At 42.0% G+C, this 211,784-nt stretch overlaps 1 protein-coding gene and 1 pseudogene across 9 annotated transcripts; both read right to left on the bottom strand.

The window, feature by feature from the left end:
* Window positions 1-6,589: 6,589 nt before the first annotated feature.
* Window positions 6,590-171,757, bottom strand: FNIP2 (folliculin interacting protein 2). 9 transcript variants are annotated; one of them, XM_023558481.2, is made up of 19 exons: window positions 125,871-126,186; window positions 106,581-106,707; window positions 102,634-102,789; window positions 95,821-95,921; window positions 95,659-95,730; window positions 89,225-89,325; window positions 88,982-89,071; window positions 87,143-87,214; window positions 68,538-68,667; window positions 61,988-62,189; window positions 61,564-61,652; window positions 58,499-58,645; window positions 58,055-58,224; window positions 48,299-49,652; window positions 47,029-47,185; window positions 23,900-24,100; window positions 12,378-12,508; window positions 11,641-11,756; window positions 6,590-9,038 (listed from the first exon to the last, which is right to left on the bottom strand). In XM_023558481.2, exons 1-18 carry the CDS (start codon window positions 125,969-125,971, stop codon window positions 11,663-11,665), a joined length of 3,495 nt encoding a protein of 1,164 aa, XP_023414249.2. In that variant the 5' UTR covers window positions 125,972-126,186; the 3' UTR covers window positions 6,590-9,038; window positions 11,641-11,662. The 9 variants fall into 9 exon arrangements, with proteins under 9 accessions (XP_023414249.2, XP_023414246.2, XP_023414253.2 ...); XM_023558478.2 differs by having other exon boundaries at window positions 125,755-126,055; XM_023558485.2 differs by lacking the exon at window positions 58,499-58,645 and having other exon boundaries at window positions 125,755-126,066.
* On the bottom strand, window positions 128,100-148,229 carry LOC135227289 (glyceraldehyde-3-phosphate dehydrogenase-like; annotated as a pseudogene).
* Window positions 171,758-211,784: the final 40,027 nt, after the last annotated feature.

The raw sequence follows: 211,784 nt of genomic DNA, 5'->3' as shown, positions 1-211,784 counted from the left end.
GTGGTACTTCTCAGCTGGGAAAGTCCCAGAGGGGGAAGTGGTTATTTTGACCCTGCGTGGTAGTTAGACACTTGCACTTAGGTTTCTCAGGTCCACTGCTGCTTCCCCCAGCTCCAGAAGCTTGTGCAGACTCTCCACCACCTTGTCTCTCCTGGTGTGGTGAAATGAGTCCCAAGTGCTACCGACTGCATCAGCCCAAGTATGCCCGCTGACCCAGCCTGCAGGGTGCTAGCTACCTCACAGTTGGCACTTATTTGCTGCTTCTGAACTCTCCTGCTGCTGCTCAGTTCAACTCAACTTTGTCTTTGATGATCAGGGCTCCTAGATTGTCATATATAATTGATTCACTTGTTTTTTCAGGTCTTTAAGAGGTACCACAGGAAGCGTCTGTTCTGCCATCTTGGCCCCACCTCTGTGTTCCTTTACTTCTAAATATTTCAGGGTATATTTCCAAAGAACAAGGATGTGCTCTGTCTTAGACATCTAGTGCTGTTATAATAGAAATGCCACAAGTGAATGGCTTTAACAAAGAGCAATTTATTTTCTCACAGTTTAGTAGGTTACAAGTCCAAATTTGGGGCGTTGGCTCCAGGGGAAGGCTTTCTCTCTCTGTTGGCCTTCTCATCAATCTTCCCCCAGACTAGGACCTTCTTTGCATGGGGATCCCAGGTCCAAAGGATGCACTCTGCTCCTGGCACCGCTTTCTTGGTGGTATGAGGTCTGTCTCTCTGCTTGCTTCTTTTATTTCTCAAGAGATTGCCTCAAGACACAATCCAATCTTGTAGACTGAGTCCTGCCTCACTAACACAACTGCTGCCCATCTTTCCTCATTAACATCTTACAGGCAGGATTTACAACATATCGGAAAATCACACAATACCGGGAATCATGGCCCAGCTAAATTGATACATACATTTTTGGGGGGAAACTCATGATACCCTCTCATAGCCGCAGAACAAAATTATAAGATTCAGAAAACTTAATCTAATATACAGTTCATATTGAAATCTTGTTAACTGCTTCAATAATGTCCTTTGTTTTTTTCCCTGGCCTAGGATCTAATCTAGGATCATTTAGTACATTTAGTTATCTCCTTTCACTTGGAACAGTTACTCAGTCATGACACTAACATTTTTGAAGTGTACGTGTCAGTTCTGTAGAATATCTCTCAATTTTGGTTTGTGCAATGTTTCCTCATGATTAGGTTCAGATTATGTGTTTTTGGCGGGAATCCCAGATAAACGATGTCTCATTCTCAGTATATCACACCAAGATGCACCGCTGATGCTGGTTTAATTGGTGATGTAGTACCTCTTCAGTTCCGGAGATAAAATATTCTATTATTCAAAATAACCTCTATTAACCAGGTTGTCTTTTAAATTTAAATTTTTGGATTGTGCTGCAGTTTTAATTATCTTAAATATGTAAGTAACAAAACATTTGCCATTTCAACAATCTTTACATGTACAGTTTAGTACGTACCATTATGTTCATCACGTTGTTTAACCATCACTGTTGTTCCCAAATTTCTCCATCGCCCTTAAAAGAATCTCAGTGTCCCCTAAGCTTTGTGTCTCCTCTCCCCACAGAATTTTTGAGGGCATTTCAATAATTTCTATTCTTTGGATAGGGCCAAGATGGACTTACTTTATATAAATTCTCTTCTAGGAAAATAATTTGAAGTATTCTTATAAATTCAAGTCAGTGATGGATACAACGTTATGTAAAGTCTCCAAACCCAATGCCTCACGCACAGTCATCACCATCTTACCTGAGATGCCATCTTACCTGAGACACCAGTGCACTCTTCACTCTTATGCTTCAAGAATCAGAAGCATTAGAAAGTATACTGAGAGCAGCCTCTAAAAAGTAAACATTTGCCAATCGTATTGGGTATGCGAAAGCTGGACAATGAATAAGACCAAAGAAGAACTGATGCCTTTGAGTTACAGTGTTGGTGAAGAATGCTGAATATACCACGGACTGCCAGAAGAATGAACAAATCTGTCTTGGAAGAAGTACAGCCAGAATGCTCCTTAGAAGTGAAGACGGCGAGACTTTATCTCATGTACTTTGAACATGTTATCAGGAGGGATCAGTCCTTGGAGAAGGACATCATGCTTGGTAAAGAAAAGGGTCATCAAAAAACAGGAAGACTCTCAATGAGATGAATTGACACAGAGGCTGAAACAATGGGCTCAAACATAGCAAGGATGGTGCAAGATTGGGCACGTTTCGTTCTGTTTTACATAGGGTAGCTATGAGTCAGAATCAGCTCAATGGCACCTAACAACACTGGGGAGCTTGCGGGTTGTGGGGAGTATTTTAAAAGCATAAACCTTTATAAAATATTACATGCTTTCTCATCAAGATTGGCAGCTGAAAATAGGGATATTTTATTTATATTCAGGTTCTTGAATTAGGATTTTCATTTATAAATTTCAGTTTAGAATTTAACCACAATTTTTCTAAAAGTGCAATTTATAATATTTAACAGTATGTACTGTTCTCGCATACATTTACCCAAAATGCTCTTACAAATATTTTTGGTAATCAACTGGGCAAACTTCCAAACTGTTTCTTCTATTATATTTCCCAAAATTTCTACAATTTTTTAAATAACAAAGTATCTTTCAAACTTTGCCTTCTTTCCACTTATTTTCCCTTCATTTTTGTTAATGGCTCTTCCCACACAAAATCTACCTTAATGTAAAATTTATGCATATGGAACAGACACTTCGAGACATCATCCATTTCTACTTCATTTCTTTGTTTGCAAATAATCTCACTGACCTTCATTCCAATACATGGCGATCATTCTCAGTGACTGGTACATTCCCTCACTCATCTACTCACATTGAGTGATAAGAGCAGAAACTCTCAAATGTAATGTGCATACCTTAATGTGATCAACTGGGGATGGCATTTAAGTAGGTGTAGGAATGGGGCGGGCTTGAGATTCTGGATTTTCATCAAGCTCTCAGGCAATACAGCAACGATGCAGTTGTTATTGGTTGGGGACCCACAGTAGTTAACAAAGTGCTAGAGGATTTCTCACTGAGTTGAATTTTGAGCTACAAAGGGACTTGATGGGAGGGCGGGGGAGAACAGATTTGCAGGGGAAAGGCAATGATACCCTAGCACATTTGAGAAAGTGCATGTAAGGGCAGAGTGTCTGGAGAACAGAGTACAAAGGGGAGTGTCTGTTGACGAGGCTGGAGAAGAGGGATCAGCTGGGTCACTGGAGTTCACTGTGCTAGGGAACTTGGATGTTACTGGAAGGGCTTTTAAACAGAGGAGTGACAGGACTGAATTTGCCTTTTTGAAAGACATCAGCCTGGGAAAGGGTGGATCAGAACTGTTTGATATGAAAAGGAGTTAAGGCATTAAGCCATCATGGGGGTCATTTCAGTAACTCAGTGGAGAAATCAGGAGGGCTTGAAACAAGGCAGAGAGAAAGGAAAAAAGATGATGCATTTGAGGCATTATGAAAGTAGTTCAACAGCTCTCAGTGCTGCGTGGATGTGGGAAAGACTTCAATTACAATGGCAAGGGAGGAATGGAGAAAGCCTGCAGGTCTTGGTGAGAGCAGTAGGGGTAGAAGCCAGGTAACAGTCAGTAGAGAACAAACAGGAAGCAAGAAAGTAAAAGCCAAGGCATCTCTCTAGAAAATGCCTAGTTGTTGAGGGAAGGAGAGAGAAACTTCAGATAAAGAGAGGGAGGCAATTGTTTAATACGGGTCAACTTTTTTGACATTCTGACTACAAAAAGATGAAAGAGATGACAGACAGCTTAAGATCCCCAGAAAGCAAAGGGAAATGTACAACTACAGGAATTAACACGAACTGTATGGATTTTTTTTTTTTTTTTTTTGTGGATTCAACAATATGAGAAGGAGGGGGTTTCTTCCACTGAGAACCATCTCAAAGACTCATTTCTAACATTTATGATCTTCTTGTTCTCCAACTCTTGTTTGCAGCACATTTTCAGAAATGATGTGACTTGTATTTGATACTTAGGACACAACTCTGAAGTCTGTACTGTTTATTACGTTAAAAACCTTGGCTTCCAAGTCTCCTTTCTAGAACTTGGTAGGAGGATATTCTGACCCTACCCAGCTCTGCTTTTCAGACATCCTATACCATTGGACTTCCTTGGTTTTTCCTTATGGTGCTCACCAGAACCATACACAGTATGTTTTAAGTGAGGGCCTCTGGCTTCTAGAGTCATAGAGCTGAAATGCATGTACTACTCTCCCTCTCTCCCCCACTTCCCATCCATGTTCTGAAGGCCAGCTTAAAAGAATGCAAGTTGAAGGACCAGTGTGTTGCTTCCTGCTCCAAATCTACCAGTTAAACAGTTGCTGATGAGTCAATTCTGACACGTGGCAACCCCATGTGTGTCAGAGTAAAACTGACACAGTGGCTGCAACAATGGGCTCAAACATAACAATTGTGAAGATGGTGCAGGACTGGGCAGTGTTTTGTTCTGTTGTATACAGGGTCGCTATGAGTTGGAACCAACTTGATGGCACCTAACAACAGCCTGTAAGATAACATAATTCCGTATGGCATTGTGTTGCTGCAAAAGTTATACGTAACAGCATTTCTTCCTGAAATCGTATATATCAAGAAATCTCATCCCTTTTCATAGCAAATACTTTGTAATGCCCTCTTTAAAATCCTAAAATAAAATTCATAGATAATATACTTGCATATATAATTTATAACAAACCAATATAATGCCTTAGACGTACTATAGAAAAGTAATTTATAAGAATATATTTCAATATGTAAATGCCAGGGCACAAGCAGATTAGAAAATGTAATGAAGTAGGCAGATGCTTGTATTTACATGTAGAATCTCCACGAATGGGACACGTACTATACTGGTCCCTCAAATACCATGAGTACTGTAGCTGTTGGTAATGTAATTTCTCAAAATTAATTCTTGGTAAGACCAAGTGGCCAATTCTTGCTAAAATTTTGAACTTTGTAAAGTAAAATCTTTCCTCAATTTAAAGGAATTTCAGCATACATGAAAACCACACAATGTTTTTATGTAAAGCATAATTAAGTTCTCAGCTAATTATTTTCACCACATGAGTGTCCAGCAGGATATTTAAAGGTCACGCAGCACGTAGGACAACTCTGCTGTAGGGCTGACTCACACACTGTGGGACACCTCATGCCCAGCCCCCCAAGTTCCAGTAGCCCTCACTTGCCATCATGCTAACCGACAATGTGCCCACTTTCCGAAACACCTCTGCTGAAAACCAGACATGTATAATCAACTTGTTTCACATTAATTTTTGGAAATGTGACCTCTAAGTTTGATTAAACGTAACCAACAAATCATATGCAGTACAAGGAAAATGTTCAAGATAAATTCAAAAGGTTTATTGCACCAAATGCCAGAGAGAAATGGATCAAAATAACACATGAACAAGTTTTAAGAAAAATTTTCCACACATTGACATTGGTGTCTATCGACTGATCTAAAATATAAAGTCCTATCAATTTGTCTTAGTGGAGCTTCAATAAGAACAAACCCCAGAATTTTCTTGTTTTTAAGTGCAACTTAAATTTAAGCATATTGCAACTCGCTTCCAAGATACATGGTTCACCAAATTCTGACATTTTAAAACTAACATTTGGGGGGGCTACTTGATTTAGGCAAAAATTATATTAAAATACCTCCTCCCCGAAAGCACAACAACGAAAAAAATGGTTCACATTTACCAAGAAGAGCTAAACTTTTTCAATTTAATGGTGAAATTATGCATGAAAAAATACTCTCAAAAGTACGTATTAGTGAAGAACTCCAGACATTTAAGGAATTTTGGGGTCGCTTTAGTCTTTATTTTTATGTACAATCAACTCGAACTGAATCAACCTAAAAAGCTACAGACTAAATTTTATAAAATCTCAGGACCTAATTAGAAGAGCCCAAATAACAATTTAGTATTATTTAGCAAGTGGGGATTTCCCTCCAAAAAGTTACTTTTGAAAAATACGGTCAGTTTAAAAAGTTGTGATGTGTAAACGGCAGTTCCATGGGATGTGAAAGATTATAGTTACTTACATTAAAAAACAGCACACTTCAGAAAAATGGATTGAAGCCTATACAAACAGCTATTTAACACTGATAAAAATAAAATACTTTGGAATTATGCACAAGTATGGAAGCTACATTTTAAATTTTCATTGTCATGTTTAAACATACACAATTACCTTTACATTCATATCACTCATCAATTTATTAAAAATAAAACTGCAACATGCTAGAAAGAGGTCCATCACAGAACACTGACACACTTCTGCTGTCATGCCTCACTAGCTTGCTTTAAAAAGCAAGACGCTACAAAAGTTACACTCAACAGGTAAGACTCAAAGGTTGAAGAAACCCTAAAGGTGGAATCCTGTCAACTGAGGTAGTTTTCTTATTTTTTTTTTTTAATTTTTATTTTTTTCTTGTGGTGGGCATGGGAGAGGGTGGGGCCCTTTCTTGCCTCTTCAGCTAAGACAGCATGAAGCTACCGGGTGGTATGTGGTGTGCGAGTGGGTGTATCTCAACACAGTTCCATGAGTTTTTCTTTTTTTTTTTCACTTTTGGAAAGAAGCTGATTTAAGACAAAATCTGAATGTTATTTAAAGAGGATTATAAAAGAGCAGCAACATTCTCGGTCTGTTTTTGCAGGCAACAGATTCAAGGATTAAGCACTGACCCACATATGACCCACCTGTAGTTTTCCAGCAGACGTTTCTCCAAGAGAGAGTTGTGGAACATGAAATTAAGAAGCAAATTAATATTGCTCAGGCTTCGGGGGGACTGGGCTAAATCTTTCATGTGTAGAGTTTAGAATCAGTCACTTAAAGCTCAACTTCCCCCTATATGGGGTAAACTTCAACACGCCACTAGGTTCACATTATAACTGAACTGACTTTACATTGAGTTATTGTCTATGAAACCCTGAAAGGTGGTGAATGAGGAAAAGTGCCCAAAATGTGTAAACAAGCAAAGGGAACCCGAAACGAGGGAATGCTTTAAACTGGTACAGGTGCGAAAGGTGTACCATCAGCAGTTCCAAGGTATTCACACACACTGACAGATCAACAAGGAGTGGGCCGAGCCACAGGTGAGGTTCATTCTCTTTCTGCAAACAATGGTGACATGGAATTAGAGAATTTAAAACACCAAACTCAAATGTTAGGCTAATGGAAATACAAAAATATTAAAAGAACGGAAAACTTCAATTTTACGAAAGACAGACACAAACATGAAAATTAAAGATCCTAAGAGCCTCAGTGCACCCATTTACACTTTACATCAGAGAGACAGAGGGGAAGGCAGCAGTCCTGACCCATCTTTCCTAGAATTCCTCCAGTTTCCCCTCTGGTACTGCTGATACACGCTTTCAAACAAGTATCTACCATGTATATGTCAAAGAACAAAACAAACGGACATAACTTGTGTTTAGGGTCAGGGTTTTACCACAGAGAAATTCCGCAGTCACTCTGCCTCCTGAGAGGGAACTTACTTCATGTTCTTAGGTACGAAGGAGAGATGGAAAGGTCTGGAATTAATTCAGCAAGAAACAGTGAAAGCAAACCAGAGCCTGATTATAGTTAAATGCACTCAGTGTTAACAGTGTTTTCCCCTGACTAGATTAACGCCTCTCTTTTAATGCTTAATTTTTTTTAATGTCTTTTATTATACTCTGCATGTCAGCACATAGTCTGTTTCACAGGCAGTAAACTAAGTAAAATTTGTTTTATATTAACGGAAAATTATTTTGTTTTTAAAGTGAACTATACTAATGAATAAATTTTCATTTTGGCAGGTTTTATACAACGGGTAAGTTAACTTCTAGAAAGGTTTTTGTTTTTTTTAATGTAGGAATTACAAGGCACAAAGATAATGTAAAAAGTGAGATCATAAGTGGATCATTTCTAAATGTTCAAACTTAATTACTTTCATTAGTCATCCTGAACCCTTGTAGTTTCATTTCTCACTAGGACAGCTGTGCCTTTTAAAGTATAAATAGTCATTTGCATTAACTATCATAGGAAGAAAGTGGCTTCGGCTGGGAGAATTTACCAACAGAAACACTCTTACAGAAATAACTTTGGTAAATGGCCTCTCTTAAAAAGGCTGCTGAAAGCTCTGAAGTACAAGGATAAAACACCTGCTGTCAGACTGCACCATCTGCTGCTACAGACTCCATCATGGTGGGATTAAGATGCTATGTAGCTTGGGTTTATGGTAAAGACCCTGCCCCACCAATCCATCCCTACCCTACCTGTGGCTGCATCTGCAACAACGTAAACTCCAAGAAGAAATGAAAACAGTGGGTCCTTAAAGCACTCTCTTTCCAGCAGGCAAACCTCTTTCAAGTTTTGTATCACACAGCACCTACAGCCACCAGAGCAAGAGATGGCACACTGTGGATTTCTCAAGTTACCGTTCCGGTGGTCTTCTTGAGATAGCAAAATATGCTTTCTCCAGCTTGAAGAGCTCATGCCTCAACTCTGAAACATTTTCATACTGGAATGATGTGTACATAGTTTATCTTGCTGCTCCAAAGTTACCGAAAATGTGAACAAGCCATTATCACTTGTCCTTATTCTGTCCCAACAGCACAAGGCAGCAGGACCAACAGCTTTCATGTTCACTGTAGTGCTTATTTTTCCTCCTACCAGAAAAGGTCACTCTCTCCGTTGACTCATGGGTAACAAGAGGCCTAAGGTGTTCATAAAAAACACAAATGCCATTAAGTCAAGTAAACCTAAAGTCTTCCAACAAAGCATCACTGAAAAGCAAAAAAACAAAAAACAAACGGTGGAATGACGGTTCTTGCTTGCTCTTCTTACGCTACTAACGTCACAAAGAGCTTCTTTCTTTCTCCTTCAGTTGAGAACTTGATTTTTTTTCTTCCAAGGAAGAATGGTCCTGAGCTTTATAAGAGTATTTGAGCCACATAAGGAGAATGAGTACTGGCAATAGCAGTCAACAGGGGCAAGTCATTAGATTCAATCCTGAATATTAAAAAAAGAAAAAAATATTTTAAAATAGCATGACCTTATGAAAAATAGGGAAGCATTATTTCTAGGTAACAAGGTTGCTAGATAATTGCTTCAAACCAGTGAAAAAGTATAATAGCTGTAAAAGTGATAAACTTATTTCTTAAATAAAATCTCTTAGTTGATGCTAGGCAAACAGGCAAAAGGAAATGGAGGCAGGTGTGTTGTGCATACAAGTAGACATGTGCATACATGTGGACGTGAGCATACGTATGGATGTGAGCATACACATGGACAAGTGCATACATGTGGACGTGAGCATACGTATGGACGTGAGCATACACGTGGACAAGTGCATACATGTGGATGTGAGCATACGTATGGATGTGAGCATACATGAAGACAGGTGCATACATGTGGACATGAGCATACGTATGGACGTAAGTGTACATGTGGACACGAGCATACCTATGGACAGGTGCATACATATGGATGTGAGCATACATGTGGACAGGTGCATACATATGGACACACACGTGGAAAAGCACATTCATGTGGACATGTGCATACATGCAGACCGCACACACACAGGCATGTGCACACATGCCGGCATGTGCATACATGTGAACTTGTACATGCACATGGACGTCTGCATGGTCTTCCCATAGTCCGGGTCACCCGCTTTAAGTCTGTAACTTCTGTATCCCCTGTATACCCTCCTTAGGTCATACTTCAATGTTTTCTCCACTACTCATCATTCCTCCAGTCAACACTCCTGAACGCATGCTGATTTTGTACTTAGGCTCAAATTAGTCCTCGAAAAATGATGATGGAAGTGATTTCTTCAAAAACCCTGGGGATCTGCTCAACATGGTACACAACTGGGATCCTCCCCAGGCCCCTGAGCCACAGCGTTCTGGCCCAGGAGACACTGAATGAAGAGACATCGTGCTGCAAACAGGCATGGTTCTGGCAGCCTTTCTTCATGCAGAGGCTGATCCAGTGCAGTCACTGGCCAAACACTGACAAATGTCAGAAAAGGTTAGGACAGCCTCAGTCTGTGGAAGAGGTCCTAATTCATTCCCTTGAATTCCAAATCTTAAAAGTAAAAACTAAAAAAAAAAAAAGTAGCTGGCATTACTTGCTGCGTTTTCTTTTTTCAGTAATGCTACTTCCAGTTTTAATTTCAGAGCAGATGAGCAGACCTCCAGCACCTGACTGTGGGGGAGGGACTGAAGACAAAGTGGGTGGGGGGGGGGTTTCTACTCATAATGGACTAAGAGGATTTAGGGATGGTTGCAAGGATGATCCCTCTAATTGTGTGGATGATGGACACTTGTCAGGGGCAGAGACTGGGTAGATGCCATATAAACATATGATACACACATCGGGACACCTTGTTAGGCAGGACTAGGTAAAGTATGAGACTGGTAAAGAGATATAAACAAAGCTAACCAAAAACATGGCAAAAAGATATGTTACAAGTTAACTGCAGAGGCAAATACCTCAGAAGGGGAAAATATTTTTAAACTGAAATATATAAAAAAATGTAAGACAGGAAGTACGAGGAGTCAAACAATACAGCAAGCCATATCTTCGGTATAAAAACATACGAGGAGACTGGAGGCCTGGGCTCTTGTTTGATCAACAGTCTAATACAGAACTTCAAGGAAGACATTACATATATAATACTTTCTTGCCCCAAATTAGGGGGATCGTCATCACAGATAAGAGGACAACTCCCCATACGCGAGGTCTTTTTCTTCTCTGTTGAAAAATTAAGCAGAGGGTAAAACAGAAGTCAGAATTTCTCCTAAGAAGTTACGGCCAGCAGCCTCTGGAAGGCGATATGCGTTCTCAGTAACTGAGAGCAAGCTTCCCCCTCAGGTAGGCTCATGCTGGAAAGGAGGAAAGCACAGCCATCCCACGGAGACGTGGGTCCTGACCGTGCAGGAGGGGGCAGCCCTCACGGTCTGGATAGAGGACTGACAACACCGCGCTGCTCAGGCCTAACAGCCCGTGACCGTGGCAGCTCACAAAATTGCTGAAAATGGGAGTCTCTAAGTGGTGCAAACAGTTAAGTGCCTGGCTACTGATCAAAAGTTTGGAGGTCTAAGTCTACCCAGCGGTGCCTTGTAAGAAAGGCCTGGCAATCTACTTCTGGAAAATCAGTCCTTGCAAACCCTACAGAGCACAGTTCTGCTCTGATACACATGAGGCTGCCGTGAGTTGGAGTCAACTTCACGGCAACTGGTTTTTAGCATGAAAATAAACTGGGGAGAAGTTGAACATGCAGTCTACCGTGTGTGCAGTTCTGTGACACAGCAGTAACAGGAACAAGGGAACCACAGGCACAAATGGATCAGACATCCAAACTCTTCAACGGGCTGTTAAGCCTTGTAGGCTAAGGGTGGCAGCAGCTCCCCAGGTCAGAGGGACAGTGCCCGGAGACAGCCCCACTCACAGGAGGATGGCAGCACAATGCCTGGAGACAGCCCCACTCACAGGAGGATGGCAGCACAGTGCCCGGAGACAGCCCCACTCACAGGAGGATGGCAGCACAGTGCCCGGAGACAGCCCCACTCACAGGAGGATGGCAGCACTTCTCAGAACTCACCCCAGTACAACACCCAATTCTTTCACATGGACTCGTGTATGTCCCCGAAGATATTCAGACAGCATTTTACTTTTAAAGTACATCTCCTGCAGTCTGTCTTCAAGATGCATGACACACTGTGAAGCCAAGAACATTGACAATGAGGGCTAGAAGTCACATCTCTGACCATACTTTAAGAGCTACAATTCTCTTAATTCACTTCTAAGTAACAGCTGTAATCTCATCCCTTTCAAACACACTTAAAAAATTAGAAGTCATCTCAAACAAGTATAAAAATAAGTTTTTGTAAAATGGTAAAGTTCATGTTTTCTACTTACTATGAAAATATTCACCTTTCCATTACTCTGTAACAACAACTATTTCCTGCTTTTTAAAAAACTTTATAACAATTTTTATTAAAAATTCTTTACTGGTATCATTTTTACGGCTAAATAATGTTTGAGAATGTGAAATATCATTATCCACTCAACCACAGCACAATCTGCATTTTGTTGCGAGAAACAATTGTGTAGAGAACATCCCTGTATTGCATTTTTCCTATCTCTCAGATGCTTTTGTTGCCAGGCACTCCCAAAGGTGGAATGCCTGGAACAAGGTTATTTGAACTTTTTTTTTTTTTTTTTGCTTTCAAGGGTGCATTTTAACTAGGTCTTCAAGAACAATAAAGACGATTATTTTTAGGACATCTCTACCCTTGGCATTATGTCCAATTTCCTTTTCCAGAGAACAGCAGTCACCTGTGTCTTTCACCAGAGGCAAACGCTTTTGGGTTTGGCAGGCAGAGATGCCAGAGCAGCTTCATAACACACTTGATGGCTTTTGGCAAGGATAATTCCATCATACACAGTTTTCTTCTAGACCATTGCGCCTGTTATTTTCAAGGTAAAGAGATTAACAGATGCATTTGAAAATGTTGATTTTGACCATCTGGGCTGATCAGTGACAGAGAAAAAGTATCCACTAGAGATGAGATCTCTTCAGTTTCTCAACGGCTTAAAATCTTAAACCACCATGTCGGCTGGATGGAACACAACTGGTAAATGACGAAGAGTGGTAATCAAGCAAGGAAGATTTCATCAATTTTCATGAAAATATTCCCCCAAGTAAACAAAGTGGTGAAAGGCTCTCATGTGAAGTCGCAGCTCTTTATGCCATGAAATAAAGTTTTTAATAAGAGTGTCACACAACATTAAAAACCCACTCACCTTGCATTGAATCCTTTGTGTTTTAAAATAGTTCATTTCCACAGTCCCCAAGAAAACTCTGTGTTGCAGTGTGGCAATACAGAGAACATTGGTCTAGATAAATGTATACTAAACTTGAAATCAAAGAATTTGGACAATTTTTTAAAAAGCCTTCTTTGATTACCGAATAAACCCAAGTTTGCCCCTCCCCATCCCGATGCACACTTTCTGGCATTTTATTCCCAAGATGGATTTCTTCAGTTTTTAACTTCTGAAATTTTAAAGTGGTTTTTACAGTTTGATTTTCTCATCAAAATTAGCTACTTTCCAGCATCTGGGGTCTCAAATGCTAGCAAGCGGCCATTTAAGATACATCGAATGCTTCCAACCTACCTGGAGCAAAGGAGAATGACGACCACCAAAGACACAAGGAAAATATTAGCCCAAAAGGCAGAAAGGGCCACAAAAACCAGAGGCTACATCAGCCTGAGATCAGAAGAACTAGATGGTGCCCACCTACAACTAATGATCACCCTGACAGGGAACACAACATAGAGTCCCTGACAGAGCAGGAGAAAGTGAGCTGCAGAACTCAAATTCTGGTAAAAAGACCATGCTAAGACTGGAGAAACTCCGGAAGACATGGCCCCCAGACTCTCCGTTAACCCAGAACTAAAACCATTCCTGAAGCCAACTCTTCAGACAAAGATTAGACTGGACTATAAGACATAAAATGATACTCATGAAGAGTGTGCTTATATGAGACATAAAATGATACTCATTAAGAGTGTGCTTCTTAGTTCAAGTCAATACATAAGACTAAATGGGCAGCTCCTGTCCAGAGGTGAGATGAGAAGGCAGAAAGGACAAGAGCTGGTTGAACAGACATGGGAAATCCGGGGTGGAAAGGAGGAGTGTGCTGTCACGTTATAGAGAGAGCAACTAGAGTCACATAACAATGCATGTGTCAATTTTTGTATAAGAAACTAACTTGAGCTGTAAACTTTCACTTAAAGCACAATTAAAAAAAAAATTAGCTTTCTCCTTTTGTACTGAAGGCCCTAGAAGCCATTAAATCTTACGTGTTTCATTCATGTATGTGATTTTTAAGAATTTTAAACTGCAGATAAAATTTTCTTTGCTCTTGGTTTTGTCTGGGTAAATAAGTCATTCATACTATTAAATGGCTGAACATACTTCTGTCCAAATGAAGTAAAAAGAATTAGGTATTATAATTGACTGCTTGGACAACTGAAATGTCAAATGTAATACCAGCTGTGTATTTATAGAATAAAATAAAAAGTTTGGTATATATGTAACAGTAAAATACTATGAAGCTTAATACACTCTCCTTACTTTACAGAAAAGGAGCCTTCAGCCTGTAAAAAAGGATAATTCAACCTGCTTCTAGAAGAGAAACTGCCTACATATGTAGAACAAAAACAAGGTGGGAATAACCCGTCAACGCCTCTCGAGTTACCATGATAGCCATCCTACAGAAGTGTGCTTCAGTGTAAAGCACAAACAAAGACTTCAGTGAAAAGGTGTTGTCAGTCTTTGCATACCATTAGGACTGTTTCATGAAACTATTATGAAGTCATACTAATACCAGCTGTTTCCTGAGTGCTTAAAATGTCTAACACAAATCCAAGTGCTTTATGTGGATCATCTAATTTTCATAGTCCTATGAAATACGTTCTATTATTTCAACACCTTTACAAACAGGATTTTAGGCTTTGAAAAACTGAGCGGTCACACAGTGAGGATCAGAGCTCGGATTTGACTCCAGGCTATCCCACCCTAAAGCCCAGGCACTGGCCACATCTTAAGATACACTGGCTTTTAAAGTACCTTATATAGGAATAAGGAGCCCTAGGGGCGCAGTTGTTAAAGTGCTTGGCTGCTAACCAAAAGGTCAGCAGTTCAAACCGACCAGTGGCTCCGTGGAAGAGAGATGTGGCAATCTGCTTCAGTAAAGATTTATAGCCTTGGAAACCTTAGGGGGTCGCTATGAGTCAGAACTGACAGTGGGGTTTGGTTTTCTTGGTTCTTTACACGGGAATAGTGTTTTGACAATTTAAAAAGCAGCATCTTGTTCCTCATATTCAGAAATACTCACAACGTGCTTGTTTAGTAGGCACTACCTTCCTTTCACAAGTAAGAACCCTGAGGTTCCGAGACACTCAGGCTTGTCACCATCACAAGGCTGAGGAGTGGCAAAGTGTAGACTTCAACCTAGTTATGCTCAGGTCCTTCCTTTACGCCACACCACCACTAATGAGCCACAGAGTATTCCAAAGCTCCTCCCTTGAGTTCAGACAAGTTCTGGGTATTTCTGAGGAATGTGCTGTGACTGCAGATTTGGGTATAAGTACCCTGGAAAATTACCACTATATCAGCAAGCAGTGTAGGTGATTAATACGCAGCGTCCTACTCTGTTGTTAAATAGCTCTGGATCATTTGTGGAAGCCAGAAGGGAGATACCAGGTGCTTTGGTCTGCAGTTGTACGGCAGAGAGAGCAACACTGCAGGAGGAAGGAAAAAGGAGAGAAAGTAGTTTCCTTCATCTAAGCATTCATCCCTGAGGTCAGCTCATCTAAAGCTTTTCCAAGCTACACCCACTCAAGCTTGTCTTCTACTTTTTTTTTCTTTTTAAATTTTTATTAAGGTTCAAGTGAACATTTACCATTCCAATCAGTCTGTCACATGTAGGTTTACATACATCTTACTCCCTTCTCCCACTTGCTCTCCCCCTATTGAGTCAGCCCTTACAGTCTCTCGTTTCGTGCCAATTTTGCCATCTTCCCTCTCTCTCTATCTTCCCATCCCCCCTCCAGTCAAGAGTTGCCAACACACTCTCCAGTGTCCACCTGATTTAATTAGCTCACTCTTCATCAGCATCTCTCTCCCCCCCACTAACCAGTCCTTTTCATGCCTGATGATTTGTCTTCGGGGATGGTTCCTGTCCTGTGCCATCAGAAGTTCTGGGGAGCACTGTCTCTGGGATTCCTCTAGTCGCAATCATACCATTAGGTATGGTCTTTTCATGAGAATTTGGGGTCTGTATCCCATTGGTCTCCTGTTCCCTCAGGAATTGTCTGTTGTGCTCCCTGACAGGGCAGACATCGATTGTGGCCGGGCACCAACTAGTTCTTCTGGTCTCAGGATAATGTAGGTCTCTGGTTCATGTGGCCCTTTCTGTCTCTTGGGTTCTTAGTTGTCGTGTGACCTTGGTGTTCTTCCTTTGCCTTTGCTCCAGGTGGGTTGAGACCAATTGATGTATCTTAGATGGCCGCTTGTTGGCATTTAGGACCCCAGGCGCCACAATTCAAAGTGGGATGCAGAGTGTTTTCATAATAGAATTATTTTGCCCATTGACTTAGAAGTCCCCTCAAACCAAGTTCCCCAGACCCCAGCCCCTGCTCCGCTAACCTTTGAAGCTTTCATTTTATCCCGGAAACCTCTTTGCTTTTAATCCAGTCCAACTGGGCTGACCTTCCTTGTATTGAGTGTTGTCTTTCCCTTCACCCAAAGCAGTTCTTATCTACAGATTGATCAATAAAAAGCCCTCTCCCTCCCTCCCTCCCTCCTTCCCCCCTTGGTAACCACATAAGTAAGTGTTCTTCTCCGTTTTTTCTATTTCTCAAGATCTTATAATAGAGGTCTTATACAATATTTGTCCTTTTGCAACTGACTCATTTCGCTCAGCATAATGCCTTCCAGATTCCTCCATGTTATGAAATGTTTCAGAGATTTGTCACTGTTCTTTATCGATGCGTAGTATTCCATTGTGTGAATATACCACAATTTATTTACCCATTCATCCGTTGACGGACATCTTGGTTGCTTCCAGCTTTTTGCTATTGTAAACAGAGCTGCAATAAACATGGGTGTGCATATATCTGTTTGTGTGAAGGCTCTTGTATCTTTAGGGTATATTCCGAGGAGTGGGATTTCTGGGTTGTATGGTAGTTCTATTTCTAACTGTTTAAGATAACGCCAGATGGATTTCCAAAGTGGTTGTACCATTTTACAATCCAACCAGCAGTGTATGAGAGTTCCAATCTCTCCGCAGCCTCTCCAACATTTATTATTTTGTGTTTTTTGGATTAATGCCAGTCTAGTTGGTGTGAGATGGAATCTCATCGTAGTTTTAATTTGCATTTGTCTACTGGCTAATGATCGAGAGCATTTTCTCATGTATCTGTTGGCTGCCTGAATATCTTCTTTAGTGAAATGTGTGTTCATATCCTTTGCCCACTTCTTGATTGGGTTGTTTGTCTTTTTGTGGTTGAGTTTTGACAGAATCATGTAGATTTTAGAGATCAGGCGCTGGTCTGAGATGTCATAGCTGAAAATTCTTTCCCAGTCTGTAGGTGGTCTTTTTACTCTTTTGGTGAAGTCTTTAGATGAGCATAAGTGTTTGATTTTTAGGAGCTCCCAGTTATCTGGTTTCTCTTCATCATTTTTGGTAATGTTTTGTATTCTGTTTATGCCCTGTATTAGGGCTCCTAGGGTTGATCCTATTTTTTCTTCCATGATCTTTATCGTTTTAGTCTTTATGTTTAGGTCTTTGATCCACTTGGAGTTAGTTTTTGTGCATGGTGTGAGGTATGGGTCCTGTTTCATTCTTTTGCAAATGGATATCCAGGTATGCCAGCACCATTTGTTAAAAAGACTATTATTTCCCCAATTGACTGACACTGGTCCTTTGTCAAATATCAGCTGCTCATACGTGGATGGATTTATATCTGGGTTCTCAATTCTGTTCCATTGGTCTATGTGCCTGTTGTTGTACCAGTACCAGGCTGTTTTGACTACTGTAGCTAAATAATAGGTTCTGAAATCAGGTAGGGTGAGGACTCCCACTTTCTTCTTCTTTTTCAGTAATGTTTTGCTTATCCGGGGGTTCTTTCCCTTCCATATGAAATTAGTGATTTGTTTCTCTATCCCCTTAAAGTATGACATTGGTATTCGATTGGAAGCGCGTTATATGTATAAATGGCTTTTGGTAGAATAGACATTTTTACTATGTTAAGTCTTCCTATCCATGAGCAGGGTATGTTTTTCCACTTAAGTATGTCCTTTTGAATTTCTTGTAGCAGAGTTTTATAGTTTTCTTTGTATAGGTCTTTTACATCCTTGGTAAGATTTATTCCTAAGTATTTTATCTTCTTGGGGGCTACTGTGAATGGTGTTGATTTAGTTATTTCCTCTTCGGTGTTCTTTTTGTTGATGTAGAGGAATCCAAGTGATTTTTGTATGTTTATTTTATAACCTGAGACTCTTCCAAACTCTTCTCTTAGCTTCAGTAGTTTTCTGGAGGATTCCTTAGGGTTTTCCATGTATACGATCATGTCATCTGCAAATAGTGATAGCTTTACTTCCTCCTTACCAATCTGGATACCCTTTATTTCTTTGTCTAGCCTAATTGCCCTGGCTAGGACTTCAAGCACGATGTTGAATAAGAGCGGTGATAAAGGGCATCCTTGTCTGGTTCCCGTTCTCAAGGGAAATGCTTTCAGGTTCTCTCCATTTAGAGTGATATTGGCTGTTGGCTTTGCATAGATGCCCTTTATTATGTTGAGGAATTTTCCTTCAATTCCTATTTTGGTAAGAGTTTTTATCATAAATGGGTGTTGAACTTTGTCAAATGCCTTTTCTGCATCTATTGATAAGATCATGTGGTTTTTATCTTTTGTTTTATTTATGTGATGGATTACATTAATGGTTTTTCTGATATTAAACCAGCCTTGCATACCTGGTATAAATCCCACTTGATCAGGGTGAATTATTTTTTTGATGTGTTGTTGGATTCTATGGGCTAGAATTTTGTTGAGGATTTTTGCATCTATGTTCATGAGGGATATAGGTCTATAATTTTCTTTTTTTGTAACGTCTTTACCTGGTTTCAGTATCAGGGAGATGGTAGCTTCATAGAATGAGTTAGGTAGTATTCCGTCCTTTTCTATACTTTGAAATACCTTCAGTAGTAATGGTGTTAAGTCTTCTCTGAAGGTTTGGTAGAACTCTGCAGTGAAGCCGTCTGGGCCAGGACTTTTTTTTGTTGGAAGTTTTTTGATTACCGTTTCAATCTCTTTTTTTGTTATGGGTCTATTTAGTTGTTCTACTTCTGAATGTGTTAGTTTAGGTAGGTAGTGTTTTTCCAGGAATTCATCCATTTCTTCTAGGTTTTCAAATTTGTTAGAGTACAATTTTTCATAATAATCTGAAATGATTCTTTTAATTTCATTTGGTTCTCTTGTGCTGTGGTCCTTCTCGTTTCTTATTCGGGTTGTTTCCTTTCCTGTATTTCTTTAGTCAGTCTAGCCAATGGTTTATCAATTTTGTTAATTTTTTCAAAGAACCAGCTTTTGGCTTTGTTAATTCTTTCAATTGTTTTTCTGTTCTCTAATTCATTTAGTTCAGCTCTAATTTTTATTATTTGTTTTCTTCTGGTGCCTGATGGGTTCTTTTGTTGCTCACTTTCTATTTGTTCAAGTTGTCGGGACAGTTCTGTGATTTTGGCTCTTTCTTCTTTTTTTATGTGTGCATTTATCGGTATAAATTGGCCTCTGAGCACTGCTTTTGCTGTGTCCCAGAGGTTTTGATAGGAAGTATTTTCATTCTCGTTGCTTTCTAAGAATTTCCTTATTCCCTCCTTGATGTCTTCTATAACCCAGTCTTTTTTCAGGAGGGTATTGTTCATTTTCCAAGTATTTGATTTCTTTTCCCTAGTTTTTCTGTTATTGATTTCTAGCTTCATTGCCTTGTGGTCTGAGAAGATGCTTTGTACTATTTCGATGTTTTGGATTCTGCGAAGATTTGTTTTATGACCTAATATGCGGTCTATTCTAGAGAATGTTCCATGTGAGCTAGAAAAAAAAGTATATTTTGCAGCAGTTGGGTGGAGAGTTCTGTATAAGTCAATGAGGTCAAGTTGGTTGATTGTTGTAAGTAGGTCTTCTGTGTCTCTATTGAGCTTCTTACTGGATGTCCTGTCCTTCTCCGAAAGTGGTGTGTTGAAGTCTCCTACTATAAATGTGGAGGTGTCTATCTGACTTTTCAATTCTGTTAAAATTTATGTATCTTGCAGCCCTGTCATTAGGTGCGTAAATATTTAATATGGTTATGTCTTCCTGATCAATTGTCCCTTTTATCATTATATAGTGTCCTTCTCTATCCTTTGTGGCGGATTTAAGTCTGAAGTCTATTTTGTCAGAAATTAATATTGCTACTCCTCTTCTTTTTTGCTTATTGTTTGCTTGATATATTTTTTTCCATCCTTTGAGTTTTAGTTTGTTTGTGTCTCTAAGTCTAAGGTGTGTCTCTTGTAGGCAGCATATAGATGGATCGTGTTTCTTTATCCAGTCCGTGACTCTCTGTCTCTTTATTGGTGCATTTAGTCCATTTACATTCAGCGTAATTATAGATAAATAAGTGTTTAGTACTGTCATTTTGATGCCTTTTCATGTGTGTTGTTGGCCATTTCATTTTTCCACATGCTTTTTTTTGCTGAGATGTTTTTCCTAGTAGCTTGTGAGATCCTCATTTTCATAATGTTTAACTTTGTGTTTGTTGAGTCGTTATGTTTTTCTTGGCTTTTTTCTTGAGTTATGGAATTGATATTCCTTTTTGTGGTTACCTTATTATTTACCCCTATTTTTCTAAGTAAAAACCTAACTTGTATCGTTCTATATCGCCTTGTATCACTCTCCATCTGGCAGTTCAATGCCTCCTATATTTAGTCCCTCTTTTTGATTATTGTGATCGTTTATCTATTGATTTCCATGATTTCCTGTTATGTGTATTATTTTGTTTATTTATTTATTTTTTTAGAATTAGTCTTAATTTGTTTGTTTTTGTGCTTTCCCTATTTGAGTTGCGTTGATATCAGGACGTTCTGTTTTGTGACCTTGTATTGTGCTGGTACCTGATATTATTGGTCATCCGGCCAAACAATCTCCTTTAGCATTTCTTGCAGTCTTGGTTTAGTTTTTGCCAATTCTCTAAACTTGTGTTTATCTGTAAATTTCTTAATTTCGCCTTCATATTTCAGAGAGAGTTTTGCTGGATATATGATCCTTGGTTGGCAGTTTTTCTCGTTTAGTGCTCTGTATACGTCGTCCCATTCCCTTCTTCCCAGCATGGTTTCTGCTGAGTAGTCTGAACTTATTCTTATTGATTCTCCCTTGAAGGAAACCTTTCTTTTCTCCCTGGCTGCTTTTAAAATTTTATGTTTATCTTTGGTTTTGGCAAGTTTGATGATAATATGTCTTGGTGTTTTTCTTTTTGGATCAATCTTAAATGGGGTTCGATGAGCATCTTGGATAGATATCCTTTTGTCTTTCACGATGTCAGGGAAGTTTTGTGTCAGGAGTTCTTCAACTATTTTCTCTGTGTTTTCTGTCCCCCCTCCCTGTTCTGGGACTCCAATCACTCGCAAGTTATCCTTCTTGATAGAGTCCCACATGATTCTTAGGGTTTCTTCATTTTTTTTAATTCTTTTATCTGATTTTTTTTTCAGCTATGTTGGTGTTGTTTCTCTGGTCCTCCAGATGTCCCAGTCTACATTCTAATTGCTCGAGTCTGCTCCTCTGACTTTCTCTTGCGTTGTCAAATTCTGTAATTTTATTGTTAATCTTTTGGATTTCTACATGCTGTCTCTCTGTGGATTCTTGCAACTTATTAATTTTTCTACTATGTTCTTGAATAATCTTTTTGAGTTCTTCAACAGTTTTATCAGTGTGTTCCTTGGGTTTTTCTGCAGTTATCCTAATTTCATTTGTGATATCTTTAAGCATTCTATAAATTAGTTTTTTATATTCTGTATCTGATAATTCCAGGATTGTATCTTCATTTGGGAAAGATTTTGATTCTTTTGTTTGGGGGGTTGGAGAAGCTGTCATGGTCTGTTTCTTTATGTGGTTTGATATGGACTGCTGTCTCCGAGCCATCACTGGGAAACTAGATTTTCCAGGTAATCAGCTAAAAAAAAATGCAGTCAGATCCCTATCTGAATTCTCCCTCTGGCTCCGGGTATTCGGATGTTAATGGAGCTGCCTGGGGAGGGTGGGGGAGGGATCAGAGAGCTAGGAGTGTAGCACCACAGAATATAGAGCTGAACACCGCGTTCACACTCCGCCCCCGTCCGCCAAAATCCGGGCGGGACGGGTCCCCGGCTGGGACGCTGCTTTCCCCGCTCCGAGACCAGTCACTTCCTCCCGGGGACTTCTCCCTCCGGTGTGCGGCACTGCTCACGCTAACTGGGTGGGCGTTTCCCGCACAAACAGGTGGGCCCGCCCCCAGGGTCTATTCAGGCGAATATAATTGGACCCCGCGGTCACGCCCCGCCCGCGCACATGCCCAAATCCCAGCGGGACGACTTCCCGGCTGGGACGCTGCTTTCCCCGCTCCAGGACCAGTCACTTCCTCCCGGGGACTTCCCCTTCCAGAGCACCGCACCGCACGCGCGAATTGGGTGGGCGTCACCCGCACGACCAGGTGGGCCCGCCCCCTGGGTCAATTCAGGGGAATATAATTGGACCCCGCGCTCACGCCCCGCCCACGCGCACGCCCAAATCCCAGCAGGACGGCTCCCTGTTTGGGGTGCTGATTTCCGCGTTCCAGGACCAGTCACTTCCTCCCGGGGACTTCTCCTTCTGGTGCGCCACACCTCTCGGGCGAACTGGGTGGGCGTCACCCACACGACCAGGTGGGCCCGCCCCCGGGTCAATTCAGGGTAATAAAATTGGACCCCGCGCTCACGCCCCGCCCCCGCGCGCGCCCAAATCCCAGCGGGACGGCACTCCGGCTGGGACGCTGCTTTCCCCGCTCCGAGACCAGTCACTTCCTCCCGGGGACTTCTCCCTCTGGTGTGCCGCGCCACACGCGCGGACTGGGTGTGCGTCCCCCCGCACGAACGTGTGGGCCCCGCCCCGGGGTCGCTTTAGGGAAATATAGCTGACCCCCCCCGCTTGCGCCCCGCTCGCTTCCCGCCGAACTCCCGGCGGGACGGCTCCCCAGCTAGGACGCTGTTCTCCCCACTCCCAGATCAGTCACTGCCTCCCGGGTGCTTCTCCCTCCGGCTGCGCCGCTACACCGCCCACACCAACCAGCTAGACTTCCTCCCGGGATGGGTTCGGGGGGAAGGGCTGGGCCCCCCTTCTGTGGCGTCTGCCCCCCTGGGCTCTGCCCCAGATCGGGCTCCAAAGGTCACCTGCCTGGTACGCTGGCTCCTAGTTCTGAAAACGGTCGCTGTCTGCCCGTATTTGTTCGTTTTCCGTCTCTAAGTCTGTGCTTGTTGTTCAGAGTTCATAGATTGTTATGTATGTGATCGATTCCCTTGTTTTTCCGAGTCTTTGTTGCAAGAGGGTTCTGCAGTAGCGTCCACCTAGTCCGCCATCTTGGCCCTGCCCTGTCTTATACTTTTGAAACCTTTCTCTGTCCCTCTCTAACTACAGAGCATTTTCTCTTTCAATCTCTTTGTACACATGCACACATACTGAGAAGGCCTTAGTTTGTACATTAATTCCAGTAACTGGGGGACGGCTGCTGCTAATTTTCCAGTTTATAGGCTTGGTTTGCTGCCTGTATTTAATATAACATTATGAAAGTGATTTAAAAATGCCATTTGAAAAGGAACAAATGATACCACCTTACAAGGATATGGTCCTCCAAAAGTTCAGAAGTGTTTATACAAACTTTCCGTTTCATCCTCAACAACTCTATGAGGAAGGCCCTGGGGCAAAAGGAACTGGAGTCCCCTCAGAAACTGGCCTTCTCGAACGTGAGATTTTTCACTTCCTCTTAGGCCTGGTCTCTCCCCCCACACCTTACTGACAGCTGGACACCTAGTTCAAAAAGATTTCAGTGTTGCTGTATGTCATTTATTTCACAGAAGGGCGAGTGTTACTGAAATTGATCCTGTCTGCTGGTTTTATATTTTCTATTTTTACTTAGATTAACCTCCAATTATGCTAAAAACATTTGGATTTGTGATTTTTTAATCAAAATACTGTCAGAAGCGTTTTTTTAAACTACACCTCTTTGGTGATATGAGAACAAATACTTACAAAATCAGCAGGGAAGTGAAGCTTGTAAAGCTGCAACACTGCCTGAAGCAAACTGGACACCTGACTTGACACCAAGACATCCTGTCCCAGCTTCACACCATCCGCCACCTTCCTCTGACTGGTGGCTACCTGCACACTCCACTTATCTGTGTCTGCGACGATGCACACAGCTTCAGCTATCGGCTCATCAAGCACTGGGTGCTGAAAGAGACATAACACCGTAAGCCAACTTCACAGCACCTCCAAGCAACGCTCAAGATGTCTGCTGGTTTGTTTAGGACTAGACTAACGGTTCAGAAATTGATGGCGGGAGCTCCAGGAATTTAACACTGTACAGGGGCTCAAACAGGAGTGTCACCAAAGCATCACTTAATCATTATTTTGTCATATGCCCAGGAGGTGCTCCATAAATGGGGTAAAATGTTCATATAAGTGAAAAGGCTTGTCCCTTCCCTACTTCCCAGGACATTAACATTCGTTTTCTTTTGAAAGATGGTACAGTCCTTTTAAAATGCAGAAAACTACAATAAGGTGTAGAGTTGTATTTCCATTTCTCAAATAGCAAGGTAGGCAGGGCAACTTAATCGCTCTTAAAGCTATAGCTTTAATCACTGAACAGTATTTATTGAGTAAGCATGTGCTACATACTATACATCGACTCTAACAACCAACTAAAATCAGACTTGAGGTTATCTTATCTAGAGGAGTCCTAAAGGTCAAAGGATGGTTATTGGTGAATATACTTAAAATACAAAATTCTCGATGATTAGGCTGTCATGGTTAACAACAGTAAAAGTGCCCTTGGGTAAACACCAAAGCAGTCAAGGAAAAAGGGCTTTAAAAAAAATTGAGCAGAGACCTGTAAAACAGACATGAACATCAATCCTGGAACCCTAAGCATCAAATGAAGGAATAAAGAACTAGATCAAGCACTGAATGGAAGGAGAAACTGACAGAACACACTATGAGGGGAGGTACAGAGTGGAGGTCCCCTGCCAGTCCACTGCCACCATCTTGGAGCACAGCCAGCAATGGCCTCGGATGGGGAGACGGGAAGATAACTTCACCCACCACCTCCTGCCACGCCACCATTTTTTTCCCTTTTCTTTCTCCCTCTCACCTGCCTGGTATAGCCTCCCCTCCCTTACTACTGGCCCCCAGGTCCACCCTGCCCCCATTCATCGGCCCCCACTGTGCTGTCATTTTTTTCATCTTTCTTCCTTTTCTTTCTCCCTCCCAGCTACCCCTGTATGCCACCTACTTCCCCTTCCTGCTAGCCACCACTGCACTGTTGCGGATAGTGTCACTGACTCACTGGCCCAATACTCTCCCAGGTCCTCCCCGCCCCCAATTTGTTGGCCCCCAATGTACTGCCATTTACTTTTTTTCTTTTTCTTTCCTTTCTCCCTCCCACCTAGCCCTGTACACCACCTCCCACCCTTCCCACTGGTCTCCAGGTCTGCTCCGCCCTCATATGCTGGGCCCTGCCATGTCACCACAGCTAGAGTGTCCTTGGCATTGCACCAGGCCTGAATAGCCCCTGCCCTCCTGCCATTTGACCAGATGCTGAATGGCAGGAATTAAGCCCATGCCTCTCCCCATCTAACACCTCTGCCTACCTGGCATGGGGCTGTGAACATTCCTACACCACTGGACCAACCGTGGGAGCCAGACAGCACCACCCAGTCCACCCTCAGCCACCTTGCCAAAACAGTATACAGTGAAGTGGGCTCGCCCTGCTGCTGGCAGTGGTGAGAGCTATCATGCCCACAGGTGAGCAAGCAGCAAAGCACACCTGGCCTGCCCACATGAGACTTATCAAAACAAAACAAAAAAAAAAGCAGGACAAAACAAAGGAACAATCAATAAATGACGAAAATAATGCCTTAATACGTCTTGGACAGCAGACAATTTCAAAACATAAAAAAGGCTGAACAATATGGCTCCAACAAGTGAACAAAATAAAGAATCGAATAATCTTCTGGTAGAAAAAAAGGCTGTAGAACTATCTGATATGGAATTCAAAAGACTAATTTTTAGGGCTATCCAAGAGATTAGAATTGAGATCAAGAATAACAGACAAAACCAAGGGGGAAAAAAAGGCAAAATCATAGAAAACAGAAAAAAATGAATGAAAACACAGCCCAAAATCAAGTAAAATATAGACAAAACAATAGGAGAGTTCAGGAAAATAATATAAGAACAAAACATCAATATAAATAAAAAGTTAGAAATCACACCAAAAAGGCAACTAGAAATCCAAAAAAAAAAAAAAAAGATAACAAAATTTCAGAAACGGACAAATCAACAAAAGGCTTTAGGAGCGCATTTGAAACAATGGAAGACAGAATCAGTGAGACTATGGACAAAACATGGACACAACTTTGAAGAAAAATCAGAGACAAAAATGAAGAAAACTTAAGGATTATGCAGAACACAATCAGCAACAAAAATGTGCACATGACTGGAGTTCAAGAACAGAGGAAGAAAATAGGAAACACAGAGAAGACTGTTGAAGATTTGCTGGCAGAAAACTTCCCAAATGTCAAGAAAGACAAAAAGTGGACAATCCACGAAGCTCAATGAACTCCACATATAATACACCCAAAAGAAAGTCACCAAGACATATCATAATCACACTTGCCAAAAGGAAAGACAAAGACAGTCCAGAGAGCAGCTTGAAAAAAATGAAAAGTCACATACAGAGGGGAAACAATAAGACTAAGCTCTGATTACTTGGCAAAAACTATGCAGGCAAGAAGGCAATGGGATGACATACATAAAACCTTGAAAGAAAAAAACTGCTGACCAAGAATAATACATCCTGCAAAACTCTTTCTCAAATACGATAGTGAAATTAGGACATTTCCAGATAAAGAGAAATTAAAGAATTCATAAAAACTAAACCAAAGTTACAAGAACTATTAAAGGGAGTCCTTTTTTCAGTTAGAGAACCAACAAAATCAGACAACAACCTGAACCTAGGACACAGGACAGCATCAGCCAGGTATCAACCTAGGTAAAGAGCTCTCAATAATAAAACAAAGCTAAAAGACTTAAAACAGGGAAGCAGAGACACCAATCCGTAAATGATGGCAATGTCAAAACAATAAAAAATGAAATCAACAGAGTAGGTATAGAACTTTCAAATGGGAAGAAGTCAAGGTGATATCAAGTAATAAAAGACTGGTTCTAAACTTAGGAAGATAAGGGTAAATTTCAAGGTAACCACAAAGTTAACAAATCTACTCATCAAAATAAAAAAGGAGAAAAACATGGAGACTCAATAAACACAAAATCTATAAAAATCAAAAGAAAAAATTCACAAACAAAAGGAACTCAGCAATGGAAAGTAAGAGAAACAAAGAAAACATCAGCATGACAAAAATAAAGCACAACAATATGACAGCAATGAACTCATACTATCGATAATCACACTGAATGTATTGTAAAAGGCTTAAATGAACCCATAAAGAGACAGAGGCAGGATGAATTAAATAAAAAAAAAAAAGACCCATCAATATGCTGTCTAAAACAGTCACATCTCACAATCACATAAATATATTAAAAATCAAAGCACGGAAAAAATATAACAAGCAAATAGTAACCAAAGAAGAGCAATACTCCTTAGTGGCAATACTAATCTCAGACAAAAAGACTTTAAGGCAAAATTGGCCATAAATCACAAGGAAAGACATTATATAATGATTAAAGGGACAATCTGCCAAGAAGACATTACCTTAGTAAATATCTATGCACCAAAAAATAGGGCTCCAAAATAAATAAAGCAAACTCTAACAGCACTGAAAAGAGAAATTGTTGAATAATAGTAACAGACTTCAACACATCATTCTCAGTAATGGAGAAAACATCTAGAAAGAAAAAGATACAGGAGATCTAAAGGCCACAACCAATGAATTTCATATATAGAACACTTCACCCAACAGCAGCAAAGTATACATTCTTTTCCAATGCACATGGAACATGCTCCAGGATAGGCCACATTTTAGACCACAAAGCAACCCTCAATAAAACCCAAAACACTGAGATAATACAAAGCATTCTCTCTGATCACAACGCCACAAAAGTAGAAATCAAGAATAGGAAGAAGAAAAAAAAATTGAATACATGGAAACTGAAAAACACCTTGCTTAAAAACAACTGGGTAACAGAAGAAATAAAAAAATTCTTGGAATCAAATGAGAATAAAAACACTTCATACCAAAACCTTTGGGACACAGCAAAGGCAGTGCTCAGAGGTTAATTTATAGCAATAAACACATGCATCAAAAAAAGAACAGGCCAAAATCAAAATGTTAGCCCTACAAATTGAACAAATAGAAAGGGAACATCAAAAGAAGCTAACAGGCACCAGAAGAAAGGAAGTAATAAGTATTAGAGCATTAGAACAGAAATAATTCAAAGAGAGAACAGAAAAACAATAGAAAGAATCAACAAAATGAAATGTTGGTTCTTTGAAAAGATCAATAAAATCGACAAACACTGGACAAACTAACAAAAGAAAAAAAGGAGAAGAAGCAAATAACCCACATAAGAAATGAGATGGGAGACATTACAAAAGAACAAACTGAAATAAAAAGGATCATAACAGAATACTATGAAAAACTGTACTCCAACAAATTTTGGAACCTAATGGAAACGGACAAATTTCTAGAAACATGCTACCTATCGAAATTAACACAACCTGAGATAGAAAATCTGAACAGACCCATAACAAGAGAAGAGATTGAAGAGATAATAAAAAAAAAAAACTCCCAACAAAAAAAGCCCTGGGCTGGACGGCTTCACTGAAGAATGAGTACTACTAAAACTATTTCAGAGCATAGAAAAGGAAGGAATACTCCCAAATTCATTCTATGAAGCCACCAAAACCCTGATACCAAAGCCAGGCAGAGACAGTATAAAAAAAGAAAACTACAGACCAATATCTTTTATGAACACAGATGTGAAAATTCTCAACAAAATTTTAGCCAACAGAATTCAGCATCATATCAAAAAAATAATACACTGTGACCAAGTGGGATTCATACCAGGTATGCAATGATGGTTCAACAGCAGAAAATCAATCAACATAATCTACCACATAAACAGGAAAAAGAAAAGAATCACATGATCTTCTCAACTGATGCTGAAAAGGCATTTGATAAAGTCCAACACTCGATCCTAATAAAAACTCTCAATAATATAGGAATAGAAGGGGAATTGGCACCTACACAAAACCAAGAGCCAACATCATTCTTAAAGAAGAGAGGCTGAAATCATTCCCCTGAGAACAGGAATAAGACAAGGATGCCCTTTACCACCACTCCTATTTAACATTGTGCTGGAAGTCCTAGCTAGAGCAATAAGGCAAGAAGAAGAAATAAAGGGCATCCAAATTGGAAAAGAAGAAGTAAAACTATCCCTATTCACAGATGATATGATCCTGTACATGGAGAACAACAAAAATTCCACAAGAAAGCTACTGGAACTGATAAGAGGATTCAGCAGGGTAACAGGATACAAGATCAACATACAAAAATCCATTAGATTCCTATACACCAAAAACAAGAACTTTGAAAAGGAAATCAGGAAAATAATATCATTTATTACAAAAACCAAAGAAAACAAACCAGTTGCTGTTGAGTTGATTCTGACTCACAGTGACCCTACAGGACAGAGTAGAACTGCCCCATAGGATTTTCAAGGAGTGCCTGGTGGATTCAAACTGCCGACCTTCTGGTTAGCAGTTGTAGCTCTTAACCACTATGCCACTAAGAAGATAAGATAAAATACTTAGGAATAAATCTAACCAGGTACGTAAAAGACCTATAAAAAGAAAACTACAAAACATTATGGCAAGAAATCAAAAGACATACATAAATGGAAAAACATACCATGCTCATGGATAGGAAGACTCAATGTTGTGAAAATATCAATCCTACCCAATCCAATCTACAGGTATGATGCAATCCTAATCCAAACACCAATAGCACTCTTTAATGAGATGGAAAAATTAATCAACAACTTTATAAGGAAAGGAAAGAGGTCCTGGATAAAACAAGCAATACTGAAGAAAAAGAACAAAGTGGGGTCCCCCACACTACCTATCTCAGAACCTACTATACAACTACGGTAGTCATAACAGCCTGGTACTGGTACAATGACAGACACATAGACCAACGAAACAGAATCAAGAACCCAGATGTAAATCCATCCACCTACGGTCAGCTGACCTTTGATAAAGGACCAAAGTCCATTAAACGGGGAAAAGACAGTTGTTTTAACAAATGGTGCTGGTGAAACTGGATGTCCATCTGTAAAAAAATGAAACGGGACCCACACCTCACACCACACACAAAACTAACGCGGAATGGATCAAAGACCTAAACATAACATGATAAAGATCTCAGAAGAAAAAATGGTGACAACACCAGGGCCCTAATACATGGCATAAGGAGAATACAAACCATAACTAACAATGCACAAACACCAGAAGAGAAACTAGATAACTGGGAGTTCCTAAAAACTAAACCGTTATGCTCATCAAAAGACTTCACCAAAAGAGTAAAAAGAGAAACTACAGGTTAGGAAAAAAAATTTGGCTATGACATACCTCACAAGGGTCTAATCTCCAAAATCTATAGAATACTTTAACATCTCAACAAGAGGACAAATAATTCAATTAAAAGATGGGCAAAGGGTATGAACAGACACTTCACCAAAGACGACATTCAGGCAGCTAAAAGACACATGAGGAAATGCTTGAGATCACTAACCATTAGAAAAAAGCAAATCAAAACTACAATGAGATACCTTCTTACCCTGATATTAGTGACACTAATCAAAATGACAGAAAATAACAAAAGTTGGAGAGGTTGTGGGAAGCTTTGAACTCTTATGCACTGCTGGTGGGAATGTAAAATGGTGTAACCACTACGGAAGATGATATGGCACTTCCTTAAAAAGCTAAACACAGAAATACCATAAGATGCAGCAATCCCACTCCTAGGAACATATCCTAGAGAAATAAGAGCCATCACACGAAGAGACATATATACACCTTGCGGCATTATTCCCAATAGCAAAAATTGGAAACAACTTAAGTGCCCATCAATAGATGAATGGATAAACAAATTATGCTACATACACCCAATGAAATACTACGCAATGATAAAGAACAACGGTGAACCTGTGACACATCTCACAACATGGCTGAATCTGGAAGGCATTTAGCTGAGTGAAATAAGTCAATCACAAAAGGGCAAATAATTGCATGAGACCACTTTTATAACAACCAAACAAAAGTTTTACACACAGAAAGAAACGAAAAAATCTTTGATGCTTACGAGAGAGGGGAAGGAAGGGGAGGAAAAATCACTAACTAGATAGTAAACAAATAACTTTGGTGAACAGAAAGACAACACACAAAATAGGGGACGCCAGTACAACTTGACCAAGGCAAAGTCATAGAAGCTTCCTAAAAAACCAAAAACCCATTGTTGTTGAGTTGATTCCAACTCCTAAACACATCCAAACACCCTGAGGGACAGAGTTAGTTAACTAGGACTAAGGGCTGGATATCATGGTTCTGGGGGACATCTAGGTCAACTGGCATAACATAGTTCATCCTACTTTGGTGAGTAGCACCTGGAGTCTTAAAAGCTTGCAAGCGGCCATCTAAAATACATCTATTGGTCCCATCCCATGCAAAGCAAAGAAGAAAGCAGAAAACCAAAGACACAAGGAAAATATTAGTCCAAAGGACTAACAGACCACATGAAGCACAGCTTCAGCTAGCTTGAGCCCAGAAAAATTGGATGGTGCCCAGCTACTACCAAGGACCACTCTGACAGGGATCACAATAGAGGGTCCCAGGCAGAGTGGGAGGAAAATGTAGAATATTCAAATTCACGAAGAAAGACCAAACTTCTTGGTTAGACAGAGACTGATGTAACCCTGGAGACTACGACTTCTGGACACCCTGCTAACTGAGAACTGAAACCACTCCCATAGTCCCCCTTTCAGACAAAGGTTAGACAGGCTTATAAAATAAACAATAACACATGTGAGGAACATGTGTCTTAGTTCGATCAAGTATACGAGACCAAATGGGCAACACCTGCCCAAAAGCAAAGATAAGAAAGTTGGAAGGGACAATCAACCTGGACGGATGGACACAGGGATCCTGGGTTGGAAAGGGAAAGGCGGAGAGTGCTGACATATTGCGGGCATTGCAACCAATGTCACGGAACTATTTATATATACATTTTTGAATGAGAAACTAATGCGTATGTTAAACTTTCACCTAAAGCACAATAAAATAAGAAAAATTAAATTTCTTGAAACTACTGAACAAAGCGTAACTGCTTCACACCAGTACCTTCTGACATATAGTTAGTATCCCATGAGTGCACAAAGCAGCAGGATAGCAGCACTGCCCTTCTAAGCCCCAAACTAAAAGCGGGGGGGTGGGGGCAGGGATGGAGAGGGACAGGGAGTGGGAGTGGAAGAGGGAGACTTCGTAGTCAAGGTATATGCACAAATGCTTCCAGCCCTAATCTACCAAAGAAGAATTAGTACTGGCCTTCTGTCGTAAACCCCGTTCACCATCCTATGGGGACATTTGTTGGTTTTGGCTGCTTAGTGTAACTTCCCACCAATAACTTTGCCCTAATTTCCCTTTGGAGGATGACCTTTCCACAGCTGGATAAAGCCTGATGAGAGTGTAATCAGGGTCCCACTTCCCTCTAACAGGTGTGGTCACGTGACCCAGCTAGGTCAATTAGCCGCTCCTCCCCTAGGACTTCCCTGTGAGCAGAAGGCCAGGGGGCTGAAGATGGCAGGTTTCACCATATTCCTGACTGAACAGCAACTATTACAAATGCCTTCAGATAGTTGATTTCTGGACCTCCAGAGTTTCCTTGGTATCTGTCTACTTCTAAGCCTAGCTCTCTGGTCTTCTTATCAATTCTATGAACTCCTAATATCCTTCTAATAAAGTTCCTTCTGCTTAAGTTAACAAAAGTTGGTTTCTGCTGCTTGCAACAAAGAACCCAAATACACAACCTTGCCATAAGGACAATGATTACCTGTGATTTCCAAAGCTTAACACAAGTAGAGGGAAAGTTGCAAAGAGAAACCCAAAATATACACCACTGTAGTGTCATCTCAATAGGTGATTTGGCCCCCTAGTCGTGCAACAGTTTCCAGACTTTGTTAGTAAAAGAGGAGCCTGTGTGGCTTTGTCTTCCTTCTTAGAGAGGGAAGAGCTGACTGATGATGGGCTAGAATGAAAACTCTGTTGCCGCAAACCTTTTTTCCTATAGGGGGGAAGCTTTCAGGGTTTATAATAATTTTCCTGTTGAAGGGAAATGCAATCAGGCAAAGTCTAACGGTCCCAGATTTATTTAAGCATATGTTCAAATAACCTTAAACATGAAAAATAAAGAATTTAATAAAGCAGACTCTTGAGTTAATGAAGCCAAGATTCCTAAGGATGGTTCTCATTTTCTAGACCTGTTAGCCAAACAGAACAATGATTCCTCACTCCCACCCTCACCCAAAGGTTTATGCCCCCTTACCCATACCCTTCTACTCACGTAGATAAACACACAATCCAAAACAGACAGCTAAAGACACAGGGCCTTAGTAACTTCCCTTTACAAGTTCCTGGAAGTTCTTGCTCAATCAGTGTGTCATAAATTCATAGCAAGATGTTGAGGCCTTGCCATCCACATCGCTTGGTTCTTAAGAATAAGGGAGTGAAATTTTAGAGATTTAAAAGATTTAAAATTTTAAGAGATTTGAGCTGAAGCCCCTCACTACGCTGTATTTGTCAGAAATTTACAATGTGCTGGGTATATCACAGAATAGGTCTATACTATGGACCTTTCGTTCAAGGGACTTACACTTGGAAAGCACATATCATTACTGACTATATGCCAACATATACGCAAGGAGTTGAATGTCTGCCACTCACCTTTCATAGTAAAATATATCTTAACCCTCCAAACGATTTGGAGTAGATAACTTGGGCCCTAGGTTCCAACTGAACTGGATTTCCTAAATGATCTTCCCGTCAACAGTAGTAGGGAAGGCATGAGTATGTCAATCCAAAGAAAGCACATAAAGTATATGGTACCACCACCACAGACACAAACAGCTTTGCTTTAAGCAATGAATTGCTGGAAAAGGGGCAGTGGGCTTACTGGGTAGGTAACGGATGGCAGATTCTCCAAGCGTAAGTTACCTCAGAAGGTTCTGGACCCTAACACTATAGCAAAAAGGTACAAAGAAATTGGTTCACTTATTTTAAAGGGGGGAACTAAATGGCTAAGAGACATGTTAAAAAAAAAAATCTAACAAGAAAAATGAGCGTGAGTGATTTTTAAATCACTGGAGAAACTGGCAGAACCTGAGGTACAGTCCTGAGGACACCAAAACCAAACCCAACCCAGTGCCGTCGAGTCGATTCCGGCTCATAGCGACCCTACAGGACAGAGCAGAACTGCCCCACAGAGTTTCCAAGGAGCGGTCCTGAGGACACAGTAAAGGGTAAAAGGGCTGCGATGAACTGACTGGAGTTTGCGGGTCGATTTCTCCAAGGTAGGGGCTGAATCTCTTCTCCCTATATCCTTAGCCACTAGCACAGGGCCTGGTGCTGGAAAAATGCTGCTTACTGAACTAAAATGAACAGACGAGCACAAGCCAGTGACAGAGCTGGTAAGTGGGGTGCATTCCCTGACACTTCTGTGACTTTTATGAACACAGGCTCCAAGAACAGGAAAGAACCAGCTGGATGTTTCCAGAAGAGGGTCTTAAAAAAATACTCAAAACATTACACATTCTCAAGTCACTAAATATCTAACACATGATTGATTCCCTGACTTTATCCAAGGAGCAACTCAACTGGCTCCATCTAACATGATTATGTAAATTATAGACAGAAATAGAGAGAAATGTAAATAGTTATGAAAAAGACACGAATTCTGGAGAGAGATAAAACATCATCAACAATGACTTCGGTTACAACTTAATGGCCCTGAGGGCCACTGGTTGCTCGTCTCTCAGCTGGCCTAAAGCCCACAGCGTCAGAGACTTGAAGCTTAAGTTCCAAGGAATCTGGAGATTTCTGATATTTATCTTTCCAAAGGAAACAAAACTTTGTTACAGAGAGAGTATCTGGCTTATCAGTCAATCTCTAAGCTTTAAGAATTTAAAGAGCTCTAAGGTCCAGAAGAACCACCGTTAGGATTTGTCAGAGAAAAACAGACCCACACATACCCTATAACCTGGTACTCTATTTAAACTTCCTCTTAGGGAAGGTTTTTCTTTTAGGGCATATATACCCAAACCAAAAAAAACAAAAAACCTGTTGCCATCTAGTTGATTTCAACTCACAGCGACCCTATAGGACAGAGCAGAGCTGCCCTATAGAGTTTCCAAGGAGAGGCTGGTGGATTTGAACTACCAACTTCCTGGTTAGCAGATGTAGCTCTCAACCACTATGACACCAGGGTTTCCAAGGCATATATAGATATAAGGCATACACAGAGCCACAGTAAACAAAGAAAACACTGAATTATGTGCATGGCTCCTTTGTAAGACTCATTTTTTCTTATTAGCATACTTTAATGGTAAAAAAAGAAAACCAATTGCCATTGAGCTGACTCCTACTCCTGGTGGCCCCATATGTGTCAGAGTAGAACTGTGCTCCACAGGGTTTTCAATGGCTGAGTTTTCAGAAATAGATCACCACGTCTGTCCTCCGAGGTGCCCATGGGTGATCTTGAACCTCCAACCTTTTTTGATCAGCAGTCAAGTGTGTTAATCATTTGCATCTCTCATGGACTCCACTTGAATGGTGTAAGTAATTAAATAGTGAAACCTGTCAAGGAGATTTATGAAGTTCACAACTGAGTTCACGTGTACATCAGGGTACACAAACACACACACTTATCATTAGCAATAATATATAGACAGCAGTACTTCTGGGAAATTAAAAATGCTATCAAACATAAGGCTGAATGACTCAAACATCCAAGTCAGGCTAGCAATTGCCTACCAAAGGCTGACACATTCATCAGCTTTGCTTAGGGCTTGGAGTTTGTGACACCAGGACTGGAGAAGAGAATTGGGACGGTGAGGCTTGGCTCACCCTGATGCTGACTATGAACCACACATAAGTCTCATTTTGGCCTCCTAGAGGCCTCGGGAAAAAGGGAGAGTGATATGGATAACCACCCCTTTTGCTAAGACTCCTCTTCCTAATGTTTAAAGCCTTTTTTTTTTTTTTTTAAAGGACTTTCTTACTGGAAAAACAGACAAAAAACCATTTATCTTTTTAAAAGCTCTCCAAATTTAGTCTCAGATTAAACAGATCACCCCATGTTGGAGTTCTGAATGAAAATCTGAGGGAAATACTAAATATTAAAAACAGCCATTTCCATTTAAAATGCATGGTTGGTTGAAAAACTTTACAAACATGGACACTGGTATACATCAATTTTCCTTTTCTCTCTCAATTTTTTTTCTCTCAAACTGAAGAGAATTAATTTCAAAATAAATTTCTTGCCCTCGGAGTCTGTCAGACTTCCATATGAGGACAAGCCTGCAACATGTTTCTACCTTCTCCACATTTCGAGACCTCCAAAGGTGCTGCCCCATCACCACTCTCCTGAGTCCTCACACCCACTGAGCGTCTATCCGAAACCCAGTCGGCACTGCAGAGCTACCAGCCCGTGTCAACGGTCCCTAATGCCTCCGCACCACCGTCTCCAGACCACTGCCATCAGTTTGCACGCCTCCCACAGAGACACACTCGGGGAACTCAGAAACTTCTGACAAGGCCTGGAGGATAAACGGCACACTGAAGGTCCCTGGGTGGTACAAGCAATGTGGGCTTGGCTGCTACCTGAAAGGACCCACCCAGCAGGACCACGGAAGAAAGACCTGCTGACATGCTTCTATAAAGATTACAGCCAAGAAAAACCCCACGAAGCTCAGTTCTATGGAATCACCATGAGTCGGAATCGACTCGATAGCAACAGCTTTGGTTTCGGTTTGGTTTGGAGATCAGCAAAGAGCTGTGGATGACTGTTACCGTGGATGGTCAATCTCCATCAGAGGAAGGAGGCAATGGTAATACACCTTGCTCTGCTCGTAGAAGTTAGAAACATTTATCAGCTCTACCTTGTCAACATCTCATTTATCTGAACTACTTTCCTGTGCAGATTTCTCAAGGCAAATTAACAAATGAAATGCTTTGTTTTAAGGATCTTTAGAGGTTTCTACAATTTTGGGGGGATATTGTATCTTTTCAATCAACAGAATAAGCCTGGTTAATTCACAGTCACTAAGGATTGTGCGTCTGTTTCCCTGGTCTGCTAGATGCCTAAGACATTACAATTTCAAGACCCTTGGTGAGATCTCTGAGTATACCAAATGCACTGCCTTGACTCACACACGTGACTTCTGCTTGACTTAAACTTCGGGGGACAAGAAACGTCTACGAGGTTTGGGTAGATACAGGAGATATGGATCTGAGAATTCAACCAGAGGCAATGATAAAATACACCTCTGTCATTTACTAGCTGTGGGGCCTCAGAAGCTCACTAATTTGGGTCTCAGTTTCTGCATCTATGATATGTGACAGTACTTAAGTCCCAAAGTTGTTGTGAGGTTCAAATGACAAAATGAGTATACAGAGTGTACCACAGTGCCTGACACTTACTAGGCACTAAAACATGAGTTCTGCTTTCCTACATCATCCTCTCTGCACCAGTCATGTCCTCTAAACCCTCAAACTTAGAGCTCCTAACAACCGGACTGGGGATGGTAGTCCACTGCTCTGACTGATGCATTCCACCCAAGCCCCCAAACTTCCTAAAACATCCAAATTTTCACTTCTCTCACCAACTCAGATCTACTCTAGCACACATGGCCTATACAGTTCAGCTCCAACTTTTCTGATATTTAAAGCTCTTGACGGTCTGACTGAGCTCACCTACGTGTACTCAATACCCAGTGTCCTCCAAGAGCTCCCATATCCAAGCAGGACGGTGCTTACCTCAAGCTGCAGCCAGAAGGTACTCCCTGCGGTCTTCTAGATTTTCTGACCCTGCAAGGATGCAGCCGGGGTCCCACCTTCCCTGTGAAGCCTTCCCCCATTCACCACTCTTCTCTGATCTGAGAGTACTTACTGTCTGCATCACTCATTTTGGCACTTAATCACACACTGTCTAAACTCGTTCTTAATTTCACAACTGTTTTTCTGGTCAATGATTTGATAAGTAACTCAAGGGGAGAAGCCACATTTTATTTTTCTTCAGCTGCCTCCAAAATGAGCCTAACAAAGTGGCAAGCATGCGCTACATATCTAGGACATGTGAGCTGCATACAACAATTCTCTGTTCAGATGTCTTTATTTCCGGATTCATCCCGTTCCTGTTAAGTCATCTGCAAAGTATTAATACATTTATTTTCCATGTACTGCATTGAAACAGCTGACATTTCACATAATTATCTATTTTCAACTTGATTAAGAATAGGAAAATACCACTATCAGACAGGAACACTGGTGACAAAAAAATATATAAAAGCTTATTAAGGAATTTGGCATGTCAGAAGTAGAATCAAGGAACTCACTCAAGCATTTCTAACTTTGAGCTCAATGAGTAAGCCGAGTATGAAATCCTTGGACCTTGTCAAGGGTGAAATCCTTTAGAAAACAAGACTGTGGCGTGTGAATGAGGACTGCAACTTATTGCCACCATGGCAAAACGCAGCTGCCTCTATTACACACCTCGTTATGAAACTCCTCCATCTCCGTTTTGCTGGCCTTGCCCAACACGTACTCCGAACTGACCCTCCTACCATCCTCAAAGACGCCCCAGCAGGGAGGGAGAGAGTACAGGAACACACTCATAACCTGCTCCCAAACCTGCACAACAGTGATAATGGAGCAGACTGACCTGCCAGGGACCAGCCGCTGGACAGCCTCTTTCACACACAAAAGGAACAGGGGATTTACGATGCAGGTCATTGGAGGCACCTCCCTATATCTTTGCTTTTTCTCTGAAATATTCTGGACAATAAAACATAAGATTTTTTGGTTTCATTTGATTCTTAATTCGTTAATCATTCTGTATAAGGTAACTCAGTAAATCCTGTAATTTGAACTGGAATAAGGGAATGCTATATAACAAAACACCTTTTCACAAAGATTCTCACACTAGGTTACAAATCATGACTTAGTATCAGCCTTTACACAGCTTCAAGAAAGATCCACTCAAGCGAAACAGGATGATTAAGGCAGTGATGTTCACCTACTCAGTAAACCAAAAAAAAAAAAAAAAAAACACCAAACCCGTTGCCGTTGAGTTGATTCCGACTCATAGTGATCCTACAGGACAGAGAACTGCCCAACAGGGTTTCCAGGAGCGCCTGGTGGATTCAAACTGCCAACCTTTTGGTCAGCAGCCAAACTCTTAACTACTACACCACCTACTCAGTACTTGCTCTTAATTTTGTCCTTAAAACCCTTTTTAAAAAATTTTTCTGATCCGTAGGGGAAAAGACCCACCTACATAACCACATCCTCCACTGCTTGGGCCATGTGAAGGCTGAGACAAAGAGTAGAATGACAAGAATGCCAAGGATTGCCAGCCATCACCAGAAGCTAGGAGAGGCACGGGAAACAGATTCTCCCTCAGAGCCCTCAGGAGTCAACGTGACTGACTCTGATTCTGGGCTCTCAGCCTCCAGGACTGTGAGACCATACGTCTCTGTTCTTATCAGCCACCCGGTTTGTGGTACCTTGTTACGGCAGCCCTGGGAAGCTAATACAGTGCTTACTAACTTAGCGGTATTTTTCAGAAGAAAAATAAATCTCCAAGGCATGTCTCTCCTCCCCCTCCACAAAACCCATCCCTAACCTCCCTACCCCATGTTGCACAAACAACTCTGCCAGACCACCTGAAGTGCCATCACCAGAGATTTCTAGTGTAGCAAAGACTTTTATATATGAAAATACCAGAAGGGGTAGCAATTACCTATGCCCTTATAACTCTGTAACATTTGTGTACCAGAATTTTTTCCTCTTGGAAACAGGTTCAATGTCAGTATAATAAAGTGGAGAAGAGGAAGATAAAAGCAATCACTTTGGACTAGGGGACACTGCTGAGGGACCCTGGTAGGTATGCCAAGGGCAGGTGAGAGGGTAGGGGAGGGGGCGGGGGAAATTCTGGGAAGCCCAAAGACATCATGCCTTCATGAGGGCATTAAGCACACAGGGATAGAGGGGAAGAGGGAAGGGTCCAGGGACACAGGGGGTGCAGTGAGGGGCATGCAGAAGAACATCTGACCTTCTCCATGTTTGTGCCTGTGAAGGCCTGGCTCACCAAACGACGTCCAAGTTCAGCCTATAGCCTTGAAGACAGTGTGTAACCTATGAAATGCTTAACTATCAGGCTGGTCACTTGCTGAGGAAAAACAGTCTAAAGTCGCGAAAGGGTGCTCAAGGTCATAAAGGTCATCAGAATAGAGTTATTTAAATGTCTGCATCTCCAAAATAAAATGAGATGGCGCTGGTAGCTTTTTGCAGAGAATGGCATAGGTGTCTAATATTTCATAGGTAGTGAAAAACTGGGGAAAACATCAAAATTCAGCGTGTATCTAATTTTTACATGATGCAAAAGAAATTAAGCCTGAGAGACTTACAATAAGCTTCTATTCTCCTCGTTGTTGTTAGGTGCCGCCGAGTCAGTTCCAACTCATACTGACCCTATGCATAACAGAATGAAACACTGCCAGGTCCTTATTCTCCTTAGGTAAACAAAATGAACACAAAGAACCACGGCATGACATTTAAATGCACTACACCTCCCCTTTCTATTTTAAAGAAAGACAGCCTACCATTTCTCTTTACTTCAGAAGTAACAGATACACCAATCATCACAGTTTTACCCACAGTGATAAACACACCCTCCCCAAACCCAGTTTTATGGAGGAATAGCCAACTAACATTAACAACCACTTTCTATACACGAGGCACCGGGCAAGGTGCTGGGGATATAATGGAAAATAAATCCCTTTTCTCTGCCTCAAGGTCCCTGCCACCCCAGAGGCAGAAACAGACAGGTGAAACACAACAGAGGTAGGGTAGGAAATGCTAAGGGAGCCTGGGGGAGAAACAACCCAGTTCTATCTGCCGGTGCCTGGGATGGTTTCAGAAAAGAGGCAACATTTCAGTTGGGTCTTCCAGAATGAGTAGACGTTTGCTCAACAGTACCCTCAGCGATGTACACCGGTGAAAAGGTGTAAAAAAATTTGGGCCATTTAAAGAATGGCGAACAGTGTGACTACAACATAAATGATGAAGGAACGTGTATGGGTGTGTGTATTTGAGGGACATGAGAGAGACAATTCCAGTCAAAGGGTTTATATTTTACTCTCTAAAAAAAAGAGAAACTATAAAAGTATATGAGTTAATGATAACACTCGTTGTGCAAGGTAATCAGAAGGGGGGAAACTAGAGACAGGGGCAAACTCTTAACCACTGGCTCAGCTGGGAAGGTTAAAGAACCTTAACTGAGACCGCGGTCCTGTGAGGAGGGGAGAGATAAAAATCAGCAGGAGATGGGGAATGACGAGTGGTGGTATCAGACATCAGTATTTTCTCGTATACTTTTACCACACCCCACAGTAAGAAAGGTATTTTAACATCCTAACCCAGTGTAAGTACTTCTGCATGTGTGAACATGTAATGTGCACATGTATGTAACAGGTGTGAATATACTTACATAAATATAGACACAAAATACAACAGTTTCACTAAACCATCGTAGCCCTAATTATGTATGATGACTTCCAGTTCTATATCATTCAGAAGAAATTGGTGATCAAAACTGAGTCATGGGACACGCCATGTAGTTTACAAGCCCTCCGCAGCGCTCCCCAGGGCTGGCAGGGCTGGTAGTGCTGTATTCAGGGCGTGGTGGAAGAAGGCTGTGTTACTGGGCCCCAGGCATTGTTGTGCTCATGATCCAACACGGGGAAACAAAAGCCGTCATGTTGATTCCGACTCCTAGCGACCCAATAGGACAGAATAGAACTGCCCCATAGAGTTTACAAGGAGCGCCTGGTGGATTCGAACTACTTATCTTGTGGTTAGCAGGCATAGCACTTAACCACTATACCACCAGGGTTTCCTAAAGCAACTAAAGGTGTTCTAAAATAGCAGTTTTGTCCGACACAGAGGTTTCCCTTGCAACTCTACTGATTTTAAGGCTGTTGACCTGAGGGCTTAATGCCGTGTGTTACTTAAGTAATGATCTATCCTTCGATGTCACTTGCCGTTCTTTTGTAGTTTCATGATTGGTTGATTATACTGCATGGTTTAATTCGGTATTAATGAGCACATATCACAGCCAGGCTTTTAACAAAGCTCCTTATCTGTATACTGATTCCCAAACGGTATTTCAGGAGTCATTCTGCTGCTACTCTTAAAATTAAATGGAAGAGGCTGCTATACCCAACTGTTACTCAGCTTTAGAGATTACTCTGTAAAAGGCCGGAAGCCCTGGAGTACAGGTTTGAAGAGAAACATTAAAATGTGATGGTAATTTTGGCCTTGATGACTCTACCCTGTGGAGTTAAGCTCCTGGCCTGCTCCTGTGCCACCCCAAGGCAAAGGGCCAGTGGATGCTTTCAGCACTGAGTGAAGACGGGCACCGGTCTCTTCAGTCATCTCCGCTCGGAGCCCCCTGGGAGTGACAAGGACATGAGCTAGTTAGGTGAACTTTCAGAATATTTGCACACTACTTTCTAAACTCTCATAGTAATTTTCATTTTTGCTAAATTAATGGTTGTCATTCTGCTCTTCATATTAAAAGCACGTTTTTATTGCTTTATAGTTTACAAAACACTTTCACATATATTATCTTAATAGCTAACATTTATTAGACATTTAGTATGTGCCAGGTACTGTGCTAAACACTTGATATGCATTATCTCACAGAATCATTAAACCAAGGCCATGCTACAAGTGCTACTATTACCTTCTATAGAAGATGAAACAGACGCTTAGAAAACTACAGAAACTTGCCCACGGCCACATGGCCGCACAGCCCCTAATGAGTGAGCCTGACTGAAACCCAGGCTGTCCGCCTTCCTCAGTCAGACTCTAACTACTGGATGACACTTTGTCTCTTCCTCTAAGTGGCCTCTGCTGAGCCCCAGTGATGCCAACTGACTAAGACTATCAGCCAATGCTTTGTAACACCAGGACTTGAGCCCAAGCCATCAATGCTAAGTCGGTGCTCTTCCACCACTCCCCCCGTCCCCAAATTTAATACCCCTACATTGCCCTGTGAGCAGTCCTGATAGCAGACAATGGCACAGGAGGGGAAAGGTACAGAGTGCTGTTGGTTCTCTCTCTTTCCAGCTGAAGTCAAATGCGAAACAGAGGAAAGAACACATACTGAGATGTGGCAGGAAAAAAAGTGAAGCTAGATATTACTTTGGCTACATTAATCCAAGGCAGCTGTATCATCTATATGTTAGGAGGCAGAGAAACAGTTCAAAGTATGAGTGACAGGAAGTAGTAATACAGGATTAAACAGGAACATGTGTTCAAATATTTAAAGAACATCGGAATCCTAACATATGAAAGCCAATAATAAAATGAAAATAAATAAAGCTAACATCTTTCTTTCATAAGAGACTAGAATATGGAAGAGTACAAATAGAAATTCGTAGTACCAAAAGCTCTAGAACACAACCCCACAGTAAAAGCAGCAGCTCCACAAACTAGTCCACTGTGGTTGTAAAAGTCCCTGTTTATATAAGCCAGATTTTAAAATCAAATCCTGCATACTTTACCACCTACCCGGCATAGCAGCCCGATAGGGCAGAGCAGAACCCCCCACAGGGTTTCCAAGGCTGTAACCTTTATAGGAACAGACTGTCAGATCTTTCTCCCAAGAGCAGCTGGTGGGTTTGTACCTCTGAGTGCTTAACCACTGCACCACCAGGGCTCCTTAAATCCTGCATAGGTGTAGGAAATAGATTAATAACCTAAGTCAGCTGCTTTTAAAGTTATAAAAAGTCTTTCTCCAAAAAATTATGAGTATCAAAGTCTAATACAATCCTGCATGAGCACTGAAAATAATGTTTGAAAACTAGGCTTTGAAAGAAAGTTATGTTAAAGAGATTTATCCCAACCTTCTCTTCCTCAACAACCTATTATTCCAGCTCTAATTCTAGTCACGTACTAGTTCTTGGATCTTTACCTCATTCTCTGGCAACATTCTCAAGAATCTGAATAAACATTAGGCTTTATGAGGCAGTAAATTCAATATGAAGTCTTTTAAAAATTCCTCATTTATTTCTCAACCAATATTTGTAAATGGAAGTCTACAGTAAGGCTTTTTTTTTTTTTTAAAGAAACACTGCCACATACTAGAGTCCCAGTGGAGGCAGTCTGAATGGGAACACTACTTCAAAAGCAAAATTCATTAGGATGAATGTGTCAAGTGAAATCAGAAATCTTCTAACGCTAACTGGATACATTCCGAATGTATTAAACTTCTGAAGACATCTTTATGGACCCTCTGCAGCTTCCTGTAAACACCCAGGCACGGCTGCACTTTGGATGCACCCACGGCTTGACACAGTATAGTTTATTAGGCTTAATAACGTTTGTTTTCTCAGGGAGATTGCAGAGTCAAAAGAAAGGAGAAAGCTAGAGTGTGAAAACACTATTTCTGAAAGGAAGGGAAAATGAAATATGAAAAATCTTTAAAAGTACAGAGAAAGTAAACATGGTTTTGTCTTTTTAAGTATAAGAACAATAGATTGAGAGTCCCGGATAGAATGAGAGAAAAAGGTAGAACAAAATTCAAATTCACAAAAAAAGACCAGACTTACTGGTCTGACAGAGACTGGAGGAACCCCTGTGACTATGGCCCCCAGGCACCCGCTAACTCAGAACGGAAACCACTCCCAAAGCCCAATTTTCAGACAAAGATTCGATAGGCCTGTAAAACAAACAGTGACACATGTGAGGAACATGCTTCTTAGTTCAATCAAATACACAAGAGCAAACGGGCAACTCCTGCCCAAAAGCAAGACCAGCAGGCAGGAAGGGGCAGGTTAACTGGATGAATGGACACAGAGGCCCTGGGGTGAAAGGGGGAGAGTGGTGTTCCATTGAGGGGATCGCAGCCGATGTCACAAAACGATGTGCGTACAAATGTTTGAATGGGAAGCTAACTTGAGTTGTCAACTTTCACCTAAAGCACAATAAAATAGAATAGAAGAATTATAGAGCCACGTGGTCACCGTAAAACCCTAATATACAAAAACTGATATTTGTCAGCCTATGGAAAAGAAAAAATTCACAGTCAGGTGACCTCCCAAGTCTGTAAGACCAGTGTCACTGGGACAATGCTGTTAGTTCACATAGTCTCCTGGTGCCTCCGTCCAGGGCAGACCACTAGGCTTCATGGAAGAGGGTCTGGTGAGCAACACCACTGTTGTCAGGAATCACACTGACAGCAAAGCAGAAAGAGCTCCACAGGTTCTGCAGGCCTGGACGTCAACACACGGTGCTGACAGAGAAAGAAACGAGTCCTCTAACTTCTTGGCATAACACTACAGGCGGCTATTAAACATACACACAGGTACACTCTGTAAAATTACCATAGCATCATATATTTGTTAAGACAATGCAGAAAAATAATATCACACCGTAGGGCACTGTCCTTATTCCAGGGTCACCGATGCACGGACTTCTGCAATGATAAACAAGTACAGTGTTCACTACAACTATGAAAAGAAAATACCGAAACATCCGTTACAGAGACAGAAACAACTTCGTAGCTTCATTTCAGGAACATCCTGGTGAGGGGTGGTGTCTCACAAAGCAGGGTGGGGTTAGGAACGTTCCTATACAAATGTGGACACTGGGCTGGTCCTCCTCAGCTTCCGACCACCTTCTCTTCATCTCTCTTCTCCCTCTCCACCGGGGTGGGGTGGGAGCGAAGAAGGGAGGGTTACGAGGCTATCTGCCTCACCACCGACCTTTGCTCCCTATTTCACGCACCCTTAGCCTGTTTATCTGGGTCTGATGGATGCTTAGTCTTCGTGGCAGAGACGTGCAAAGCCAAAGACAACATGGAAAGCCTCTGTTCCACCCCTCAAAGACAGAGGTGGAAACACAACACCCACTGGGTGAGGAGGCAGATAAAAAGCCGATGTCAATTTTCTTAAATGTAACGAGGACTCTCCCTGTTGCACAAGATCCGATATCTTTCCAAAGCAAAAACATAGATTTTCCACATCTAACCCAATAGCAGCTCAATTAAAAGCAGGTCCATCAGATTTGCACAAGTTCCTGTCATGCTGCAGAAAAGCACTTAACTACAGGTACAAAGGCCATTTTCCAGTAAGACTTGTTAATCTTTACAGTCATCCTCATGTGGCCATCAAAGTGAGCTTAATGAGAAATCAGTTAAAATAGTTATAGGAGCTTGTGAGGATCAGATAAAAAGCAAACCGTATGTGACATCTCTTCTGTTCTCTCTGTGATTGCATATAATTGTCCCCATCTGTGCTGTTGATCCTGTTTGCCCTGACTCCCCACCCCCGACCCCCACAGATCCACTCTGCCCTTCTCTGTCCCTTCTGGGACCAAGGAGGCTGACCTCGATGGACCACAGAACTCTATTTGAATCAGCTGTGGTCTTATTCTTGGGCTTCCAGCTGGCTCAGTCAATCGAAGGCACCAGAAGAGATCAGAGAATAGGAGGAGAGAGATGTCCCCCTACCCTCACTGCTCTTGCAGCCAGGCGGCCCTTCTTCCTGGGCTCCAGCTCGCAGCAGCTCAGGTGTCGCTGACCCCTCCCTATCCCTCAGGCCCACGTGTGGTCATGGCTTCCTGATGCTGCTAGTCCCTGGGTGCTTCACCAGCCCTTGTTGGTTCCCTGGACCCACCCACACTTCTGTAAGCGATCCCTTAATTCCACTCTCTTCAGCCTAAGCCCTTGTGAGGGGCCACCTGTTGCTGGCTGGGACCCTGGCTTGACACAGTTGGTGGCCAAAGGCTCCAAGCTGGGGTCACTTACATGCACCGTGTGGACCAGGTCAGCCATCAGGCACTGCTTCAGCTTCTCATCGTTGCTGGTTCCATGAAGCACCAGATCAGGCGTGTACGTGGGGCAGTAGCCCGCCAAAAGCGACCGGCCGAAGTTTCTGACACTCTGGTTGCTGATGCTCTGAGACCTAAAACAATATGCGTAAGTGACCACGACTCCCTTCTGGTAGACCCTGACAACACAGGTAAATAAAGGAGACTGGGGTGGCCCATCGCACCAAGCCTCCAGTAAACAGATCACTGGTGCTGGCGTGGGGAAAGGAAGGAGGTTCAGAAAGGAAAGGGAGGGTTTTTTTTTTTTCCAAATGGAAGGGCAAAAAAAAAGCATTTCCAAGGCTGGTTAGAGAGTTGGTCCTCGTACCCCGTCCTGAACATCCCCCATGCAGTCTGTGTCCAAAGAGTGATGAAGGTGTACTGAGCGAGCTGTAGCCCAAGCCTGGCTAAGGAACCTGCCCCATCGGCACAGGTGGGGCCCAGGACAGTGCAGATGAGCAGGAGTTACCGCTCATTACTGCTTTCAGTCATCACGGACCAAATAATCAACCTGACGGGGTGTTCAGAAAGAGGTGTTGTTTCCCAAGCACTTCTGCTGCTCAGACCAGCAGGAGAGAAGCCTCCCAGCCAGAGTGATCCACCACCTCCGAGGCAAAGCATCTGCTACCGGCCACGTCACTTCCACACAGATGACAGAGAACTAAGGTCCCCGTTCCCCACCACCACCTCCACCACATCCTGCAAGCTCCCCCCAAATGTCACACAGCTGCAGACAACGGCTCCGTGCTCAAAAAGCTCAGGTGCGCTAAGCCAGTGACCGTCCTTAGAAAAAGGGCAGGCTGCAAACCAGTTTGTATTGATCTGTAACACATGATGCTGTTGCTGCTGCCAGCGGCCTTCAAGTCAGTGCCGACTCGTGGCAAACCCATGTGTGCAGAGGAAAACTGCTCCAGAGTTTTCCAGGCCGTGACCTTTAGGAAGCAGGTTGCCAGGCCTTTCTTCCAAGGCACCTTTGGTGGGTTCCAACCACCAACCTTTTGGAGAGTAGTTGAGTGTTTAATCACTTGTGCCACCCAGGGGACTCCTACACTTCTAACACTTTAATTGGAGGAAAAAAAAAAAAACAAAAAAACACCTTGTGTGTAAAATGGCTAATGGCAGTGTTGGGCTGTGACCACGGGTGTTAGGCCAGAAGGAAAGCAGTATTTGGACCCAGTTCCCTCTACCTCCCAGCCTGCCCATGTTACCTTGGCAGAGGCAGTTCCACCTCCAAGGACGCTTCAGTCCAGTCACCACAGTGACCTAGACTCTGTGTGGCCGAAGCAAACGTGTCATCATCACTGTCTCCGAGAGCGCTATCTGAGCTTTCGTTTCTGGGAATGTCTGCTTCAGTTCTGAAGTCTGCCCTCCTGTTGGCATCCCCACAGGGGATATCTGCAGCAACGGAGAAGCCCGAGTCCTGCTGTACACGCCTGTTTGGGACAGGCTCCAACAAAGGCGCCTCTGCATCCTTCAGACACAGACCGCCCGTCTTCCCCAGCACGCTCTCTGCAGTGCCGGCAGCAAGGTCGGGGGGCGCCAGTGGGTCAGCGGGCTGGCTCGGCTGACCCGCCACACCTGCCGCCACATTAGTTCTGATGTTTCGGTCCTCAGCAAAGCACCTGTCAAATTCGCCTTCATCCTCCTCAGAAGACTGATTCTGAGGACAGCAGACGCTCTTCCGAAAGCCAGGCTTAAAGGAGCACCTGGAAACCTGCTGATCCTGAGCCACAGCAGCGGCCACCCTGGACTGAGCCCAGGGACTGCCAGCCGACTCTGGACACTGTCTACAGGCCTTTAGCTGCTCCTCCATTTTCTTTGTGCGACTTTCAAGGTCAGACTCTGGAGACACAGAGCTTCCAATTTGGAAAGTGACCTTTTCTAAGGCGGCCTTCTCCCGTGCATGTCTGTCAGGGCAAGGCCGGGCCACTGAACGGTCTGACAGCTTCGCAGGCATCTCCCCTTTCGACTCCTCATGGGCAGTCTGTTGGCTGACTTTCGGTCCTGCCTCCAGAACCTCAGAATTGGACAGTCTCAAAGACCCATCTTGTGGTACCTCCTTCTCACATCCTTCATCCCCACAAAATGTGCCTTGATGTTGCCAAGAGCTGCCCAGAGCTGGCTCCTGGAATCCCACACTACAGGCCTTAGAACTCTTCTCTGGCCTTTTGCTTTCTTCTTTGTCCAAGTTGGGACACAGGTCTGTAATGGCAGTGCCCTCTGGGGTCCCAGCCAACCCTGTGGGTCCGAGGTTCCTTCTCTGAGCTGTCGTTAGGGGCAGGACAGGGGGTATGAGAGCAGGCTCACTTCTCACCGTCACTACCACGTACTCTGACTCCTCTACTTCGCCCTTCTCCAGGGCTGTTGTGATCTTGCTCCCATTTAACACCTGGTCGCCTTCACCATGATGACCACTCCAGGTTAGCTGGTTCTCTTGTAGCTCAGAGCAACGAAGAAAGTACGTCAGGACATAAAGTATGCGCTGGACCAAATCCTTCTGCTTTCCCACCACCACGGTGCGAGTCAGCCGCACTGGAGATCCTATGGCTCCATACAGATCACCTAGAGAGAAGGGGGGACATGAAGACAAAGGCCTCTGGGTTAGCATGGCACGGACATGTCAGCCTACAAGAGAAAATCAGGTGACTTATGTTCCCAAACTAGAATCGCTTCTTCAGACACCTGACTGAAGCAAAGAGATAATAATGTCTAGTAATGATTCTGCTTCAGTTTTGCTTCTACACGGGGAAGTCCGTCTGGAAAGGGCTGGCACAGGCAATAGCCTGCCGTCCGTGATGGATGAGGCCAGCACTCTCATCCACACAGCACTGCTCAGTGTTCTTGTTTTTCAACCCACCAATATGAAAGTGAAAGCCAGAGCCTTGGATATGTGACTAAATCAAATACGGTATCTTGGAAATTGGAATGATAAGAATGTTAGAAGAATCCCGGGACAATGGGGCTTGGGGTAAATCCAAATTGGGTAGTCTCTGAAAGGAAGTTTAGCAAGTGCATTCAAAATATTCGACGAGGGCCTGCCTAGAATTCTGTCCGTACACATACCAAGTATGATCAATTTCATTAACAAGAAAATCACTTAATCATGAGTAATAAATCTGAATGTTTTCTTTATGTTCAAATTCTCCTGGAAAAAAAACATGTCCCATTAGTCATATTCTGACAAACTGATTAAAAACTGGCTAATGAAACATCGGCAATACATTTAGGTTAAGGGTAGAAGAAGGGCCAAGGTGTAATTGAACCCAGCAGTACAAACTTTTCATCAGAAGTATTTGTTAAGTGCCAAATGACTAAACTTATTACTTTAGATAATTTGATTATTAAATTGATAATAAGTTACACATTTAAAACTTTGATAATATTGACATTACAACAACAAACCAACATTCACTGAGTACAACACCGTGCTAAGTGTTTTACATGCATATATCTCATTTACATCTCTGTATAACCAACTCTATGAGTCAGAAATTGTTAAAGAAATAACTAGAATGTTAGAATAAATCAAAGCCTGAAAGACACTAAATAAAGGGGGGGGGGTCACATGGCAATAGTTATAAATAAGAACTAAAAAAGCTGAACATATCAGAGAATGCATCTAGAGAAAGGAGAGAAGGCATTTATGAGGGCATATACTAAATAAAACTAATTAAAATTAATAGCGTAAGGTTAGAAAAAAGTTCTGAGGGCCATCAGGAAGTATTTCTCTCTGGGGAACCATTAGAAAGTACTCCCTTTGGAGAGTATTCCTCCTATACAGCTGCTGTTCCTTAGAACAAGTAAAGGGTGCTGTTGCTGGGTGCGGTCGAGTTGGTTCTGACTCATAGTGACCCTATGTACAACAGAACAAAACACTGCCTGATCTGGCGCCTTCCTCAAATCCTTGCTATACTTGAACCCTTTGTTGCAGCCACTGTGTCAACCCATCTCACTGGGCATCTTCCTCTTTTTCACTGACCCTCTACTTTACCAAGCAAGATATCCTTCTCCAGAGACTGGTTTCTCCTGATAATATATCCAAAGTACACAAGATGAAGCATTGCCATCCTCACTTCTAAGGAGCATTTTGGCAGTACCTCTTCCAAGACAGATGTCTTCATTCTTCTAGCAGTCCATGGTATTCTTCACCAACAACATAATTCACAGGTTGTCAATTCTTTGGTCTTCCTTATTCATTGTCTAGCTTTCCATGCGTATGAGGTGACTGAAAATACCATGGCATGGGTCAGGCACAACTTAGTCCTCAAAGTAACATCTTTGCTTTTTTAATACCTTAAAGAGGTCTTTTGCAGCAGATTTGCCCAGTGCAATGCATCGTTTGATTTCTTGACTGCTGCTTCCATTAGGCTTTGATTGTGGATCCATGTAAAATGAAATCCTTGACAACTTCAATTTTTTTTCCATTTATCATGAATGTTGCTTTTTGATCCAGTAAATGAGGATTTTGGTTTTCTTTACGTTGAGGTGTAATCCATACTGAAGGCGGTGGTGTTTGATCTTCATCAGTAAGTGCTTCAAGTTCTCTTTACTTTCAGCAAGCAAGGTTGTGTCATCTGCATATCACAGGTTATTAATTAGTCTTCCTCCAATCCTGATGCCATGTTCTTCTTAATACAGTCCAGCCTCTTGGATTATTTGCTCGGCATACACATTGAATAAGGATGTTGAAAGGATGCAACCCTGATGCACACCTTTCCTGATTTTAAATCACACAGTATCCCCTTGTTCTGTTCAAACCACTGCCTGTTTGTCTGTGTATAGGCTCCTCATAAGCATGATTAAGTGTTCTGGAATTCCCACTCTTCTCCATGTTATCTGTGATTTGTTAGATCCACAGTGAACAATAAAACACAGGTAAACATCTTTCTGGTATTCTCTGCATCTTATCTGCCAAGATCCATCTGACATCAGCAATAATACTCCTCGTTCCACACCCCCTTCTGAATCCGGCTTGAATTTCTGGCAGTTCCCTGACAGTGTACTGTTGTTTTTGAGTATCTTTAGCAAAACTTTACTTGCGTGTGATAGTAATGATTTTGTTCAATAATTTCCGTATTCTGTTGGATCACCTTTCTTTGGAATGGGCATAAATATAGATCTCTTCCAGTCAGTTGGTCAGGTAGCTGTCTTCTAAACTTCCCGGCACAGATGAGTGAGCACTTCCAGAGTTGCATCCATTTGCTGAAACATCTCAACTGATATTCCATCAATCCCCAGAGCCTTGTTTTTCATCAATGCTTTCAGTGAAGACAGGAATTCTTCCTTCAATATCTCCAGTTCTTGATCATATGCTACCTCCTGAAATGGCTGGACGTCAACCAATTCTTTTGGGTAGAATAACTTTGTGTATTCCTTCCATCTTTTTTTGATGCTTCTTGTATTGTTCAATATTTTCCCATAGAATCCTTCAAGATTGCAACTCGAAGCTTGAATTTTTTTTTTTCCCAGTTCTTTCAACTTGAGAAATGCCGAGTGTGTTTTTCCCTTTTGGTTTTCTATCTCCAGCTCTTTGCACATTTTATTATAATACTTTGTCTTCTTGAGCTGCCTTTTGAAATTTTCTGTTCGCCTCTTTTACTTCATCATTTCTTCTGTTCACTTTAGCCACTTGATATTCAAGAGCAAGTTTCAGAGTCCATCCAACCATTTTGTTCTTTCTTTCCTATCTTTTTGATGACCTTTTGCTTTTTTCATGTATGATGTCCTTGATGTCATTCCATAACTCGTCTGGTCTTCAGTCATTAGTGTTACAACACGTCCAGTCTATTCTTGAGTTGTCTAAATTCGGGTAGGATGTACTCAAGGTCGCACTTTGGCTCTCATGAACTTGTTTTTATTTTCTTCAGCTTCAACTTGAAATTGTGTATGAGCAATTGATGTTCCGTTCCGCAGTCGGCCCCTGGCCTTGTTTTGACTGATGATATTGAGTTTCTCTATTGTTTTTTTCCAAGATGCAGTTGATTTGATTTCTGTGTATTCCATCCAGCAAGGTCCACATGTACAGTCGCCATTTATGTTGGTGAAAAACGTATTTGTAATTCTATCATGTGATCTCTGGAGTTGTTTCTATCACTAAGGTCATATTTTCCAACTTCTTTGTTTCCAACTTCTGCATTCCAAACACCAGTAATTATCAACATATCTTGACTGCGTATGTGATCAATTTCAGACTGCAGAAGTTGGTAAAAATCTTCAATTTCCTCATCTTTGGCATTAGGGGTTGGTGCGTAAATTTGAATAATAATTGTATTGACTAGTCTTCCTTGTAGGCATATGGATATTATGCTATCACTGACAGCGCTGTACTTCAGGATAGATCTTGAAATGTCCTTTTTGACAATGAATGCAACACCATTTGTCTTCAATTTGTCATTCCTGGCATAGTAGATCATATGACTAACTGATTCAAAATGGCCAATATCAGTTCATTTCAGCTCATTAATGCCTAGGATATCGATCTTTATGAATTCCATTTCATTTTTGATGACTTCCAATTTTCATACTTAGTACATTCCACATTCCGATTGCTAATGGATGTTTGCAGCTGTTTCTTCTCATTTTGAGTTGTGCTATAGCAGCAAATGAAGGTCTTGAAAGCTTTACTCCACCCACGTCATTAAGGTTGACTCTACTTTGAGGAGGCAGCTCTTCCCTAGTCATATTTTGAGTGCCTTCCAATCTGAGCAGCTCATCTTCCAGCACTATATTAGTAAATGTCTTGCTGCTATCCATTATGTTTTCACTGGCCCATTTTGTCCACAGTAGACCACTAGGTCCTTCTTCCTAGTCTGTCTTAGTCTGGAAGCTCTGCTGAAACCTGTCCACCATGTGTGACCCTTCTGGTGGCATAGCTTCTAACATCATAGCAACACACAAGCCACCACAGTATGACAAACTGACAGACTCGTGGTGGTGGTAAAGGGCAGGGCAGAAATATTAAACAATTCGACGAACAGATTAGACTATAGGCTTATAGATCTTTATCTTTGAGGCTTTTGCAATTGACTGAAAAATCATCCAAGAATTCAAAGGGATAACTCACAATTGCAGTCTAATGCTAGGACAAGTACTTTCTTGACTAAGAGTTTATTACTGTCACTTTCCTTTTAATACTCTGTCCACCGTTACAACATATCATGGTCATTTCACGAATTCGTGAGGCATTTTTGTTAAGTCAGTCTCAGTGTTAAAGAAGATAAACGTTACAGATCCAAAATCTAGTATAATAAACCACAAGAGAAAGGCCACTCAGAATGCATTTAACTTTACGTTTCTAGGCATAAATGGAAAAAAGTAAAATAAGGAAGGCTATTAAAAATAAAATTTATAATAGTTTAAACTGTATAAAATAATGAGAGCAAAGTGTGTGTAATGAGTGCCGTTACTTTAGAACCAAACTCCATAAAATAATGCATCGTAAAAATAGTAGACCCTTAATATTAAAGATTTACTGGGATCTTTAACTTGAAGACAATTTTTTGAGTCCTTGATTGATGAAGCTACTAATTTTAGACTAGATTCCTTTGTTTTCATTAGTATTATTTTTAAAAATGAAGAGGAAATTTTAGACTTTTACTTATATTAATGTAAACCAGTGATCCCAAACATTTTTCAAGGAGAAAAGGTGCTTTTTATTTCCACAAATCATTGAAATCATTAGGGTCAAAAAGACGCTGATCTGGAATCATTAGGGGCATAACTCAGTGGTGTTAAAACTTTGTTCAAACTATCCACCTCAAGGAAGAAATATACTTTAATTGCAACCTCATAAGCCCTCCGAAATGAACATTTCACAAAACATCTCTGTGAGTCACTCTGACATTTTCTATTCCATCACACCTTTTAAATACTTTTTTGGCTCACTACGTTACTTCCAGAACCCACTAAAAGAGGCTGTAATTCACATTTTGAGAAATCCTTGCATAGAGTACGCGTGTCACGCAGCAGCAAGGGTTGCTAAGCTCTGGAACAAGTCCTTGAGAGCCTGAAACGTGTTGCTGCTTCCAGCTTCTTGCCTCCCTTCCCAGGGAATGCTGAGAAGCCACGCAGAAGTGGGCACACCAGTGAGGCCTGTCCTGGCAAGCTCTCAGGTAAGTCTCTGAGGTAATTCAAGATAGAATATTTAGGAACCCTGATTAAAACTACACATGCATCACTGTATATTCTGAGCAATTTATATTTTCCCATTTACCGTGACTTGCTAAATAATTAAAAAAAAAAAATAATTGGAAGCAAGTGTCTCCCCTGTCAAATTATCGAAGCTACTCGATTTTTTGTAATAATGGAAATTTACCCATCATTTACACTTGGCTTTACACAGCTATCACAGGCCTTCTCTCTGCCAGGGCCTCGCCTTCTCCTCAGCGCTACTCTTGTCAACAGCCAGAGCCCTGCTGCATTGTTTAGGGGATGGGAGGATTGGAAACTTTCAATAATGCATGGCTGCCTCTGGAAAATGACAGCTGTGAACCACAGAAAGGGACTTCCCCTTGTTATGCTGAACATAGGGAATTAATGGCTCTCAATTAGTTAAATTTCAAGTGAGAAGCATGTCTAGTTATAAATACATTTATCTAATTAAATGTGCACTACTTAATTAGTACTGTTTTTAAATGGGTGACCCAGTAGCATGAAATACCACGTTTCCGTACTATCCAGGCCCCTTCCTTTCTCCACTAACGATATCCCTTTCTTTTAAGATTATCGTTCCATAGAAACAACAACGACGTTCTGTCCCCCTCGAGAAGAACCGCATGACCCAGAGTGAGTTACACACGTTCTGAGTTCTCTTCTGAACTCAGTACCAATGGCTGCATTCAGTCCATTTTTAATATCCATAAACTATTGAATTAATTTATTTAACACACACCTGTTACCCCTCTAACCTTGAGACCAAGGGCACAAGGGCTGTCCAACATCTTTATTCACTATAAAATGAGGACAATAATAATAAGGATTCAATGAGGATCTAATTAATTAATTTATTAATAATTACTGTGAAAAGCACTTAAAACAGTATTTTACTCATGGTGTCAACTTTTCAGTGTTATTATAACATGCTTTTGTCTAAGACTGTAGTGTGTTCCCCAGTCCCTACTTCTTTTTCTGGGAAATGCCACCTTAGGCTTTCCTTCACTCAGCCTTCCTTGGGCACTGCCACCATCCCCTCACCCTATCTCTCTGGGTGCCCTTCCAATATTAGTGTCAGCATCAGCGCATCAAAAACAAAGATGCTCTGTATGTATATAACCAATTTTTTTTATTGTGGTCTGTACAGCAAATTAGTTTCTCAAACAATTAAAACACAAACTGTTTTACGACACTGGTTGCCAACCCCACAATGTGTCAACACCCTCCCCTTCTCCACCCCGGTTCCCTGTTTCCATTCGTCCAGTTTTTTCTGTCCCTTCCTGCTCCTTGTCTCTGCTTTTGGGCTGGTGTGCCCATTTCGTCTCGTACACGTGACTGAACTACGGAGCATGTTCTTCATGTGTGTTATTTGCCCTATAGACCTGTCCAAACTTTGGCTGAAGCATGAACCTCAGGAGTGACTCCAGTACTGAGTTAAAAGGGTATCCTGGGGGCCATACTCTTGGGGTTTCTCCAGTCTCTGTCAGAGCAGCAAGTCCGGTCATTTCTGTGTATATCTGTGTAAATTTGAATTTTGTTCCACATTTTTCTCACTCTGTCTGGGACCCTTTATTGTGATCTCTGTCAGAGCAGTTGGTGGTGGTAGTCGGGCACCATCTAGTTGTTCTGGGCTCAATCTGGCAGAGGTTGTAGTAGGCGTGGTCCATGAGTGTATATAACTAATTTGACACCCACAGCAACCATTTTACAGATGAAGAAACTGAGGCAAAGAGAAGTTAAGTAACATGCTCGTGGTCATTCTGTTGGTAAGTGATGGAGATTAAGAGTCAATCTAGGCACTTCAGCTCTGGTAACCACGCTCTCAACCACGATGCTATATTGTCTCTCTTGCACACTCCTGTCAACGGGATGTTGAAATTGTCTGAAGACAAATCTGCCTCCTCTATTAGGCCAGCATCTAGCTTCCTGAGGCGAGGCAGGATGTGTTACTCGGGCCATGTCTTTGGCATCTAGCACAGAGTGTAGAACTGAGTGTGTGTGTTTTGTTTTTCATTCTAAATGTACTGGATTGAGAGGTCTAGAGTACACCTCTCCTCCACATGAACCTAAACATGCAGCTCTGGCCCCATAAGTCCCAAACTCTGTAACCAACTATGCCAACGCGTTAGATTCCAATGCTACGCCTGAGTCTAAAACTTTGAGAAAATAAATGCTACCAAGTAGCTGCAAGTGAGCAGTATAGAGAAAGACAAGATTTCTGACTTAAGGAAAGTTAAAAAGATGCTGGCATTATGTCGTGTTATAGATTTTTTTCTCTCCTGTCTTTCTTCCACCCAGTCTATTCTCTAGGGAAGCGGTTCTCAGCTAGGGGGCAATGTTGCCCTCCAGGGGACATATAGCAATGTCTGGAGACATTTTTGATTGTCATAAGGGGCGAGGGCGGGGCATGTTTCTACTGGCATCTAGTGAATAAAGGCCGGGGATACTGCTAAACATCCTGCAGTACACAAGATGGCTACCCACCCCAACCCACTTCCAGCAAAAAACTACCTGGTCCAAACTGTCAGTGGTGTTGAGTCTGAGAAAGCCGGCTCTAGGGTTTACAGCCACCATGGTATGGGAGAACACAATTTACTTATACTGCTTTAAAAGCATAGGACAAAGCTGCTAGTAGGGGGAAAAAAGAGGGAGGTGGTCACCTTACAACTGGAATCCATGGGCCAGCCTCCTGCTCCCTGCCTGCCCGATGACAAGCCCTGGATTACTGGTGGATAGCCAGTGTAAACTACAAAGTCTAACATTTCTCCTGTCCGACCCCATACACCCTCTGAAGACTCATATCAGGTACTAACCCAGCTGCGCCCAGAGAGGGTTATACGGGTGTGTTTTGGCCAGCATGTTCACGGACTGGGAGGTGCGTTTCTCCGAGAAGGCTTTAATGGGAGGGTGGTCAACAGGCATGACAGTCGGTACCCAGGCCAGGTGGTAGGTTAGCACTGCAGTCAGTAAGGCAGCAAAAAACCTTGGAGAAATGAAAGAAAACACAAGCGGATGAGTCAGTGAAGGGTGAGGCACATCATATACGGCACGTACACTGCCCGTGGAACTTGCACACGCGCAAACCCAAGTCTCCAGAGAGCTGAAGCTTACTGGTTTTTGTACGTACACTGCCCGTGGAACTTGCACACGCGCAAATCCAAGTCTCCAGAGAGCTGAAGCTTACTGGTTTTTGTACGTACACTGCCCATGGAACTTGCACACGTGCAAACCCAAGTCTCCAGAGAGCTGAAGCTTACTGGTTTTTGTTGATCTGTTCTATCAGAAGGGTAAACTCCTTGAGAAAGCGCTGGCAGAGCTGGGTTTTTTCCAAAGTGCTGGACATCATGGTAAGCCATATGGGTTCTGCTATCCTTGGAACAGAATACAAGTTCCAGATAGTCCCTCTATGAGAAGAAGGGGTACACAAAATTGCCACAAATATTATTTTGGGTAACTTGTATGAAAGAATAAAGAAGAAAACAAAAATTTAGGTCTGTGGGGTTCCTAATTCAAGCAGTATATAAAATGGGTCTATAAACCATGGCCCACAGGACAAATCTGACTGCTATTGATTTTGTAAATAAAGTTTTATTGGAACACGGCCATTCACTTACATATTATCTGTGGCTGCTTTCTCAGCACAGTGGCAAAGGTGAGTAGTTGCAACAGAGGCCCTACAGCCTGCAAAGCCTAAAATGTTTATTATCTGTCCCTTCACAGAAGAAGTATGCTAACCCCTAACATAAAATGCTCGTTTTAAAAACAATTTATTTTCCAGTCCCTTGTGTATTAGATTCTATGCCAAGGAAGTAAAGGGTGAAGTATAAGCTATACTGAAAATGTAACCAGAGACAACCCAGCTCTCCTAACTTCTGGTTAATGCTTCAGTTCTCTGAGCTAAAGCACCCTATTCATTTCAGACGAAAAACTACACAAACAGCTCTTCTTTACTATACCATATACTTAGGCTTATATGGACTAACAGAACCCAATTCTTGCAGCTGTAAGCAATCGGAGAAACTGGTCCAGTTCTCTCACCTTGCAGATTAAGAAACTGAGGCCTAGGGAGATAAAGTTACTTGAGCAAGGAACAAATATTTAATGACAACGTCAGGATAAGAATGCAGGTCACCCAATGCCTGCTACAGAAGGCTCTACTCTAAGCTATGTAACTCATGAGCGTTTTTGCAAAGAGCATACTGACTTAGCTCAGGACCTCCACTGGGTAAGAGGCCACTCTATCTCAGAACATAAAACATCTCTTCCCAAATCAAGTCATATGAGACATTCTCTGAGCTGATGTTCTAAACATGTGTGTGAAAGAACTGAGGCACAAGAGAACTCCACCTCACCAAAACTGAGCATTTGCTGAGCTAAATAGCAACACCAAGTTATGGTTACATGGAACTGGGACTCATTTACTAAAACCTAAGGTCTCTCTGTTTTGTTGCCATTTCTAACTTGATTGTTGAAGTAAGAACAAGGCCTGTCTGTATAAACAGTGAGGCTTTCTGGTTCTCTACTTTCAGGTTCTTGACCCCTAAAAATTGATATTCAGTTAAACTGTTACCCAGACTCTCAAGCACAAGTCAGCTTCTAGCCAGACTAGAGCAGAGCAACAGGTAGAACTCAGTGCTGTCCACACAAACTGCGCTATGGTTTACTAATAATCAGACAGCCATCAAAAAGCACAGCTTCACATTATTTCTAAAATATGCCTCTTCAGACTTAAAAAAAACAACCACCCACTTAATGGTCACTAAAACCGAAAAAACCCAAGCCCACTGCTATCGATTCCTCTCATAGCGGCCCTACAGGACAGAGTAGAACTGCCCCATAGGGTTTCCAAGGAGCAGCTGGTGGGTTCAAATCGCCGACCTTTTGGTTAGCAGCCAACTGCTTAACCACTACCCCACCAGGGCTCACTAGATAACTAATGTATTATCTGAGTGCCTGGGTACTTTATACATAAACCGGAGTCCAAAAAAGGCTGGTGATTTTGCTCAAAGTAGCATTACAGAGTTCACCACCATATGTACCTTAAGCACACAAAAATGTTCTAACATTCTAAGAATTGCAAAATTATTTATCTCTTGGCTAAGCAGTAGCAGTTTGACTCATTAGCTCTTGACCACTGAGAAAGTGGCTTTAGGACATGGCGCAACAATCTCAGCTCAGCGTGGTGGTAGAGAAGCCCACCTGCTACCCAGAGCAGATTACCTGTCTACCCGCATACTAGGAGCGAGGACTTTAGAAAGCCAGTCTCCAGAGTACAAATCAAATAAAAATTATGAAGACATAGTAGGGTGACCACATAATTTAACGTCCAAACCAGGACACACACGAGAGTGAAAAAAAATAAATAAATAACAAGCCCACTGCCATCGAGCCGATTCCAACCCATAGCGACCCTGTAGACAGAGTATAACTGCCCTATAGGATTTCTAAGGAGTGGGTGGTGGATTTGAACTGCCGACCTTTTGGTTAGCAGCCTAAGCTTTTAACCAGTGCGCCACCAGGGCTCCATGTGAGTGAAAGGGGGTGCTATTCATGTTATCCCAGGACAATGGGCATAAACTAGGATTGTCCTGGCAAAGTGGAATGTTTATCTCTCTGACACACATACTCTCTCCATTTATGCTTTGGACAAGCGCCTCTGAATTCAAGTTTCTACATTTTTAAAATGAAGTTAATAGTGCTTACCCTTAGGGGTTCTGTAAGGATGACACAGGATAATAAACAGGCTCATAAGAGACAGCTAATGTTATTTTTCCACGTTCATCCCATATCAAGGGCTATCAGGGATTACCCACCCCAAAACCCATTGCCGTGGAGTTGATTCCAACTCAGAGTGACTCTAAAGGGCAGAGCAGAACTGCCCCATAGTTTCCAAAGCTGTAAATCGTTACGGAAGCAGACTGCCACATCCTTCTCCCGAGGAGTGGCTGGTGGATTCGAACTGCTTACCTTTTGGTTAGCAACCGAGTGCTTAACCACTGCACCACCAGGGCTCCTTTCAATAAAGATAACAGCTGCGGAAACTCTACGGGGCAGTTCTACCTTGTCCTGTAAGGTCGCTATGAGTCAGATTCAACTTGAGGGCAAGGGGTTCAGTGAGGGTTACTTAGCATTAATTACTTACATTTTTTGCTTAATTTGGTCTCAGTTTTCATCTTGAAGGAAGGAGCTGTTAGTTAAAGTGACTAGTTATCCCACCCAATTCTTCCAAGTCACAGTCTCTCTGTAGCCCTACATCCATGGCTGCTGCTGCTATTTGCTTATGTATTTCCCCTCTTGGATTTGCCAAACTTTACCTACTTACCTGAATTCTCCCAGGGCTTCCATCAGGCGGCTAATGTAAAACTGGACTCGGTGACTGGATTCTGCTATCTTCCTACAGGAGATCATGGCCTTCATTGACGAGAAAACAAACCAAATTACTGAGAATAAATTCCTTTATAACTTATCTATGGGGCTTCATTAATAAAAGACAGTGATCAATTATGGTCAATTACAAGCACTCAAGGTAATAATGACTTAAGCCCTCAGAAAGTGGCAATTTCCTTTCCAAAAGCACTCCAGTATCTGATATCTAACACCAAGTGCATGAGCATCTACCCCTGCTGCGGCGATGCATCTTCTCGAGGCAAGTTATCTGATACGTAAACAAACAGCCTGCACCGTCTTTACAGGCCCCATAATTGCACACTGCTGCTCCATTTGACACTGGATTACACTCCTATTACCTTTTCAATTGCACTCTTCAGTCTGTTCATGTGAGATTCAAACAGCGGGAAATGAGAAAAAAAGAAGTCCTGGAAATTTCTTTGTGCTTCTTCTTTCTCACACAGGGAAAAGATGATACTTATGGCAATTTTCTTCCTCCGAACTATGGCTGGGTTAGAACTGCAGGTTTCTTCAGCCAAGCTGAACGTCTCGTCAGTTGACCTGGAAGAACAATAGTTTTGAAAAGGTGCCACGCTCCAGTGAATCATACTGCAGGTAGTGGTAATGCCAAGGGTCAACACTCAAAAAGCCAATTCAGAAAACCCGGGGTCTTAACCAAGAGTTCATCTACCTCTGCTTCATTCTTGTGTGTAATTCTCTGTCACGGTTTTATCCTAACAGGAGAAGAAACATACGACAACTAAAAGTAATTTTAAATGTCCCATTGTCAGACTCCTACTCCTCTTCCCTTGGGTTATCTGACTGTCAGACTGGTAGTATTTAGAAAGGGTATAAAACATCTGTTTGCTCAAACATAGGCCCTTTGTTTTGGCTGAGGGACACCAAAAAGTGAAAACATTGGAAGAGAAACGATCCTACATGGTATTCTGTTCAACAAAAGGTCATGTTTGGATATTTACTGGTAAGTCTAAACTCTAAATGCCAAGGCTCACTTTGCCAAGGTTATTAAAACTACTGGATAAAGTTAGAAGTTGCCCTTCTAAACGCTCAGAGTCAGCCCTGTGATTTGGCTCTACAGGAAGTTCTCCAAACGGAAAGACCCACCTCTCTTGTTACAAGTCAAATTCTCAAAAACACTTAAGATTCTTCCGTGAAACTCTGGTTCTACAATAACAGAGCCATGAAGCCAATCATTTCTGAATACACACTCAATTGGTCTTACCAGGTAAGCATCACAAACACGCCTAACCACATGGGTATTCTCACTCTCTCAACTACTCTGAAAAGCCAGCATAGCTACTGAATACTTGCTAACAGCAGGAGTGAAAATCAAAGAATTGGATTTTCTGCAAAAACACCAAAGCAAGGGACACACCAGGTGCTGCTGCTGTTTTCTCTGAGAAATCTCCACATTCTAACCATCTGCTTGACAAAAAACCAAAAACCCTCTTGAGACTCTCTCACTGGTTTCACATAGTTTCATACAGTGCTCCCTTCTTTCTTCCAAATACCTAGACTATAACCTTGTTTTCCTGCACCAGTTTCCGTACAGGAAATTCTTCTGAGTTTAGAATACACCAATACCTTCTTGTAATCCTTTCCTTCCTGTCTGACATCTCCTATCTCCCTTCTTTTTCAAAAGTAAAACGACTATATCAGCTTATTCCTCTTCAGGCCAATCTGGTCTTCAGTAATCAAGTTGTAAGAAACACTGAACCCTGTATACTTTACACATCCCCTTCATCTCGCCTCTATAAACAATAACCAGCTCTCTCATTAGCTGTAACACAGGAGAGAGCGCCACCTACTGTTTTCCTGAAAACCTTCCACAGCTGTAATAGGGTGGACAGCTCTACTGAACTCTAAGGCAACTGGGCCTTCTTCTGTAGTCTTGGATCAACCATGCAAATCGGAATAAATCAAGTTATGTGGTATATTTTTAAATTATACAATAAAAGAATGTTTAGAAAATTTCAGTATTCTTCTGAATACTTCACCACCCAAGTCACTACGTAAAGTACACGACCATGTGCAAATGTGGAACCGAGGCAGAGTGATTGTCAACTTGCCTTGGGAACAGAAAACTTCCAAGTGACAGTGCTGGAGTTAGAACTCAGGATTCCTGTCTTCCAGTCTGGGACTCAGACTTCCTTGGGTATTGGAAATGACCAGTCTGCCGTGCTTATGCCACGGGAAGGACTGTGCCAGCTGCAGCACTGAGCGGAAATAGCTGGAGCTGTTATCTCAGCTGACAGGCAACCACGGGGCATTAAGTCGAGTGTGGGAAGATCACAACTGTGCATTTAAATCGTTTCCATATAAAGCAATCGAAGAGAATTTTATTGGCACCTACAGGAAACCCTGGTGGTGTAGTGGTTAAGTGCTACGGCTGCTAATCAAGAGGTCTGCAGTTCAAATCTGCCAGGCACTCCTGGGAAACTCTATGGGGCAGTTCTACTCTGTCCTATAGGGTCACTATGAGTGGAAATCGACTCGACGGCAGTGGGTTTTGTTTCGCTGGTTTGATGAATACGCATGTACGTGCATTATAAACATTTGAGATCATAAACAAAGCAAAAACTGATTATGTAGTCATATCTCAATAATCTATCATTGGTATCAAGACTGCTCAGTCCAACAGTCGTTTATGTCAGCTTTGGGCCGTATGAAACTGCCATTTTTATAGGCCAAAAAACATCCCATGTGCAACTTTTTATGGTTGGCTCAATTTCATACTTCAAATCAAAAGCCTTTCTGGGTCATTATGTATCACTCCTTTAGGGTTTCAATAGCTCTACTAGGTCATGAAATCTCTGCAGCTTCTCTCCCACCAAAATTCTTGGCTGGCACAAGTGGTTTGTGATCAGCTGCTAACCTAAAGGGTGGTGGTGTGAACCCGTTCAACGGCTCTGCAGAAGAAAGCCCCAGCAAACTGTTTCCTTAAAGATCACAATCAACAAAACCCTATGGGGCTCAGTTCTACTCTGTAACACACAGGGTCACATGAGTTGGAATCAACTCAATGGCAATGGGTTTGGATTTTTGTTTTTCTCTTCCACCACAGGCAATACTTGTGCACCAGGTAGTCAATGACGGAGCCCCGCTCCCCATCCTGTAACCAAGCTTAACGCCGACATAGCAGGGGGTGCAGGCATGGGTGTTAGCATGGAACCAGCTGTTCAGGATTTTTAATATCATCCCTGACTATAGGCTTTAACTTTCTTAGGAAGGAAGTGTTTTGACGGCTGTGAATTTTCTCTCAAAGCCAGAGGCAATCATAATTTTTGGTGCCCACTGTTCCCATGTTTCTAGAATAAGAAACTAATTTTCCCATCCACACACCTGCCAAAGGGAGTGTTCAAATGAAATATCCTTTAAATGAAGGATGAAGGGTCTGTGAAAGAACAGGTCAACTCGAAGTACCTGCTGTACCTGCATTCTCAAACAGTGCCGCACTGGCTGGTCTGTGGGCAGATGACCCGCGTGCATGCACGCACAGGGCCCACCCTCGGAAGGTACCAACGTTCTGCTGCTGCCATCTTGAAGTTCTCAGTGACTTCATCTTCGAACCTGTGTTCTCTAAGAGATGTCTCATGGAGTAGGCACGTGAGCAGTGGAGACTCTGGGCGGCAGAGCAGCACGGGTGGGCTCAGCCCGTGGGCATGGCATGTAGCCTGGCACTGAACAATTGGCATGGTGTTCAGGCAGGATGCCCCGGGACCCCAGGTCGGCCAGGCTGGGACCTGGGCCCAGATTGGTGCCTGTGACAGCAGCAGCAGCAGCAGCCACGACAGCCAGGAGAGGGAGGAGGGGCTCAGGTAGCCCTGGGACCTGAGGGGGTAGGCTGCCTCAAAGCCAATCCCTATGGAGTCTGCACAAATATGAACTCTCCAGCCTGCACGCCAGGACGGTAATTATGATGACATAAAAGCCTACACACAGACACTGCAGTAAAGCATACATCAGGGGTTACTAGAATTCTTCAGAGAGTTTATAATCTCTGGGTATGAAAACTGCTACAACATTACAAAGGAAATATCCATAGAATAGAAATGAAATGCATTGGACAGAAAAGAACATTGCTTTCATATGAGTCTTCAGATGAACAAATTATTAGTGAGGAAGACCATTTTAAAAATTAATCCTCAAAGTTGAAGACACAGTGATAGAATGCATAAAAAAAATGTTTTTGAATTATATATAACTCGTAAAGATAGTTTTGGTTTCTTGTAAGACCTCCACAGGAAATGTCAGAGGACACACTAAAACAACATTCATAAGTTTACACTTAAAATTAAGACTTACATGCAATGCATGTGTGTGAAGAATTAAATTCTTTCAGAGAAACAGATCCACAGAAATCATCTGATTTAGATGTACTAAAATTTCTATTTTGAAAGTTACCAGAAATGTGTTCCAATGCTGTCACAACCTATAAAATACTCTCAAAAGCCCCAGCAATAGTTGCATTAGCAGAAAGATCCTTTTCAAAATGAAAAAATTATCAAAAATTATCTGTCACCTTGCATTTGCCAGGATCGACTGGTTATAGTGACTGAAAATGAAGCTGTTAAAAGTATAAATTTTGATGATCTAACAAATGAATTTGCAGAAAAGCGACCCACAAAAATCTTATGATGAATCAAGATATCACATTAATAAAGTAGTATTATTTATCATGTTATATAAAATTATGGCACCAAAAATACTGTATTTTGCAATTGATAGTTTATGTTATTCACATATCACTACTGGTAGAATGATCAAGAGCTACGGCTGCTAACCAAAAGGTCAGCAGTGTGAATCCACCAGCCGCTCCCTGGAAACCCTATGGGGCAGTTCTGCTCTGTTCTATAGGGTCACTGTGAGTCGTAATTGACTAGATGGCAAACGGTTTGGTTTTTATTTTTGGTTTTATTATATTTTATGGGAACCCTGGTGGCATAGCGGTTAAGAGCTACAGCTGCTAACCAAAAGGTCAGTAGTTAGAATCCACCAGGAGATCCTTGGAAACTCTATGGGGCAGTTCTACTCTGTCCTATAGGGTTGCTATGAGTTGGAATTGACTCGACGGCAGTGGGTCTGGTTTGGTTTGGATTATGTTTTATAAGTAAAGTATTTTTAAAGAAAAAGCTTTATATTTTAGCACCTTTAACAGCACTTTTTCCCTGTCATTTAACCAAAGGGGCCAGATTTTTATTTGCACTGGCCCCACAAATTATGAAGTCAGTTCTAACTATATACGCAGGCTTTCTGAATTCGAGATACTTACTTTAGGTGTAAGTTCACTAGAGATTCATTTGGTTTCCAATGCCACATCTCCACTCAAATTAGGGTGCTCAAGGATTTTGGAGAAGTGGGTTGAGGAACGCTATTCAACTTTAGATCTAACCTGGAAAGGTCTGGAAAAGCATTTTTAGCAAAGACAAGCTATCTAAAGGGGAAGGACTCCAAGGGCATGTCTTCTAGTCACAGAAGTCGCCAGAACGACAGTGATAACGGTGGAGGTGTCTTCTCCATCAGCTCAGCACTGGTAATGATAATGATGAAAATAATGACAGGAAGTCGTGCTGACCAATATTTATTTATCATAGCCAATCCCATGGGCTAACACTTGACTTGCTTTATCTAATTTAACCCTCCAACAATGCTCTGACCAATATTTATTTATCATGGCCCATGTCGTGGGCTAACACTTGACCTGCTTTACCTAATTCAACCCTCCAGCAGTGCTCTGAGGCAGGCAAGAGTACCATTTATCACACAGCAGGTGAGGAAAGGATGCTCAGAATCCAGGTGTCTCCTCCGACCATACATCTAGTGAGCGGCAGAGCTAGAACTAGACCCCACGCCAAGTTCTAAGCTCTTAACCATTCCACACAAAGCCACCAACCAAAACACAGCTCCTCAGTGAGTGACGCAGCTACATTATTTTCCTCCTGTCGAGCTACCTAGGAGAAGGGAGGCCAGCGGCTGATGTGTGCTGACCACGCACCCTGACCCCTTGTTTCACAGCCTGTGCTTTTAGTACCATCTCCTCCAGGAGGATTCACCAATTCCTCCCCCGGCCACCACTGCAAGCATTCTCTCCCTCCTCTGACTACTCCCAAGCCCTTTCCTATGCTTCCATACGGCATTTCTCACTTTCTATCTCAGGCCATTATTTATGTGCACGTCATGTTCCCTTCTAGTCCATAAACCACGCAGGTGCAGGCGCACAGCGGAGCCATCTTTACATCTTCACAGCTCCTTGCTCATGGGGGCTCCTAGCCGATCAATGTACGTGTGAATTTCCACACACAAAACCTATCTATACTGTTAAGTTTTGAGGCTGTAGGTAAAAAACGGTTGGAAGCTACTAATCTAATAGTATAATAAGCCAAAAGTGTATACTTTCCACACAACTAAGCTTTAGATCCAAAATAAAACCACTGAGAGGATGGGAGAAAATGCCTTGATGCTCTCTCTGTTAACACACCCACGTCTGGTTAGTTTAAGAATTTAAGGTTTACAAAGACAGTAACTATATCACGAACTCTTGAGTTTATATATTTTCAAATATTGCACAGCTATCATTGTAAGAGAAGGAAGGGGTTTATTTCACCCTTCTTGTTTGTAAGAACTGTTCTGAAACAGAGCCAGTTTACAGAGTAAGTGCACTCATTTTAAACTAGTACCAAATCTAGTGCATACGCGGTTCAACCACCCAGATGTTTTCCAGTGTTTCCCAAACTAGGATATATTCTCTAGCTTTTATTTATTCTTTCCATAGAACTTGCAAGCTTTCAGGCTAAGCTGCAGCCAGAACGTTTTAGTCCTCCTTTTTGTCAACAACAGACAAGTGCAGGGCGGGGTCTGGTGCCCCGATGGTTTCCAGTTGCTACTCACCTCCTTGGGACGATGCCATTTTCCAAACTCGTTGTCTGACTTCGAAGCCAGCGGCGCTGGTAACTACTGGAAGAGGATGTGGAGGGGCTTGGAGATGGGAAAGGTGTGATCAACAGGCTGCTGAGCGAGGCTGTGGGATAGACAATTTGAAAGTTGAAATACGTGAGTATTACGTAGCTACTTAAACACATGCTAATTAAGCTAAAATTTCAGGTTCCAGCAGTCACATCCAGCAGGGGGAGACTATAGTTTCTCTCTTACGAAGATTTCAGTAGAGCAAACAGGAAAGTGTCCTTTAAAAAGGAAAACAAATTAAAGAGAACAAGGATCACAGACAGCAAGTGCATGAACTCTAGGCCCCGTCTGTGATTATTCACAGTGCAGATGGCAGATTTCTGACAGAACAGTCCCTGTAACTCTTACTTAAATTGCCACCCGGTAACTCCTGCCATATACTGTGCTTAGACCTACTGCTGTCGAGTCAATTCTGACTCACGGCAACCTCGTATGTGTTAGAATAGAACTGTGCTCCATAGGGTTTTCAATGGTTGTAATCTTTTGAAAGTAGATCACCTGGCCTTTCTTCCAAGGTGCCTGTGAATGTATTCGAACCAGGCCAACCTTCTGGTTAGTAGCCAAGCAACTTAGCCATTTGCATCACAGAAGGCTCCTCATACTGTACTTACTTATATATATTTCCTCTCCTTGACTACTTGTTCACTCTATATTTTGAGTCCCTTTCAACCTGAGGGGCTCATCTTCTGGCACTATATCATACAATGTTCTGCTGATATTCATAAGGTTTTCACTGGCTAAAATTTTTTCAGAAGTAGATCTTCAGGTCCTTCTTCCCAGTCTGTCTTAGTCTGGAAGCTCCACTGCAACCTGTCCACCATGGATGACCTTGCTGGTATTTGAAATACTGGTAGCATAGCTTCCAGCATCACAGCGACAGGCAAGCCACCACATTACGACAGACACCAGGGAGAACAGCATCGCATTCATTGTCAAAATGAACACTTCAAGATCTACCCTGAAGTATAACACTGTCAATTAACAGGATAATATCCATAGGACTACAAGAAAGACCAGTTAAATCAACTGTTATTCAAATTTACACACCAACCACTAAGGCCAAAGGTGAAGAAATTGAAGATTTTTTACCAACTTCTGCAGTCTGAAATTCATTAAAAATTCAATCAAGATGCACTGATAATTACTGGTGATTGGAATGCAAAAGCTGGAAATGAAGAAGTATCAGTACTTGGGAAATATCACCTTGGTGATAGAAATGATGAAGGAGATCGCATGATAAAATTTTGCAAAACAAACAACTTATTCACTGGAAATACCTTTCTTCAACAACATAAATGATGACTGTACATGAGGACCTTGCTGATGGAACACACAGGAATCAAATCAACTACAGAACAAGGCCAGGGGCCAACTGCAGAGCAGACCACCAACTGCTCCTACCCAAGTTCACACTGAAGCTGAAGAAAATAAAAACAGGTCCACAAGAGTCAAAGTATGACCTTCAGTATATCCCACCTGTATTTAGTGACCATCTAAAAAATAGATTTGATGCACTGAACAATAACGACTGAAGAAGAGATGAGCTGTAGGAACACATCAAGGACATCATACATGAAGAAAGCAAAAGGTCATTGAAAAGACAGGAGAGAAAGAGAAGACCAAAATGGGTGTTAGAAGAGAGTCTGAAACTTGCTCTTGAATGTAGAGAAGCTAAAGTGAACAGAAGAGATGATGAAGTAAAAGAGCTGAACAAAAAGTTTCAAAGAGCAGCTCAGTAACACAAAGTTAAGTTTTATAACGAAATGTGCAAGCACCTGGAGATAGAAAACCACAAAGGAAGACCACTCTTGGCATTTCCCAAGCTGAAAGAACTGAAGAAAAAATTCAAACTCTGAGTTGCAATACTGATCTATAAGCAAAAAACTGAACGGCGCAGGAAGCATCAAGAGAAGATGGAAGGAATACACAAAATCACTGTACCAAAAACAATTGGTCAACATTCAACCATTTCGGGAGGTAGCGTATGATCAAGAACCGATGGTACTGAAGGAAGAAGTCCAAACTATACTGAAGGCACTGGTGAAAAACACAGCTCCAGGAACTGATGGGATACCAATTGAGATGTTTCAACAAATGGATGCAATGCTGGAAGTGCTCATCACTCGTCCATGCCAAGGAATTTGGAAGACAGCGACTTGGAAGAGGTCCAGTACGTACCCATTCCAAAGAGAGCTGATCCAATGGAATGTGGAAATTATCGAACAATATCATTAATATCACACACAAGTAAAATTTTGCTGAAGATAATTCAAAAATAGTTGCAGGAGTACATTTACAGGGAACTGCCAGAAATTCAAGCCGTATTCAGAAGAGGACATGAAATGAGGGATATCACAATGATGTTAGATGGATCTTGGCTGAAAGCAGAGAATACCAGAAAGATGTTTACCTGTGTTCTATTGACTACACAAAGGCATTTGACTGTGTGGATCATAACAAACTACAGACAACACTGCGAAGAATGAGAATTCCAGAACACTTAACTGTGCTCACAAGGAGCCTGTACATAGATCAAGAGGCAGGTGTTCGAACAGAAGAAAGGGATACTGCATGGTTCACAGTCAGAAAAGGTATGCATCAGGGTTGTATCCTTTCACCAATAATTTATTCAATCTGTATGTTGAGCAAATCATCTGAGAAGCTGGACTATATGAAGGACCAGGCATCAGGATTGGAGAAAGGCTCATTAACGACCTGCGTTACGCAAACGACACAACCTTGCTTCCTGAAAGTGAAGAGGCCTTGAAGCACTTACTGATAAAAATCAAGGACCACAGCCTTTAGTATGGATTATGCCTCAACATAAAGAAAACAAAAATACTCACGACTAGGCCACTAAGCAACATAGTGGTAAACAGAGGAAAGACTGAAGCTGTTGAGGATTTCGTTTTACTTGGATCCACAATCAACACCCATGGAAGCAGCAGTCAAGAAATCAGACGATGCACTGCATTGGGCAAATCTGCTGCAAAAAACCTCTTTAAAGTATTAAAAACCAAAGATGTCACTTGAGGACTAAGGTACACCTAACTCAAACCATGGCATTTTCAATCACCTCATAATCATGTGAAAGCTGGACAATGAATAAAGAAGACTGAAGAAGAATTGATGCCTTTATGCTGTTGGCGAAGGATACTGAATATACCATGGACTGCCAGAAGAACGAACAAGTCTGTCTTCGAAGAAGTACAGCCAGAATGCTCCTTAGAAGTGAGGATGGTGAGACTTTGTCTCACGTACTTTGGGCATGTTATCAGGAGGGATATCAGTCCCTAGAGAAGGACATCATGCTTGGTAAACAGGAAGGTCAGCGAAAAAGAGGAAGACATTCAATGACATGGACTGACACAGTCAGTGGTTACAACAATGGGTTCAAATACAGCAACGACTGTGAGGATGGTCGCTCAACCCAGTGGGAAAGGAAAAGGAATACTACAAATGACTGGTCATTTTTCTATTTGGGCAATAATTTCGGAAGCAAATCACAGGGCAACAGAAAATGATTTCAGTAAACAGTGTAATATGCTCATGAATATCACTTGGTAAGTCAATTTCTCCAGATGAACTATAACTTTTTATTCACCACTCTTATAAAAACTTTTTATTCACCACTCTTATAAGCAGATGTAAATAACCGGACACTGGCCTGGGCTCTAAATACTACAGGAATTATAAATCAACAATCAATAAACAACTACTAGAGTATCTACAGCGTGCCAGGCAACCAGGATATAGTGGTAGACAAGATGGACATGGTATCTAACCTCACAGAGCTACTTGTTGGTAAGAGTGTCAGTGAACTTTCTAGACTACAAGATTGAGATACGTAATGACTCAAGGTTCCTTCCATAGTTGAGGCCTATGAGGTGCTTCTCTTCTTATCTAGTAAATATTCACAGAAAATTTAGTTTGGTAGGTCTTAGTCATCTATATCACTTGTACCCAGAACAGTTCCCCAAACACAGCAGGCAATAAATGTTTATTGAATATGTGACACTTTCCCACTAAAGTTTACCCAGATACGGCTGGCACCAGCAGGCTGTCTCTGTTCTGACCTATTTCCAGCTTTGGGGCTGCACAAAAACCAAATCCACATTTCAAGTATCAGTGAGCAGGTTGTATTTTACTGAGAGTTTTATAGGGAGGTGGAAAAAAGCTTTTCCTCAAAGTTGCAGAAAATTCCTTAATAACAACAACAACAAAAAACCCAAACAAACAATTCTGCCCCCCTCTCTGCCTTGTCCAAATTCTCAAAGTTCCCTGTAGGATCCAAAAGACTCTCAACCCCTACTCTCAGGTCTTCAGGGTCCCTTCTCACTGTCTTATGCTCAGCAAATCAACTTCTTCCTGGCAGGTGGAGGCCAGAGCTGGGGGTAGAAGAAACATTTTTTTTTTTCCTATCACAGAAACAAGACAGATATTACTCTGATTTCCAATTTGTTCTGGAAATCGTCTGCACTGCTGTATAATTCAATTTAATCTACTAAGTAAGAGTCCAGGGTCCCAGTTCAAATCCTACCACTTACTAGCTGTGACACTTGGGCAGTTCACTTAGCCTGTCAGTTTCCTCATCTATAAAATGGGGATAATACCACCTCAGTATTTTTCATGAGACCTGCAATTCAATAAACCAAAAAACCACACCTACTGCCATCAAGTCGATGTGGGTCAAAACCAGTATTTAAAAAAATTAGAAGAGAAAATTGATTGCAGTGTTAACATTAATTCATGAAACTTTGATTTTTCTTATATATAAAGATGTTCAGTACTGGGATGATGATCCAAATTCATTAGCATGGGTTGCAGACAATAAAGATTTGAAAAATGCTGACCTATTTCATACAGTTCCTGTGAAGACTAAACAAATCAATACAAGTAAAACACTTAACCCACTGCCCACACAATAAATGTTGGCAATTCACTTCCTCTGATAATTTTTGGACAAAGTAGGCCAAGTAAGACATTTTGGAGTACTAAAAGGTTATTAATTCTGACTGGTTAATTATGAAAAGCACCTAGGGTTTGCAATAGATACGAAAAAACGGCAACAAAAAATTAGAGAACATTCCTTTTCTCCACAGTGTATAACTGCCGAGTAACAAATTTTACAGCATACGAATTAAATATTTTTAAACTAAAATGTTGGCTTAGTGCTATCCAGCACTTTCTCAGCAAAAATATTACTGTATTACTTAATAAGACTCTCATGTACAAGCACTGTGGTATTAATCACTGTCAGCTATATACTCCAGGAGTCAACAGGGTAAGTCTCAAATGTAACAGCAGGGCTAACTCTGGCCTGCAAACCACGCCATTCCATGTGCGGTTTTTAACTAAATTATTCATAGGCTCGGTTTCATCTTTAAAAGTGTTGTATCTAATGCTCCTTAATATTTTTAGCATTGTTTTCTTTTTTTAAATATTTTTATAATTAGAAAAAAATCTTGGTAATATAGATTGCAAAGACCAGTTTCATGCATCAATAAGAAAATAAAAGTCACCCATAATCCCAGTGCCAGGAGATGACTGAATGTTTTGTAGCTGGCCAGTATCTGTTTCCTCCTCCAGAGACTACCAATGACAAAAAAGAGCTTAAAATGCTGGCTCTTCTTGGTCAAACCTAAAACCACACCCACTGCTGCTGAGTCGATTTCAACTCATAGCGACCCTATAGGACAGAGCAGAACTGCCCTATATGGTTTCCAGGGAGTGCCTGGTAGATTCTAACTGCTGACGTTTGGTTAGCAGCCATAGCACTTAACCACTACACCACCGGGGTTTCCTCTTCTTGGCCAGCGCCATTCAAATTCATGGTAAATTTTGATTCAACCTAGTCTGAAAATATTTTTTGTTACTTTGAGTTTACCAGAAACACTACATTTGATGTGATTAGAGGCTTTAGATTTGACTAAAGAATGCCCTAAAACTCTTTAAGTCAAATCCACTCACTCAACAAATATTTACTAAGTACCTCCTCAGCGCCAGGCACCATGCAGGCACCCGGGATGGAAACTTGAAGGATATAGACAGTCTCTGCCCTGAAGAAGCTTTCACTCAGGGACTAAATAAACAAGATGATTTCAGACTGTGATAAGTAGTATAAAAATAAGTCACTATGCTTTTCTTTAAGTAACCGGGGGAAGGGTTGGAAGGAGTGGTAGAGGTAAATTCTTTAACCAGTGATCAGAGAAGAACTTTATGAATACAGGACATCTTAAATGAGACTTAAATGTCAGCAAGAGCCAGCCATGTAAAGAGCTAAAAAGGGAAGGCATCCAGATATTATGTGTGAAAAGAACTGGATAATTTCAATAATTAAGACAAACATTTATGGGCATTTCTACTTGTATAAGTGGACAGACACACACCCCCCATTCAAATTTTCATTGAGCATCTACTCTATGCCAGGATGGGATACAGCAGTCAATATGGCAGAGTGGGTAGGTCTCTGCCCTTATGGAGCTCACATTCTAGGGGAGAAGAAGAAACAAATAAAAACCCCCAGAGAATTACTAAGATAACTGCAGAATGTGGTAAATCATAAGGAACAATCCAGGCTCTGGGAAAAGGAAGGTTCAAAGTCAAGAGCTCAGAAGCAGCTACGATTTCTTCAACAAAGGAAGAATTTTGAGGTTGGCTTACTTATGCTGCTGACAATGTCATCAGAATATCAACCAAGCAGCACCCTCAAGACTGTGTGGAAAGATGGCTATAGCAAATCTCAGGGCCCAGGACAGCAGGTTTAGCCCTGGCCAAACAGATTTCACTTGCAAGCAGACACTGAGGGAAAGGACACAGCAGGTCATCCCTGTCCTCTCTTTGCTGCCTGGGATAGCCACTCATCTATATGTATTGGAAACACTCCCATCAACATAAACACTACATTACTGTGATCAGGAACTGCATTTCCTCTCCAGGCTCCTCTTGCACCACTCTCTCCTCCACTCACTGCCTTCCAGCCGCCTGTCTATTCCTTACGCCTAACTCTACAAAGCCTGTTCCACACTAGGTCTCTGCACCTGCTGTTCCCATGCATTGAAGCCTCCTTCCACTCATCTTCAGAGGCCAGTTTCTACTGGCATTCAAGTCTCAGAGAGGCCTTCTATGAACCTCCCATGTTTTCCTCAGTGACATGTGCTAGCCTACATTTTATTATTATCTGCCTCTCCTTATTGAAACAAACACTATGAGATCAGGCATCATGTCTGTTTTGATAACTGATCTATCCTCATATCCTCGAAAAATGTCTGGCACATAAAATGCTCAAGAAATGTTGCTGAATGAAGAATGAGCAAATGAGCAGGTGAAGGATAATGACGTCTGCCTCAACCAATAAATATGACAGCATTGAAGAAACAAATTTCTAGAGAAAATTCAAAGACTGAATTTGTTAAAAGCTTCCTGAGGCCAAAGCTATGTACATAGCACTTGGATTTCTTCTTTTTTCCCACCTTCACTTAAAAAAATGTTGTTTTTTGATGGTGGTACCGGTTGACGGTGGGCTGATTCTGAATCTGCACATCTTTCCTATCTGCTTGACACAGAGGGTACTATATCCAAAACATAATCATGATCTGTTTGCTGTAATACTGACAGTACTTCTTTTCCAGTTTTTGTTTATTTAAACTCTTGAAAAAATAAAGTTCTTTTAAGTTTAGCAGTTGTATTTCCAATCACAACAAAATGGGAACATTTAAAAGGACAACTAATAGAGCTGTAATTATTGTTTGACAGGAAGATTTCATTTTTAATAAACCAAGCATTTTAATTAAATAGGCTTATCAGTCGGAATCGGCTCGACGGCAGCGGTTTTTTTGTTTTGTTTTGTTTTGTTTTTAGGCTAATCAAGCCCTAGGTGATATATTTAGCTCCCAAGCCACAAAGTGATTTTTAAGAGCACGAAGGGTCCTCACAGGCACCATGATAAACTATGTTTATTAAACGAATTTAAAGTTTTGCTTTTTTTTTAATTGTATTTTAGATGAAGGTTTACAGAACTAGCTTCTCATTAAACAGTTAGTACATATATTGTTTTATGACATTGGTTAACAACCCCAGGACATGTCAACACTCCCTTCTCGACCTTGGGTTCCCTGTTACCAGCTTTCCTGTCCCCTCCTGCCTTCTAGTCCTTGCCCCTGGGCTGCTGTGCCCCTTTAGTCTTGTTTTGTTTTATGGGCCTGTCTAATCTTTGGATGAAGGGTGAACCTCAGGAGTAACCTCATTACTGAGCTAAAAGGGTGTCCAGGGGCCGTACTCTCGAGGTTTCTCCAGTCTCTATCAGGCCAGTAAGTCTGGTCTTTTTTTGTGAGTTAGAATTTTGTTCTACATTTTTCTCCAGTTCTCTCTGGGATCCTCTACTGTGATCCCTGTCAGAGCAGAAGGTGGTGGTAGCTGGGCGCCACCTAGTTGTACTGGACTCAGTCTGGTGGAGGCTGTGGTAGTTGTGGTCCATTAGTCCTTTGGACTAATCTTTCCCTTGTATCTTTAGTTTTCTGCATTCTCCCTTGCTCCCAAAGGGGAGGAATTTTAAGTATTAATAAAATTCCATGAAGCTTCCTAAATAAAAAGACCAAAAAAAATGGAAGTTCTTGCTACCATAATTGCAAATACCTTAAATTTTAACGTGCTTGGCTAGGACATAGACTTAAGTCCAACCTTGGCCATCAACATAGTCTGGATATATACACCAAGTTATTCACTCTTATTTCTTTTTATCCATAAGACTACGGATCTAAAAGTCTACAAAAGAATTCTGAAAAGCATAAAACTCTCTTGGCCCTTTGCTCTTCCATATAAATGAATTATTTAATCTGGTTCCACAAGAGACTTCTTGGCCCTTTGCTCTTCCATATAAATGAATTATTTAATCTGGTTCCACAAGAGACTTCTTGGCCCTTTGCTCTTCCATATAAATGAATTATTTAATCTGGTTCCACAAGAGACTTCTTGGCCCTTTGCTCTTCCATATAAATGAATTATTTAATCTGGTTCCACAAGAGACTTTTTATTCTAACCTATACTGAATTCACCGATTAATTTGGGGAACTTAATATGTCTCTCCTCAGGCGGAGATGGGGAGGTGAGTGGGAGACGACTTCCTAGTAGCTCCTCAGGGGGAGATGGTGGAGGTGAGGGGGAAATGACTTCCTAGCAGCTCCTCAGGGGGAGATGGGGAGATGAGTGGGAGATGACTTCCTGCAGGTCCTCAAGGGTTTCTCATCCTCTCCTGTTCCTGAAGGACCATAAGGTGTCCCACCAAGACTCAGATAAGCTACCATTCAAGTGTTTGCCTATGTGGATACCATAGTAGAACCGTTCCCCTACACAGGCCACAAACAAAAGCAGTACCCTCCTTGGCTCCTGTTCCTCTCTAGAAGGTACGACAGCAGTTAAGTCACGGTACAAACGGGATGTCATTTTGAACATTTAATGATGACCTACGTGGTAACAGAGTCTGAGTCCATTTTTTGATGTCTGACTGCTGACAGCTTTTAAATCTCACCCCTCCCTCTCCCTCTTCTGCCCCACAGCCAGGCAAGCTGCTGAGAAAGCCTTGGTGCTCCCTCCTTTGGTACTGGCAGGAAGTTCAAACAATGTGCAGTGACCTCACCCCAGTCCTACTCCTAACCACCATGAAAACCCCAAGCCAGTCTCCTTTCCTTTCTCTCACAAGCCATTTTCACAGAAGCCTGAGAAGTCCATTCTGCTCTCCTCAGGAAGGCTCATTATGCTGGTAATAAACCTTTCCATGGCCTTGTGGTGTGTGTGTGGCATTATCAGTCTTGATATTCAAACCAAATTTTGGGTGGGGTCCATCCTGTCTCTGCAGGGCGGCCAAAACATGTCTGATTTGAACACTATTCAGATTACCTTATCATTGTAACAATGATATGTATCCTTAACCTGATGGCTTATTTTAAAACACTTAAATAAAAATGTTTAAAAGCACAGTACTAGAAGTTTTCTTCATACTCACCATTTGCTCATTTTACTGCTTTTAAGGACAGAGAAAAAGCAGTTGCAGAGAGAATGAGGAAATTATTTTTCTTGTCAATGATCTGAGCATTCAGGGGAGGAAGACAGTCTAAAGCTGAATTAAGGTCAGATGACAAGGCTCAGTAGCCCTGGCATCAACACAAGCCTCTACGCCTCACTCTGTTCACGCACCCGAGACTTACAAATTTGAGCTGCTGCTCCAGTGCATCTCTAAATGCCAGCAGCAGAGAATCTGCAGACATCTCCAACTAAAAAATGATCTGGAAGCTCTCTCCCCAGGCCTGGTCTGCTGCTTTTTTTGTATTGGTTAATGCCATCATCCTCCACTTCCTTAGAAACTGGAGAGTCATCCTTGGTTCTTCCTTCTTCCCCCATATCATGTGTACCATCAGCCACCAAGCCCTGCTGATACTACCTACTAGTATGGCTGGTGCCTGGGTGGTGCAAACAGTGAAGTGCTCAGCTACTCACAGAAAGGTTGGTGGTGTGAATTCACCCAGAGGTGCCTTGAAAGAAAGGGCTGGTGATCTACTTCTGAAAGGTCACAGCCACTGAAAACCCCACAGGGAACAGTTCCACTCTCAAATGTGGGGATCACCATGAGTCAAAAAGGACTCTATGGCAGCTGGTTAGTATGGCTGAAACGCATCTCTCTTTTCACCCAAGACCTTACTGGAAAATTTCTAATGGCAACCACTAAAACAGTCCCTTAATGTTAATTATATTTTGATTAATATATGTACAGAGGACACACTCAAAATATCCAAAATGCAATAAGAATGCACACTTGTCCCTCAATTTGTACCCCCTTTCAGTACATTCTATAAATACATTTATCTACTGCATTTTTTTGCAAATAATGCATGCCTTCTACGTTTGTTGCCAACCACACCCTCCCCTTTCCAAGTATTTTCACAAATGTGTTATGCTAATTTTTTTTTGAGCAGCATGTAAAAAAAATTGGCATAGCAGTGCTTACGAAAATACCTCACGGGGGGAGGATGCAGTTGGCAAACAAACATAGAAGGCACATGTTATTTGCATAAAAATACAGCATATCTATAAGAAAGATCTTGTATATGCCTTTTTTTGAAGCATAAATGGTAGTTTAGCGTATGGACTGTTGAAGCACTTTTTTTTTTTCACTTAGAAATATATCTAAGAGAACTTTTCTACTGTAGCACATATCAAGCTGCCACATCCTTTTTAACTGCCACATGGTATTCCTTTACTGGGAAATATATAATTTAACCAGTCCTCTAGTGATAAACACAGTCCCTAGGTGGTACAAACAGTTAATGCACTCAGCAGCTAACTGAAAGGCTGGAGGTTCAAGTCCACTCACAAGCACCTTGGAAGAAAGGCCTGGCCATCTACTTCTGAAAAATGAGCCATATATATATACATGGAAACCCTGGTGGCATAGTGGTTAAGTGCTATGGCTGCTAACCAAAAGGTCAGCAGTTCGAATCCGCCAGGCACTCCTTAGCAGTTCTACTCTGTCCTGTAGGGTTGCTATGAGTTGGAATCAACTCGACGGCACTGGGTTTTTTTGGGGGGGACGGCAGTGGGTTTTTGGTTTTATATATATGCTGGCATGGTAGTTACGTGTTCGGCTACTATCCAAAAAGGTGGCAGTCTAAATTCACCAGCTGCTCCACAGGAGCAGGGTGTGGCAGTTAGCTTCCGTGAAGATTTACAGCCTTAGAAACTCTATGGGGAAGTTCTACTCCATCCTGTAGGGTTGCTATGAGTCGGAACTAACTCGACGGCACACAACAACGCATACACACACACACACATATATATATGTTGTGTGCCGTCGAGTATATATATGTATGTATATATATATAGATATACATAGACTTTTCTAACTAGATAAGGCAATAAATAACTTGCATATTCTACTTATTGATTTATTTCTTATTCTGTTACAAGCTATGTAAAAACATAAGTATCAAAACATAAATCTAAGGCTTGATTTCCTCTCTGTCATTATAAAATGCTACTGAATAACACTGAAAAAATGTGTAATTTTTTTAAAGATGCTATTCCAAAAGTAGTAGGAGAAAGAGGAGGGAAAAAAATAAAAAGCCAATGGACTATTTTTCAAAATTATCTGCTACATCAGATACCACTTTATACTATTACTTTTATATATAGATACACAGACAGTAGCAAGAAGCTCTAAGAGTTCAAGAAAATAATATTTTAAAAATATAATTAAAAAAATATTGATCAGTTGTGTCCTCCCCACTCCCACCACCCAGTGAATTAGGAAGTATTATCATTAATCTAATTTAGCAATAAATATATTGGTCCAGTTTTTTCTGGAGCAGAGTTTTAGAAGCACTGCACGGACCTAAAATACAGAGCTAATTCTCTTAGCTCATCCCATCAACCAGATTAAGTCCAGACTCCTCAGCACTGTGCTTGTTGCCACTATTAGAGTCCAGTTCACAGGGACCCGTATGTTAGGCAGCAGGGCTTCCCACAGGGCTGCTGGCTGTGGTCTTAACGAAAGCAGATCAGCAGGCCTTTCCTTTCCTGGTACCACTGGGTGGGTCTGAAGCACCCACCACTACATCAGCAATCGAGCACAAACTGTTCGTACCACCCACTCCGCATCAGCCTTTGTTAACCAGCCTTGAAGGAGCTCTGGCTGCACAAGAGTTAAGCACTCAGCTGCTAACCAAAAGGTGGGTGGTTTGAACCCACCAGTCATTCTGTGGGAGAAAAGCCCTGGAAATCCACTCCTGTAAAGGCTACAGCCTAGGAAGCCCTATGAGGCAGTTCTCTTCTGTCATACAGGGTAGTCGGAATCAACTCAACGGCACACAATAACATCAGCCAGCCTTACCTTCTGCCCCCTACCACCCCTGACCTTTATGTTCCAGTCCTGCAATTTTTCCCACGTACTCACTGTATACAAAAGGTCTGTACCCCTGCACACGCTATTTGCAGAAATGCTCTTTTCTATCTTCAAGGTGTCACTCAAAATCACTTCTTCTATGACATCATCATCTCTGACTTCTCAGGCAGAGGTACTGACTCTTTTTGTTCCCAGAGAACCTTGTGAAGTAGTACTTATCACACAATATTGTAACTCTTGGTTTACACGCAACTGTTCCTGAGGTCAGGTGCTCATAAACACCTCAAATTCTAGTAGAGGCTGATACCACAGGGGGCTAGAAAATTCTTATTCTATAAATAAATGAGGCTTGATGGCTGGTTAGTCAGGAGTCAGGGCTACCCTTCCCTTAAGGTTGATCGTACCCAAGTAACTGAGTCCTCTACCTACAGAGTAAACCCCTTGGGAATTCACAGTCCTATTGCTCTGTATTCCCAGAGCGTACTATACACAGAATCCGTCTGCTGCTGAGTATGAAATAAGCTCCTACACCCAGCCCTTCCTCTCATGTTTGCCTGTAGAAGGGAACGTGGACAACACAGAAACTCAGGTTTCTTTTTGATGGAAAACTGTAAAGCCTCCTGGAAATTCTCTTTTTAACCTAGAACAAGTTGCTCTCCATAAACAATGATTTTAAAAAACCTTCTCTAAAGTTACTGCTTTACTGGACTATTGAGAAAAAAATGGATCCTAAACTAGTCTTCAGACTTGACTTCTAATAATCAGAATTCTTGGTAGTTTCAATAAACCAGTTGCAAAATGAATTCTTGTCAGCTATGATTTCAGAGATTCTGCTAGCCTGGTACACATGGCTACAAAAATCTCCCCATATTGAAAAGGTGTTACCTAAGTAACTTTGGAAGTAGAAGTGTAGCGTGCACGACTAAAGGCAAGAGGAACTGCACATAACACTCCAGTGGATAAAACCTTCCCACTGGAGCGCTGTTATTAGCTGCTATCGAGTTACTTCTGACTTGTGGGTATAGGTTAACAATTCTGACTCTGCTATACGTGTGTACTGGAATGGAGCAATGAAGCAAATGGACGGCAGGTGGTAGGGGCCAGGTTTCTCACTGATGGCATGGGAGTTGACAGGTCAGCAAAGAGAGGAAGCTAAAATGATCCATGCGGTAATGGATCTGAGTTGGAGATAACAGCATGAATTAAGGCTTAGCTTAATACAGATACAGTGTTATACACAGAAAATACTTACAGATATATATATACATGTATATACATATACATGCACACAGTTAATATAACCACCATGTGTCAGCTCTAATGGCTGAAAGGACTTATAAGAAACGACACCGCAGCAGCAATGCACACACCCTAGTACCCAGATTCCTGGTTCCTATTACCATTCTTCAATAAAAGTGATCAGGGCTCCTTGGAGAAATGACTGACTGTAAGCCAGGGACCAGACATGTACAAGATGAGCCCGGAGCATCTTATAGTGCTGGAAAGTAAGGAAATGCTCAAAAAACAAAAACACACTGATGGAGGGATGTCAAAGGAGCACATGGGCCAAATGGAACGAGCTCCCAGTGGCCAAAACTGACACAATTTAAGCAACAAAAAAAGTATTATTAGATTATAATTCAAAGTATAAGATACATATCCATGAGTCCACACTGATATGAATGCATGAATAAATTAAGGAGGGGTGAGAAGAGATAAATTTCCTACACAGTAGAATTTCAAATAATTTATATAGATACCCCACTCTTAAGATCAAAGAGCATAATTCCTTACATGTGGGCTGCACAGACTGACTTCCTTCTAAATTATATAGTATGGAAAGGGGAAAAAGTAACTTTACAGTGGAAAAACCTGACAAACACTACCTCAGCCAAAAACCCATAACCCCAGTTTAATCATGAGAAAAACTTCAGACGAATTCCAATAATTGGGTACTTTACAAAATAACTGTCAAGATCATCAAAAATAAGGCAAGTCTGAGAAACTGTCACAGCCAGGAGGAGCCTAAAGAGACATGACAGCTACTAGTAAAGGGGCACCCTGGATAGCATCCTGGGGCAGAAAAAGGACATTCACAAAAACTAGGGAAATATGAATAAAGTATGGGCTTTCGTTAATAATAATATATCAGTATTCGTTCATTACTTATACCAAATGTGTTACACTCACGTAAGACGTTAATAGTAGGGGAAACTGGTACAGGGTATAGCAACTCTCTGTACTATCTTCCCAATTGTAATCTGTAATAGTCTGTTTTAAAAAAATTTCCCCCATCTCTTCACTATTAATTACAGGGAATAAACAGTACCTTTAATTTCTCTACTTCTGCTACTGCTAACTCAAACACTGGTGAGCCCCTATTCTGTTTGAAAATTGGGACCATGGTCCTCACACAACATAAGCTGGACAAAAGGAAAAGAGATCCTAATCAGAGAATAACTAGGGATTAAGAATAAAGAAGAACTTCAGTAAAGTGCTAAATTCACCAGAAGTGTAAAGTTCACACCAGCCTCTACATGAACTCAGTAACTTCAAGACAGCTCCCAGGTAGGAGCAGCTGGTACCTGAGGTGAGCACATCTGCCAGATGACAAAAGGAGCACGTGCAGCCCCCTCTGTCATCTCCCAACAGGAGAACCAGAAGGCTTGAAGCAGAATGCCTGAAACAGAAGCCAAACTATCAGGGGAGGCCAGTCCTCTTTAACTCTCATAGCTCAGACTGTATCAATATTGCCCCCAATCTGATCAGTCCCAAGTGCTTCTCATGGAATCTGAGAAAGCATCCAGATCCGGTTGCTATAGATTTTTTACTTTAATTTGTACTTGGTCCTTTAACTTGCCTCCTTCCCAAAGGACAAGGAAAACTAGTTGCAGGAGCAATTTAGAATCTGAATAATGCCAAATACAGAAGATTTTGGACTGTACAACTTACATAGATCCAGAGACACTCGTTCAAACAGAACAGGGAGTTACTACGTGGTTTAAAGTCAGGAAAGGTTCGCGTCAGAGTTGTGTCCTTTCACCATACTTATTCAGTCTGTATGCTGGGCAAATAATCTGAGAAACTGGACTATATGAAGAAGAACATGTCATCAGGATTGGAGGAAGACTCATTAACAACCTGCGATATGCAGATGACGCAACCTTGCTTGCTGAAAGTGAAGATGAGTTGAAGCACTTACCGAAAAAGATCAAAGACTACAACTTTCAGTATGGATTACACCTCAACATAAAGAAAACAAAAATCCTCACAACTGGACCAATGAACAACATCATGATAAATGCAAAAAACACTGAAGTTGTTGAGGATTTCATTTTACCTGGATCCACAATCAACACCCACGGAAGCAGCAGTCAAGAAATCAGACAACGGAAGGCAGAGCCAACATGGCATCCTAGACAGATGCATCATGCCATCCCTCTGCAGCAAATACCCAAAAAACAGTAAAACAGACACAAATGCCAGTCCTGGAACCCTAAGCATCAAATGAAGCACCAAATGGAAGAAGAAACTGACGCAAACAGAGAACGAGGAGAGATAGAGTGGAGGTCCACTGCCCACTAACACGGCACAGCACTGCCATTTTGGAACACAGCCAGCAACGATCCCAGGCAGGGAGTACAGGAAAGCAACTTTTCGGAGCTCCCAACAGGAGACAGAGCACCCAGTAACCAGAGAAATGCGCTTTCCTACTCCTCACCCTCCTGTCCTGTACACCATCTGCATGCATCCTCACAGGCCTTAGTGAACCGCCTTGCCTACAGAGCTACCAGCCGCCGCCAGCCTGGGTCTGCCCCATCCCCATCTGTCAGCTCCTGCCACACCACATTTTTTAATGACTATTATTTTCCCTTTTTTCTTTTTCTTTCTCCCTCCCACCTAGCCCTGCATGCTACATTATAAACCAAAAATTCAAGCTTTTCTCCTAATAATGTTTTTGTTCGTTTTAGCTTCCCCAATATGCCTTTAAATCCTCTCTGGAATTCCAAGGGGCATATAAGTAAGTAAAGTCAGGTCACTGCAGGAGCTCTGCAGTATCAGTGTCCAGAACGGGCCCCTGTAGAATGTGAAATGGCTGTTCATTTCACAGATGTTAAGGAGCTCTCACTCTGTCAAAGCAAACACATTAAATTATGTCAGCCACTAAGACAGCACATTTTCCTCAAGGGACAGCAACTCTGACTCAGAGTGTCTTGGTTCCAGGACTGTGCTTCCCAAAACATCACACACCTTCCCTTCCTGCCTGGAGGCTCAACTACAACAGACCCGGCCCCTGTGCCAGTCCTGCTCAGTGGCCTACAAGAGCCAGGGGTGAGCATGGGGATACCAAGCTCCTCAGTGCACATTCAGAGCCTCTCTGGAGCTCAGCTGCTCTTGCAGTAGAGAATACTGACAGTGCCTCACAGAACATGAGAAAAGTACCTTGAGTACCACTAAATACAAACTAAAACAGTTCTCTCAGCACTTCATATGTTCCTCTTATCTTCTGAGGCATTATGCTTGTACAAAAGGTGCTGTAAGTGAAAATGGTAACAGGTCTAATCAATGGGAGTTAATTTCCAATCAAAGGTTCATTGCCCAACTTCGCAGAAAAGAGTATAAACATCAAAACGAATCAGCTATTTTTATTTTACCATACACAAAATGCTATATATTTTACATTGTGTGACATATATAAACCAAACAGGGGGATTCAGTAACGGACCACACCTATTTCATTAAGTCACTCAGAAGTGGGGTTATACAGGGTGGGCAGTGCCGGGGGTACACAGAAGGAGCACGAGGACCCCTTCAAGCTGTGTTTGAAGGCAGGGGCTAGAAACAGAAACAAGCGCCAGGCTGAGAGGAAGGGAGAGGTCTCATCCAGTGTGAGCACATTCAACCACAAACTACTACTAACCTACATGGTGAAGCACCACATATCATGGGGGAACAGCAGGAGGGTGCTGCTAGCCTTAGTGGAAGGTAGGGGCTGCCTGTTTGGTACGTACTCATCATGCACAGCCACACATACCTCCAAATCCTCAAATTCCAGATTAGTTCACCACCCTGCTCAGAGCTGAACCATAATCAAATTCAACTGCCACTGGAATGTCAGTTTGGCTCTTGACAAACAGAGTCATGTACAAAAGCTTAAACCAAGGGGATGCTAAAGCAGTATTAGAAAATTTAGGATCTGACATATGGGTAACCTGAGATAAAACCTGATCATCATGCCTCCAGGACAGAAGAAAGGGTGACCACATCAGCTGGCAGACCTTCCCACTGTCATGGATAGATTTACTTCCATAGACACTTTCCTTCAATACTTAGCAAGCAATTTCCCAGAACAACGGGCTCAAGGAAGCTTCCCGTCTGGAAAGAAACCTCTCAATGTCCATTAGTCTTGGATAAGTTTGTGTATTAGAAAAAAACTAATACCCAAATTCACTGCACAATCACTGCTAGACATTGTCCATCAAAGTTTCAGATCTTCTGAGACATGAGACTTTCTTAAAACGTGGAGAAAATCCCAGCAGATTTGAGTCCACCTATCTGTTCTCCTACTTTCCCAACTACTACACCATTACAGACAATTCGTTCTATCAGTTAAGCCAATAAAAGGAAGTACAAATACCTGATCGAGCAATGCCACTGTCCCTGTCTTCATTTTGTCCTCTGCTTGGCATGTCAACTGGCGTGCTGTGTGCTAAAAGGCAGAAGGAAACCATATTACCAGGCTCTTAAAAGATAATAAAGTTTTTAAAACACCTGTAGTACCTTTTACATTTCAAAGTAGGCTAACCAAAAAAAAAAAAAAAAAAAAAACGAACTCATGGCCATTGAGTCGATTCCAACTCATAATGACCCTATAGGACAGAGTAGAACTGCCACATAGGGTTTCCAAGCTGTAATCTTTGCAGTCTGCCACATCTCTCTCCCATGGTGTTGCTGGTGGGTTCGAACCACCGACCTTTCAGTTAGCAGCCAAGTGCTTTAACCACTGCGCTACCAAGGCTCCTTCAAATTTGGCAACAGCTTATAATTGGTACAAGTTTATATAGCGATTAACTAGAAAGCAAAATTAAATACATAAAAAGGTGATAAGAGCAAGAAGAAAACACAGAACCAAATAACCACCTGTCCTTAGCTTTCTATTGCAGCATACAAACCGTTATGAGTGATGTTCACAAGCTCTAAAAAACTGAACAACAAACTATTCACGCAGTTGATAGAATGCCCGAATATCTTCAGGCAGATATATTTAGCCAGTTTTCTCATTATTAGTAGTACTTCAATAGCACTGCATTTTCAAAACGCTTTATAAGCAGTTTCAGTAGTAACTACAGGCAACTTAGGGAAAAGAAATACTTGAAAACCATTTCATAAATTTAAAAAATGTTTCTCTGTTTATAACCCACTCTCTTGGCAGATAGAAAACACTTATATTCATTTTCAAATATTTCTTCCTCCACTTCTTTGCTGCACACACCCATACACAGTATTACTTAGCAAAACTCATGTACTGGCGTGACTTTCAGAAAACACCCTGAAGCACTGCAGACTTCTAAGGTTGCTTCAGATTGATCTGAACTGTATATTACTGGGCTTGAGGGTGGATGAGAGGTTTCTGTTGTAAGTTTTACAATGTACAAGAAACCAAGGGCCCTACCTGGCTATTACACTTGCCAACTATCTTAAAGCATGCTTGTTTTCACAATTTTCAAATACATAAACATGTGATCCTCACTCTAAGTAGGTAGGAGGGTGTTAGTTTCATTAGGGTGTCAGTTAACTATGGTGGTTGGCCGATTTCAGACTACAAAAAAGAACAGAGTGAAGGACACCATTTGGCATAAGAGTAACCATTTACATGTTAGTGATACAAATTCCCCACACTTGTTAATCATGCCAAGACTACTACAGACATTTCAACAGCCACAGCTAGCAAGGCCAGTTAAGTCTCAGAATTTACCTACCCAGAGACAGCTGGGTGATTATACCTGCAAAGAACCGAGAAGCTGCATTGAAGCTACTTAAATGCTAGAGAAAGAAAGGAGGGAGAGAAACACAGAAGTCTTCCATGCTCATGTTAGAGTGACTTCTGAAGAAACTCTGTGCAGGTCAGGATGCAGGTGAAGAAAAGGATAAAAGACACCACGGGAAAAGGAAACAGCTCCGAGCAGCAGGAGAGACCCAGGAAAATCAGAAAACATAATCCTCTTAGAAACACTAAGGGCTTATTTCAGATCAAAATCAGCTTATGCTGGGTATTAGCAAAGGCATTTACGATGGAGGTTCATTGCTGGAATTTTTAAGACACCATGAAGGGGGCTGCATTTGAAACTAATAACTTATCAAATGAGCTCCTTGGATTTCTAGAGAGGCATCAAATAGGATTTTTTTTTCCTAAGGACCTGCACAGGATTTATCAGTAAGTGTGCGGGTCACACCGTCCTCGGCATTCCACACAAACCTGCAAAGAAAGAAGCACTCCGGGTGAGCCGGAGAGGTCCTCCTTCAGCCAGCCCCTGCAGCAGTTTGCCGCTGCATGCCTGCAACAGACCTAGAGGCAGAAACACACACAAGAGGGCAAACGGAATACACACAAAAAATAAACACAGATTAAAGATAATGCAAAACAAAACAACACAACAAACTCAAATAAAGCAAAACGCACATCCAGAAAGAAAAGATCCGTTGGTGTGTCTGATTTTACCTAGGTTACTTCCAGTACGACAAGGACCCAAGCTATTCTGGTTTGTGTTCAGTTTTCCCAAATTAGGATCTTGGTTGATGTATTCAAAGCTGTCTTGCAAGCTAAGGCCAGAGAAGGGGAGGAAGGGAGAAAGAAGAGAAGAATGTCAAGAGACAAATAGTATTTGTCAAATAGACAAAAAGGTATTTTTTCATAGACTTTCAAACACAGACAACAACTGATCAAGTAACTCAAGTTTTTTCTTTATAAGCAAAATCTCACATCTACCAAAGGAAATTAAACTGGTTAACTTTAGGGGAATTTCTTAGAGGAAAATAAAACTTTATTGGAGGTAGTCCAACCTATAAAACCAAACAACTGTATTTCTAACAATTTCATGTCATATAATGGAACATCAAACTCTAAGCTTTGGTCCTGTGATTGCCACGAAGCACGCTGCGATTCATTCTGAGCATACATCAGCAACTCAGCAACTTTCATTTTAGGGGGAATAGATAAACTAGGATTCTTATAAGAGTTTGACTTCACAACTTTGAAAAAGTTAGACTGTACTCATCAAAACAAAGGTGAGGGTATGTAGATTTTTAAAAAATTATTTGTTGTGCTTTAAGTGAAAGTCTACAAATGAAGTCAGTCTCTCATACAAAAACTTATACACCCCTTGCTATGTACTCCTAGCTGCCCTCCTCCTAATGAGACAGCACACTCCTCCTCTCCACCCTGTGTTCCCCGTGTCCATTCAACCAGCTCCTCTCTCTCTCTGCCTTCTCATCTCTTCTCCAGACAGGAGCTGCCCACATAGTCTCATGTGTCTACTTCAGCCAAGAAGCTCGCTCCTCACCAGTATCATTGTCTATCTTACAGACCAGTCCAATCCCTGTCTGAAGAGTTGGTTTTGGGAATGGTTTTAATCTTGGGCTCACAAAGGGTCTGGGAACCATGACCCCCTGGGTCCCTCTAGTCTCAGTCAGACCATTAAGTCTGTTCTTTTTACGAGAATTTGAGATCTGCATCCCACTATTTTCCTGCTCCATCCAGCATTCTCTGTTGTGTTCCCTCTCAGGGCAGTGACTGGTGGTAGCCGGGCACCATCTAATTCTTCCAGTCTCAGGCTGATGTAGTCTCTGGTTTATGTGGCCCTTTCTGTCTCTTTGGTTCATCTTTACTATATGCCTTTGATGTTCTTCATTCTCCTTTGCTCCAGGTGGGTTGAGACCAATTGATAGATCTTAGATAGCCGCTTGCTAGCACTGAAGACCCTAGACGCCTCTCACCAAAGTTGGATGCAGAATGTTTTAATACATTTTGTTACGCCAGTTGAACTAGATGTCCCCTGAAACCATGGTCCCCAAACAAGAGTAGCAGATTTCAACAATTTATTTTATTTATTAACAAGAAAAATATCAAGACTCCAAAGATAATATAGCATAATGAGGCCAAAACAATTTTTGGTTAAATCTGAGCTCAGTATTTTATTATAGAGGGTTGTCATAAATGTTCAGGTCTTCTCAAAGGCCTGAAAGGGAATATATCGTAAGAAATAAACATCAGTTCCCATATTGGCTTAAGTCACGACGGGCCAATACTAAATGTTCAAATAAGGAAATTCACTACTTTGTTGTAAGAGTAAGCAAAGACTTCCTCCAAACCAAAAATCAAGCCTGTTGTTGTAGAGTTATTCCTGACCCATAGTGACCCTTGAGCACAGAGTAGAACTGCCTCACAGGGTTTCCAAGGAGCGCCTGGTGGATTCAAACTGCTGGCCTTTTGGTTAGAAGCCGTAGCTCTTAACCACTAGGGCACAAGGGTTTCCAAAGACTTACTCAGTGGTGCCCAAATCTACAGGGGATATATTTTTAATTTCCCAAGGTTATTGAAAAAAAAAAATAGCAAATAGATTCCATTTGTCTCCTAAGCATGTCCCTTAATTTATAACAAGCCTTTCTTTCAAAGGTATCAAAACGTAACAAATATTTTGTCTAATCAAAAAAGAAGCACCTGGAAGTTCAAAATATACGGACATATGTGCCAGAATGTAAGAGTCTCAATTAGTTATTTCAGGACCCTTAGTCTGCATGTTGCTGTTGTTGTTAAGTGCCATCGAGTCGGTTCCAACTCATAGAGACCCTATGCATAACAGAACAAAACACTGCCTGGTCCTAAACCAGTTGTTATGCTTCAGCTCATTGCTGCAGCCACTGTGTCAATCCACCTCATTGAGGGTCTTCCTCTTTTTCGCTGACCCTGTACTCTGCCAAGCATGATGTCCTTCTCCAGAGACTGATCCCTCCTGACAACATGCCCAAAGTACATAAGACGCAGTCTCACCATCCTTGCTTCTGAGGAGCATTTTGGTTGTACTTCTAAGACAGATTTGTTCATTCTTTTGGCAGTCCGTGGTATATTCCATATTCTTCACCAACACCACAATTAAAAGGCGTCAATTCTTCTTCGGTCTTCCTTTCACATGCGTATGATGCGACTGAAAATAGCATGGCTTGGGTCAGGCGCACCTTAGTCTTCAAGGTGGCATCTTTGCTCTTCAACACTTTGAAGAGGTCCTTTGCAGCAGATTTACCCAACGCAATGCATCTTTTGATTTCTTGACTGCTGCTTCCATGGCTGTTGATTGTGGATCCAAGTAAAATGAAATCCTTGACAACTTCAAACTTTTCTCCGTTTATCATGATGTTGCTCACTGGTCCAGTTGTGAGGATTTTTGTTTTCTTCATGTTGAGGTGCAATCCATACTGAAGGCTGTGGTCTTTGATCTTCACTAGTAAGTGCTTCAAGTCCTCTTCACTTTCAGCAAACAAGGTTGTGTCATCTGCATAACCCAGGTTGTTAAGGAGTCTTCCTCCAAACCTGATGCCCTGTTCTTCTTCATATAGTCCAGCTTCTTGTATTATCTGTTCAGCTTACAGATTAAATAGGTATGGTGAAAGAATACAACCCTGACACACACCTTTCCTGACTTTAAACCAATCAGTATCCCCTTGTTCTGTCTGAACAACCACCTCTTGATCTGTGTAAAGGTTCCTCATGAACACAATGAAGTGTTCTGGAATTCCCATTCTTCGCAATGTTATCCATAGTTTGTTATGACCCACACAGTCGAATGCCTTTGCATAGTCAATAAAACACAGGTAAACATCCTTCTAGTATTCTCTGCTTTCAGCCAGGATCCACCTGACATCCGCAATGATATCCCTGGTTCCACGTCCTCTTCTGAAACCGACCTGAATTTCTGGCAGTTCCCTGTCGATATACTGCTGCAGCCGTTTTTGAATGATCTTCAGCAAAATTTTGCTTGTGTGTGATATTGATGATATTGTTCTATACTTTCCACTTCGGTTGGATCACCTGTCTTGGGAATAGGCATAAATATGGATCTCTCCCAGTCAGTTGGCCAGGAAGCTGTCTTCCGTATTTCTTGGCATAGACAAGTAAGCACCTCCAGCGCTGCATCTGTTTGTTCAAATATCTCAATTGATATTCCATCAATTCCTGGAGCCTTGTTTTTCACCAATGCCTTCAGGGCAGCTTGGACTCCTTCCTTCAGTACCATCGGTTCCTGCTCATATGCCACCTCTTGAAATGGTTGAACATCGGCTAATTCTTTTTGGTATAATGACTCTGTGTATTCTGTGCATCTTCTTTTGATGCTTCCTGCATCATTTAATATTTTCCCCGTGGAATCCTTCACCATTGCAACTCGAGGCTCGAATTTTTTCTTCAGTTCTTTCAGCTTGAGAAATGCCGAGCGTGTTCTTCCCTTTTGGTTTTCCATCTTCAGCTCTTTGCACATGTCATTATAATACGTTACTTTGTCTTCTCAAGATGCCCTTTGAAATCTTCTGTTCAGTTCTTTTACTTCATCAATTCTTCCTTTTGCTTTAGCTGCTCGATGCTCGAGAGCAAGTTTCTGAGTCTCCTCTGACATCCATCTTGGTCTCTTCTTTCTTTCCTGTCTTTTCAGTGACCTCTTGCCTTCTTCATGGATGATGTCCTCGATGTCATTCCACAACTCGTCTGGTATAGTCGCTACTGTTCAATTTGTCAATCTATTGTTCAGATGGTCTCTAAATTCAGGTGGGATGTACTCAAGGTCACATTTTGGCTCTCGTGGACTTGCTCTGATTTTCTTCAGTTTCAGCTTGAACTTGCATATGAGCAATTGATGGTCTGTTCCACAGTCGGCCCCTGGCCTTGTTCTGACTGATGATATTGAGCTTTTCCATTGTCTCTTTCCACAGATGAGTCAATTTGACTTGTGTGTGTTCCATCTGGCGAGGTCCATGTGTATAGGTGCCGTTTAGGTTGGCGAAAGAAAGTATTTGCAATGAAGAAGTCATCGGTCTTGTAAAACACTATCATTCGATCTCCGGCATCGTTTCTATCACCAAGGCCATATTTTCCAACTACACATCCTTCTTCTTTGTTTCCAACTTCCGCATTCCAATCACCAGTAATTATCAATGCAGCTTGACTGCATGTTCGATCAATTTCAGACTGCAGCAGCTGATAAAAATCTTCTGTTTATTCATCTTTGGCCCTAGTGGTTGGTGCATAAATTTGAATAATATTCGTCTTAACTGGTCTTCCTTGTAGGCATATGGATATTATCCTATCACTGACAGCGTTGTACTTCAGGATAGATCTTGAAACATTCTTTTGGATGATGACTGCAACACCATTCCTCTTCAAATTGTTATTCCCAGCATAGTAGGCTATATGATTATCCAATTCAAAACGGCCAATACCCGTCCATTTCAGCTCACTAATGCCTAGGATATCAATGTTTATGTGTTTCATTCCATTTTTGATGATTTCCAATTTTCCTAGATTCATACTTCATACATTCTAGGTTCTGATTATTAATGGATGTTTGCAGCTGTTTCTTCTCATTTTGAGTCACGCCACATCAGCAAATGAAGGTCCCAAAAGCTTTACTCCATCCACGTCATTAAGATCGATTCTACTTTTAGGAGGCAGATCTTCCCCAGTCTTCTTTTGAGTGCCTCCCAACCTGGGGGGCTCATCTTCCAGCACTATATCAGACAATGTTCCGTTGCTATTCATAAGGTTTCCACTGGCTAATGCTTTTCAGAAGTAGGCTGCTGGCGCCTTCTTCCTAGTCTGTCTTAGTCTGGAAGCTCAGCTGAAATCTGTCCTCCATGGGTGACACTGCTGGTATCTGAATACCGGTGGCATAGCTTCCAGCATCACAGCAACACGCAAGCCCCCACAGTACAACAAACTGACAGACACGTGGGGGTTAGTCTACATAGGTATATAAAATCAAAGCGTTGCATGACCCAAGTACCAATCACTCGCAATGGCCACCCTGATGGCTCAGCAAGGATGGCAAGCAGTCAGCCCATACTGCCAGGTGGTTCCTATCCCCCTGAAAAAGCTTACTGTGCACTTGATTCCTTCTTAAACAAGTAAGTAAATAAATGAATAAATGCTAGATGGATTAATTAAAAATAAAAAAGGTAAAGCAGCCCCACCACTTCTCCTTTAGTTTTCATTTTCCAGGGAAGGAAAACTTGGTGACCAGTGGTGGGAACATAGTAGTTAACAGATGGAGACACAAAATGTAGATAATAAAAGACAAACAGTCATTTATCTTTAAAGTCACCTGGTAAAGTCAAAGGCCTTTTTATGCTCACTTACAGGACAGTGGAAATCCTGGTGGCGTAGTGGTTAAGTGCCTCAGCTGCTAACCGAAGGGTCGGCAGTCTGAATCCGCCAGGGGCTCCTTGGAAACTCTATGGCACAGTTCTACTCTGTCCTATAGGGTCGCTATGAGTTGGAATCGACACGACAGCCCTGGGTTTGGTTTGGCTTGGTTTTATGGGACAAGGGAAGGAGGCTTGGTGGTGGGATGGTTAAGTGCTCAGCTGCTAACCAAAACGTTTGTGGTTTAAACCCACCAGGGCCTCCATGAGAGAAAAGGCCCAGCAATTTGCTCCCATAAAGACTACAGCCTAGGAAACCCTATGAGGCAGTTCCACCCTGTCCTTTTGGGCTGCTATGAGTCAGAATTGATTCAACAGCACACAGTAACAATACAAGTCAATGGAATCCCTGGGTGGCACAAATGATTAACTCACTGGGCTGCTAACCAAAATGCTAGAGGTTCAAGTCTACCTACAGATGCCTCAGAAGAAAGGCCTGGCAATCTACCTTCAAAAAATCGGCCAATGGAAACCCTATGGAGAACAGTTCTACTCTGACACACAGGGTCATCATGAACTGACTTCACAGCAACTGGCTACAGAACCACCACCACTTTTAAAACTCCTCTGTTAATGTGGATGCATCCTGCTTCTCATTTCTAAAAGCCTCGTGGCCCTCAAAGAATTACTCTGTCCAGCAACAGCCACTTAAAAAAATGGGGGAGAGGGTAGGCAAATTCCCACACTTACTTATTTGTACTCCCACAGAAGCTGCCCATTCTCGCAGAGAAGACTTTACTAATCATCAGTTGTGGAGGGGAGCTGGAAAAAAAGAGAATGCAATTTTTTAATGAAGGGGTCAACATCACCACTCACTTCTCAGAATTCATAGACAAAGAAGCCCAAGCTTACCGTATATAGTGTATCTTTAAGGTGGGGCCTTTATAGCTCATGGCTACTGAGCCAAACATCATCTCTCCCAGCATGTTGACATCAGAAGCCGGCCTCATGTACTACCACACAAAAGAAAGAGACCAAAAGTCAATGTCAGCACATGGCACACCTGCGTACAATGCAAGACAACATAATGTTTATCAATCTTTTGATCTCTTTAGTTTAGTGGGCAATCACAACCATTTTTCAAAGCAGCTGCTGATCATGTTACCGTCTCAAGCTATAATGGTAACTGTCTATTTCCCCCCAAATATCACTAATGTTGATGATTTCTTCCTTATACACAGTATCTTCACACAGGGTCTAAACGCTTTATTGGAGTTCATTCTTAACATTTTCAGGAGAGACAAAGATTATAACTATCCCCACTTACGAACTCTAAATAGAAGGATTAAAATAGGAAATAAATGGGGTAATGACTCCTCTTGGTAGTGAGAACACATCCCAAAAGGAAGATTTAAAAAAAAAAAACCAAACCCATTGCCATGAAGTCAATTCTGAATCATAGTGGCCCTATAAGACAGAGCAGAAGTGCCCCATAGGGTTTCCAAGGAGCACTGGTGGATTCAAACTGCCAAACTTTTTGGTTAGCAGCTGTTCGGTATTATTCAACTTTATAATTACCAGTGCTCATCAAAAATGCTGATTGGTACAGGCATGGTTTCGTGAAGGTCCAAAAGATGACAGATGACCTGATACCTCCAGTTTTACAAAAAAAAATTTTTTTAAATATTTGACCCGTCTAGCTTCTGATGGGAGAGCCCTGGTGACAAGCGCTTGGCTGCTAACCAAAAGGTCGGCAGTTTGGATCCACCAGCCACTCCATGGGCAACAGATGTGGCAATCTGCTTCCACAAAGATTACAGCCTTGAAATCCTGTCCTATAGGGTCGCTGTGAGTTGGAACTGACTCGACGGCAATGGGTAAACGGGCAGCTTCTGACAGTCTTTCTCATCCTCTGTCACCCAAGATGGGGATGTGCTGCCTCTACTTTCTCCCCTTCCATTTTCCGGATCACCAACTGTGATCCTACTTCACCTCTAATGATCCGTTTACTCAAAGGATTCTAGTCATGGCCTCCAACTACCTGCCAAAGCCAATGGACAATGTCCAGTTTGTGCCCTGAACTGCTCTCACTATATCTGATACTGTTAATCACTCTCCTTTCCCAGATCACCCTCTGAATGGGAGCCGTTCCTTTTAGAGGGCACACCTACTCAATGTTTACATTTTCAACCATTCCTATGGTTTTTGGTTATTATTTACACAGGCATGCCCTCCCCTCCACCCCCGTATCTTGGTGCTCTAGAATCCTACACCCAAACACATTCATTAATATATCAAATACTGCTGAGCATTTATGCCAAGTGGCGGTGACACGCTGGGGAGCAGGATCAATATAAATGTCATCCAAACAAGTATGTTACAGACAACCCAACGCAATGTGAGCAAAACAAAACTATTATCTCTCTGCACACACTCCACCTCCAGTGTGCTTGGAGGACAATATCACCCACCCAAGGAGAATTATGGGGATCATCCTCAACGTTTTCTTCTAAATCTTTTAATTTTTTTAACTTCAAATACACACACACATGCATATACACACACAAGTACACACCCCCACTGACACGCATATACACACCACACCCACTTATACCTATTTGCAAAGGTGGAAAAAGAAAGACAAATTTATCAGCTTAGGTCAGCTGGGCTCCTCTTTTTGTTTTGTTACAACTCACACCCACTTCTTCCCACTACATGTAGCCCGAAAACAACTGGCTTCATGTTCTTTATTAATAACTCCCACCCAACCATCATTTTATAATCTGTTTTTTCTTAGAGTACAAGGTCCACATCCAACTGTGGTTCTCAACCAGCTGAAAATTTCACCCTGTACTTTTTAAACTGCAAACTGCTGTAAGACCCAGGAGTGCCGTGAAATGAGAGCAAATGTATGGCATGAATCCTGGCCCTGAAATTAACAAACTTCTGTAGACCTGTGGCTGCTGGCAATTTCCATGGCTTTGCTTTTCCAGCAACATAGTAGATAAAATCACAGAGTTTTTTTTTTTAAAAAAAAAGAAAGGTTGATATATCCTTCCTCAAGCAATACCCTTCTGCTATTCAATATTTATGAAACATCTCCTTTCTTCTATTCAGTCAGCCAATATTGCTCAATAATTCTAAACTCCTATCCTCTACTGCCTGTTAAGGATTGATCTGTGTCCCCCCAAAAATATCTGTTGTAAACGGTAACCTCTATGCCTGTGGTTAAGATCCCATTTGGGAATGGGCCACCTTTGTTATGTTAATTAGACAGAGTTAGTATTGGGTGTGCTTTGAGTCAATCTCTTCAGACACATACAAGAGATTAAACAAGCAGAGAGTGAGCAGAGGTGGGGTAAGACAGATGCCAAGACACACGGAGATCTCCAAGGAACCAGAAAGCAGAAGCTGAACAGACAAGGACCTTCATCCAGAGCTGAGAGAGAGAAAAAATGTTCCCCTAGAGCGAGCACCTGAACTTGGACTTCCAGCCTCCTAAAATGTGAGAAAATAGATTCCTGTTTGTTAAAGCTACCCACCTATGGTATTCCTGTTAGAGCAGCACCAGATAACTAAGGAAGGATTTGGTACCAGAAAAGTGGAGTGCTACTCTAGCAGATACCTAAAATGTAGAAGCACTTTGGGAATTGGGTAACGGGTAGAGGCTGGAAGAACATAAAAGTTTTAAAGTGCCTAATACTAAAAGCCTACATTGCCTTGAAGAGACTGTTGGTAGAATTATAGATGTCAAAGGCAATGCTGGTGAGAGCTCAGAAGGGAGTGAGGAGAGCTACAAAGTCTCTATTATCTTAGAGGATACATATAGTGCCAGCAACAGAACACTGCTAGAAATGTGGACATTAAAGGTACTTCTGGTCAGGTTTCAGAGGAGATGATGAACATGGGATTGGACAATGGAGGAAGGGCAATGCTTTTTATGCAGCAGCAAAGAACTTGTCTGAATTATGTTCAAATGTTTGGGAGAAGGTAGAACTTGTAAGTGATGAGATTTCTAAGCAAGATCTTAAAGGGGCTATGTGGTTTCTCCTTGCTGCTTTTAGTTAAATGTGAGACAAATGGGATGGACTTAAAAATGAACTATGTAAAATGAAAGCAGAAATTAAAGATTTGGAAAATTCTATTGTACAAGCTAAGGACAGGTGTCCTAGAATGTTCACCAAGGATGTGGCTACACAATTTTTTGTTAAAGAGATTAAGCCTGTGACCAATGATTCAAACCAACTACCACAACAGAAAACTCAGCAGCTTAGACTGAAGGGGACAGAGAAAGAACGAAAACAAAGACTGCTGTCTGCCTCCTGGAATTCTACAGACAAGAAACAAGCCAAATGAGCTACTTCTGTTGTCCTCCAGGAAAAGAAAGCACCATCCCTGGAGCAGCTCGGAGATCAGCAGAACTGTTGGAGGGAACACAGGAGGAAGCAGGGCCTTCTCAGCTTCAAAGGGTGGGGCCGCCGTCTCCTGGATCTCAAAGGGTGGGGCCACAGCCTCCTAGGTTTCAAAAAGGCAGATCTTTACCAACTCAGTTCTGGACTGTCGGGCTGCTGTTCAGGTAATTCAGGGAAATGGGGCTGCTCCCCACAAAGCTGAGGGGGCAGGGCTGTAACGCTCAAGGGGCAAAAGAATGGGGGCCTGCCGGGGCCGAGTGGGTGGGGTCAGGTAAAACCAAAAGAATGGGGCCACCTAAAGCTGAGGAAACGGAATTGCCATCCTAGATGGCCTGGAACATGAAACTGAAGCCCAGGGCTGAGGAGCCTCTACCCAGGATCCAGAGAGCATGGCCAACACCCAGAGCCTGGAGGGCAGGGCTACTGCTCTAATGGTCTCAAAGAACAGAAGATTATTTTCAAGCCTGGAGAGCTAATGTAAATTGTTCTGCAGGGCTTTGGACTTGCTTTGTGCCCGTTATCCCTTCTTTCCCTCCAATTTCTCCCATCTGTAATGGAAATGTCTACCTTGAACCGGTTTAATCATTGTACTTTGGAAACAGATAACCTGTAGTCTAGATTTTACAGGTTCACAGGTGAAGAGGAATTTTGCCCCAGAACAGAATATGCCTAAAGTTTCACCCATACTTAATTTAGATAATTCAGAAGATTTGGGACTTGGAGCTGACTTTGGGGATGATATGATGGGGTAAATGTGTTTTGCATGTGGTGAGGACATAAATTTTGGGGAGCCAAAGAGTGGAATGTTGTGGATTGAATTATGTCCCCCCCAAAATATATGTTATAAATCCTAGGCTCGATGCCTGTGGTTATAATCTCACTTGGGAACAGGTTGTCTTTGTTATGTTAATTAGACAGGATTACTGTACGCTGTGTCTTGAGTCAGTATCTTTTGAGATATAAAAGAGATTAACAAGCAAGGGAGTGAGCAGAGACGGGCTAAGACAGATACGAAGACACACAGAGATCTCCAAGGAACCAGGAAGCAGAAGCTGAAGAGTCATAGCCCTTCAACCAGAGCCAACAAAGACAGAAAGCATTCCCCTAGAGCCAGCATCCTGAATTTGGACTTTCAGCCTCCTAAACTGTGAGAAAATAAATTTCTGTTTGTTAAAGCTTCGAGTTGCAATTTTGAAGGATTCTATGGGCAAAAGAGTGAATGACACAGGAAGCAACAAAAGAGGATGAAAGGAATACAGAGTCACTGTACCAAAAGAATTAGTCAACATTCAACCATTTCAAAAGGTAGCATATGTTCAAGAACCAATGGTACTGAAGGAAGAAGTCCAAGCTGCACCAAAGCTATTGGTGAAAAACAAGGCTCCAGAAACTGACAGAATACCAACTGAGATGTTTCAACAAACAGATATAGCACTGGAGGCGCTCACTTGTCTACGCCAAGAAATGTGGAAGACAGCTACCTGGCTAACTGACTGGAAGAGATCCATATTTGTGCACATTCCAAATAAAGGTCATCCACCAGAATGCAGAAATTATTGAACAATATCGTTAATGTCACAGGCAAGTAAAATTTTGCTGAAGATAACACAAAAATGGCTATAGCAATACATCAATAGGGAACTGCCAGAAATTCAAGCTGGATTCAGAAGAGGATGTAGAATGAGGATTATCATTGCTGATGTCAGATAGATCTTGGCTGAAAGCAGAGAATGCCAGAAAGATGTTTACCTGTGTTTTATTAACTATGGTAAGACATTTAACTGTATGGATCATAAAAAATTATGGATAACATTGTGAAGAACAGGAATTCCAGAACACATAATTGTGCTCACGCAGAACCTGTAGGCAGTGGCAGACCAAGGGGCAGTCATTCAAACAGAATAAGGAGATATTGTGTGTGCCTCAGGGTCGTATGCCTTCACCATACTTATTCAACCCGTACGGTGAACAAGTAATCTGAGAAGCTGGACTATATGAAGAAGAACTCGGCATCAGGATTGGAGAAAGTCTCATTAACAACCTGCATTATGCAGATAACACAACCTTGCCTGCTGAAAGCAAAGAGGACTTTGAAGCACTTACTGATGAAGATCAAAGACTACAGCCTGCAATATGGATTATACCTCAACATAAAGAAAACAAAAATTCTCACAACTGGACCAATAAGCAACATCATGATAAATGGAGAAAAGACTGACGTTGTCAAGGACTTCATTTTATTTGGATCTACCATCAATGACCAAGGAAGCAGCAGTCGAGAATCAAATGATGCATTGCACTGGGCAAATCTGCTGCGAAAGACCTCTTTAAAGTGTTAAAAAGCAAAGATGTCACTTTGAGGACTAAGGTGTGTCTGACTCAAGCCACGGTATTTTCAACGGCCTCATATATTCATACAAAAGCTGGACAATGAATAAAGAAGGCCAAAGAACAATTGATGCTTTCGAATTATGGTTTTGGTGAAGATTATTGAATACACCATGGACTGCCGGAAGAATGAACAAGTCTGTCTTAGAAGAAGTACAACCAGAGTGCTTCTTGGAAGCGAAGATGATGAGGCTTTGTCTCACGTACTCTGGACATTTTATCAAGCGGGACTAGTCCCCGGAGAAGGACATCATGCTTGGTAAGGCAGGGGGTCAGCAAAGAAGAGGAAGACCCTCGACAAGATGGATTGACACAACAGCTGCAACAACGGGCTCAGACACAGCGATGACTGTGAGAATGGTGCAGGAACTGCCAGCGTTTCGGGTCTGTTGTACACAGGGTCTCTATGAGTCAGAACCAACTCGATGGCACCTAACAATAACAACAACAAAGCCACCCACTTGTGGTATTTGTTATAGCTGCACTAAATAACTAAGACACACAGACAGACACACACACACAGAGCATAAAAAAGTCACCAGCCCTCTAGCCTTCATACTCAAGACAGGTCTCACCATTTCTTTCTTCTTCTACGAAGTTTTCTTCCTTCTAGTACCAAGTTCTATATTCTTAGGATGCCTACATGCAGCCCCAGAATCCTTAGAAATTCTAAAACAAAACTGGAAAATACTTATTTTTCTGGCTTTGACAACCAAGGCAACAAAACAACACAATTTACTTCTTCGCAATAACTTGTCTCATGTGGCAAGTATTATGCTGTATCACCTCTGCCTGATTACCATTTTTAATGAGGGAAAAAAGCCAAAATGTAAAAACAGCATTGTCCTGAAACACTGAAGAGCATACTCTACGAACACTTATTCTCATATTCCTGGAGTGGAACCTGAAGAAGGGGTGGTTTTACCTGGTACTTTGGGAGCTGCTCCTTGGCATGCTGTAAAGATCCCCCAGAAGAACCATGGGAAGACAGACTGCTGCTGCTGCTGCTGATGCTGCTGTTCATACTGCCACTTCCGTGACAGCACTTGGCTGACATTTTAAGAGGGTCATCCTCCGTGTTCTGTGTAAAGGGAGACAGGCATGCTAAGGCACACGAAGTATACGAGCATCATCAACACGCTCTTCACCAGGAATTCCTTTTTTAAAGGAGTTGTGTCCAACTCCATTCAATAACCAGAAGTTCTTCCTGCCTTTCTAATGATGGCAGGAACAAGGTTACTGAGAGTACTGGGGTCGGTGGGAGTGATGCCAAAGAAGGATGCTAGATGAAAGTGGTGCTTATGTATTACGATGTTATGTTCCTTAAATAATGCAACTATTACTTACATTTCAATTCATAATTTAAAAGGCATCCAGAAATCTAATCTCTATTACATGACTTTTCAGTCAAATCTGTGAAACTGATGAAGAGAAAGACATCATTTCAATTTTTAACAAGCAAGCTGAACTAAGAAAACAAAACTATTACACAATTTGGAGAGACTGGGCTTGTGCTTTGAATGACACACTCCTCTAGTACTCCTTCAGAGGGACAGTAAAAAAAAGTCAGGAGGTCAAGCTTGTGAAGAATGAAGCAGCCAAAACCCTGAAATGGGAGCTACTGTGAACCACACAGCAAGTGATGGAAATCAGTCAGGTCAGGGGGTAACAGAGAGAGGACTGTCTACTACAGTCCCTAAACAGGGTTCATTGTTAATTTTTATGACAGTGTCATAAAGGTGCAAAGACATGCCTGTATTAAGTCCCACGTCTCCTTCACAAGGTATACACCACCCCCACAAAAGCACCCTGTACCCTCTGGGTTACATCATTTTTATGCTGAGTCTTACTTGCTTTTCTTTTGTGCAGCTCTTGCTGGGAGAAACATGAATGCAGCTGAAGCTTATCTAATCTCCAGTGTGACAGTCACACTGGTGGTCTAATGCAAATGCTTGCAGTCATGTGCTTGATACAAACTCATGACACTGTGTGTACCAGGGGAGGGAGATGAAAACGGGAAAAGAACGTACAGAAAACTCAAAATAGATGTGCTGGTTCACAACAGTCACTCTAGCAAAGATGGCATTCAAAATCACGCTTGGTTATTCCTGAGCACCCAGCCCTCCCTCAATACCCTCTTCAGAGTTAGCCTTACTTAATAGCGCTGGGTACTGGGTGAACAGCACTTGGAAACCCTGGTGGCGTAGTGATTAAGAGCTACGGCTGCTAACCAAAAGGTGTGCAGTACGAATTCACCAGGCGCTCCTTGGAAACCCCGTGGGGTAGCTGCACTCTGTCCTATAGGGTCGCTATGAGTCGGAATTGACTTGATGGCAACCGGTTAATAGCACTTAAAGGAGCCCTGGTGACACAGTAGGTAAGTGCTCGGCTGCTAACTGAAAGGCTGGCAGTGAGAACCCACCAGCCACTCCACAGAAAGATGTGGCAGTATGTTTCACAAAGATTGTTGTCGTTGTTAGATGCTGTCGGTTTGGTTCTGGCTCACAGCGATGCTATGTACAACAGAACGAAACACTACTACCCAGTTCTGTGCCATCCTCACAATTGATGCTATCATTGAGCCCATTGTTGCAGCCACTTTCAATCCATCTCGCTGAGGGTCTTCCTCTTTTTCACTGACCCTCTACTTTACCAAGTGTGATGTCCTACTCCATGGACTGGTCCCTCCTGATAACATGTCCAAAATGTGAAACGAAGTCTTGCCAGCCTCGCTTCCAAGGAGCACTCTACCTGTACTTCCTCTAAGACAGAGTTGTTAATTCTTCTGGCAATTCATGGTATATTCAATTCTTCACCAACACCATGGGGCAGTTCTACTCTGTCCTATAGGGTTATTATGAGTCAGAACTGACCCAACGGCAATATGTTTGGCTTGATTTAATAGCACTTAGGCCATTAGGCATAGCCCCTCAGAGGCCCAAAGTGACTTACAGACTGCTAGACTTTGGAGAACAACCTACTGAAGTCTGTAACTGGAGGCAGCACCTGATACAGTGAATGCTGACTGGACATTTTGTGCAACCTCGGGCAAGTTACAACCTCCCTGAACACAAGTTGCCTTTCTGATTAAATGACGCACTTCTAAACAAACCTATGCCCCAGACTCCAGTGTCACCACAGCTCTGTTATACTGAAGGCCCAGCTTCTTCTGAAAACCAGTAGGAATTGTTTCCCCTCCGCCTGTCCCCACTGCATTAAGAGCTCTAGTGACAGGGTGTGGGTGTTCAACTCAACCACTTGTACAAGACCTTCAGGGAAATGGGAGGTGGTGTGGGAAGTCAAGGGGAAACCAGCTCCTACCCACCAGACAGAGGGTCAAGTGCTGGCTCACCTAACTGTTTATACAAACCTACCATTAAAGCTTGCAGTGAATCACCTGAGAGATTTTGCCCCCCACCCCACCTTACCTAACAAGCCCAGCAACTACTGTAATCATTAGCTATGTGGCAGAATTCCACCTTAGGGCACTGTGGAATCCACCCAGCAAAACTGCCTTTAACCAAACACTTCCTTCCTGCAGAACTGATCCTCATCAATGGCAGGAAAAGAGCCCTGCAGCCCGATGAGGCAAAGACTGTGATAAAAACTGTTCATTAACTCAGCTACACAGTCCTACAAATGCCAGAATATGGTCAGTATAAAGCCAAAAAAACCAAACCAGTTGCCACTGAGTCAATTTCAATTCATGGCAACCTCCTGTGTTACACAGTGAAACTGCTCCATAGGTCATCAGACTTTTCTTCCATGGTGCCACTGGGTGAGTTAGAACCGTCAACCTTCAGGTTGGCAGCTGATTGCAAACCACTTTTGCCACCCAGGCAGACCTCGGTCAGTATAGTGGCAAGTTACTAAACACAAAAAGAAACAGTACAAATGAATTTATTTATTCGATTTGTAGACACCTGGATAAATACTGAAAGTTGCGTGAATTTGGTGACAATTTAGAATTGCCGTGGATTGGTGTCGGAGTCCCTGAGTGGTTACAGTTAATGCTCTCAGCTGCTAAACAAGAGGTTGGATGTTCCAGTCTACCTAGAGATGCCTTGGAAGAAAGGCCTGGCAATCTACTTCCAACAAATCAGCCACTGAAACCCCGTGGAGCACAGTTCTGCTCTGACAGGCATGAGGGCACCATCAGTCAGAACTGACTCAGCAGCAACTGCTTTACTGGATGGACTGGTGCCCAGAAGCCTTGGGAGGCCCAGACTCTGCTGCTCTCCTTGGCTCTGCAGGACCAAGAGCTAGTCCGTCCTCACTCTAGCTGTCTCCAGCCCCCAGTCCCAGGCCCACCTCCCAGGTCCTCCACAAAGAAGAAGACATGAGTAACAGCTTCCTTGGCCAGACAGGTTTGAGAAACACTCCCTTTTGGAACTGATAATGCATCTTACCATATTACAGCCCTATAGTACAAAAAGCTATGTAATTTTGTTTAAGCCAGTGCTACATAATATCTATTAACATCCACAAAAAACACTGGACAGAATAATGCATTACTTTCCCTTCAGGCTAACCCTTAAAGAATTTTGGGGTTCTCAGTTTTCCCATTACATGTCACACACTTGGCATCAAAATCCTACTGGATTCCGACTCACCAGCAAATTCACCTCTCGTAGTGTGTACAGTACACTGCCTAGCTCCTGCCATGGTTCCCTGCTACCTGCTTTACCTCCGCTTATTAATGAGAACACAACAATGCCCATGGGGGCAGGAGCCTTTGCTTGTATTTTTTCTGAACCATTAATAACACTGTCAAGGACAGCCCAAAGAGAAGACTGAGAACTAATAAATGACTTATCAGAGAGATGGGAAAAGTACAAACAAAAAAGATGAAAGCAAATCGGCATTTCATACCTGGGCTGCCACCTCTTCAATCTTGTGAACAGCTTTAGAGTCAAACAAGACTTGTCTGCCTCTCCTCTCACAGTCCTGGTAAACGATCAGGCGAATCTCGTTCAGGTCAAATTCTGAACACGACCAACTGTGGATTAAAAGGGAAAAAGAGGTTATGTCACCTGCAACACTTGGGACGATCTCAAATGGATAAGCTTCCCGGCTGATGCACCCATGTGAACGTTGAAAGACCATAAGCGTGCAAAGAGGGTAATCCCCTCAGACCTGGGGCAGTTAGTGAGTCTGGGGCAGGAAGACTTGCCTGTGGACTCCCGAGGGCCATAAAAATATTGTCAGTGTCCGTGACAAAGGTTTGGGAAGTCTGCTTTAAATAATAAATCTCTGAAAAGAAAGCTCTTCCTTTCAAAGCTAACTTGGACACAGAGAGCAGCCAGAAATCCCAAAGGCTGGCATAGAGGACAAACCTGGATGCCTGGGTTCTGAGGGCAGCACACCTGAGCTACAGGAGTGGTCAAGCTACTATGTCCTTGGGCAGGGACCATTTAAGGAGGTCAGTACAGCCTTCTCCCCTCCCCTCTCCCATCTACCCTAGCAGTGCTCAGGTCAAACTGAGAGGAAATACATGTCCTAAAACTTATTCCTTTTCCTCTATTATGGCTGCCTGATACAGAGGTTTTGAAAGCCATGTGCATCACCGCATAGCATCTGAGTTGCTAACAATAACCATCAGCAATATAGGAAGCATGTCTGTTCCTAGGCGAAGCCAAAGCTATTGGGCTGAAGTTCCTCAGAAGAAAACATGGATGTGTTCTTGAGTAACAGATGACATGGGAGTGAGGGGCTGAGGAAAGGGTCATCACAGAAACCGCACTGCTCTGGGCATATTCACTTATCCAACCCTTAGTTCATTCAGCACACACATCAGCGCCTACCACATTCCAGGCCCTGGGGCAGACGCTAGGCAGTCCTCAGTTAACTCACCAAACAGACTTGGTCCCTGCTCTCATGAAATTCATGGTCTAGTGGGGATTATTGGGCTAATAATTGAAGCAACTGAACAGTGGTGGTCGCAAAAAATATCATGGCAAGACTTTGGTTCACTTATTTTGGATATGGAATCAGGAAAGACCAATCACTAGAGAAGGACATCATGTTTGGTAGAGGGCCAACTTTACAGCAGTATAATTTACAAGCAAGTTGCTCAGTCCTTATCTTGGGGGTTTAACACTGATTCAAGTATCAGTTAAACTGAGGACAGCCTCTCTAGAAGAACTAAAATTTAGGAATGATCACGATACCTTTCTAAATATCTCATTTTATTTTTCAACTAAAAAAAGATAGGAATAAAAGGTAAGAAAAGGGAAAAGTACATATCAGATTACTCAATTACTTTACCCAAATGCCTTAAAAGCATTTTACAAAATACTAGGAAAACCCTATTCTTTCCATATGAACATATTTTGGTATAACATTTATAAATTTGACATTTACCACCACTAATTTTTTTTTAATATTAGTGGAGGAAATTACAGGTGAAAATTTGGTAAAGGAGAGAGAGGCAGGACAAAGGAGATTAAATGAGTGCTTCAGAATGAGACGGAAACCCTGGTGGTGTAGTGGTTAAGAGCTACGGCTGCTAACCAAAAGGTCGGCAGTTCGAATCTACCAGGTGCTCCTTGGAACCCCTATGGGGCAGTTCTACTCTGTCCTACAGGGTCGCTATGAGTCAGAATCGACTCAATGGCAATGGGTTTGGTTTGGGTTCAGAATGAGACAGGCCTGGGATCAACTCTGAGCTCTACCTCCCTGAGCAGGACTTACAGGGCCCATTGTGAAGACAGAAGGAGACAATCCATGGAGACTTCCCAGCACACAACCACAGGGCTCAAGTCACCAGTAATCGTACACCACATGCTTACTACCACAGGGAACCAGCAGTTACCGTGGAGCTTCTAGGATCACCAACCACAGTTCCATCACTTTACCGAGGGCAACTCTGTATGATTCGGATGAGAAGTAAGCCTCGGGCTTCTGCCTGAACATGCCAGGCCACCTCAGAGAAGCTTCTTTTAATAAATCACCTCATTTCTTTGCTTTCGTTGAAAGCAAGGAAAGAGCAGTGCCCCTGACATTGGGACAGGGTATTATTTATGTGTTTGATGGTCAGAGCTATACGACAAGAAAGTAAGATGCTGTGCCTACCTTTGTTTTCTGTAAAATTTAAATAAAATGCTTGTATAGATGCTTTTCAATTTTAAAATTCCATGATGCTATGATTTGCTCGGATTAGAACTGAACCCAGATCTTATTTCTGGAACTATTCATTAAAAGTGGGAAGCAAGTGACCGAAGTCTGTATTTACCTCAAATGGAACAAGCAATAGTTCAAATGGTTTTAAATGTAGAAAATGATTTTCTGAAAGAGATATAACCTTGAATTCAAAAGTTTATCAAATGCCCAACTTTTAGTTTATAATCTGCATAGCACATAAAAAACTCTGGAAGATGGCACAAACACACTATAAACAGCAATCACCTCTAGAGAGCTGGAACAGAGGACTGCAGAAGGGGAATAGGTCAGGGAAATCTGCTTCCTATTTCATACACTTCTACTGTCTGAATGTCTTACCAGGACATGTAAATCTCTCCTACTTAAAATAAATAGATTTAAGGTTGTCAAAGTTAGTCTTCATACGACATTTCTTGTACCCTATCATCCCACAATTCTACGTTTGATATAATTCAGAATCTAGAAACAAACTGGAAATAAGCCTCTTGTTTGATCTGTTAATTTAATAGTCACTGAAAATCTACTGTGTATAAGACCCTGGAGGGGGGTGAGAGGCACAATAAAGTGAGTAAGAAATGTAAAGTCCCTGTTCTCAAGGAACTTAAAATCTAGAGGAAGAGATGATCATGCAGGTCTCGAAAACAAGAGGACATGGCAGAACAGAGAGAAAGAGAGGAAAGAAGAAAAATTCCTGGAAGAAGCAAAGTCTGAACTAATGAAGCCATGAAGGACAGCAATGATTAGACGCTGGATGAACAGGGGAGACAGTCATTCCAGGCAGAGGGCACGGTGCAAACCAAAAAAGGCAAATGGTACAATGTCAAAGTCTTGAGTGACTAGGGTATGTCCACTGGAGAAGAATGACATGGGAAACGAGCCTGGAAAGATGGCTTAGGACCACTTTGGGGCCTTGAATGCTATGCCAAGGAATGTATATTTTCTTCTACATGCAGTAGTGTGCCGTTCTATGTTCTTGAGAAAGAAGGTGACATGCATGATCTGGCCTGTGTTTTAGGAAGAGAACTAAGCAGTTTAGATCTTTTTAAGGGCACATCAGAGGCGGACTGACTTGCATTCCCCAGGCTTCCCAGAGTCTGGCTAATAAGGGAGAGAGCAGCAGGTGTATAACTTGCTGCAGGAGGCTCAGCTATGTCCTCCAAGGCCAGTTCAGTGTTGGTATTTGATCCTTCCCTTGAGCTTTTCCAGAAATCAGGTTAGAAGTGGCCCGAGGACACCCACGTTAAAGATCTATGAGAGAATATTTGGAAAACGTCCTTCCCTCTTGCTCTCACACAAGAAAGCGGCTCTATATAGTCAAACAAAGTTCACATGAAAAGCACAAAGAGCAGTCTTGTGATCCAAGAATGTGAATGTTTAAAGAGTCAGGTGCGACAAGGAACTTTAAATGGTCCAAGAAAAGGTAAGCTGTAAACAAAACAAAAACAAAGAAAACCAACAATAACGATCACAACAAAACTGGCAAATGCTACCCATTTCACTAGTACTTCCTGCACTCCAGCTGTGTACCACGCACTCCTGCAGGCAGGGGGATAAAGCCGTGAACAGACCACAGCCCCTGCTCCTATGAGACTTCTGTGTTTATGATACACTTTCCCAACCACTCTTAGACCCCATCCTCTTTTCTCCTGCCAAGCTCATGCCTCCCTTCTTCCTTTAAAAAAAAAAAAAAAAGTTTCTAAATACAAACAGAAACCTCAGAAGATTTGCTTAAGGAAGCCTGAGTGACTATTACCTCAAAATAAGGGAAGACTAGGGGGTGGAGAAAATAGAGAAATTATGCTTGAGATGGCAATCAGAGTCCTCACCCTGTGAGCACATGAAGAATACTATCTCCCACCCAGTAACATGCTATTTATTTCAAGAGAGAAAATTTATGTAAGCAGATGGCACTAATGGATTTGGAATTCATTTATTTTTTGCTAGGTTAGTAATTCCAGGAAAAGTATCTTACAGATTAGTTGACTTTCTTTCCCTGTCTTATATAAGGCTAGATGAATTGCCTGGTGTAATTTCAGAGAAGCTGCAGAAAAGTTCACCACTGAATTCGTGTCCTCTGGTGAAGAGCATAATAAAAAGTGCTTAAAATTGTCAATTCCCATCAGAAGCTTTAATAAATAAACTAAAGAAATAATTTTAAAACAATTCTAATTAAATGTTACTGTTTTGTTATCAAAAGAGAATAATATTGGATGTTGGATGGGCTATATGGAATTAACAGATAAACCCCCAAAATCAGCACTGTGGTGAAATGGAAAGAGCACTGTAAAGTGAGTTCCAGGGCACAGTCCTGCATTCATTCCTTCCACACCCTCCTCACTGTCTGCCATGACCCAGGTACCATGATGCCAGCAACAGGAATGGACCAGATCTAGTTTCTACTTCAAAATGCTTACAATCTGATATGGGAAGACCAACATAGAAACAATAACTGTACTGTTACAGGTACTGAGATAAATGTCTTACGTCTTATGGGGAACCTAAAAGATGAAGATGTCAAGTCCACACAGTGGCGTGGAGGGCAGGCACGAGTCACGGAGGATGTGACGCTTGGACATGGATTAGTTCTCACCAGGGTAAAGGGAGATCCTGACTCTAGCTCTGCCACCTTCAATCCAGATGACTTCAGGAAAGCCCTCACCGAATGCCTTGTCTACGTCACACGGTTGTCAGGATAAACAGATGGTAAGTATGAAAGTACTTTTTATTGCTGTAGAACATAATTCACTGACCAAAGATCAATTCAAATACACAATCCCTTAACTGAGACCCCTAGGACCACGTTTTTGATTTTTTTTTTTTTTTTTTAGAAAGAAGCTTATACCACATAACATCTCCTCTAGGGTCCGGGGCATAATCAAACCCCTAAATCAAACAAATGATTCTACCAGGCAAAGTTATGAATATTTATGCCAAGTGGGTTAGACAGAGGCTATAAATAGTCTCAAGCCCTGGTGGCGCAGTGGTTAACGACTCGGCTGCTAACTGGAAGATCGGCAGTTCAAACCCACCAGCCACTCCACAGGAAAATGATGTGGCAGTCTGCTTCCATAAACATTTCAGCCTATGAAACCCTATGGGGCAGTTCTACTTTGTCCTACAAGGTTGCTCTGAGTCGGGACTGACTTGATGGCGACAGGTATAAATCATCTCACATCATCAATCAGTTCAGGTTAGTTCCAGATATTTTTTTCAGAGAGTTTTGGAATTGTGAGATAGGGATTATTGACCAATATAATGATCACCATATCAGAGGGAAGGTCAAAGACTGAGTAAGTGGTAGACAGGTCCCTCACACTTTCCTGAATATAGCCAATCTCCGACAGAGGTGACAGAAGTTTGTGTGTAAACAGGTTGTACTCTGAGCTTCTTTCCTCCCATTGAAACAAAGCTATTAATCAAATGGCTGTGAGAGTCACAAGCAAAAAACCACAGAGGGCTTTATGTAATGCATTACACAGTAGTGACAAAACGTTATAGTATGAGTCACAATAAAGCCTGAGGTTTGGGTACTGAGAAATGGAAATTATGAAATACAGAAGAGGGAAAAAAGCATTTTTCTCCTTCTTTCCTGAGTTTGGGCTCGTGTCAAGTAAAACGAAGCTGGCATGTGACACTGGAGGCACCACTCCTCACATCCCAGTGCCCTTGGGCCACCCTGGCATCAGCAAGACACCCAGAGCTCTGCACTGGGTTCCCTTGTTGTTAGGCGCTGTCAAGTCAGCCTGACTCCTAAAGAACTTATACACAACGGAATGAAATGTTGCCCAGTCCTGCACCATCCACAGTCCTTGCTATGTTTCAGTCCATTGTTGTGGGCACTGTGTCAACCCATCTCACTGAGGGTCCCCTTCTTTTTCATTGACTCTCTACCAAGCAGGATGTCTTTCTCCAGTGACTGGTCCCTCCTGATGATATGCCCAAAGTAAGCAGCACCGATCCTAGTTACATTCCTTCACCTCTTAGTCCAGTGTTTTCTCCTCTATAAAATGATGGGCTGGGGCTAAAATGATCCATAAAGGTCTCATTCTTCAACTCTAACACACTGTAACCCCAAATTATCTATTAAGTATGCACAGTATAATTTAGAATCTATTACCTCGGCCAGGCACTAAGAGAAAGGCAATCTTAATGAAATAATCCAAATTACTACACGGTATCCGGGAAGCCTGGTGGCACGGTGGTTAAAAGTTCAGCTGCTAACCAAAAGGTAGGCAGCTGGAATCCATCAGCTACTCCTTGGATACCCTTCCACTCTGTCCTATAGGGTCGCTAGGAGTTGGAATGGACTCGATGGCAGGGGTTTGGTTTGTTTTTACTCTTTAACCCACGTAGATGTACCCTCTGCTTTGATAAACATGCCTCCTCATAAAAACACATCAGTTCTTCCAAGGGAAAAGGAGCACTGAGGGCAGGTCACTGAGCCAACCAAGGTCCCTCCCTGGCTAGCATTCCTGATTTTGCTATTGTTGTTACAAATCATTTCCTTCCTTTCTCCTCTTCAAAAATCCACAGAATCTTTAAATATGGTCTGTTTCTTCCAAAATGCTTCCTTTAATTCTTCTATGAGCACTACTCATTCTTTTCTGATATATACCTGTACCAAAAAAAAAAAAAAAAGTCAAAGACAAAAAGAGGGCTTGGCTGTGCAACTCCAGGCATGCAGGAAGCCAATATTCACTGAGCTAATTCTTTTATACCCTTGTCAGCAGAACCAAAGCAGCCAAGACTCATGATTATATTCTAGGATAACTGACATACATAATGGCCCTGCTGAAAGGTAACCCGTATCAACATGATTTCAGAGCTTTTCCTGAGTAAGGTTTCCCCGTCTCCTCCCCCATCTCCAGGACAGTTGTGTAGGAGTAACAGATCGACACATGAAGTTCAAAGTAAGTGTTCAAGACACTGCCTTATATATTCATTAATTTTAGATTCACTTCAATCGTACACGGATAAGGCAATCCTTCTATTTTCATAGAGGTTTCCAGAAGTCAAAAGCTTGCTTCTCTCGGTAAGGTCTTTTCATTGCAAAAAGAGAAAGTCAAAATAAATAAGCAATCATCACCTATCTCTGATTTTAAAATATTATGTCTAAAAGAGATAGGTACAAACACACACTCTTTAACCCAGCAACGCCAGTTCTAGGAATTAATCATATAGCTACATCCCCAAGTGTGAAAAATAATTATGTACTGAAAGGTATCCACTGTGGCACTCTTTGTAACAGCAGAGGACTGGAAACAAAGTAAATGTCTGTCAGCGTGAGATGGTGACATAAATTATGGCACAGTCATAAAATGGAGTACTGCACAGATACAACAAAGAATGAGGAAGCTCCTTACATCATCACAGAAGCCCCAAGACATAATCTTAACTGGAAAAAAGTACAACACATTGCAAATAGAATGCTATCATATGTATAAAAAAGGGCAAATGAGGGGGAAAAAAGCTCTAGATTTCCTTATATATGCACAGAGTACCTCTGATATGTACGTGATGAACCTGTAAGCTGTCTCTGGGGTAAGAAGCTGGGTGAGTGAGGGAAAGCAGTGAGCACCAGGCGGCACAGAGAAAGGCCTTCGCTAGGCTACTTAACACGCAGCACAGTGAAGAAGAGTGGAGACTCCGGAGCCAGGCAGCCTGGGTCACGTCCTAGCTTTCTCTCTCCCTAGCTACGTAAGTTTGGGCAAGATGCCCAACCTCTGTGTCCCTCAGTTTCCTTGTCTGTAAACAGGCGATAATAGTACCTACAAGTAGCATTCACTGTAACTTTGAGCCTTTTAAATATTAAACCATGTGACTGTACCAGCTCTTGAAAAATTAAAAATAAATAACAGAGATGGGAAATATAACAGCCCTATTTTTTTTTTTTAAACCCATCAAAGAATCTATTATTGCCTTAAGACAAAACAACCTTAATTACTGTTTCCTGAAAGAGGCTTCTTAGTAGTTGAAGCAGGGGACAGTGGGTGAAATCCTACAGGGACCTCACCTTAATGAATTCAAGGCATTCAGGTTTCATATATGTAATTTGGCCTTAGATAATGACATTTACTGAGCTTTTTTCTCAGTATTCATATACCACATTTTCCTGTTCTTCTCCCTCCCCCGCCCGTCCCAAGGATAAGAGAAATCTCTTTAAAAAAGCATTCCCTCTTCACATTTATTAAGCCCATTTATGGTCTTCAGTTGTTACTGTCATTCTAGTACTGTATCAAATGGATTTTCATTATGCTAAGCAACTGCCTTGTTTTTACTGCGTAATTCTCACAGAGCTCCAGAGACACGCCTTCCAGAAAATCTGATGTCTGGATGTGTGCAAAGGAAGACTGGTGACCAGAGCTGCACAGCACACACACAAACAATTGCCTAACATTTCAGAGTTTGCCAAACACTTATACAGAATTCACCTGAGCTAACCTTTATAAATGTCCTGTGAGAGTCCGCATTATGTAACTGTTTTACACAGAAGTTAGGAGACCTTAACAAGGTTAAATCCTTTGCTCTCGAGTCAATTCTGACTCATAGCAACCCTACAGGACAAAGCATAACTGTCCCACAGGGTTTTATGGAAGCAGACTGCCACATCTTCCTCCTGTGCAGCAGCTGGTGGGTTTTAATCCATTGACCTCTCAAGTGCTTAACCACTGCACCACCAGGGCTGCTTTTAACAAGGCTACAACCTCCAAATTCTGTGTTCTTTCAATTCTGCAATACTACCACCCTATATCAGTAGCAAACAAGTCAGGGTAACATCCTCTACCTTCCAGGACCTCCCAGCACATTTCCTCTGAGGTGTAAAAACCTGCTATCTCTGAAAATTTAAAAAAAAAGTGGGGGTAGCTTTTTAAAAAGTTTACACACACACACACATACAAAATAGCTCATATCACGAAGGCTTAATCTCACTAATATGTAAAGAGCTAGAAATTGATAAAGAAAGAAGACTTGTAAACCAGGGAAAAGGGAGCCAACAGTACATTAAGATGTCCTTAAGCATCTCTTAAAAAGAGAAAAGCAAGTTAAAACCATACCCCTGTCAGGATGGCTGGACATCCAGCCCTAGGGAAATACAGGTGGTCCTGGTGGCCGCTGTTGGCTCCCATCATGGCACCCTCACGTGTGCAGGGTACACCTGCTCCACAGGGTTTTTAAGGCTCTTAGATTTCAGAAGCAGATCGCCAGGCCCGGCTTCTGAGATGCCTCCGGTGGGTTCGAACTGCTAACCTTTCAGCTAGTCGTCAAGCACTTCATCACTTGTGCCACCCAAGGACTCTGGAAATACAGGTAAGGGCACAAAATGGTACGCCCACACATGTAGGGCAATCTGTCATAAAAAAAAAAACTAGCAAAATTACAAGTGCATTTAACCTTGGACCTAGCAATCCCACTTCTGAAACTACACAGGTGTATACGTGCGTGATCGCAACACGTTTGCTAAGCTCAAAAGACTGGAAACTGGAAGGCATCAGTAGGAGCAGGTTAAACCAACCATGCCATATGCACACAGCAAAATACAAAGCAGCTGCTGAGGAGAGAGTGCTATCAGACCTCCAGATTACACAGCCATATTAAAACACAGAGACCATTGTATATAGTCTGCTACCTACTCTGTAAGGAGGAGGAAGAATATGTATTTATACTTGGTTATTTCTGCACAAAGAAATATTAGGATGTCTAAGAAACTAATACCATTGGTTACCTAAACGGGATGGGGAAGACTAAGGGAGTGGGCACTTGTTTCAAATACATACTTTTGTATATATATTTATCTTTTAATCAAGTCAATGTATTATCTCTATTGACAGAAGGCTTTTTAAAATGTTAGAATAAATAAATAAACCTATGGGGGCCTCCTTACCTCTGCTTTAGGTTTGCACGTAGAGGGATATCCACCATTAGTGTTAACACTCCTGACTGCTCCTCACTCGCCCCTTGCTACAGGAGAAAAGTGAATTCTGACTGTAAATTTTCTTTTATTCTTTGGCATCTGACTGCCCATGAAGCACACGCATCTAGCCTGTTCCTCAACTCCTCAACACCTCAGGCTTTACAGGACATGTCCCTATGTGGGAGACCTGCAGATATCCTGGGCTGCTTATGACAGGGTGGGAAGCCCTGCTGAATTTGGGGTTCAGTATTAGGCAGCCCCTCCTCACAGACCCTACCTGTTTTTCAAATGGAGATATTTTGTCTTCCATCTGCCTGACCACTGTTTCTCTCTCAATTCAAACTCTGTTGGGGAAGGACAATGGGTGTCATTTACTAGTCTTTCCTTCAATTCAAGGAAAATTCTCTCCCATGGAGATTGTCAGAAATTTAAACAAAAAATTGGGCTGTTCTCAGGAAAGCTGGTAATAGGGAACCCAAGGCCGAGAAGGAAGAGTGTTGACATGTCGTGGGGTTGTTAACCAATGTCATAAAACAATATGTGTATAACTATTTAATGAGAAGCTAGTTTGTTCTGTAAACCTTCATCTAAAGTACAATAAAAGAAACTGCTTTTTTTTTAAAAAAAAAAAAAAAATTGGGTTCTTTGCCTGTAACAGTTAAAACTGGAAACAACTTAAATATCTAGTAGCAGACTATGATCTAACATTTGAAGCCATCCATTTAAGAAGATATCACATAGTCATTAAAAATTAGTCTCCAAAACATTTTAATGACACGGAAAAATGGCCACATTATTTGGAGTGGAAAAGAAGATAATAAATCTAGATATACAGTATGATTTCAATTAATGTAACGCACTTATCCTCACGCACCAAAAAGGGACTGGAAGAAAATAAACAGAAGCGTCAACAGCAGTTGGATTTGTGCGATAGCACTATTGGTGATCTGGATTTTCATTTTGATATTTGCTTGCATTTTAAAAACATTCTATGTAAAATTGTATCATTTTGATACTTGGAAAAAAAGGTTTAAGAAAAATACTTAAAAGAATTTTAGTAACAATATAAAATAAAGAAATAAAGAGGCATTTAAAAAGAAAAGGGGAAATACCAAACAGTGTGCTTTGACCCACTCTGAAAAATGCCCCTGTTAAAATATTTTTAAATATTTCAATTGTCAAGGGAACTTTTAAGACAGGAATTTTCAGTAACAGGCCCTGCTTTAACGTTTGTGATAGGATCATCCTCTGAGCATCGTTTCAGTCTGTTACAGCCTGCTGGAGGGCTCCCTGTGGAGATGAGAACCAAGGTCACATTTGAGCTTTAGATTTAGCATCAAAAGTGTCTGTCCAGCAGAGCTGCAGGCCGTCTTCCTCTCTGTTCTACCCACCAAGCTGGAAAGGGGAGAGGGTCAGTCCTCGTTAACTGCTTTACAGAGCACACCCAACCCTCCATGGGGCCTTGCTCCTCCTGACAGAGGAGAGAGTTCTCATGGAGAAGTTTACACTAAGGTGTCAGTTAGTGACTAGAGAGCACAATGCTTACAGACAAAGAAATGAGGCTCTAATGACAGGCACTTTTGCTGGCATGCAAGAGCCAATATGGGTGATACAGAGGATGGGCACCTTCCATTTCCCTCTCATATCACCCAGGCAGCTGCTAGCTCTGCCTAGCAATATACCTCCACCCCATTCACAATAAGAAGCCCTGGTGGGACAGTGGTTAAGCACTTGGCTGTGAACCAAAAGGTCCGTGGTTCAAACCCACCAGTCGCATCACAAGAGAAGATGGTAAAATCTGCTTCTGTAAAGACTACCATCTTGGAAGCCCAATGGGGCAGTTCTGCCCTGTCCTATAGGGGCGCTATGAGTCAGAATTGACTCGACGGTAACGGTTTTTTTTTTTTTTTGTCTACTCACAAACCCATGAAGGACCATTTACTTCCTAAATCCAAACCACCTATCTTCAAAAAACATTTTTCTTCTTAGAATGCACACCAGGTATGCTCTTGCCTCAGGGTCTCTGTACTTGTTCCCTCTGTTGAGAATGCACTTCCTCAAAAGTCCACGTGGCTTGCTTCCTCACCTGGAAAAGATTATCACTGAGAGGGGATGGCTCCCTTGATTACCCAAAGCAGAGTCTTAACATTCTAACATCTCTGTGTCTCACCAGTCACTGACATGACGAGAAGGCCAGTGCTAGAAGGGACTGCAGACACCACCTAGTCGGTGGTTCATAGGCTTGGCTCAGCATTAGAATTACTGGAGAGCTTTTTTGTTTTTCTAAATCAACAAGGTTTCACAGGCTCCACCTTGAGAACTTTGGTTTAGTGGACCTGAAGTGAGGCTCAGGAATCTGTATTTTTCAAAGCACTTCATATATTTGGGAACCACCAACCACCACCTTTATATCTAAGAGATGAGGTGACTTTCGCAAAGACGGAGTCAGAGTCGGGCAGAGAAGATCCCCAGAACAAAGCAGAGAAGGTCCCCAGTTCAAAGATCCTTCTACTATACCTAATATTACAGTCTAGGCTTTCACATGTTAAGCTTTAATTAAAAAAAAAAAAAAAGAAAAATAGCTTAGCTTTAATAGCATTTTAAATCCACATCTGTTTTTAAAAGGCCTGAGAGAAGTTTTGTTATGTTTTCTTTTTTAATTACTTCTCTCTCTTTTTTTAATTCTGCTTTAGGTGAAAGTTTATAGCTCAAGTTAATTTCTCATTCAAAAATTTATACATATGTTGTTTTGTGACATTAGCTGCAATCCCCACAATGTGACAGCATGCTCCCCCCTTCCACACTTCCACCCCAGATTCCCAGTGTCCATTCAACCAGCTCCTGTCCCAGCCTGCCTTCTCACCCTGCTTTTGGACAGGAGCTGTCCATTCGGTCTCATATACCTGACTGAACTAAGGAGAACTTCCTCGCATGTTATTATTATTATTATCTTGTCCTGTCTCTAACCTTTGTCTGAAGAGTGGGCTTTAGGAATGGTTCCAGTTCTGGGTTAACAGTACGGGGACCATAGTTCTGAGGGTTCCTCCAGTCTCTGTCAGACCATTAAGTCTGGCCTTTTTAGGTGAATTTGAGTTCTGTTCAACGTTTTTCTCCTGCTCTGTCTGGGACTCTCTGCTGTGTTCCCTGTCAGGGTGGTCATTGGTGGTAGCCGCGTCCCATCTAGTTCTGGTCTCAGTTTGGTGGAGTCTGGTTCATTTTGCCCTTAGTCCTCTGGGCAAGTATTTTCCTTGTATCTTTGTTTTTCTTCATTCTGCTTTGCTCTGAGTGGGATGGGGCCAATTGATGTATCTTAGATGGCTGCTCACAAGCTTATAAGTTCACATATCTTCAACTGTTATGTTTTCTTTTAACCTTCCTAAACTGGTAAGAACACAGCATCAGTACTGGAGGAAGACATATCAACAACCTGTGATATGCAGATGATACAACCTTGCTTGCTGAAAGTGAAGAGGACTTCAAGCACTTGCTCATGAAGATCAGAGACCACAGCTTTTGGCATGGATTACACCTCAACATAAAGAAAAAAATCCTCACAGCTGGACCAGAAAAAAAACACGATAAACGGAGAAAATATTGAAGTTGCCATGGATTTCATTTTACTTGGATCCACAATCAATACTGTTGGAAGCAGCAGTCAAGAAATCAAAGGACACGTTGCATTGGGCAAATCTGCTGCAAAAGACCTCTTTAAAGTGTTAAAAAGCAAAGACATGACTTTAAGAACTAAGGTGCTTCTGACCCAAGCCATGGTGTTTTCAATCCCCTCATGTGCATGTGAAAGCTGGACAGCGAATAAGGAAGACCAAAGAAGAATTGATGCCTTTGAATTACGGTGCTGGTGAATATACCATGGACTGCCAGAAGAACGAACGAATCTGTCTGGGAAGAAATACAGCCAGAATGCTCATTAGAAGCAAGGATGGTGAGACTCTCTCACATACTTTGGCCATGTTATTGGGAGGGACTAATCGCTGGTGAAGGACATCATACTTGGTGGAGTAGAGGGTCAGTGAAAAAGAGGAAGATTCTGAATGAGATGGACTGACAGAATGGCTGCAACAATGGGCTCAAGCATAACAATGATTGTGAGGATGACACAGGATGCGGCAGTGTTTCGTTCTGTTGTACACAGGGTCGCTATGAGTCGGAACCGAGTTGAGAGCACCTAACAACAACAACAAACTGATAAGAGAAAAATTAAACCCTTAAAGATATAAGAGGTGATAGATATAGATACACCAGATACCCGCACATCCTATAAAAACTTGGGACCCCATAAAAGAAAAGAGGGGCTCCAGGTATTTCTAGAGCCTGTAGGCTTGCTATGGATTCCCTTTGGTGAGTTTTGACTGGAAGTCCAAATGATACCTTGGGTCACTGTTGATGAGTGAGTTATTGCTCTCACCAATCTCCGCCAGGGCTTGCTACATTATTGTTCAGCATTTATTCAGCTTTTGTCACTATAACAATAAAAGGATAAGGCTAAGCCAGAGCCTGACTCACAACAGGAATCATAATAGGGGAACCAGAAATGGTGGACCTGTTCAGCAAGTACTCCAGTTCAGTATACAGCTGAGCAGAAAGCTGAGGAAGAAAGGCTTCAGAGCTGAACAGTGACTTGTCTGCAGATCCTAGAACGGAGAAACTGTGTCTTCTGTCTAGAGCACTGTTATTCGGGAGACAGTGTGTTATGGTGACTAATCACAAGTGCTTTACCCTGTTATGTCATCAATACTTATCAAAATAAAACCCAGACAAAAGTTTATGTTAGTTGCCAGCTTCTAGGAAACAAGTTCACACACACTTCAAACCCCCGTATTAAGGCTGCTCTGACTCACCCACAGTAAGAGATGTGGCCTCAGAGGGAAAGACGAATGTTCTTTAAACCTGAATCCGACGTGACATTGCAGGAATACTAGGTTACCGCTGCATTCCCTCATTTACTCACTCAATTATTCCTGAATTATATCTCAAAACTCCACAGATCAGCCAGTGGAAATAAACTCTTGTACAGGAGCCCTGGTGGCATAGTGGTTAAGAGCTACAGCTGCTAGACCCAAAAGGTCAGCTGCTGGAATCCACCAGCAGCTCCTCGGAAACCCTATGGGGCAGGTCTACTCTGTCCTACAGGCTCGCTATGAGTCAGAATTGACTCCACAGCAACAGATTTTTTGGTTTGGGAACTAGTCGAAGAAAACTCATGGTCCATAAAATCAGTGTAAGGGGAAGGAATGCAGGAAGAGGAGAACTTGTGACAGCAATACCCAATGCATCCGAGAGAGCCACACCTAGCAATTTACTACCTCCCGTGAAACTCGTCACAAAACACAAGACCATCAGCTGACCAGGGTTTGTTTTCTTCTCTAAGCGCTTCATTCGACCTGTGCAATAGCTGCATTTTCTAATAAGTACCATGGAAGCAGAAAAGCTTTCAGTGTTTTTACCTGGAGAACACAATGAAAGACTCTCTTCTCACCCCTACAACTTCACTAGGCTTTCTTTTAATAGCCTTTTCTTAGAGTCCTCAGAATCCTTTGGTCTGTTGCCTCAGCATCTCTCTCTCCAGATCCGTGACTATTTTTGTATTTCCTAGTCAGTAACCCTATAAATAAAGATGAGTAGTAAGATCACAGTCAGCTTATCTCTGTCAGTTTACTCTGGGGGACGGGGGCGGGGGCGGGTACAAATACACACTGGCTTCTGTACTTATTTTCTTGTTAAGCAACCAGCACAAACAATCTAAGGATCTGTTGTTCTTATTTAATTAATAGAATTAATTAGTCTAAAATATAGGTAAGTCAGAAGCTACACTCGTTAATTCTTCTGCCCCTTCCATCCTGGTGGCTCTAAGGCAATACAGGGATTATCTTCGGAAGGTAAATGTCAAGATGTGAGACTGTGATGCACAATTGGCTCTGAAGTGCTGTTTCTGTTCCTCTTTGTGTGCACAAAGTATACCTTAGAGACAAGGTTATGTCGAGTTTTCTCAGCCATCAGAGAAACAATGATTCAGAGATAAGCTTGGCGGACAACCCCAGATTCCTCATATAAACAGCCCTAATTTGCTGGGAAGGAAACCCTGGTGGCGTAGTGGTTAAGAGCTACAGCTGCTCCTTGGAAACCCTACAGGGCAGTTCTACTCTGTCCTATAGGGTTGCTTTGAGTCAGAATCGACTCGACAGCAATGGGTTAATTTGCTGGGAAAGTTTGAAAAATCCGAAGTTATTAGCAGCTTTGCTGTGGTCAATATTTTGAGAAAGAAGATTGAAAGCAATTGTTTGAAGACTACACCATGTACCGTGCATCATAGTTCAAAGAGTTACTAGATTTGAACTGAGTTTCAGCAAGGAATTTTCATTGACAAACCATTCAAGATGCCTCATCAAACTCTGTAGGTTTTTGTTGACCCTGGAATTTTGTGATATAAATTAACCCCCAATCGCTATCAGTACAGCGGTTAGGGGGAATGGAGATGAAGATTCAGTCTAACTTCCATACTGAAATGTTTCATGCCACATGAACCACGACAAACCAAAAAAACCCAAACCTGTTGCCATGAGTTGATTCCGATCCTATAGGACAGAGTAGAACTGCTCCACAGTAGATTTAAACTTTTGGTTAGCAGCCAAACGCTTAATCACCGCACCACCAGGGCTCCTGAACAACAATAAACCAACAATCGACTCGGTTGCCACCGAGTCAATTCCAACTCATAGTGGCCCTACAGGACAGAGCAGAACTGTCCCATACGGTTTCCGAGGAGCACCTGGTGGTTTCAAACTGCTGGCCTTTAGGTTAGCAGCCATAGCTCTTAATCACTATGACACCAGGGTTTCCGAAGGAAGATTAAAATGTTTCTTTTTGCATTGAGATGTGTCTTTTACTATAACAGCCACTGTCAAGTATCTAACACAACTCCACATGTTTGTGGAATCTTTCTCCTGACCTTCTGAATAATTGAAAGTTATTGTTTATCGGTGTGCTCAACTAAGAAGACCACCTAAAACTATTGATTTAAGATACCCAGGAGCAAAGGGGGAGTTGGAGGTCATACCTAACTGACTGCCATGTGACTTAGACAAACAGATAACTCGTGAGCGTTTTGGAGCCAGGTCCTTACAGTGCAAGCTTCTGTCAATAATTCACTTCTATCCTCGAGACTGGCCCAAGTCCTAACGAAACTCATGGAAACCAGGCAAGATACTGCAAACACTGAACATGTTTCAAGACTGGAGGAAGGGGAAGAGAAAGTGGATGAGGTCTACCAGACAGCTGGTCTGACCTGAGATGGATTCCAGTTAATTAACAAATATATGTCATCACTGTGTAACAGTCTAAAAAAAATCTCAACATTAAAATAGCAATCCAAAAGAAGTGAAAATAAGGAAAGGAGATAATAAGTTTGAAGTGTCATTTAAATTAAAATGATTAAAATCCTACCAAAAAAAAAAAAACAACAAGCTCGTTGAAAGTGAGAAACAGCAGCTCATACCGAAAAGTTTAGACATTAAAAAAAGAAAGATGGTGTGTGGACACCTGCCCCCCAGCCCAAAAAGAACTATTTGGGGATCTAGAATTCTATAAAATAATAGAAACAGGAAATACAAGAAGGCCCTAAAACTGCATCTTAGAATCTCAGAGCAGGAAGAAAAGTTTTAAATAATCTAAGCCAACGACATAGTTTAGCAATTGAGAGTAAGGCCCAGAAAAGCCAGGTGACTTGCCCACAATTACACAGCTCTGGGGCAGCAGGCTAGTGACCAGAATCCAGGATCAGGACCCAGGTAAACTGAGTGCTAATCCTTGTCTCTTTATCATTCAGTTGCCTTCTTGACAGGAACCACATTAAAAATAGATAATATAAAAGTGAAATTCTTATTTGATCACTCAAATGTATTTGTATCACATTGTCCATGACTCCTTCCTCTACAAATAGATCTCTGAGTAGACAGCATGTGATCCCACACCCATTAAAGAGCTTCCCCATGCCCCTCTCCAATCTACTAGGCTCTTACACTGGAATATCCATTTACTAAGCTTCTAGTAAAGAAAGACAAAGAGTTCTATATGACAGAAACTATATCCTGATTATTTTTAATCAAATCAGTAAACATATTTACAGGGTAAACAGTTTTTTTTTTTTTTTACGGGTCAAGAGGGCAGCATGTTAATTTGGAGAAAACTTCTCTAAGAGGAAAAAAAAACATTTATGTGAATGTAGAAACTTGCTTTTACACTGATCACGAGAGCTTAACCTTTGACTTTCTTTACTATCTACATAAAAGATTTTAGAATGAAATTCATTTCTCAAAGGATTTTTCCTTTTTATTGATATGCCAAAAAAATTTTTTTATAGTGTTTCATTTAAAGGAACTACTACTAATGAATTCTCCCAGAGTGAACAAAACAATCAACCTAAAGGAATAGAGCCAGTATAAGAGGTAGACTATTACCTTTTTAGACAAGCTCCATTAATAAAATTCATTGATCATAATCCCACCCTTCCCAGGAAAAGGATTTTCCAGAATAAGACTGGGCTCTCCCTCACAAGCCTGCCTTGAACGGGAAAAGCACAGCCACCAACCAGTCATTCAGACTAGGAGGCGAGGGGTCCAAATCCTGTGCCCTGTCTACTGTTACTTCAGAACTGCAACTTTTTCCCCAATGACCACTGTGAACAGTGTTGTCCAAGCACCAACGGAGGTAATAAAAAGTTAAGAAGAAAGCAGATGGGCAGTAGAATCCCAACAAGCAGTCCCACAAAAGAATAGCCACGCCTGCACCTTTTCTATCAAGGGAAGGACTTGCCTTTGCACACCCACCCCATTTCTCCTACTTAGCAGACTCTCAAAAGACAACAACAGTCAAATCGACACAACTTCATCTGCCTAGTACCCAGATAATTAAGTCAAAATTTCTCTTAGACTTTAAAGTAGAATTAAAGCTTCAAACCTGTTGTGGAGCTCCGTGGTGTCACCAATGTCCCTGCCTACCCTGGCACATTTTCGAAGCTTTTTGCACAAAAAAGTCTTGTAAATCCTCCCAGCACCAGAAACTGCATCACTCACACATCTGGCTGACTCTTGCCAGGCCCCTGGCCTGTTTGTGGTCTTCGCCGCGCCACCACACATTCCCTGAGCAGTTTCACGTTCTTCCTGACCATCCACATGGACTTCGACACAATTTTTGAAGGTCCTTTGTCATTTAAGGGCTATCCCGCGTGACTGGCAGCTCTGAATGATTGTTCACTCCCTACACAGTAGTGAGACAAGCTACTTGGCAGCAGCCTACGTATTTCCTCTTTCAAAAGTTAGAGGGAAAAAAAGGAACACTCATTTGTTACGTAAATTAAGCCCTCAAGGACTTAGGAAGTCAGATGCATCCATCCAAGTTATAAAACTTGCTCTCAGCAGCCCCATAATAAACATAAACCAGTCCAAATCCCACTTCCTACTTTTGTTTCTAAGCTTGTACTCTGGTTAGCAAAAGATAAAACACTCAACAGGTTGAGCAGCTTGGAATGACTCACCCCATCTGAGCTCCCTAGTTGGAGACTATGTAGTAGTCAATTAATCGGTCACAAGACCTATTCATATGGCTTTAGGGAAGTGTGGTGACTTGCCTTCAGCTGCAAGGTTGTTCTGACATTGGCCACAACACCCTCTTAATGGTTCTCATGTGAACTAGTGTCAGCTGACAAGTCTTACTCTGCAACGTTGCAAAATTCTACCCATAACAACTGAGAGATGGTTACCCAAAACAGTCTATCGCCAAAGGTAGGGCTTAACGTATAGGAGGTTATATGGAGCCAGGCAGCGGGAACACCTGGATGCTTTAGTTAAACAAACAAAAATCTTCATGAAAAAATAATAACAATAAATGAGAAACCATAAACCCTCAAAACTCTTGCACTGAATTCCTAGGCTTATTCAAACTGAAAAGCCCTCAGAACATGAAGACAAAAGCAGTGCAATTCTGACTTCTGACACTAACATACTTTATCTGTAAAATGAGAATAATGTGACAATTTCCTCAAAGTACTGTGAGTTCACGGAGAAAGCATTTTTTTCTTTTAGAAGAGTTAAAGAGCACGGAATTCTGAAATACAAGTCAAATCTTATAAGAAACTACAAGGGATTGTCTCAATTCCTTTTCTTCTTCCTTGTCCTAGAATTTAGCTGAAGACCATAGCTAACCCCTAACATCTAATGAGCCCCTGTGGCTGGCTCCTTCGTTTCAGAAGGGTTAGATATATCTCTATGTATGGCAGCCATATGTTTCACTCCCCAAGTATGGTAAAAACTAAAGATGCTGCAGCAAAGACCTCAATGACCTTAAGACGTCATTATGTGTATGATCCCTAAAGTTCCTCCATGTTGCCACTGTTAGATGACCTAGTCTAAAATGAAATGAAAGTATAGGTTTAACGCTGACTGGGGAGAGGGCTTTAAAAATGTCAAAATAACTCAATTGTATAAAAATGGAAAGGAAACACTAGGAAAATAAATTCCACTTTTATGTAAAAAAGTTAATTCTAGTTTTAAAAATTCAATCTCTCAAAGATACTTATCCAGGACCTGATGAAAGAACATGAAATTCCCCTTTTTAAACATCTATTCTGGGTATACATTTGCCTAATAGTTAGCCACAAAGCTGTTCAATCATCCTAAGAAGTATTTTTACATTTCCCAGTGGCTTCAAATATTGTTATAAAAATGCAAATTTTATTCCTTATTCAGGATATATGAACATTTTAAATAATTGTAACAGTAAGAGATGAAACTGACAAGATGGTTACAAGGGACATTTGGATGAAACAGTATTAAAGATCTAACTGCCTTCAGGAAAAAATTCCCTTAAACAGAAACTAAGCCAAAGGGCCCAGGAAACGTAAGCCCCTTCTGCGCCTCTCCTGTGTTCAGCCAGCCATCTTTAACCAGGCACTTACTATGGTGCCACTTAAAACCAGCAAACCAGTTGCTGGAGGGCCAACTCTGGCTCATGGCAATCCCATGTCTGTCAGAGTAGAACTGTGCTCCACAGGGTTTTCAGTGGCTGATTTTTCAGAAGTAAATCACCAGGCCTTCCTTCTGAGGAGCCTCTGGGTAGACTCAAACGTCCCACCTTTCAGTTAGCAGACAGGAGCACTGATTGTATCCACCAGCCAGGGACTCTGCCGGTTATTGCTTCTCCCTAAATTCAGTCAGCACACCTTTTAACCATTACTCCCTTGTTACAAAAAAAAAAAAAAAAAAAACCCAAAACCATTGCCGTGAAGTCGATTCCGACTCACAGCAACCCTACAGGACAGAGCAGAACCGTCCCATAGGGTTTCTCAGGCTATAATCTTTTACAGAAGAGTGGTGGGTGAATTCAAACTACCAGATGTTTAAACACTGTGCCATCAGGGCTCCTTTGCTTATAAACACAGATTGCAGGGCCCGCACCCAGGGTTTCCGGTTAAGTAGGCCTGGGATAGAACCTGAGAATTTACATTTCTAACAAGTCCCCAGGAAGCTGCTGCTGCCTGTCTGGGGACCAAACATTTGAGAACCATTTCCTTAGTAAAAATTCCATCATACCCATGAAGATTTTCCTGAGAAGCTGAAAGATCTTTTTTCCCTTGAATTCCTCTACAAATTTTTTTAACCAGACTTTCAACACTTAACACCTAAGTGCTTTGCAACAGACAATTATACACATTTTATCATCCTAACTAGAACATAGGTCTTTGAATATAAAAACTAGTTCTCGATATTCACCTCTGTACCTTGTACAGGTCTTACACATGGTAGATGCCCAACAGATACTTTTGGTTAGTTTAATAACAATGAGTATTTGTGTTAAAACTATGATATGCACGACCTCATCTACCCTGAGACCAAAAGAACTAGATGGTGCCCGGCCACCACTACTGACCATTCTGATCAGGAACATGATAGATGTATCCTGACACGATGGGAGTAAAATGTGGCAGAGAACTCAAATTCTTAAAAAGTCCAGACTTACTGGACCAGTTGAGACTGGAAGACTGTCATCCTGAGATACTCTTTAAACCTTGAACTGAAACTACTCCATGAGGTCACCTTATAACTAAATAACAGGCTGGCTCATGAAATAAACAGTATCACCCGTTGAGTATTGTGCTCCTTTACAAAATCCTCTATACGAGACCAAACAGTCAACACTTATTACAACGCAAAGACAAGAAGGCAAGGGAGCAAGAAACTAGATTACTGGAAGCGGAACAACCAGAATGGAAATAATGAGAAAGGTGACACACTGTGTAAACTGTAAGCGTTGTCACTGTACCAACTGCGTAGAAATTGTTAAATGGGAACCTGATTTGCTGTGTAAAATTTTCACCAAAAAACAATAAACATTACTAAAGAAAAAAAAACTGATATGAATTTACTTACAAGCCATGTGCTTCTTTGTCTAAAGCACTTGCATACACACTCTCTCTCTGTTTCTTTCACTTATTATAGCAAAAGTGCCTACAGAACCTTTAACACCTTGTACTCACTCTAATCAAAGTGACTCATCTGGTAGCTTAAACAGAAAGGACTTTGAGACTTTTAAAAAGTGAAAATGCTATTTCTTTTGTTCCTCCCCTTAGTAGTCCTTAACGCCACAGTTCAAAATCTGATAAAATGTAATAAAGCAGAGATGCATATCAAAACCACAATTACTGTACTTAAAAGGGATGTCACTGTATGACCCCAAATTTCCTTATCTTCACATGGGAGTTCTAAAATGCCTTCATTAAATGGAAAACAAGTAATAATTACTATATTACAACCATTCTCCTGGGAAACTGGAACAGCTGACACAGTAGCTTAGAGAATGATACATTCAGACATTTGGTGCCCGAAAGTCTGTTCTCTACCTGGCTTCATTCTCTCTGTTTTCTCAATCTTCCTGAAATGGAATCATACATTTATATAGGTGCTTCTACTACTCCTCATTATCATGCTGGGTATCCTGCTCTTATATAATGAATAATACGCTTATTACAATTTACCATCAACCCTACTTGCAGCCCTATCAGGGCCAAGTTCTCCACTTCCCTCACAGGGTTCATCCATGAAACACAGAACATAAATTGGAGTGTGCAATGTTTACACATGTAGAACAGTGCCGCGGTCACTGACTGGACTTCTACGCCCCACGTGCAGTTCAGTATGTTTGCCTGGAAGTGCTGCTGCCATCACAGATGCTGTCCCAATGCAGATGAGCTAGATAAGACGCTGGAAGTGAGGGCCACATGATACATGAAAGTAAGGAAGACTACAGTTACAGCTTTTTTAAAGTTGCTGTTTGCACTGTTTCCGATATTATATCCCAGGAACTAAGTGGTCCTGAAGAAGGGTGCCAAGCTTGCCAAGAAATGGCACAACGACCATTCAGATCAGAGAAGGCAATTATCTGGCACTCAGGACAGCAGTCCACCCTCTTTGCCCATGACTAAAATCTCTAATCAACCTGAACACAGTTCTGCTATGGCCAGACTCCTCTCCAAATCCTTCCAGTGTAAGGCTCCAAGGCCCCTCTTCCAATCTGTTAGAGATATGGCACCTGAAAAAGAAAAAAGCCACTTCCATGCCTGATTAAGAGGTGGGAAAATTAAAACCAGGAAAGTTTCAAGGTAAATATTCATGCATGTGGGATTTAGAATTTAACCGTACCCAAAGAATATGGTCTCAGTTCCTGAGAGGTAATCTCTAAAAAAAAAAAAAAAAACTTGGAACTCAGGTGTCTTCAAAAAAGACTCCAGATCGTACCTAACTAACAGGTTACACCAGTAAGGTGATGAGGTGACTCTGGCGTAGGGGCTTGGCCAGGCCAGAAAGACCCACCATGTAATACCTCACGATCACCTGGTGATATCAAATGACTACAAGAGAGAGAGGCTGGAGTCTGCATTAGATAATGAACGCCCCAATAAAAGCTCTGAACACGGAAGCTCCATGGGCTTCCTGGTTGGTGAAGGACATCCATGAACATAGGAGGGTAGCATGTCCCTTTCTGGGACATGGAAGCTCCACACTAGGAAGCCCCCCAGACCTCGCCCTATGCATCTCTTCATTTGTACCTTTTTTTGTCATAATAAAATTGTAATCATAAGTAGAGTACTTTGCATGAGTTCTGTGATTCATGCCAGTTAATTACCAAACCAAAGGAGTAGTGGGAGCCAGGAGGTCAGAAGTGAGCGGGGCTGGGAACCCCTGAGCTTATGGTTGGTATCCTGAGAGGATAAGGGGAATCCCCAAATTTGTAGCCAGTAGGTCAGAAGTGAGCAAACCCAGGGGGCCCCCGGGCCCTGAAGGGGCCATGGGAAAACCCAGAATTTGCAGCCAGCAGGTCAGAAGCAAGGAAAGCACCTGCAAGCTTGCAGCTGGCATCTGAAGTCTTGGGCCAACTTGGCAGTCTGAAGGACAGTCTCCTTTTAACTAGTGAGATCTGACCCAGCTGTGGGTGTCTAGGGTCTGAGAGAGAAGTGCTGCATGGGCAGCTGGAGTCAGAACTGAACAGAAAAGTGAAAAATGGGTATTTTGATCTGATATTTGGATATGAGATTTGTTCACACAAATCAGCACATTTCTGTTGTCTCTCTAGCTTATGCTCTTCCAGTGATAAAAAGTAGCAATCACTGTGTGTAATGAAAAATTAACTTAAAAGCCACAATTCACAATTGAGAGAGGTGGGTTTGAAGAGAAAAAAACTAAGGCCTCATACCAAAAAAAACCCAAAAAACCAGTTGCCATCAAGTCAACGTCTATTCATGGCAATCCCATGTCTGTCAGAGTAGAACTGTGCTCCATAGGGTTTTCAGAGGCTGATTTTTTACCAGAATATTCTTCCAAGGCGCCTCTGGGTGGACACCAACAGCCAAGCACTTAAGCACTTTAACTGTTGCCACTATTCAGAGATTCCTTATAAAGATTAAAAAAAAAAAAATGTTGCCGTCAAGTTGATTCTGACTCATAGCAACCCTACAGCATGGTAGAACTACACCATAAAGTTTCCAAGGAGTGGCTGGTGGATTCAAGCTGCTGACCTTTTGGTTAGTAGCTGAGCTTTTAGCCACTGTGCCACCGGGGGCCTCGTAAAGATTAAAAACCAAAAACCAAACCCAGTGCCATTGAGTCGATTCCGACTCATAGCGACCCTATAGGACAGAGTAGAACTGCCCCCCAGAGTTTCCAAGGAACGCCTGGTGGATTCGAACTTCCAACCCCTTTGGTTAGCAGCCGTAGCACTTAACCACTACGCCACCAGGGTTTCCTCATAAAGATTAGGGGTGCTTAAAAGAAAGATTAGGGGTGCTTAAAAGAACAGGTGCTTGGCATCCTGTTCCCAAGTGAAAGGTTACTCCATGGCTTCCCTAAAAGTCCAGTCTAATTATTCCCATCTAATGACTCTTTCTGGGAACCCTGGTAGTGTAGTAGTTAAGTGCTACGGCTGCTAACCAAAGGGTCGGCAGTTCAAATCCACCAAGTGCTCCTTGGAAACCCTATGGGGCAGTTCTACTCTGTCCTATAGGGTCACTATGAGTTGGAACTGACTTGACGGCAACAGATTTGGTTTGTTTGTTTTTTTAACAACTCTTTCTATAAGAAGTCTTTTTCTGCCCATTCACTTTAATAAGAAAAAAAGGAAAATAAATGCAGTAGGCGTGGGCCGGGTTTTATGGTCTACAGCACCACAACTCACCCTCCTCTTTATTTGGGTAATGCCTTCTATTCCTTAATGCCTTCTCCAAGCCGAGGAACAACAGATCACGAGCTATTCTTAAAGCATGGTCCCCAGAAGGGGACAAAAAAGAGTTACAGGAGGTTAGTAATTTCTTGATCTGCGTACTGGTGCTGTGAACATGCAGCAACCAAAATATGTCCACTTTTCTGTTTGTGTAACTCAACACGAAGTGAAACAACTTTCAAAGGCTCTCACACTCGGCTAGAGCCGGTGGACTCCAGTAAAGCGGTAGTGAAAGCTGTCTTGAAGTGGTATGCTTTAGGCTCTGGAGACAGATCCAGGCTTAGGACCGAGTCTGTTAGCACGTGACGGTTTCCAGAAACGCGCACAAATAGCTACTGCGTTAACAAGCAGCAGCCCATCCTCACAGTACCGTCCAGAGCACAACTGGAAAACGACACACGTGCCCTGACGCCATCTAAAGTTATCTGAGGAGCTTAGCACTTAGGAAATGCGGCACATTATGGCAAACTCAGTGGTACAAGGAAGATTAACGGCTAGCTAGATTTACTGGGTGCTTTTATTCTATGTGCCAGGCATTGTTCCTCATGTCTCACTTAACTCCAGGAAGTAGGTAGTGCTAATAGCTAATACCTCCATTTTACAGATGAGGACATCTGAAAGGCTAAGGAGCTCACTTGCCAAGGTACACAGCTCATCAGCAGCAGTGCCAGGATTTAGGTCCAGGCATTCTCAATCACGAGGGTATCCAGCCAGCCTGACACTGCTCTGCCCAGAGGCACACATGTGCATCTGACCACCCATGGACAGATTTGGGAAGGGGTTGCCAGGAGGAGGTGGTTGGGTATCACTGACTGATAACTTTGTCCAATCTTTTCCCCTGTACCTGGAACCTCACGCCACTTACGCTGCTAGATTCTCACCAGTTCAGTTCCCTGCCTCTGTGAGGACAAGGCCCCAGTCATGTGCACTGTGGGTGACTAAGTCTCCTGGACACCTTGCCATGAACCCTGCCCTCCTGTAAACAATCCCTGTCTAGGAGCCAAGCACACCAGCAATCCCACAGGATGCCTGCTCTGCCCTCACTCCCAACCCTGCCCAGCACTGCAGAAAGGGAGAGAGAGACAGAGAGAAAAAGAGAGTGTGTGTGTGTGTGTGTGCGTGTGTGCGTGTGTGCGTGTGTGTGTGTGTACCTGGGAGATAATTCAGGTAAAATTTACATGAAAATTCAGTACTACCCACAGTTCCTAATTATAATCTAGATTATTTCTCCCTCTCATATTCCCATACCCTGAAGAGCAAAGCATTCGGCATCCTGCAGATAGAAGGCACTCAGTAACTCAAAGAATGAGTGAGTGACACATCTTTATGAAATCTATAGAACAGAGAAAAATTCTTACGTTATAATGCTAAATAAAAACTATAGGATACAAAAGTATATGTGCACTTGGATGGCAAAGATGCTTTTTAAAAACCAAATGTTGAAAAAAGAACTAGAAAAAATATATCAGAATGCCTTTGAATAGAGAGACGAAGGGTGCTTTTCTTTTATTCTTTTATATTTTCCTACTAATGTATTATTTACAAACAGTGGGTAAAACTACATTTTTTTTTTAATTTTTGCCATAAAACCAGTAATAATCATTTGATCTCTTTTTCTGTAACAATTCTGAAGGCTTTATTGTAAGGGAATTGTCAGAGTCAAAACAGTCTCAGACAGCTGAAAAGAGAAGCAAAGTGTTCACTCTGTAAGACCACAACTCTACTATGCACATTATTTTTCCTTCAACATAACTGCTATCATTACTATTTATATAAGCCAGCAAAAGTATAAAGCTGCAGCTACACACCCTTTTAAGACATCTATAAACAAAACTCCAGTTCAGCGCCAAGTAGCAACACAATACATATAACAATGAGAGGCATTTTTAAACTGCACGCATTACACCCTTTTTTAAAAAAAAGTCCATTTTCAAAGGTTATCAAATACCAGCATGCTGCCAACACAGAGATAAGGGAAGGACAGATAAGAACCCAGGAGATTCCCTAAGCTAGCAGTGAATGGAACAGTGGCCTGAGGAGATAAGGAACACAGCTAAGGCTGTGAGTTACTATTTCACATCTGAATTTTCACAGGAAAGAGAGGCTACCCAGCCAGACCTGCTTGGTCCGTCCGGGTTGTAAGGCTGTGCAGTATAACCCCCACACAAAAAAAGGAGCACTGAGGATCTTTTTGTCTCATTAAAAGGGTTCTGCCCTTCCGGAACCAGCAAGATAACTGGTGTTTTGGGTAAACAGTCTCAAGACATTTTTTTAAGGTCTAACACCAGACCTCAACCAACAATACTTTTTCCTTATGTATGATTTTACAACTCATTCCCATGTTTCACTGAAATTAATAACAGCCACATGATTATTTCTAAAACTTCCAAAAGTGAGAAACACATTAGTGACGAATTATCAGAATCCAGCTTTTAAAGTTTAACTCTGACTTTAAGCCAGGCTGTCCCTGCATGTGGACCCTAGCAAAGGTATCAGTGCGGACCTGCATGAGTGGGAAGGGAGGCCGAGCCACTGGGTTGTGGCCACCACCTCTGGAATCATTCACAGGTCTGTTGTTCTCTGCGAAGCATGTGATGAGGCACGCAGTTACAAAGTAAAGGAGATGTTGTCCTTCGGAGCTGTTCCAGAAATTCTTACTCAGTACATTTCTCCGTCTACCTAGTGGACTGACAACGGCTCTACAGGACTGTCAGGTCTTCAGTGCCCCCATTCCCCATCAAAACCATCACCGTTCTTAACAAAACTGTGTAATTCAGGAAAAGCGTCTAAAACAATACTTGGTGGAGAAATGGACTTTTTTTTTTAAAAAGGGTGTAATGTGTGTAGTTTACCTCCCTGCCATTTGAGGATACGAATAACATCATTAAACATTCTGTTAACGCTCTGAAACAGCCACGGCCTGGATCACTCCAGTGCCACGCAGAGCTGGACGGAGTCAGGCCTGGATCACTCCAGTGCCACGCAGAGCTGGACGGAGTCAGGCCTGGATCACTCCAGTGCCACGCAGAGCTGGACGGAGTCAGGCCTGGATCACTCCAGTGCCACGCAGAGCTGGACGGAGTCAGGCCTGGATCACTCCAGTGCCACGCAGAGCTGGACGGAGTCAGGCCTGGATCACTCCAGTGCCACGCAGAGCTGGACGGAGTCAGGTCCTACGACTCTGTCGGAACTAAGCAGCAGCTCCCACCTCCAACACTGTGGCAGAAGCTGTGGCCACCTTGGCTGACCAGTAAGACCCTCTGTGATGAGGCTACAAATCGTCCTGCACCTTTCCACACACTGTTCCACTCAGGTAAACGACACACCTGCATTCCAACTAGGTCAAGCTCCTCCCCACTTCTAAGTCAGTCTTCTAACTCCTAAGTAGATGTTCCCTTCTTTCCTTAAAAACATTGTTGAATAGCTGTAGGTACCAAGTTACACCTGTCCAACCCCACTGACTCCAACAAACCACGTAAACATTTAAGGAGCCTAACTGGGCACCAGCGAGCAGTACTTCGATCATTTTTGTCTCTTTTATTTTTATACATGCTCCTCTTTCCTTGAGAGGCAGAGATAGTAGCATGATGTCTGAGTCTTCCTGCTGCAGAGTGTTTTCATGAAAAGGCCTGTATTTTTTCACAGTTTATAAGTTCTAAAAAAACATTCTTAACATTTATAACACAGGGATACAACTACCTATCTCACAGAGGAATAATCTCATTCAATCAAATTACAGTAAATGAAAGTATTTTTAAATAAGGCAGCACACAATAACAGTTATATTGTACCTATTATGGCCTTAGAGAGCCCTGGTAGCATGATGGTTAAAGCACTCGGCTGCTAATCAAAAGGTCGGCAGTTCAAATGCACCAGCTGCTCTGTGGGAGAAAGATGTGGCAGTTGGCTTCAGTAAAGATTTACGGCCTTGGAAACCCCAACGGGCAGTTCTACTCTGTCCCAGGGGGTCGCTACGAATCAGAGTGGGCTCGAGGGCAGCAGGTTGCTAGGTTGGTATTATAGCCCTTGGGGTACTTTTGAACTACTAGGAATTATTCACTAATCTGTGTTGCAGTTAAATAAACAAGCCACCAAATGGAGTGAAACAAAATAAAAAGCATTTGACCTTCTCCTACAATTTTTAAACGTATCTCATTGCTCTTTAGAATAATTTATGTGCTTGCCTTTAAAATATGCTATCTAAAGACTTAGGACTCCATTCATTCATTCATCCTTTCAAATATTTGACAGACCCTGTTCTGGATGCTGATTATAATGAACAATGAATGAAATCCCTGCCTTCATAAAACTTACAAGAGAACAGTAGAAGAGGGATCCCTAATTTAATGAAATATTTGGTGTGCAAAGCAAATGGTAGGGGCTATAGCAGAAATGATGTCAGATGGATCCCGACTGAGAGCAGAGAATGCTGGGAAGATATTGACCTGTGTTTTACTGACTGCCAGGGCTACCACAACAGCCTTCTTACGCGTATTCCTCTCATTCTTGGCCTGCTACAAATCCATTCGATGGAACAGCCAATGTACATAACGGCATTAAAAAGTTCATGTGAAATATCCAAGGAAAGCTGCATAGAGGTTAAGGGGCAATTTAGTAATAGAAGATGCTTCTTTTCTACACTCTTCAGTTTTGGTTTGATAGGCAAGAACAGTGATACGTATCACAATCTAGCTAAAATGAAAAGCCTCCCATATAATATCTGTCGCTGGCAAGTTAAGTGAGAAAGGCTCTAACGTGCTGTAAGAGTTCTAATAGCTACAAAGACCCAGAAGGAGCTTGGGAATTGAAAGAAATCCATTTTTCGAAGCAGGGAAAGTTGGGAAATGAGAGGCTGGGAAAAGGACATTCGGCTCTGAGTCAGCAGACTCTCATTTCTCTGAGTCAGTTCCTCATGACAAGGCTGAGTACCGGGGACTCAGGAGATGCCAGTAGCCAGACAAGCAGTCACCATCAGCAGTGTTCCTGACTGAGAGAGGTGTCACACCGAGAGGAAGAGCCCTGGACTAGAAGGCCAGAGCTATGTCTAGTTCTGGCCCAGTCATTCACTAACCACATGACTCTGGGGAAGGACACTCAGCCTCTGAGCCTCAATTTCCTCTGCTGGAAATAAGTGGGTGATGACACTTACTCCACCTATTTAGAGGGCTATTGGAAATGTTAAATGTGAGCACGTGCAAGGGCTTTGAAAAAAACTTTAAAGTTCTAGACAAATGTGATGTCTTATTTTTTACATACATGAATCCAAGGCCTCGCTGTCCCATGAATTGCTAAGTTCATAGGTGACTGCATTACATTTATACAACATGAAGCCAAGAAAAGTACATTTGGCCGCAATGACATCTGGCAAATAGTGATTTTACTCAAGAAAATCAGTCACCTGCCCACATCCCAAAAACATGGTGAATTCTCTGGAAGCCCCAGAAGTTCGGCATTCTAAAACAAATTCTTCGCAAAGTCCCTTGAGAGCAATATACTCTGGAACAAATTAGTGCAACAGCTAGAAAACTGTATCTGTGAAATAATTAGCTTTCAAATGATTATAAGACATTCTCTCTTCCACGGATAAATCCCCCTTTCCACCCTGTAAACCTGCACTCACATCAATTGCCTCAAAACGTGCCCTTCATCTACCTCTTCAATTTGAATCCTCTAAGTTCTTTCAGGACCCAAACTAAAGGTTATCTGTTCCCTGAAAACTTCCCACAATGACCCTTTTCGGAAGATCTCTCAATGGGATGACAGAATGGACTCTGTATACAATGCCTCTGGAGGACTCTCTAGTGGTTTCTTATAGCTAAGAATCTCCCTACCCATAGCCATGATTCAGTTTTTCCCTTTGGCTACATATCACAGGAGCACAGTCCCTGTTTCTGACACACTGCCATGCATGGGGCTAGGGCGTAGGGGAGAATGGCCATACGCCATGCACAATTCCCATAAATTCCCACAATTCCCATATGGAAGTGTGTTTATTCAAGGTTACCCTAGGATCCACATTTCTAAAAATAAGTCATTTTCAGATTTTAATATTTAGCTGCTACTAATCTCTCCTCGCACCTCATCACATACACCAGAATGTTGTAGTATCTGTTAGAAACCTCTGAACCAGATGACGACTGTCTCGAGAATATGGACCATGTCTTTAATTTCATTTGTGTTTTGCTGTGTGGCTAGGCTAACAACGAGCAGAGAGAAGGCACTCAGTAAATGGTTCTTAAATTAGATCCTTTTAAACTAACCCCTTCTCTGCCACATTTACTAAGGCTGCCTTGCAAATAGCTGCTCATATAAACTCTGAAAACTGTTCCTCTCTCAGGGACAATAAAACATATATACTATGGCTCATTGTGACATGGATTCAAGTGCTCATTTGAAACGTAATTACACATTTAAAAATCTGACTGTATTTGATTAGCCTAAAACACAAGCTAATGGTAACCCTGATATCAGTTCTTAAAGGGCTGGCTACCTTCTAGTTAGTGGAACTGTCATGAATGCTGAAGTTATTTATTACAGAAGAATTTTAAAGGAAAAAGAATAGACCTTGTTCTAGGGAGAAGCCTTCTTAGCAGAGGGAAGTTCTGGTATTCAAGACAGCACTCCTTTTTTCATAAGAGCTACGTTCAGGTACAACTGCAATGGCATTAGAAGTACAACTGGCCCAGGAACATGGTCTTTAGAAGTAGTACCAGCTAATACTGTCATTTTCAAGTTATTCCCTGAAACAATTCAAAAGGAGCAGCAGTGTCCAGTAGAAATATAATGTGAGCCAGAGATATAATTTTAAATTTTTTTGTAGCCACATTAAAAAAAATAAATAAAAAGAAGCAGGTGAAATTAATTTTAGTAATTTATTTTATTTAACCCAACATATATAAAATATTATCTTTTCAAGATACAAGCAATAGAAAAATGATTAATGAAATATTTTACATTCTTTTTTCACTTCACTAGTTTTATGCTTAAAGAGCATCTCAATTCAGACTAGCCACAATTAAGTGCTCACTAGACACATGGTGCTGGGTAGACACATGTAGCTAGCAGCTACTGAACTGGGCAGCACAGTTTTAGAGAATCCTTAAAAAGAAATACAGTGTTGGTGTGTATGTATGACTGGCAGTTAAGTGCAAAAGGTTGGCAGTTCGAACCCACCCAGCAGCTCCATGGAAGAAAGGCCTAGCAATCTGCTTCTGTGAAGATTACAGCCAAGAAAACCCCAAGGCGCAGTTCTACTTTGTAACACATGGAGTTGCCATGAGTTGGAATCCACTCAATGGTAACCAGGGTTTTATTTTTTTTGTGGTATGTGTATTATTTGCCTCTATTTGACCTCCGACCCCATCCCGAGGACAAATGAGAAAAGACACAAAACCTAATCTTGTGGCCAGTGGAAAAGTCTGGAGGGGCAGAATCAAAGCATCTAGAATTGTCACTGTAATTTCAGACCATCAGGGGAAGCTGGCCCCACCCTACTAACCCCCACATAAACAGAACTGAAAGAAATCATTACCCCATCTACCAAACCATTTGCCAATCTCAAACGCCATAATAATGAAAATGACATAAAAGGGAAACAAAAATGGAAGAATTATGAGCACTAGGAGATAATAAAAAAAAGCTCTAGATGTACAGCACCAATCTAACTCTCTGTAGAATAAAAAGTATCTCATGCCAACTAGTCAACGCTTCGAAGAAACTCTTGACCACTCACTCCGCCTCTCCTTTCCTCTCCCTATATCGGGTCAGTAAACAAACTTTACTGATTCTTCCTCCATGTTCTACCCATGGCACAAGGGGAGGTGAGGGCCTTGTGAACCAAAAAACCACGCTGTATTCTGTGCAGTCAAGAACCTTGCCACTCTTTTGATACTTTGCATAGGCCTCCTTATACCTGCTTTGACATTTGGACTTGTAAGACTTCTAGAGTATGTCTCAGGGCTCTTGGAATTGCTACAAATTTACACACACAGCTGCACCCAGTGGGTACTTAAATATCTTGATTAGCTCTCTGGGCCCTTACCTAAGTATCCGCTTTGAGCTCAATGTCCCTGTGAATGGCCCATCCAACAATAAATGTGCTTACTCTGCCTTCTTTAATAGCTTTCATTTCTATTCTCACCCATTTTCCAATATGACTTTGACTACAACCTCCTACCCTTGAAACTATCTTACTCCCTTCCAAGCCTGCCCTCTGGCCTTATAAAATCTTCCAATGCCTTGATACTGCCTTTACCAAAATCACTCTGGCTTCTCTTCTTTATCTCTCCAGCCCTATGAGCCATTACTTTGTGTTATGGATCGAACTGTGTCCCCCAAAAAATGTGTGTCAACCTGGCTAGGCCATGATTCCCAGTACTGTGTGATTGTCTACCATTTTGTCATCTGATGTGATTTTCCTACGTGTTGTAAATCCTACCCCTACAACGGTAATGAAGCAGCATTAGATGCAGTTATGCTAATGAGCCAGGACTCAATCTACAAGATCAGGCTGTGTTTTACTTCAATCTTTTTTGAGATACAAAAGAGAAGCGAGCAGAGATGGGGATTTCATACCACAAAGAAACAAGAGCCAGGAGAACAGGGCATCCTTTGGACCTGGGGTCCCTGATTTGAGACTCCTCGACCAGGGAAGACTGATGACAAGGACTTTCACCCAGAGCCAACAAAAGAGAGAAAGCCTTCCCCTGGAGCTGACACCTTGAATTTGGACTTCTAGCCTCCTGGACTAGGAGAGAATAAATTTCTCTTTGTAAAGCCATCCAGTTGTGGTATTTCTGTTATAGCAGCACTAGATGACTAAGACACTTTGATTCTCCACCTCATCTGTCCTTCAGTTGAAAGGGCCCCGAAAAGAGAACTCAGAAAAGGAGGGTGAGAATGGTTGCAAGGCTTGAAGAATATAAACAATGTCACTGAATTGTACATGTAGAACTGTTGAATTGGTGTATGTTCTGTTGTGCATATTCTCAACAACAACAAAAAATGAAACAAATTATAAAGAAAAAAGAAATGGCCCTGAAAACCCATTCTAGGATCAAGCCACCCATCCGCCTCCTCCACTATAAGGCTGCTGAGTTCTGCACAGTACTACCATTTACTTAATCCATTGCCATTGAGTCAATGCAGACTCCTAGCAACCCTACAGGACAGAGAAGAACTGCCTCATAGGGCTTCCAAGGCTGTACTCTTTATGGAAGCAGATCACCACGTCTTTCTCCCGAAGAGCAGCTGGTGGGTTCAAACTGCCAACCTTACGGTTAGCAGCAGAGTGCTTACCCGCTGTGCCACCAGGGCTTCTTCACATTGTACTTGGCATCAGATATGGTTTTCTGCATCCATTTTCTCTAGTAAACTACAGACTCCCTGAAAGCAGGATGTCTTATTCTTCCATTGTTCCCATAACCTAGCACAATGCTTGTCATTTGGAGAAATCTTAGAAATACGTTGGTGGTGTATGCGTATGATTAGGTTGCTGGGTGGGACATACGGTTTTTCAAATAGTTTTTACATTATATTCCTACTGGACACCACTGCTCTCTTTGAGTTATTCCAGGGAATCATTTGAAAAGGACTATATTAGATGGAATTACTTCTAAAGAGGAAACCCTAGTGGCACAGTGGTTAAGAGCTACAGCTGCTAACCAAAAGGTCAGCAGCTTGAATCCACCAGGCATTCCTTGGAAACTCTGTGGGGCAGTTCTACTCTGTCCTATAGGGTTGCTGTGAGTAGGAACCAACTTGACGGCAACGGGGTGGGGTGGCAACTTCTAAAGAAGGATATATTCAGTGTTTGTTAACCTAAACAATACCCACATTCACCTTTGCCTCCTCCTATGGGAAAAAAGGTTTGCTTCTTCTAGTCTATCAGTCTATGAAGACGGCTAGAAGCTCTGGAGCTGGTGGCCTCTCATCTCCTCTGGGGCAATGCTCCATCAGTTATTAAGCCCTATCTTTGACCTACTTCCAATCCTTCCATATGGCACACAATGCACTCAGGATTATCAGTTTCTATAACCACCGTATTTTATTCTACGCAATGCAAAGAACTCACGGGGACTGCAACAAAGAGGGTCATTACTGACAGTTGGGCAGGGAGGCAGTACACTGTCTGTAAGCGTATGGAAAACAATGATATTCCAAAACAGAATTTCCTGAATCTCAACAGTGGCTGGTGGTAACCGGTAGAATGCCCAGAATCACAGAGACAGCAACATGAAAACTCTTGAAGTGTTCTCAGTGCAGAAGAAATACCCAAAGCTTACAGTGTTGGTGGACACCTAAAAATAAAAACGCACAATTTATATTTCCAAACGGGAAAATAAAAACCTAAGTGCTTAGAAAAGAAAAAACTGAAAAATGAAGGAGTCTATTTAACAAACCTTATTGACACTTTTGTAAGGCCTCCTTGTCCCTATTTCTGGTACACGTTATAACGGAACTATATGAAATAAGTGCTCATGAACTGAATTCCTCAAGGGTGGAGACGTATTTTACTCATTCTTGTATTCTAGCAATCACTTGCACCTGGAATATGGAAGGTGTTCAACAGAGGCCTTTGGATGGAGATTTATTGTTTAAGGGTTCTATAAGCTCATTTCTAAGTTCACTTTCAGAGCTCTGGGGACACATCAGAAACATTATAAAGGGGGGTCAAAGACTCTCCGGCTAGCCTACAAAAACCAGGTTGGCCTATAGTACAGGCATTGTTCTAATAAAAAAGGAACTGTCCCTCATAACGTAACATCATGACTTGTTGCCATCGAGTCAATTCCAACTCATAGCGACCCTACAGGACAGAGCAGGGCTGCCCCAGAGGGTTTCCAAGGAGTGTTTTGGTGGATATGAACTGCTGACCTTTTGGTTAGCAGGTGTAGTTCTTTACCACTGTGCCACCAGGGCCCCAAATAACATCATAACTATGGGAAAATGACTTCCAAGTTATAAAGGCCCTGCTATTTTACATGCACACACGCACATGCACACACACACACACCCGTCCTGCACTTTTAGGGGCTCGGAGGTTGAGGGAATGGGGGAGGATGGCAGAAAGACTGCTCCAAAACAAAGAGGGTGAGGCGCAGTTGTGGGAGGAAGGTGCAGCGTAAGGAAGGGTAATCTGAAGTACTTGAGGCACCTGAAACCCATCATGGGTCTCTCTTGTTCTGGGAAACTGAGTGGCTCATTGAGGTGTCATCACTCCCTGGTGTGAAGAACTACATTGCTCCAATTTCTTCTGACTCCACAAGGAAACAAAGAGCCAATGGCAGTCTGCTGGAGATCAGGAAAGGTCTGGCAAGCCTGGGCAGAGATTACAGTGCACTCAACTCTTATTGGTAGAGGATGGCAAAATCACCTGTGTCACTGATAAAACCAGTTGCGATTCTGGCTGATGGTGACCCCGCATGTGCAGTGCAGGGTAAAACTGCTCCACAGAGTCTGATTGTTTTTTTTTTCCTTTCTTTTGGGAGGGGAGGGAGGCTGGGTTGTTGCTGTTGTTAGGTGCCAGTGAGCCAGTTCCGACTCACAGTGACTCTAAGTACAACAGAGCAAAACGCTGCCCAGTCCTGCGCCATACTCACAATCACTGCTATGTTTGAGCCCACTGTTGCAGCCACTGTGTCAATCCATCTTGTTGAGGGTCTTCCTCTTTTACACTGGCCCTCAACTTTACCAAGCATGATGTCCTTCTCCAGCGACTGGTCCCTCTTGATAACATGTCCAAATTATGTGAGACAAAGTCTTGCCATCCTCACTTCCAAGGAGCATTCTGGCTGTACTTCTTCCAAGACAGATTTGTTTGTTCTTCTGGCAGTCCATGGTATATTCAATATTCTTCACCAACACCATAATTCAAATCCATGAACTCTTCTTTGGTCTTCCTTAGTCTTTGTCTAGCTTTTGCATGCATATGAGGCAATCGAAAATACCATGGCTTGGGTCAAGCATACTTGTTTTCAAAGTGACATCTTTGCTTTTGAACACTTTAAAGAGGTATTTTGCAGCAGATCTGTCCAATGCAATGTGTTGTTTGATATCTTGACTGCTGCTTCCATGGGCAATGATTATGGATCCAAGTAAAATGAAATTCTTGACAACTTCAATATTTTCCACATTTATCATGATGTTGCTTATTGGTCCAGTTGTGAGGATTTCTGTTTTCTTTATGTTGAGATGTAATCCATACTGAAGACTGCAGTCTTTGATCTTCATCAGTAAGTGCGTCAAGTCCTCTTCACTTTCAGCAAGCAAAGTTGTGTTATCTGCATATCGTGAGTTGTTAATGAGTCTTCCTCCAGTCTTGATGCCATGTTCTTCTTCATATAGTTCAGCTTCTTGGATGATTTGCTCAGCATACAGATTGAGTAAGTATGGTGAATGATTACAACTCTGACACACACCTTTTCTGATTTTAAGCTACTCGGTATCCCCTTGTTCTGGTCTACATATAGGTTCCACATGAGCACAATTAGGTACTCTGGAATTCTCGTTCTTCACAATGTTATTCATAATTTGCTATGATCCACACAGTTGAATACCTTTGCACAGTCAATAAAACACGGGTAAACAGCTTTCTGGTATTCTTTACTTTCAGCCAAGATCCATCTGACATCAGCAATGATATCCCTCGTTCCACGTCATCTTCTGAATCCGGCTTGAATTTCTGGCAGTTCCCTACTGATGTACCGCTATAACCATTTTTTAATTATCTTCAGAAAATTTTATTTGTGTGTGATATTAATGATATTGTTGGATAATTTCCACATTCTGTTGGATCACCTTCCTTGCAGTGGGCCCATACATGGATCTCCTCCAGTTAGCTGGCCAGGTAGCTGTCTTCCTAATTTCTTGGCATAGACAAGTGTTTCCAGCATTGCATCTGTTTGTTGTAACATCTCAGTTGGTATTCTGTCAATTTCTGAATCCTTGTTTTTCACCAATGCCTTCAGTGCAGCTTGGACTTCCTCTTTCAGTACCACTAGTTCTTGATCATATGCTACTTCCTGAAATGATTAAACGGGCTAGATACAGTGTACTTTATTGATGATACATGACAAGGTTGGGCTCTCTAAGCCCCTCCCCTTCTTCAAGGGGTCTGGAATGGAAACTGTGTTGAGGGTTGGAGGTATGTTGGTGGATTGAGTTGGGAGAAGAGCTCCCCAGCAGCCGAGGGCCTCTTTCTTCCTCTTATGCTAACGCTGGCACTGGTGGTCCAGGGGGCTCTTATTCCTTGGAGGCCATGTGGACCATAAGGTCCACTACCCTGTTGTAGCCAAATTTACTGTCAGATCAGGAAATGAGCTTGACAAATTGTTGTTGAGCATCAAAGCTGGAAGAGTGAGTGTCACTGTTAAAAGTCTCAGGAGACAACCTGGTCTTTAGTACAGCCTAAGATGCCCTTTTAGGAGACGCTCCTATGCCTGCTTCACCACCTTCTTGACGTCATCATACTTGACAGCTTTCTCCAGACAGCAGGTCAGATCCACAACCGACACATTGGATGCGGGGACACAGAAGGCCATGCCAATGAGCTTCTCATTCAGCTCAGGGATGACCGTGCCCACAGCCTCTTCAGCAACAGCAGATGCAGTGCTGATGTTCTGGGCAATCCCACGGTCATGCCACAGTTTCCTAGAGAGGCCACCCACAGTCTTCTGAGTGGCAATGATGATATCTACTGTGGTCACTGAGTCCCTCCACAATGCCAAAGTTGTCACAGATGACCAGGGGGCAAGCAGCTAGTAGTGCAGGAGGCACTGCTGAGTTGTCATACGTCTCATGGTTCACAGCCATCACAAACATGCGGGCATTGGCAGAAGGGGCAAAGATGATTATCCTTTTGGCACCACTCTTCAAATGAGGCCCAGCCTTCCATGAGGTTGTGAAGACACTGGTGAACTCTACAACATATTCAGCACCAGCATCACCCCACTTGAAGACAGAGATGGGCTTCCCATTGATGACAAGCTTCCCGTTCTTAGCTTTGGTGGTGCCACAGAATTTGCCATGAGTGGAATCATAGGAAAACATGTAGAGCATGTAGTTGAGGTCAATGAAGGGGTCACTGATGGCTACGACGTCCACTTTGCTGGAGTTAATCGTAGCCTTGGTGACCACGTGCCTGCTATGGGCAAATTTGTTTACTCGGACCTCCACCATCGTGTCTCAGGGATGCTGCTGGCAATGCATGAGAAGATTTCATTGTCTGTAGAATGGGGAAGAACAGAGAGTGCTCCACAGGGTTTTCATGTGAACTTTCAGAAGCAGTTCACCAGGCCTTTCTTCTGAGGTGCCTCTGGGTGGGTTTGAACAGCCAACCTTTCAGTTAATAGTTGAGCATTTAACCATTTGCACCACCCACATACTCAGGTATTACTGACAAACGTACCTAATTTATCTTCCTCATGGCGGCCATAGTAGAAATCCTCTGAAGGATTTGGGTACATTTCACTGGACACCAATCAAATGTCACTCTCAGTAGAAGCCAGCGTAACAATGGTTAATTGCTTGATTAGCTAACACAACTGAGTGGCTTACTGTGAGCCCAACACAGTGCTTTACTTTTACTATCTCATCTAATTAGTACTCTATCCCCATTTTATAGATATGAAAACTGAGGTAGAAAGTAAGCTGCCCCCAATCTCATAGCTCGTAATTAGACAAGGAGGGATTCAAACCTAAATCTGACTGTAACATGCACACTTTTTTTTTTCTTTTTTTATTGTCCTTTAGGTGCAAGTTTACAATTCAAGTCAGTTTCTCATATAAAAACTTATACACACATTGTTATATGACCCTAGTTGCTCTCCCTGCAATGTGACAGCACACTCCTTCTCTCCATCCTGTATTTCCCGTGTTCATTCAACCCGCTCCTGTCCCCCTCTGCCTTCTCTTCTCGCCTCTACACAGGAGCTGCCCACAAAGTCTCATGTGTCTACTTGAGCAAAGAAGCACACTCCTTACCAGTATCATCTTATGCCTTATAGTCCAGTCTAATCTTTGTCTGAAGAGTTGGCTTCAGGAATGGCTTTAGTTCTGGGCTAACAGAGGGTCCAGGGACCATGACCTCTGGGGTCCCTCTGGTCCCAGTCAGACCATTAAGTCTGGTCTTTTTACTAGAATTTGAGGTCTGCATCCCATTTTTCTCCTGCACCATCAGGGATTATCTGTTGTGTTCCCTGTCAGGGCAGTCATTGGTGGTAGCCTGGCACCATCTAGCTCTTCTGGTCTCAGGCTGAAGGAGTCTCTGGTTTATGCTGCCCTTTCTGTCTCTTGGGTTCGTATTTTCCTTGTGTCTTGGGTGTTCTTCATTATCCTTTGGTCCTGGTGGGTTGAGACCAACTGATGCATCTTAGATGGCCGCTTGCTAGCTTTTAAGACCCCAGATGCCGCTCACCAAAGAGAGATGCAGACCGTTTTAATACACTTTGTTATGCCAATTGACCTAGATGTCCCCTGAAATCATGGTCCTCAGACCCCTGCCCCTGCTACTCTGTCCCTCAAAGTGTTTGGTTGTATTCAGGAAACTTCTTAGCTTTTTGGATTAGTCCAGTTGTGTTGATTTCCCCCACACTGTGTGCTGTCCCTCTTTCACCTACAATAATTCTTGTCTACTATTTAATTAGTGACTACCCCTCTCCCTCCCTCCCTCCCCACCCTGGTAACCATCAAAGGATGTTTTCTTCTGTGTGACTGTAACATGCATACTCTTCAGTGCTGTGTCTCCTGCCCTGCTCTCTTTGGAAAGAACAAAGGCTATATAAACAAACTATAATTCTGAACACAGACACTGGCTGTGCATGGTAAGTGCTTAGAACAGTGCCTGGTATATAACCAGCGCTCACTAAATCATATTATTATTTTATTGCAGCAGATGAAGGGACGGCACGTACAGGAAGGCAGGTACAGGCTCAGGATGTGGAACTTGTTTTTTAAATTATACTGCTGTGAAAGTCCATTTGGGAGTCAATCTTTGCTTGTTACTACTGCCCCTCGAAAAACTGATGGATTCTATAGGAACTAAACCCTAGTCTCACTCTTCCAGGTGTCTGCAAACGTTTAATGGGTTTCAACAAGTCAAGGCAGCACGGCAAGCCTCTTCTCCCTTCCCCCCAGGTGGGAACAGTGCCTTACCTGAGGGCATTATTCTCATCAGAGGGGGAAGGGAGAAGGGACTTGTTTCTCAGGCACCAGTAGGCAGAAAACACAGCCACCAGTAGGGTAACTGCCAGGACTAGGCCAGGGCACCACCACCCTTGAGGAGAAGAAGCCACTGACTTTCATTATTTTCAGTAAGGAACTATTCAATAAGAAACTTTTATGAAGAAACTACTGTTCTTTTTTATTATCACTCTTTTTATTCTTGGCTAAAGATGGAACATGGAAGGCGAAAAAGTAAAGTGGCCTCTAACACTACCTAAGACCCGGCACATCTGACCATCAACAAACACTGAGTGCCAGGAAGTGCCGGGAGCAGGGGTTTACAGGGCTGTGGGCCGGGGGCCACGGCAATAGCTCAGCTAGATCCAGACTCTCAGTCAGCATCAACCCTGATGCTCCTGGTGCCTGTTCTATGTGGAACCCGCTTGATCCTTTCCTTAAAGAGCACAGCGACTTTTCAGGAGTCCTGTCCCTATGTACAACCTCCTGTCCTGATGGGAATGAACTATACCAGGCATGAACAGGGGACAACTCCAGGAGCTTCAGGAAAGAACCTAGGCTGAACGAGGGCATGATCTTTTCTATCGGTGCCCCTCTCCTTCATTGTCCCAGATTTCTCTTAACATTACCTCATCAAAAGCCCCAAATAAAAAGCAAAAATATGTTCAGAAAAGGAAAAGAAAGCTGAGGTCAAAGACGTAAGCTTACAACGTGAGCTAACGGGGCTTTTGTATCCCAAGGTGAACAATACAGACGTGACATCATCTTCCCTGTCCTCACAGTGAGGTGACAGAATCAGGCACAATTAATTTAGTAAGGTGCTAAGTGCGATGATAACTGACTACGAGAAAGAGCAGGGCTCTCCGGAACCAGCAGTCTTCCGGCTATCACAGTACTTACTCTGGGCCCTCTTCTAACCACTTTTCAAGAACAAACCCACTTAAATCTTATAACACACTATGAGATCGTCACTATTATTCCCAATGTACCAGTGAGAAAACTGCAGCTCAGTGGGGTTAATTAACTTTTTTATGTGATGGAGTCAGGACTGGAAGCCTGAAGTCTGGTATCAGAGCCCATGCCCACTCTTAGGCATCGGCTAGGAGGGAGTTGGTAAGGTTAAAGGTGGAGGGAGAGGTTCCAGACAAGGGAACTTTTATAATAAAGGGTAAACTCAGAGTTGTTTAAGGAACTGAAAAAAGTTCACTCTGACTGGGGTAAGGAGTGGGAGGGGAAGAGCGGGGAGAAATGAGGCAGGCCCGGGGCCAGGAAGAACTCTGCCAGCCACGAGAAGGAGTCTGGACTTGATTTCAGGGATTACGTGACAGAGTTCTAAGAATCTCAATACCAGAAAGGTGCACGTCTAATGAAAATAACACAAAGGTTCAACAACGCACACAAAAAAATACAGGTTTATAATGATTCTAAATTAAGAAAATGCATTTTAGCTATAAATGCACAACAGTTTGTCCCAAGTGCAAAAGGAGGGAACTTGCTGTACTCATAGGGCTAATAAGTGACTGAGGCACAATGTACCTTTCTACCTTCTGCAGCCAGCTCTGCGGCCTTGGCCACTGAGCTGTTCCCTATTCTGTAAAATCAGTATAACCACTTGGGAAAATAAAACACACATAAATGTGAGCTATTACAGTTCAGTCATCTTATCAATTGAACGTTGTCTGAGAAATACTGGTCTTTAATGCACAATAAAGCACTTAACCACAATGTTTGAGAAAGAAAACCATGAGAAAAAAACGATTGTACATCATATAAGTCCTACCATCACCATCCTAAACCTCCAGCATGGCCATCACCACATCTCATAGGCTAAGCAACTCTCTCTGTGTCTTTGCCAAGCAAGGGAAAGGGCTTCTGGAGAATCACCCTCAGGGGTCAGGGAATATTCTGAACTTTCTCAAAAACAACGAAGTGCACTATCCTCCAATCTCTCAGCCCTCCTTCCTAAGGCCACTGGGAGACGGCAGCAGCCCCCTGGGAATCACAGGTGCTTCTGTCCCAGGTATAACATTCAAAATCACAAATTTAAGGATTTTAAAAGAAATTTAGGGCCTTGAAAGGCAATAGAGACTCAGAAAATAATCTCTCTCCTTAGGAGAAACAAACCTCAGAAGACTGGAACTGTAATACCTTTGACTCTGGTTAATTTGTCACTCTTTTTTTTAAAAAAAAAAAAAAAAAAACAGGAAGCAAGAATCTCACAGAATAGGATCCCTGGTGGTACAAGCAGTTTGTGATTGGCTGCTTAACCTAAAGCTGGTGGTTCAAATCCACCCAGAGGTGCCACGAAAGAAAGGCCTAGCGTTCTGCATGAGTAAAAGATCACAACCAAGAAAACCCTATGGAGCAGTTCTGGTCTGTGACACGCGGGGTTGCCATGAGTCAGAACAGACTTGGGGACAATGGGTTTGTTTTTATCTTCTTGTTTTCGTTTTTAACTCTGGTTAATTCGCCACTACTTTTTTTAAGGAAAAAGGAAGCAAGAATTTCACAGAATAAAGAAGGCTGCAGAGGCTGCCTACAGAAGCCTCCTCCCAAGCTAAGCTGTGTTCTTTAGAAATCAAAGACCACCGTCAGCTCTCAGTACCACACTAGCCGTGTCCGCAAGCCCTGGGCAGCCCACTTACTTAGAAACCGCTGCCCACAAAATTCAAACAGGAGGAAGAATCTTCTGCCAGCCCTTGACACATGACCTATGCACTAGTAAACCTAGGTCTTTTTTAACTATGACCATGAGAAACGAAAACAAGTGCTCCTTTATTCATCCGAGTCTCAGGCAGCATTACGGTTTTCACTCTACGAACTGCATGAGGACATTAGTATTCAAGTATTTGGTCCCTTGCTTTTACAAGGATAAAACAACATGAAGCCAGTAAAGCATTTATCGTGGACAGAAAACTGGATTTGGTTCAGAAAACAAAAGTAAGGGTAAACAAATGCTTCTCTGGAAGAAGTATAACAGTGGTCTTTTAGTGATGGCTGTAAAGATGGAACATTTTCCTCACTGATCCAGGTGAGAGACTGATCAGGGTTAGGGTCATATTCATAGTTGGCATGAAACACTTTTCACCAGGAATATGCCCAACTGAAGGGAACAAACAGTAAGATCTTTCAAGGCTCTGTGAACAAATAGATAAGTAGCAAATAAGTTTCAGTTTGGGTGAAGGTCAGGTCAGTTTAGGTAAAGATGGTATTCAAGCCATTCTCATGACAGACTCTAAAGCTCTAAGTTTTGTCCCATAGAAAAAATTTATTAAAGACATATGTCAACTGTGTGGCGGGGGGGGGGACACAAGAAAATACTGAGAAAATCAGATATAATGTCAGAAGCAAAATAGAAATTACCTGCCTTCATAATTTTAAAAACTGTATTCTTGGCAGTGAACCTCAAAAATCTAAGCTGGAACTAGTACAGAAAATAATAAAATGATCTTATAGAGGAGAGTCTCAGAGGTTAAAAAAGAAATTGGATAACTAATTAGAAAAAACAATGATAAAAAAGGGGAGGGGGTAAACCCAGCAAGTCACATGGAGAGAAAAAACACACCTCTCTGTGAAGTTCTGAAATATAAGCACTGAGAGATGTGCTTCATGCTTTGAAGAGGCAAATTTATGCAAACATGAAAAAGGAACTTCATATAACAGCTAATGTATATTTCTCTAAGTAGTAGCACTATTTGAAAACAAACAGGTTCAGATACATGTATTCAAACATTTACTGAGCTCCTACCAACATGTCCACTGCTATGCTGTGATCGCAGGGACATGCGTACATAATGTTCCGTGCTCTCAGGGTATAATCTGGTAAAGTGTTTGGACAAACTAAAAAGTCAGCTAGTATAATGTAGTAAGTGACATACAGAAAGAAACTCTAAGCCCTGGAGTTAAGAAGGACCAGTGTGCCTGTTTGGGAGAATCAGCAAAGACTATCAGAAGTGGCATCTGAACTGACAAAAGTAACTCAGGGGGAGGGAATTGAAAAAGAAAAGTCTTAAGTAAGAGCAATATATGGATCTCTGGGGCCCTCCAGCCAGCACCAGCTTAATCTCTCCCCTGACAATATCACTACTTAGTGTCCAACTGTACCTCCAATTTAACATGTACAAAACTAAACATATGTATTCCCTTTAAAAAGCACACTCTCCCAGGTTACGAGACTCAAAACCTTGACGTTACTTTATATATTACTATCTATTCTTTCTGGTTACAATTTCCTCTACCCCACTTTCACATCCTGTTCAGTTTTTCCTCTGGAATACACCTCACCTACATTCCTCCAGCCATACCAGTGAGCATCCCAGCAACACCACACGCAGAGAGACAATAGAAGGTATGTAAACCCTTATCTACGTGCTAAACTTTGTCGCCAAATCTCAGCTTCAAATCCTAGTAAGCTAGACTGGACAAGGCCAGACAGAGAATTCCAGGGTGAGGGCTTTGGGCTACCTGGAGCCTAAATCAATATAGGTCAAAAGGGCCCCTCCCCTTCTCCCTCAAGGCCACAAAGGAACCGGCATCATCCTAACCCGATGGTGAGGATGGGCCACTTCTGGGAATGATGGCCTGCAAAAGAAAGAAGTATCAAACTTTCTTGCCCCAATGCTTAGGGCAGATTTGGTCAAGGTTCCACATTCCAAATATTTCTGGTATAGGAATAAAAGGGCAGTTTTCTGAATAGAGGGGTGCTAGCTGATAGATTAATTTGTTCTGAAGGAGCGGAGACTCTGATTTTATCCTGGAGGATAGCTGTGGCCCTTCCCCTTAAAAGTGTCTGTGGGGTGAACTTCTTCAGGAAAATGATGAGCTGAAGGCCCAGTGCCTTGCCCTTAAGGTTTTCTAAAATAAATGGAGAGTGTGCAGGTCTAACATTATGGCAACACTTTAATCCCAGTGAAATTACCTACTCTGGTCTGGTGATTAGCCACAACAACTCTAACAAGCAATGGCTTAATCTTAACATAATTCTGAAAAGAACTCTCCTCTTAAACAGCTACTTACCATGCTAATGGTCAAGGGATGCTCAAGATAACTCACATTGCTATTGCCATGTTACACACAATACTGACTTTAAAAGTACAACCTGTAAAACCAACATTGGGCTGTAAGCTAAAAAGCATCACGACACAATGATCAGCTGTAAGATTTGAAGAAAAGATTGTAAGAAGGAAGACACAATGATGAATAAATTACAAAGTATGGACTCGCACTCAAATGGAACTAGACTGCTTTTTAGTAGCTTTAAGCAAGGTTGCACACTTCCATGGTACATTATCTAAACTGGTGCCCCCATGCAATTAAGGGCAGCACTTAACACTTCAGTAAGATAAGATTACTTAACTGAACACTTTTCCTTTCTCTAGCTTCTGAGACAAATGCCCCCTCCCTCCCTCCTTCGCTCTCTCTCTCTAAAAATCTAACAGTCTTGAGTAACTGAATTAGCCGGTTCTTCAAACAAAAATTCTTCTCCTTGGAATAGCTCTGGAATTGTAGCATACAGCCACAACTGGCTCTTCACAGATATTTGTGAAATCAATCAATGAAATGAGCAGAACTCTTGGGAAACTGAAAGAGAAAACACGAACCAGTTGCCATAGAGTCCATTCCGGCTCGTGGCCACCTCATGTTGTCAGAGTAGAACTGTGTGCTACACGATTTTCATAGCTGGGATCTTCTGGAAGCAGGTCACCAGGCCTTTTTTTCAAGGTGTCTCTGGGTGGGTTCGAACAGGAAACTTTGCATTAGTAGTCCAGCGCTTACTGGCTGTGCCAGCCAGGGACTCCTGTGGGAAACTACTTAGAAAAAATAGAAGCTCCTAAGATACAAAAAGGGATATCTGTATCTGGCTAGAGTCCCTGGGTGGTGCAAACAATTAACGTACTCGGTTGCAAACTGAAGGGTTGGAGGGTTGGAGGCTCAAGTCCACCCAGAGGCATCTCAGAAGACAGTCCTGGCAATCTACTTCTGAAAAAGCAGCCACTGGAAACCCCACGGAGCACACTGCTGCTCTGACACACACAGGCCGCCCTGAGGGGGAACCAGCCTGGCCTCCGGCGGCGGCGGCAGGGTGCCAGACATGGATTCTGCCACAGCCTAAGGGCAGGTCGTGAGGGTGGGAGCTTGATGTTACTGGCTTTTACCAGTTTGGGGTTTTTTTTTTTTCCTTTGTAGATAAGAGAGTCTGGGGTTGTGGGTAAGAGGGAAGAGTAATACAGATATGTCCTGCTTTCTAACATCATATACAGTAAAACGGCATTCATGAACTTAGGGCCGAGCACCAAAATTTACGCTAAAGTACCTGTGCAGAGCAGGCTGCTTCACTAATTCTCGGGTTCACCTCTGCTCGAAACTGCAGCGGCTCCCTCCTGCCACTAGGAAGGGGACTCCACCTTTTGTGAAGAAAAGTACTTGCCATTACCCTACACACGGTTGCTATGAGTTGGAATCACCTCGATGGCAGCGGGCTTGGTTTGATTTTGGGTTTCCCTATAACAGTGAGATCACCCAGAGATGGGATTAACACAGGGCAGCAGCTGGAGCAGCAGGAGGGAAAGGCAACTAACACCGAAACATCGGAGCGACCACGGGGTCGCCATTTATCTAGCGCATTGTACGTGCCCAGCACTGGGCGCTATGATTTACATTTATTATCTCTTGTCTTCAGAACAACCTTGAAAGAAGGGCTATTTTACATGCATTTTTACAGATGAAACCACCCACCCAGAGAGGTTAATGCGCCCTGTGAATTGGAGAGCCGGGTATGAACTCAAGAATGCCATTCCATAACAAAGCCTGTACTCCTGTCTCAACCCTGAAAGTACAGAATGGAGACCCGGCTCTCCAGTTTACAGGGTGCATTTCTAGGGTCGCCTACCTTAAAATAAAAAAATGCTTGCAAGGCCCTGCACAACCTGGTCCAACAATATCTTGCCTCACAGGTATACTCTTATTTCAGAGAAGCTGGCCCAGGCCCTGACCCAGAAGACCCTCTCTTCAGCTCTCTGAATCCACCCATCAGATCCCATCTCCTCTGGAAAGCCTCCCCTAGCCAGCCCAGACTAAAGAGTCTTCTCTTTCCTCACCTTAATCTGACCTTCCAACCTTGGTGCAGAACCACTGCTCTGTATTATCAATTAGCTTTTCACACTTAATATCTATTATCTCCACAATAAAATGGTTTAAGTTCCCTGAAAATAATACTGAGACTTCACACTTCCTTAGAAAGCCCACTGAAACTACCACAAAACTGTGACTTCTTACCCATTGCCCGTCAAGTCAATTCTGACTCATAGCGACCCTATAGTACAGATTAGAACTGCTTAGGTACTTCAAATAGTAACCTGCAGAGAAAGAATATAACGTCTTGTATTAGTAAAGAACTGACCGGGGTATGAATTCCAGCTTCACCAGCTAACCACTATAACCTCAAGCAACCTTTGGTTTTTCATCTATAAATTTATACTCTGTAAGTTAGTTAAGAAACTTTTTGCCTTCAAAGGACTAGTGTGAGACATATAAGTGTGATGATGTAAGTAAAGCACATGATAAAGAGTATTATTTTCTACAAATATTAGAGGGATCTCCCTTAAAATTCTTAAGAATACCTATTTACAGGCATCTTAAAAGATTTCAGGGAAACTAGTGGGTAAGAGTTTGGCTGCTAACCAAAAAGATCGGCTGTTCAAGTCCACCAGCCACTCCTTGGAAACCCTATGGGGCAGTTCTACTCTTTCCTACAGGATCACTACGAGTCAGAATCGACTTGATGGCAACAGGTTTTTTTTATTTACATACATATTTTATAATTAGGATTTTCAACTAATTAGCAAAATTTACAACATGAAAATACATCTTTAAAGCCATAACTAAATGGCTATTTGCATTATTAAAGTTTTTTTTTCTAATTTTTGTTTCCCACACAATTTTATAATCAAAGGAACTTTCTTAAGAAGGATATTTGCTTGCAATCTCATTACCCCATCATATCCACTGTTCTTTCTTATTTTTCAGTTTTCCTTTCTAGTTTTTGGTCATATACTGTCATATTTTACATTAAGGTATATTTACCTTGTAGATACCAACTGGTGTTGGTTTTCTTCACTTAACACATCAAACATTTTACATAAATACAGCCTTCATTATCTTTTAATCATTTCATAATTTCCTATGATGCAAACATCACAGATTAGCTACTTTCCTGCTATTAGACAACTATTAAGTTTTTTTTAAGTTTTTCATCATTATAATGATGATCTAAAGAACATCTTCATGCAAACTTTTTTCTTTTACATTATTGGGTCAAAAAGATACAAACATTTTTATGTCTAGATAGCACTGTCAAAATTAATTGCAAAAGAGCTTACCATCTGCACAGACACTAGGCTGCACAAGCGACTGATAACTACCAAGAGTGGACTAAAGTCCAGGTTTCACCACCACCTCACCAGTACTCTCTCTGTAGGGTTCTTTATATCATCTTCACTAAACAGCCACTATGGTATGCTAGTGATGGGAATATAACAGGTACAACCTCTCTAGAGGCCAATTTGCAAGAAATTCCATGCTGGGTCTGTCTTAGTTACCCAGTGCTGCTGTAACAGAAATACTAGAGGTTGATGGCTTTAACAAACAGAAATTTGTTCTCTCACAGTCCAGGAGGCTAAAAGTCCGAAATCAGGGTGCCAGCTCCAGGGGAAAGCTTTCTCTCTCTGTCAGCTCTGGGGGAAGGCCTTGCCATCAACCTTCCCCTGGGTCTAGGAGTTTCTCAGTGCAGGGACCCCAGGTCCAAAGGGCACGCTTCACTCCTGGTTCTTCCTGCCTGGTGGTAATGAGGTCCCCTTCTCCTCTCTGCTCACTTCCCTCTTATATCTCAAGAGATATTGACTTAAAACACAACCTAATTCTGTAGATTGAGTCCTGCCTCATTAACATCACAGAGGTAGGATTTACAACACATAGGATAATCATATCATATCACAAAATGGTGGCCAACGTTACAATACTGGGAATCATGGCCTAGCCAAGTTGTCACATATTGTTGGGGGGACATAATTCAATCCATAACAGAGTTCTTAACCTAAAATATGCTTGAGCTTATGCATAAGGATCTTCAAACAATAAGTTCCCCATTTCTAACAGTAAAGCCTAAAATTTTAAGGGAGGTATCTCCCCAAATACCGATCAATAGGAAAAAAAAACCTGTTGCCGTATTCCAACTCATAGCGACCCTATAGGACAGAGTAGAATTGCCCCATAGGATTTCCAACGAGAGGCTGGTGAATTCGAATTGCCAACCTTTTTTGGTTAGCAGCCTAAGTTCTTAACCATGTGCTGCTAGGGCTCCCCATCAATAGGGAACTGGTTAAAATTAGTGTGCTTGACTGTACGCTAGAATTAACCTGGGGAGGTTTTCATGAAGACTGATGCATAGGCCTCACCCCTGGTCAATCAAATCAGGATATCTGAGAGGGTGGTCTGGGCATTTAAATCTCACTGGGTGATCTTAATATCCAACCAGACTTGAGAACCACTGAGTTAAATAAAGAACCACTGAGTTAATTATACTGTGTACATTCAAAGGAATATGAGGTAACTATTTTCTTTTATTAGCAAAATGCAGAACACTGTGTACAGTGATTACCATTTTGTGTGAGCGAAAGAGAATTTTTTTTTTTTGGATTTGCATAGAATATTTCTGGAAGGATACAAAAAAAACTGGTATAATAATGGTAGCCTTTGGGAAGAGAGATTACAGGTGTGAGGTGAGAGGCTTATGACTCAACATATATCATATATTGTTTGATATTTATCAATATTTAAGAATTAATAATCTTGAACAAAATCATAATTTCATTTATAAATAATAGTATCCCAAGCAGGGGCCAGCTACCAGTGTTCACAGGGTCCTCCTTGAAGCCCTGCACATATGTAAAGAACTAAGTGGCTACCAAGAGTCCATCTTCTTCCCCTTCCACAGAGCCAGTAGTTTCTGCCAACTCCTTCTGCCCTAGCAACTAACTTATTCAGTGTACCATTCTAAAGCAAACAGTCATTGCCTGATATGCTTGGGAAAAATGTTTACTCATAGCTTACTTCCTCACACAGGGTAGGCTACCATTAATGATGTCTGGAGTGTACTGTTAAAAAGTCGGATTCATAAACCCACTTTAAGTGTGCTGTTTCTTAAATTTAAGTAGACCAATTAGCTAATTTCTCTCTATGATTTATCACAGTTTTACCAAGCCACAGAAGAATTCAAACAAATCTAAAAGCCATTTAGAAACAGATCTACATTTACCAACACATAGCTAATAACAAGAGCTTCATAGATCTTATTTAAATTAGACATTTTTCATAGTTATTTCTGACAGCTGTGGGATTTTACAACTGGGTCTCAGATATATTTCCTAAATAAATGCCTTTTTTTGTAGGTTTTTTTGGGTGGGAGGGACAGGTCAATTGACCTTTTAGAGCATTTACCCTATCATATTGATATCCCCAAAACAATTCGCTAATATTAATAGAAAGAAGGCAGTTTCTTTGAGCTGTCAGAAACAAAATGTCTTTTTAAAATGTTACAATACATGCCAGAAACATCAAGAAAGGCCGTTCTCTAGTAAAAACATTACTATTTCAAAGATTAGATTCTGGAATACTAGAGAATCTTTAAGGGGCATCAGTTTTCAAAACTCATTCATTCGTTGATTCAACTTTCGGCCAGGCACTACAGACACAGTGGCAGTGCTGAAGTTTCAAAGAACTCTCATATCCATGATCTAACCATAATATGTACATTTACTTCATTCACAACCCAAAAAGACCAAACCCGCTGCCGCTGAGTCAATTCTGACTAAAAGCGACCCTACAGCACGGAGTAGAACTGCAGCATAGGGTTGCCAAAGAGTGGCTGGTAGATTTGAACTGCTGACCTTTGGTTAGCAGCCGTAGCTCTTAACCACCACGCCACCAGGGCTCCATTCCACTCACAGTTACCGTCAACTGTATGCTTTTAACAGTGACACCAAACTTAAAAGATATTACTATTTCTCCATCATATTTAATGGAATAAAATGACTTGAATCAATGGATGAGCTAAAAGAGCTAAATGACAATACACTAAATACTTTTTTCTATAACACCCGAAGGTTTTGAGTATAAGATAGAAAAAAAGAGAGCATTCCAGTCTTCTGGGCACCCAGGGAGTCTGGAGTATCTATGAAGTGTCACAGCAGAACTGGTCAGGACGGTGGTCTTGCTGCTGCTTCCTGACACATCCTAAACCGACACCTGGTTCATCTCCGGAGGAATATACAGGTTAACATCTGACTTGTCTTCAGCTGGTGAAGAAACACAGTTGCCATGACAACTGAATGACAAGCTTAGTTAGCAGGCTTTACCTGACGAAATGCAACACCAGCCCGATTCTGTTTAACTGATATGTATACTCGTAAGTAAATTCTATTTTCAGTTTGTTAAACCATCAAAGTAAATGTTAACCTGTTCTGTGAAAAGTTTCATGGATATGATATTAAATTGCAATTTCTCTCTCTCTTTCTTACACATACATACACACACACACACACCCTTTGGTCATAATAGGCCACGAATAAATAAAATTAACCAATAACTGTTTTATCACTAAATCTTGGCAATGCTGCATTTAGTCTTATAGGATCTTAAGTATCTAAATCAAGGAAAAGCAGATACTTCTAACGTTAATGTATTTCTTAAATTGTCTTAAATTATCAAGAAAATTCATGTAATTGTTTTAATTTCTGCTGGTATCTATTGCCCAGTATAACCTAGGGTATATCCAAATAAGTGGATTGTCAATTTTCCTAGAAAAATATTTCCATCATAACTGAACTGAGTTTAAGTTGCTCACGTACGCTACATGATAAATCATTAGCTTCCATCACGCCGTCCTCGTGGGAACTGGACTGGGATCCCGACCAGGTGTGTGGGCTCTTGGTCCACTCCCCTTGGCTGCCGAGGGACGGGCTCCTACTCCCCACAGCGCCCTCTCTCATTTTGCACATCCTGCGTGAACTGCTTGTCATTTTCATTTAGACATCAGTGAGTAACCAAGAACTAATAACCACTTTTTTAAGGGTGTATTACACCAAATACAGAAATGTTCTTATTTATGACTAAAAAGTCTTAAGTGTGGTAATAAAATCATCTTTAGAATGTAGTACACATAACTCTTTATACCATTATGTGGGGCAGAAACTCTAGGGTACGATTTACAAACTAAGCAAGATTACAGGGACAAATAACTAGAAAAAGGTTGTAAAGTAATATATTACTTTATAAAATTCCAGAAAGTAAAGGCCTATCATTAAGAAGACTAGAACCCCATAATCTGGGATCCAGACTCATACTCAAATTAAAATCTTTTGTAACTCAAACAGCATTCTGCTATATACACTTATACACAACATAACAGTATTAATAGCTGCATTTTACTGTACTTAATATATCATATTATTTTGGTACAAGCAGAAAGTGCAATAAGAAAAAAAAATGTAGCGTTATGTATGAGAAGGCACATTGTCTTTTTCAGAAGTCCATTATAAAGGCAGCTGGACAGATTCTGGCTGAACACAAGTGGGACGCCAGCCCATCTCCTTCCATCCCCATCCTACCCTCCCATTCAAGCGCTAGTTACAAAAGCGCCTGTGTGGCCGTGAGAAGTGAGTCATGGGTGTTCCATTTACAGACGGGGTGGGGTGGAGGGAAATCACTACTACATGCCCAGCTAGCTGGAAAAGTCCACCCTGTTCTTCCTCCTTTACAGAATAATCATTTTTCACAAACTGGAGATAAAGAATGCTTGGTAAGTGGGAACTCACAAAAGATTTCAGCGCTCTCAGCCACAAAGGAAAGACTTCTTTTAGAGCCAAGATCATGATCTCATAATCCAGGCCTAACAATTCGCAGCAGGCCAGGGACTTGTACAATCAGGATAAAACATTTGCTCCTTTTCATCCACACCAAGAAAAACAGTGGCTGGAGAAATAAAGTACAGGACCAGCTCCCAAATCAGATTCACCCATCAGGAGTTCCCACCAGCAGCCAAAGTACTTCAAAAGCGCAAAGATGATCTTTTACAACTTCCTCTGCCAAGGATCACAACAGCAAAGTAGCTTCCTTAAGTTGATCTCACAAGTAAACCATGAAAAACACAACCTAAAGCAACAACAACAACAAATCAATGCTCTCTTTGGTTCTATGTCTATACATACACTCTGTGCATTAAAAGATCACATGCCCAGGTCCACCTCTCAACACCAGCTATTAAGTTACCCAGCAACCTGCAGCATCACAAATTCACATTTCAAATCTTAAAATGACAATACATGTTTTAGCTTTAAAAATGTCTAATCCAGGTGTCTTAATTTATCCAAATGCCCCCAAATCCGAAAGGTGTTGCTGCTTCTTTCTAAACATATTCCAAACAAATCCTGATAAGGTCTTTCCCCACCACGCATCCCTCAGTTTGTTGTACTGTGGTGGTTTGCACGTTGCTGTGATTCTGGAAGCTATGCCACCGGTATTTCAAATTCCAGCATTACTGAGCTGAAATGAACTGATACTGGCCCTTTTCAGTTGGACAGTCACCTGGTCTACTACATCAGGAATGGCAAATGGAAGAGGAATGGCATCGTATCATCAAAACGAACATTTCAACATCTGTTCTGAAGTACAATGCTCTCAGTGATAGGATGACACACACCTGTAGGGAAAAAGAGTTAATATTATTCAAAATTATGAACCAAACACTAATGCCAAAGATGAAGAAACTGAAGATTTTTACCAACTTCTGCAGTCTGAAATTTATTAAACATGCAATCAAAATGCATTACTGGTAATTGCAATGACAAAGTTGGAAATAAAGACGAAGGGCCAGTAGTTGGAAACTATGGTCTTGGTGACAAAAACAATGCCGGAGATGACATAATAGAATTCTGCAAGCCCAACAACTTATTCATTGCAAATACTTTTTTTCAACATAAACAGCAACTAGTATACACATGGACCTTGCTGGATGAAACACACAGGAATCAAATCGACTTTATCTGTGGAAAAAGATGATGGAGAAGCTCAAGAACAAGGCCAGGGGACAACTGCAGAACAGACCATTAATTGCTCATATGCAAGTTCAAGTTCAAGCTGAATTAAAACAAGTCCACAAGGCCCCAAGTACAACCTTGAGTGTATCCCACCCGAGCTTACAGGCCATCTCAAAAACAGATCTGACGCACTGAACACTACTGACTGAAGACCAGACGAGTTGTGGGATGACATCAAGGACATCATAAGTGAAGACAGCAAAAGGTCATTAAAAAGACAGGAAAGAAAGAAAAGACCAAAATGGACGTAAGAAGAGACTCTGTAACTTGCACTTGAACATAGAGTAGCTAAAGGGAATGGAAGAAAAAATGAGCTAAAAGAGCTGAACAGAAGACTTCAAAGAGTAGCTCGAGAAGACAAAGTATTATAATGAAACACGAAAAGACCTGGAGTTAGAAAAGCAAAAGGGAAGAACATGCTTGGCATTTCTCAAGCTGAAAGAACTGAAGAAAAAATTCAAGCCTCAAGTTGCAATACTGAAGGATTCTATGGGCAAAAAATTGAAAGATGCAGGAAGCATCAAAAGAAGATGGAAGGAATACACGGAGTCACTGTACCAAAAAGAACTGGTCAGCGTTCAATCATTCAGGAGGCAGCATATGATTAGGAACTGACGGTATTGAAGGAAGAAGTCCAAGCTGCACTGAAGGCACTGGTGAAAAGTAAGGCTCCAGGAATTGACAGAATACCATCTGAGATGTTTCAACAAATGGATGCAGCACTGGAAGTGCAAACTCATCTATGCCAAGAAATCTGGAAGACAGCTACCTGCCCAACCACCTGCAAGAGATCCATATACGTATCCATTCCAAACAAAGATGATCCAACAGAACGCGGAAATTAACTAACAATATCAATAATATCACACACAAGTAAAATTTTGCTGAAGATAGTTCAAAAACGGTTGCTACACTACATCAACAGGGAACTGCCAGAAATTCAAGCCGGATTCAGAGGTGGGTGCAGAACAAGGGATATCACTGCTGATGTCAGATGGGTCTTGGCTGAAAGTGAAGAATACCAGATGTTTGCCTATGTTTTTTGGACTATGCAAAGGCATTCGACTGTGTGGATCATAACAAACTATGGATAAAACTGTGAAGAATGGGGATTTCAGAACACTTGATTGTGCTCATGAGGAACCTGTACATAGACCAAGAGGCAGTCTTTTGAATAGAACAAGGAAATACTGCGTGGTTTAAGATCAGAAAAGGTGTGTGTCAGGGTTGTAATCTTTTACCATACTTATTCAACCTGTATGCTGAGCAAATCACTTGAGAAGTTGGACTATATGAAGAAGAATGGGCCATCAGGATTGGAGGAAGGCTCATTAATAACCTGCGGTATGCAGATAACACAACCTCACTTGCTGAAAGCAGGAAGACTTGAAGCACTTACTGATGAAGATCAAAGACCACAGCCTTCAGTATGGATTATGCCTCAACATAAAGAAAACAAAAATCTTCACAACTGGACCAAAAAGCAAAGTCATGATAGACAGAAAAAAAATATTGAAGTTGTCAAGGATTTCACTTTACTGGGATCCACAATCAACGCCCATGGAAGCAGCAGTCAAGAAATCAAATGACGTATTGCATGGGGCAAATCTGTTGCAAAAGACCTCTTTAAAGTATTAAAAAACAAAGATGTCACTTTGAGGACTAAGGTGTTCCCTGACCCAAGCCATGGTATTTTCAATCACCCCATATGCATGTGAAAGCGGAACAACAAATAAGGAAGGCCGGAGAAGAACTGACGCCTTTGAATTATGGGGTTGGTGAAGAATTTTGAATATACCATGGGCTGCCAAAAGAACGTACAAATCGATCTTGGAAGTACAGCCAGAAGCTCCTTAGAAGGATGGCAAGACTTCGTCTCACGTACTTTGGACATGTTATCAGGAGGGATATCAGTCCCTAGAGAAGGACATCATGCTTGGTATAGGATATGCGAAAAAGAGGAAGATCCTCAATGAGATGGATTGACACAGTGGCTGCAACAGTAGGCTCGAGCATAACTGTGATTGTGAGGATGGCGCAGGACCGGGCAAGGTTTGGTTCTGCTGTACACAGGGTTACTGTGAGTTGGTACCAACTGGACGGCACCTGACAATAACATCAAAGGTCTCTCCACAGACACCGGCCACCAGCTTGTGATGTACACGCAGCTCCTAACTGTGTCTTGGGCCCCTGTGAAGACTTCTCTGGACTGTGAGGCTGAGATGAAGCAGTGGCTCTGCTGAACCAACTCATTCAAACTAGGAGGTGCGTGAGGGTAGTAAAGAGTGTGCACGTACATGGTTTACTTCACAACGGCCTCGAAGCACAAGAGCAGCGATGCTGGCCATGCAGATATGCCAAAGATGTATGTATTATTTCTTATCATAGATACCTATGATAAGGTTTAATTTATAAATCAGGCACAGTAAGGCATTAATAACAATAACTAATAATAAAATAGAATTACGATATAATATCGTGAAAGTCATGTGAATATGGTCTCTCTCAAAATATCTTATTGTACTACACTCACCTTGTGATGACGCGATGATGCTACAAAGCCTACGTAATGAGATGAAGTGAGGTGAAGACACAGGCGCTGTGCTGCAGCATTCACTAGGCTGCTACTGACCTTCCGATGCTGTGTACAGGGTTCAGCACTAGCTGCAGTTTCAGGCATTCACTGGGGGTCTTGGAAAGTATTCCCCGAAGACAAAGGGGGACTACTGTACACATTGCCTGCAATTACTAACATCACCAGTTAACTTGGCCTCCTATGATTTGCAATGAATTTAGGTTTTAAGAACACTAAAATTCACAAGCATAATACTTTGAATAACAGACACCACCAGTTATTTTAACAGAGGAAAAATCTTATGAAGAGTTTTTATTCAAATCAGGTTTCCCCGCAATGTTATCTTTATTCCTGCCCCTACAGTGTAAAATACTCTAAACATTGTCTTACATTTAAAAAAAAAATCATAAAATCAACATAAATTCATTACAGCAAAACCCAAAATATCAAGGAAAAAGAAAAAAATTTCGCCCATCCCTTGACGACCACTGTTATGTTGACGTACAGTATTGCTGACATCCTCTTCCATACATGCATAGTCATACACACCTATTTTTAAATATCATTCATACAAATTTACATCTCAATTTTGTTTCCTCTACTGAGAACACCTTTTCATGTTGATATGTATACGCATTTCTATTAACAGGTCCCTGGGTGACGAACAGTTTGCACTTGGCTACTAATCGAGAGGTTGCCGGTTCAAACCCACCCAAGTGGTACTGTGAAAGAAAGGCCTGGTGATCTGCTTCTGTAAAGACTACAGCCAAGAAAGCCCTATGGATCAGTTCTACTCTGTAACACATGGGGTTGCCATGAGCTGAGATCAATTCAAGAGCAATGGGTTTGGTTTTTGGTTTTTCATTTCTATAATAATGATTTGGCTACTGCAGAGTATCAACCAGTGTGTGACTATATCACTTGGCTTACCCAATTTCTCCCTTTCATTAAATAAAATTTTATTCTTGATAAGAAAAACCTGCAAATAATTCTGAAAAAACAATACACGATACTCCTAAAAATGCTCACTATTTCTGAATGCCTAACCGCCACCATCCAGGTTGGGGTTACTACCTGCTGAGTGACACTCCTTTGGATACAGGGTCTCTCTTCCATCACTGACAGCATCAAGGTTAAAAGAAAACAATGTCACTTCACTTCTGTCTCAAGCCTCCCATCTACAGAAGGAAAACAGCCTCTAAAAATTGTTCCATTTTAGTGAAGTCTCAATCTGAGTAATATTGAATTCCATGACTTGAAAGGCTCTTGGTGATACTTAAAATCATTCTGTATTACCTCCTCACTGAAATCCTATGACATGGGACTGTGCTGTCACTTTACCAGAGAGGAAACCAAGGGTCAAGGAAATGTGCACGTTTTTAGTCTCTTGTAGACACAGTGCACGAGCAGGGCTAAATCAACAGCCTCCTCAATTTGCCCTCCAAGGTTTTAACAGAATGTGTTAAACAGATCAGCTTGCTTCCTCACCTCTGCCAGAAATCTCCACTAACCCCCCACGCGGATAGCATGTTTTAGGACAAGGAGGCATGACATAATGGGCGTGCTAACAGATCCAAAGCTGCAGGCAAGGAATCTCCAGGAAGACTTGTAGATAGTAAAAATAAATCAAAACCACTATATTCCATGTCTTATTTTATGAGCATTAAAAAAAATTCTGCACCGCAACTACATTTTTTTCCGGAATATTCTCCCTGTAGCTCAGAAAGATGCCATTATGAATGCCTGATTCTTGGGAGGAAGCACTTCTGTGCTGTGTCCCTCTGAGGGAAGAGTCCGTCAGTCTTGCCCCCAGTCACACCAAGCACAAGTGCAGTGAAGTTTTAATTCTGTACCTACGTAAAGATCGACTCTTAATTTACCAGGGTTTGAGGCATCTGTTGTAGTTTCCAATGTGCTGTCTGCTGTTTTTCCACTTTAGTGTATAACCTGTTGTTCTTCAGACTGCAAACCCAGTAAGCGGGCAGTCCGTGGCTGCCCTGTCTTGGCACGCTGAAGGCCAGACGCACATGGGCATCCAATGCTAGCTGATGATAATGACAAGTAGGATTATGCTAACCCTATAACAGATCACTTAAATTTGTTCTAACAGAACAAGGAGGATTAGCACTAACTAGGCCATTTGGCCTTAGGTATTCAGGATGGGGGGGCGGGGGGCAGAGGTCATTTAACTGCCTCAAAATAAAGCAAAACAAAACATTTGATAACCCATGATCTTCACCTCTCTGTTGCATACACATTTTAGGTGGACTAGTTTACTCCTTTGTCAGCAACATTAAAAAAAAAACAAAACAAACAGAAAAACCTTACGTTAAAGCTTCAGACTGGAACAAGAGAAGTCAGTCACTGGGCACACCTTAGCTTTTAAAATGTCCTATGTAAACATTCTGGCCTACAATCCAAGATAATGAAGAACGCAATTCTATTTCTGGCTTGAGCGACTAGACAAATCACCTTTTTGTCCTAATTTACCCTTCTGTGACACAGGGCTACTTGAATACACATCTGAAGACCAGCAATTAGAGAATCCATGAAAAGACCTCAATGCAATTTTAAACTTTAAATAGGATTTAAACTTCACAAATGCCCATAATCATATAGTGTTCCTGACTACTTCTCCCACACATGTACAATCAATCTCTTTTGATTCCTACTGTTTTCCTAGCAACCACTTTCCTCAAAGCTCTGAAAAGGGCTTTTTGCTGAGATTCTAAACAAAACACATTTAAGAAAGAATATTGACTGTGATGATGCTCTTTTTTAGATGGAACACCAGAAAGCCTGATGATCTGAAAATGCCCTGATATAAGCTACTTACACTGGACAATAAATAGGTATGTGAAAACCGAAGGAATAAAAGAACAGTAAGAAAAAAAAAAAAAAAAAAAACAACGGGAGAAGTGACAAGGAAGTACACTAGGAGGAAAAGAATAACAACGAGGGCAAACAATTCAGAGAAGTGGAGAAAAGTTTAAAACAACTAGTGAAAGTCCATCATGGAAACAGAAAAGAATGTTCAAGGCTTCTACAAACTTTCAGACAAAAATATAAAAAGTTAGATTCTACTTTTCCTTAGGCTTTTCTCAATGTATGCTAGAGAACAGCAAAAAAAAAAAAAGTCTACCTGAATTTCCAGGGAACCTTTCATTCTTGAGATCTACAATACATCCTGTTTTTAAATGCACTAAACCAAAAAACCAAACCCATTGCCATCAAGTTGATTTCGACTCATAGCGACCCTACAGGGCAGAGTAGGACTGCCCACAGAGTTTCTAGGGAGCACCTGATGAATTTGAGCTGCCAGCCTTTTGGTTAGCACCCGTAGCTCTTAACCACTATGCCACCAGGGTTTCCGAATACCAATTCACATTAGGAATACTTGATTCTTAATCTAAGAGTCTTGCCTTCACTTCTCCAAATATGCTCAAGTACAAAGCGGGCTTGCCAGGGCAGCTAATCTCCTGTGTGAGGCAAGCCCTTTCTCGAAAGCACACACCAGTTCTTATTTGGTAAAATCTGGGTAAAATGAAAAAACAGGGTCATTATTTTATAGATCAAGAGAGGGAAACTGTCCCAGAAGAATTCTCAGGAGGGCCACACGGGGCTTAAGAGTTGGCTGAGGGGAGGAGAGCGGGGGAAAGACTTGCTCAGGCTTCTGTGTTGATCAGGTGTGCACTGGTCCCCATCCTCCTGGGTCTTTGCAGACATCTGCTGCTCCACCTCTCTCTCCCCCAGGGATGTCTCCCCCCACAGTAACCCCTATGAGGGGCACAGCTAAAGGGGGTCCTCACCAAGTGGATGTTCAACAAAAATCCCCAAACTCTCCAAAATACATCGACCTCCTAAACTTGCAGAAAATTCTAATGAGGTCAAGGAAAAGAGAAGAAAAAAAAAATCCTTGGCACAATTTTGTGTTCTTCATTATACACCAATGGGAAGTCAGAACACTATACTACAAATGTTCCCACAAAGTGAGAATCAATTTCCCTAATATGGCTAGGCCCTAAATATAGCCACAATTTTTTTTTTTCGTTCAAAATATACCCAATTAAAATTGTGGGTGGAGAACGATGGTAGGTGAGTGGGCAGGAAGCAGAGGAAACAGACAGGGTTAACGCCACCATGTCCACCAGCATTAAAATGGCTCTAAATGTCCTTGTCAAGGGCTGCCAAAGTAAGGACACCTGTGACACACATGCCCCTGTCTCCGGGCTGTGTTCCCCGATCCAGCCTGGGCTACTGGGAGGGACGAGAAGAAATTACATACCCTGGGTCTGAAGTAATTCTACCATTCTACAAAGGAATACAGCACCACTAGTCCTCAAAGGAATGAAAGGAATAGAGTTTCCTCCTCAAATTTAAAGATTTGGTTAGCACAAGAGAAACACAAGAGTCACCTAGGGGAGCTTAAAGGCCTCACAATCTGCCTTCCAAACAATACCTTTTATGCACAGCACACACACACACACACACACACACACACACACAAAACAGTCTTAGTGTTTAATTTTTCACATAAGTACACTGAGGACCTCTGTGTGTTTTAAATAAATGGAATTCAAGAAAAGCAAAATCTAGAATGTAAAACTTAATCCAAAATTTATTTCAAAGTTTCAGTTGAAACTTTTAAAAGGTTTATTATACTAGGTCTAGACTTGTTTCACCTCATGTGCATATGAAAGCTGGGCAATGAATAAGGAAGACCCAAGCAGAATTAACACCTTTGAATTATGGTGAAGAATACTGAACACACCATGGACTGCCAGGATGAACAAATCCGTCTCAGAAGAAGTAGAGCCAGGAAGCTCCTCAGAAGGGAGGATGGCAAAACTTTGTCTCACATGCTTTGGACAGGTTGTTAGGACAGACCAGTCCCTGGAGAAGGACATCATGCTCGGTAAAGTGGGACCACAGAAAAAGAGGAAGACCCTCGATCAGGTGGATTGACACAGTGGCTGCAACAAGGGGTTCTAACATAGCGATGATGGTGAGGATGGTGCAGGAGCTGGCGGTGTTTCCTTCTGTTGTACGTGGGGTCACTGTGAGTCAGAAACAGCTCGACAGCACCTAACAACAGACTTGTTTAACACTGAACCATTTTTGCAAGATATTTTGGCCAAAAGGCAACTAGCAGAGTGCCTGTCACTTTGGGAGTAAATGTTCAATAAAAATCAGCCACCTTCCCCCCCCACCAAAAAATTTAAAGGTAAAAAAACGAACTTCTAAACCTAAGCGTGTTGAAATGCAACCTAGGACATCATAAGCAGCTTTTAAAATTCAGCCCTTGAAAGCAGAAACGTTTACTGGATTGATTAAACTGCTTGAATTTTCCCTGACTTAAGTTTCTCATCTGTAAAATAGGAATAATAACTACCTCGCAGGGTTGTTAGAAAGATAAATGAAAAAAAATCAACATAAAGCATTTAAAATAGCAAATGCTCAATATATGCTAGCAATGGTGATCAAAGACGTGTTCAGAAGGGCCTGACGTTGGATCTATTTAAACCTAATGCATCAGTTTTGTTAAACTGAAATCTCAGCCATTTCATAAAAGCATTTTACTCTCTCATCCCACCCATCCTGCGGCATCAACCTTCCAAATGACGTCAAAATTACATACTTTCATTCATCCGTTTGAGAGCTTGTCGTACATGGCAAGAAAGGAGGAAGATGCCTTTTTCGTGGTTGTTGCGCCTTCACAACTTCAAAATACTGTCAGGTACACAATAGGTTGGAGCTGCCCCCAAAATGACAGCTCACAGCTCTGCGGCGCCCGCAGAGGCGCCCAGGAGGCTCTGCCGGGAAGAGGTTCGCCCTATTTCACCGCGAACCTCCCGAGCCAAGCGCACACCCAGGAGCCCCAAGGAAAGAAAACTCTTTCAGAAGAGAACGCAGGCGGGAGTCGTGGAGAAGGACACGGGGGAGGAAGGACCCTCAGGTCACACGGGGTTCCGCGCCACGCTTGGAACCCTGTCAGGAGCGTCCACGCTGACAAGCCCCGGGCGGGACGGGGCGCCGGCGGCAGGCAGCGATGTCCCGGGCCACCCGCTCCCCTTCTCCCCTTCCCCGGCGGCCTCCGAAGCCGAGCGCGGTCCGAGCCGAAGTCGGCCCTCGACGCCCCCTCACCTAAAGCTGGCTCCTTCCTTGGGCGCCCTGCCCTGGGCCGACGCCGACGCTGAGCTGCCGCCGCTGCCGCTGCCCCTTTTGTTGAAGAGCTTCTGGAGCAGGGTCGGGGCCATGATGCCGCCGCCGCCGCTGCAGCTCCGGCCGCGCCGCTCGGGGCCGGCGGCTCAGCGCGCAGCCGGGGGCGGCGGCCGCGGCGGCGGGGCCATCGCGGCGGCGGCGCAGCCTGGCGGGAGCGCGGGGCCGCTGCGGCAGAGTAACTCCGCTCGGCGCGGGGCCCGCCGGCGGCCGGTCATATGACGGGGCCGGCCGTCCGCCGCCTCACGCGCTGACAGTTAGCTCCTGCGGGAGGAGCCCGCAGCCCGGCGGCGGCGGCGGCGGCGGCAGCGCGGGAGGAGCGCGGCGGCCCCGGCGGCAGCCATTGGCCCGGCGGCCGCCCGCCCCGGGCCCACGTAACCCCGGCGGGAGGCGCGGCCGGGAGCGGGCTCGGGCTCGCGGGGGGCGGGCGCGGGCGCGGGCGCGGGCGAGGGGGGCGGGCTCGGGCTCGCGGGGGGCGGCGCGGGCGCGGCGCTTAAAGGGCCCGAGGGCGGTGGGCCGCCGGTGGGCGCCGAAGGGGCGCGGCCCTGCGCGCCACACCCGGCTCGCCAGGCGGCTCCTGCTTTCCGCATGGCGGGCGCGCAGCTGGGCGGATCTTTGTTCCGAGACAAAGCCCTGAGCGTGGGCCCGGGCCGTGCAGGTGCTGGGGCTGCTCACAGGAGGCTGGCGTTGGGGAGAGGGTCTTTAAAACGTGAGGTTGCTGTTTCACAGGGCTGTGTGAATTGCGCAACACCCAAGGGATAAACGTATGATAACGTGTTTCTACTACATCCAGACTAGGTGTCTTCCTTTTTTTTTTTAATTTAAAGATTATTTGTTCGAATCATTTGCTCCTTTTGGCATCTTGGGCCACCATACCACGGTGCTTATTTAAGAAGTTGCATGTGAAATGTTAAGAGCTTTATAAACAATACAAGTACATAGACTTATAAACTTATGAAAGCCTCTTATAACAAGGAATGTGCTTTCCTAATACATATATATCAACCAAGGTACGTAAGTACCTGAAACCAACCGCAGTACAAATTTTTTAGTGTGGGGGAAGGGAGAAATAATTGTACTGGGGCCATTTTCCTGCCCAGCCACACCTCAAGGCCGGTGAGAACTTGAGTCTCTGTGTCCAGGACTCTCCAAACAGCATGTGGGAGTGAAGGACTTCACCAGACGCAAAGCGGCTTCTTAATCTCTGCTTTAGAACGTCGGACTCTGCAGTGTTTCTGATGGGTGATAGACCTAAAGTCAGTGTCCCTGCCTCTGAGCTAGTCTTGAAGAGACCTAACAATGATTACTTCTACACTTGTTCAGAAGTACTCTTGAGAACTCAAAAAGGTCTTCTATAAACACAAGAAGTGGGAAATATCTCTTTTAATTTGCATTACCAATTTTTATTTTGTGGGTTTCTGGCCTTGGTAAGCAACTAGCTATTTATGTGCTGAAATTTCACAAAAGTAAGAGAAATGTGGTAGAAACGAAAGCTCGCTCATTTTTTTCCTTCAAATTTTTGCTGTTAAAGTGGTGGATTCCATATTCATGCTGCTCAGTTGTCATTCTTCACAACTGAATGTACACAGAACCCTAATTTGCAGCTTTGCTGATTTCTCTCAATTCACGGCAGGCCTCTACCTGATAGGGCCGCCAGTACTGGTCGGCAGCTCACAGAGTAGGTATTGCCCTCATCTCTCCAGACTTTAAGACACAGTCCCAGGTCAGTCTGAGACCAGCAACACCACCCTCCCTGACTCCACCTTTGGTCAAAAAATGTCCTTTCTTCTCTAAGCTAAAATCTGCATTCTTTCTACATGCCTAGCAGATTTTGTAACTGCAATTGAAGAGGAATTTGGCATGGTGTCCCTTGTTTTTCACCTCAAAGGACTGTTTCAGTTTCAGCCCAGTGCAAGTGCACAAGATCAATAAAAAAGGCGATTAAAATATCTTAGCCCACCCCAGACATCATCCTCAATTTTGGCCCTGACTGGGCAACTATAAAGGGATACTGTGCATTTAAAACTAACTAAAGGCAAGACTTAAGGGAGAAAAAAGGAATTCAGATGGCCCTCCTCTCTCCTTTTTCTCCCTTTGCTTTCCTTCAATACCACAATCTTCCTCATCCTAGTCCTGACTACACCTGCCTTGGATTTTAAAAATGTACAAAAATCCTAGCCACTAACGTTCTGGGAGGCAAGTCTAGACAGCTCTTCCACCCCAGTCTCATCATTTTTCTCTCGATTGTTCAAGGCCTTTTCAAACACCCCATTTCTGCCTGTCATCCATTGGTCATCACCTTAGCCCTCAGGCTTGTCATAATCTTGGTCTCCAGCACCTGTCATGTGGCTCATCTCCCACCTTGATACATTTCCTTCATTCAGCTCATTCCACCTACTCCATCTTGGAAAAGTTATCAGCTGGCTGCTCCTATATGCAGCCGTCAAGAGAAGGAGGGAGAGAATAAAGCAATATCCTGAATGCTTGGAGATGACAGAATGACGCTGTCTTAGTTTGCCAGTGCTGCTGTAACAGGAGTGCCACAAACAGATGGTTTTAAAGAATAGAAATTGATTTTCTCACAGTTAGGAGGCTAAAACTTCGAATTCAGAGTGTACTCCAGTCTATTTCAGCTTCTAGTAACTGAAAATTATTAGAGTCCTTGGGCTTTTAGATGCATTTGGCCCCATTGTCATCACATAACATTCTGTCTTTCCCCGTTTGTGCTCATTTGTCTCTGAGCCTGGGCTGCTCCTTCTAACTGTGAAATGATTAGGTTTATGACATACCCTACATTGATATGGCCTCATTAACAGAAAAAAGAAAGCTCTATTCCCACGTGGGATTATATCTACAGGTAGAGGGTTAGGATTTACAACACATATTTTTGAGGAACACAGTTCAATCCACAACAGGCATTAAGATGGCAAGGGGAAAATTGTAAAAGGTTGACTTGTTTATCCCTTTCCGCACTAAGTCCTGGTGATGTTATTGTTGTGTGCCTTCAAATTCATTCCGACTCACAGCAACACTATAGCACAGAGTAGAACTGCCACATAGAATTTCCAGGGCTATAATCTTTATGGAAGCTGACTGCCACATCTTCCTCCCATGGAGTTGCTGGTAGGTTCCAACTGCCAACCTTTTGGTTAGCAGCCAAGCCCTTAACCATTGCACCACCAGGGCTCCTTCCTGGTGATAAACCAAAAACCAGACCCATTGCCGTCAAGTCAATTCCGACTCATAGCACTCCCCGATTAATTAGTATGTGTTCTTCACGTTGTTTTTGGAGGGTATGCTTTGCTTCTGCAGTTAAACCGTAGAGAAGGTTTGTCACCTACCTAATGTGTGTTACCCACTTCTTCCTGACAGAACCCAATTTTGTTTAGATGGCCCTCCCTCCCCCAGCTGCCATTTGCCTCACTGTAAACTGATACTACCTCTAACACCCGGGAGGTCTGAATGATCTAAGGGTCAACCCATTTCTTTTGCAAGATATTAGTTCCGGAATGAGCATGCGAGGCAATTCTAGCCAAGGAGGGAGTCAAAAATCTGCTGTGTCTAGATGTAATGCTGCAGCCATCTTGCTACTAGCCTGAGGATGAAACTAGGACTAGGAATGGCAGAGTAGAGACATGGAAGCAACCTAGGTCCTTGAGGACATTATTGAGCCATGAATGTCTCCACCCTCCACAGGCTGTTCCCAATAGGTGAGATAATATTGTTATTTGAAGCCAAAACAAAGTCTATAAGAGAAGTTCATGTTTTCTGCCTTTATTGCTCGTTGCACAAGACAAATGCATCTTTAACTCAGTATACTAGAGAAAGCAGTTGTCACCAATGGAACTCTTCTGTTATATGTATGGTCACTTTGCAAATCGTTCACAGAAGCAAGAAAAAAGGAATAATGAAAAATATATTTTTTAGAAACTTTAAGAATTTAAACATACCAAATGCAATTTTTTATTCTATATTTTCCTGCATTTGAAGGAATATTGGGATATTTACCCTGAATGGGCAATGACCTTTGAATGCAACTAACTACTCAGCAATCAACATGTATGAACCAGGAACACAATCACCTTGTAAATAATGATTCCAGACTTCAAATACATTTGGAAAAAATAAAACTCTAGGAAAGAATAGAAATCACGAAATATACATCTTTCTAAACTGTTAAACCTTCTCGAAAAAGAAATCCAAAATCTAAAATTGGATCCAATGGACCCTGATGGTGTAAGAATTAATCTTCTGTAAATCCATTCTTCTGTTATTTGCAACAGACATCAAACCACGTGATATGCTAAATATGGCAATCAACGACTTCCATGGCTGAAATCAAGGGACATTTTCCTGTCTTCTTTGCAGTAACCAACCAATACAATTATCTACTTTCTCCTTTTTTAAACAGTCATCCTTTGGTATTATAGTTTAACCAAACTTATTGGCTACTCCCTCAGTTTCCTCTGTAAGATCCTCCGTTCTCCATCCTTTAAAATCTCATATCCTTTCTCCTCTACTTTTCTCATCCACATTCTCCCTCCCCCTAAGTGACTTCATTCATTCTAGATATTTTATCTGCTCTCTATATGTTGATGACGCCTAAAGCTTTTACCTCTGATACTGACCTCTCTCCTAGATCCTTATAACCAGCTATCTACTTGATGTATCTACCAACTGGATATCTTACAGGCATCTCAGACTCAACTTTTGATCTCTGCTCCTTCCAAAACTTGCTTCTCTTCCCACTTTCTCCGTCTCAGTGAATGGCATCTCTCTACACATTTGTTTAAACCAGAAACATGGAAGCATTCTTGATACTTCTCTTTCTCTCATCATTCAAAACATTTCTCATATCCATTTCTGTGTCTATTCCCTGCCACCTGGGACAGATTACCCAATAAGTAAGGCATTCACAGGCTTGGCTTAATTGTGCTTACTTACTAATCTGTAGTGAAAATTTCACCTGGTGAAAATAAAAAATGGGTGAAACCCAGGAGAAATTGTTCACTACAGATTAGTAAGTGAACACAGTTAAGCCCGTGCATGCCTTGCTTACTGCCAGCTGGTACATCGCGTGCTCACTGGTTAATATGCCCCTGCAGCACCTCCCATTCACTTGCTGTCCTCCAGCCACACTGATGCACTTTCATTTCTGCTGCTAGGAACACTCCTCCCTTGTCCCCGTCCCCACGACTGACTGGTTAACTCCTGTTTATCATTCAGTCCTCAACTTAATGTGACTTAGAATTCACACACTGACTGCCTGACTCCCTTAAGGCCCATTCTTAGTTAAGGCCCTTCTTGCTCAGTGTTTCTGTTATAACACTCTTTTCTATTCCTTTAAAACACTTATCATAATTTGTAACTAACCAATAAATAAAATATAGTCTGCCCTCCGTTCTGCATCCATGCACTCAATCAAGAATTGAAAATCAAAAAACAAAGCAGACTTTTTTTTCTTGTCATTATTCCCTAAACAATGCAGTATAACAACTCTTTATGTAGTATTTACATTTTACTAGGTATTATACGTAATTTAGAGATGATTTAAAGTATACAAGAGGATATTTGTAGGTTATAGGCGAATACCATGCCATTTTATATAACGGACTTGAGCATCGGAAGATTTTAGTATCAGTGGGGGGTCCTGGAACCAATTGCCCATAGATGCCAAAGGATGACTGTACATAACTTCTCTGTCCCCCCACTAGACTGTATGTTCCTTTACGTCAGGGATTAAGCTTGTCTTCTTGATTAGTGGGCCTGGCACATGGTGTCTTCTCAACTCATATTTATTGGCTGAATGAATAAATAAATGATCCAAGGAATGAATGAAGTTCACAGCACCTACTGCATGTAAGCTCTAAACCTTCACAAAAGAATTCTCTGGAGTAATCACTAGATGAGGAAGACTTTCTGAAATTTTTCCATTATTCACTTTAGGAGGAATAAGAGGTCACCAATGGAAACCCTGGTGGCGTAGTGGTTAAGAGCTATGGCTGCTAACCAAAAGGTCGGCAGTTCAAATCCAACAGGCACTCCTTGGAAACTCTATAGGGCAGCTCTGCTCTGTCCTATACGGCCGCTATGAGTCGGCATCAACTTGACGGCAATGGGTTTTTTTTGGCTGTCCATATATTGGTGCAGTGGTTAAGAGTTCGGTTGCTAAGCAAAAGGTCAGCAGTTCAGGTCCATGAGCTGCTCCTTGGAAACTCTATGGGGCAGTTTGCTCTGTCCTGTGGGTTGCTATGAGTCGGAATCGACTTGATGGCAACGAGTTTGGTTTGGTTTTGGCTGTCCAAGTATAAGTCTCCATTAGGAAACTGATCATACATGGGCTCAGACTTTTGTTCCAGATTGACTGGCTTAACCTGAAAGCCCTTTAGCCTGAGCATCACCACAGTGGTTCTGCAGAAAATGCTGTCCCAGATGTGAATTTTATCCTTCTGAATCACCTAACATTTAATAATACTATCTACTTTTTCCACATGAGCACAAGTGTTTTGGAATTCCCATTCTTTGAAATGTTATCCATAATTTGTTATGATCCACACAGTCAAATGCCTTGGTATAGTCAATAAAATATACAGGTAAACATCTTTCTGATATTCTCTGCTTTTAGCCAGGATCCATCCGACATCAGCAATGACGCCCCTTGTTCCACATCCTCTTCTGAATCCCGCTTGAATTTCTGGCAGTTCCCTGTTGATGTACTGCTGCAACTGCTTTTGAATGATATTCCGCAAAATTTTACTTGCATGTGATATTAATGATGTTGTTAGATAATTTCTGCATTCGGTTGGATCGCCTTTCTTTGGAATAGGCATAAATATGGATCTCTTCCAGTCAGTTGGCCAGGTAGCTGTCTTCCAAATATTTTGGCATAGGCGAGTGAGCACTTTCAGCACCGCATCCATTTTTTTTGAAACACTTCAGTTGGTATTCTGTCAGCTCCTGGAGACTTGTTTTTCACCAATGGCTTCAGTGAAGCTTGTACCTCTTCCTTCAGTATCATCGGTTCCTGATCATATGCTACTTCCTAAAATGGCTGAACGTCCACCAATTCTTTTTGGTATAGTGACCCTGTGTATTCTCCTTCTATCTTCTTTTGATTCTTACTGAGTCATTTAATATTTTCCCCATAGAATCGTTCAATACTGCAACTCGAGGCTTGAATTTTTTTTTTTTTTCTCAGTTCTTCCAGCTTGGGAAATGCCGAGCATGTTCTTCCCTTTTGGTTTTCTAACTCCAGGTCTTTGCCCATGTCATTGTAATACTTTACGTTGTCTTCTTGAGCCGCCTTTTGAAATCTTCTGTTCAGCTCTTTTGCTTCATCATGTCTTCTTTTCCCTTTAGCTACTCTATGTTCAAAAGCAAGCTTCAGAGTCTCTTCTGACATTCATTTTAGTCTTTTCTTTCTTTTCTGACTTTTTAATGACCTCTTGCTTTCTTCATATACGATGTCCTTGATGTCATCTCACAACTCGTTTGGTGTTCAGTCATTAGTGTTCAATACGTCAAATCAATTCTTGAGGTGGTTACTAAATTCATGTGGGATATACTCAAGGTCGTACTTTGGCTTTTGTGGACTTGTTCTAATTTTCTTCAGTTTCAATTTTAACTTTCATATGAGTGATCGATGGTCTGTTCTGCAGTTGGACCCTGGCTTTCTTCTGACTGATGATACTGGTATTTCCATCATCTCTTTCCACAGATGTAGTCAATTTGATTCCTGTGCATTCTATCTGATGAGGTCCATGTGTATAGTTGCCGTTTATGTTGGTGAAAAAAGATATTTGCAATGAAGAAGTCATTGGTTTTGAAAAATTATGGATAACATTGCAAAAAATGGGAATTCCAGAACACTTAATTGTGCTCATGAGGAATCTGTACATACATCAAGAGGCAGTTGTTTGAACAGAACAAGGGGATACTGCATGGTTTAAAGTCAGGAAAGGTGTGAGGGTCATATCCTTTCACCAAACTTATTCAGTCTGTATGCTGAGCAAATAATCCAAAAACGTGGATTATATGAAGAATAACGAGTCATCAGGATTGGAGGAAGACTCATTAACAACCTGCGTTGTGCAGATGGCACAACCTTGCTTGCTGAAAGTGAAGAGGACTTGAGGCACTTACTGATGAAGATCAAAGACCACAGCCTTCAGTATGGATTACACCTCAACATAAATAAAACAACAATCCTCACAACTGAACCAATAAGCAAAATCATGATAAACAGAGAAAAGTTTGAAGTTGTCAAGGATTCCTTTTACTTGGCTCCACAATCAACAGCCATGGAAGCAGCAGTCAAGAAATCAAACTATGCATTGCACTGAGCAAATGTGCTGCAAAAGAGCTATTTAAAGTATTAAGCAAAGATGTCACCTTGAAGACTAAGCTGCGCCTGTCCCAAGCCATGGTGTTTTCAGTCACCTCACATGCGTTTGAAAGCTGTACAATGAATAAGGAAGACTGAAGAACTGACGCCATTGAATTGTGGTATTGGTGAAGAATATTGAATATACCATGGACTGACAGACGAACAAACAAATCTGTCTTCGGAAGAAGTACAGCCAAAATGCTCCTTAGAAGCAAGGATGGTGAGACTATGTCTCACATACTTTGGACATGTTATCAGGAAGAATCAGTCCCTGGAGAAGGATATCGTGCTTGATAAAGTAGAGGGTCAGCGAAAAGAGGAAGACCCTGAAGGAGATGGATTGACACAGTGGCTGCAACAATGGGCTCGAGCATAACAACGATTGTGAGGATAGCGTAGGATTGGGCAGTGTTTCATTCTGTTATACACGGGGTCACTATGAGTAGGAACTGACTCGATGGCACGTAACAACAACAGCAACGACATCTACTTTTTTCGTATTCATATATTCCCGGTACACCAAATCTGCTTCCTGAGACAAAGTGTGCTATATCATTTAGGATGCTTCCTCTGGCAAGTAACAGAAGCTCCAACCCAAACTGGCTTAAACGATAAAGGTATATTGTTTCATAAAATAAAAATCCAAAAGTAGGAAACGGCCCAAGCATGGTAGGTCAGAGCTCTGATTCTGCTCCTCTGGGATTCTCCTGGTTCTATGTTGCAGTGTTCCTTAGGCTGGTAGCAAGATGGCCATACAGTTCACGGGGATTATCTGCAGACTCAGCCATGTCCTTGCAGAAGTTGGGGGTGGCCTCTTCTTTTGTGTCTCATTTTCTTGGAATCCCTGCAGCTTCCATTCACTGGCAAGGGAAATATTGTGTTACCAAGATTGCCTTTGACTAACGAGGGTATTCTCTGGGGGAAGGATAGTCACTGGAATAAAATTGGGGCTCCACAAAGGGAAGAAAGGAGTGGAGAAAATGAAGGTTGGGGAAATAACTGAAAGAATCTGCTACATAAATAATAACTTAAAAATTACAAAATACAGATAGCTGTATCTTCCCTGAGCTGAGGGTTTTTAAGAACCCACTACACATGACTATGGATTCTTTCTTAGACTGGGATGGATTGAGTTGTGTCTCCCCAAAATGTCTGTCGACTTGGCTAGGCCATGATTCCCAGTATTTTGTGATGGTCCACCGTTTTGTCATCTAACATGATTTTCCTAAGTGTTGTAAATCCTACCTCTATGAAGTTAGTGAGGCAAGATCAGAGGCAGTTATATTAATGAGGCAGGATTCAATCTACAAGTTTAGGTTGTATCTTGAGTCAATCTCTTTGTCGATATAAAAGAGAGAAGTGAGCAGAGAGACAGAGGGACCTCATGCCACCAAGAATGAAGAACCAGGAGGGGAGCATGTCCTGGACCCGGGGTCCCTGTGCTGAGAAGCTTCTAGACCAGGGGAAGATGATGACAAGGACCTTCTCTCCAGAACTGATAGAGAGAAAAAGCCTTCCCCTGTAGCTGGCACCCTGAATTCAGACTTGGAGCCTACTAAACTGTGAGAGAGTAAATTTCTGTTTGTTAAAGCCATCCACTTGTGGTATTTCTGTTATAGCAGCACTAGATAATTAAGACGGATGGCATGGGGAACTACAGATCTGTGTACCTGCAGCTCCTTTCATGGGTTGTGTGAGATAATAGGCACCTAGTACATGTTTTTTTTATAAATTAAATATAAAAATGGTGATATGATACGGTTCCTTTTCAGTTTAAAAAATTTCCCATACAATGGAACAACCAGAACAGAAATGTTGAGAATGTTCATGCATTATGAAGAAAGAATATAACCAATGCCACTGAACAATTTGTGTAGAAATTGTTGAATGGGAACCTAAACTGCTGTGTAAACTTTCAGTGAAAGCACAGTAAAATATTATTTTGAAAAAAATTTGCCCTTAAGACTCTTCTTTCTCCCAACCATACTCTTTTTTTAATAGTTTTTTTCGAAGTTATGATTCAGAAATATTTGCCTATTTAATAATGCCCATAAGGTGTGTAACTCTGGTCTAGGCAGTCAATAAAAGCTTGCTGAATTAACGTATGTATTTCAGACTCTGTGGATTTTATTTCACCCCCATAGGTGAGGTGCTAGGAGGGCTATAGCAACTCTTTCCTAGGCACTCATATACACTCAAACAGTAATCATGCACACTGCATAAAATTTAGAAAATGTAAGAAATGTCTAAAGATAAAATAAAAAATGTGTCTATCCCACAACCTGAATAGATAGAAATAGCTACAGTTAACACGATTGTGATTTTTCTTTCTTTCCTTTTTTCTTGGGCGGCGGGGGGTGTGAGGCACCTGACAGGGATTTTTATTTTGGAGTCTGCCAACTTCCTAGGTCAATAGCTCAGCCGACATCATAGTCTGTTGTTCTTAAATCAGTGGGTTTTCATAAATTCACGGAGTCCACACTTCATCCATTCAGCCATTAGTCATCCAGCACTCCAAAGCCAGCCGCATTCCACCCGGTGATCCTCAGGTGTTTGTTGCACGAGAAGTGCTTTGGAGTTTTGCTTACAAATTGTGATTTGCCCACATGCATTTTTCCTGCTTCTTCTTCAAGCTCCACTAAAAGGACAACAAAGGCCTTAACCTACAAGGAAAGGAGCCTGGGTGATACAGTGGTTAACCTCTTGGCTGCTAAGCAAAATGTCAGCTGTTCTAAACTACCAGCTGCTCTGTGGTAGAAAGATGTATCAGTCAGCTTCTGTAAAGATTAAAAAAAAAAAAGCCTTGGAAATCCTACACGGCAGTTCTACTGTGTCCTGAGGTGCTGCTATGAGTCGAAATCAACTCAACAGCAACAGGTTTGGTTTTTTTTTAACTTACAAGGCCCAAGGGAGGAGAGAGAGAGAATTCAAGATTTCAACAGGTGTTTGGAAGATGGAAAGTAGATGAAGGAGTAGTACTTAATTTAGCAGACAAGAAGAAGTCAAAATCTAAACCAACAAAATCTGTCTCGGAAGAAGTACAGTCAGAATGCTCCTTAGAAAAGAGGATGGCATGACTTTCTATTAAGTATTTGGATATGTTATCAGAAGGGACCAGTCCCTGGAGAAGGATATCATGCTTGGTGAAGTAGAGGGTCAGTGAAAAAGAGGAAGACCCTGAAGGAGATGGATTGACACAGTGGCTGCAACAATGGGCTCAAGCATAAGACAACAACTGTGAGGGTGGTGCATGACTGGGCAATGTTTTGTTCTGTTGTACGTAAGGTCACTATCAGTAAGAACCAACCTGACGGCACCTAACAACAACATATGGCAGAGATAATGGAACATCGGGAAAAAATTAATAGGTAGATGGAAAACAAAACAGATGGAAAAATGAGGCAATTATTAGTTTCAGAAAAGAGGCAATGCATTATTTGGTTCAGTGAACAGTATCTGTATAGCCTTAATAATGTAACATAAGAGCTCTGGTGGCACAAAGTGCTCACTGCTAACCCAAAGGTCAGCAGTTTGAATCCACCAGTGACTCTGGGAGAAAACACCTGGTGATCTGCTCCTATAAAGATTGCAGCCTAGGAAACCCTATGCAGCAGTTCTACTCTGTCATACTGGGTTGCCACGAGTTGTAATCAACTCAACGGCACACAACAACAGCAACAGTAATGAGATATTGACTGCTGATTTAACAAAAAATTATGATATATTGGGGTTGGGGGAAAAGTGGAGTTGGGATAGGGAAGGGAAATTCTAGTATCTATCCACAGTCAATAGACAAAGACTAAAATTGGCAAATCAAGAAAAAGTGACATAAGCATATAATTTTTTAAAGATACAGAGGAAAATTCTGATTGAAATAGAAAAGACGAGGGTGGTTTCCTCTAGGACTGGGCCTGGATGTAGGGAAGGGCACATCATAATAATAATTATTATTATTATTATAAGAAATAACAATAATAATTTTATTAAAAGACTTTAAATACTATTTTACTTTTAAAATTATACACATGATTGTGTCCATACATGTGTGTAATATGTTTGTATATCTATGTATTTTCCTTTTATAAAAAGCCAAGTTCATTTTTAAACAGCCTTACCAGTGGACATTGTTAAAAAATTCTATTTCTAGGCCTGACCCTCTGACATTCCAGTCTAGGAGCTCTGAAATGAAACTCAGGTAACCGAACTTTTAACAAGAACCTCAAGAAATTCAGATGCATATGGTCCATGGACCATACTTTGAGAAACATCACTCAGATCCTCTGAAATTATATAAAAAGTATTGTAAGAATGTGCATGTTTTTGGAGAGAGCCCATCATTTTTAGATTCTTTTTGATGCCCCAAACATACAAAAATTTTAAAACTACTATACTATGCCTGCCGTCTCTTCCTTCTTTCCAGGAATTATTGAGATCTGCTAATTGTTTCAGGTCAAAAGCAGAGCTAATTATTGTTTTGGTGAGTTAAACATTTTGTATAACTAGTTATACGATACAGGCTAGAAAGCATTGCCTAAATATTCAGTCCATTGCTTTGAATATTGCTAAAGTGAATACTAGTGCAATGCTACCGCAGTGTATTCAATATAAACGTAGTGACTTGAAAAGCTAATATGAATCCATTGACACCTACCAGTGAAGTTAACTAACCACGCAGTTAAATTAATAGTCTTAGTGTCAGAAGAAAACTGCCAGAGTCCAACAAGAAAATTTAAGGCAGGTATTTTGACAATTTTGTACTTTTATTCAATGTTTTAATAATTGTATGATGCAAGCCAGACTTCTCCAAACTTGTTTAGCCTTTCAACCTTTAAAAATTGTTTTTGTCTTTATAAAACATCATAGGAGTTAAATGAGAAGAGATTTAGATTAAAGTAGACAGCAAAATGTGATTTCAGATTAATTGCTAGAAGGAATTAAATTTTTTTTTTTTTAATTTTTATTGTGCTTCAAGTGAAAGTTTACAAACCAAGTCAGTCTCTCACATAAAAACTTATATACACCTTGCTACATACTCCCAGTTGCTCTCCCCCTAATGAGACAGGCTGCTCCCTCCCTCCACTCTCGCTTTTCCTGTCCATTTCGCCAGCTTCTAACCCCCTCTACCCTCTCCTCTCCCCTCCAGGCAGGAGATGCCAACATAGTCTCTAGTGTCCACCTGATTCAAGAAGCTCACTCCTCATCAGCATCCCTCACCAACCCATTGTCCAGTCCAATCCATGTCTGAAGGGTTGGCTTTGGGAATGCTTCCTATTCTGGGCTAACAGAAGGTCTGGGAGCCATGATCACCAGGGCCCTTCTAGTCTCAGTCAGACCATTAAGTCTGGTCTATTTATAAGAATTTGGGGTCTGCATCCCACTACTCTTCTGCTCCCTCAGGGGTTCTCTGTTGTGTTCCCTGTCAGGGCAGTCATCGGTTGTAGCCGGGCACCATCTAGCTCTTCTGGTCTCAGACTGATGTAGTCTCTGGTTCATGTGGCCCTTTCTGTCTCTTGGGCTCGTAATTACCTTGCATCCTTGGTGTTCTTCATTCTCCCTTGATCAAGCTGAGTTGAGACCAGTTGATGCGTCTTAGATGGCTGCTTGCTAGTGTTTAAGAGCCTAGACACCTCTCTCCAAGGTAGGATGCAGAGTGTTTTCTTAATAGATTTTATTATGCCAATTGACTTCAATGTCCCCTGAAACCATGCTCCCCAAACCCCCACCTATGTATGCTACAATGGCCTTCGAAGCATTCAGTTTATTCAGGAAACTTCATTGCTTTTGGTTTAGTCCAGTTGTGCTGACCTCGCCTGTACTGCGTGTTGTCTTTCCCTTCACTTAAAGTAGTTCTTTCTGCTATGTAATTAGTGAATACCCCTCTCCCACCCTCCTCCCTCCCGCCTCTCGTAACCATCAAAGAATATTTTCTTCTCTGTTTAAACTATTTCTTGAGTTCTTATAATAGTGGTCTTATACAATATTTGTCCTTTTGCAACTGACTAATTTCACTCAGCATAATGCCTTCCAGGTTCCTTCATGTTATGAAATGTTTCACAGATTCATCACTGTTCTTTATCGATGTGTAGTATTCCATTGTGTGAATATACCATGATTTATCCATTCATCCGTTGATGAGCACCTTGGTTGCTCCCATCTTTTTGCGATTGTAAACAGTGATGCAATGAACATGGGTGTGCATATATCTGTTCCTGTAAAGCCTCTTATTTCTCTAGCATATATTCCAAGGAGTGGGATTGCTGGATCATATGGTTGTTCTATTTCTAGCTTTTTAAGGAAAAGCCAAATCGATTTCCAAAATGGTTGTACCATTTTACATTCCCACCAGCCATGTATAACTGTGCCAGTCTCTCCACAGCCTCTTCGACATTTATTATTTTGTGTTTTTTAGATTAATGCTGACCTTGTTGGAGTGAGATGAAATCTCATCTTAGTTTTGATTTGCATTTCTCTAATGGCTAATGATCATGAGCATTTCCTCATGTATCTGTTAGCTACCTGAATGTCTTCTTTAGTGAAGTGTCTGTTCATATCTTTTGACCATTTTTTAATTGGGTTGTCTTTTCACAGTTGAGTTTTTGCAGTATCATGTAGATTTTAGAGATTAGGCACTGATCGGAAATGTCATAGCTAAAAACTTTTTCCTAGTCTGTAGGTAATCTTTTTACTCTTTAGGTGAAGTCTTTGGATGAACACAGGTGTTTGATTTTTAGGCACTCCCAGTTATCTAGTTTTTCTTCTGTTTTGTTAATAATGTTTTGTATACTGTTTATGCCATGTATTAGGGCTCCTAACGTTGTCCCTATTTTTTCTTCCATAATCTTTATCGTTTTAGATCTTATATTTAGGTCTTTGATCCATCTTGAGCTTGTTTTTGTGCATGGAGTGAGGTATGGGTCTTGTTTCATTTTTGGCAGATGGATATCCAGTTATGCCAGCACCATTTGTTAAAAAGACTGCCTTTTCCCTATTTAACTGTTTTGGGGCCTTTGTCAAATATCAGTTGCTCATATGTGGATGGATTTATGTCTGGATTCTCAATTCTGTTCCATTGGTCTACGTATCTGTTGTTGTACCAGTACCAGGCTATTTTGACTACTCTGGTGGTATAAAAGGCTCTAAAATCAGGTAGAGTAAGGCCTCCCACTTAGTTCTTTTTCAGTATTGCCTTACTTATCTGGGGCCTGTTTCCCTTCCATACGAAGTTGGTGATTTGTTTCTCCATCTCATTAAAGAATGTGGTTGGAATTTGGATCAGAATTGCATTAAATGTATAGATCGCTTTTGGTAGAATAGACATTAGGAATTAAATTTTGATTCATGTTTTCTTAAAACCTATACCCTAAGAAGTTAAAAAAAATTAACTTTTTTTATTTTTAGTGAGAATAAAAATTATTAAACATTTTAAAAGAAGATACATCTCATAGACCAGCAAAAGCCAGTGGCTAGCAAGTTCATGTTTGTTCAATAAATAATAACATATAGCATGGCCATTCTTAATTATTTAAACTGCCTGTACACTAATTCACATATCAAATGTTCCTACTCAAATCTCAAGTCATCCCTGAAGTGATATGATGACATTCTGAGGTATGAGAAGCCATTTCTTTTTTGTTTTTCTCCTTCTCTCTTTTTTTCATTGTGCTTTAAGTGAAAGTTTACAAATCAAGACAGTCTCTCATACAAAAATTTATACACACCTTGCTATATACTCCTAGTTGCTCTCCCCCTAATAAGACAGCATACTCCTTCTCTCCACCCTGTATTCCTGTGTCCATTCAGCCAGCTCCTGTCCTCCTCTGCCTTCTCATATCCCCTCCAGACAGGGGCTGCCTACATAGTCTCATGTGTCTACTTGAGCCAAGAACCTCACTCCTCACTAGTACCATTTTCTCTCTTACAGTCCAGCCTAATCCCTGTCTGAAAAGTTGGCTTTGGGAATGGTTCCAGTCTTGGGCTGATAGAAGGCCTGGGAACCATGACCTCTGGGGTCGTTCTAGTCTTAGTCAGACCATTAAGTCTGGTCTTTTTACGAGAATTTGAGGTCTGCATCCCACTGCTCCATCAGGGATTCTCTGCTGTGTTCCCTGTCAGGGCAGTCATTGGTTGTAGCTGGGCACCATCTAGTTCTTCTGGTCTCAGGCTGATTTACGTGGCCCATTCTGTCTCTTGGGCTGATAATTACCTTGTGTCTTTGGTGTTTGTCACTGTCCTTTGCTCCAGGTGAGTTGAGACCAATTGAAGTATCTTATATGGTTCCTTGCTAGTGTTTAAGACCCCAGATGCCACTCACCAAAGTGGTATGCAAAATGTTTTCTTAATAGATTGTATTAAGCCAATTGATCTAGATGTCCCCTGAAACCATGGCCCCCAGACCCCCATCCCTGCTACTCTGGCCTTCAAAACATTCAAAGCAACTTTTTTGCTCTTGGACAAACCATTTCTTAAAAATTATAGCAAAGGAGGTGGTCCAAGATGGCAATGTAGTCAGATGCCTCATAAAGTACTTCTTACAACAAGGACCTGAGAAAACAACTGAATCAGATATAGATGACAATTTTAGAACCCTGAGCATCAAAGGCAAAGCTGAAGAATCAGATTGGGTGCCAAGTGGAATGAGAGACTGTATAAAAAAGTGGACACAGGGAACTACGGAGCGCCGGCACTCTGCCAGCTAAACCTACATAGTGCGACGATATTGAGATGAACCAAAAAACCAAACCCATTGCCAGTGAGTTGATTCCAACTCATAGCAACCCTATAGGACAGAGTAGAACTGCCTCATAGAGTTCCCAGGGAGCATGTGGTGGATTCCAACTGCCGACCTTTTGGTTAGCAACCTTAGCTCTTAACCACTGCACCATTGGAGCCCTATATTGACACAAAGCAAGCTGTATTCCCAGCAGAAGCCTCAGCACCTGGTGCGGCCAAGCAAGACTGACTCTGCATCCAAGTCCAGAGCAAGGTAAGAGGGCTCCCTGCCCTGTGACAGTTAAGTGCACTCACCTCACCCACTGCACCATCCCAGCCCTGCAGGCCCCCCACCCCCTTCACTCATCTACTCACTCCCCACACACAGTTGCAGTCCAATGGCACCCATCACTGCCCTGCCCCCTAAGCCAGGGTCCCACAGACTGGCAGCACCTGCTTCTTCACTCACCTTCATGTGTCAGGGACCTGTGGACTGGCAGTGCCTGCTTCTCCGCCTGGCCACTGGTACTGAGGATCCACAGAATTGTGGCACTCACTTCTCCATCTAGCCACCCATGCTGGGGGGCCCATGGACTGGCAGCATCCTCTCTTTTGCCCAGCCAACTGCACTGGTGGCCCTGCGGTGCCCATTCCTATGCTCCGTCTCCCACACTAGGAACCCACGGATTGTTGGTGCCTGCTGATCCACTCAGCCACTGGTGTAGGGAGCCTGTGAACTGGCGGCACACCATCCTTAGCATAGCGCTCTTGCAGACAGGGGCACACCTCTCCTAGTGGGCACCTGTGGACTGGAAACATTCCCCCTCACCTCACCTTGCCTGGCCCTTACGACAAAGGCTTGTGCCCACTCTGACCACCCCTCCGCAACCCTGTCTGCTCAAGACCATTACTGAGAATCCCCATACCAACCACTTGGTGACTGACAACCCAGGTACACTTGCCCCAGCCACCCAGGAAAAGGCAGCGCACACACACAACACCCAACTCAGTGACTAGTGAGAATGCTCCCTGCACCCATGCCCAGGTGACTGGGCAGACAGACACATCACCTCACCAGCAATGCCAGCTACATTCTCAGCCACCCCACAAGACCAGCAAACAGAGGCCCCTGCTCACACACCTAGCCACTTCCCCACCAAGCCAGAGAGAGGTGGTGTGAGCTCCAGTGCAGCTAGACTTGTGACCAGAGTAGCACACACCTAACCTACTCAGGTATATATATAGAAACAAAACAAAAAATCAGGATGCAGCAAACAAACATACAATAAATAAATAAATGTAATAATACCTTGGCGACCATAGACAATATCAAATCACATTAAGAAGCACGACAAGATGCCTTCAGCAAGTGACCAAAATAAAGAACCAGAAAACCTTCCAGAGGAAGAAATGGTAATAGAACTACCTGATAAAGAATTCAAAAGACTAATATACAGGGTCCCCCAAGAGATGAAGAAAGAGATTAAGGAAAACACAGACAAAATCAAGGAAAACAGACAAAGCAATAAAAGAATTCAGGAAAATAGTACAAGATCAAAATGACAAAACAAATAGACAATTAGAAACTATATGAAAACAGCAACTATAAATCCAAAAGATTAACAATAAAATATCAGAAATAGCTCAATATAAGGACATAGAAGTAGAATTGAATCAATGGAAGAGAGAGTCTGTGAAATAGAGAACAAATCCCTTGACACCAAATTGAGGAAAAATCAGGAAAAAGAAAAATGAAGAAAGCCCAAGTATTATGTAGAACACTATCAAGAAGAAAAATTTATGTGCAATCAGAATTTCAAAACAGAAAAAGGCAAACACACACACACACACACACAGAGAATTGTTAAAGATTTACTGGCAGAAAACTTCCCTAATATCATGAAAAATGGGAAGATACCCATCCAAGAAGCTCAAAGAAACCCATACAGGGTAGATCCCAAAAGAAAGTCACCAAGACATATCATAATCAGACTTGCCAAAACAAAAGCCAAAAAAAGAATCTCAAGAGCAGCTCGGGAAAAACGAAAAGCCATCTACAAAAAGGAACCAATAAGACTAAGCTCTGATTACTGGGCAGAAACCATGCAGGCAAGAAGGCAATGGGATGGCATACATAAAACCTTGAAAGAAAACAATTGCCGACCAAGAATTATCTATCCAGAAAAATTGTCTCTCAAATACGATGGAAAATAGGGTCTTTTCCAGGTAAACAGAAATTAAGGGAATTTGTAAGACCAGACCAACCTTACCAGAAATATTAAATGGAGTCTTTTGGACAGAGAACCAACAACATCGGACAACAACCTGCGATTAGGAACAGGACAGCATCAGCCATATACTAATCTAGATAAAGAATTCTCAAAAATAAAACAAAGCTAAAAGACTAAAAACAGGGAACAGGATATATCAATCTGTAAATGATCAAAATATTAAAATAAAAAGGAGGAATAAATGATGTAATAATAGAACTTTCATATGGAGAGGAAGTCAAGGCAATATAAAAAATAGACTGCTTTAAACTTAGGATAATAAATTTATATTTCAAGGTAACCACAAAGAAAGTTAACAAACCTACTCAACAAAATAAAAAAGAAGAAAAACATAAAGACTCAATATACAGAAAATCAACAGCGAAAGAAATGAAAAGAAAATCTACAAAAAAAAGAACTCAGCACAGAAAACTAAGTGGGAAAAAGAAACTGTCAACGCTACAATAAAAAAAAGCACTACAAAATTAGAGCAGTAAACTCATACCTATATAATCACACTGAATGTAAATGCTATCAGCGAAGAGACAGGCAAGGGCAGAATGGTTAAAAAAACAAAACCCATCAATATCCTGTCTACAAGAAACACACTTTAGGGACAAAGACATAAACTAAAATTCAAAGGATGGGAAGAAAAATATATCAAGCAAACAATAACCCAAAAAGAGCAGGAGTGGCAATATTAATCTCTGATAAAATAGACATTAAGGCAAAATCTAACATAAAAGATAAGAAAGGACATTATATAGTGATTAAAGGGTCAATCTCCCAAGAGGACATAACCATAATAAGTATATGTGTACCCAATGACCAAAAAACCAACTTGTTGCTGTCAAGTTGATTCTAACTCATACTGACCCTGTAGGACAGAGCAGAACTCCCCCCTAGATTTTCCAAGAAGAAGCTGGTGGATTTGAACTGCTGGTCTTTTGGTTAGCAGCTGAGCTCTGAACCATTGCTCACCAGGCCTCCAAAATCCATAAAACAAACCCTATGGTCACTGAGAAGAGAAATAGATGGCTCCATAATAATAGTAGGAGACTTCAACACACCACTTTTGGTGAAGGATAGAACATCTAGAAAGAAACTCAACAAAGATACAAAAGATCTAAATGCCACAATCAACCAACTTGACCTCATAGACATATACACACCACTTCACCAAACAGCAGCACAGCATACATTCTTTTCCAATCCATATGAATCATTCTCATAAAAAAGGAAGAAATACTCCCAAATTCATTCTATGAAGCCAACATAACCCTGCTACCAAAGCCAGGCAAAAACACCACAAAAAAGAAAATTACAGACCAACATCCATCATGAATAGAGACACAAAAATTTTCAATAAAATTCTAGCCAACAGAATTCAGCAGCATATCAAAAAAAACAATACATCATCACCAAGTGGGATTCATACCTAGTATGCAAGGCTGGTTCAAAATTAGAAAATCAATCAACATTATCCACTACATGAATAAAACAAAAGTATCTCATTATCATCTCAATTGACTCAGAAAATGCATTTGATAAAGTCCAACATTCATTCCTTATAAAACCTTTCAGCAAAATAGGAATAGAAAATAAATTCCTCAACAAAATGTTGGGTAGTTATACAAAACCAACAGCCAATATTATTCTCAGTGGAGAGAGACTAAAAGCATTCCCCTTGAGAATGGGAACCAGACAATGATGCCCTTTATCACCACTCTTATTTGACATTGTACTGGAAGTCCTAGTTGCAGCAATAAGGCAAGAAAAGGGAAAAAAAAAAAAAAGGCATTCAAATTGGTAGAGAAATAAAACTACCCCTATTCCCAAATATAGGGGTAGTTAGCTGCTAACCAAGAGGCCGGCAGTTCAAATCCGCCAGGTGCTCCTTGGAAACTCCATGGGGCAGTTCTACTCTGTCCTATAGGGTCGCTATGAGTTGGAATCGACTCAACGGCAGTGGTTGGGGTTCCCAGATAATATGATCCTGTACATAGAAAATTCCAAACATACCATGAAAAAGATACTGGAACTAACAGCATGATTCAGCAAACTAGTAGGATACAAAGTAAACATACAAAAATCAGTTAGATTCCTGTATGCAACAAAGAGAACTTCAAAAAGAAATCAGAAAGCAATACCATTCAAAATAGTCCCCCAAAAGATAATATACTTAGGAATAAATCTAACCAGGGATGTAAAACACCTATACAAAGATAACTACAAAACATTACTGCAAGAGACCCACATAAATGGAAAAACATACCATGCTCATGGATAAGAAGATTTAACATTGTGAAAATGTCAATACTACCCCCCAAAAAATAAACATAATAAAAACTCAATCCAAATTCCAAAAGCATTCTTTAACAAGGTGGAAAAACTAATCACCAACTTCATATGGAAAGGAAAGAGGCCCCAGATAAGCAAAGCGTTATTGAAGAGAAGAATAAAGTAGGAGTCCTCACACTACCTGTTTTCAGAACCTACTGTACAGGCATGGTAGTCAAAACAGTCTGGTACTTGTACAACGACAGCCACATAGACCAATGGAACAGAATTGAGAACCTAGATGTAAATCCATTCACCTGTGGATAGTGGACATTTGATAAAGACCCAAAGTCCATTACATAGGGAAGAGACAGTATCATTAACTGCTGGCAAAACTGGATGTCTATCTGTAGAAAAATGAAATAGGATCCATACCTCACACCATACAAAAAACTAACTCAAAATGGATCAAAGCCTAAATATAAAACCTAAAACTATAAATATCATGGAAGAAAAAATAGTGAAAATGTTAGGGGCCCTAATATATGGCATAAATAGAATACCAAACATAACTAAAAGTGCACAAATAGCAGATGACGGACTAGATAAATGGGACCTCCTAAAAGCTAGACACTTATGCTCATCAAAAGAATTCATCAAAAGAGTGAAAAGAGAACCTGTAGACTGAGGAAAAATTTTGCCTAAAATATATCTGACAAGGGTCTAATCTCTAAAATTCATAGAAAACTTCAACCCTTCAACAGTAAAAACACAAAGCAATTAAACAACGGACAAGGATATGAACAAACACTTCACCAAAAAAGACTCTCAGGTGGCTAACAAACACATGAAAAAATGCTTGAGATCATTAGCCATTAGAGAGATGCAAATCAAAACTAGAGTGAGATACCACCTCCCCACTACAATAATGGCACTAATCAAAAAAAAAAAAAAAAAAAAACGGAAAATAACAAGTGTCGGCAAGGTTGTAGGGAGATTGGAACCCTTACACACTGCTAGTGGACATGTAAAATGGTACAACCACTATGGAAAACAGTACAGCACTTCCTTAAAAAGCTGGAAATAGAAATACTATAGGATCCAGCAACCCCACTCCTAGGTATATACCCTAAAGAAATAAGAGCTGTGGCATGAATAGGCCACACACTGTCTTAGTTATCTAGTGCTGCTATAACAGAAATGCCACAAGTAGATGGTTTTAACAAAGAGAAATTTATTCTCTCACAGTCTAGTAGGTTACAAGTCCAAATTCAGGGTGTCAGCTCCAGGGGTTGGCTCTATCTCTTTGTTGGCTCTGGAGGAAGATTCCTTGTCATCAATCTTCCCCTGGTCAAGGAGCTTCTCAAGTGCAGGGAACCCAGGTCCAAAGGATGTGCTCTGCTCCCAGTGATGCTTTCTTGGTGGTATGAGGTCCCCAACTCTCTGCTTGCTTCCCTTTCCTTTTATCTCTTGAGAGATAAAAGGTGGTGTGGGCCACACCCCAGGGAAACTCCCTTTACCTTTGATCAGGGAGATGACCTGAGTAAGGGTGGTGTTACAGTCCCACCCTAATCCTTTTTAACATAAAATTACAAACACAAAATGGAGGATAACCAGAAAATACTGGGAATCGTGGCCCAGCCAAATTGACATGTATTTTGGGGGGGGGGGCACAATTAAATCCATTACACACACCCATGTTCAATGCAGCATTATTCACAATAGCAAAAAGATGGGAATAACCTAAGTGCCTGTCTTAGGCTGAGTTCTCTAGAGAAACAAAACAAGTAAAGCATATAAATATATATAGAGAGAGAGAGATTTATATCAAGGAAATAGCTCGTGTGGTTGTAGAGACTGGAACGTCCCAAGTCTGTGGGTCAGGCTGGAGGCATCTCCTGATTCACTTAGTCGCAAGGGTTGGCAATCCCAAGATTGGCAGGTCAGAGAGCAGGACTGTTGCTCACAGGCTGTGAAGGTGGGCAAATCCCAAGATCAGCAGGCAAGACTGCAGATAAGCTGCTAGCTCAAGTCCCAAGAACCCAAAATATTCATTTCTTTGGCCCATTCATTCAGAGAGATCTATCCACATACCTCTTCCCCATACCTCCTTGTCTCCAATTTTCCAATCATGTAGCTTCCAAGTCCTTGGTCATCCAGCTAAACCATTGGCCACAGCCCATGAAACAGTATACAATCGCACTTCTGGCCATTTCTCCTTCCAAGCAAAGTGAACAACCAGGTGCACTGCTTGAAGTTCTGCCCATTGGAAGGATTTCCCTTCACCACTGTCCTTCAGGGAGGTCCCAGAAAGGGGCTATAGAGCTGCCACTGTCCACTTTCAAGTGGTGCCTGAATGTTGCACGAAACCGTCAGTAAACCAGGCATGAGTTTTCTTAGCCAACTGATGATAAAAAGCTCCCCATGAGGCCATAGGCGCAGAGTGGAAAATGCAAGGTAATGTGACAGGAGTGGAGACCATGGGCATTTGGGCCACTTCTTCATGCAACTTATTGTGCCCTCAGGTCCTGCTTGGGCCCGATCTTGTATATACCACCTCCGTTTAATGATGGAGTGCTGCTGTGTATGTCCAACTTTATGACTCTGTGAATCAGACAACACCCAGTTCCTGATGGACAGCTCAGGTCACATGGTGACTTGATGTCCCCCGGTTAAGCATTCAGTCTCTACTAAGGCCCATTAACAAGCCAAAAGCTGTTTCTCGAAAGGAGAGTAATTACCTGCAGATGATGGCAGAGCTCTGATCCCAAATCCTGAGGGTCTGCACTGTGATTCACCAAGACAGGCCTGCCAAGGACTCGAAACAGCACTCTATCTGCCACTGACACTTCAGGCACCATTGAATCAGCCGGCTCATACAGCCCAAGGTGCAGAGTGGCTTGCACAGCAGCCTGAACCTGTTGCAGAACCTTCTCTTGTTCTGGGCCTCACTCAAAACTAGCAGCTTTTCAAGTCACTTGATAAGTAGGCTGGAGTAGCACACTCAAATGAGGAATATGTTGCCTCCAAAGTCCAAAGAGGCCCTCTAGGTGTTTTGCCTCCTTTTTAGTTGTAGAAGAGCCAACTGCAATAACTTCTCCATCACTTTAGAAAGAATATCTTAACATGCCCCACACCACTGGACCCCTAGAAATTTCACTGAGGTGGAAGGCACCTGAAGCTTTGTAGGTTTAATTTCCCACCCTCTAGCACACAAATGTTTCACCAATAAGTCCAGAGTCATTGACACTTCTTCCTTACTAGGTCCAATCAACATAATGTCATCAATGTAATGAACCAGTGTGAAGTCTTGTGGAAGGGAGAGGCAATCAAGGTCCCTGAGAACTAAATTATGACATATGGCCGGAGAGTTGATATAGCTCTGTGGTAGGAAACTGAAGGTGTATTGCTGGCCCTGCCAGCTGAAGGCAAACTGCTTCTGCTGGTCCTTCAGAACAGGTATGGAGAAAAAGGTATTAGCCAGATCAATAGCTGCATGCGGTACCAGGAGATGTCTTAATTTGCTCAAGCAATGAAACTACATTTGGAACAGCAGCTGCAGTTAGAGTCATCACCTGGTTAAGTTTTCATTAATCCACTGTCATTCTGCAAGAGCCATCTGTTTTTTTGCACAGGCCAAACAGGAAAGTTGAATGGGAACATGCTGGGAATCACCACCTACTGCATCCTTCAAGTCCTTGATAGTGGCAGTAATCTCCACAGTCCCTCCAGGAAAGCAAGATTGCTTTTGGTTTACTATTTTCCTAGGTAGGGCCAGTTCTAATGGCCTCCACTTGGTTTTTCCTACCAAAATAGCCCTTACTCCATTTGTCTGAGATTCAATGTGGGGGTTCTGCCAATTGCTGAGTATACCTATTCCAATTATGCATCCCTGAACTGGGGAAATCACTACAGGATGTGTTCAGGGACCCACTGGACCTACTATGAGATGGACATGAGCTAAGACTCCATTAATAATCTGACCTCCATATGCCCCCACTCTGAGTGGTGGGCCACGATGACATTTTGGGTCTCCTGGAATTAGTGTCAGTTCAGAGCCAGTGTCCAGTAATCCCAGAAAGGTCTGATTATTTCCTTTTCCCCAAGGAATAGTCACTCTCATAAAAGGCCATAGATATCTTTGGGGAAAGATGGAAGAAAGATTAACAGCATAAGTTTTTGGTTGGGTCTTGGAGTCCTTCCTCAAGGGGACCTGGCCTCCTCTTCAGTAAAGGGGTTGTGTGCCTATAAACTTGCTCAACTATGGGAGTTGATTGAGGGGCTGTGACTCTCTGTTCTGGCGATTTGAGTTAGACTGCTGTTATCTTGACCTAGAATTCATCTGCTTGTACACAGCAAGTAAATAGTTAGTAGATTTCCTATCTATTTCACTCCTAGGGACACTATGACTAAGTAGCCAATGCCGTAAGTCCATATGAGTCAGACTATTCTGATTACTGCTTTGACTGCGCTGTCCATTACAGTAATCACGCCCACCTTGTCTTTCTTGATTGAGTGCCGCTGCTTGGTCCCTACTACCACAGGGTCCAATCACCCCCATTGTAGTTAGGTGTCTTAATTCCATTGGGACAGTTCCCAGTACCAAATCTGACTTACATAAAATAGCAATCGCAACAGTCTTCAAGGATGCTGGGGCTTCCTTCACAAATTTGTTCTTCACAGTTGTGTGAAAATGTGTGTCCTCTGGGCACTCCATGTGTGGGTCTATGGGCCTAACCTAATAAATCCACTCTAGCTTGTCAATTTCCCTCAGCCTTTGGATACCTTCTTCCACAGTATACCAAGGCAGGTCTGGTACTTCAACTCGATTTAGTGTGGGCCACTACATAATCCATGCTTCAGTGATCCAATCAAATAAATTATTAGATTCTTTCCTAACTTCATGAGCTGAAACATTGAATGAAGAATCTGTGCTTAGTGGGCCCATATCAATAAATTCAGACTGATGCATCTTTGGAAACCCTGGTAGCACAGTGGTTAAGTGCTACCGCTGCTAACCAAGAAGAGGTCGGCAGTTTGAATCCACCAGCTGCTCCTTGGAAACTCTGTCGGGCAGTTCTACTCTGTCCTATAGGGTCACTATGAGTCAGAATCGACTCAGTTGCAGTGAGTTTGGTTTCTTTTGGTTTGATGCACCATTATCCTACACCCTTAATAGCCATTCCCACACATATTCCCCAAGCTTCTGTTTGCAAATATTAGAAAATCAAGAAGTTCTTTTACAGTGTAGCATATCTCCTCCTGGTTTACACTTTGTACTTCACCTTTTGGGGCTGACTGTGACTTAAGTCTATTTATAGGTCTAGAAGCCAAAATCGGTGGGAAAGTGTTTTGAGAACATTCAGCATTGTCTTATAAAGCATCTGCCTCAGGCAATGCCCCAGACAATGACTCAGACAAAGGTTCTTTAGATCCAGCTGGGTTAATCTCAATAGATGGGGGTGGATGGGCTAGTGACTTTACTGGGGAGGGTGGTTTAGGAGACAAACATGGAGTAATCTCTTCAGATGGGAGTGAGAGGGCTGGTTCTCCTGGCAGGAACGAGTCAGTGGAATTTAGGAGCTCAGTGTTCCAACTTCCTGATTATCTGCACTTGGGTCCCCAACCCAAGTTTCAAGATCCCATTTATTCCCAATCAATGCCCTTTCTTTAACTTCAGACACTTCTCGAGGTTGGCAGTTGAGTTGGCATTGTCATTCAGCGACCCTTATGATAAGATTCTTGGCTTGGTTTTTGGCAATATCAGATCTGTTACTACAAGAAATCAGTCTTTCTTTCAAGGCACAAGAGGAAACTTTGAGGTTGCTCATGTGGCACTGGAGCTTTGGCTCTGAAGCCCTGAGCTCATCTCTTTCTTTCACCAGTTTCTCTGATGACAGTAGGACCAGCCAACCAGCTCCTTCATACTTCTCAGTCTGACAAAAATGTAAAAAGGAATTACACACCTGTTCACCCAGAGCCTCGCTTTTCACCAATACCTGATCTATTAGTGGTGATACTTTGTATATTTGTATTGCCACCTCACGGCATGGATTAGCAGTGCCCTCTACCACGGGAAGCAGAATCATCAACATCTTTACAACTAACCAGACTTGAGAACCAATTTGGAAAAATCCTTACAATTTTGTTTCTCTAGAACCACTTTCAGTACCAAGTATCTTAGACTGGGTTCTCTAGAGAAACAAAACCAGTAACACATATAAATATATATATAGAGAGAGATTTATATCAAGGAAATGGCTCATGTGGTTGTAGAGGCTGGAAAGTCCCATGTCTTTGGGTCAGGCTGGAAGCTTCTCCTGATTCATGTAGCTGCAGGGGCTGTCGATCCCAAAACTGGCAGGTCAGAGAGCAGGGCTGTTGCTCACAGGCTGCAAAGATCTACTAATCCCAAGATCAGCAGGTAAAACCACAGGTAAGCTGCTAGCTCAGGTCCCAAGAATGGGAAGTCAGACAAACAGCAGCCAGCTGCAGGACCCTGCATTAGCAAAAGGCATGAGCCTTACCAGAACGTCCACTTATATTCAATACAAGCCACACACCCAAGGAAATTCCCTTTCAACTTATTGGCTACTCATAGCAGAGCCCATCATGGGGGGTGGGGGCGGATCGCAACATCACATGACTGCCAAACCACTGAGAATCGTGGCCCAGCCAAGTTGACACACAATCTTAACCATCACAGTGCCCATCAACAAATGTATGGATAAACAAACTATGATACATGTCTTAGCCACCTAGTGCTGCTATAACAGAAACACCACAAGTGTTTATTTCTTCACAGTAAAGCAGGCTAAAAGTCCAAATTCAAGGCATCAGCTCTAGGGGAAGGCTTTCTCTCTCTGTTGGCCTTCTCATCAATCTTCTCCCAGACTAGGAGCTTCTCCACACACAGACCCTGGGTCCAAAGGACACATTCTGCTCCCGGCACTGCTTTCTAGGTGGTATGAGGTCTCCCTGTCTCTTTGCTCGCTTCTCTCTTTTCTATCTCAAGAGATTGCCTCAAGACACAATCCAATCTTATAGATTGAGTCCTGCCTAACACAACTGCCACCCATCCTCCCTTATGAACATCATAGAGGCAGGATTTGCAACATATAAGAAATTTAAGAAAATCACACAATACAGGGAATCATGGCCCAGCCAAACTGAGGCACATGTTTTTTGGAGTACATAATTCAATCCATGATAATATGCACACAGTGTAATACTACGCAATGATAAAGAATAACAACAAATTCCCAAACATTTCACAATATGGGTGACTTTGAGGACATTATGCTGAGTGAAATAAGTCAATCACAAAAGGACAAATATTGTATGAGACCACTTTTATTTAAAAAAAGAAAAAGTTTACATACAGAAAAAAAAATCTTCGGTAGTTACCAGGGATGGTGGAGGGAGGGACCAAAAATTACTTACCAGAAGGTTGTTGTTGTTGTTAGGTGCCGTCTAGTCGGTTCCGACTCATAGCGACCCTGTGCACAACAGAAAAAAACATTGCCCAGTCCTGCACCATCCTTAAAATCATTGTGATGCTTGAGCTCATTGTTGCAGCCACTGTGTCAATCCACCTCATTGAGGATCTTCCTCTTTTCCGCTGACCCTGTACTCTGCCAAGCATGATGTCCTTCTCCAGAGACTGATCCCTCCTGACAACATGCCCAAAGTATGTAAGATGCAGTCTTGCCATCTTTGCTTCTAAGGAGCAATCTGGTTGTACTTCTTCTAAGACAGATCTGTTCGTTCTTTTGGCAGCCCATGGTATATTCAATATTCTTTGCCAACACCACAATTCAAAGGCATCAACTCTTCTTTGGTCTTCTTTATTTGCTGTCCAGCTTTCAGATGCATATGATGAGACTGAAAATACCATGGCTTGGGTCAGGTGCACCTTAGTCTTCAGGGTGACATCTTTGCTCTTCAACACTTTGAAGAGGTCCTTTGCAGCAGATTTGCCCAATTACCAGAAGGTAGACACGTGTTAATATCTGTGAAGGGAAAGGCAGTACACAATATGGGGGAAGTCAGGACAACATGGCCAAGGCAAAGGAAGACACTAAGTGGAATGCAAGAATAAAGGGCAATACAGTAATTACTATAACACAGACAATCCTCCAACAATAGTATTAACAAAGAATAGCTTAGGGATGGATACATGAGTAGATAGATATACCACAGAGGTGTGGGAGAGTGTAACAGGGCAGACCCACCTGCAGATATAGGTTTGGTTGTGGATATTCCTACACACATAATTGTAGATGCTGCATGTATATTGATTGATATACACAATAGAGCACACAAAGGGCCCAGACATGGGTATGTCTTAGACATAACCAAACTCCTTGTTAGATGAAGTTCTTAGGCTCAAAGGGGAGCGACCATAGACTTGGGAGATACCTACTTCAGTTGGCACAACATAGTTCATAAAGACATTGTTCTACATCCTACCTTGGTGAGTAGTGTCTAAGATACTATTGGTCAGTTCCCATCTGGAACAAAGGAGAGTGAAGAAAACCAAAGACTCAAGGGAGCAGTTAGTCCAAATGACTAACGGACCACATGAACACAACCTACACGACCCCGTGATGAGAAGAACTAGACAGTGCCCGGCTACCAGTGCCCCACTGCTCTGACTGGGATCTCAACAGAGTCCTGGATAGGGTGGGAGGAAATTGTAGGACAAAATATCAAATTCACAAAAAAGACCAGACTTACTGGTGTGACAGAGACTGAAGGAACCCTTGAGACTATGGCCCTAAGACAGACACCCTTCTGACCTGGGACTGAAGCCACTCTTGGAGATCACTTTTTAGCTCACCAATGGACAGACCCATAAAATAAACAATAAACACCCAAGAGGAACATGTTCCTTAGAGCAATCAATTATACAGGATTAAAAGGACAACGTTTGCCCAAAAACATAGATAAGAAGGCAGGAAGGGGTGGATAATTGGGAAGAGAGAAAACGGGGAACCCAGGATGGAAAGGAGGAGACTGCTGATACATTGAGGGGAAGGCAACCAATGCCATGGAACACGTTATGTTCAAACTATCGAATGGGAAACAAATCTGCTCTGTAAATTGTCCCCTAAGGCACAATGAAAAAAGAAAGAAAATAAACGGAAAAAAAAGTTACAGCAAACCCATCCATAGCACTTACTGTAACCAGGCCACGTTCTAAGCATTTTCTTTGTATTACCTCATTTAATCCTCACCACAACGCTATGAGGAAAGTAGTATTAGTATCCCCATTTTACAGATGAGAAAACTGGTCCAGAAAGAAGTTAAGTAACTTGCTGAATATACAGAGCTCTCAAACAGAAGAGCTGAGACTTGAATCCATCAATTTGGCACCAGAATCTGTCCTCTTAACTAACGTGCTATATATTCCCACAGGTGAATTATTGTAGAATGATTATAAGGATATATATGCTAATTTCTCATATGCAGAATTTTCAAAAGATGCATTTTAAAAGAAAAATATCGCTACCAACACTTTTTTTCCCCACAGAATAGCTATCAGCCAACACCATGTGGAATCCTGTCTCAGGGAACATGTTTTCTGAAACGCTGGCCGAAAGGATAGTTTGAAATTTCCATTTCTACTGTTGCTTTTTAGCATTGTATCATTCTCTCAGCCATTTTCCTATTTACTTGTCTCCCTGGAGCTACAGCTCTTTCAAGGCTTAGTAAGGAGACCCCTTGTAATGGATTGAATTGTGTCCCCCCAAAAAAGTGTGTCAACTGGGTTAGGCCGTGGTTCCCACTGTTGTGTGGTTATTGTCAGTTTTGTGATCTGATGTAATTATCCTACCCAGTGCTGTCAAGTCAATTCCGACTCATAGCGACCCTATGGGACAGAGTAGAACTGCCCCATAGGGTTTCCAAGGAGTGCCTGGCAGATTCGAACTGCCAACCCTTTGGTTAGCAGCTGTAGCACTTAACCATTACACCACCAGGGTTTCCGTAATTACCCTATGTGTTATAAATCCTGGCCTCTATGCCTGTGGTTATGATCCTACTTGGGAGTGAGCTGTCCATCATGGTAATGAGGGAGGACACAATATACAGGATCAGGTAGTATCTCAAGCCAATTTCTTTTGAGCTATAAAACAGAGAAGTGAGCAGAGAGGACAGGGATCTCATACCACCAAGAAAGGACAGTCGGGAGCAGGGAATGTCCACTGAACCCGGGGTCCCTGCACTGAGAAAACTCCTATACCCAGAGGAAGATGGATGACAAGAATCTTCCCCCAGAGCCAACAGAAAGAGAAAGCCTTCCCCTGAAGCCGGCACCCTGAATTGGGACTTCTAGCCTCCTAAACGGTGAGAGAACAAATTTGTGTTTGTTAAAGCCATCCGCTTGTGGTATTTCTGTTATAGCAATACTCGATAACAAAGACACACCTCCATGCAACTTTTTGGCTATCCAAAGAGCTTACTTAACAAGCCTGCACTTCTCTTTCTTCCTGCGCCAGGTAAATGCCTATCCTTTGAGCTACATTTCTTAATTAACCCCCCCAAAAAACCAAACCTGTTGCCGTGGAGTCGATTCCGACTCATAGTGACCCTGTAGGACAGAGTAGAACTGCCTCATAAGGTTCCCAAGGAACGCCTGGTGGATTCAAACTGCCGACCTTTTGGTTAGCAGCCATAGCTCTTAACCACTACACCACCAGCGTTTCCATGTTTCTTAATTAAGTAACTTCATCAAAGTGTAATGGGTATCTAACTATCACAAATGTACTTACCATTTTTTGAAAAAGTCAAGGCTCGTTAAACCCTGTAATATTGCTATAAGGAGTGCATCCAGTGAATATAAATATCTCCACAGCCTTACATCTCTTTAACAGCAGTTGATTTTGCATCATTCTTTTATGCCCTTAAACTAACTTTTCTATTCCACTTCTCTCACATAATTTTATCTTCATGTAAAGTATTTTTGTACTTGAAAGTCTTTTCTTATTCAATTATATTATTAAAATATGTCTATAAATTTGAGTTAATTTCTTTCCTGGGTTAGTAAGGTTCTAAGTATTAAAATAGTCCATCATTTTAACTTTTAATAATATAAAACTGATCAATACAATATAAATATACAATTATTAAACATAAAAAATAAAATTGTAAATACATTTCTCAATGACACAGCAGCTGGATTCAATAAATTCACTCTAATGGATAAAGATTACTCATTACTAGAATGAGACATGCTCAATATTAATTTATACTTTTTTTTTAGTTGTAAATGTTGAGAAACTTTATATAAATAAATAGATGAGAATGGAAGTTTTGTTACATCATTATAATTTTTTCCTTCCAAGTTATAATTTAAAAATCACTGTCTTCTCTCAGCAATAATTAGATTAGCATCCAGTATGTAAAAATCTCTTTATTTAAAGCTAGCACTTACTTCCAATTATTTTTAATAGACAATCTAGTCTCCTTAATTTTTTTGTTTCCTTACCAATCAGTTGTCACACTCTTTAATTACAGGTTTAGAGTGTATTTTGATATGTTAGGGAAAGTCCCTCACTTACTCTAGTCTCTTTCAAAAAAATTGTTTGACTCATAAAACTTACGTTTAATTTAGGAAATAATATTGGAGTTATTATTCCCTGTCCTTGAGTGTAGAGAATGTGACCCAGCTGGAGCTGGGCTCACAAGGACTCACAAGGACACATCAACTGGGCCCTGAGGTAGATAGAATAATCTTGGAAGATGTCTTGTAGGGAAACTTTCACATAAGCCAGAACACAAAAGATTTTCCAGTCTTATCTTTTTTCTATTAACATATAAAACCAATAGTGAATAGAAATTTGTTGGACCAACGAAGACCCTCCTGACTGTCCTTACTGATACCTGTACCAATGATTGTTAAGAAAGGCGATCTGTGAAAAGGTGAAGTTTTCAATGGTTTTGCCCATTTCTAATGTTAATATCTACTGATGACTCTGTAACCCTCCTTGGACTCAGGCAGACAAGGCTGTGGCAGCACGCTTGGCCGTTTTCCCGCTTCTGGCTATTCCGTTAATATTTCTTTGGACTCGGGCAGACATGGCTCTAGCAACATGCTTGTTCACGTCCCACTTTTGTTTTTTTGAATATACGCTGAGTAAAACTTTCTTTTTGCTTTACTAAACTTTGTGATGTTTTTTCCCTACAACACCTTTCCCAGAAGTTTTTATGCTCAATTCGTCAAGTTTAAAAAAATTGGGTTGGGATATTTACTGAAGCGGCCTAAATTTTAGATTGACTTGAGCATATTTGACACTGATCTAATATTTCTAGGAATCCACTAGGTTTCTCCATTTATTTAAGTCTTGTTTCATGTCCCACAACAAAGTTTTTTAGTTTTCTTTTCATGGGTTTCACATATCTCTTCTGAATTTAAGATAACACATACATTTTGGCTACTTTAAATGCACTCATCCTCCTGCCTCCCACAGTGCTTCCCTCCCTTACTTCCTCCCTTCTTTCCTTTCTCTTATCTTGCCAAACTGATTGCAAATTCTAACAAATTGCCCTTATAACCCCCTGAGTGCTTAGGATAAAGCTGTACTCAGAATGGTTGCTAAGGAAAGAAATTCTTGTCGAATAAATAAATGAATGAAAAGCTTGATTCATAAACTAGTAATGCAACAGGAAGACTGTGGGGGACATGCCAGGAGAAAAGCCGCAAAGGAAGGATAATTTCTAAAAAATGGATGATAAATTGTAGCTTGGTCACACCATATGGCAGATTCGACAAGCAGTTTGATTTTTTTTTTTTAACCTGAAGAGACAAAATGACCTGAATATTAGACAAATTCTGCCAGCATGGGTTCACTCAGAGCACATCCAGGGGAATAAATATATGCTTCCAGTTTCCTCAGACTTTGAGAAAAATGCCAAAGTTTTTCCACCTGTGAGATTTCCTGAAACACTATGTCCGTTGAACAACACAAGGATAAATTTAAATAATCTTTTAAAAAGAACCTCTGCTGTCTAAATATCACAGATTAAATTGGCCTTTTACATAAAAATATGTTAAACCCCAAGGCTAACTTGTATGAGGGACAGTGAAGGGGTTTTGAGTGAGGCTTTTATACACCTTGTCTACCCAGCATCCCTCACATTTCATGCTGCCTGGAAGACTGTCACCATTCAGATGGTCCCATCCTTCTTTGCGTACACACGAGGGCTGAGGCAGTCAGGAGACCTTGCTGTGGGCTAGGAAAAGGACTTGGAGCCTCTGCTCTGTGTGTGTGTGTGTGTGTGAGAGAGACAGACAGACATACATTTTTGAGGCACTGGAGAAGTTCCACTGGCAGAGGACAAACCTCTGCTCTAGAGTTAGAGACTGAATGTGGAAGAAGACTAAAGTTGTTATTAGGAGCCTTCAAGTAGATTTAAGTTTACAGTGACACTATGTGACAGAGTAGAACTGCCCCCATAGGGTTTCCTAGGCTGCATTCACCAGTTCTTTTCTCCTGCAGAGCAGCTGGGTGGGTTCAAACAGCTGATCTTTCAGTTAGCAGCTGAGCGCTTAACCCTTGAGCCACCAGGGCTTCTTGAAGACTCCATAGGCTGCAGGACTCCATTCTGAGAAGAATCTCCCCTGATGGGAGACGCTTGCTGCTTGCCGGGACTTAATGAACAGAGCCTGAGGAATGCAGGGAAAGACCTCACCTTGCTGCTTGTCCTGCAGGCTTCCTTGTTGCTCAGTCTCTGAGTGAGGCTGGGGAGAAGCTACTGGAAACTGCGGCTATTTTATTTTACTCTGCTAAAAAAAAAAAATTTTTTTTTTTTTTTTTTTGCTCTGCTGGAGCTCAGAAATCCCTTCCTTGCCTCCGTGTGCAGTGGTAAAAGCAAACAAGGGCCTCAGAATTACTGAAAAGACTCAGCTTCTCCTTACCCAACCATGCAGCATTGCCAACATTACCTACTGTCAGATAAACCGTCAGAATTATCACTTTATACCTATTTACATCAGGTACCACACGAAGCCCGGTGTCTCCAGGTCACTCTCCATCCCCTCACTCTAATTCCTGTACCAAAAACAAACGAGTTGTCTTTGAGTCCATTACCACTCATGGTGACCCCATGTATTACAGAGTAGATCAGATTGTCAGGCCTTCCTTCCATGTGGCCATTGGGTGGGTTCAAACCAAGAACCTTAAGTTTGTAGTAGAGTGCTTAGCCATTTGCCACACCCAAGGACGTCCTCAGTCCCTGTACAGCTGTGTAAACTCCTATTCTCTTCCTTTCTTCCACGCATCTCTTACTCTTGAAACACTTTCACCACACTCACTGGACTGCCTTGTTTGTGAGCAGCAAAGCCCCTACACCTTCTCAGCCTCTTCTGTGAAGGTCCCTGTATGAATTAAATTGTGTCACCCAAAAAGATATGTTGAAGTTCTAACCCCTGTACCTGTGAATGTGACCTTGTTTGGAAATAGAATCTTTGAAGATGTTATCTGTTAATATGAGGTCACGCTGGAACAGGGTGGGCCCTAGTCCAATCTCTGTGGTGTCCTTATAAAAGAAGAGACGCAGAGGAAAGTTGGCCATGTGACAGCAAAGGCAGACACTGGAGCTACATGTCAAGGAACACCAAGGAGTCAGGAGAAGCTGAGAGAGAGAGACATGGAACAGATTCACACTCAGAGCCTCCAGAAAGACCAACACAGCCAAAACCCTGACTTCTGACTTGTAGTCTCCAGAAACTGTGGGACGATGAAATTTGTTCTTATATATACCACCAAGCTTGTGATACCTTCCTATGACAGCCCTGGGAAACTAACACAGTCCCTTTCACCATCCCGCTGAGCTGACACCCGAATCTCCCCTAGGAGTTCACCACTTGCCCTGCAGCCCCTCTAGTGGCCAGTACTTCTTCCACATGCTGGCCTGAAGATGTAGTGAGAGTACTCTTGCTCCCCACTGCACTGTCAGACCACTCTGCCTCCCCAAAAATCTTCAGTTTTGAATATTATGTCACCAGACTACACTACTTACTGTCCTTCATTTTTCAATGACTGTAGCAGCTGGCTCGTAGTCACTCTTTCCAACTGTACCAAAAATAAAAAAACAAAATCATTTCTGTTGAGTCGATTCCAACTCATGGCGACCCCATATGAGCCAGAGTAGAACTGCACTCCACGGGGCTTTCAATGGCTGTAATCTTATAGAACTAGATTGTCAAGACTTTCTTCTATAGCACTGCAGGGTAAATTTGAACTGCCAACCTTTTGGTGAGTAGCTGAGTGCGAATGATTTGTGCCACCCAGGGAACCTAGCTCCAGTAATAATTCTCAGTAATAATATTCACTGGGACCAGGCTTCATCCACCTCCTCTCTTCCTATGATCTTGTCCTTTACCCTTTATCAGTCACTCACTCTGAGATAATATTGTAGACCTTCACATTATCAGTAACAGTAACTCCTCCGTAATCTCAGTATCAAGCATCCCTCTACATCACTACTCCCTCTGGAATTCAGACTCCAAGGGTGCTTTCACCCCACTGACATCTACAGTCCCTTGACGTTAGCACCTTTCAGTGTGTCTCACCCTCCTCAGGTCCTCTCATTCTTTCTCACCTAACATAAAGCCCTTGGTCAATATTACTATTATTTTTTAATAATTTATTTTGTTGTTGTTGTTGAGAACATATACAGCAAAAACATACAGCAATTGAAGTTTCTACGTGCACATTTCAGTGACACCGATTGCATCCTTCAGTCGCGTAACCATTTTCACCCTACTCTCCTGAATTGTTCCTCCCCCATTAGCTTACACTCACTGCCCCCTGAACTTCCTATCTAATCTTCTGAGATGTTGTTGTCAGTTTGATCCCATAGAGACAGACCTTAAAAGGGCACACTGCTCAAGGCAGACATTCTTTACTAGGTAAGCTAAACTATTGTTTGGTTTTAAGAAGACTTCAAAGGATATTTTTGGTTTAAGGTTTAAAGATCATCTTAGGGCAACAGTTTTGGGGTTCATTCAGCCTCCATGGCACCAGAGAATTTGAGCCCTTGGTCAACTATTACAATCACTCTTTTACAGAGAGTTCTAAATGTCTGCTAAAATCATCCTCCCCTTCTTCCAAAATGTTAGGTGTAGCTGTAGGGCTAAAATCTTGCTGATGGGGTAGGAACAGAAGTAATGCATGGCACCTGCAGGTTAGATCCTTAAGACATGGCCAATGCTTCCTCTCCATTCTCTCTTTCACCCTCTGGATAATTGATAAAGGATGGATCTGCTACCCAGCTTCTACTATTCAGAAGAGGAAAATCTTCTAGGACATGGCAGAGAAACAAGATGGAAGGAACCTCAGTGCCTCGAAGCCAAGATTACATGATCTAGAATGGTCTACTGTGACTGTTCTTGAGATAAACATCTGTCTTTTTTTTTTTAATAATTTTTATTGAGCTTTAAGTGAATGTTTACAGATCAAGTCAGTCTGTCACATATAAGCTTATATACACCTTACTCCATACTCCCACTTACTCTCCCCCTAATGAGTCAGCCCTTCCAGTCTCTCCTTTCGTGACAATTTTGCCAGTTTCTAATCCTCTCTACCCTCCTATCTCCCCTCCAGACAGGAGATGCCAACACAGTCTCAAGTGTCCATCTGATACAAGTAGCTCACTCTTCGTCAGCATCTCTCTCCAACCCATTGTCCGGTCCCTTCCATTTTATGATGAGTTGTCTTCGGGAATGGTTCCTGTCCTGAGTCAACAGAAGGTTTGGGGACCATGACCACTGGGATTCCTCTAGTCTCAGTCAGACCATTAAGTCTGGTCTTTTTACGAGAATTGGGGGTCTGCATCCCACTGATCTCCTGTTCCCTCAGGGGTTCTCTGTTGTGCTCCCTGTCAGGGCAGTCATCGGTTGTGGTCGGGCACCATCTAGCTCTTCTGGTCTCAGGATGATGTAAGTCTCTGGTTCATGTGGCCCTTTCTGTCTCTTGGGCTCGTAGTTATCATGTGACCTTGGTGTTCTTCATTCTCGTTTGATCCTGGTGGGTTGAGACCAATTGATGCATCTTAGATGGCCGCTTGTTAGCATTTAAGACCCCAGATGCCACATAACAATGTGGGATGCAGAATGTTTTCATAATAGAATTATTTTGCCAATTGACTTAGAAGTCCCCTTAAGCCATAGTCCCCGAACCCCCGCCCTTGCTCCGCTGACCTTCAAAGCATTCAGTTTATCCTGAAACTTCTTTGCTTTTGGTCCAGTCCAGTTGAGCTGACCTTCCATGTACTGAGTATTGTCCTTCCCTTCACCTAAAGTAGTTCTTATCTACTAACTAATCAGTAAATAACCCTCTCCCACCCTCCCTCCCTTCCCCCCTCGTAACCACAAAAGTATGTGTTCTTCTCAGTTTATACTATTTCTCAAGATCTTATAATAGTGGTCTTATACAATATTTGTCCTTTTGCCTCTGATTAATTTTGCTCAGCATAATGCCTTCCAGGTTCCTCCATGTTATGAAATGTTTCACAGATTCGTCACTGTTCTTTACCGATGGGTAGTATTCCATTGTGTGAATATACCACAATTGATTTAACCATTCACTGTTGATGGACGCCTTGGTTGCTTCCAGCTTTTTGCTATTGTAAACAGAGCTGCAATAAACATGGGTGTGCACATATCTGTTTGTGTGAAGGCTCTTATTTCTCTAGGGTATATTCCGAGGAGTGGGAATTCTGGGTTGTATGGTAGTTCTATTTCTAACTTTTTAAGAAAACGCCAGATAGATTTCCAAAGTGGTTGTACCATTTTAAATTCCCACCAGCAGTGTATAAGAGTTCCAATCTCTCCACAGCCTCTCCAACATTTATTATTTTGTGTTTTTTGGATTAATGCCAGCCTTGTTGGAGTGAGATGGAATCTCATCGTAGTTTTAATTTGCATTTCTCTAACAGTTAATGATCGAGAGCATTTTCTCATGTATCTGTTAGCTGCCTGAATATCTTCTTTAGTGAAGTGTGTGTTCATATCCTTTGCCCACTTCTTGATTGGGTTGTTTGTCTTTTTGTGGTTGAGTTTTAACAGAATCGTATAGATTTTAGAGATCAGGCGCTGGTCGGAGATGTCATAGCTGAAAATTCTTTCGCAATCTGTAGGTGGTCTTTTTATTCTTTTGGTGAAGTCTTTAGATGAGCATAGGTGTTTGATTTTTAGGAGCTCCCAGTTATCTAGTTTCTCTTCATCATTTTTGGTAATGTTTTGTATTCTGTTTATGCCTTGTATTAGGGCTCCTAAGGTTGTCCCTATTTTTTCTTCCATGATCTTTATCGTTTCAGTCTTTATAAACATCCGTCTTAAATCATAGAATTGACGTTGGGTTACAGCAGCCTAGTTTTGCTCTAAATAATACAAATCTCAAGTTCCTTGGCCCTCTCTCACTTCCTATACTCAGTTGACACATCCA

Source organism: Loxodonta africana, chromosome 13 (genome assembly GCF_030014295.1).
Source record: "Loxodonta africana isolate mLoxAfr1 chromosome 13, mLoxAfr1.hap2, whole genome shotgun sequence".
Taxonomy (NCBI): Eukaryota; Metazoa; Chordata; class Mammalia; order Proboscidea; family Elephantidae; genus Loxodonta; species Loxodonta africana.
The sequence above is the reverse complement of the archived record's forward strand: the minus strand, read 5'-3'. Positions and strand labels throughout refer to the sequence as shown.

What these genes read in the sequence shown, in the direction of transcription:
- FNIP2 (XM_023558478.2), bottom strand. Translation starts at nt 125,933, where the DNA reads ATGTGTGGTGGCGCGGCGAAGACCACAAACAGGCCAGGGGCCTGGCAA. An exon ending in ACCACGGAGCTCCACAACAG is followed by an intron (nt 106,708 to 125,754) that starts GTTTGAAGCTTT and finishes TTTAATCCACAG; the next exon opens with TTGGTCGTGTTCAGAATTTG. An exon ending in TTGAAGAGGTGGCAGCCCAG is followed by an intron (nt 102,790 to 106,580) that starts GTATGAAATGCC and finishes CCCTTTACACAG; the next exon opens with AACACGGAGGATGACCCTCT.